This window comes from Trichosurus vulpecula, chromosome 1 (assembly GCF_011100635.1).
Source record: "Trichosurus vulpecula isolate mTriVul1 chromosome 1, mTriVul1.pri, whole genome shotgun sequence".
NCBI lineage: Eukaryota > Metazoa > Chordata > Mammalia > Diprotodontia > Phalangeridae > Trichosurus > Trichosurus vulpecula.
In genome coordinates, this window is record NC_050573.1 from 530151992 (window position 1) to 530440349 (window position 288358).

The 288358-nt window shown below is 43.2% G+C and overlaps 2 protein-coding genes and 2 pseudogenes across 2 annotated transcripts; 3 read left to right on the forward strand and 1 right to left on the reverse strand.

Moving 5' to 3' along the window:
* Positions 1–75474: 75474 nt before the first annotated feature.
* LOC118841316 lies at positions 75475–75679 on the forward strand (annotated as a pseudogene).
* A 193-nt stretch (positions 75680–75872) lies between these two features.
* On the reverse strand, positions 75873–214942 carry LOC118841324 (annotated as a pseudogene).
* A 17287-nt stretch (positions 214943–232229) lies between these two features.
* GRIFIN (galectin-related inter-fiber protein) lies at positions 232230–238563 on the forward strand. The gene is made up of 5 exons (XM_036749790.1): positions 232230–232241; positions 234989–235068; positions 235310–235469; positions 237086–237252; positions 238548–238563. Exons 1-5 carry the CDS (start codon positions 232230–232232, stop codon positions 238561–238563), a joined length of 435 nt encoding a protein of 144 aa, XP_036605685.1.
* Positions 238564–280883: 42320 nt separating this feature from the next.
* LOC118849032 (QRFP-like peptide receptor) lies at positions 280884–282128 on the forward strand. The gene has a single exon (XM_036758110.1). The coding sequence runs from the start codon at positions 280884–280886 to the stop codon at positions 282126–282128; it is 1245 nt and encodes a 414-aa protein (XP_036614005.1).
* The last annotated feature ends 6230 nt before the right edge of the window (positions 282129–288358 follow it).

Genomic DNA, 288358 nt, shown 5'->3' on the forward strand with positions numbered 1-288358 from the left:
AGGGTTCACAGAGAGTTAGACACAGCTGAAAAACAGCTAAATACTAATAATAAAAGCTGTATAATTGTCTGCATTTGTGTCTTATTCCCCTTAGTCTACAATCTTCATGAGGGCATGGATCCTGTTTTGCCTAAACTCTTTTTTCCTCTTTCAGCACTAGACTCTGTGCCATGAACATAGTAGGTACTTAATAAGTGCTCGTTGAGTGAGTTAATCCATTATCTCAGATCCTTACCATTTCACAGGTGAAGAAATAGAGGCCAGAAATTAAGTGGTATATCCAAGGTCTTCAGGAGCTAGGCAGGTGATAATAATAACTCGTGTTTATTAGCTGCCTTGCCTTAAACATTTACAAAGTACTTTTCTCATAACAGCCTTGAGAAACACAAGTATTATTAGCACCTCTGTCTTACAGGAGAGGAAACTGTGGAAAAGAATGAAATGACTTGCTGAAGTTCTCAACAGGAAGTCAGTGGCAGAATTCGATTAGAAGCTGGGTTCCCACTGAGTGTTCTTTCCACTGACCCAGTCTGTGATGTGCTAATAAAAAGGAAGTTGTCTCTCTAGTTAGTCCATCAACAAACTTTTATTAAGCAACTACTGCATGACAATCAGTCAACAAGCATTTATTAAATGCCCACTATGTGCTGGGCATTGTACTAAGCACTAGGATTACCAATACAAGCAAGAAGACAGTCCCAGCACTGAGGAGCTTTCTCTCTCTCTCTCTCTCTCTCTCTCTCTCTCTCTCTCTCTCCCTCCCTCTCTGTGTCTCTCTGTCTCTCTCTTCCTGTCTCTCTTTGTCTCTCTCTTCCTCTCTCTCTCTCTTTCTGTCTCTGTCTCTCTGTCTGTGTCTCTCTGTGTCTGTCTCTCTCCCTCTCTGTGTCTCTCTCTTCCTGTCTCTCTCTCTCTCTTTCTCTCTGTCTTTCTGTCTCTATCTCTCTGACTCTCTGTGTCTCTCTGTCTCTGTATCTCTCTCCATATATGTTTTATAGATACAGATATAGATATATAATTATACACACATACATATTCTGTGAAACTCATAAAGGAAGCTGAATATCAAAAAGTGAGATGGGAGAAGGTACCTTTGTGGGCCAGTTGGAGAGAGTGCTGGAGTTAGGTGCAGAGCTGAGAGAGGAATAAAGGAATTAATAGGGATGGTCTGGTCACTTTCCTTACAATGGAGGAAATGACTAATCAGAGGAGGGGTCCATAATGCAAAAAGATGACCCTTAAGATTCCTTCCAGCTCAATGGTACTATGAACTGATGTTACTGAACATGTTCAGTTTCTTTATTTGTAAAATGGGGAAAATAAATGTACTAACTTGGTATTGTTTTAAGGCTCTTTGTAGAGCTTTAATGTCTCTGTAAATGTGAGCTATCATAACATTTTGTCAAGACTCTCCTGCAGAAACAACTCTTTGTGACTGTTTGGAGGGTGTGTGACTACCTCCATTTTATAGATGGAACAGCTGAGGCTCAGAGAAGTCAAGAGACCAAGGTTCCACAGAGATATCATCAGGAAAACCTGGGTCTCTTCTCTCCCACGGTCTTTTCAGACTCAGCTGCCTCTGGAGAAGTAGTGGAGGGGTGCGTGTTAGGGAAAGCCAAGGCCAAGGAGGCTTAGAAGCAAAGACAGGGGAGTGGGAGAGATTGAGTGGCAGGGACAGAGTCTGGGAGGATGGTGGGTGGTGGGAAGGGTAGGGTCCTGACAATAAATGAGTTAAACCCATTAACGGATCAGCCCAGCTCCTTCTGAAATGACAAAGGCCAACCAAACATTCTTGTGGGGAAACTGGGTTCTGGTGAGAACGATATGATTTCTTTGCTGTCAGGAGAATGGAATTCCGTGGTGACTCCTTGAGGTCTAAGAATTTAAAAGGGGGGGTGGGGTGAGTAGGAGGTGGAGAATAAGGGTTGGTCATATCCCTTAGCCCCTCCACTTAGATGCCACATTGCCCCCCCCCTCAATGAGCTCAGTTCCAGCCAGAGACAGATACTTGATACCATTGAAGGTATAGTGGAATCAGTCCTGGGTCTGGAGTTAGATATCCCCACTCTGCTGCTTGCTGTTTGTTTGACCTTGGGCAAGTCATTTCTCCTTTTGGGCCTCAGTTTTATCTTCTCTAAAATGGGATGCTACCAGTCCTGAAATTCCATTGTAGAGAGCTGAGGATTAGCCTGGTGCGAAGAGAAAGAGGAGAATGAGGAACGAGGAGATGTAGAGATCTAGTGCCGATGCCTGGTCCCAGACAGAGGACTAGAGCAGGAAATCACTGTGTAAGGATTTGGGGAAACAAAGGGATCAGTGGAAGAATAGGAAGAGAAGCCAAGAGGTTTATCAATTGTGAACAGTTCTATTTTCTTGTGGCTTCCAGAGCACCCTGCCTCTGAGGCTGTTTTGCTTGGGTAGTTCAGCATTCATCAGAGATGGAGGGGACCTTATGGAGCTCATAGACTAGGGCAGGGGTGGGGAACCTGTGTGGCCTTCTAGGTCCTCGGGTGCGGCCTTTTGACTGAATCTGAGTCTTACAGAACAAATCCCTTTATTAAGGGAATTTGTTCTGTGAAATTTGGTTTCAGTCAAAGGGCTGCACTTGAGGACCTGGAGGGCCACATGTGACCTCAAGGTGCAGGTACCCCACCGCTGGATTAGGGGTTCTTAACTTGGGGCCTGTGCACGTATATGGGGAAAAATACATCTTGATTTTTACCAACTTTTGGTTTCCTTTATAACCATCTGTATTTTATTTTGTGTGTTTAAAAACATTCTTTTAATAAAGTGTCCCTGACACTGAAAAGGTTAGGAACCTTGGACCTAATCTAACTCCCTCTTTTTATGGACAAGGAAAAGAGAGGCCCAGAGAGGAGCAGTGAATTGCAAGAGGATCAGGGCTATGAGAAGGAGGAACATGGTACAGTGAGAAAAATTCTTTGTCCTTAAGTTGGAGTAACTGGCTTCCAGGGTCAGTGTAACAATTATTAGTTATTTAATATTAAAAACTGTAAAATTGTACTTTGCAGTACCTACTTCACAGGTTTGCTGAGAAGTGACTGCTTCGCAAACCTTAAGTCACTGTAGAAATATGCTAAAGCTAGAAGCCACCTAGCTCAACTCCTTGTTTTACAGAAGAGGAAACTGACTCCCAGAGAAGAAAATTGACTTACCCAAGGTCACATAGATAGCAAGTGGCAGAAGGGGGAATATTTGGGACTGATTCCACTGTACCCCGATGGTGTCTCTGTATCCGTGTCTGTGACTATAACAGATAACACCAGTGCAGCTTAATAAGTTTGGAGAGTTAGGGGACAGTCTGATGATGCAACAAAACCATGCCCTGCCCTAATTCCTCTCCCAGATTGTCTTCACCTTGAACATAGTTCGTTGGTTGTCTTTCTTTCTCAAAGAGAAGCAAAATGACATCACTATGCTAGAGTCAAGGTACGGTGTGTGAGACTGTGGCCGATCAAACCAATACAAGCTCGGATGCCCTACCATAGGTTGGGCACAAATAGTCCCTGTGAACATTTGGGATGGATACACCAAATTTGCATATCCTGCATTTCCTCTGAGCTGTCTCAATTCTGCTTTGCTCATAGAGCACAGCACCTCATGGGCATGCCATGCTGAGTGGTCCTGTGCCAGGGTCTCCCATGTCACACAATCAAGCCTTGAATGTAAGTAGCCTTGGAATACCCAGTTGAATGCCCAGTCTTATCAGAAGGGAAATAATCCTGGATTCAAGGTCAGGGAATCAGGAACAAGCCCCACTTGGGGAGGCTGAGATCGGAAGGTAGAGAACAAGATGTAGAGGACAAGATATATCCTCCTTTTAGGGGGATAGGCTTCAGCAGGTCTGGGATGAGAGGTCATCTCTATGTCTCTGGCTCCTACCTTGTGTGCTGGTGAGCTGCTTCTCCACAAGAGACAGCAGGAAAAGCAGAGCTGATGGGGAGGTAGCAGCTTCTCCTCTTCTCTTCCCTGCCTGCCCCCCTTCCCCATTCCCAAGGGCTGTGGTGTAGGATCAAGATTGGGATTAGGCCACTGGTTCAGCCCAGAAGAGAGGTTTACATGGTGGTTTTACAACCACCATCTGTGTGGGTGGATGTAAAAGTCAGGGGACAACATTTCTATTATTCAGAATGGTGAAAAGAGTACCAGGCTGAGAGCTGAGCCACCTGGCCTACATCCCTCACTTTGCTGATTATTTGTTTTTGACCCTAGGCAAATAATTTAACTTTTCTGGTTCACTTATCCATTGTCTAGAATCCCACCCTTTCATCCCTAGAATCTCTCCTTCTCCCCAACCTTCTTGCTAATGCCCTCTTCCATTTCCTCAGATGCCATCTGCTTCCCCATTCCTGTTCCCTGAAGGAAGAAGCCTTAAGTACCAGCTCTACTCTGGCCATGGGCCCACTCCCCTCTTCCCATGGATAATGACTCTAAGCCCTACCTGTCCCAGGCTGCAGGGCAGCCATGGCTGCTCACCCTGTTTCAATGAACAGAGGAGGTCACTGTCCACAATCTCCTTGTAAAGATGGAAGACCACCAGGCCTTACCATCTGCCGTACCACTGAACCTTGAGGACCCTTGGGCCTTGCTACATGCCTTACTATTACACCCTCTCCTCCCACCCCCAAGCCAAGTCAGCCAGCGTTTGTGAACCCCCTAAAATGTGCTAGGCACTGTGCTAAGCATTAGCCATACAGAGAAAGGCAAAAATGGTTCCTGCCCTCCAGGAGCTTCCATTCTAAGGGGGAAAGAAACTTGCAAATAACTGTATACAAAGCAGATATATACAGAGGAAATGCACTAGCACCAAGAGAGATTGGGCAGGATTTTTGGCAGATCGTGAGATTTTAGCTGAGGCTCTGCCAGGAGGCAGAGACGATGAGGGCAAGCATTCCAAGGAGGAGTGACCCTCTGCTTACCCTCTGCTCTTCTGCTGTGTCCTGCAGATTCCTAGGTCTTTCCTCCTGCCCTCATCTGTCCCTTCTTATATGTGTTGTCTCCCTCAGTTAGAACCCTTGAGTACATGCCTGCCTGGATTTTCTAATTGTAGCCTCAGGGCTTAGCACACTGCTTGACACATACTAAAGGCTTAATAAATGCTTTTTCATTCATTCACCCTCTGGGCTTAGTTTTCTCATCTGTCAAATGGGAATAACCATTCCTATCCTTTAAAGCATTGTACATGTTTCAGGGATTACTTAAGCAGTGGTGTGATCAGCTCCTGTTAACATGGTCCCCTTTAAAGGTTGCATGGGGGATGGCTACTGTGGCCAAAAAGAATCCACAAGGGGAGGAGAATCTTAGGGTTGGCCAAGGGATGAGGCTGGGAAGTTTGCTGGAAAACTTCCTTGAAAAGGGGATCTATGCAGAAGAGAGAAGTTATTTGGGAAGAACTGAATCCACATGGGTCTTACCTGGTATCCCTAATCTCAGAAATTAGCCGCGGTGTAGTACGATGAGCCCTGTATTTGTTCAGAGGCCTGGGTTCAAATGCCAGCACTGAAAGCTGCATGACCCTTGGTGAGTTCCTTACTTCTCTGAGCCCTAATTTCCTCATCTGAAAAATGGGTTGCTAATAATACTTGTACCTTACAGAGTTATGAGGAAAGTACTTTGTAAACCCTTAAGGCAATATCTAAACACTAGTTATTATTATGATCTGCTCCCAAGGATGCTGCTTTAATTCTTACTCTTCTCCTTGTATGGCATATGTATGTCTGTGGGGGGGTGGGTGGGTGGGGAGGGTGTCCCTCTATGTATATGTATGTATTCCTGTATTTTTGTTTGTAAATGTAAATTCCCATAATGATGTCTCTGTGTCTGCATATGTATGTATGTGTATATGTGTGTATATGTATATTGTTTGTATCTTTTAGTGTATGTGTACATATAGATCTTTATGTGTATCTCCGTGTTTTTATTTTTGTTCTCTGTTTGTATTTTTGCTGGTGGGAAGAGTGTTTAAGATAGGGCTAGGAAAGTTTCCTGCATGGAGAGACAGACAGAGACAGAGAGACAGAGACAGAGAGAGACAGAGAAGGAGGGAGAGAGAGAAAAGACAAGAGAGAGAGAGAGAGAGAGAGAGAGAGAGAGAGAGACAGAGAGACAGAGAGACAGAGAGACAGAGAGAGAGAGAGAAAGAGAGGGAGGGAAGGAGGGAGGGAGGGAGGGAGTTTCAGAACCAAAACTTTTGGCAGGACTGGTTTTGGGGCTGCTCCAGTTCATTGTTCTGAGGCTTGGATTCAATGTGCCCAGAGGAAGGGAAAGGAGGAGAGGGAAGTGGTGGGGAGGGTTCTGGGGATGGCTCCTGCTAAATAAAGAATCGCCCAACTGGGTGGGCAAGCTTCCAGAGGGAACCTCAGGACCAACTTCTTCATTTCACAGATGAGAAAACCTAGGCCCAGAGACCAGAAGCAACTCACCCAAATCATACACAGAGTTAGTGGCAGGGTCATGATGACAAACCTTGTGTTTTGGTCTCTGGGCCAGCATCTTTTCCTCTGAAATAACTGACCAGTTAGTCCTCTTCATGTGCCTGCAAAAACAGGTATTGAGTCTACCGTTAAGTGGGACAGAAGTTGGCAACATGATAAAGTAAGTAGTACTTTAGCCTTTTCCATCTTCAAATACCCCTTGTAACCATAGTAACTTCCTCCCTCCCCCTTTCTCCCCCCATAACAACCTCCTCAGTAGTGCTCTATAATCTGGACCTTTCCCTACCTGTGATATTTTTAGAGATTGCAGAGTTATTTGTAATAATACTTAGAACATTTTTTGAGAGTTGCATTCATTATACTCTGCTAGATCTGTGATTTCACTAAGGTGTATATTCCTTCTAATGATGCTGCTTATAACCCAACCATGCCTACCCATCCTGTAGGATTCTTGTCCAAGTCCTCCCATAAATTTGCCTCAAGGGGTCCATTCAGCATGCTGGGGGCCTTCTACTACTTCTCTTAGTATTTAGAGGTAGCAGGGGTTATATTGGAGAGCTTCCCATGGAGCATGTTTGGAGCTGAAACTTCAACAGTCATCCAATGGAGATCTGCGAAGCTCCCATGGCAATTTATGTGGATACCTATGGTTCAATGTTGAAGTAATTGTTGGTTTGGAACAATATAGCACTCTCTGGGTGGTCCTTTGGGAGCACTGCATCAAATTAAAAAGAGAGGCAGATTCCCCTCCTCCTTATTCACCCCTCCCATCTGTCCAGCAAGTTAGGATACTTTGAACCTCTTCTTGGAGGAGTGGGGTAGCAGAAATGGCCACTACTCCTAAGAGCAAGGCCTTGGCAAGGCAAATGTCTGGTTGCCTCTCCTGTTTTGTGTTTCTTTCCCTAATCACAGGTGATAGAACAGACATCCTGAGATGTCTATTTCAAGAGTAACTCCCATTGAAAAAAAAGTAGCTACCTTGGGAGTTATTGGGTTTTTCAGTGATTCTGGTTATACTTCATTTAGAGCCCCCAGCAATTCCTACATTGTTTTATGCAGATTACCACTGCAAAGAATTGGAAATTTAGGGATACCCATCAACTGGGGAATGACTGAACAAATTGTGGATGTAATGGAATACTATTGGGCTATAAGAACAGACAAGCAGATGGATTTCAGAAAAACCTGGAAAGACTTACATGAACTGATGCAAAGTGAAATGAGCAGAACCAGGAGAACACTGTACACAGTGACAACAACATTGTGCGATGATCAACTATAAAATGACTTAGCTCTTCTCAGCAATACAATGATACAAGACAATTCCAAAAGACGATGATGGAAAATGCTATCCACATCCAGAAAAAGAACTGATGGAGTCTGAATGCAGATTGAAGCATACTATTTTCACTTTTTTGGGTAGTCTTTTCCTTTTGTTCTGTTTCTTCTTATGCTACGTGACTAATATGGAAATGTGTTTTACATGATTACACATATATAGCCTATATAAAATTGCTTACCCTCTTAGGGAAGAAAGAGAGGAGAGGAGAAAGAAAATATGAAATTCAAAATTTTGTTTAAAAAATAATGTTAAAAATTGTCAATAGTTGTAATTGGAAAAAATAAAATACTATTTAAAAGAAAAAAAGAAGATGACCACTATCAGGAAGATGAGCTCAAATCCTGGTATAGCTTGATAGAAGACTTAAACCAAAAGGAAGACAGTGCAGAGTCATAGGTGAAATACCTATTCAAGAGTCCTGCAAACTGTTCTGTGTTTTGATGTTTAAGTCTTGCACTCCCAGGAGAAAATATCAGTAGTTATAATTCCTGCTCCTTATTTAAGTCTTTGTTAATGTGTATTTGTGAGTCTCAGGAAAACATTTCTTTTGTTTGGAGGAAATAAATAGCTGACCTACATCTGATTTATATTTTATATGGGGTTTCTTTCTGTTTCCTCATTTTGGAGAGATTCTATGCATGAGCCAAATCTAAGCTTTAAATGATTCTTCTTGGGGACCTGGGATAGCAATGTAAATAGTCAAAAAGAATTTAAGAAAAAGTGTGATCCTTTTCTTTGGAGCCAGCTTCCCCTAGGACTGAACCCAGTCTACCATGTGTGGATTCAGAGCTGAGAGGGGTCTGATAGTGAAAAGGAAGAAGGTGATTGCTCCAGCACCCTGGGCCCAGTAGCAGTTGTTATTATTACAAAGAGAATAGCAGTGGAGCATGCAGATGTCCATTGGTTATCCTTGCCTCTCACAACCCATCTTCTTTTCTTTTCTTTTCTTCTTACTATGGTAATTATGGAGGACTTTAATGTTCCTATTTCAGAGCTCAATAAATACAATGGAGAAATAAACAAAAGGAAAAGATATAGATGAATACATGAGAAAACTTAATCTTCTTTTTGATCTGGATTGATTATCACTGCTTTTTTTCTAAATAATTCCTTGTCTTTAATATGTTGCTACCAGCTAGCAGCCACCATATGCCTCTCCATTGCTCTCAAGCAATCCTCAACTTCAGAGACAGCATGTGCCTTATGTTGCTGTGTATGATGTCAGAAACTGGGGACAGAATGTTGGAATCAGAAGACCTGGGCTGCATTGCTTCTTAATTATGTGACCTGGAGCAAGTGACTTCCCCTAGTCCTTAGTTTCCTTATCTATATAATGACAGAGTTGGAATAGACAACTTTTATATTTTTTCAGACTCTAAATGACAGACTTTACATCTAAATGTTTATGATAGACTTTACGTCAACCTGATTTGCATAAGTTTATACATTTTTATCATTTTATTTAACTTAGAGTTTTCTTATTTGGGAGTTCTTGTATCAGTGAAAGTACAGGTTGATTCTCTCTCCTAGCCTTATTTAATTTATGCAAGTTAAAGGCACCAAAACCAAAAAAAAATGAAACTCACCACTAACTTAATAGTACCTTTTCTCTATTGATTATCACCAGTTCATCCTGTCTATATATTTGTCCATAGTTGTTTGCATGTTGTCTTTCCCATTTGACTGTGAGCAGGAAACATCTTTTGCCCTTTTTGTTTTGCCAACACTTAGCACAGTGTCTGGCACATAATAGGTGCTTAATAAATGTTTATTAACTGACTGACTGAGTGCTTCACTGGCATGTAATATGGAATGAAATAGGAGAAGATTTCCAGGATATTGGCTAAATCCTCCCTGGAGGATTTTCAGGAAAGACACGATCAGGAATCTCATAGGATGAGGAGAAGATTGGTTGGCCTTTGTACTAGTTATTGACTTGTTTCAGTCATGTCTGACTCTTCATGACCCCATTTGGGGTTTTCTTGGCAAAGATATTGGAGTGTTTGCTGTTTCTCGAGCTTATTTCACAGAGGGGGAAAGTGGGGCAAATAGAGTTAAGTGACTTGCCCAGGGTCACACGGCTGGTAAATGTCTGAGGCTAAATTTGAATTCATGAAGATGAGTCTTCCTGATTCCAAGCCCAGAGCTCTGTCTACTGCACCATCTAGCTGCCATCTACCCACCCTCTGCCCTAGTAGAGGAAGGCAGATCATAGAGGTCTCAGATGACCTAAATATCAAATGAAAATGAATAAAAATACAATAGAATAATTAAACAATACTGGCGCTTGCAAGTCCTTGTGATAATGCTCAAAGGAAACCTAGGACCTAAAAGGAAGATGCTGAGAAATGTTTGTTGCTTTCACCCATTAAACTATGAGTAAAATAAATTGATCAAATTATCCAATTGTCCCCTTGGGAAATGGTGCCTGGATCTAAGGGAGTGAGATCTAAAACAGGAAAGAGGAGAGGTAGAATACAGAGTAAAGCAAGGCCTGTAATGATGGTTTCCCTGCCTTTATCTACCTTTAGGATAGGGGAGAAACTCATATATTCCTTAGAAGTATTGCTCATTGTAGAATGTAAGCTTCTTGAAGACAGAGATTATGTTTTAGCTGTCTTTGTATTCCCTAGTAAAATACCTTATACATAGTAAGTACTGAATAAATTATATGTGGAAATAAATTGCTACCTTCCTGCCCCCAGAGTTCAGCTGCCCAGACTTCCCCACTCACCCTCCATTCCCCCACCCCCGACCCCCCCACAGGCTAATGATTCATTATTTCTAGTATGAAAGGTATTAATGAGATGAGTCAACCCACAGGTACAAACTCTTTCAAGTGTTTTGGTTAAAAGAATAGTATACATGCACTCTTAAAGCATCTCTCTCTATATATGTATGTATACATACACACACACATACACACACACACACACACACACACACACACACACTCTTAAAGAGCCTTCTGTCCAGGATCTTAAACTACCACTTCCTGCCCTACCCACACCCCCCACCCTGCCCCAATATTTAAAAGAAAAAAATCCCCAACCTGTGTACCATCCCCTGTAAGACCTTGAACTGGTCTTGAACACCAGTGTGTTCAAAGTAGGGTTACTGACTAATGGATCTGGCTAATCTCCTTCTGTAGTGTTCATTGGAGACCCCTTTTCAGGTATCGTATTTTAACAGGTACCTTGGAGGACACTGCAAGTGCCATGGAAGGATACATCAAACAGGCTGGTGGAAGAGTTTGGGGACAGGTGCCCTCAGGACATATGATTGTATTAAGTGACTTTCTTGGTCTCCGCCCTGCAAGGCCCTATGGGAGAATTTTCTTACCAATCTATTTGGAATAAAGGATACAGGTTAGATGGGTCTGGTGTAACCTGGGAGGCAGGGCTACCAGGGTCCAAACTACACCTGAGAATCAACCAGGAAACACCTTTAAACCAAAAGAAAGTTGCTTAGAGCCCTTGAAGGGATTGTAAAGTCCATCCATAAAAACAACTTCAAGGCTAACAACCCAGTGTCTGTTTACCAAGACACTCAGGGACCTACAATAGGGAGGATGCATGTTTTTGAGTTGTTTTTCCAGTAGTGAGGGAAAGTTACAATGAGTCACTCACACTGGTTCCCCTAACCAGGAAACAGAGTTCCGGAGAAGTGACTTGCCCAAAGGCACACAGTAAATTAGTGGCAGAATCAAGGCTAGACAATATTTACAAAATGGTTGTTTAGGATGAGGGTTATGTTCTGTGACCATGGGTCAAAGTCAATTAGACCACACACACAAACAGAACCCATGACTTTGACCTCTTTAGCACCAGTTGGCTTAAAAGGAAGGTAGTGGCATTCAGAGGAAGAGCACTGGATTTGGAATTGGAGGACCTGGGTTCAAATACTGGCTCTGCTATAGCCTTATGTCCTTGGACAAGTCACTTCTTCCTGGACCTTAGGCTCCTTATCTGTTAAAAAAAAAAAAGGAGGGGGTGGGGTTAGACTAGATGACCTCTTAGGTCCCTTTTAGCTCTAATAACATTATATAGCTGCATGACCCCGAGCAAGTCACTTAACCCGGTTTGCCTCAGTTTCCTCATCTGTCAAATGAGCTGGGGATGTTCCATATGACAGCCCTTTAAATACTTGAAGATAACTGCCCCTCCACCAAGACTTTCCTCACCCAGACTAAACATACCCTGTTTCCTCAAATGGTCCTCTAATAAAATGCTCTCAAAGCCCTTTTCCATCCCAGATGTCTTCTTGCCTATCAATGTCCTTTCTCCAAGCAAGCCGAGTGTGATCCACATTTAACAACTGGCTCTCTCCAAAAGAAAATAAGTACATTTGACACACTTTAAAGTCTAATCTTCATGAACATTTTCTCCATCACTTGATTAAGTCTAGAAAACCTGCAAAACAATAAGTCAAGCCCAGATTTAGATCGTTTGCTGATTTAGAAGATGTAAATGTGACACTAAAAATGTAACAACTGGATCATTGCGGCTGCTTCAATCTGGCTCTAGCACACCCCTGCGTCCAGTTCTGGTCAGAATAATCCTCTTCCTTTCCTCATTCTGAACACCGTGTTCCTGTCCAAGGTCACATTTTTGGCCTGTCATGTTACGTACACTGTGAACTTGATGAATTGCTGTCTAACTATATCTCATCCAATTTGGAAAAACCCAAAGGTAAGGCTACACCTGTCTTACTAAATGGCAGCTTGGATTTGGCCTGGCTTTCTAGTCTAAATCTTTTTGGGTTCTGACTCTCATCATCCAACGTGGTAGCTGTCCCTTTCAGCTCGATGTCATTTATAAATTGGAAAAGTATGTCATCAATGCCTTCATTACAACCATTGACAGCAGTGTTAAACACAGGCCAAGCACAGATTCCTGTGGCATCCCGCTAGAGAGCTCCTTCCAGCGTGACATTGAACCATGAATGACTGCTCTTTGGGTCCGGTCATTCATTCAAAGAGCTCTGAACACCTTTAATGGCATAATTGTCCAGGCTTTCTCTCTCTCTTTCCCTCACTGTCTCTGTTTCTCTCTCTGTGTTTCTGTCTCTGTCTGTCTGTCTCTCTTTCTCCCTCTCTGTCTCTCTCTTTCTCTGTCTGTCTCTTTCTCCCTCTCTGTCTCTCTCTCTGTCTTTCTCTGTGTGTCTCTGTCTGTCTGTCTGTCTCTCTCTCTTTCTCCCTCTCTGTCTCTCTCTCTCTCTGTCTCTCTGTCCCTCTCTGTCTCTGTCTCTCTGTCTGTCTGTCTGTCTCTCTCTCTGTCTCTCTCTCTTTCTCTCATTATCTTTTCCACAAGAACACTCTCAAGGTTTCTCTGAAGAACTTTGGAATCCATTGCATGACATGGAAGACACTGGCACAGCTGGTGTGACTGCGTCAAAGAAGGCGTTGTGCTCTATGAGCAAAGTAGAATTGTGGTAGCTCGAAAGAAATGTGGGATGCACAAATGTGGAGACATCTCCACTTCAAATGTTCAAACGCACTATTTGTGCCCGATCTGTGGTAGAGCCTTCTGAGCTTGTATTGTTCTAATTAGCCACAGTCAGACATGCTGTACACTAGCCCTGATTTAGTGATGTCATTTCAGTCCTCTTTGAGAATGAAGGACAGCCAACCAATCAACCTTTTCTAAACAAATAACATGAAAGATAAAGCATCCTCTTTCTTCAGCTATTAATGCCCTCACCTAATTCCTTGAAGGTGGACAATGGTTGTGGGGGGTGGGTGGGGAAAGTTGGATCAATGGAAAGAGATTTCTTTCTTTTTTGGTTGGGGGGGGTGGGGAGGCAATCAGAGTTAAGTGACCTGACCAAGGTCACACAGCTAGTAAGTGTCTGAGGCTAGATTTGAACTCAAGTCCTCCTGACTCCAGGACTAGTGCTGTATCTACTGTGCCACCTAGCTGCCTCTAGAGATAGATCTCTAAAAATCCTTGAGGGTGTTAGAAAGGAAGGGCAGACATATTGGTATAGAGGAGGTGATTCCAGAACCTGGAAGGAGGACAAATGAAGACAATTGGGCTTCTCTTCCCTTTATACCTTTGGGCATCCTTATTCCTAGGATTATATTGGGGGAGGGTAGAGCTTCTTGTCAGGGGGAATCCTGGGTTTAGGACAGGGCAGGACCTATGCATGTCCAGGCAGTCACAAGACTTGGGAGAAAAGTGAGAGAACATGTTAATGGAGTAAATGACCAGTATTTGGGAGGTGTTCATTGAAGGCAGCTTCCTGGGGAAAATGACTGGAGGGGAAGGTGGAAGGCATTCTAGAATGCTGGCTTCAGGATGGAACGTAAACTTCTTGAGGGAAGTGCCTGTCCATTTTGTCTTTGTATCTCCAGTGCCTGACATATAGTAGGCAATTAATAGATGTTCGTTGCTTGCTTGCTTGGTGGTAGGATCATAGGATTTTAGAATTGGAAGGGGCTTCTGTAATGGTAAGAAGGGAGGGACTTTTTACTGTTTTCTCTTTTGGAATGCTAAGGCAATCAAGCGCCTTTAATGAGTTTTGCCTTTGTTTGAATGGGGCAAGTAAAGTGGGACCTTTTGTCTTTTGTTTAGGAGTACTTCTCAGCACTGAGGTAAATCGAGTACTTTTGATGAGTCTTGCCTTTCAAATGTAATGGCAAACAAAGTCGGGTCTTTTGTTTTGGAGTGCGTCTCAGCATTGAGGCAATCAGGCATCTTTGAGTCTTGCCTTTGTTGGAATCAAGAGTCATTGATTGGCAACAATGTATATGATGGAGTGTCGGTGATTAAAGATCTTTCCCACACCCCTTTAGCTAAGTAGGCACTGAGCCCCCAGGGCCCTGAACAGGGTATGTGAGCTCTGAGGTTGGCGTTTTGTTTTGGGGGCTCTCACTCACTGGAAGAGTGTCCTGTGATTTAACTAGACCAGACTCTGGGTAGCTGCTGTTAAGGAGCCCCTCAGCTTTGAAAACCCAGATGTTGTTGCTTCTCTCTCTGGTAACAGTTTATGTATTGCTTTGACAGACAGCTAGCAGCCTGTCTGCTGATTTGTGTTATTTTGCTCCGGTTATATAATTTCTGCTTGTAATTTCTGTTTGTATTCTCTCTGAAGTTCAGGGTACTAACTTTTCCCCTTAACTAAGTGAACGGTATATGTATGTTTAATTAAAGTAAGATTGTTAACCCCTTAAAGTTGCTTTCCTTAGAAACGCAGATCAAAGAACCTGTGCTGTCAGCCTTCCTGCGTGCTCTTGTTGCTAGCAACATTGTTACAGCTTCTGAGGTCACCTAATCTAATCCCTTCCTTTTTCGGAGGAGGAAACAGAAGCCCACAGAGTAAATCAGAAGATCTGGGATTCAGATCCAGGTTCTCTGACTTCAGACATGGTTCTATTTCTACTACACCACAATGCCCCAAAGGACTCTTGTGCAGTATCTTACACATGGGTACGGACGTGTGGGATGCTGGGTAGTGAGATGGACTTTCAACAGTGAACTGTTTTCTTGAATTGGAGTTGAGCCGGGGTAAAGAAGGAGAAAGAAGGAAACGAGTATTTATTAAGTACCTAGTGTTTGCCAGGCACAGTGCTAAATGCTTTACAATTGTTATTTCATTTGGTCCTTACAACAACCCTAGGGGGTAGGCACTTTTATTATCCCCATTTTACAGACAAGGAAACAGGCAAATAGAAGTTAAGTGACTTGCCCGGGGTCATATATAGTAAAGGTCTGAAGATGATTTTGAACACAGGTCTTTCTGATTCCAGGCCCAGAGCTCTATACGCCGTATCACCTTGCTGCCTCTAGACTATAAGAATCTTTGGTCTGTTCTTTGTCCTTTGATTCAAAGAGGACCAGTGATATCATGGCATGAAGTCTTGACTTGTAGCTGAATTGGATTTAAGTGAGGCAGGGTTGCCCAAATGTACTCAGGGATTTTTAGAAATCTGTTTCCAGGGGCAACTAGGTGGCACAGTGAATAGAGCACTGGCCCTGGAGTCAGGAGGACCTGAATTCAAATCCGACCTCAGACGCTTACTAGCTGGGTGACCTTGGGCAAGTCACTTAACTCCATTGCCTTCAAAGGGGAAAAAAAAAGAAATCTATTTCTATTGATCCACCTCCCCTCCCCCTCCTCCCCAATTGCTCCCCTTTGAGACATTAGAGCTCTAATAGCTGAGGAAAGAAGATGATTTATCTCTCATGTTATTTGTGTGGAAAAGGTTGGTTATAGTCAGGTGTTTTCCTTCATTCTCAAAGAGGACCAAACTGACACTATTTACTCTCTTATGAATCCTCTAAGTCCTGTGGCAGGACAAAAGTCAAGACAACTGGTGACGGCCCAGGATGGAGCGGATGACCTTGGCATTTTCAGTGTCTGACCAAGCTCTAGGTGCCTGCTTCAGCTGCCTTCATGGCCATTGGAACATATTGTTCTCATCCTCCCGTTCCACTGCGCAAATATTTACATGCTTGGGGTTGACACTCCCCCAACTCACCAACAGGTTTGAGGCCTATCCATTACCCTCAACCTGGTTTAGCCTATCTGCCTAGATGGTTTTACCAGGGGTGTGGTCACTGCCCATACTACAGCTTCTTAGAGCCACAGGTGAGAGCTGGGTGAAGGTGGACACCACAGGTGGATGGGCAGCCCTGAAAAGGGTTCAGCGAGCCCCCACACCAGAGTGCCAGTACTCTCTGAACACCCCATAGTGCCAAGGGCCAAATGAAAGAACGAATGAAAAAGCTTCTCTCATACGCTGTGTGCCAAGCACTGTGTTAGGCACTGGGGATACAAATATAAAAGTAAAGACCATTCCTGCCATCAGGGAGCTTACATTCAAATGGGAGAAATAACAGATGATGGTAATTTGTTTTGTAGAGATGGTACTTTGGTTTGGAAAGTTACGGGGATAGTGAGTGGGGCCATAGTTAAACAGTTGAATAGATTGACACACCTCTTCTAGGATGTCCCCCTCACCCCCCAGCTCCCACCCCTATCCCCGCTGCCACCCCAGAATTGATTTGATCATGGAAGGGTCAATTATCCTTATTCTTCAAGGCTGATAAACTCCATCTCCCATCTATTGATCTAACTACTGAACTCTGTGCCTCTTTTCTGTTTTCCCTCATGGCAGGCATTCTCTCCCTTCTTACCTCTGCCTCCTGGTCTCCCTAGCTTCTTTCAAGACTTAGCTCAAATTTTACCTTTTGCAAGAGGTCTTGCCTGATCCCCATCCTAACCCCCAACTTCACAGTATCTTCCTTTTCATTTTCATTGTATATGATCCTGTACACTATAAGGGCAAGCAAAGTGGAACTTTTTTACTGTTTTTTTTTTCTTTTGGCGTGCTTCTCAGCACTAAGGCAATCAAGTGCCTTTGAGTGACTCTTGCCTTTGTTTATAGGAAGGACCACAACCGAGAGATGTGAAGCCCTGGAGAGGTACGAGGCCCCAGGGCCCTAAACAGGGTATATATGTTCTGAGGTTAGCATTTTGTTTGGGGTTCACTCATTGCAAGAGCATTCCTGTAATTTCACCAGATGAGACTTTGGAGAGCCACTAAGGAGCCCCTCAGCTTTGAAAACCCAGATGTTGGTGCTTCTCTCTCTGGTAACTGTTTATGTATTGCTTAGACAGATAGTTAGAAGCCTGCCTGCTGATTTGTGTTATTTTGCTGTTTATATAATTTCTGTTTGTGCTTTCTCTGAAGTTCAGGATACTGACTTTTCCCCCTGAACTAAGTGAATGATATAGTATGTTTAATTAAAGTAAGATTGTTAACCTTTAAGGGGTCACTAAACTTTAAGGGTTGCTTTTCTTAGAAAAGCAGATCAAAGGATCTGTGCTAGCAGCCCTCCTGTGTGCTGGTGGTATTGGTCTTACATCTCCACAGCAGCTGCTAGCAGCATTGTTGCTACACATATACATAGCTATTTGTACTTTGTTTTCTCCATTGCGATGTTAGGTCCTTGAGGACAGAGATTGTGATTTTGCCTTTCTTTGTATCCCTGGTTTGTGTCTTCTAGGCCATCTGATCTAACCCCCATATTTTACAGATGAGGAAAGTGGGGCATAGGCTCGCCCAGCTTTTGAGGTGGGATGTGCACTCTTTCTGATATTTCATGCCCAGCACTCCAGGGGCCATCTCCAGTCATCCTGATCTATATCTTGCCATTAGACCCAGATGGCTCCAGAGGAGAGAGTGAGACTGGTGACTTTGCCCAGCCCTCCCTCACTTAAATCCAATTCACTTGCAAGTCATGGCATCACCTTCCTGATGTCACGGTCCTCTTTGAGAACAAAGGACAAACAACAATCCCTAGAATTTAGCTCAGTGCCTGGCACATAGTAGGTGCTTAATAAATGCTTGTTTACTGAATGATTGAGTCAAGTGATGAATGAATGAATGTATTTTCCCCACATAATTGGGTATGGGTTTGTGGGAGCTTGAGTGTTTGGGAGTGATGGTGATGGTGAAGGGCACTGGGGGTTAAATCCAGGAACTTAAATTTTCCAGGATACTCTGATGGGAAAGACAGCAATAGCGTGTGTTGTTGGAGGTTCTCATGGAGGAAGGGATGGGGTGGGGATGTTGCAGAAGGTAAGGTGCCCAGGATTTGGCATAAGAGGACCTAAGTTCAAATCCTCCTTCATCCACTTACAGTCTTTTTGACCAAGGGGAACTTAGCCTTTATCAGCCTCAATTTCGTTATATGTAAAATGAAGATATTGAAATAATACAGAAATTCTTAACTGGAGTTATATGAGCTGCCCAAGAGGTGCATGGATAGATTTTAGAGTGTCTGTGAACTTGGATGGGATAATAATCTTTATTTTCACTAACTGGAAAGGAAATTTAATATTTCCTTTAACAATGAATTAAAAAAACCCACTTTATTTTGAGAAGGGATCCCTAGGCTTCACCAGGCTACCAAAGGGGTCTATGACACAAAAAAGGTTAAGAACCTCTGGATTAGAGGACTTCTAAGGTCTCTGTCAGCTTCAAACCTATTGAAAGGAGCTCATGTGAGGTGAATAAAAGGACCCTACTGCAAATAGAGAAATGTGATTCTGTGGAAAGAACACTGCCCTAGGGGATGGGGGGAAAGGAGGGGGTCACCATAGCTTCGTCCTAGTCCTGGCTTTGACATTTATGAGCTCTGTGCCCTTGGGCAACTCTCTTCCCTTCTCTGGGCCTCAGTTTCCTCCCCTGGAAGATGATTAGGTCGTTCCCTTTAAAACTTTAGCACTCTAGGATTCCCAATCTTGATGGGAGGCACAAGAGAATGGGGGAGGGTGATTTTAGCCTAGAGTGGAGGGGCTGTGCTGGACAATCGTTATCTCTAAACATCCTTTCAGACTCAGAGCACAAAAATTCATGCCTGACCCCCGCAAAAGTCTATCCCCCTCTGAGACTGGGCCCCTAGACTCTTTTGCCCCAAGTCTCCCCTCCATGCTCTCTCCTCCCCATCCCTTGAGGCCAAGAAGAAATATACAATCAGAGGAACAATGCCCACATTCCAGAGAGAAGTCCGCATTGTTTCGCATTCAGCCAGGCTAATTGCTCCGTTGAAGTTCTGAGCTTGGGACCGGAGCCCACCCCAGTTTCTAATTTAATTGGGAATTAGAAACAGAGCTGAGCATGAGGGGGAGGCTGGGGACTCTGGGAATGAGGCAAGAGACTGCCACATCTTCTGAGAAGTTCACCCAGAACTTGGCTCTAGCCAGTGGAGACAACCATCAGTCAGGGTGACAGGGAATCTGCCCCAATGGCTTAGGAACTTTGAGGTTCTCTTCTTGGGGATGGGAGACACAGGCTTCACCCCAAAAGAGGGGCGCTGCCTAATTTTTATCCCTTTCCCAGACTGACCCCTCCCACGCTCTTCCCAGCTGTAGCCATAACCTCTGGCTGAATCTCAGGGTCTCAAAAGCCCCAGTCCCTGGACAGCAACTAAATCAAGACAACTTCACTGGACTGAAGTCAGACCCATCTCCTGAGCAGAGCTGCTTCTCTGGGACAGACCCCCTCCCTTCCCCATAAAGATTTGTGATGAATAGATGGGGCTGACTGGGGACTACAGGATGATGAGTATGGAGACATAAGAAGGGGTGTGGTGCTCAGGGGTTGCAAGTTCTCCCTCCCATCTCTTTTTTTGTCTCCTTCCCTCCCTCAATGTGCCCTTTGAATGGTGTGATGGTAAAACTCGGTCAGGAGGTAGAGAAAAGAGAGGGGACCTAGATTCAAATCCCGGTGCTGCACCTTACTACCTGCTTAACCTTGGGCTAATCGCTTAACCACCTGAGCCTCAGTTCTTCATCGGTGGAATGAGCAGGTTGGCCTATAGTAACTCTAAATTCCCTTTTAGCAGTAGATCTGTGACCTGTGATTTGACTATTCTAGTCTGAGCTCTGTGTTAACTCAGACGTCGTTTCTTTCCCCTTCAGCCTCAGGTTCCTCAGCTGTGGAACGGGAGTGTGTAACAACAATGCTACTTGCAGCTGCCGTGGAGGTGTAAGGCCAATAATACCAGCACACAGGAGGGCTGCTAGCGCAGGTTCTTTGATCTGCTTTTCTAAGGAAAGCAACTTTAAGGGGTTAGCAATCTTACTCTAATTAAACATACATATATCATTCACTTAGTTCAGGGGGGAAAGCTAGCATCCTGAACTTCAGAGAAAACACAAACAGAAATTATATAAACAGAGCAAAATAATACAAATCAGCAGACAGGCTTCTAGCTGTCTGTCAAAGGCACTACATACATAGTTACCAGAGAGAGAAGCACTGAAGTCTGGGTTTTTCAAACCCAGTTATGGGTTCAAACCCAATTTCAAAACAGTTATGGGGGGCTCCATAATGGCTACCCAGAGTCTCGTCTGGTCAAATTACACAACACTCTTCCAGTGAGTAAGCCCCAAGCAAAATGCTAACCTCAGAGTATATATACACTTCCTCAGGGTCGGAGGGCATCACAACCATGCGACTCAAAACCATGTGACCTAGGCCTTCTCTTGACTTAGGCAGGTCATCAAAGACTCCTGATTCAATTAAAGATTCTTGACCCGAAACAAAGGCAAGACTCAAAGACACTTGATTGCCTTAGTGCTGAGAAGCGCTATAAAACAAAAGACAACAAAAAGTCCTACTTTACTTACTATTACAGAATCATAATTCCTGTCTCCATCAAAGGAAGGATTTGAGGGTCAAATGAAACTAATCATGGGTAGGAAAGTGATGATAAAGGGTAAAATGCAAGGGATTGAGAGTATTATAATCTACCACCTCCTAGGACTTGGGAGTAAGAAGAAGCAAACCAGAAGGCTAATAGCCATCTATAAAACTCTGAATAAACTTCTTGGTTTCTCTGAGTCCCAGTTTCATCATCTTGTTTGCAAATAGATATTTGCATGTTGTCTCCTCCGTTAGACTGTGAGCTCCCCCAAACCTGTAATCGCAGTTGTTTTGCCTTTCTTTCCATTTTTCCACTGCTTTGCATGGAGCCTAGCAAATGGTGGTTGTTGTCACTTTTCCAGTCATATTTGACTCTCTGTGACCGTACTTGGTTGTTTTCCTTGTCAGAGGTGCTGCAATGGTTTGCCATTTCCTCCTCCAGCTCAGTTCATAGGAGAGGAAACTGAGGCAAAGAGGGTTAGTTGACTTGCCCAGGCTCACACACCTAGTTAGTAAGACCTAGTTAGTGTCTAAGACTGTATTCGAATTCATGAAGATGAGTTTTTCTGGTTCCAAGCCCAGTGCTCTATCCATATACCACTGGTGCTTAATAAATAACACTTGTTGATTTACTTGTAGGATTAGATTGTAAGTTCCTTGAGGGCAGGGACTGTCTTTTATATCTCTAGCACATATCTCACAGTGCTTGGCACTTAATAAATGTTTATTGATTGGTTGATATATCATTGAATCAGAATCAGATGTAGCCTCAGGGGCAATGTAGTACCAGGGGAAGAGCAATCCTGGCATTATTATTTTCCTTTTTTGGTATTTGTTTATTCAACCATTTATTTATTTAAATTTTAACATTTATTTAAAAAATTTTCAATTCCATATTCTCTCCCCTCCTCCAACCTTGCTTGCCAATATGATATCCATTATCTGTATTATTTTAATTGCTTGTGTTCTTTTTACTGCTATATCTTGTTTTTAAATTGCCCTCATTCCCAAATAGCTCTCTTTTCCTCTTTCCTACCCACATAACCATCCTTTATAACAAAGGATCAAAAAAGAAAGAGGAAAAAATGAACTTCAGCCACATTAACCAACATATCGGTGGAATCCAACAGTACATTCAGTGTTCCAAAACCATTGTCCCCCACCTCTGCAAGAAATAGAAACAAGGTCCATTTTCTCACCTCTTCTTTGGGGGCCAAGTTTGGTTATTATGCAGCCTTCTATTTCAATTTTGGTGCTGTCGTTATCCTTTCAATTTATATTCTTCTAGTCATCATGAATATAGTTTTCCTAAACACTTTCATTTTATCAATGAAGAAACTGTGGTCCAGAAAGATTAGGCTACCTACTCAGGGTTACATGGGTACTAAGGGATTTGAACCCAAGGTCTCTTCTTCAAAGGGATTGCTTCTTCCCATAGAGTTTCTGGTCCTTTCCAGCATAAACATTCTCTATTCTAAAGTTCCTTCAAGCATTGAGTTTCTATAGTTCTATGATTACGCCAAAGAGTGCAGATCTGAGAAGCAGGGGTGTAACTAGAGTGGTGCAGGTATAGAAGTGCCCTAGGCAACTGATAGTTGGGGGTGGGAGTCTTCTGAATTACTTTCATTGGAAACTCTGGAGCTCTGATTTGATGTACCAGTATTTGCCTATGAGAAGTCGTCAATCCCCTTTCCCTTTTCCCCAATAGCACACTCCAACTCTGCTGGGGATGTTTAAGGCTCCCCAGGATATATCCACAGCAGAGGAGAAACTTTGACTCTAAGTTCTACGAGGGTGTTGGAGGGGAGGATGAGGCTCTGCCTCATTTAAATCCAATTCAAATACATCACCCTCATGATGTCATTGGTCCTCTTTGAGGAAGAAGAAGAAGAAGAAGAAGAAGAAAGAGGAGGAGGAGGCAGAGGAGGAGGAGGAGAAGGAAAAGGAGGAGGAGGAAGAGGAAGAAGAAGAGAAGGAGGAGGAGAAGAAAAAGAGGGAGAGGAGGAAGAAGAGAGGAAGATAAAGGAGGAGGAGGAGGAGGAGAAGAGGAAGAAGGAGGAGGAGAAAGAAGAGAGGAAGATAAAGGAGGAGGAGGAGAGGAAGAAGAAGGAGGAGGAAGAGAAAAAGAAGAAGAAGAAAAGGAGGAGGAGGAGGAGGAAGAAGAAGAAGAGAAGAAGATAAAGGAGGAGGAGAAGAAGAAGAACCATATAACTCATCTAGGTCCTATCATAAAGCTCTGCATATGTAGCAAATATTTAATAAATTAATAAATAAATGTTTGTTGAATAAGTGTTTATTGAAAAATTCAAGAGTTCTTTATAGACTAAGGGGTAGAGATGGAGACTGGACCTGTGATTTCACTGATATAGGAAACTCCCAGGTGAGGAAATTCTCTCTACCAATGTAGGTTGCAACGTCTCTATAATTTACACTCTCAGAGAGCTGCCTACAGCACCAAGAAGTTAAATCACTTGCCCAGGGTCACATAACCAGTATGTGTCAGAAGTGGGACCTGAATCCAGACCTTCCTAGAGTTTAGTCTACATCCTCTATCCCCTATACTGAGCTCCCTCCTGAGCAACATTCCCATTCACAATGAAGATGAGCAGTTTGTCATGGTTGTCATCAGAATGCTAGAACATCAGTGGTGAGCAGAACATTAGAGGTCAGTGAATCCAATCCCTTGATTTCACAGAGGAGGTAACTGAAGCTAAGAGAAGGGCCAAGGTAAATGACTTACCTAAAAACACAGTGAGCCAATTGCACAGTTGGGATGAGACCCACATTTTCTTCTCAATATAGTGTCCTTTGCGCTCCAATCCCCATATGAAACTGCCTTTGTTCTTGAACTAATTCCTCCTAATTAATTAATAAATGGAGGCAGCTAGGTGGCTCAGTGGACAGGGTGCTGGGCCTGGAGTCAGGAAGATCTGAGTTCTAATTCGACCTCAGATACTTACTAGCTATGTGACCCTGGGCAAGTCACTTAACCCTGTTTTTCTTAATCCATTAGAGAAGGAAATGGCAAACCACTACTATATCCTTGCCAAGAAAACCCCATGGATGAGAATAACTGATATACCATATGATATCCTTTGTTCCCTAAATGTATGCCTGCAGAAGCTACATTTTATACATTGGACTTTGAGACTGTATTAAAAAGAAAAAGCTGTTTCTAATTACAGGAAAAAAATATTTTTATATTGTACGCAGTAACAGTGACATTGTGCTATGATCAACTATGAATGACTTTGCTCTTCTCAACAATATAATGTTCCAAGACAATCCAAAAAGCTCATGATGAAAAATGCTATCCACCACCAGATAAAGAACTGATGGAGTCTGAATGCAGATTGAAATATATTATTTTCACTTTCTTTATTTTTTATGGTTTTCTTTTTCATTTTTGTCTGTTTCTTCTTTCACAACATGACTAATATGGAAATATGTTTTACATGATTACACATATATAACCTATATCAAATTGCCTGCCTTCTCAATGGGGGGTGAGGGAAGAGAGAGAGGAGAATTGGAAGAGGAGGGAAGAGAGGGAAGAAGGGAGAAAAATTTGGAACTCAAGTTTTTAAAAAATGCATGTTAAAAATTGTCTTTCCCTGTAATTGGAAAATAAACTATTTAAAAATAAAAGAAAAAGAAAACCCCATGGACAGTATTGGCTTGCTATGGTGCACAGGGTCACAAAGAGTTGGCCCTAACTGAACAATGACAAAAATCAACAAATCAATAAATGCTTATTAAGCACATGCAAAATGCTAATAGTGCAAAGAAAAAGCAAAAACAGTCTACCCTCTGAGAGTCAACTAGAATTTATTAAACAGCTCTCATGCGGCAGGCATTGTACTAAGCTCTAGGGACACAAAGAAAAGCAAAAGACATTCTCTGCCCTCAAGCAGCCTGACAGAGACAACTATGCACAGACAAGCTAAATAGGATAAACAGGATAAATTGGAGATAATCAAGGGAGATAGAAGTAAGAGGTTTCTTGTAGGAAGTGGGACTTTAGTTGAGACTTGAAGGAAGTCAGGGAAGCCAAGAGGCAGAGATGAGGAGTGAGAGCATTCCAGGCTGGAGAGGCAGCCAGTGAAATTGCCTTAAGTCAGGAGCTGGAGTGTCCTGTGTGAGGAATAGGAAGGAGGCCAGTATCAGTGGATCAAAGAGTACTTGGAGCGGTTTAAGGCATGAGAAGATGAGAGGCAGGAAGGTCCCAGGTTATGGAGGGCTTTATCAGCTAAATAGGAACTTTTTTATTAGATCCTGGAGGTGATAGGATTCCAATGTAATTAACTGAATGGGGGGAGGCGAGAGCTTAACATGGTCAGATCTGAGCTCAAGAAAGATCAGTTTGACCGCCGAGTAGAAGGATAGATTAGAATGGCTAGAGACTTGAGTCAGAGAGGCCAATTGCAGTGCCATCAAAGGGCCATTGCAGTGATGCAGAGGTGAAAGAATGAGGTCAGAATAAATAAATCAATAAGCAAACAAATGAATAAATGATTGAATAATTAAATAAATGAAAGAATGAGGTTCTGCACCAGGTTGATGGTCGGGTCAGAGGAGAAAGAGAGGAGCTCCTTGGGGAGCTTCCATTGTAATGTGGCAGACAACAAAAAGAGGTATATATACAAGATACATGCAGAATATAAGAATAATTATTATCATTACGATCATTATTAGCATTGATACGGGGCTTTAAGATCTACAAAGTGCTTTGCAAATATTATATCATCGCATCAACCCTGGGAAGGAGGAACTATGGGGATATTCTTACTCCCATTTTACAGAGGAGGAAACTGAGGTAGATGCCCAGGATGATACAGCTGATAAGTGTCTAAAGCTGGACTTGAACCCAGGTCTTCCTGAATCCAAAACCAGTGTTCTATCCACTGTCCCACCTAGGACATGGAAGATGATCTTAGAGAGGAAGGGACCAGCAGCTGGGGTGGCAGTAGGGGATTGGGAAAGACCTTCTGAAGAAGATAGCATTTGAGCTGAGGGAGGGATATATCTAGAAGGAGGCACTGAAGTGGGAGAGTGTTCCAACACCCTATTACTCTTCTTTCTTTGACTTCTACAAGGAACGGAGCCCCGGACATCCCAGCAGCTTTGGCTGCTTCTTCCTACCCTCTGCTCCATGCCCTCAGAACGATTCCATCTCAGAAACTATTTGCACTTTTTTTTAGAACCCATGGGGTCAAACAGAGAGCCGACAAGAAAGGGGAGGAGCCATTTCTTCTCACAATCAATCAATGAACATGTATTAAGCACCTACTGTGTGCTAGATACTCTGCTAATCACTAGGGATACAAAAGGAGGCAAAAGACAGTCCTTGCTTTCAAGGAGTTTACAATCTAATCTAATCTAACAAAGACCAATGAGCAGATGGGGAAGAAATCTTGGGGTTTGTGAATTTGCTTTTAAAAATATTTTGATAACTCTCTCAATACAATTGGCTTCCTTTATAATTTAACTTATGCATTTAAAAACATTCTAAGAACGGGTCCCTAGGCTTCACTAGACTTCCAAAGGGTACATGACACATACAAAAATTAAGAATCTCTCAGCCAAAAGGATAATTAGACTTATACCTGATTTGGGGGAAAACTGCCCTGAGGTGGGGGTGGCTCAGATCTGAGCTTTAGGGCACTCTCAGGAACACTGGGAATTTACCTGACCAGCCTTGGCACATTACTTAGAACCAGACAAAAAACTCCTGGGTCCATGACTCTGTTCTGTGCCTATGTTTGTGTGTGTAGGGGGCAGGGATGTGGAGGATTCTGAAGGAGAGGGAACAATATACAATATGACCCCCCTCAGCTCATTTCCTGATCAACAGCAGGAAGGTCCCAAGTTTTCTCAGTCCAGGCCGGTTCCTCAAGGCTCTCCCTAGTGGTGGGCACCATTGTTCAGAGGAGCCAGTGACAATGAGGACGCAGGAAATGTGTTGTCTCCCTCCCCCCTGCCCCCAAACCCATACAAATCCACTGAGCCCGGAATAGCTTTCTATTGTCTTTTTCTACCTTTGGGGACCAAAAATGGGAGCCCTGATCCCACCAGACTCTCCTTTTTCCAGATTGGCATTGAGAAACAGGGCATTGGCTGAGGAGATGCCTGTTGGGACTAATTTCACAGTGATCTCTCTCTGGGCCAGGTCCTGGAGAGTGTGGGTGGGTTTTATGTCCTTCTGTGCCTCTAAAAGAGCCCATCACTGTAATTGTTAACACATTAACCTGAAATAAGAAACCACTTTGGTTCTGATCATTCTACTGGACTTGGTGCATTCTTCCTAGCCTCATGGTCCTGTGGGCCCCCATCAGTGGGGATACTGAGAGGACATGTGCAGAGATAGGGGTGAGGATGGAATATTTACAGGAGCAGCCACCCAACCCAAGGCCTGTGAGATGGAGCACAGGGCTGGGCCACTCCAATGGTTTCCATTTCCACAGCTGGGGTGGGCTCTGCTACCCCCCAGAAGAACAGGAGGTCTCCAGCTGTATTCAGATGCCCCTTGCCCACCCGTGTGTTGCAGAACAAGAAGAACAGCTGTTTGGGAAGGCACAAAGGCACAGCACTGCAGGAGGTGGAGCACACAGGGACTGTTCTACTATCCTTCAACTCCCTTCAGGGCAGGTCCCAGGGCTAGTTTCTTCCCTCTGCAGAATTATATTTATCCTTCACATTTGTAGAGTGTGTTTAGTCTTGACAAAACTTTTTACTTCCATCATTTCATTTAATCCCTGCTAGGGTAAGGTAGATGTTTTCATTGTCCCCGAGCGACAAAAGGAAAAACAAAAACCCCGAGAGGAGATAAGGTCCCACATCAAGTTGGTAGAGACTTGACTAGAACTGTGGTCTCTTGGCCTATTTGAATGTTTATAGTTTATAGATAGTAGTTTATAGATGGCCATTCCTAGTCTGTTTGGAATTCAACCTCCTCCCCCCCTTTCCAATGTTATTACACCTTACCAGGCACCTCCATCCCCCACGTACTCTTGGATCCAGTGACACTGGCCTCCTTGCTGTTCCTTTAACAAGATCCTCCCTTCATCTTCTGACCCCAAGCCTTTTTTTCTCTGGCTGTCCTCCATGCCTGGAAAGCTCTTCCTCCTCACCTCCACCTTCTAGTCTCCCTGGCTTCCTTCAAGTCTTTCCACAAGAAGCCTTTCCCAGTTCCCCTTGATTCTAGTCCCTCCCCTGTTGATTATTTTCAATTTACCTTTGTTCCTGTGTAGCTGTTTGCATGTTGTATCTCCTATTGGACCATGAGCTCCTTGAAAACAGGGACCATCTTTCTTTGTGATCCCAGCATTTAGCATTATGCTCAGTATATAGTAGGCATTTAATAAATGCTTATTAACTGACTGACTAGTTAAACTGCATTTAGATGGAGGTGTATCCTCTGTGGTAAATGAATGAAAACCTTGACTACCTCTGGCTAGTTCATTTGCTCTTTCAAGGGGTGTGAGAAAATTGAGCCCAGAATGGAAGGGGACTGGCCAAACCAAGCCTCACCTAGAGCTTGCTTCCTTGTCAACTGTCCACTTTGTTTCACATTGACTCGGCTGCCACTCAAAGCTTCTAAGGTCATGACCCCCTCTGTAGAGTTCTGCCATGGGATTTAGAGGAGTAGCTAGATCTTAGAAGTCATTAAAGTCCAACCTACCCATTTTCCTGAAGATTGCATCTCAGAGAGGGGAAGTGTTTTACTTGAGGTCACACAGCTGGTTGATAGCAAAAGTCATATGTGAACATGGTTTCTCTGACTTCATATCCAGTTGAATCTAATTCATATTGCCATCAGCCCTTGCCGGGGCTCCTGGGTATACCAGTTCCTGGAGATTCTCCTGCCGTAATAGTGGATACCAGGGGTGTGCTAATAAATATTTAAAAATCGGCTTTATCCCCATTCCCCCCAGATAAATTTCTAAATTTATTTTTCATCATTAACATTTTCTCTACCACTTCCTTGAGTCTAGACCATGGGTGGGGAATCTTTAGCCTCAAGGCCACATGTGGCCCTCTAGGTCCTCAAGTGTGGCCCTTTGACTGAATCCAAACTTCACAGAACAAATCCCCTTAATAAAAGGATTTATTCTGTTAAACTTGGATTCAGTCAAAAGGCCAAACCCAATGACCTAGAAGGCTACATGTGGCCTTGAGGCCACAGGTTCCCCACCCCTGGTCTAGACAATCAACAAAACCAAAAATGGAGCCCTGATTTATGGAGTTTAATGATTTCCCAGATATAATCCTGGAGTGGGTACCATCTCTTTTCTTCTCCTTCTATACCAGAGACAAAGATTTTTTTTTTTCCCAAGTGAGGCCTTTGTTTAATGTATTCAATTAATGGGACATTGAAAAAATACGTTTTAGAGGATAGAAGTGTGACATCAAATGAGGGAGGAACTAGAGAAGGTTTCATAGAGGATAGCACATTTAAACGGATTTTGAAGGATGATTAACATGTCAACAAGTTGATATGGGAACTGGGGGACATTCCAAGAGTAGGACACAACATAAGCAAATTATAACCATTGACCCTGAGCTAAGCTTTCTATGATTCACAGAGAATAGCTGATACACTATCCCCCAGCTCTACCTGTGTGTGGGTGGTTGGGCTGTGAGACAAAGATTTTACCAGGACTTTGGGGGAAATAAAAATCAAATCACTTGATGGTTCCCATTTCTGTAGCATATTAAGCTTTCCAGAGCACTTTCCTCAATAGCCAAGCATTTATGAAATGCCTTCACTGTGTCAGGTATGTGTTGAGCCTTCAGGATGAAAGTTTTAAAAAAAGGAAGCCGTTCTTTCCTTCAAGGAGAGATATATCAAGGGGAGTTTGGGGGCCAACTTGTCCCCGGACAGAGAGGATTGTTCAATTTTCAGTGTTAGCATTTTCGCTTCAGAAATTGGCAGACATTAAAAATCAGGGCTTCATTTGTTGTTTTGTCAATTGTCTGGACTTAAGAAAGCGATGGTGAAAATTAATAATGCGATTAGACTTAAAAGTGCTTGCTGTCCATTTTTTCTTCAGGAAAAGTCAGTTGTTAGACATTTCCCAACACACCTGGGAACCCTTCTAATTATATACAAAATATGTACAAAGTAATAATTAGAAACCTTTTAATTATATACAAAATATAGACAAAGTAAAGTAACGAAATACGGACTAAGTAATGGGGCTGGCAAATGGGAGGCATTAGCAGCTGGAGGGATCAGGAAAGACCTCCTTTAAGCTGAGCTCTAGAGAAAGGGGGGGATTCCAAGAAACCAAGGCGAGCGTATCCCAGGCATGGAGGATGGAGAGAGGAGATGGAACAACAACCCTGGGAAAGAATTAGAATGTGGACTATTTTCTCCACTTGACAGATCGGGAAACTGATGTTTAGAGAGTTGAGATGAATTACCCAAGGTCATACAACTAATTAATGCCAGACCCAAGTATTCTGATTCAGAGTCCTGGGATCTTTCTTCACCTCAGAGAACTGTTAAATTACAAACTATAATTATAAATTAATAAGATACAAAATATCTTTAGATGCTCCTAATTTAGTCACGAAAGCAGGCACAAGCTTCCTAGGTTAATTAGTCCTACTCCTACAAACCTTAAATCTGGCCCTGGACCAATCAGGTGGCAGGTGCATCCACTTCTCTCCCCACCCCCAATGCAAATTTAGCTTGTCCTTTCTCTGGCCCCAATTAGGCCTAGCTTCTCAGCCCTCTGAGCTTCAGAACTGTTGCCCCTTGTTCTTTCCACTAACTTCTGGGGTCGCCTCTGACAGGGGGAACATTAGTGAGGCTCCACCCACCATTAGTCCGGGAAGGGTCATCTCTTTAAAAGGGGAGTCTCAGATCTTTGGACCTCCCCTAGGGGCTGGGAACCATAAGTTGGGTGCTCTGGGCTGGTGTTAACACTGTCTATTGGTACTAGGCTCAAAAGCCTCATCTTAGTAAAAGATCTTAACTTTTGTGAGTCTTCATTCCACCTTTCAAGTAAATGCCCCTGTCACCCAATATTGGATGGATCCTTTCTAAGAGAAAAGTATCATTTTAAGATAGGTAGGAGAGGAGAGAGTATGGTAGGGGTGGGGATGGGTAGACCGAAGGCATGACATCCAATGGTTTATATCTAAAGTACAGGTGAAATTGGTTGGTTAGTTGGTTGGTTGGTTGTTGTCCTTTGTTCTTGAAGAGGACCAAAATGACATCACCATATTAGAGTCAAGTTACAGTGTGTCTGACTGTGACTGATCAGACCAGTGCAAGCTCAGAATGCTCTGCCCAAGTTCAGGCACAGATAGTCCATGTGAACATTTGGGGTGGATTCTCTAAATTTGCACATCTCACATTTCTTTTTTGCTACTTCAATTCTGCTTTGCTCATAGAGCACAGCACCTTCTCTAATGAAGGCATGCCATGCTGAGCAGTCCTGTGCCAGTGTCTCCCATGTCACACAATCAATTCCAAAGTTCTTAAGACAGACCTTGAGGGTGTCCTTGTATTGCTTTTTCTGACCAGTAGAAAGAAGAATGGCTCTGAAATCAGAGGACCTGGGTTCAAATCCTCCCTCTCACCCTTACTGCTTGTGTACCCTTGGATAAGTCACTGAACCTTGGTATCTTGATCTGTAAAATGAGGGTGTTAGACTAGATGGCCTCTGAGGACCTTTCTAGTTCCAGATTTACGATCCTACCTGAATGGAACAAGCATTCATAAAGGATCTGCTGTGTGTGGGGTACTGGGGGAGATACAAAGTTTAGAGACATGGCCTCTGTTTTCATTGAATTTATGATCTAGGAGGGTCTGGGGAAATGGTCAGACTGAAGGTTAGGGAAGGCTGGATGCCAATCGAAGGTCCGAGCTCCTTTTGGACAAATGAACAGGGATGCAGTGCAAATGTTAGTCTTTGTATGCTTTTTGTTGTTGAGTTGATCTTTCACGTTCACCTCTTAGAGACCCAATATGGGGTTTTCTTGGCAAACATACCAGAGTCATTTGCCATTTCCTTCTTCAGTGGATTAGGCAAACAGAAGTTAAGTGACTTATCCAGGGTCGTACATCTAGTAAGTGTCTGAGGCCAGATTTGACCTCTGGTCTTCCTGACTCCAAGTCCAGCAGCCTATCCACTGTGCCACCTAGCTGCCTCATGTATGCTTTTAGACAGAAATTATATATCTTTACAGATCCTCCATGCCCACTTTGAGTTAGCCATTGCTTCTAGCATATGTAGGTAGAGGCTCCTGGGGCCAGCCTGTGCATAGCATCCCTTTCCATAAGGAGGCTGAGACTCATTTTGGTTTTTTCTTTAACAATTTTTTATGGACAAAAATCTATTTTTTCTTCTCTTCTTCCTGCTCCTTCCTAACTGGAAAAAAGTAAAGGAAAAACCTTGTAACTAATTTGCATTAATTTAAGTAAACCAGTTTCATACACTGTCCATGTCCAAAAATGTATATCATTCAGCATCTTGATTCTATCGTCTCTGTCAGGAGGCGGGAGCATGTTCCCTCATCAGTCCTTCTGAGTAATGATTGGTCAATGGATCAGAGTTCTTAAATCTTTCAAAGTAGTTTGTCTTCACAATGTTGTTATTTTCATAGAAATCATTCTCCTGGTTCTGATGACTGGCCTTTGCTTTGCTTCACACAAGCCTTCCCAGGTTTCTCTGAAGGCATCTCTGTTATAATTTCTTAATGGAATAATAGTTCATATATCATACTTTGTTCAGCCATTCCCTAATGGGGGGAGCACCCCCTTAGTTTCCAGTTCTTTGGTACTACACAAAAGAGGGCGTGTTGTACATATAAGGCTTAAGAGGTTCAATTTGAATATTTGGGGACTTGGAGAAGAAATATTCCCACTAGCAGAAGGGGAAGAGCCACTCTTGTTCCTTCTCTCAGTAAAGCAGCCTGGCAAAGATATTTTTTTTCCTGCCAAGAAGATGGATTTTTGGTGGTTATGTCTGCCAGGGCTTATGAACACCTGGAGTGGTGAATCAAACTTAGAATTGCACTGGAGGCCAGGAACAACTGTGTAGGTGATGGGTGACAAATAGCATCTGAGGCAAGCCAAGCCAGGTCCCTGATGGAAACGGGAGCAAAGCAGAGAGAGAGGCTTTGGAAATTTAGGCAAATTCAGGGAGATGAGCAAGGGAAGCAGGTGATTCTTTTTTTTTTTAAATTTCAATTAAATATTATATTCAAAACTTGTAACAAGTACACATTGACAGGTCAAATAAATCGGTGATGGCCCAAAACACACGTTTCATTCTGCACCTTGAGCTCATCACCCCCTATCAAGAGATAGGTAGCACGTTTCATCTTTGGTTCTCTGGAAAGTGGTCAGTCATTGCAGTTGTTCAGAGTTCTTTAGTCTTTCACATTTGACACAGGTAATCCTAGCCACAGACTTGGCCTTCCACTGAAGGCATTAGCCCCATAACCAAGCCCAGATTACTCTGAGGGTACAGTGAGAGACTGAGGACATGGTAGGTACTCAGTTTACACAGGCCACTGAGCAGATCCTGGACTGATTCCAGGGATTATCCAACTGGCCAGGGATTTAGGGTTTAGAGTGGCATTTTGAAACAGATTGATCTGTCTCCTGAAAGCAATTCAGTCTCCATGACTCCTAACATCCCTCCCAACTCTAAATCTCTTACCCTTCTGTTGGCCTTCCATCCACCCTCTAGCTATCTCATATATAGCTAGTTATTTATGTGTTGTCTCCGTACACTCACTCCCTTCAGGGCAGAGAGTGTGTTTTTGCCTTTCTTTGAAAATCCCTAGCGCTTAGCACAGTTCCCAGTAAATGCTTGCTAAATGCTTGTTGACTCTGAGCTAATTTTTTTTCCGACCAAAAAGGTAGAGATGATTTATTCTAGATCTGCTAAACTCAGTCACAAAGAAAGCAATGAGTTCAGAATGTCAAGAGGGTCTGCGGCACACAACAAAGCAAAATGATTTTAAGCAAGTTGACCATGCCTTGATGGTATGTCCTTTGTCAGGAAATCGTAAACTCCTTGAGGGCAGGGAATGTTTTTTGCCTCTTTTTGTATCCCCAGCACTTGGCACAGTGCCTGGCATATAGTAGGCACTTAATAAATATTGATTGATTGTTTAAAAAATAGTCAAATGAGTCATATCTAATGGTAGAGCTAAGAGTTTCAGATGAGGTGGGAAAGTTGGTACAGATCTCCATAGGGTAATCAGTCTCACAGCCATATCTGGTCCTGTGGCTACTGTGGTTAGCACAGTCTGGACTTTTGCCTCATCTTTCTCCTTTTGTATTTCAGCCTTTTAATTGCTTTCTTAAGAATACTTTTCTCTACTATGGTTGGGCAAACTCAAAAGGTGGTTGAGTATTGCTTAATGAATTATGGGACATGTTCTTTTGTTGCTGTTCTGGACTGGGGAGGGAAAGATGAGAATGGAAGGAGGTAGATATCAGTGGCCTGAGCCTTCAAACCCTCTGCCCAGGGGCTTGGCCTCCTGGAAATTTGCACATCCTACTCAATGTAGGTACTCCCATCCTTTTTGAATGCTTCTGTAGCGGTGTCCTCAGACTCCTAGAGGAACTGACTATGGGGAGTTTGTCCCTCTTTGGGGAGGCCTCACAAGGAGCTGGTCCCCAGGAAACTATGTGTGGCTGATTCTGCTGGGGAGCCATGTGGGCTGGAGGCTCTGGAGCCACCAACTTGTCTGCTTTTGGAGGCCCAACCCCAAATTCCTTTCTGTGTGACTCAGGCCTTCCAACAAGGTTTTCAGGCAAATCCCAGAGACTGACAATCAACTGCCAGGGCCTCTGGTGTGTGGCAGACATAGCCTGCTCTGGGGGTCCTGTTCTGCTCTGAGGGAGGACAGAGGGCAAAAAATAAGTTTAATCTGATTTACAATCCTTATTAAAAGGGAGGGGGGAACCCACCCTCCCCCTAAAGGGAGGTCAGAGTTGCCAATGAGTCTGCAGCCTGTCTGAGCGAGGCCCATTTAATAAAGCAGCCGCAATCAGATAATATGGGGGAAGGATCCAGGGAACACACTGTACGAGGCTTTGTTTTGGAAAGAAAGGATGCTTTTGTGAGGCCCCCTCCCTGAGGGGCAGGGGAGAGAAGCCGCGTTTGTCCACTCTCTGCCTTTGAGGACCACAGAGGGTGACCCCCGCCCTTGTCCTGGTCCTGACCTCCTCCCCACCAACCCCGCCTTCACCCTCGCTAGTGCAACAGCACTGGGAAATGTGCCCTGAACCCTAACGCCTCAGTTTCTGAGCCAGAAAGGGGGAGCAGAGTCAGACCCTCGGGGGTTGAGCTTTGTTTCCAGTTAGTTGTGGGAATACTGGAACTTTTCGATCAGTTTTGCTGGATTAGGAAACAGCTAGGTGGTACGGCGGATGGACTCTGGATGGTCAGGAAGTATGTGTGTTCAATCGTTTCAGTCGAGTCTGATTCTTCAAGGTCCCATTCAAGATTTTCTTGGCATAGATACTGGAGTGGTTTGCCATTTCCTTCTTCAACCCATTTTACAGATGTGGAAACTGGATAAAACAGCAAACAGGGTTAAGTGACTTGCCCAGGGTCACTCAGCTAAGTAAGTGTCTGAGGCCACGTTTGAACTCAGGAAGATGAATTTTCCTTACTCCAGGCCCAGCCCTCTATCCACTGTGTCACCTAGCTGCCCCAGAGTTGGGGAGACCTATGTTCAGATCTTGCCTCAGACATGACTATCTGTGTGACCTTAGGCAAGTCACTTAACTTCTGTCTACCTTAGTTTCCTCATCAGTAAAACTGAGATAACCACAGCACCTAATTCATAGGGTTTATGTGAATATCAAATGATATAATGTATGTAAAGTGCTTTGCAAACCTTGTCTGGGTCCCTGTGTCCTGAGGAGTGTCCTATGTTGACGGTGAAGAATCAGGAAAAGTGCCATCTATTTCCAGGTCTTCTCTCTTCTGTCCCATATCCTTCTCCCCCTGTCACCTATTCCAATTAGGTTCCTAGTTCCCTGATATGCTCCTCACTCTCCCTTTTATCTACCTCTTCTCTTCCCAGGCATCATAATCAGAAGGACCCTAACAACGAATTAGCAAAGGTTGTGGGATCATAGATTTAGAGATGGAAGGAGAGCGTGTGTATGGGTGGGGAGGGACCTCGGCAGCCACTGAGTCCAACTCCTTACTTTACAGGAGAGGAAACCAAGGCCAGGGGAGGTTACCCAAGGTCACACGAGTGGTTAGCATCAGAGGGAGGATTTGAACCCACGATTCCTGACTCCAGGGCCAGAGCTCTTTCCACTGCCCTAAGCTGCCTCTATGTTCACATTAGAGACATTTTATATTGAGGGATCTTAGAGGTCACCTTCTCAGACCAGGAAACCCAACCAAGCTTGGCTCAGAAAAAGAAGAAAACATTCCACTCCTTTCTATCTTTGTACCATGAGGATGATGACTAGGAAATCTGGTATATGAATTGGTTAGTTTTCCTAAAATATTTCTTTTTCTTTCTTTCTTTTTTTAATTCTTTCTTACAAGGGATGGTTTTCTGGGTAGGGAAGGGGGAGGGATACGTTCGGAAATGAAGGTGATGTAAAAACAAAAGATAGCAATAAATCTTTTTTTCAAAAGGAAACTGAAGCTATTTGTGTCAAGGCAACAATGGAGTAGTGGAAACAGCCTTAGTCTGCCAAAAGTCTGTCTTCGGGTCCTGGCTCTGACACTTATTATGGGACCTTGGGTAGATTGATTTACTGGGCCTCAGTTTCCTTTCCTGTAAAATTAAGGGGTTGGACTCCATAGCCTCTGAGGTTCCTTCCTCTTCTAGATCTATGTTCCTATGAGCTTCCTCTCTGTCTGAGAGTAATTACCTTAATAAAGACTTCCAGATGATTCTGGGGAAAGTACTTGAAACAGGTAGCAAATTTATGTGTGTGTCTATATCTATATCTATATCTATATTTATATATCTCAGCAGGACAGTTCAGTGAGCACAGGGTCTAGGACTAGTAAATATTTAACAATAAGCGGGGGGAGAGGAAGTGATGCACTTTTATTTTTGAGGGGAAGGCAAGGCAAGTGGGGTTAAGTGACTTGCCCAAGGTCACACAGCTGGTAAGTGTCAAGTGTCTGAGGCCACATTTGGACTCAGGTCCTCCTGACTCCAGGGCTGGTGCTCTATTCACTGTGCCACCTAGTTGGCCCAAAGTGACACACTTTTAAGTTTAATTTGCATTATTAACTTTTTCTGTATCATTTTCTTAAGTCTTGGGAAATCTAATTTAAAGCTTCAGGCCTGGAATCAGGAAGACCTGAGTTCAAACTGGGCCTCAGACTCTTATTAGCTGTGTCACCCTGGGCAAGTCACTTCACCCTGTTTGCCTCAGTTTCCTCATATGTCAAATGAACCGGAGAAGGAAATGGTGAACCGCTCCAGTATCTTTGCCAAGAAAACCCCAGATGGGGTCATGAAGGGTTGGGCACAACTGAAGAATGACTGAGCAGCAACAACAACATAAATGCTCACATTTGACAGTTTAAAAATAGATTCTCCTGAGAGCCGGCTCCAGCACACCGCTGGGCCGGGGCCTCAGACCACTAATGATTTACCATACTCAGAAATGCAACTCTGGCCCCCACTCCCCATCCCTAGGTTCATGGGGCCCCACTGACCTCAACTCTCCACCTTTTGCTCCCCAGCGAATTTCTATCCCATTCAGTCTCTAGAAGTGACAGGCCCTTCTGCCATCTCTGTACTGTTTCCCACCCTGCCCCCTTTTTGTCCTCCATTTTCTTTTTTTAATCTTTTTTTTCTTTTTTTTTTGGAGGGGGGAAGGCAGGGCAGTTGGGGTTAAGCAACTTGCGCAAGGTCACACAGCTATTAAGTGTGTCGAATATCTGAGGTCACATTTGAACTCAGGTCCTCCCGACTCCAGGGCCAGTGCTCTACCCCTGAGCCACCTAGCTGCCCCCTTTGTCTTCCATTTTCCTTTGGATTCTTTTTGGTTGCAGTTTAGCGATGACTGTTGGAGGCTGACAGCTAGGATGTGGGAGTTGGTTCCCTTTTTTGTTATTCTTCTTGTTTTCAGCTTTGCTGTATTAAAATATAATCCAGGAAGCATTTGCCTTGCTCAGGAAGGCAAAGGAGACAGGTGGACCAAGAGGTCAGTCCAAGGTAGAAGGGTTCAAGGGATCTGTTGAATAGGGGGTAAGTGGGAGGGGGAGATTCTGTCTCTGTAGGAACCCTTTGGGGGAAGGACCATTTGGAAAGCAACAGCTAGAGATGGGTCACCTTATCCTGAACCCCAGGGCTCAGCTCCACTGGTTGGGGAGGGAGAAAACTGAGAAATCTGTTCTGGGGTGGAGAAACCCTGGGACAATTCTGGGAAGCATCACTCCCCCACCCGCCTCTTTTACCCCTTACATGTATTTCTCTGTGGATTTCTCTGTGGGATCTGGATCCAAACCATAGTCAATACCTGACGTTCTAGGGAAACTTAGTCTTCAAGTGAAGGCAGCTAGGTGGTAGAGTAGACAGAGTGCTGAGCCTGGAGTCAGGAAGACTGACCTCAGACACTTCCTACCTGTGTGACCCTGGACAAGTCACTTCACCCTGTTTGCCTCGGTTTCTTCATCTGTAAAATGAGCTGGAGAAGGAAATGGCAAAACACTCCAGCATCTATGACAAGAAAACCCCAAATATGATCATGGAGAGTCAGACATGGCTGAACCACAACAAAAAAGTCTTCGGCTGAATCTGGTTCAGTGATGCCTCTCTGAATTCTACATGCCTTGCTTTATGCTGGGCCCAGTCATGGGAATACAGAAGTAGGAGGTTTTATCAAAGTCCTCGAGGAGTCGTTGCCTTCTGTTTAGTTGGGGAGGTTGATTAACTCCCACAAAACAGTCAGAGGGTAACATAAGACAACAGATGATGAAGTATGAGATTGCTTGGTACAGATTTGAGAAGGGGGAAGGGAAAGGAAGGAAGCTAGGATATGTTAAGTTTCTGCTATGTGCCAGGAGTTTGCTGGGTATTGGGGCTACAAATACAAAGAATGAAATGATCCCTACTGCCAAGAAGCTTAGATTCTAAGGGAGGAGACACATTGTACCACAGAAAGAGTCTGAAGACCAAGGTTCAAATCCTACTTTTAATGGTTACTCTCTGTGTGACCTTAAGTCACTTTATATCTCCTGGCTTCAGTTTCCTCAACTGTAAAATGAGGGGCTGTAAGCAGGGGACCACCAAAGTCTCTTCTATCTCTTATGAACTGATAAATTTAGGGGAGGAAGATAGGTTCAATGTGGAAAGAGTCCTGGATTTGGAACCAGAGGACTTGGGTTCAAATCCTGAGTCTGCCACCTGTGTGCCCATGGTCAAATCATATAACTTTTCTGTCCCTCAGTTTTATCACCTGTAAAATGGGTGGATTGGACTAGATGGTTTCTAAGGTTCCTTCCAGCTCTGACATCTGCTATGCTATGACATTATCCTGTGGGGATGTTACTCAAGGGAAGGCTTCCTGAAGGAAGCGGGACTTGATCCGACTCTTGAAGAAGGTATCAATTTTTGCATAGGCACAGAAAGTAAGGGAGGGCATTTCAGACTGGCAGGATCAGAATGAGCAAAAGTGTGGAGGGGGGAAATGAAACTGGCATGTTTTGAGTACCCTAAGAAGATGAGACTCCCAATCTTTTTGTCTTTATTTTGGACCAAAAACCAGAGTGGGCTACCCTCTGCAGATGGGTCCAGACAATTCCCCTGGCCCCTGGCTCCTAGCCTTTTCACTCATGAAAGATGTAGACTTTCAAGACTCATCTTTATGAATCTCTAATGGTAAAGTTAGGCAGCTAGAAGGCACAGTGGATAGAGAATGGGACTGAGAATCAGAAAGATCTGAGTTCCAGGTCAGCCTCAGACATTTACTAAGTGTGTGACCCTGAGCAAGTCACTTCATGTCTCCGGGTCTCAATTTCCCCATCTGCAAAAAGGGAGTAACAACAGACCTACCTCCTAGGGCTCTTATGAGGATTAAATGAGAGATTTCTAAAGGACCTGGCACATAATAGTATAAATCCTTATTCCCTTCCCCTTGAGTCAAATTTCCTCCCCTATAAAAATGTGGTTTTGATGACTGGTCCCTTCTAGATCTAGCTTTTTATGTAGCTGAAATGGATTCTGTTCTGTTTCTCACTAACTGGACCCTCAGCTCCTTGAGCCCAGTGGCTTGTCTCCTGAAATCTTCTGTGCTTAGTTTAGTACCTTGCACATAATTGTCGCTGGTGGTGGTGGCCCTTCATTTTCAGAGAGGACCAATGACATCTTGATGTTGGGGTCAAGGCATAATGTGTTCGGCCGTGACTGATCAGTCCGATATGAGTTCCGAAGGCTGTACCACAGGTTGGGCACAAGTATTCTGTTAGGACATTTGGGATGGAGATGTCTCTAGAGTTGTGCTCGATTCTGCTTTGCTCATGGAGTCCAGCACCTTCTTGGAGGCCAGGTGACCCTGTGCCAGCGTCATCCATGTCTCACAATGGATACTAAAGATCTCTCGCTCTCACCTTGCACATAGTAGGTGCCTGGTGAATATTTGATGCTGCTGCTGCTGCTGCTGCTGCTAGTGATGAAAAAGTCAAATGAGGGCTGCTTGCTTAGTTAGAGAATGATGCTCCCCCTAATGTCAGCTCAGAATGTTTAAGATCTCCTGCCCGTGGGGAGGTTAGACTAGGGCAAAGGATGCTGCAGGAAATGGAGCCAGCCCAACGGAAAGATTGCACTAAGACTTCCTGAAGTGGGGTGGGAGGGGTGGCAGGAGACAAAGAGAAGCCAGGATGAGATCTGCTGTGTCCTTGCCCCTCCCTGCATTCCAGTTCAGATGGAGGAGTGCGAGGAGGGGTAGGCCCCCTGAAATCCTTCGGCATCTTGGGGGCCGAAAGAGCGTCCAGGTGGTTTCCGATGGGAGCCCCTGAGCTCTTTGGGAAGAGGCAGGGGAGGAAGGGCAGCCTCTGTCCAGTGAGCTCTGGGTTTTTGTTTTTGTTTTTTGTTTTTTTTTCACTCGGAGGCCTTTTATCTCCAAAACAGGAAGTCACATGTTTTCCAGAGGCAAACAGAAGGGAACTACCAGCAGTTTCAGGTTGGAGTCACCCTTTCTGACCCCAGGGGGATCAACAGGATGACAGTCCTGCTCCCGTCTATACCTGCCTGGATGTGGGCTGGTGCTCATCATAGGGGGAGCAGATTGTGCTGGGGGGGTACGCTCTTCACCTGTGGGGCACACAGGGCTGGGCCTGGGTATTCCTGAATCTGTGGTCTGTTCTTTGCAGGACTGAGCCTTTGTCAAAAAAATATGATGATAGCTAACATTTATAGAGTGCTTACTCTGTACCAGACACTGTGCAAAGTGCTTTACAATTATCATCTCATTTGACCCTCATAACAGCCCTGGGAGAGGCGTACTATCATTATTTCTATTCTTATTGTCATTTTCAGTTGAGTCTGACTCTTTGTGACCCCACTTGGGGTTTTCCTGGTAAAGACACCGGAGTGGTTAGCCATTTCCTTCTCTGGCTCATTTTACAAACAAGGAAACTGAGGCAAACAGGGTGAAGTGACTTGCCCAGCGTCACACAGCTAGTGTCTGAGGCCGAATCTGAACCCAGGTCTTTCTGATTCCAGGCCCAGCGCTCTATTCACTGAATCACCTAAGCTATCCCGTTACCCTTGAATTTAGAGACCTCCCTCAGAGATCATAGTCTGATGCCCTCATTTGCCAGGAAGGAAACTGAAGCCCACAGGCTTGCCTGAGGTCCCTCGGGTAGTAAGAGGCAAAGCTGAGGTTTAAACCTAGGTGTTCTGGCTCCGAATCGACTGTTCTTTTCGTTTATACAGAACTGCTTGCCGTACTAGTGACTTCACTCTCTGTAAGAACACAAATCACAGAGGTGGTCTGGGAAATCCTGGGCATTCTCTTTAAACTGAGACACTTCAGGATCCTCTCAAATCTTTCTGCCCCGTCACCTAAAAGCTGGCTGCCCCTACTGCAGCAGCCTCCAGTGGGCCGTCTGTAATCATTCTTCAGCCAGAACTCGTAGAGTTACCTCCAAGGAAGAAAGGTCTCTTTCAATCAGCCATATAAATATTTACCCTTGCTCTGCAAATAACTCCCCAGAGTTAATCAGTCCACTTTATATCAGCCCATCTTTGCCAAATAGGGTACTCAGTAAAATAAATGAAATCCTCCTTTGCCAGAAAAAAAAAATCATTCTTTACTCTGGGATGAGCAAATGACACTGTGCAGGCTGAACAGCTCCCCCAAATCATACAGAATTCTAGTCAGAGCTTAGCCATGGTTCGAGGCAGGAAGTGAGGCAGGGGATACAGTGCAGGGAGTTCAGCCCGTGAGGTTTTTATATTGCTGAAGAGATGGCTGATACTGGGGAATTGCTATGGGAGCCCTCTAGGTTTACGCGCCCTGGGTAAAACCCCAGGTGCCTTGTTCTAGTCATGGCCCATTCATCAGAATCAACAGGGAGTCAACAGAAATAAGCCTCAATTTCTTCTTGCGAGGCAGATATAAAGAACAGCACCTAGTGACCTGTCAGCTCAAGGCAACTATGCTGTTGAATATTTATTTATTTCCTGACCATCTCATGCTTTAAAAAAATAATTTTAGGTAACTTAAAACTTAATAATGCCAAAATGGGAACTGTGGCAGTAAGACCGTTTGTCCAACTGACAGTTCCAACATCAATGTCTTAGATTTGATGGTCATGCGGTAGACAGAGCTCGGATTGGGAGTCAGAAAGAGCTGGGTTCAAATCCTGCTTTCGACACTCACTATGTAACCCTAGACAAGCTCTCAGGACAGCTAGGCAGCACAGTGGATAGGGTACTGGGCCTGCAGTCAGGAAGATGTGAGTTCAAATGTGACCTCAGACACTGACTAGCTCTGTGACCCTGGGCAAGTCACTTCACCCTGTCTGCCTCAATTTACTTATCTGTAAAATGAGCTAGAGAAGGAAATGGCAAACCATTCCAGTATTTCTTTCTTTCTTTTTTTTTTTGGAGGGGGAGGGCAGGGCAGTTGGGGTTAAGTGACTTATCTAAGGTCACACAGCTAGTAAGTGTGTCAAGTGTCTGAGGCTAGATTTGAACTCAGGTCCTCCTGACTCCAGGGCCGGTGCTCTACTCACTGTGCCACCTAACTGCCCTCAGGATGTTGTTTTTAAATGCACAAAATAAAATACATAAGATTTCAAAGGAAGCCAATTTTATTGAAATACTTAAATAATTTAAAAAGACAAGCTCACAGACTCCCTTAAGAACCCTTGGACTAAATGATCTTAAAACTCCTTGGAGACAGAAAATTGGAAAATTCTTCCAGTTGCCTTCCTGACTGAGGAAGACTGAGCCAAAGGGGCTGTATGAAGTAGAGAATCCTTTGTGTATCAATAGTTTAAGGACACACCAAGCCCTCTTTGTGAGAGGTAGTGGGAGCAAAAAAATAAAAAAGATTTAGCTCCTGGCTGGCAGCCCACGGGTGATGACCCTCTCTGAACTTAGTTGAGCTGGTCCCTGGTCAATAAACATGAGTCTATTGCCAAGCCAGTTCTCGAAGCCCTTCCAGCTTGGTAGGAGCTGTCAACAGTTGTGCTGGCTAGGTACAGTCTCCAAGAAACCGGGGCCACCTGGGTGCCATCGTGAGGTGTTGGAGTAGAATTTGAATGGAGAACAGACGTTTGTATGTTGTGTTCCATGTTTCTCTGTATTCCAAACCGAGTTAAGTTTCTCTTCTGGCTCTCAACCACTCAGGTTATGGGACATCGTAGTATTTTATCTGGTAGATTTCCAGGTTTGCTTCTGGCAGCACTCACCCCCCTCCTCTTGGATTTGCCAGGATTCCCCATAGAGTGAGGAGCTCTGTTGGCAAAACTTTCCTGACAGTAGCCCCTTGTACCTCAGCACCCCCACCCCCTCCCACTCCACCCCCTGCCATGCTGATTTTTCAAAGCTCCTCATAAAAGAGGCAGGAAAGTCCTTCTTCTCCATTTTATTCAATTTGATTCTGCCCTAGAAAAGCAATGCCCTGGATTTGAAAAATATATAATCTGATAGCAGTACCTAGCATAGCATTTTGTACAAGGTGGGCACTTAAAAAATGTCTGTTGAATTAAGTTGAATATGTATATATGTACTAGGCCCTCTGAGTCTAATAGACTGACTTGGGCTCTCAGATCTTTAACCCTCCCTTCCACTGTGTCTAGGGGTGATCTGAAAAGATCTGAGTTCGAATTCTGATTCAAGTATTTACTAGCTGTGTGACCCTAGGCAAGTCACTTAACCTTTTAAAGCCTCTGTTTCCTTATTTTGTTGAGGAGGACACTGACTTTGGCTCCTTACCCAGACACTTAGCCCCCACCGAGCCCCCACTGTGAGTACTTCATCATCCTAGGCTTGTCCTCATTCTACCCCCACAATACCCATAATGCCATTTCCTCCCCATGTTTTTCTCCATTTGTCCAGGACTGAAGGTATCAACTTGCTAATTTCCAAGCTTTTTTGCTCCTCAGGCTCCTCAGCTTTCAGGAAATTTTCCCACAGTCTTCATTCAATATGAAAAGAAACAAATTATAGGATTTGTCAGGTATATGTGAGAGGCAGTAGATGGAGAACTGACCTGGAAGCCAGGAGGACCTGGGTTCAGGACCTGCCTCTGATATCAGCTAGCTGTGTGACTCTGGGTAAGTCACTTAAACAAGCACTCTAGGCAACTCTCTAAGACCAGAAATTGAGAAGAAGGTACCAACCCACACTGGTAGAAGGAGTTTCCTCACCTGGGAGTTCCTTTATACCAATGAAATAATAGATCTGGTTCCTATCCATATCCCTAGCATGCACATGCACATAAGAGATTGTTTTCAAAAGGATACAATAGAGTTGTATACCACATATTCTCCATACCTACTTTGTACTCTTCTCTTACCCCTGGCTGGGATTCCATGAACTAAATAATCTGGCTAACGGGAGAGAGCTAGAGGAAACAGGTGTCAGGTGACCTCTGTATTTTAACTGGGGCCTTTGAAAGAGAGTGAAGGAATGCATGGGGTGTTCAGGGAGGACTAGCCCTCCTGTGCGAGGGCTTGATGAGCCCTTTTCAAGGCTACTCAGCCACCTTTGACGAATACCTGGCACCCAGCTCTGACACCCAAGAAGCTGTAGCATGTGCAGCGGCCACACCTCAGTAAACTGTCTCGGCAGACGGGCTAAATCAGGTTGAGGGTAGCAGATGGGTGACTACCCCAAGCATGTAAAGACTTCCCCTGCTGGAATGGGTGGATGAGAATAGTTTGTTCCAATGGCCATGGAGGGCTGAAGCAGTCTCTGTGGAAGGCTTAGAGCTTGGTCAGACACGGGAGAAGCCGAGATCATCCGCTGCATCCTGGACCATCATTGTCAGTTGTCTCGACTTCTGTCTTGCTGCACTGGACTTTAATGTCTCTGGAAGAGAGAGTGAGTCTGATGACTTTGTGCAGCTCTGCCTCCCTTAAATGTAATTCACATGAGAATCAAGACATCACTCTCTGGTGTCATTGGCCCTCTTCAAAAATAAGGGACAAACAACGAGAACGTGCCAAGATGACACAGTCCCTGCCCTCAATGACTTTACAATCTAACTGGAGGAGGAACCTTGTACACAAAAGAGCCCCAGACAAGGTAGGCTGTGATAAGGGCTAGACAAAGTATTATAAGACATGCGAAGAAGGAGAGATGACTTTCATCTGGGAAGGGTTCAAGGAATATTTCATGGAAGAGGTGCCGCTTTAGCTGTAGCTTGATTTCAACAGGCAGAGATGAGGAAGGAGCATTTGGTGCTTCCCCAGCATGGGACAGATGGATGAGATGAGGGAACAGTTAGGTGGCACTCTGTGAGTGTGGAGCACTAGACTCGGAGTCGGGAAGACCTGAGTTCAGATCCTGCTTTCAGACATAACTAGTTGTGTGATACTGGGTAATTCACTTGTTTTAGTCTCTGTTTGCTTACATTCAAAATGGGAATAATGATAGAACCAACCTCATAGGATCGTTGTGAGGATCCAATAAGAAAACATATGTTAAGCACTTTGTGAACCTTAAGGATATAGATATAGATATAGATATAGATATAGATATAGATATACATCTATATATACATGTATATATATATATACACATACACACACATACATACATACACGTATACACACACACATACATACACACATATATGTACTGCTGTTATTATTAGTTCAGTTTAGAATCGTAGAAGCATCTTCTGTTAGAACTGCAAAGGGTCTTAGAGATTTTCTAATTGTAAGAAGAAAACAAGGCCAAGATATCAAGTGACTCACCCACAGCCACATAGTGGAAGAGTAATGAACATTTCAGGGAAATTAAGAAGAGGTAGGAAAGCCCTCTGTGGCTTGTTCACACCTGGCTTGCCACCTTCAATGCCCTTCCCCAGCTTTTCTGCCTGGGTAAAACCCTACCTATTTCATATTGCATTATTTTGTGGAATTGTGGTGTTAATGGGTAGTTCCCCGTTCAGATTATCTCTCAGGAAGCTTTAGAAGGTGCTCATCAACTGGAGAATGACTGAAAAAATCATGACATATAAATGTGCTGGAACACTACTGAGCCATGAGAAATGATGAAAGGGACAGTTTCAGAGAAACCTGGGAAGATGTATATGAATTGATAGAAAGTGAAGTAAGCAGAACCAGGAGAAACTTATACAATAATTAAAAATATTGTAAACATAAAGAACTTTGAAAGACTTAGGAACTCTGATCAGCTTAATGGCCAACCCTGATTTCAGAGGATCTGGGATGAAACACGCTACCCACCTCCTGACCGAAAAAGCGGTGGGCTGAATCATACAGGATATGGGATGAGACATATGCTCTTTGGACATGACAAGTGCTAGAATGTGTTTGGCTTGACTAGGCTTATTAGTGACAAGGGTTTTTGTTTTTCTTTTCAATGTGGGGAGATGGGAGGGACAGAAAAATAGATTTTTATTAAGAAAGTTAAATTTAAAAATCCAAATTGTTCCTCAGACTCTAGGTGTGTGACCCTCAGCAAGTTGATAATTACTCTGTGCCTCAGTTTCCTCATTTGTAAAATGAGGGGGTTGGACTTATTGGTCACTGAAGTCCCTTTTAGTTCTAACTTTATGATCCCTGATCTCAAAATACCTCAGCCTGACTTGGGCCCACCTTATCTCTCTGATCAGTTCCTATTCCTCTCTAGGGCATACTCTCACAATGGGATTGCCATTCTACGTGTATCCTAAGATTTAGCAGAGTCCCTGGCACATAGTAGGTGCTTAATAAATGCCTGCTGATTGATTGATTCTCCTAACATCCAATCTCATTTTTAATAACTTGGCAAGATTTTTCCTTTCTCCCATCCCTTCCAGGAGACCTTTGCTGAATACTTTGGTCCATACTGGTCTTCTCCTCTAACTCACCTTGGCATCTCAGAGAGCACGCTAGTTTTTGAGTATAGAAGACCTTGGTTTGAATTCACTTGGATAAGCAAATCAAATACTGTAATTTCTCTGATGCTCAGAAAGCTTCAGAAGCTTTCTCTTCTGCAAAATGAGAGTAATATTCCCCTGGGTGCCTACTTCACAGGTGGCTTTTGTGAGGTTCAAATGAGAAAATATACTGAAATACATTGCAAACCTCAAATTAGCATATGCATATCAACTGTTAATAATTTAATACATTTTCCACATATTGCCTGTTTCCTTATCTCATGCATATGTCAGTTAGCCAACAAGCTTATATTAAGTGCTTACTATGTGGCAGGCACTATGTCTTTTCTGGCCAACTAGATTGTCAAACCATTAAAAGAACAAACTATGTCATCCATTAAGCATTTATGAAGTCCAGTTACCACCATCTGCAAGTCGATGTTCTAGGCTCTGGGGAAATAAACCCCCTCATATTTATATAACCCATAAAAATTCCATCATCTCATTATCTATTGCCTAGCAATCTGCCTGGCCCATAGTAGGTGCTTAACATATGTTTCTTGATTGACTGATCTCATTTGATTCTAGTAACAGTCCCAGGAGGTTTAGGATTATACAGATGAGATGGAGCAGTAGACTGAAATGAGACTTGGCCTCAGAGTCAGGAACTCTTGAGTTCAAGTCCCACCTCTGATTTGGGATTGTACAAATGAGACGGAGCAGTGGATTGACATGAGACCTGGCCTCAGGGTCAGGAACTCCTGGATTCAAGTCCTACCTCTGATGCCTATTGGCTGGGTGACCCTGGACTTAACACTTCATTACTCTCCAGGCAGATTTCAGATCCTATAAAGTTGCTGAGGAATCGCTTCTCTGTAGTACTAAGAGTTTCCTCACCTGAGAGTTCTCTACGTTGATGAGGGCACAAGCCCAGAACCAATCCAAGAGAAGGAAATCAGTCCTAGCCTAGAAAGGGTGGTTGATATATCCCAAATGGGAGAGGTACTTAATGACATGTCTGGAACTCAAAACCAGGTCTCCTAGGTCCACCTGGTGCATTGTTCCTCACATCACCCAGCACAGCGTTGAGCGCATAGCAATGATAATGTGGTATTTCTATAGCGCTTAAGAGTTCACAAAGTACTTTCCTTATGACAACCCTGTGAGATTGGTAGTATGACTATTTTGTCCCCATTTAATAAATAAAGACACTGAACTGCCTTCCCATGGCACCTCTTAGGCCACCACTCCCCTAAATATATTGTCTCCCCTTTTTAGAATGTAAGGTCCTTGAGGGCAGGAACTGTTTTCAATGCTACACTTATATCCCCATGACCTAACACTAACTGGCATGTAATAAGCTTAATAGGTTCATTTTTTTTCATTCACTGGTCACATAAGTAGTAAGTGCCAGGGCCAGGATTTAGACCCAGGTCTTCCAACTTCAAGTGGAGTGTTCCTACCACTACACCACACTGTCGAGTCAAGTCAGGTCAGCAAGTATTCATTAAGCACTTATTATACCTAGGACACAGCTACAGTTTATACAAATACAAACAAAAAGAAAGCTCTCAAGAAGCTTATATTCTAATGGAGAAAGACAACATACAAAAGGGAATAGGAAAAGTGGATATCCAGGATAAGAAGACAGCTGAGGAAGAGTGGAACAGATAAATAAATGAATAAAAAAGCATTTTTAAGCACTTACTGTGTGCTAAGCCTTGGGACACAAATGGAAAAGTAAGACAACTCCTGCTCTCAAGGACCTCACATTTTAATGGGGAGACAATACATGTGACAGGTTTCAGCTGCAGTTGGGGCCCCATGTCCTTAGGGTACAACAGGAAAGTTGATGGGAATGACTTTTCTTTAATGGCATTTCCAGCGATGAAAATCATGTCAATTTCTGATATTGAACCATAGAAAAGGGTCAAGGATTTTGATGTTAAGAACTTTTTTTTCCTATGTCTTTAGTAGCTATGAGTGAAACATCTATAGAAGCAGTTTCCTGGCTGCATCTCCATGGAGTTGATGAATATATCCTTCCTGGGATGATGACTATGCAGTCTGGGTTGGATATAGGACCAACAAGGGAGGCAGTGCTGTTTCTCCCCCCATCCGAGGCTCTTGGGTTTATTTACCTGTTGGTGGCAGTTGGTCAGCAGTTGGTATAAGTGGTGGCAAGAAAAGGATGGACTTCTCTATAATGACTGTTCACTTTGATGATGGCTGTGGGTCTCCAGGCTAGAAACAGGGCCAGTATTCAGGGGACTGGGGAGGGAACACTGCTATTCCTAAGGCTCTTGGGCTCAGGATCTTGTGCTGTCTCTATTAGGGTATGAATAGAGATGGTAGTCAAGGTGATTGTGATAGTCTGATATGCCTGGCACATGCCACCTCCTGTCTCTGCCTCATGGTGCCTTGCTGCTTCAGGTAGAAAACTAGAATGCTAGCCTTTGATGGAACTCAAAAGATCATCTCATCCAATTCCCTCATTTGACAGATGAGGAAACTCCAGACCGGAATAGGAAACAGGCCAAAGTCACGGGATAAGTCAGTCTTGCTGACTAACGGGACTATGATCAGTCACCTCCTGAGGGAACTTGGTTGGAACTGGGAATTTCCACTGTGTCAGGAAGGCCCTAGAACAGGCTACTTCAGCTCAAGATGAGGGGATTTAGATCATTTCAGCAAGGTCTTGGAGTCATGGGCAAGCATCAAAAGCCCTTTTGAGGTTCCATGAGATTCTGGAAGTTGCCGGTGGAGCAGGTCAGAATTCCCTGAGAAAACAGCCTCAGACCGAAAGAATTCTGAAAGAGGAATCCTGGGTACAGGAAAAGATGATACATTGGTGGGCAGTAAGCAGTTCTTCCCTTTTCCTGGGAAGGCTAAGAGGAGAAGATGAGGGATTACCTTGCTAAAAGAGTGACTTAAGATGGACATGACTATCACAGAATCCCTCATTTCGCAGAGGTGGGAACTAAGGCCCAGGGAAGGAAAGGGGCTGGGCTAACATCATACAGCTAGCTGGTGGCAAAATTAGGATTAGAACCCTGGCTCACCATCCATCCAGGTGATGTGGCACTGGAAAAGCATTACCATTACCTGTAAATTTTTATGAAGTAGACAGGCTATCTCTCTTCATAGGGCAAGGGTGGGAGTGGAGATATGTAACTTCTAGAAGCCTGTGCTCGTTACAGCCAGTTCGGTATGCTGTAGACTATCCATTTTTCCCTTTGCCCTTGTGGGCAGGGACTGCCACTTATCAGAGGGAGAACAGATTGGGAGAGATGAATAGAAGAGTTCACTGTACACATTTTCCAGTTGAAGAGACTAAGACCCAGGCCCCTGAGGTGACTTATTATGAATGTTCTCCCCATTGTGCCCCAATATTTGGCCCATTATCTATCATCTCATATTCCTCCTTGCTGGCCCCTGGCAAAGGTTCATTTAGATTTTTTGGGCCATTCTGGCATACCAAGATAGAGATCTTTTATTTTGGGTTCAATTGAGGTCCGTTGTTGAATCAATACCCAAGAGGCAGCTCAGGCAATAGCCATGGGGGTGGGAGTAGGTAGGGGAAGACTTGTCTTGTGGCTCTCATCCTCCTGAACAGAGCTGTTCTATGTTTCTCTGTCCAGAACCTCCATGGCCTTGTACTGAGACAGGAATAGCCAAGTCAATGCCTGGAGCAGAGGGGCCAAGAGTGGGTATGGGTCTATTGTCCTGTCAATCTCACCAAGGGACAACCAGGGGCCAGGCCCTTTCAGAGAAACTGTCTCCAGTCCCAGACCTAGAAAAGTGGGACAGAGGCCTGGCTGAAGGCCAGGGATGGATTGGAGCAGGGTTAGATTCACTCTTTTTCAAACTTCTTATTATTCGTTTCTCAGCAGGACACTCTGTCCCCGACTGCTCTGCTCTCTCAACAGCCAGGCTTCCCTGATGATGTCAACCTCTGGCTCTGCACTATCCCTGATGGGATGGCCCCGGTCCTGCTCTAGGGAGGGCTCATTCCCTCTATCTCTTATCTCTGGGAACCAAGATGAATGGATAGCCCAGGGGCTCCACAGGCTGCTTGCCAAAGGTAAGCCTGAAGTAAGTCTAGGGCCAAAGCCTCCCCAACTCTGCTGCATAGATAGATTCATAGACTATTAGAGCTGGAAGAGACCAGAGTGATCATTTGAATCAGCTTTCTTATTTTACGGAGGAGAAAACAGGCCCAGAGAGGTCCTGCTTGCTCAGGGTTACCCTGGTAATTAGTGGAAAAGTCAGGGTTAGGACCCAGATATCCTGATCCCCACTGCCATGTGCTTTCTACTGCTGCATAGAGTCACTTAATTCTCTAAGGATAAGTTTCTTATCTGTAAACCAAGAGAGGTGGACAAGAAGGTCTCTCAAATCTTGTCTAGATCTGGAATTCTAAGCTGCCATCATAACACCAGAACTGTTGTGAAGAAGATGGAGTGAATGAAATTCACAGGCTTTGAAAGTTTATCTATATTGACTTTCACCTGAGTCCTTGGTGGTACAGTGATTTGTGATATGTTTGTGTGTGTATGCATATATATATATGCATGTATATACGTGTATATATATAATATATATGTATACACACTCACATATATACATATAGAATATATATTCTATATATGCACACACATACATATATAGTATGTATACTGTATATCTGTATTTGTATACATATCACACAAAATAAATACAGAATATTTAGGGGATGTGGAGGGTACTAGAAAGTGAGGGGGGTCAGATTGGCCTCTTGTAGGACTTGAGTTGAACCTTGAAGGAAGCTTGAGATTGTAAGAAGTAGCATTAAGGAGGGAATGAATTCTAGGCATAGGGCCCAGACTGTGCAAAGGCTCTACAGAGGGTGATAAAATGTTTCCCACTATGGGGAACAGTAAGAAGACCAGTTTGATTGGAATGTAGGTTATGTGAAAAAGAGTAATGTGCAAAAAGCCCAAAAAGGTGCATTAGAAATAGATTGTTTTAAAAAGAAAGAGCCTTGCATATTATATGTAATTAATAAATGTTTAGTGAATAATAAAAAAAGAAATACATTGCTAAAGAATTTAAATGTCAAGTGGAAAAGCAGGTTGAACCAAATGGCCTCTAAGATCTGTTCTTGGTTTCAATCCTATGATCCTGTCCTAGAAAGATAGTCTTCTTCCACCCATCTGGCCTGGTATAGAGACAAGGGGATGGTGAGAGTCCTTGCCTGCAGATGACATGGATGTCTTAGACTGAGCCTTCTGAGGAACTTGGACTAATGGGACTAGTTCCTGGAAGTCATTCTCCCCCTCTTTGCCTTTACTGGTATGTAGAGTACTATTTCCCAAAAGGGGTTCCATGGAAGCCTAATGATCTCACCCGATATAAACAACATCCTGTGAGAAAAATTTAATGTTAGTGAATTCTCCCCAACAAAATATGAAATATTAAATGCAATGTGCACGAAGAATGTTTGCTGCATTAGTATCAATATAGGCATACCCCTAAAATAAAATACCCTCAAAAGGAAATGCACATAGTGGGAGACCAAAACAATAGCTTGTAGAACACACTTGGGTTTTTAAAATTATTAATTAATTTATTTTTAGTTTTCGACATTCATTTCCACAAGATTGTGAGCTCCAAATTTTTTCCTCATCTCTGCGGGGCAGTGGACAGACAGACACCAATGGCAGCCTCTGAGTGTTACAGGAACCAGAGGAAAGCCTCCAGCATATCAGATAAATCTGCTCTGGGGGAATTAAGACAAGAATCTGCATTCATCCTTGGAGGGAATATTCCACTCTGATGAGATAAGATTACAGATCTGTCTCCCCAATTAAGCATAGAAGGTTCAGACCTCTCCACTGAATCAGTCAATGAATCAAAAGTAAATTATGTGTGAATAAGTCCTTAACCAATGTGAAGGGATCACTGAGGCTTTGGGTCATTGGGTGAAAGCAAAACTGGATAAAACAGTAAGGTAGTCTGAGAGTTTGACCATTTCATCAGCCGGTTCACCAAATAGTTGTTGACTCTATCACTGAAGGGCCCCTGACCTGGAATTGCCCTTGGGGTAGAGGGGGTTGAGGAGAGTTTCGATGTCTCTCTCCTTTCACAATCCTCCCCTTACCCCCATTGATGAGGTGATGACATTATGAACTTCAGAAGGTCAGAAGATCTGGAATACCCATATGGGTCCCCAGCAGTAACCACCTCAGCCCATAACAATGGTCCTTGAACAGTTACAGTTGATGATACTCTCCCCATGAATTTTATGCAGACATACCTCAGAGATATTTTGGGTTCAGCTCCAGACTACCACAATAAAGCTAACATCACAATAAAGTGAGTCATATGAATTGTTTGGTTTCTCAGTGCATGTAAAAGTTATGTTTATACTATACTATAGTCTATTAAGTGTAATTAAGTATTATTTTTTTAAAAAAAGCAACCCAATGTACATATCTTAATTTAGAAATTCTTTATTGCTAAAAAAAATGCTAACCATCATCTGAACCTCAATGAGTCATTATCTTTTTGCTGGTGAAGGGTCTTGTCTTGATGTTGATGGCTGTTGACTGATCAGGGTGGTGGTTGCTGAAGGTGGCTGTAGCAATTTCTTAAAATAAGACAACATTGAAGTGTGCCTCATCAAAGGACTCTTCCTTGTACTTAAGGACTTAGAAACCATTGTAGGGTTATTAACTGGTCTAATTTCAATATTGCTGCACTTTAAGGAATAGGCAAGGGAGAGAGGCAGGGAAATGGCTGATCAGTGGAGTGGTCTTATATGTGCGTGATTCATGGGGTCCCAAAACAAATACAATACTAACATCAAAGATCATTGATCACAGATCAGTGTAACTGATGTAATAATAATGAAAAAGTTTGAAATATTGAGAGAATTACCAAAATGTGACATAGAGACATGACACGAGTACGTGCTCTTAGAAAAATGGCGCCAACAGACTTGGTCCACTCAGGGTTGCCACAGACCTTCAATTTGTAATATCTGTGATTATCTGTGTCAGTATCTGTGAAGGGCAATAAAACAATGCATGCCTGTATGTGTAAGGAGACAGTACTACTAGCTTGGAGGGCTTGTTTTTGCAACAACTCTCTACTCCTCTTAGGAAATACATTTTCTGAAAGCTAATTAAGCTTGACTAATAATCAGTGGGAAGCATGCCTGGGGTGGGGGTGGGGAGACTCATGGAGGACAGTACTGGAAACCCTAGCCCCTCAGGGTTACCCCTAGAATGCTGAGACAGTAACAGTATTGGCCCTCTGGGGACTCAGCCTGTCAGTCCAAATGGGAATTGGGGAAGTATCCCCAGCTGCAGCTTCAACGCAGTTCACTTCAGCAAAATCACTCCTCTTCATTCTCCATGCCTGCTATCTCTTGTGCGAAGAGTTCATTGCACTCCTTCCTCATTTTTGCCCCTTACAATCCCTAATATCCTTCAAGACTCAGCTGAAGAACCATCTACTACATGGTCTTTCTGGATTCCACCTATTAGTGATAATATTATTAATAATAATAGCTAGCATTCATGTAGCATTTTAAGGTTTACAAAACACTTTACAAATATCATCTTATTTTATCCTCACAACTACCCTGGGAACTATTACTAACCTTCATTTTACAGAGAAAGAAACTGAGGCAGAGAGGATCACACAGCAAGTAAGTATCTGAGCTGGATTAGAATTCAGGTTTTTCTGACTCCAAGTCCAGCTCTTTATCCACTGTACTATCTAGTTGCTAGGGCCCTTTCCCTCTTTTCCTCCCCCTCCCCAATTACCTTGTATATATTTTTATATGCATCCATGTTGTCTCCATTGATAGACTGTAAGCTCCTTGAGGGCAGGGACTATTTTACTTTTGTCTTTGTATCCCTAGTGCCAAGCACAATATCTGGTTCATAGGAATCAATAACCTATAAAAGTTAAAATTGGGACTTGCTGATTTCACTATATATCACAGAGGCTGACCTGAGAGTACCTTCACTTTTTCCTGGTGCATTTGGGTCCTTTCTTTTATCATTAACCTCTACTCCAAGCATGTGAAGACTTCCCCAATAAGAACATTTTGTTCTAACAGCCACGAAGGGGAGGAAGTAGGGGCTGTGAAGTGCTTAGAGCTCAGTCAGACATTGAAGATGTGGTCATCCACTGCATCCTGGGCCATTCGCAGTCATCTTGACTTCTGTCTCGCTGCTAGACTTCTATGCCTCTGGAAGAGAGAGCGAGGCCGCTGACTTTGTGCAACTCTGCCTCACTCAGAAAAGTCAAGACATTACCTGTGATGTCACTGGGCTCTTCGAAAATGAAGAACAAACAAGAAGGTTGACAGAAGGACAATAATCTCCTTAGGCTATATACCTGACAAAGGAAACAAGGGGCATTGACACTTTAGTCACTTTCTCAGTCACATCTCAAAAAATGATTAAATTCTCTTCGAGGTATCTTTGGTGTGGAACAACTATCGGTCCATTCGAGTTCTTTGAAAATCCGGAATTCATATAAGACTTAGATTACAGACAGAGTGAGAAAAGACTTTAGAGATTATCTAATCCAACTCTTCATTTTAGAGATGAGCGAACTGAGGCCCAAAGAGGGACACATATGACATTCTATACGTAAACAGGTAGGACTCAAACCCAGGCCCAGGAACTCTCCATTAGCCAGAATAGCTCCTTCCTTGATCATGCCAGATAGTCCAGGGTTTCCTAGGAAGGTTTCTTTTTAAAATTTTTGATTTTTTTTTGTTTTTACATCATCTTCATATCCCAATATATCCCTCTTCCCTCTTGCTCCCTTACAGCAAAGCCATAGCTCTGGTAAAGGATTTACCAAAGACAAGTAAAAAGAGAAAAAAAACCCAACAAATCTAAACAATACATCGACCAAATACAACAGTAAGTGGTAATTCTGTATAGTCCCCCATAATCCCCCATCTCTGTAAAGAAGGGAGGGATGGGTAATCTCATTTCTCTTTTGTGAGGCTAATTGGTCCTTATAACTTCACAGCACTCACTTTTGATTTTTCTCGTGGTTGTTGTTTTCATGTAGATTGGCATAGTCATTGTGTATATTTTTCTCCCTGGTTCTGCTTAGTCCTCTTTGCATCATTTTATGTAGGTTTTCCCATGATTCTCTGTATTCTTCATAGTCTTTTTTTTTTTTTTACTACTGGGTAATATTTCATGACAATCATATAGAATCATTTGCTTAGCTATCTATCCTCCCAACCCCTCCCCCCCATCAATGGATATATAATTGTGTTTCCAGTACTTTGCTAGGATACAAAAAGGCTGTCATGAATATTTTAGTGTATAGAGACCCTTTCTTTTTTATCATAACCTCTTTGGAGTATCTGCCTAACAACGGAAACAAGGGGCATTGACATTTTAGTCACCTTCTTAGCATAATTTCAAATTATTTTCCTGGGAAGTTTCCTTTTTCTTTCTCTTTTTAAAAATAGATTTTTATTGTTAACCACCACCCTCCATCCTTCCCCTTTTGCCCTCCAAGATAGCCATGCTTCATAATAAAACATTTTTTTAAAAAGAGGAATAAGAGAAAGCAAATTCAGCAAAACCAAACAGCATATGAAAAAGCCTGACATTATATGAAATTTTCCACCCTTGAGGCCCCTACCCTTACCCCCACATCTGCAAAGGAATGGGGACACTATCTTGGGAATGTTTGTTAATGGGCATTTTCACTGGTAGCAACTTCAGGCTTTTTGGCTGTACATAAAATGAATTTTCCTTCTCTCCCCTCCCTCTTTTTCCAGTAGCCCTACCATCTCCCTGTCTCTGGTGGAGTGGGGATCTGTGACAAGGCATTTGTATATCTCTTGTAAAGTTTGAAAACTGAATGGCTAATGCACCTATCTAATAGAAACTTTGAGCCTTTTCAGGATACATGACTTTACTTACCAAGAAATAAATATCTTTTTTTGTGGGGTGGGCATAAAATACTTAATTTTTTGGTGATAGAGGGGAATCAGTTACAAAACTGTATTTCAAATGTTTCATATTTACAATCTGTCCCCCACCTCCCTCCAAGGCTATGTCTGTATGTACATTATATACGTACCAGAGACAATTCCAGCCCACTCCCTGCAATCCCACTTTGTCGTCTCCTCCATGGCAATGTAAAAATCTGGGCCACCAGACACTTCAGGTTTCAAAAAGGCTGTTTCCCTGATTCTTAACCCATACTTTTTGTCCCTGTCTTTGCTATGTTAGCCGTCTTCATACAGAAAGGGATCATCAAGATTGTATGGGAATGTTGGTTAAAAGAGTTTGGGGTGATGTAACATATCCTTTACTTCTCCTATCATTCCAACCACTGGCCCATTTCCATTACTAGAACAAGACCCCTGTTCAAGGGAGGAAAAAGTCAGTCGTTGCCCCATACCAGGCAGTAAGAAGCCCTAATTTTCTCAAGAAATAAATATCTACAGGCCATGAAGTGGTTGGATTTCACATTATTATAAGTCTATGTATTTATTGTCCATTTAAATTTGCTAAGTTATCCATTTACAAGGAATATTAAAGCATACTTCTTCGTCTCCAACTATTGCACCCAAGGTGTCTGTCCCCGTGGCCTAAAGACCTAGGCCTGGCTCTGTTGGGGAAGGGAGCAGTCATTATGGCTAAAACTTCCCAATCTCCATGCTTTACTTTCATCCCCCTGCAGAATGCCATCCCTCTAATCTGTGGTGCCCTCTCTCCCATCTTCGGTTTTGTTTCTGCCAGTCCGCGGCTCAGTCTTTTTTGGATCCCGTATTTATCTCACCATTACTGGGAACCCTTCCCTGACTGGCCTTACTTGTCTCTTTGGAGTGTCCCATTTGGATATCTTTCTCCCTCAGCTCCTTCTGAAGTACCTCTGTTCCTTCCCAAAACAATACTCCATGTCTTCCATGTCTTGGGTCTGGTTTACCATTTAGTGTCACCGAGGTCCCTCGGTGACTTCATGAAAGGGGAGGAGTTTGCCATTAGCACCCTCTTCTTTCTGTGCCTTTCTCACAGGATCCCTCAGGATCCCTCCCTTCCCATGCAAATACCCAGAAATTCATCTCTCATTTTGCCCATTTACTAGTATATATCAATCAACAAACATTTATTAAATGCCTACTGTGTGCCAGATATTACACTAACCACTGACGATTCATGTATGAAGAATGAAACATTGTCTGCTCAAAAGAAGCTTACATTGTACTTTTTAGCTGTTTTTCAAATTTGCCCTTTGTAAGAAAAAAATTCTGAACTTGCCCAAGGCCAAAAAAAAAAAAAGAAAGATGAACATTTCCATATGCAAAATGGAACAGGAAAGTATGAAACTGCAAATCTCTATTATGTACAGCTTGCTTTTCCTTTTAAGTACATAATAAACTCAACATGTGACTTTCAAAGCTATACTGCTTGTCTCTGCTTTCCTTCTGTTCCTTCTGTTTCAAGGATCCTCTTTTCTTTTTTAACAATCCTATCCCTCTCCCTCCTCCTGCTCCATCATCCATCTTTGTCCTCCCTATTTGAAGACACATGCTAATGGGTGATAAACATGTTGGCCTCCAAGGTGACCCAAGGAGTTGGCCCGTCCTTCATCAGTTGGCACCTTTCAAGCGCCCTTACCTGCCACCGCTCTTCACTCTGCCCAGTGTCCCTTTGGCCCTGGTGCCCTGAGCACTGTTCCTGTTTAGTTCCTCAGCTTCCCAATTCCTGTCTCATTCTTTGCCCAGCCATTAGCCATTAGCCCTTCATTCAGGAAATGGTACTTGGGGGAGAGCCCAGGCAACGCCTATCCAGAGAGACCGTCAGCTCAGGCCAGGCGATTTAGGGGATCCTGGAGTGTTTCCTGAGGAGACACACCCCGTGGCTTGATTCTTCTTTGTCTGTATAGTGCAATTAATTGCTTGATTATACCAAGTGGGTAATACTGTTCTGTATAGTCATTGTATAATGGAAAGATCATTGGCCTGGGAGTCAAGAGAACTGGGTTAACAGGATTATGGGATTTAGAGCTGGAAGGTCCAGAGAGACCGTCTAGTTCAGAGTCCTTAACCTGGTGTTTAAAGACCCCCCAAGCTATCTGTGGATAGATTTCAGGAGTCTGTGAACTTGGATGGGAAGAAAAATTATGTCTTTATTTTCGCTAATCTCTAATAGAAAATTAGCATTTCCTTTGATTATTTAAAAGCATTATTCTGAAGAGCTTTGACCCATGGTCCACACCTGGAACCCTCTCCTTCCTTATCTCTGCAGCCTCCTAGCTTCCTTGACTTACTTTAAGTTCTACCTTTTGCAATAAGCCTTTCCCAGTCTTTACTCTTTATACCTTCCCTCTGTTGATTATCTCCAATTATCCTGTCTATATCCTGTTTGTATGTAGTTGTTTGCATGTTGTCTTCCTCATTAGACTGTGAACAGGGCCTGTCTTTTACCTTTCTTTGTGCTTTGCACATAGCAGGCACTTAATATTTATGAGTTGACTGACTCACTGCCAAAGAGGTCCAAGACACAAAAAAGGAAGAGAACCTCTGTTAATCTGCCTCCCTCACTTTATAGATAAAGAAACTGAGGCCCAGAGGGAAGCATGAAATGTTGCAAGGAAAACTGGGTTTGGAGTCTGAGGACATGGTTTCAAATCCCAGCTCCGTCACTCCCTGCGTGACCTTGGACAAGTCATTTCAAATCCCTGCCTTTCATCATAAAATGAGGTCAGATGAATCATTCCCTACATCTGCCGCTAAATCCTATGTACCCTATGATTTGCTCAAGTAAGAAATAGAACTAAAATTTGAATTCAGATCCTCCAAATCCAATATGCCTTCCACCGCTTCCCCCTAGCTCTAGTCTCAGGGCTTTCACTAACTAGCTGTGGGACATGAGCCAGGTCACCTCCCAAGGAACCTCAGAGGCCTTCTAGTTCAACCTGCTCAGGTCACATAGGAAGTGAGTGAGGCAGGATTTGAACCCACATCTTCTGATGATCCCGAGGGTTCTTTCCACTATGCCATTCTGCTTCCTCCTCAGCTCATGAAGGGGTCTAACTAGATCCAGGGTATCTTTTTGGAGGTCATGGACCTTTGGGGGTCTGTCTGGTAAAACCTAGGGACCTCTTCTCAGAATAATATTTTTAAATAATTGAAGGAAATGTTAAATTTCAGTTACAGGTTAGCAAAAATAGAGACGTCATTTTTTCCCCATCCAAGTTCATGGACCCCCTGAAATCTAGATCCCCAAGGGGCCTGTGGACCCTGGGTTAAGACCCCCTGGACTAGAGGATCTTTAGAATCCCTCCACTGACTTACTCCATAAACATCTATCAAACTCCTACTATTTCAAGTAATTCTCTCATTCCCTTTTCTTCTGCCTGACAGGGGGCATAGCCCCAGTGCCTTCCCTCCCAGGCCAACACCTGCCTCGGGGGCTGACTCAGCCACCACCTCCGCCCCTGCCCCTGTGACTGTTACTCTATGCCGTGACCCAGTTTCAACAAGGTGGCTTTCAGAGCAACACCTCCTTCCCAGGGGCATCTCTTATGCCCTCCTAGTCTCCCCATGGCTCTCCTCCTTTGAAGCCAGAGCAGCAGGCCCAAAGAGAGAGGGCTCACCATTACCTAAAGAAAATCTGACAGAGCCCCCTGGCCCCGGACATTGGCCTACAATGGGATTTAGGAACAAGCGGGATATTCAAGGATGGGGGACAGGAGCCAGGGCAGACAATGCCCCCCCAGGGAGGGCAGAGTCAAAGAAACCATCTCAGGTATCCGTGCCTGGGGAAGGGTGGGCTGGAAGGCTTTTCACTGCATTTTCTAAGGAAGAACCTTTCATGGGCTCAGTCACTGCCCGATTAGGTTTGGTCCCCAGAGGGACCTGTTGTGTGGCCATTGTGCAAAGGCTGTGGGAATGGGGCAGCCTGGTTTTTGTCTGGGACCTCGAAACAATAGGGCCTCCTCATCAGCAGGTTCATCCTGCCAATTGGAACTCTCTTCTTCGTGGCCTGCTCGCTCTCTCTCTCTCTCTCTTTCTCTGTCTCCTCTCTATGTGTGTCTCTGACTCTGTCCTCTTTCTCTCCATGGCCTAGATTTTGAGCATATGCTTTCTATTAGAGATTGCCTTTAAGAATATGGGTAAGTACACACACATGTATGTGCAGACAAAAGCACATGGAAATTACATGCAAACATACGGTAGACAGCTTCTATTCATAACTATTTCTGTGTTTCAAGCGGCTCTTTATGCAGAAACAACCCTAACTCAGTGAGAAAAGCACTGGGCTTAGATTCAGAAGATCTGAACTCAGATCCTACATAGGATACTAACTAGCTGTGTCACCCCTAGACAAGTCACTTAACTTCTCTGGGCCTTATTTTCCTCATCTATAAAGTAGAGAGTTGGACTCAATGATTTTCGGGGTCTCTTCCAGCTTTAAATCTTTGGTCCTTTGAATTCTAACCCTTCACTTTACCAGCTGTGTGACATAAGTCAAGCCACCTCTGAGTTTGGGTTTCCCCATCTATAACTAAGAATGTTAGTCTAGATGAGTTCTAAGGTCTCTTTCTGTTCTAACCCCTCTGATAGCTCTGGTGTTCAGTCATTCTTGGGGTTCTGATTTTCCAATGGGGCATTTGAAACTTCAGAGAGGAATGTTTATTAGGTGGGGAGCCAACAAGTCAGGCATTACCTGCTTTCCAAGCCCTTTGGGATGTAGTTCCTTCAAGTTTCCCCTTAGGTCATTCTTCCTTTGACCATCTCCTCCTTCCAAATTCATGTTCATAATGAGGGGGCTCAAACTCTCCAGGTCAGTGAAGAAAAATCTTGCTTGCTCTCCCTCACATACAGATTCTCTGTTCCCACCTCCATGCCTCTGAAACATGCCATAACCCCCACCCTCAGTGCCTTCTCTAGCCCTAGTTTCCTTTCTGTCAATCTATGTCAGGTCTTCTTTGGATCCAATTTTAATCTCCTCCCCCTCTCAACCTCCCCAAGTCTTCCCTGATTAACCTCATGTGACTTTTTGAATGCTCCTTTTGGATATGTGTTCTGAGCACTGACTGAGAGGCTGTTTTGTCAGTGCTACTAACCTGTTTTATGTGGGTGCATTTGCTGTCTCTCTTATTGAACTGATGCTTGAGGGTAGGGATGTTTTGTTGGTATCTCCCCAACATGCCTAGAACAGTGTTCAACCACCCATGACTTCAGCAAGCCTATATATCAGCCTATCCTTTTATTGAGTATTAATAATGAATATTAATAAGAAATAATATAATTGAATAATCAGTAATAAATTTATTTTATCCGCCTTCCACTGGTCTTATCTCTGCCCTCCTGCACAACACAGAGTCAATCTGCCCCTGCTTCTACGGGACATTTCTTTATATATTTAAAGATAGCCACTCAAGTCTCCTTTCCCCACTCAAGCCTCCTCCAGACTTTACCATGGTTTATGTAAGAAAGACTTGGGGATTTTGATGGATTTCATTGTGAGTCTGCAGGAGAGATATGGTGGCTGAGAAAATGAATTTGTTTTTATTATTTATTTATAATTTAGTATTTATAAATTTATTAGTATTTATATATTAACTATAATTAATAATTCTATTACTAATAGCTCACATGTTGAAAGCATTTTAAGCTTTGCAAAACACTCTCTTTGTAATAAGCCTGCCACATGGTTGGTGTATTTTTATCTCCATTTTATCGATGAGAAAACTGAGGCTCAGAGAGGTGAAATTCCTTGCCCAAGATCACACAACTAACAATCCAATAACCATTTATTAAGTATCCATTATGTACAAGGTACTAAGTTAGCTGCTAGGGATGCAAAGACGGAAAAAAAATTGTCCCTGACTTCAAGAAGCTTATATTTTATTGGCAGGTCAAGAGGAATATAATATGCAAACAGGTAAGTGTCTGTATGATTGTTTGAAGCATAGAAAGGGAGAACTAATGATGAAAAGAACTAGGAAAGGCCTCCCATAGGTGATGGCATATGAGCTGATCATGGTGCCCATCACCACTGAGTGATATGAGCATGTTGAGAACTCCAATGACCAAACTGTGTGTCAGATGTCAGTAGATGGTTGTCAAGGCTCTGAACCTCTAGGAGTTTCCTTAATGAAAGTCAATGGACTCAGAGCCAGGATGTGTTTAATCAGTGATAATAGAGGCACTTATGTGAGTGGGTCTGTGTCAATGTCCATGATTATTTCTCCATCTCCTCTCTAGTTTCCCTTGAATGTCTTCCATCAGGGCTAAAAACAGAGTTGTTTCTCCCCTCCAAAATAGAAAGGATGTGGCCCTCGTAGAGCTGTTTGGGTGGAGGAGAAAGAGGTGAGTCTGTTGGAAACTGGGGAGATAGAAATCCATTCTAAACAGATTCTCCCTCCCACCCCCACCTCCTCAGCATTTGGCTCTTAAAAATGTCCCCACAGCTCCAGCCTGCGGTCTTGTCTTGGCAGCTGAGCAGGCTTGAGGCTTCACCACAGGCCAGAAGCTGTATACCGCCAGAGGTGTTTGGGACTAAACATTCCAAACTTCCCACAGCTGGCTAGCTGAGTTGATCTATCCTTTGTGTAACAGAAAAGGTTTCTTTCTGGGGAGGGTGTGTGTGTGTGTGCGTGTGTGGTGTGTGTGTGTGTGTGTGGTGTGTGTGTGTGTGTGTAAAGAGAAGGAATCATAGGTAAAAAGATACCTTAGAGCATGAGTGTGCTGCTGATAAAATGTTTAACAGCAGGCTCTCAAAAAAAGGATGCCTGACATTTTCAAGTGTAATCTACACGATTAATATCTTCCCTATTACTTTCTCAAGCCTAGACAATAATGAAAAAAATGAATCAGGTCCTGATTTATAGAATTTTCTGATTTTGGCACTGAAAATTCACCAATCAGCTGGTTCCAGTGCATCCTTGCCTTAGAGGTCGCTGATTCTAACCCCCTCATTTTATTGTTGAGGTAACTAAGGGCTGGATAGGGTCGGTGATTTGCCCTATGTCACGCGGATGCTAAGTGGCATACCTGGGATTTGTGTGTTTGTGTGTATGGCTGTATTGAGGTAGCAACGTGATGTATTGAGAAGAGTGTTTGATTTGGACCAGGGGACCTGGGTTTGGATTCTGGTTCTGCTATTTTCTGTCTGCATGATCTTGAGCAAGTCCCTTTAGTTCTCTGGGCCTGTTTTATCTATATAAAATGAAGAGGTTGGAGTAATCTCTAGTCCAGGTTAGAGTGATCTTGAAGGTTCCTTCTGGCTTGAAATCTATGATCCCAAGATCCTAGACATTTATATATGAGAGAATGTATGTATGTTTGTATTTGAATCATAGAATAATAGGATTTCAGAGCCAAAAGGAAGTTTAAGAACATCTAATTATAGGATTGTAAATATAAAGCTGGAAAGGACTTTGTGGAGATAAATCCAACCCCTTTCTTTTGCAGAGAAGAAAACTGAGGCACATAAAAATGAATGACTTGTCCAAAGTTATTCAGTAAATAAGTAACAGAGCTGAGGCTATAGCACGGTTCTCCTGGCAGCCTAGAGTCCTTTTCTATTTGTGTTTATGTGCACAGTGGATAGAGCTTAGGGCCTGGAGTCAGGAAGACTCATCATTGTGAATTTAAAACTGGCCTCAGAAACCTGCTAGCTATGTGACCTTGGGCAAGTCACTTATTCCTGCTTGCCTCAGTTTCCTCATCTGTAAAATAAGCTAGAGAAGGACATGACAAACCATTCCCGTATTTCAGTCAAGAAAACCCCAAATGGGGTCATAAAGAGTTGGACATGACTGAAAAATGACCGAAGTGTACATATGTGAATATGCATACATGTATGTGTGTGTGTATATATATATACACACAGACACACAGACACACAGACACAGACACAGACACACACACACACACATATATATATATATATATATATATATATATATATATATATATATATATATGCATAGATGTGTGGGTTAGGACCCTGTCTCTGCCACTTTGGGGCAAGCTGCTTTACTACAATACCTTTAAAATGAAAAGGCTGAGGGGCAGCTAGATGCCGCAGTGAGTACAGCACCGGCCCTAGAGTCAGGAGGACCTGAGTTCAAATTCGGCTTTAGATACTTGACACACTTACTAGCAGTGTGACCTTGGGCAAGTCACTTAACCCCAATTGCCCTGCCTTCCCCCCTCCAAAAAAAATTTTAAAATTAAAATGAAAAGGCTGAACTAGATGACTTCTCCAGGTCTCTTCAGCTCTAAATCTACAATCCCATGTATTTATGTACATACATATGGGTTTATGTGAATTCACATGCTTGTGTACGCATGCATGCTCTGGTACGTATACTATTTATATGAGCACATGCACGTATATGTGTTTGTGTGAGCTCATCTATGTGGATGCATCTATCTGTATACGTGTAAATGTGTGCACACGTGTATTTTGGCAGCCCCCAAGACAACTACTTCCCTCCAGCACATCTGGAAAATGAGCTCCTCTCCTCCGGTAAACAGACTTCCAGAGGAAGAATCAGGATGGCCCTTGCCCTCCCCTTGGAATAGAACAGAGCCAAGGTAGGAAAAAACACACTGAGCCTGAAGGATGTAACCTCTCTGATCCCAATTCTGGCCAAGAGCAAGGAGACCTGGCAGGGCTGGTGCGCAGGGCGTGGGCCCCAGAGCCCATCCTGACACACTCTCTTCCTGTGGGGGTGGGAGGAGAGAACCAGAGGAAAGGAGCTGTCGCTCCTCTAAGGAACTCCAGGCCCACGAGGGTGTACAGAGCTGGATATGAGGGCCACGGGGGCCAAGCCAAGGAGGTCAGAAAGCCAGGAGCGGGGTGGAATCCTCCCAGAGGGAATCCAGAGGATGGGTGGAGGTGGGGAGGAGGACGGGCCAGGGAGAGGAGGCCTCTTCAGTCTGGAAAAACAGAAGCAGAGAGGAACTAAGGGTAATTATGATTATGAATGATAATCATAGCTAACACTTCTGTAATGATTTAGGGTTTACGGAATGCTTTACACATGTCATCTTCTACGATCCTCACAGCCTTGTCATGTGGGCACTATTATTTTATACTATTATGTAGTATTTTTCCATATTATGTTACATTACATTACATTAAATTAAGTATGCTATGTTATATTTATTATATTGTGGATATATGATGTTATGTCATATTATATTTTGTCATGTTATGTTACGATATAATATATTTATAGCATATTTATGGTATTATATAGACATATGTTATTTTATAGATGAAGAAATGGAGTCCAAGAAAGGTTAAGTGATTTGCCCAGGGTCACACAGTAAGTGTCTGAGATAGGATTTTAACTCAGGGCTTGCTGACTCCATGATAAATGTTCTTTTCATCTAGCTGCCTAAGAACTATTATGTAATATTAATAGCTCACACTGATAGCTAGATTTTACAGCTTACCAAGTTCTTTCTTTAAAATGCCTCTGGGAAATGGCTATTATCACCCCCATTTTACAGATGGGAAAACCAAGCCTCTGGGAGGTCGGTGACTTCTCCATAGCTAGCAAGTGGCAGAGATGAAGTTTTCATCTTCATTGAAAGCTTTCCATTAACTATACTTATCTATGTCAGTGCTGAAAATTGTGAGAGATTGTGACAGGAAGCACAAATTCAGGAATTCCCTCATTCCTGAATGCTAGAAAAAAAGGAGGGTCCCTGCTTAAAGCTGGAAGAGGCTAAATTTAGGACAAATAAAAGACTTTGTTCACATCGCAGGCAGTGACCATATGGAATTCATTTCCCCTAAGATGTAGCATAGGATGAAAATAGAAATAGATTTTTAAAGGATTTAGCCAGCTGCTCCCCATCCTTTGACGTCCAGCTGAAATCTCACCTTCTTCCCCCCACCTTAATCTAGTCTAACTTCCTACTGACAGTTTAGCATTTTCTTGGTGTCTGATTCAAATGAATTTTTGTGTACCCAAATAGACTGTAGACTCTTTGAGGCCAGGGCTCACATCTTATACTAATCACAACTCATTTTTAGATAGTGTTTTGAAGTTTAGAAAACCTCTTCCTCTTTTCTCCCTTCCCAGTATCATTATTCCCATTTTATACATGGAGAAACTGAGCCTCAGAGAGGTGGGGACACAAAAACAAAATCAGAAGTATTCCCACTATGAAGGAACTTACATTAAACTGGTGGGGGGGCCAAGAAATGAAGGGAAGAGGTGGAGTAGAAGCAACACATGAGCAAATAAGTATATGGGGTCCTTATAAACTCTGGACTTATACTAGCAGCTAGGGTCCCCCAGATCTGGTTACATCTTCTTCTCAGGATTTTAGAAGCAATCCTAAGGGGTTATGAGGTTTTCTCTAATGCTATAAGATTGAGCCCCAATTTAAGTGCATTCCCCACATTATCACTCACCAGTTAATATTTCTTCAACATCATCTAAACCAGTGATATCAAGCTCACATAGAAATGGGCCCCTGTGGCCAGATGTTAGAAATAAATTAACATTATCTGTGTTGTATTGTATTTTTATTTATTTCATTAAACGTTTCCCAATTACATTTTAATCTGATTCCAATGGCACTTGGGAGTTTTGCAGGCTGCTTGCAGCTGTGAGTTCCCTTGGGAGAGCAAGCTCAGACTTAAAGAGGTTGCTACAAAGCATTCACCTGACCAAGTTAACTTATGAATGTGGCATTGCTGATAAACAGAGTCACTCCCTTGCTTGTGGGACATGGCATCTTGGTTGTTGGATCTAGTCATTTCTGGGCTGGACCAAACAGGTCTCTTCTGAGTTGGGTTCCTTCGTAGGTTCAGTTATTGGATGTTTGTTGGCTCTTCCAAGCTTTCTGGATCTCACAATGACCTATATTAGAGGAGAAATGCCATAAATAGAAGATGACCCCATCCCAAACTGCTTATCTAGAAGGTCATGTGTTCATGGGAAGGGTACCCCAGCTTCCCCCAACACTGGCCCTCCAGAGGGCAGAGGCTTGTCCTTATATCTTGTGGCTAGCGGGAAAGAAAGGGAGCAAGTTCTCCACTGGATCCTTTTGTATGCACTCTCATTTCTGATGAATCAGCCAACCGAAAGGTCCTTCTTCACTATGGAGAGGTAACAGTTTCAGAATACCCGAGCATGTCCTTTTTTTTTTTTTAAAAGGTATTTTGTTTCTTCTAATTACATGTAAAGATAGTTTTCAACATTCATTTTTTATAAGATTTTTAGTTCCAAATTCTTCCCTTTTCCCCTCCCCATGATGCAAGTAATTTGATATACGTTATGCATGTGCAATCATGTTAAACATATTTCCACGTTAGTCATGTTGTGAAAGAAGAAATAGGACAAAAGGGAAAAACCATGAAAAACAAAAAACAACAAAAGTGAAAATAGTATGCTTTAGTCTGCATGAGTCCATAGTTCTTTCTCTGGATGTGGATAGCATTTTTCATCATGAGTCTTTTGGAACTGTCTTGGATCATTGTATTTCTGAAAAGAGCTAAGTCATTCATAGTTGATCTTCACACAGCATTGCTGTTACTGTGTACAATGTTCTAATTCTGCTCACTTTACTAAGCATCAGTTCATATAAGTCTTCCTAGGTTTTTCTGAAATCTGCCTGCCCTGAGCATGTTCTGAAGAAGAGAATTGTCATTTCAAATCAACATGCACTTTCTGGAGCAGATTCACTAAATGCCTGTGCTTTCAGGACTGGGCTCTCTATTGCTAGTCTCCCTTCCTCCCACCCCCATTTCTTTATTTATCAGAAGAGGAAATTGAGGAGGGAGAAAACAGTAACAACATGGGCTTGGGGTAGGCTTCACAGAGAAAATTGCACCTGAGCTAAACCTTGAAGGAATGTTAGATTCTGAAAGGCAGGAATGAAGAGGGCACTCTAGGAATGAGAAAGACAGAGTTTGTGGGAATATACAGAGGCTGGAAATGGAATATAAAGTTCTTGAAATTAGTGAAAAGAAAGGTAGAAAAGCAGATGGGGCCTGGATACAGGAGAGAGGGAACTGACAGAGAGGTGATGGGCTGCAGATACAAAGGGAGACATATATTTTTGGTCATCACCAATGTGGAATATGTTTTACTTGATTATCTATTTTGTTAGAGAGTTTCTTCTACTTTCTTTTCAATATTAAATATCAAAACAAAGTCAAAAGATTGAAAAAACAATACAAGAAATTATAAGATATTTCGTATTTAAAAAATAAACCTAACCTGGAGCAAGGAAGATAATTTGGGAATCATTGGACTACTTGAAAACAATGACACAAAAGAGCCAAGAAATCATAAAAGAAAACTCCTCAGATCTCCTAGAACCAGAGGGCTAAGTGAAAATAGAAAGAATTCAGCAGTCGCCTCCTAAAAAATAAATAAATAAAAACCCATCAGGAACATTATAGACAAAATCCAGAATTTCCAGGTCAAAGAAAAAAAAATACTGCAAGCAACCAGAAGGAAAGAATCAAATAATGAGGAGCCACTGCCAGGATCACACAAAATTTAGCAGCCACCACATGGAGGGGAGGAGAAATTGGAATGTGATATTCCAGAAGTTAAAAAATATAGACTTATTACCAAGAATAATTTACCCAACAAAACTGAGTATAATCATACAAGGAAAAAAACTGACCTTTAATTAAAAAGGATTTCCACGTATTCTTGAGAAAAAGACCAAAGCTAAGTAGAAACTTTGAAATGCAAACATAGGATTCAAAACATAAAAAGGTAACTATGAGTAAGCAAACATAAGGGACTAAACAAAGATGAACTATTCGTATTCTAATGTTGGCACATGATACATGTCCCCTCAGTACTCTATCGTCTTCAAAGGGAATCTAATAAGACAGAGGACTTGGAAGTTGTTGTTGTTTTTAATGCTCTGTTGATCTCAAAAGAAGGAAAGGAAGGGGGAAAAGGAACACATTTTGGGGGAAAAGGAACACATGGGGAGTGGGGTGGCACTTGATCTTCATTTTCATCTAAACTGGTTAAAGGAGGGAAGAATGCACACACCAAGTTAGGCATAGAAACACATTTTACTCAACAGGGAAAGAAAAAAATGGAAGAGGGAAAATAAAAAGAAGGATATATTAAGGGAAAAATTATTTCTAATCAAAACAAACTCTAAGGACTAGAAGGTGAGTCTCTAATCATTCCTCCCTTATATATCTTTAAAGATTAAAGTCACCAGGTCTACACAAACTGTAATTTAAAGTATTAATAGAACTTGCTGAGGTTATTGTTGAATTACTGGTCGTGATTTTCGGAAAAAAAAACATGATGAACAGGAAAAGCATTGTAGAAGGGAAAATGGGTAACTATGGTTCTGATTTTTTTAAAGAGCCCCTGTTGCTGCTTCACCCTCCAATCTGGACTTCTGGAGACCATATTAAACCACTCACTTTGAAGTCCAGCTCTGGACTGTGCTTCTTCATACCAACCACCGGATGCTGACTTCTCCTCCTCACTCTTTCTCTGAGAATTGTAATTAACTCAACCCAATCATGGCTTCTAGACAGAATAAGTTGCCCAACTTCCCTATTATTCCATCCAACATCCCTACAACTTTCTAGACCAAGCCACAGCCTTCCTACTGCTCTCTTCAAGGTGGGATTTGCAGTCTCCCCTTGGAGAGGGGTGGGCCAGCTTTCTAATATCTAACCCTAACATCCATGAACTCTGTCTATATATTTGTCAACCCATTTAGACATACCTGTTTTACATAGGCACACATATCTTACATTCTAGCAAAAGAGAGAAATATAAAGAGAAAGAGAGACATAATGAAAGTGTTTTGAATAAAGATTAAGTCATATTAGGGAGCTAGTAGAGGTGGAACCTCAATTGGTTTCCATTAGTCATCTAATGGAAGAGACAGTCATCTAATATTTGAGGTTAAGATAGGGTACTCTCCCTAGATGAATAACTGAGCTGATTGTTTTTTCCTCATGGCTCCCATCTGCCTGATTTTGTTCTGATCTGATTCGTTCTCCTTAATACAAGCCTCTTAGAATTTGTCTTCCCAGAATCCATGGTCTTCCTGCCCCTGCTCCTGAAAGTTCACATGTGATTTGGAACTGGAAATTCCAGAGCTTGAGTCTCCAGACCCAGATTAAGCCACATACAAGACATTTTCTCACGATGCTTGGGTTAAAAAAAATCAACTTCATAAATACAGAATAAGAGAGAAATTACTTTTGTGGAAAAGGCCCAAAGGTTCTAGTGAAAAGTGATTCCAAAGGATCTGTAATGAAGAATGCTATCTATCTCCTAACAGAGAGGTGATAGACTTGAAGTGCAGAATAAGACATAGGTTTTCGGACACAGCTAATGCAGGAATTTGTTTTGTTTGACTACTCATATTTGTTACCAGTGTTTTCTTTTTCTTTTCTCAATGGTGAGGGGAGAGAGAGAAAATGTCCACTGAAATTAAATTAAATTAGAAAAAGAAAAATTGGAGTGAATGGGAGGGGTGACATAGAACTAGAAATGAGGAAATGTGTGAGAGCTCACTTAGAATCAATAATATGACACAGTAGCCAAAAAAGCTAAGAGGATGCTTCAATGGAGGCATGGTGTCCAGAAGCAAAGAAGGAAGAGTCCTGATTGAACCACTCTGGTCAGGCCACATGGGAGTATTGTGTTTAGTTCTCAATGCCACATGCTGACAAACTAAAGTACCAAAAGGCAATGACTAGCAAAGTGAAGGGACTAGAAACTACATCACAAGAGCATCAACTGGAGACCCCGAAGCCATTTTATCTGGAGTAGAAGACTTGCTTGTGGAGAGTACATGGAAATTAGCTGTCTTCACATATGTGAAGGGCTGTCATGTGGAAGAAGTGATACAATGGTTTTGCTTAGGCCTGAAGGGCAGAGCTAGGAGAAATGGGAAGAAGCTGCAGAGTGCCAGATTTTGACTTGATGCAAGAGAAACCCTCCTAAAATGGAGCTGTCCATGGGTGGAACAAATTGCTTCAGTAGGTCATCAATTTCCAATCATTGGAGTTCTCTAAAATGAGATAATATTTGTAAAGCACTTAACATAGTACCTGATAAATAGTAGATGTTTAATAAATACTTGTTCCTTTCCCCTTTCCTTCTAAGGAAAGCTGGATAAGGTAGAGGCCATCTACTCCAACCCTTTGATTTTATATTTGAGAGAACTGAGGTACAGGGAAGTTGTATCTTGCCCAAGGTCACACATGGAATAAATATCAGGTAGGATTTGAACCCAAGATCTCTGATTCCAGAGCCAATGTTCTCTCCACTGAACCACACTGACCACTAGTCAGGAAGTCACAGAGAAGGCTCTTCCTTAGATAAAGGACTGAATTAGATGGCCTCTGAAATGTCTTAAAATCCAGAAACCCCACGAATTTATAGCTGACAAAGCCACTATGGGTTATTAATGGAAACTAGAGGGAAATTTCCTAACCTCTAAATTCAGGGAAGGAATCTCCCACAGCACATCCTTTGGTTCCTGTCTGTCTCCAATAAAGACAGAAATTTGAATTGTAGGAACCATAGAGCTAATATGGAGAAGTATTTACAATAGTCTTTTTAATTAAAGAAAAATTTATTATTCTGAGTCTTTCAAGTGTAAGCCCTGCATTAGGGGCTGAGGATACAAAGACAAAAATAAAGCAATCTTTCAGGAAGTTAGGTTGTACTTGGAAAAATAAGGGAATTGGAACATACCTGTACCTACAAGCATATTACCAGGTAGGGAGTGAAGAGGTAAAAGGAGAGATCAGACAAAGGCTTTAGACATATTTGAGGAGGGGGAGAGGGCATGCACAACTGGAGAGATCAGGAAAGGAGTTGGCATCTGAGTTGAGCCCTAAAGTAAGGTAAAGAATCTAAAAAACAGGGATAGAGAGTGAATTCCAGGGGTTGAGTATGATTTATGCAAATGTACAGAGCAGCTTGATGACATTTGGAGTTTAATAATTATGTCCTTTTTAATCCTTTAAGAGCAAAGTTATTTTTCTTACTACATTATGTAGCCCATGAGTGTTTCTTTGTGTCCTAATCCTGAACCTCAGTCACTAGACCAGCCTAAATTAGGCCTGTCCCAGAACAACCTTTGATTATTTACATTTTAAAAAGCATCTTAGCCAATTTGAAGAGCATGAAGTGAAATCTCAGAGTTTTTTTTAAAGTAATTTTTATTGATATCTTTTGTTTTCATATTACTTAAATTCCTTCTTGAATCCTTTTCTCTCTCCTCTTCCAGAGAGCCATCCAATATAATAAAGAATATTTTAAGAAAAAGAAAAAGAGAAAAGCAGTAAAACCTATCAAAACATTTTAAAAATCTGAAAATATATGTAATGTTCTACACCTGTGGACCTCCCATCTCTTCAAAAGGAGGAGAAAAGAGGGAAGGGATTTTCTCATACTTCTTCTTTATCAGAGTTGCTTTAATTTTCTTTTCTCTTATTCATGATCTGGAGCATTTTTATATGGTTGTTATGTATGTTACAATCCTTCTTTGGAAAATTGTCTTTGTCCTTTGACGTCTTGGAGAATGACTTCTGGTCTTATGTATTTGTGTGTCAAAGCAAGAGGACTAAGGAAAGATCATCAGATTTAGCAATTAAAAGATCCCTCATGTCCTCAGTGAAACAATTTCATTTATTTTGGGCAGTTTTTGAGCAGAGGAGAGACATAGCCAGACCTGTGTCTTAAATTATTTTGGCATCTGTGTGTGGGATGGAATGGAATGGGGAGTGATTAAAGGTGGCAGAGAGTTGGAAGGCTATTAAAAATAAAATAAATTAAAATTTTAAAAAATCCAGACAAGTGGCAACGAGACCTTCAACTAGAGAGGAGGCAATCGAAGTAGTGAAAGGGAATTGAATATCAGAGAGGTTGTAGAGGTACATGGACAGGAATTGATATCTGATCGGTTAATGAGGGATGTAAAAGAAGGAAGTCAAGGACACCTCTAAGGTTGCAAACCCAGGTTCTTCCAGGAGATTGTAATGACCACCGTTGGACCCTGGGGACAGATGATCAAATACATTTCCCGCTTCTTAGTAGGGGGGAGGATTGAAAGGAAAGATGGTGGAGTCCTCAACAGAAAGAGGGAAGTCTGGAGTTGGGAGGGGTAATTTATGGACAGGGAGAGGAGGGGAGATAAGGAATTCCATCAGTATAGGGGAGAGATTACAGCTAGATATGTAGATTTGGGAGTCATCTAGGGAGATGTGATGACTGAACCTATGGAAACAGATGAGCTCACCGAGGGAGAATGTTATAAACATTAGTATATACAGGAGTTCTTAACATGGCTTATATGAACTTGGTTTTTTTTTTAATGATAATTGTATTAAAAGTCTTATTGCAGTGTTATGCCTTACTGGCTTAAAATGTAGAACATCCTATATTTTAACATAAGTGGTTTTCTTTGTAATCTTACATGTTTGATTTTATGCATTTAAAAACATTATTCTGAAACCTGCAAAGACTTACATGAACTGATGCAAAGTGAGGCAAGCAGAACCAGGAGAACATTGTACCTGTTAACAGCAATATCGCATGATGATCAACTATGAATGGCTTAGCTATTCTCAGGAATACAATGATCCAAGACAATTCCAAAGGGCTCATGAGGAAAAATACTATCCACCTCCACAGAAAGAATGCAGTGCATTTTTCACTTGTGTGTGTCTGTGTTTTCCTTTGGACTGTGTTTTCTTTTACAACATGACTAATATGGAAATATGTTTTTACATACTATAACCTATATCAATTTACTTATCTCAGGGAGAGGGGAGGAAATGAAGGCGGGGAGAAAATATGGAACTCAAAAATTTTTTTTTATTCAGAGAAAGCCTTGTTTTATGAAATGAGATTCATTTGTTTTTCTGTCTTCCTCGGTCCCTTGGCAGTTGCTCGACCTCTCGGGCCACACGCTGCCCCTCATCTCGCCACCGCTGCCACGCCCTGAAAAATCGAGGAAATAAAAGACTTCCTGCTCACAGCCAGGAGAAAACATGCCAAGTCCGTCAAGATCAAGAAAAACAAGGACAATGTGAAGTTTAAGGTTCGATGCAGCAGGTACCTGTACACATCGGTCATCACAGACAAGGAGAAGGCAGAGAAACTTTAAACAGTCCCTGCTTCCTGGTTTGGCTGTGAAGGAGCTGAAGTGAAGGAATCATTATTTGGTGTTCCACCTGTATTAAAGTGTAGGGGGAAAAAAGGAAAAAAAAAGAAATGAGATTCATTTAAATTATCAGAAGCATGTCCCATTGCACAGCCTCACTTTTCAGATGAAGAAACAAAGGTCAAGGCCTAAAGATCCTTTACAAAAGGAAAAGAGAGATACACAAATCCTGTTCTAACTCAAGTCCTGTTTTTGCTTCTCATTTTTTTCTTCTTCTGTCTCTTTTCATCAGCCTCCCTCTTCACCTTTACTTCCTCAATAGTAAGGGCTCCAGGTTTCTTTTTCGTTGCCTTCTTCACTTTTTCTTGGAGAGTGGCTATATCAATTTTTGTTCCAGCAGAAGTTTTCTTAGGTTTCATAACCGGTTTTTCTTTTGGTGAGATAAAAGCCTTGTTTCTTTCCGCTTGTCTCTTATTGACTGCTTCAGCCTGTTTAGCCTTTACTTACTCCATTCTTTGTTGCTTCTTTTGAATTTCTTTCAAAAAGTATTCACCACTAGCCAATTCTTTATCAATCCAACTTTCTGGCTGTGGAGGTATAATGGTATAAACTCTTTCTTAACAATTTTTTTCTTTGGCTCCTTGCATTTATTCAAATTTTTGTGTTTGAACTGTGGCAAAAATCTTTCCCAGTTTTGAATTCAGAGTCCTCTGAGAGGTCTTGTTTAATCATCAGTGTTTTGATATTATAGATTGGATGAATATTTTCATAGAATCCAGGACTACTTTTCAAGCTTCTTTTAAACCATTAAATGGTCCAAGAGCTGAAACAGTGGTACCCTGAACCATGATGTAAGTCTGTTAACAGTTCCAATGCCTTCACAGTAGATCCTTTCGGCTCAATAAACTGTTGTCTTCTTTTTACAAATCTCTCCTTGTTTCTTACTAAAGAACCGATCTTGATGATGTCACGTGCAGTGTCATCCTTAGTAATTCTTATTGCCTGTTCATTTAAAAAATGAATGTTAAAAATTGTTTTTACATGTAATTGGAAAAAAATAAAATAGTATTTTAAAAAAAAAAAAAACATTCTGAGAGGAGGTCCACAGACTTCCCCAGACTGCCAATAGGGTCTTTGACACAAAAGTAATTAAGAACAGCTCCAATATAAAGAGCAGAGGGTCCAAGATAGAGCTTTGAGCCATACCCATGTCTACACAGTGGGTGGTAGATGTATAATCAACAAAGGAAACTGAGGAAGAGTCAGAGAGATAGGAGAAAAATCTGATAATAATAGTATCATAGAAGCCAAGAGAGGAGGGAGTATCTAGTATCCAGGATCATTGAGTTAGAGCTAGAAGGGACCTTTAAAGTCATCAAATCCAATTCTCTCATTTTATAAATGAGCAAACAGCCTCTGAGAGGTTATTTGCCCAAAGTCACATAGCTAGTACATATCTAGGGTAGGATTTGAACTCGGGTCTTCTTGACTCAAAGCCCAGGGTTCTATCTCTTATACCACCTAGCTTCTTCAAAAAGAGAGGGTGATGATTAATAGTGTCCAAAGCCATACAGAGGTTAAAAAGGAAGAAAACTGAGAAAAAGCCATTGGATGTAGCAATTAGATCACCAGTAATCTTTGAGAAAGTAGTTTCATCTTCCAAGCAGGAGAAACAGTTACCATCGACAGAGGCAGTGAGACCCTGAAAAGACCTTAGCCTAAAATGGCCAGGGCCTCCCATTGCATCCTGGGCCATCTCCAGTTGTCCTGATCAATATCAGGCCACTGGACCCAGATGGCCCTGGAGGAGAAGGTGAAGCTGGCGACCTTGCACAGTTCTCCCTCACTCGAATCAAAGTCAACTGCAAGTCATGTCATCATTTCCCTGATGTCATGGTCTTCTTCGAGAACAAAGGACAAACACAACAACCTGAGCAGGAGGTAAGGTGGGGAGGAAAGGTGAAGATGTAAAGAGGTTTTGAGTAGGGGAAATGAGGGAGCTCAGGATGGAGGTTGACACTTTTTGAGTAAAATTCCAGGTGAGATTGTCTGCCCAAAGAAAGAGGGCTTGCATTGATGTAAAGGGTTTGAAAAGAGAGAAGATTTGGAACTGCTGTGGTGAGGAGTATGACAAAAGAGTTCATTTTAAATGAATGAAAAGGATTGCTTTGAATCAATGGAGGCCCAGTTGAGGTTGGACAACATGGATTTGTAGTGGGTCCCTAAGACTTCTTCAATAGCTTTCAGCAGCTTAGGAGGAGGAGCAGAGAAGGCAGATGTTGGGGGTAACCTGGGGTTAAGAGTTGGCTGGGAATGGTCAGAGGAGGGATGAGGAGCAGGAGATTCAAGTATGAAGTAAAGTGTGTTGTAGAACTGGTCAACTATTGGGTCAAGACTGAAGGGAGGAAAGGGAGGCCAGAATGAGGCTGACAGACGGAGAAGAGGGAGGAATGAAAGGACTGGAAGTCATAGCAAGAATGAAAAAATAGATTTAGGAGGAGAGATAGAGGGAAGGGCAGGTGATTTTGATCAAAGAGGGGAAGTTTAGAGTTCAAGATTTGCCCCTTTCCAGTTAAGGAACTTGCCCTCTTCCAGAGAGGGTTAGGGTGGCAGTCACCCAGAGTTCCTGGAAATTCTGCCTTGGTTTGTTCTAAAGGTCATTCCCACTCAAGTTAATTCATAGACCAAAGAAGGGCACTTCACTAGGAGTCACAGCACCTGAGTCTGAATCCTGGCTCCATTTCTTACTACCCTCTTACTCCATTTCTTACTGACCTTGGGGGTCTCAGTTTTCTTAACCCTCTGTTATTGTATTAGATATCCCCTGAGGACACTCATAGCTCTAAATCTATGTTCCTATGAAGAGATCTTAGAAATGGTATATTCCAACCCCTTCAAGAGGATACTGCAGCCCAGAGAAAGGCATTTGCCCCAAGCCACCCAGGGAATGAGTGGCAGATTGGGACTAGAGCCTGTATCTCCTGAGGCTCAGCCCAGTGTTACTACCCTCTCTATGTGCATCTGCCCTCAGGGGTCCAATTCTGAGCAGCCAAGACTAGGTTATCAGAGTCCCACTTGGGAGAGTTAAGTAAAGAGGCTGTTCTCTGGCTCTGGCCAAGGCAACCAGTCCTTCCCGATCCTAGGCCTCTGCTCTGGAGACAATGAGGCGAGCAAATGTGCCTCTTTTGTTCCCGACCCAAAGTGTTGGCTTGCTATTGTGAATCGGACAGAAACCCTGTTACAAGTTTACACTGATCCTTTTGTTTCCGCATCCTCTGGGAGAGCTCGCCCTACAAGGCTCTGGAATGCTGGGACAATGGCCAGGCCTTAATTAGGCTGGGTGAGGAATCAGGGCTGCCTGTGGCGGGAACGGATCCTACACCAGCTACTTCTGAGGGCTACTGAGGCGAGAGAAATGAGGGCTGGGAATGTGGACAGAGGTTTGGAGGAAGGAACTGAGGACAGAGTGTGAAGGTGCCTGTTGGTGAGGGATTCCTTGGTGGCAGGCCAGGAAAAATGTCATTTCCCTTGGATACAGGGGATGCTTCAGATGGGCCATGCAAGGTGCTGGAGGAGGGTTGGGAAGGAGATTGAGATAGGAGGTGGCTGCTAAGATCACCTCGACCCAGGGAGAACATGCAAGCTTCAGCTGCATATTCCAGCCAAAGGAATGGCTTGGCTCCTTTGATACTGGGGCCCAATATCTTGTTTATGCCTTTGGTGGAGAGGTGTGTGAACAAAAGGGAAAAGTAGTAACTAAAGAGCCCTGAAGATTCAGCTTGGCGCCCTGGACTTCTGGGGATTTTCCTAGTAGCCTTGGTTAATTATGGTTATGAAAAGTATGCAAGGATGCACGAAGTCCTTGGTTGCGAGCCTCTTGGTTTTGGCTGATTGAGCTTATGGACAGCAAGAAAAGATCCATTCGTCTGTCTTCAGGCCATTGATCAAGGGGTCCCCCATACCCAGGGTTCATTCCCTCCTTGACTCTACCTGGCAGCATCCCTACATTCCTTCAAACCACAGCTTAGGTATCACCTCCTACCTCAGGCCCTTCTCAACACCCTGGAGAATTTTTAGTATTCCCTCCCTCTTGAAATTACTTAGCATTCACTTATATTTACTTAGTTGTGTAATAGGATCACAAATCCAGGGCTGGAAAAGACCTCAAAGGTCACCTTGTCTAACCCCTTTATTTTACAAATGAGGAAACTGAGGCCCAAGAAAGTTAATTGACTCAGTTAAAGTCATAAGCATCAGAGGCAGGATTTGAACCTAGACTCTCTGGAACCAGAGACAATCCTCTTTCCACCACATCATGATGCCTGTCCACTACCTCCTCTCCATTTCCCACCCCCAGCCCAGTAGAATGTAGATTCCATAAAGGCAGAGACCATTTCATTTTTGTTTTTGAATTTTCAGTACCTAGCATAGTTCCTGGTATACAGTGGGTGCTTAATAAATGTTTTGTTTTGGCTAATGTGGAAATGTTTTGCATGACTGAACATGTATAACCTACATCAAAGTGCTTAAGGAGGGAGGAATTTTGGAAATCAAAATTACAAAAAAAAAATGTTAAACATTGTTTTCACATTGAGAAAAATAAAATAAAAACAATCTGTAAAAAAAAAAAAGTTTTGTTGTTGAACTGACCCGGTGAGCTTCCTGGGGTACCATCTTCAATCTCTTAGAGCCTAGCGGGATACAGAAGGGCATTTCCTTTGGACTTTCAGGTCTTTTTTACATTTCATTCCCAGTTAAAATTCTCTGATCTCTTAATCTCATACAGTTCCTGTGTGTGTCTTGGCAGGTAGAGTCCTCAGTAGTTTATACTGCCTGCAATTATTTTAAATGGAACATCTCTCTCTATTTCTTCCTGCTGGGTTTTGTTGCCAATATACAAAAATGCTGATGATTTATGTGGATTTGTTTTATATCCTGCAACTTCGCAGAAGTTGTTAATTATTTGGATTAAAATTTTAAGTTGTCTCTCTAGAGTTTTTAAGTGAACCATCTTATCCTCTGCAAACAGTGAGAGTTTTGTTTCCTTGTTGCCAATACTTATTCCTTCAATTTCTTTTTCTTGTCTTATTGCTATAACTAGCATTTTTAGTACAACATAGAATAGTAATGATAATAATAGTCATCCTTGCTTCATCCTGATGTTATTAGAAAGGCTTTTAGCTCATCCTCATTACAGATAATGCTGACTTCACAGTTTTAGATTGATGCTACTTATCATTTTAAGGAAAGTTCCATTTATTCCTATGCTTTCTAGTGTTTTGTTTTTTAAAATGGGAATAAATGTATTTTATAAGAAAGCTTTTTCTGCATCTATTAAAATAATCATATAATTTTTGTTGTTCTTGTAACATGGCTAATCATGTGTATAGTTTTCCTAATATTGAACCAGCCCTGCATTCTTGATATATGATCTCTTAGTCTCATTCAATTCATGGTACCTCTTAACCTTCTGGACCCTAAGTCAGCTCTGATGCTTAGGTTCAGAGATCTATCTGCTGCATCTGATTCCCAATTTCCCCTTCTCTTTCTCATGCCTCCATCTCTAGATTAGTTGGTTAATGCACCAATTCTTTGATATCCACCCTTCTGTGGGAGCAATAATCTAAATTTCTAGGTTTTCCTTAAAAAATGTTAAATGGTCCTTGACATTTAATTGGCTCAGGGGGCTAAAGTTCAGGCTGTTTAATATAAAATCATAGATTCAAAGCTAGAAGGAACCTTAGAGTTCAGCTAATCCAACCCCTTTATTTTACAAAGGAAGAAACAGATTCATTCATTTAGTAAAATTGATCAAGCACCTACTATGTGCCAAGCACTGTGCTAAGCATTGAGGATGCAAAAAGAAGCAAAAGATAGTCCCTGCCCACAGGGAGCTTATAAATTGTCTTAGGAAGATTCTGAAGATCACCTGGCAGGATAAGATACCAGACAATGAACTAAACTGCCAAGCATTCAAACTCTGCTTCAGAGAGTACAACTCCGATTGGCTTACCATGTACAAAATGTACACTTGCCAAAAAGACTATTTTATAAAGAACTCACACAGGACAAATGTTCACATGGTGATCAGAAGAAGAGACACAAGGACACTCTCAAGGTCTCCCTTAAGAACTTTGGAATTGAATTTGTGACATGGGAAACACTGGCACAGGACCACCCCATCAGAGAAGGTGCTGTGCTCTATGAACAAAGCTGAATTGAGACAGCTCAAAGGAAACGCAAGATGTGCAAATTTAGAGAATCTATCCCAAATGTTCACATGGACTATTTGTGCCCAATCTCTGGTAGAGCATTCCTGAAACTTGACTCTAGCATAGTGATGTCATTTTGGGCCTCTTCGAAAAGGAAGGACAACAACAGAACCAAATCAAATCTAATGGAGGAGACAACACACAAATATATACAAAGCAACTTATAACAGGACAAATAGGAAATGAAAATAAAAAGAAGGAAAGTGCTGGAATTAAGAGGGGTTGGAGAAGACTTCCTGTAGAAGATGAGATTTTAGATGGGACTTAAAAGGACCCATGGAGGTCAGTAGTCAGAGAAGAGGATGGAGAGTGTTCCATGAATGGGGAACCCAGAGAAAATGCTCAGTGTCAAGACATGAAATGTCTTGTTCATGAAACAACTAGGAAAGTCAGTGTCACTGAATCAAAGAGTACATGTCAGGGAATCAGGTATAAGAAGACTGGAAAGGTAGGAGGAGGTTAGGTTATGAAGGGCTCTGAATGCCAAAGAGAAGATTTTATATTGATGCTGAAAGTAATAGGAAACCACTGGAGCTTATTGAGTGGGGGATGGGGGGAGGTATGAAACCACTGGATTTTATTGGGTAGGGGCGGAGGCAGACATGATAGAACCTGCGTTTTAGGAAAATCATTTAGTGACTGGATAGAGAATCAACTAGAGTGGGGAGAGACTTAAGGCAGGCTGATCCACCAGCAGGCTATTGCGAGAATCAAGACATGAGGTGATGAGGGCCTGCTCCAGAGTGGTAGAAGTATCAGAGGAGAGAAGACAGTATATTTGAGAGATGATGCAAAGGTGAAGTGGATAAGCAACAGCTTGGGTATGGGGAGTGAGAGATAGTGAGTCTAGGATGACTCCTTGATTGTGAGCCTGAGGGACTGGGAGTATAGTAATAGGGAAGGTAGGAGAGGAGATGGTTTGGATGGAAAATCTAATAAGTTCTATTTTAGACATACTGAGTTTAAGATGTCTACGGACGTACAGTTTGAAATGTCTGAAAGCAAGTTGGAAATGTAAAATTGGATATCAGCAGAGAGATTGGGGCAGGAAAGGTAGGTTTGAAAATTATCAGCATGAAAAGTAATTTAAACTATCAGAGCTGACAAGATCACCAAGTAAAATAGCACAGAGGGATACGAGAAGAGAGCCCAGGAGAGAACTTTGAGGTACACCTATGGTTAGAGGCCATGATATCTGGAAAAGGATCTAGCAAAGGAGACAGAGAAGGAGCAGTCAGACAGGTAGGACTCCAGGAGAGAATGGTGTCCCAAAAACCTAGCAAAAGGAGTATCAAGGAGGAGAGAATGATAGACAGTGTCAAAGGTTGCTGAGAATGAGTTTGGAGAATGAGTCCAAGGAGAACGAGTTTGGAGAAAAAGATACCAAGACAGACTAAGTGACCTATTCATGATCACACAGCTGATAAGGACTAAGGTAGGATTTGAACTGAGGTCTCTCTGACTGATCCAACACTCAATCCACTACACCTTCTGGCCTCTTCCTGGTTACCTGATTATACAGAGCTCTTGAAGTAGTCCAGCTTCCATGCATGGCCAAGGTTGCTAAGAGAACGAAGAGGCCAGGGAGTCTTTTTTAGCTGAATCAAGGTGGTATTCACACTGAACATCCTTGTTGAGTCTCCCTCCCCTGCTAGGGCTAAGGACATCAACTTTGGGTAACTGTCACATTTTATACGAATGTTTCATTTTGTTCCACTATCTAACCTAAACTGCCAGAAGGCTGGCCTGAATCTAGCCTGGTTTGCAATGCATTATTTGCAACCACACCATCCTAGTGGGTATGGATATGAGGCAAAGGGTCAAAGGAAGCCTTGGTTTGTGAATGGCCTGTCAGCTTTGGGTTTCACTCTTTGATCCACCATGGGGCATATGCTCTTCAGAGCCTCAGGTCAGGATAACATACTCTTCTCCTAGGAAATCTTTAAGGTCTGAGAACCATCTTGAATTTCTGTGGAGGTTCTGTTATTTACTTGAAAGGAAGATTGGGAATTTCCACATTTGAGTCTGGGCGCCTCTGCCTCACATACTTGGGTTTCATTGACCAACATGACCAAGGAGAGCTGCTTGATCAAATGCTGAAGTGAAGGTGGAGGGTTCACGTGAGAAAGCAGTGGGCAAAGGTTAGTGGCTAGAGATCTCCATGGAAAGTAGAAGAAAGTCTATGGGAAGACAAGTCAGCCCATAGTGAAGAGATCAGTGGGAAGAATAGATAGGATGAGATATACATAACCTGAGAGGGGTTAGATATCCAAACCTAGGCCAAAGAGACCACCTAGTCTCACCTTGCAAGCCTGATAGCACAAAGTGATTCTGGAATGGTAGCTTTTTCCCTTTGCCTTTCCTAGCCTGGGAACAGGTTAAAGAGAGACCAGAGACCACTTCCCACTGGGGCTCTGGGAGAAGGATAGTTTCCCAGGCCTCTGGGCACTGGGGCCTGAGGTTGGGGGAGGAGTTGGTTAAACACCAATGAATCCTCCCCAACAGATGCTCCCTATGGGGAGGGGCAGAAAGAGATTGGATATGCGGGTCTCCTGAGAACTCTCCACTCCCCTGTCCATTAACTCCTTGCCTCAGTGGCTTTAACAGGGACCCCAGAACCAATCACTGGAATTGTGGAAACAGGAGGGGGTGGGTAGGAATAATTAAGAAATAAATGGAGGAGGGGAGAGACATCATTTCAGCATCACACATTTAGAGTTGGAAGGGAACTTAAAGGTCAACAAATCCAACTTTCTTATTTTACAGATGAGGATACTGAGGCACAGGCACATTAAGAATTTGCTCAGGATTGAGTCACACAGCTAGTAAGTGTCTGAGGAGGGATTTGGACCGAAGTTTTTCAGTCTTTTAGTCCAGCACCCTCTCCACTATGCCTTGAGGAACCTAATGTTTCCTTTCTACCTATAATTATTCCTTCCTTCCCTCTACCTATTTGGGGATAGGGAGAGTGATCCTGTGGGAAACTGAGGCGCAAGAAGGATAGGATTGGATTAAGTGGATCAGCAGGATCAGTGGCTTGAGCTGCAGAAAATCCTGCACTGTGGACTGGGGCCTCTAAGGGATGTGCCCAGCTGACTTAAGGGTGGGTATCATTTCCAGGGATTTGAGAATTTAGAACTGGAAGAGATCTTGGAGAAAATCTAGTCTAACTCCCTCACTTTATAGGGGAGAAAATTAGGGATCAAGAAGGATAAATGATTTGCCTAGGGCCACACAAATTGCACCCCCCCCTTGGTCAATCACAAGGTCAATGCTAATCCCTAGCCCTTTCCTCATTCCTACTGGGGGGAGGTGCCTGAGCCCCAGCCCATGCAGCTCACATTATCATCCAAGGATGAAGATGCACTTAACTCTACCCCTCCATTCTTCAACGCCCTTCCCCCCAACACCCATCTTGGCCCTGGCTCCCTGCCCAGGGCAGACTCTCTGCAAAGAGACAGGGAAGATGCGAGGCAGTGTACAGACCTGCCAAAGAATGCAGCCTCCTCCCTCTGCGCCCCCCCTTCTCAAGACAACGGCTCTTAGAACAGGTTTTCCAGTTCAGCTTGCAGGGGGAATGCTTGGGCCTAGATTGTGATTGCCTTGACCTGGCTTGGGGCCAGGGCCTTGGAGGTAAGCAATGAAGCCCAATATGGACGCTGAGCATCCAAAGATCCTCAGAGAGACCCATGGAGAAGCTCCACCAGCTCTACTTGGGAGCTATGTAGAAGAAAGGGAAGGCAGAGATGGCAGGAAAAAAACACACAGATTAACCCATTAAACTCCAGACTCGGTTTTAAAATTCACCTCAATGAACCCCTAATTATAGCAAAATGTTTCTCTAGGCTCATCAGGTTCAGGCATGACCAATGAGTGAAGAGGGGTGCCTGGGCCCAGCTATTGCTTACAACAGCCTTGAATAGGCATAGACAGCTCAAAGCATTTCTCTGTGATCTCATAACCTCACCCGGCATCTTTGAAAACTAAGAGAAAAACAGCATGACTTCTTACTATTGCTTTATCTTCTGCTTATTTTTTATATTGTCTGTATATTATACTTGTATGTATCATATGTCCCTCAAAAGAATGTAAGCTCCTTGAGTGCAAGGATAGAAACTGATTCCTTTCCACCTATAATTACTCCTTCCTTAACTTGCTAGGATGTAGAGTGAGTAACCCTAAGTCTATATCCCCAGTACTTAGCAAAGTGCCAGGTACATAATAGGCGTAAAATAAATACTTGTTGATTGATGAGCTCCACTAGATATGCCGGGAAATTGAAGCCCAGGAAAGGATGGTAATTTTAAACTTTTAGAGCACACCAGGATATAGAGCTGGCAAAGACAGCTTGGTCAAAGACTAGAGTAACAGCCCACCTGTAGTGGAATAGGAAGAACTTTATTGACTCTACAATCAGAGAACCTGGGTCATCAGTATCTCCCCTCTAGTGCTCTCTAGGATTGCTCCTCTCCACTGCCCAACTCTCACCTGCCAAGAGCAGTTCTCTTTTTAATCTATAGTCGGCTCTCTTCTATGCTGCCAGAAATCTCAGTCCTTGATGCTGCTTCTTTCTTTAAAGGCTGTTGTTCTCTGTGTCTGTCTCCATAGAGAATATGTGTCTTGACTGCCTGATAGATTCCTTTCAGCTGTGCTTCAAGCTCTCTAGAACTCTCAAAATGTAAAATGTTTACTCTTTTTCAAGGGCTGCAGGGCAGACTCCTATTCTAATCTAGTCAAGGAACTTTTTAACACTTGAAAGATGGGGTACGGGCTTATACACCCATCTTTAAGTTTAATTTAGCATCTTACCTGCCTTTTATTTTCTGTAATCGCATACATCTCTCTGGTAATTTTCTCTTATTTATCCTGCAGATAGTTTACTTTCTATTTTTGTTTGCATATTGTGTGCATCCATTAGATTGTCAGCTCCTTGGGAGATTTTTTGCCTCTTTTTGTATCCCCAGTGCTTAGCACAGTGCCTGGCACAAAATAGGTACCTAATCATGTTTATCAATTGATTGATCAACTACATTCTAGGCTAGGGGCTTGATAAGAGAGCAACTCTTTCCCAAACTTACAGGGAGATTGGATACAGCACTGTTTGAATCCTCCCTTATGCATTTACTAGCTGTGTGACCATTACTCAATTGTTTCTTTTGTGTCTGACTCTTTGTGATCCCATTTGGGGTTTTCTTGGCAGAGATATTGGAGTAGTTTGCTATATCCCTCTTCATCTCATTTTACAGATGAGGAAACTGAGGCAAACAAGGTGAAATGACTTCCCTACAGTCATAGAGCTAGTATCTGAAGTTAGATTTGAACTTAGGAGGAAGAGTCTTCCTGACTTCGGGCCCAGAACTCTACCCCCTGTGCCACCTAGCTGCCCTGATGTGGCCATAAGCAAGTCACTTAATCTCTCTGAGACTCAATATCTTCATCTATAAAATGGGGATAATAGTAGTAGTAATAATAATACCTACCTTGTGGTTGAATATGAGTGTTTTGACAGCAGGAACTTTCTCACCATATATTTTTAACAACAATGCTGCTTGCAGCTGCTGTGGCTGTGTGATAACACCAGCACACGGGAGGGCTGCTAGCACAGGTTCTTTGATCTGCTTTTCTAAGGAAAGCAACTTTAACAGGTTTGCAATCTTACTTTAATTAAACATACATATATCATTCACTTAGTTCGGGGGGAAAAGTCAGAACCCTGAACTTCAGAGACAACACAAACAGAAATTACAAGCAGAAATATATAAACAGAGCAAATAACATAAATCAGCAGACAGGGCTTCTAACTGTCTGTCCATAGCAATACATACATAGTTACCAGACTGACAAGCACCAACATCTGAGTTTTCAAAGCTGGGGGGGACTCCTTAACAGCTACCCAGAGTCTCATCTGGCCAAATCACATGAATGCTCTTCCAATGAGTGAGCACCCCAAGCAAAATGCTAACCTCAGAGTATATATACACTTCTTCAGGGTCAGCCCACAGAGGGTGTCACAACCATGTGACTCAAACTCCTGTGATTTGGGCTTTCTTGTGACTTAAGCAGGTCATCAAAAACTCTGATTCAATCAATGACTCTTGATTCAAACAAAGGCAAGACTCAGTCAAAGGCACTTGATTGCCTTAGTGCTGAGAAGAACTAGGACTCCAAAAGAAAAAAGAGCAAAACAAAAAGTCCCACTTTGCTTGCCGTTACAATTTCTAGCATTGTGCCGAGAATATAGAAGGTGTTTAATAAATGCTGGTTAAAATGGTACTATTAAAAAAAATAAACAAAAAACCAAAAAAAAAATAATAAAATGGGAGTAGTGTGTGGATCTAGTAAGCTAGTATGGGCAAAGTACTTTGCATACCTTAAAGTGCTATATAAACGTTAGCTATTCTTATCCTTTCAGTATTAGAGCTGAGGTAACGAGTCTGATGACGTAGTGGGTCCTAGACTATAGTAAGAATATGGCCAGGATGGTTTTTCTCATAAGTATGGGTAATCCTGAGGTTTCAGGGTGTTCAAATTAGCCCATTTTAAAACTGGGGAGGGGCTCTGGAGTGCAGATCCGACAATTGCTCCAGGAGAAATAAGGTTTTATTAGTTGCTCCAGTTCATGGCTGCTATACTTGGCAAAAACAGAACAAGAGAACGCTTGCATATTAAATTCTATGGCTGGGCTGATTCAAATTAAGCTCGAAGAGACCCTAGAGCTCATCTGGTTGAATCAAGACATTTTACAGATGGGAAAACTGAGACCCAGGCCAATGAGTTGTGCAAGCGAATGGCAGAGCCAGATTTGAAATCTATGCCTGATTGCTATTCCAGACCCTGAGAACTGACTCTTGTAGTGAATCCAGTCTGATTAGCCCCAGAACGGCCTTGCCAGGGTCCCTGGGAGACAACCTTGTCTTCTTGTCTTTTCCCACACTAGCTGATGGGAGGGAAGAGAGGAGGCACAAAAGGCCAGAGGGTGATTAGTGACTCCATGCCACATACTGTTCATAATAGTCAGGTGAAGTACCTTCCCCAGAGCAATCTAGGCAAATTCCAAGGAGGCCAGACTGATGGACAGGACCCAGGAACTCAGGTCATCTCTGTTCCTTCCCCGCTCTCAACATTACAAGTAGAAAGAGCTCTCTTTGCTCCATTCAGGGAGATTCTTGGTTGTCCCCTGGGGCAATCCAATTCAGAATGATTACCCTACACCTCTTTCTTAATTCATAGACTCAAGCAGGTCAAATCAAAAAAGAGGCCTGAGAATCCTCTGGTCTAGGAGTTCTTAACCTCTTTCAGTGTCATGGCCCCCTTTGGTTGTCTGGTGAAGCCTATGGACCCCATTTTCAGAATAATATTTTTAAGTTTTATTTATTTTCACTTTACAACATTCAGTTCCACAAACTTTTGAGTTCCAAATTTTCTCCCCCTCCCAAGACAGCATGCAATCTGATATAGGCTCAGAATAATATTCATAAAATTCAACACATAGGATTGCAAAGGACACTAATTATATTGAAATATACTTAGCAAAAAAATTTTTGAAGTTCACAGACTCCAGGTTAAGAACCCATGATATAGTCCAATATCATTCCTTTGATGGATAAGGAAACCAAAGTCTTCAGAGGGGAAGTAGCCTGTCTGTGGTCACAAAGTGGCAAACTCAGGCCTTGAATGCTAGTCTCTTCTTCTTGCTCCTCATTCCATGTATTCATGCAGCTCCTTTAAGAGCTCAGGACACACTCACCTTGCCAGCAGTGTTGGTAAAGAGTGTAAAGAGCATTAGGCTTGTGGTATTCTTATCTATTGGACCTTGGGCAGATTACTTCAAATTGGTAGAATCTCAGTTTTCTCCTCTATAAAATGGGAGTGGTACTACATCCCCTGAGTACCTCTGTCCTGTGAGAGTGTGATAATGTGTGTGCTATGTGCTTTGGTGGAAAGAGGATCATAGATTCAGAAAGGGACCTTAGTCTAATCCCTTCATTTATAGATGAGGAAACCGAGGCCCAGAGAAATGGAGTAGCTTGCATAAATCCACACAAATAGTAAGTGACAGATAAGATTTATGGTTTAGAAGAAAGAGCACTGACTTTGTAGCCAGAGGATATGGGTTCAAGTCCTGCCTCAGTTACTTACCTAACTATGTCACCTGGGGCAAGACACTGAATCTTCCTGAGCCTATTATGTATAGCTTTCTTTTCTTTTTCTTTTTTTTGGGGGGGAGGTGTGGTGAGGGGAGGGGAGGCAGTCAGGGTTAAATAACTTGTCCAGGTGAACACAGCTAGTAAATGTCTGAGCCTGGATTTGAACTCAGATCCTCCTGACTCTAGGGCCAGTGCTCTATCCAAGCCAAACTCTGTCTAAGCCAGTACTTATTTTTCTTTTAAGTATTTAAAAAGTTTGGCCTGTAATTTTCAAAGCTATCCTTCTTGTCTGTAATTCTTTCTGGTCTTTCTTCTGTGTTTTTTTTTCTCACCATTAAAAAAAAATGCTCCAATGACCCTCTTTTCTTTCATATTTCTACTTTATCTCAATCCCTCCTTTGCTGTTCTACTCCTCCCTGACAAGGAAGGAACAAAGCCCTTGCAATAAATATACTATAAGTCAAATAAAGCAAATTCCCACATTGTTCATGTCCGAAAATGTCTATTTCATTCTGCATCTTGAGTCCATCATTAGTCCAACTTCTAGCATACGAGGTTGGCCTCTGAAGTCATTGCAGTTATGCCAGTGCCTCAGTGCCTTAGAGAGCCAGGGATGGGGGAAAGGTTATTCTTTTTGTTTGACAGGTGAGGAAATTAAGACCCGTGTGTGTGTGTGTGTGTGTGTGTGTGTGTGCGCGCGCGCATGTGCATGCATATATGAGACAGAGGGAAAGAGAGACAGAGACAGAGAGGGACAGGGGAGAGAGAGACACACACAGAAAGACAGAGACAGAGACACAGAGAAACACAGAGAGACCAAGACAGACAGAGACAGAGACACAGAGAGGACAGAGAGAGAAGAGAGAAAATAGCAGGATGTCCCAGAGTATTGCCTCCCTTTCTGTGTCCATCCCCTCCCCCCCCATCTCCTGCCAGTTGACCCCAAGCTGCCCTGCTGTTGGTGGGCTGTCAGGCGCCATTCCCAGGGGGCCTTCTGAAGGTATGGGGTGGGAAAGGGAGATTTCTCTTCCTCTCAGCCCTGAGGCCTTTGCAGACAGCCAAGCCCTTGTCAGCCAGGTTCCCAGGGGCCACTGGGAAGCACCTGGTCACAGAGGTGCTTCTAGACAGCTCCAATGTCCAGCGCAGCAGGTTTCTGGACCTGTTCCCACCCTCAGCCTGTTGTGTAGCCCAGGGGGTCAAGCACCCCAGCCCCTCCCCACGGTGGGGGTGAGGCAAGGCAGGCAGCTCCATCCCAATTAAAGACAGTGGGAATACATGCCGTCTGGCCATCCTGGGTAGGAGGGGGTCATTTTGTGTGACAGGGGCTGATGGTTATCTTGCTTGATTTCCCCAAGGAAACAACAGCCTTGGTGGTGGTTGGGGGTGGTAATCTCTAGGGACCTTTCAACCTGGCTCTTCTCACGGGCTGCACCTGTCCCATTCTGCCAACTCGCTTCCCTCCCCAAACCCCTCCCCACCAGCCACATTCACACAGAGCTGCTCTCTCCGCCTGCCACCTGTCCCTATGAGGTGGGATAACCAGGGGAAAGAATTGCCCCCAGAGTAATTGGGGTGCACTGGTGACTTGAGTCTGGGTGCCTGTGGGGGGTGGAGGGCTAGGAGAAGGGTCCTAGTCATAGGATTCAGTTAGAAAGTACCTTGGTGCCTGTCCAGTTAACCCTCTCATAAGTTCTGCCTATGAAAATCAACCCCAAGCCTCTCAGTCCTCTGGGAGATAGCAGATGGCGAGGAGAAACAGATACAGCCCTGCCCTTTGAGAATTTAATTCTGCATTGGACAGAGCACTGGATTTGGAGTTAGCCATTAGGATCTCAGCCCTAACACTTGTTACCTGGGTGACATTAGGAAAGTCACTTTGGCTGTCTTGATCATCATTTTCTCATCTGTAAAATGCAGTGGTTGGACTAAAGGCTTCTAAAGTCAATTCCAACTCTGTAGCTGTAGCCTTTGAACCCAAGCCCAGGTTGACTCTAAGGTCCCTTTCAAATTAAAATCTCTTCCCCACTGCATCCCTACACTCATTTCGGCTTCTCTTTTTTTTTTTTTTAACTTTTTTATTTGTTCATTCATTCATTTTTAACATTCATTCTTCTAAATTTTGAGTTCCAAATTCCCTTCCTCCAGCCTGTCCCCCACCCATTGAGAAGGCAAGCAGTATAACCATTTTATATATGAAGTCATGCAAAGCATATTTCCATATTAGTTATGTTACCAAAAAAAGTGAAAAACAATATGGTTCAATCTGTACAGAGAGTTCATCAGTTGTCTCTCTGAAGGTGGAGAGTATTTTTCATCGTAGGATCTTTGCAATTGTTGCAGATCATTGCATTGGTCAGGGTCTCTCACCGTTGATCATCCTTACAATATTGCAGTTAGTTTGTTCAACGTTTTCTTAGTTCTGTTCACTTTGTATCAGTTCATACGTTTCCCCTGGTATTTTCCCTTCTGAAACCATCCCTCTCTTCATTTCTTACAGCACAATAGTTCTCTATTACAATCATATACCACAGTTTGTTCAGCCATTCCCCACTGATCAGATCTAACACTTAGAGTCTCAAAAGGACATTTAGAAATGCTGCTATTAACAAAGACAATAGAGGTTCGTTCTTGGCAGAAGCTTCATTACGGGTGGTAGAAATAACTCATGAAGTGGAGGGACGCCACTCTCTCAGACCTTCTGGAAATCAGGCCAGGCTTGGAGTCATGGGTCTAGGACCTGCCTCTTACCCTTACTAGCTTTATGATACAAGTTGCTTCACCTCTTTGAGACTCAGTTTCCTCAAATGTAAGAGGAGTGGCAATCATGACAGCACTGTATACTTTATAGAATTATTGTGAGGAAAGCAGTTATTGAGAGTAAACACATTGGAGAAGGCACTGAACTTGGAGTCAGGAAGACCTGAGTTCAAATCCTACCCCAGGCACTTACTAGCTGTTTGACCTTGGGCAACTTAGTACCTCATCTGTAAAATGAGGTTTGAGCTGACAACATCCAAGGACCCTTTCCCCCACAACACTTACGATAATAGGAAAGCATTTTGTAAATCGTGACACTTTCTGGGAAGGTGAATTGTTGCTTAAATGATTCTGCTATTCTTGGGAAGGGCCAGTCTTCCTGTTTAGTCACATGAAGGCTAAATGTGGTAGTCATCTTGACCACTTCCAGGAACCTGGGGAGCCCTTTTCTTCCTTAGCTATAGTCTCCACTGCCCGTTTATTCATAATGCCTACCCTGAGACAGTCCCTGCTCCCTTTGTGGATGTGGTTGTCAGTGCTGGAACCCACTATATACAGCTAGGTGGCAAAGTGGATAGATTGCTGGGCCTTGATTCAGGAAGACCTGAGTTCAAATTCATCGTCAGACACTTGCTAGCTGTGTGACCCTAGGCAAGTCACTTAACTGGCTTTGCCTCAATTTCTTCTTCTGTAAAATGAGCTGGAGAAGGAAATGGCAAATCCCTCCAGTATCCTTGCCAAGAAAACCCCCAAATGGGGGTCACAAAAAATCAGACATGATTCAACAACAACAACAAACACTGCCAGCACTTAAAAACGTTCCTGGCACAGTAGGTGCCTAATAAATGTTTATTAATTGATTTCCATGGAGAAAACAGTAGTAGTCAGTTCTCATGATCATAGATCTAGACCTGGAAGGGGCCTCCAAGGCCATCTTCAACCCCCTCATTTTACGGTTGAGGAAACTAAAACCCAAGGAATTTAAGGAACTAGCTCAAGGTCATAGAGGCAGTAAACATCAGAGGCTGGATTTGAACAGTTTGTCTGACTCTAAATGCAGTATTCTTTCCACCAACCTCAGCTTGCCTCCTGATTATTAACCCATTTTTAGGTATGGAGAAACCAAGGTCCAGAGAGTTAAGCAACATACCCATGGTCACAGAGCTAAGCAATTAAAGAGCTGGGATGAGAATTTAGGTCTTCTGACTCCAGGTTTGGCCCTTTTACCCCTTCAGTATTCTCCCATCATCCCCACCCCCACCCCCACCCCCAATATACACACATTCTTACTGTTTCTGTCTTTATACACCAATTTGATTTCCTCTTGGCCTCAGTTCCTGTTTGCCCCAGTTACTTTACTCGGCTTGGTATTTAGTTTCCAGTTGCATTGATTTCACAAAGATGCAGGGCTTACATTCAAGCATATTAAGAAGACCCCTGTCCCTCCCTCTTTTCCTGATGCCTCAATGGCTAGCTTAAGCCTTTGAGCCTGATTACCATGGCAACGTGATTGGCAACTACAAACTGAAGCCATAGAGTCATCCCAAGAAGCCTTAATAGCTTCCCATTCAGCATGGCCTGGTTTTGAACCTGCCACTCAGAGGAGCTGTTCTCTCTCCTGGGAGCATCCCCATCCCACTTTGTCTCTCTTGCCCCATATAAAGGCTCTAGCTCTGGGCCTTAGGCCTCGCTGACCCAAAGATGGCTTCCCAGAGAACCAGTTTCCCAGCTTGGAATCTCTCCAGGGGACCTTGCCTTCAACCCCAAGGCTTTCATCTTTTACTGTTAGCTCTCTTCTCTTCCTGATCCCAGAAGCTTAACTCAGGACACCTTCAAGATCTGTCAGTCAATTTGGCTCCCTAAATTCAGTCCAGTAGATTTAGTCAAGGGACCTGGATTCAGATTCCACTTCAGCCACTTATGTGATGTGGGTTAACCCCCTTAATCTTCCTGGTATAGAGTGGACTTTGGCCTGGTGGTCCTCTAAGCTCTGTATTAATGAGCCTATGATTTCTGGTGCAAAAAAAAAAAAAAAAACCTTCCACTCTCATTTCCTCTCATCTTCCCATTCCCCCATTGTCCTCTTCTCCCAGTACCTCTTTCTATCACTCACTTCCTTCTTTCGCCTCTACCAGGGCACTGTGGTGCCCAGTAAAGCCTGCTGGATTTGGAGGGACAGTGAGCTTAGTGTGGTGAGAAAGCTGGGCCTGGAGGCTAGAAAAGTTGAATTTAAATCCTGTCTCATATGTGCGACCTGGGCCAAGTCCCATTTCTTCTCTCAGGCTTGATCCCCTCATCTTTAAAAGGGGATATGATAATGCCACCTACCTCACAACGTTGTTGCAGAGCTCAAAGGAGATAATATGTATAACGTTGCCTTTGCAAACCTTAAAACTGTAGAAAGCTTTGGACATGTTAGCTATTGGGAGACATCAGCTCTGAGTTCAAATCCCAGGTCTTCTATTGACTACCTGTGTGTACCTGAACAAGTTATTTTGCCTCTCCAGTCAGTTTCCCCATGTGCAAAATGGAGCTAGAAAACTTTTGAAAATCTTTCCTGTTCTAAATCTGTGATTTTCACATTCTAAGCTACAAGAGTATGTTTTCTAGGGGTTATTTACAAGGTAAAAAGAACATGTGCCATTTTAGAAATTATAAAGCAGGGTAAAGTCATTAGAAGTGGTGGCCCTATATATATTTTTTGGTGGACGTGGGCAGGGGTGGGGGGGATCAGGATTAAGTGACTTGCCCAGGGTCACATAGCTAGTAAGGGTCTGAGGCTGGATTTGAACTGAGGTCCTCCTGAATACAGGGCTGGGTGCTCTTTCCACCTAGCTGCCCCTGGCCCTATGGTTCCCAAGATGCTCTATATGGAGACAATTTCCCATTCCTATCTGGGCTCCTCATGATTCTTTCCAGGACAGCTGCCATACTTTGCTCAGGAGAATCAATCAACCAATTAAAAGCATTTATTAAGCACTTGCTATGTGCCAGACACTGTGCTAAGCACCTGTAAACATTATTCCATTTAATTCTCACAGTAAGCCTGGGAGGTAGGGGCTATCATAATCCCCGTTTTTACAGTTGAAAAAACTAAGACAGATAGAGGTTAAGTGACTTGTCCTGGGTCAGAGACCTAGTAAGTATGTGAAGATGGATCTTTTTGACTCCAGGCCCTGAGCTCTATCCACTTTACCACCTGGCTGCTGGCGTACCTGAAGGCAACAGAGTTATGGGTGATGATAAGCTAAAGCCAAACACTTCATGGGAGCTGAAAAAGTTGGTGAACCTGGAGGCCAGAGCTCTCAAGGAAATGTCCTCACACATGGTGAAATCCACAAGGGTGAGGGCAGAGGTTAGGCCTGGAGCCAAGTACTTAATTCCTTGAAAAAGGAGAATGACCAGAGGCCAGTAAATGATTAGGATTGGGACAGGTTATGTGGACAGAATGAGCGTCAGAAGGAGAGAGGTATGGCAGAGGGAGGGTCTGGCACCAGGGTCAGGAGAGAAGGATTGGAGTTGGAAGCTATTTCAAAGGGCATTTAAGCTAATTCCTTTTATTAAAATTCAATTTTATTTTCTCCTCCGAATTCTCTCCCTTCCTATTGCCCTTAATCCTTCACTTTGAGAAAGCAAGAAAAACAAAAGCCATTATAAATATGTGTAATCAAGTAAAACAAATTACTATATTAACCAAGTTTTTAAAAATGTCTCAATTTGCAATCAAAGTCCATCATTTCTCCGTATCTGGAGGTGGGTAGCATGTTTCAATCATGAGTCCTTCCCAGCCCTTTCTTTTTACAAATGAGGAAACTAAGGAGGTTAAATAACTCATTCAAGGTCACAATATCAGAGATGGAATTTGAACCCAGGTCCTTTGACTCCAGAACCCAGTGATATACTGAAGAGGGTGGCCAGGGATACAGTATCTTCCTGTCAGAGCCAAGTTTCCATTAGCCTTTTCCCTCCTAGAAGAGTGTCTGATGGCAGAAGTGCCCCTTCCCTACACACACACACACACACACACACACACACACACACACACACACACACAACTGCCCATTTCTCTTCCAGGCTCACATTCCCACGGAGATCCCCACACATCTTAAAGCTGATGAGGTATGTATCTCATGTATGTGTGTGGTGGGGATCGTTGTGGGAACCACATGATGCCCCATTTGGGATGGTGGGAATCCGATTAGCTAAATTACTTAGGGAAGGGACAGGTCCCAGCTACAGAAGGAGCTTCTCTTGGGGAGAGGTACACCACACTCTGTCTTTCCTTCTGTCTCCTCCAGAGACCATCGCTTTCCAGCTCACCACCTGCAGGGAGGAGCTCAAAGTCTTACAGTCCTGTCTGTCTCTACTCTTCCCAGATCTTCCTCCCCAGTTCCCCCAAAGCAGTTTGAGATCTCATCCAGATGCATTCCCAGGGAAAAGCTTTCAGCCCCTGTGGTCCCTCCCCCACTCTCCAGGCCTGGAGAGGAAGTCGTCCGTATCTAAATGTGTCCCGATGGCTGCACTAATCTTCCGCTGAATATACGGCTTGTGGTGGGCTTGTTGGCAGTGAACAGGGCATTAGTGGAACACATGGCCAGCATTCAGGACCAAACAATGGAATGTATTCTCTTGGCCTCAGTCCCCCTCCCCAGCTCCTGCCTGGCCAATTCAGCCATTACCCTCTCAAGTGGAAACACTGAGGGAACTTTCCAGGCATGGGAGGATGAAGAAAGTGAAGGGAAAGCAGGGAAATGGGCTCTGGTTTCCAAATGGAGAGGGTGTGGGGAGCAGAGTCCCTGAAAAGCAGTGACCCTCAAGGATAACTCCTTAACACATCTGGAATTTCGAGCTCCGCTTGGTGAATTCCTCTTTCTCTACGATCCTAACACATGACATCATAATCTTCCAAGCTTATCAGGAAAAGACCTGAGGGGTTGTGCAATACAGCCTCTGGCCTCCCACCCTGAGCAGGAATCCTTTCTATAGCATCCCTGACAGATGGCCGTCTAGCTAGCATCTGCTCAAATACTTCCAGGAACAGGGAGCTCACTACTCAATGAGGTGGTGGTGGTTGTTTTTTAGTCATTTCTGATGCCTTGTGACTCCTTTTGAGTTTTCTTGGCAAAGATGCTGGAGTGATTGGCTATTTCCTTCTCCAGCTCATTTAACAGATGAGGAAACTGAGGCAAACAGGATGAAGTGACTTGCTTAGGGTCACACAGTTAGCAAGTCTCTGAGGCCAGATTTGAACTCAGGAACATTCCTGAGTCTAACCCCAGTACTCTAACCACTGTGCTACCTAGCTCTTTTTGGTACTCCACATGGTCTTTAGGTTATGAGATTTATTCAAGGTTACACAGTGAGTCTATGATTGAGTGAGATTTCAGGACTCCTAATCTAGGGGTCTCTCTTGAGCCAGGTGTCTATGGCCACCGACATTAATATTCTACAATTTACATCTCTCTTCATTTCAAATCCTCATCAAGCCTTTTTCAGGAAGACTTCCCTGACAAGCTCTTCTGTATGCCTGCCATCACTACACTGCTCCTCCCTTCTTAGCCCTCTAGGGCATATTTTAGATTATTAAAATCCATACAGGATTTCATCATCTTCGTCAATGACGTTCTTGGTTGCATTCTTAGACTGTAAACTCATTGAGGGCAGAGGGCAAAGGGCAGTCGTAAGTCAATCAACAAGCATTTATTAAATGTCTACTCTGGGTCAGGCTCTGGCTTAGGTGCTGAGGATACAGAAGGAAAAGAGAAAGTTCCTGACTTCAAGAAACTTACTTTCTAATTGGGGAGCCCTATATGTATATTTAGAGTGACCATAAAAAAAATGAATACCAAAAGGGTTAGGGGAGGGTAAGCAGCATCAGTTGGAGAGACTAGGAACAGCTTCATATTGAAGACAGTGCTTGAGCTGTCTTCTCTTTTCCCCAATTACTAATTATATTTTTTTCTCCTTCCTCCCCCATTGGAAAACAAACAAAAAAACTCCCAAAAACAAAATCCTTGTAACAAATATGTTTAACCAAGCAAAACAAATTCCCATATCAGTCAAAGGAAACCATGGTAACAGGGGCCATTAAACCATACACCAGGATTCCTGCCAACGACATGTTGACTTAGTTTTAAAATGCAATGTTATCTATGTTTTATTGTATTTTTATTTATTTTGTTAAATATTTCCCAATTACGTTTTAATCTGGTTTTGGCTGAACTGGGAATATTTGACACCTCTGCCCTAGAGTTGGTAATATTTGTTCACATCCATCTACATAGCATCATGGATTTAGAGCTGGAAGGCAGCTCAGAGGTCATCTAGCTCAACCCCTTCATTTTACAGCTCAGGAAACTGAGGCCCAGAGAGATTAAGTGACTTGCCTTGGGTTACACAGCTAGACCCTGGATTTGAATCCACATCATTTGACTTCCAATCCAGAGCTCTTTCTAACCATGCTGCCTCTGGAATTTCTTCACAAAAAGTGTGTGCGGTAGATCATACAAGGGCAGCTATTGCTATCTTTTTGTTTTAAGCAGATAAAACTCAGAAAGGTAGAGTTACTTGCCCAGGGTCACTCAACTAGTCAGGGCCAGAAATTGGAGTCAAACTCAGGTCTTCTGGGTGGTCTTTCTGCCATAGCACACTTCCAACATTGGCTTTTATCCTCCGGTGTCCCAAATACCAGAGCAGCTACTGACTGGTGTCCAGGCCAGAATCAGAACCTGAAGACTTTGCTCTCAAGGAGCTTCCAGTCTAGTCAGGGAGGCAGGAAACACAAAGGAAACCGACACTTTCACAGTGTGACAGCACAAGTGCCAAGTAACAGGTTCCTTCTTACCTAAGTGTTGAGAGGTTTGATGAGTCAGAAAGGAAAGGGTCAAGTAGGGCTAATAAGCATTTTCCTCACAACAACCCTGAGAGGCAAGGCAATTATTGTTACCTATAAAATGTCCCCATTTTACAGATGGGGAAACTGAGGCTCGCTGAGGTAAATTTCCTTGCCCAGAGTCACAGAGTTATTAAAATAGCAGAATGGTCACTCTAGTGACCATTAGGATCATTAGGAAGGCTTCCTGGAGGAGGAGGTAAACTTTGAGGTAAATTTCAAAGTAGAGGTTCTTATCACTTTTATGTGTCATGGACCCCTTTGGAGTTCGGTAAAGCCGATGGACTCTATCTTAGAATCATGTTTTTAAATTAATAAAATACATGGAATTACAAAGGAAACTAACTATATTGAAAATTACCAAAACGTTTTGTAAAAAAAAAAAGCAAGTTCATGGGCCATGTGAAATCTATCTAAAATCTATTCTGAAATCATAGACCCCAGGTTAAGAAGCCCTATTTAAAGAAAGGAAGAGCTAAGGATTTGTTGGGGTGAACCTCTGGCCTCATATTCAGATTGTAGCATAATGTTCATAGGATATTAGGGGTCTAAGGAACCTTAGAAATCAATCAGTTTGGGGCAGCTAGGTGGAACAGTGAATAGAGTACTGGCCCTCCCTGAGTTCAAATCCAGCCTCAGATACTTGACACTTATTAGCTGTGTGACCTTGGGCAGATGGCTTAACCCAATTCCCTTTAAAAAAAAAAAAAGACAGAGAAATAAATCGGTTCAATTCCCTTATTTTACAGTTGACAAAATCGAGGCCCAGAGAGGGTCCCACATACGTTATGTAGAGCTGGGACAACAGAGGCCTTCTGATCCTAGACCTCCTCTCCATCTTCCACCCCCACCCCCTTCATAAATTCTTGGCTACTGGCCCTCCACCCACCCTCACTTCTCTTATCCGAGGAAGTCTGCCTGCTGTACTTCCTTCGTACCTGAAGGATTTGCAGCTTCCGTTGCTCTCCCCCTACCCCCACCCCCATGCCCGTGTAAGGGACCACCAAGGCAGCCAGGGCTCCCTGCCAAGTAAGGCAGGTCCGTACCACTTGGTAGCATCCTCAGTCAGCCCAAGGGGCATGAAAAGTGCTGTAACGGGGGAGGGTTGGATCTTCGTGGTGGGGTGGGTGCTGGGGGAGGCCAGCGGGAGAAGAGAGGAAAGGAAGGCAGGCGATAATCCCCCAAGCCTGGAGAACCTCTCTAGACATAAAGCCTGGCACTGTTGAAAAAGTGGCCTGTTTTAACTTGTCCGGGTGCTTCACTCAAGAGACGAGCAGCAGACACAAGGCCGATTCCAGCAGCTTTGGGCGGCAAGGAGGTTCTCTTCACATGATAAATTGTCTAAGGGAGGCCTGTTCAGTAGCTCAGTGTGAGATGCAGCCTGGGCATAACAACCACTGGGGACATCTGCAAGGACAAATGCCTCTTTCTTCCTCCTTGAGAAAGGACCTAGAAATCAGGCAGGGTAAGACTCTCATTCTCCCACCCTCACCCCACCCCACCCCACCCCACCCCAGAGCCCAGCTTTGGAAAGGAAAGGAACTGGGTTGCATCAAAGGCAGGAGAATGCTTCAATCTAATTAAACACAGCCCAATGCCCCATATTCCAGCAGAGTATCCAGGAAAATGTGACAGTACAGAGGAGTCGATCTCATCGTTTTCTCCCTCTTCCCTCCCTGCCCCCATTCCATTTGCTTTCCATAACCCAGCAGTTTCCTAGACAGGAGAATAAGATCCAACCAGCTATTCTATTCACTGCTGTCGGATATTATTATGTGATATTCGATATTATGTTATTATGTGGGCTCTGGCTATGTTTTACTAGAGTAAGCTGCAGCCCTAGAGGAGTCTCCAAATGCCAGAGCTGACAAGGCTAGTTCCCATGTCCCGAGTCCAAATCTCCCACGTCCTCCTATGCCATAGGGCTGGGGTTTCATTGGAGACAGCTCAAGCCTCAGAGGCAACCGCAGCTCAGTGGTTGTGTATCACACATGCTTTTAAAAGAAATTCTTAGGGTAGGAAGTGAGTTTTATTGTTCATAGGACCCTAGATCTGGAGTACATTTTAACTGCTAGACTCACTGTCTCATTTTTATACATGAGGAAACTCTCTAGAGGTTAATGTGATATAGCTGAAATCCAATCCAACCCAAACATATATATATATATATATATATATATATATATATATATATATATATATATATATATATATATATATATATATATATTTATAGATAGACAGACAGACAGGTAGATAGATACGTAGGTAGGTAGATAGATAGTTGGATGGATGGATGGACAGACGGATGGATGGATGGACAGACAGACAGATAGATAGATAGATAGATAGATAGATAGATAGATAGATAGATAGAATGGATGCTTCCAGAAGGCAGGGATTATTTTATCATTGTCTATGTATTCCCAGCTTTTAGCACAGAACCTGGCACAGAGGAGTTGTTAAATGATTGGAGACGGGTTGAATTAAATTCAACAAATGCTGATTAAATGCCTAAGATGTGCCAGACATTATGCTTGAAGTCAAGAAACTTGGACACAAACCCTGTGTCTGATCCTTGCTGGCCATGTGACCTTAGTCAAGTCACTCTACAAGTTTCTGAGCTTTTGTTTTGTTTTTTTTTTTTTAATCTATAAAATGGCACTTATAAACTTAGACTGGAGTGGCTCAGTGGATAGAGCACTGGGCCTGGAGTTGAGAAGACCTGAGTTCAAATCTGGCCTCAGACGCTTACTAGTTGTGTGACCCTGGACAAGTCACTTAAGCCTGTTTGCCTCAGTTTCCTTATCTGTAAAATGAGCTGGAGAGGGAAATGGCAAACCACTCCAGTATCTTTGCCAAGAAAACCCCAAATGGGGTCACAAAGAGTTGGACATGACTGAACAGCAACAACAAAGGAGCTTACATTCTAATGGGAAAGACAAGTACATAAATAAATGCATACAGATTAAAGATAAAGTGAATAAATACCAATAAACACAAAGTCTTTTAGTATGAGGAAGTTTGGGAAGGAGGGCACTAGCAGGTGGGAGGAGATCAGGAAATGCTTCAGGCAGAAAGCGGAGCTTAAGCTTCCGTCTTGAAGAAGAGGGGCCCTAGGAGATGGAAGTGAGCTGGGAGTGCATTTTAGCATCAGGGGGGACACTTGCACTAAAAGGGGAGATTGGAGCATCTTGTGTGGGGAACAGAATGAAAAGGAGAGCTTGGCTGGATCACACAGAATACAGGATGGGGAGAAAAAATAGATTGGGGGTCTAGTTGTGAAGGGCATTAAAAGCTAGGCAGAAGAGTTCAGATTTTATCCTAGAAGCAACAGGCAAAACACAGTAATACTTAAGTGCATTCCTCCAGGAGGTCTGAGGGGGGTCATTACTAAGGAAGGGGATCAGGAAAGGCTTGGAGGAGGAGATTGGCATTTAAGATGGGCTTTAAAGGATGAATAGAAACCCAGCAGGCAAAGGGAGGGGCTGGAGGATATTCTAGGCAGAGAATCCCATGCAAGGGAAGGCATGGAAATGGGAGAGGACCCGAGATATCTGGAGAACAGAGACTAGTCCGATTTTGATTGGAACATCCAACACTGACATGCAGTAATATGAAGTAAGGCTAGAAAGGCAGTTGTGGAGTGGAGTGTTCGATTCCAATTGGTGCCCTTATAGCACAGAACACTCACAAGACCTAGATTGCTGGTCAATCATTCGGTCAGCAAGCGTTTTTATTAAGTGCTTAGCACAAGCTCTATGCTAGACATTGGGAAAAAGCAAAGAAAGGCAGAAACAGTACATACCCTCAAAGTGCACACATTCTAATACTAAATGTGGTTCTGGGAGGCAGTGGCAGAAGCAGGAAGGTCAGCAGCATGGGTTGACAGCACCTACCAAAAGATAACAGTTGAGAGGAGCAGAACCAGGAGAACATTGTACACATTCACAGACATATTGATTCTGTGATGCCTGACTTTGATGGACTTGGCTCTCCTCAGCAATACAAGGCTCAAAGACAGCTCCAAAGGACTCATGATGGAAAAAGCTGGCTACATCCAGAGAAAGAACTGTGGAGTCTGAATGCAGATAGAGGCAAACTATTCCCCCTCTTGTTTTTCTCTTCTTTTTTGGTTTTGTTTCTTCTCTCTCATGATTCATTCCATTCATTCCATTGCTCATAATTCTTCTTTACAACTTGACTATTGTGTAAATAAGTTTAATGCGAAGGTTTATATAGAATCTATATCAGACTACATGCTGTCTTGGGGGGAGGGAGAGGGGAGGGAAGGGAAGAAAATTTGAAACCCAAGAACATGTAGAACTGAGTGCTGTAAACTAAAAATAAAAAATCTAATTAAAAAAAATAACAGCTAACATTTCTATAGCCCTTTAAGGTTTGCAAAGTACTTTAAACATCCCATCTCATTTGGTTCTCCCAACAAGCCTATGACAGCTGTTTTTATCTCCATTTTATAGAGGTCAAAGTCAAGGTCAAGAGTGATTAAGTGACTTGCCCAGAGAAAAGGAATTCAATTCAGTAAAAATTTATTAAGCACCTAGTGAGTGCCAGGCATCGTGCTAATCCACTGGGATATAAAAAGAGGAAGAAAAAAGAAGTAAAAAAAAAGTCCCTTCCTGCAAGGAGCTTACAATCTTATATACCAGGGAGAGTGCATTGTGTCATCTAGTAGGATTTGGAGTCAGAAGACCTGAGCTAAAACCTTTGCTCCACTCCCTCTGGGACCAAGTCACTTAATGTCTTTGGGCCAGATGCTGAGGGGGTTGGCCTAGATCAGGGCTTTTTAACCTTTCTTTACTCTCAGCCCCTTTTCAAGTTTCAACAGCATTCGTTGGCATTACATGACATGAGGGCATGCGCAGTGCAAAGTGCACATGCTTCGTGTTCAGTGTAGTTGCACGATGCAACATGGGTAAGCACTGCCAGAAACACCTCAGATTCATTATGTGTCTGATTTTTAATTAAGTTTTGGTTATTGCCCCTTCAGAAATCTTTTACTGTTGCCAAAATTTTCGAGACCCCATATGGGGTCATCCAGCAGGGGCACATTCTAAGGGAAGGCTGGAAGGGAAGGGGCAGAGAGGGTATTATGGGGAGATTCTCTCAGGACAGTGAATAGGGAGGACCAGAGCACACCAGACCAGTAGGACTCTGGACTCCAGGGATGGGCAGTGGGAGAGGGGAATTTGGGGGAGAAACACCCCAGCCTCACTGGGGTGGGGGGAAGTGGGCAATTGGAGGAATGGGGAGAAGGGAAAGGGCAAAGAGTTGCCCAAGGCATTATTCCAATAGCTTCCATACTTGAGGCAAGATGCCTGAAGCTGGGGGTAGGGAAAGCAGCATTAATTCGGAGGGTCCCCAGGAACCAGTTTGACTTGGGGCTGGTTCCATTCACATGCGGTTACACAGCTAGTGAGCGACACTATTCAGTGGACCCCTAACTATCGACAGGGGATCCCATGAGGAGTGAGAGCTGGGGGTGGGATGGTGGTTAGAGAAGAAAGAGGGACCATGCAGAGTTCAATGAACATGGTGCCATGGAACGAAAGTACACTAGACTTGGAGCTGGAGAGCCTAAATTTCAAATCTTGACCTTGCTACTCTATGAAGTTGGCCAAGCCATTTAGCCTCCGAGATTGTTTCCTCATCAATGAGGGGACTGGATTAAATGACCTTTGAGGTCTGTTTCTGCTGTAAACCTGGTGACTGCTTTAAGCCTGGTGACTTTAATCTAGCAACAGGGAGGTATTGGGAATAACTACAGGGAACAGGACAGGTCTAAAGGCTGAGTAGGTGAGCCAAGGTCAAAATCCAGAGGAAGGGCACAGGATTTTAGAATTGGAGGGAGGACCCAGGCAGAAGTCCAAGGATACAGGTAAGGGCCAGCATCCAAGGTTAAACTGGACCCATGGGAACAGGCAGAGGATGGAGTCTAGACAGCGAGGCCGGAAACATTGTTTCAGGTGCTGCCTCATGGGCTACACCCATCAACATCCATATACTGCTTTAAGGTTTGCAAAACACCTTTCATATATTATCTCATTATATCCTCACAACAACTTTGTGAGAGAGGTGGTAGTATTTTTTCTGAGGCTGAGAGATTTTAGGTGGCTTGCCCAGGGTCCCAGGGAGTATTAAATTCAGGTTTTCCTGAAACCAAGCCCATCAACCAGTGAGGCAAGTTTGACACACTCTCCCGTGTCTCTCAGGCAGGAAAGTAGGTGCTGTTCCCCAGAGTGAGGCAGGAGTTCATGGACATTCCCATTTAGTGAATGTAGAACAGGCAAAAGCAAAGGCCTCTGGGGGTGTCCTCCCATAAAAACAGAGCTCCTGATCCCTTCCTCTCACTCACCAGGCCTTTGCATCCCCCTCTCATCCCTGCCTATCCTTATCCCTTTCCTGCTTCAAAACAACATTTAATTCAACAAAACATTTCCTTCCCTAATGAACCCCACCTGGTTGTGCTCACGCCCCTCCTGACCCTCACCCTCAGCACTTACAAGTCTTTGTCTTGTGTTTTCATTGTGGGGGGTGAGGTGGGAAAGGGAAGTCCTGTTTTTTCATCTTTCTTTGTTATTTCTTTGTATTGTTTTCGGTGACCAGGTTCTCCAGCCTGAATTCCAAGAAAAGAATCAGGGAGAGAGAATAGGAATGAACCCCTGAGAAAAGAAGATGGTAGGAAATAGATTGCAGCTAGGTGGGGGCTGTGGATAGCCTTGCATTTGGAATCAGGAAGACCTGAATGCAAATCCTGCCTCAGACATTTATTAGCTGGCCAAGTCTCTCATCCTCTCTAAGCCTCAGTTTCCTTATCTGTAAAACAGGGATGATAATAGCAACAACCTGGGGAATTGTTGTGGGTGTCAAATGAAATAACAAATATAAAGTGTTTTGAAAATCTTAAAGTGCTATATAAATGCTAGCCACTATAAGTTTACCACTTTTTCAACAACAATGTAACATTTATTAAGCATCTACTATGTGCTAGGGTTGGAAAGACAAAGACAAAAATGAAATGATGCTTGGCCCTCAAGGAGCTTACACTGTTAAGTCAATTGTTTCAGTCACATCCAACTCTCTATGACCTCATTTGGGGTTTTCTTGGCAGAGATACTGGAGTGGTTTGCCATTTCCTTCTACAGCTCATTTACAGATGAGGAAACTGAGGCAAACAGGGTCAAGTGACTTGCCCACGGTCACACAGCTAGGAAGTGTCTGAGACTAGATTTGAACTCAGGTCTTCCTGACTCCAGGCCTGGCGTTCCATTCACTGTGTCACCTCGCTGGGAGGCTACAATGCAATATGTACATAGATACATACAAGGGAGAAGGGAAGGGAAGAGAATGAACATTTATATATTTATAAATATTTATATATGCCAGGCATTGTACTAAGTGCTTTTATTTTTTTAAACAAATATTTCATTTAATTCTCAGTATAGTCCCTTGAGGGAGGTGCTGCTATTATCCCCATTTTATAGTGGATAAACTGAGGCAAATAGAGGTTAGCTTGCCCGGGATCACACAACTAATGTCAGGACGGGTTTGATTTCAGCTCTTCTTGAGTTCAGGCCCAGAGTTCTATTCATTGTTTCATCTGCTTCAATTAGTGGAAGGAGAGAGAATTTTGTCACCTGGAGTGGAGGGTGTTTGTCTTTCGTTTTGGAAGAGAACTAATGACATCATGGGGCAATGTCTTGACTCGAATGTGAATTAGATTTAAGTGAGGCAGAGTTGCACGAAGTTGTCATTTTCACTCTCTCTTCCAGAGTCATCCAAGTTCGGTGGCAGGACAAAAGTCAAGAGGACTGGCAATGGCCCAGGATACAGTGGATGACCTTGGTGACTTCAATGCCTGACCAAAGTTCTAAGCATTCTGTAGCACCTGTATATTGGTAATTAAGTTGGGACTATGCTGGAGCCCCCCCGGCTTTGAAGAAAACCCAGATATTGGTGCTTCTCTTTTTGGTAACTATGTATGTGATGTCTTGATTAGACAAAGTCTGTCTGTTGAATTGTGTTATTTGATCTGTTGCTATTTTCTGTTTGTAATTTCTATTTGTATTTGCTGTGAAGTTCAGGGTGCTGGTTTTTTCCCCTGAACTAAGTGAATGATATATGCATGTTTGATTAAAGTAAGATTGTTAACCCCTTAAAGTTGCTTTCCTTAGAAAAGTAGATCAAAGGACCTGTGCTAGTAGCCCTTCTGTGTCCTCTTGTTGCTAGTGTTGGCCTTATGCAGCCACCTTAGCGGCAAGCCACATTGTTGTTACAACCTGCTTCAGTCACCTTCATGGCTGTTGGAACAAATTATTCTCATCCATCTGATTCTGCCAGGGGAAGCCTTCACACGCTTGGAGTAGACGTCCCCCTAACTCACTGACATATTTGAGGGCCTGTCCTTTACCCTCAAGCTGGTTTAGCCCATTCTGTGAGATGGTTTTATGGGAGGTGGCCATTGTGCATGCTACAGCTTCTTAGAGCCTCAGGTGAGAATCGAATACCAAAGGTGGATGAGCAGCCCTGAAAAGGGCTTGGCAAACCTTCACACCAAAGGTGCTAGCCCTCCCTGAAGATTTGTGGAGAACATGATGCCTCAGCAAAGCTTTGAAGGAAATGGAAGAGGAGATTTGAGAAGGAAGTAAAATCCAAGGATTGGGGGATGATTTGCACAAATGTTCTGAGGAGGGAGATGGCATTTGGTGTTTGGGGAACGGGCAGTTTGACTGCAACTCAGAATGAATGGAGAGCGAAATGAAATAATTAGGAAAGGCAGGTGGGAGCCAGATTTGGGAGAGCTTTAACTACCCAACTAAGGAATTTGTATTTTCATCCTTTGAGGCACGAGGGAATTCACTGAGGTTTTTGAACAAGGGAAGTGACTTGATCAGACCTGTACCTTAGGAAAATTATTCTTGGCATTTGTGTGCAGAGCAGACTGAAGAGGGGGAACATTGGAAACAGAGAGAATAATTAGAAGGCTATTATAACAGCCCAGGAAAGAGGTGATGAGGATCTTAACTAGAGTGGAAGCTGTGAGAGTGGAAGGAAGAGGATTGATGTGTGTAGTAGCCGGAATCAACAAGACTTTATTGGATGGGGGTTTGGAGGGATGGAAACATCTAGAATATGCAGTTGACTTGGAAGATAATAATGCCTTCAAAGGAAATTGGAAAGACTGGAGGAAGGACAGTCTAGGGAGAAAGACAATGAGTTCCATTTTGGACATGTACATTTTGAGATACACATTACTATGACCCTGTTCTGGGGATACAAAGAAATCATCCCTGCCCCCAAGGAGTTTACATTCTCAAGGAGGAGACGACATATGTCAATCATCAAGCACAAGATTAATAGGGGAATGGGAAGGGAATAAGCATTTATTAAGTGCCTACTATGTGCTAGGCACTGTATCTCATTTAATTCTCACAATCACCCTAGGGAGGTAGAGGCTATTATGATCTCCATTTTACAGTTGAGGAAACTGAGGCAGGCTTCCCCAGTGTCTGAAGCTGGATTTGAACTTGTGTCTTCCTGACTCCAGGCCCATTGCTCTATCTACTGGGTCGTTGGAAGATCATTTTAAAAGGGGGAAGTACTAGCAGCTGCAGGAACAGGGAAAGACCTCCTGGACAAGGTGGCACTAGATCTAAATTTTAAAGAAAGGAAATGAGGTGTCCTAAGAGTTGAAGGTCCATTTATTGTCCTTCCTGGCTTCTTCAGGATTCTAAAACCATGCTCCCAAGATAGTTAGATACCTTGATTTCTCGTCCCTCCTTGTATGCCCCACCTTTTCTGCTCGGTTTTGTGTTTTCCTCCAGTAGAATGCAAACTCCTTGAGGGCAGGTATTGTCCTCCTTTCTTTTCCCCCACCCCTTGTATTTACATCCCCTGGGTTTAGCCAGCCCAAAGTGCCTAATAAATGTTTGTTTGCTTTGTTTTAGGAGGGAGAACATTCCAGGGAAAGGGGATAATTGTTGAAAGGGCATGGGGAGACATTATGTATAGATGGGAAAATTGGCATCTGTTGAGGTAGTTATTGAAAGTCTCTCCGTCAGCTTTTTTTGGTAATAAAGAAAAGACATGTTCCAGTCTAAATTATTGTTTCACTGATCCAATGATTCAGAAAATTGCTATATACGGTATTGGACTTCATGTGCACAGCCCAAATGCCAGAGAAGATCATTGGGTCCTAGGTGGCATTAACTTTTTTAGTAGATGGGGTCCTTCCTAGGTCAAGGGGGCTGGGCCAAGCTAGCTCTGCATGATGGTGAAGATTCCTCTCACTTGCCCACCATTTACACGTCCTTACTTGGCCCCTCTATACATTTTTATCCCTTCTGGGGCCCCCACCTCCACTCTGCTGGCAAGAAGGAGAAGCAGGAGACAGACTGGGGCAGGCTTCTGAACCTATGGAATGCTTTGTCAAGCCACTGCAAGGAAGAAGCCAGCTGGTGCAGAGGCCTCCAGAGACGTTGCCTGGCCCTCCCTGGCCTGAAGCACCTTATTTCTGGAGCAGTTGGGTAGCTAGTGTGTGCTCGTGTGCCAGCTCCAGGGATGGCTCTAATCTCATTGTCAGGCTGGAACCTGCCAGGCACAGGAAGGTTGCCTTAGGGCACAAACAGCCCGCCACAGGAGGAGAAGGAAGATGGGGAGGGAAGAAGGTGGGTCAGGCAGGCAGGCAGGTAGGTGAATGGCGGCAGAGACGGCAGGGCCCTCCTCCCTCAATACCTCAACGTAGACCTTCCCTGCCACCCCCACTTTTCATCCTTGGAATTTTTATTTCCCTGAGGAATCTGGCAGAGCCTCAGACATTTGTTACACATTCCTATCATCAGAGAATCACAGAACGTTAGAGCTGGAAGGGACCTCAAAGATCAACTTATCCAACCCCCTCATTTGAGGCTTAAAGAGGGCAGGTAACTTGGGCAAGGTAATGCAGAGAATTAATGGAAAGGCTAAGAGTAGAACCTGGGTCTCATTATTTCAATCCAGAGTTCTTTTTCTTTTAAACCAACTTAGAAGGTGTGGTGTAGCCAATGGAAGACTATAAACAAAATCTCCTCTCTTACCTCACTCCTAAGAGTGTCTGGACAAGATAACAACAGCTAACTTTTATAATAGTGTTTTAAGGTTTGCAAAGTGCTTTATGTGTATAATCTCATCTGATCCTCACAATAATTCATCGACATGGGTGCTGTTACTGTGTCTGGTGACCTGTGGAGGAACCCACATTTCTCTATACTTTTCCAATGGAATGAGGACATCACAACTCAACAGAAGCCTTGTTACCTTTGGAAACTGTCTCATAGCCTGTTTGGGGTGGGGGGAAATTTGCACTCCTTACTTTGGCAAGATAGTCTAATGGCCTGTTCCATGAGGGTAAAACATTTCTCTTGGGTCATTCACAGGGTTTTAGGTTCATTTTATTCTTCTCCCTCTCTCCTAGTCAAGCTAGGAAAGACACTTACAATGTCTTTGACAAAGACATTGACAAAATGTCTTTCGCAAAGCAAACACCCAGGAGACAATCGGGTAAGAGAACCCAACAACTGTGGAATCGATGGTGCGACATGGGAGACACTGGCATAGGACTACCCAACATAAAGTGTCTGCATTAACGAAGGTGCTATGTTTTTGGAGTGAAGCGTAATTGCAGTAGCTCAAAAGAAATATGAGATCCACAAATTTAGAGACATCTCCACTCCAAATGTTCATGTGTTAGAAATTGAGGGAATGCCTATCAATTAGGGAATGGCTGAACAAGTTGTGGTAAATGTAATGGAATACTTTTGTGCTATAAGAAATGAAGAGCAGGTGGATTTCAGAAAAACCTGGAAAGAATTATATGAACTGATGCTGAGTGAAGTGAGCAGAAACAGAACATTTTATACAGTTACAGCCACATTACGTGACGATCAACTATGATAGACTTAGCTCTTCTCAGCAGTACAGTAATCCAAGACAATTCCAAAAGACTCATGATGGAAAATGCTATCCACCTCCAGAGAAAGAGTTGATGGAGTCTAAATGCAGATTAAAGCATACTACTTTCACTTTCTTTGTTTTTTTTTTTTTCGTGTTCTTACCCCTTTTGTTCTGTTTCTTCTTTCACAACATGACTAATGTGGAAATATGTTTAACATGGTTGTACATGTACAACCTCTATCAGATTGCTTGTCATCTTGGGGAGGGGGAGGGGAAAATTTGGAACTCAAAATCTTATAAAAATAAATGTTGAAAGCTATCTTTACATGTAATTGTAAAATATAAAATACTATTTACAAAATAAAACAAACAAAAACCAAATGTTGTTGTGGACTATTTGTGCCTGACCTGTGGTAGAGCTTTCCAAGCTCCTGTTGGTCTAATCAGCCACAGTAAGAAACACTGTACGTACCTTGACCCCGACATAGTGATGTCTTTTTGGTCCTCTTCCAGCAGGAAGGACAACCACCAGGGATTCAGAGCAAGTCTGTATGCTACAGAGAGTAAGCATTAATGGAATTGGAAGGGAGAAGGATCTCTGCGCTAAAGTGGCTCGTGAAGTTGGCCTTGACATTTGGGCTTTGTATATAAAAGGCACCCCAGGACATTTGCTCCATATGGCTCTTTAGATAGGTTCTGGATGGCCTAGGACAAGGGGAAAGGGACCCCATGCTGGTGGCAGTTTCTTGCCTAAATCATTAGGTTGGTGACAGGAGTTCCCATCCTCCATAGTGATGAAATCACAGATCCTTGTCTCGAACCCAGGGTAGTCACTGGCCTGGGATGAATGCTGCATTCTTGCCTCTAATCAACCTACCGGCCAGCACGTCTCCCACAATCTTCTTGCCAATGCCAACTTCTCCTTTCCTCCTCCTGACTGGACACTGACTTCCACCTCCCTTCTCAACCTTGTGTAAGAGAATTCCACTGCAGCAAAAGCCTCAGGCCCACCCTTCCCTTTCCATTGGTGTTAAGTGGGGTCTAAATAAGCCATCCAACCTGCACACCACTTGGATAATGATTAGCATTTATATAAGGTTAAGAGATTTACATGTTATCTCAATGACCCTCACAACAATCTGGTGCTGTCCTGGAGAACTGGACTTTTTTTTTTTTTGGCTTTTGGTTAAGGAGTCACCAACTTTAATCTTTTCTTCTTGTGAGATGGAGGACCCCAAATGGACTTTGCTCTTCCCAGGCCCTACCATCTGCCCTACTGCTGCATTCTCTAGACACCCTGGGCACTACCATCTGACCTGCCAAGGCACCCTGCCAAGACCCTGAGGCCCTTATTACCCACTCAGCTGCTACTCCCTTAGGACTTCCAGGCTTATTCATCCACCCTGCACTTGAACCCACCTATATATGTTATCTTCCCTAATTAGACCATGAATTCTTTGAAAACTGAGTCTCACCTTTCTCGTTTATGAATTGAAGATAAGTATCGTTGGATTACTGGAAATCATAACTAAGTCTATAACTTAATGGGAACATCCTAGGAAGCTCTCTGAGGCTCAGAGATAAAGAACATATCCAGGGGTCATACAGTTGGTTGGTGTCAGAGACAGGATTCAAACTCAGGTTTTGCTGACTCCAAGCTCAGCATTCCATTCACTATGCCATGATGTTAGATCAGAAAAGGCAATGAGCCAGGCGTGATGAGAATGGAGTATACAGACAGACACAGCGTCATCCAGCGAGATGCTGGGGAAAACAAATAAGACCTAGAGGAAGGTCTCCAAGCACATTGGGTGAACCCTGTAAAAGGATCTATGGGAGAACAAGGACAGGAATGGCACAGAATGAGGGGAGGAGGAGAGGCAGAAAGATCTGCTTCAATGAAGGTCATACCATCCACGAGATCACAGATCCATGGAAATATTAAGCTTTGTTGTTGTTCAGTCACTTTCAGTTGTATCTGACTCTCCATGACCCCATTTGGGGTTTTCTTGGCAAAGATACAGGAGTGGTTTGCTATTTTCTTCTCTAGCTCATTTTTACAGATGAGGAAACTGAGGTAAACTGGGTGAAGTGACTTGCCTAGGGGAACACAGCTAGTAAAGATCTGAGGCCTGATCCGAACTCAGGAAGATGAGTTCATGATCCCAGGCCTGGCATTCTATTCACTGGGCCACCTAGCTTCCCCATTAATTAATATTAAGTATTAATAACTCACATTTCTATAGCCTTTGAAAGTTTATGAAGCTCTTCTCTCACTGTGATGTAGAGAGCACTTGTTACAGATGAGGCAACTGAGATCCCAAGAGGTTACCCACTGCCATCACATAGCTAGTAAATGGAGGAACCAGGACTTGATCAGAGCTTTTTATTTTTGAAAAAACAATTAAATTAAAAAATTTAACTATCTTTTGTTTTTATACCACCTAATTTTCTAGATATATTCTTCCCAACTCCTCTCCGGCAAGAATCCCTTGGTAACCAAGAATAAAAAAAGAAAAGGTGGCAGGGAAGCAGTTCAGCAAAATTCACCAACACATTGTAGTGTATTGGAAAGAAACTACTGACCCTGTGTGACCTAAGGACCCACCTGTGTGACTTTCAGCAACTGGCTTAATTCTTATGGGTCTCAGTTTCCTCATCTGGAAAAACTCTATGATAAACCAGAGTAGATACAACGTTCCCCTCCCTTCAACCTCCAAAGATAGAAGGGAAATAGATTTTCTCAAGTCTTCTCCAGAAGCCCTGATCTTTGGACTCTAAGACCAGCACCCTCTCCTCTAACACTATGCTCTAGGACTAGCTTCCTCCTGGAGCCCTCCACCCCTCACCAAAAACAAATGCAGCAAGCACGTGCTTTGGCATACATTGACCCACTCCAGCCCAGCTTGAAAGGCTAGATTTTACTGTTGGGGCGATCAAATTCCCCATATCAAGTCTTCACCACAAGAAATGCTACACCAAGGGAGAAGTAATTTAGGGGCAAGGGTGAGGGTAAGGAAACTAGTACCTCCTCGGACTGGGGACAGATTGGGGAAAATCCGGAGGTGTCTGGGTGGAGGAAGCTGAAGGGGTGGGGGGAATGTGAAGCAGGGGACAAGGGGAAGGAAATCACGGGACTTCACCAAAGAGGAAGGGCCAGATGGCAGTCTGGTTTTGTAAACTTCCAATAGGACTGGCCAAGCCAAATTTGTTCTAAAAGTTTATCTTTCCATTTTTCTCTCCCCCTGGGAAATTTGGAATCTTACCCCAGAACTGTGTCTCTCTGGGGGGGACAAAACCTTTATTATTTGTATTGCTTCCCTGGGCCTCCCTCTTTTCCCTCTCCTCAAATGAGCTGTATCCAGGCATCCAAGTCTGGGAAGGGAGGTTGTCCTGAGAGTCAATTCTCCTTCAAATACCATCCGGCTGCTGTCAGGGGGACCAGCTCCTGCAGCTGTCCTGTTCAGCAGAGAAGGCTATGGGGTTGTTAAGCATCCATGACAATGTTTTTCATATGTTGGAGCTTGGGTTGCTGAGGTGCTCAACATCTATGGATAGTCAAGTCAAATATTTATCTAACTCTTACTATGTGCCAGGCACTGAGCTAAGTAAGCATTGGGGATACCCAGAAATGCAGAAGGACCTCACATTCTCATGTAGAGAAACAATGCGGAAACATCTAGATCCATATAAGACATATACAGTATAGGGTAAAGGGAAGTTTATCTCAGAGGGAAGGGACTTGGAAGGAAGAAGAGGGACAGGAAAGACTGCCTCCAGAAAGTAGGATTTGAGCTCAGTCTTTTTATTTTTTGAGGGGGGAAGGCAGGGCAATTGGGGTTAAGTGACTTGCCTAAGGTCACACAGCTAGTAGGTGTGTCAAATGTCTGAGGTCAGATTTGAACTCAGATCCTCCTGATTCCAGGGCCAGTGCTCTACTCAAGCTGCCCCTTGAGCTCAGTCTTGAAGAAGACCAAGAAGCAGAGGCAAAGTGGGAGAGCATTCTAGGCCTGAGGAACAGCCGGTGAAAAGGGTGCAGGAGGGCCTTTTTCAAGAGTGCCCTCAAAGAGTCACGATGGAGGGCTGTGTGTGAGGAACAGCAAAGAGGTGGAGTGGAGCTGGAGTTTGTGGAGGGAAGTAAAGCTCTGGAATGAGATTCCAAACTTCCTGGCTGGGGAGGAAGGGGACAGGAGAAAAGTGGAAAGATAAAGCTTTTACAGCAAATTTGGCTTGGTTAGTCCTATTGGAAACAAACACCAGAAGACTGGAAAGCTAGAAAGGATAATGAACAAATAAATAAAATTAAAAAAATAAAAATTAGGCAGCTAGGTGGCACAGTGAATAGAGCACCAGCCTTGGAGTCAGGAGGACCTGGGTTCATATACAACCTCAGACACTTGACACTTAACTAGCTGTGTGACCTTGGGCAAGTCACTTACCCCCATTGCTTCACCTCCCCCTTCCAAAAAAAAAAAAGGAAGAAATGAGCCAGGTTGTTAGGGGTTTAAAAAGTCAAACAGAGGATATTATATTTGATCATGGAGGTAATGAGAAGCTATTAGAGATTAGTGAATAGGGGATGACAGTAAGTCAATAAGCATTCATTAATTGACTACTCTGTGCCAGGCAGGGCAGCTAGGTGACAAAGTGGATAGAATGCCTGGACTGAAGACAGGAAGACTCACCTTCCTGTGTTCAAATCTGTCCTCAGACAGTTATTAGCTGTGTGACCCTGGGCAAATCACTTAACCTTATTTGCCTCAGTTTCTTCATCCATAAAATGAGCTGGAGAAGGAAATAGCAAACTACTCCAGTAATTTTGCCAAGAAAACCCCAAATGGGGTCATGAAGAGTCGGGCATGACTGAAATAAATGAACACACACACACACACACACACACACACACACACACACACACACTCTTCAGGTACTATGCTAAGCACTGAGAATTCAAATATAAACATAAAGACAGCCACTGCCCTTACATTCCAATGTGGAAGACAACGCATAAAGGGGGACTTGAGAGTATGGGGGGGAGAAAGAGAGCTATTGGTGGCTAAGTCTGGAGAATGAGGATGAGCTGCTCTGGGACCCTTCCTCAAAATGGAGGAAGAGTCCATTAATGGGAGAAAGGGCCTGCAGGAGCAGAGTTAAGAGGCAGCTATGCCATGGTGCTTTAGGAAAATCACTTAGCCACTGAGTGGAGGATGAAGTGGATTGGGGAAAGGCTTGAGGCAGGGAGACCAAGCAGCAGGCTATTGAAGCAGTCCAGGCGTGCGTTGATGGATGTCTGCAGCTGTGTGAATGGAGAGAAGGGAAGGGGACATATGCATATACAAGAGATGATGTAAAAGTAGAAACATGAAGACTTGATAACAGATTGTGTGTGTGGAGGGCGGGGGAGAGGTTGTGGGCCTGTGTGACTGGGACTATAATGAGAGAATTCCAGATGGAACTGGAAAGGATCTTGAACATCAACTGCTCCTTCTCTTTGTCTTTACAGATAAAGCTGACGAAGTCCGGGCAGGTGAAGAGATTTGCCTTCAGTTAGTGCAGTCCTTTTTCCACTGTTGCTGTCTTTGGTTATCCTCCCAACACCCCTGAGATAGCCAAGGTGGGTATTGTTATTTCCATCCATCTTGGGAACCTGGAACCATTGAATGTTAGAGCTAACAGGGACCTGAGAGATCATAGAACTCAGCTCCCTCATTTCACAGATGAGGAAATTGAGATCCAGAGAGGGCAGATGATCTGCTGGCAGCCTCACAGTGAGTGGAAGTCATAGACAAGATTCAAACCCATGTCTTCTCACTATCATCCCAATGTGAGCTTGAGAGCAGGGACTGTCTTTTACCCGCTTTGTTTCCGCAGAGCATAGCAAAATGCCTGGCACATAGAAGGCAAGTAATAAGAGACTAGTGGGGAAAATCAGATCTCCTATCCATAGTCTAGGGCAGCTAGGTAGTACAGTGGTTAGAGCATCGTACCTGGAGTCAGGAAGACTCATCTTCTTGAGTTTAAATCTGGCCTCAGATATTTGTTAACTCTGTGATCCTGGACAATCCTGTTTGCCTCAGTTTCCTCATCTGTAAAATGAGCTGGAGAAGGAATTGGCCACTGCAGTATCTTTGCCAAGAAAACCCCAAATGGAGTCGCAAAGAATCAGACATGATTGAAACAACTGAACCACAACAGTTCGTCAGGGTGTAACTCCTAAGTTCATAGTAAGTTAGAGGGACATCAGAGACTTAATCCTGTGTCTTCTGGCTCCTAGCTAGCCCAGAATGTAGGCCAAGAGACACCCTACTAGATTCATACTAGCATAAAAAAGGCCCTTGAGAGACCATCTAGTTTAACCCTTTCCTTTTACAGATAACAAAACTGAGATTTAAGGAAGGGAAATAATATATTGGAGAGGGCATCATAGGATCATAACTTTAGATCTAGAAGGGGCCTTAGAAAACATCCCATTCAATCTCCTCAATTTATAGATGGGGAAACTGAGGCCCATAGAAGTAAAGTAAGTTGTTTAAAGCTACACAGCTGGTGACAGAGACAAGATTTATTGTATAGTAGTGAGAGCATTGGCTCTGAAGAAAACCTAGATTCAAACCTGTTCTTTGATCTTTACTACTTTTGACCTTGGAAAAGTCATTTAACTTCTATCTGTATAATGACAGAGGTGGCTTTCAGAGATGCCTTCCAGCTCTAATCAGTGAGCTATGAGCCTTTCACGTGACTTGCCCAAGTGGCTGCAGCAAATTAGTGGCAGAACTAGACCCCAAAGGAGTCAGGCATCTGGACTGCCAAACCAGAACCTGGGGCAAACTTGGGGAAGGGAGTAAAGCCAGGGTTAGACCTCCTGCTTCTCCTTATTACAGCAACAGAAAATGCATGTTCTCTTCCTCTTGGGTTTGTCCAACCCCACTGGCCAGCCACTCAGGGGTTAACCCACCAGCTGCTGGCTCCTGTTACTTGTCTATTCTTCTAATCTCTTCTGTTTAGCAGATGAAAGTTGTTGCTTTTGCAACTTAGAAGACCTGACTCTTGTAACATATTTTGATCCCTAGCTGGGCTTCCAGCCTAGAGCAGAGCAGTGAGTGGGTGACTCTAGGGACCACTCTGGTTTTCTCCAGTTGCTGGAAATGACTGAAGATCCCTTGATAGCTCCAGACCATATATCCAATCATTTCCTCCTTCCCCTCCCCCTCGCATCTTTCTTGTTTTTTGTCTGCCTTGACGACCCCCCCCCCCACATCTACCACCAATCACCAACCGCTGTGGCAACATATCTCTAACCTTCTCTGTTCCCTCCCCATTCCATAGATCACAGCATGGGAAGTGACCCCATACAACTAAAATCTTAGGTCCACGGGGCAGCCACATCAGGGAGGATTGCAGAATGGACCCTAGGGAGTGCTTGGCCCCAAAGAGCACAGACCCAGTCAGAGTGAGGAGAGGAAAAAAAAGTGGCTGCCACATTCCTGTCTGTAGCTACCCCAGAAACAAGAGCCTGGAATTTTAGCGGTTTTAGAAAGCCTCTGTCTGGAGCATTGGGTGGTTTTTCACAGAGATTTAGGATTGGCCGTTGTCTGGTATACAGCAGGAATGTCCTGAAATCCACCCTCTCCTTCCACTTCAGCATAAAGACCAAGGCAAGTGTACAAGGTAACATATGAGAATTCTCTAAGAAGAGCTGGGCACATTCCGGTGATGTCAGGCCAGTGGACAAGAGTCTTCAGGGACAAAGACCTCTCCCCCTCCCCACTATCTCTATTAAAAAGGGTTAAAAACGCAGGGTGACCAAGAGGTCACTGAGTAAACACCTCTGAGGTGGTCCAACCCTTGGTTGGGTCATTGAGCAAAGACTAGTAGGTAACTATCTGACATCCACTTGCTCCAGTCTTGTCCCCATCTGGAACCCAGACCAGCATCATGGTCTGGACAGCTGCTGTACTCTGATGCTACAAGCCTATGTGTTTTCATCTCCATGGCAACCAGACCATACATCATCTGCCCTATAAAGGCCAAGTAGGGCACCAATCCAAGGCCAGGTTGGAAAAGACCAGTGGAAAGGGCAGATTGTGGGGCCAGAGGACCTAAGTTCAAATCTGCCTTCTGATGCTTACCACCTGAGTCACCTTGGGTAAATTACTTAATTGTCCTAGTCCTCAGTTTCCTTATCTGTGAAGTAAGAGGGTTGAACTAGACCTCTTCTAAGGTCCCTTCTGGCTCAAAATCTATGGTCCTATTATCTTACATGATTCTTGCAGGGGGAGGGGAAGAATAGAAAGATCCACAGTCTTAGAGTCAGGAGACATAGGCTTAGATCCTGGTTCCAACAGTTACTGGCTATGTTGACTGTGGATAAGTCACAACCTCTGTGAGTCTGTTTCCTTTATTTATTTATTTATTTATTTATTTATTTATCCATTTATTTATTTATTTGTTTGTTTATTTATTTATTTATTTTTAAGTATAAATTTATTTGCCAAATTTTAAAAATTTTATTTATTTATTTTTAGTTTTCAACATTCACTTTTATAAGATTTTGAGTTCTAAATTTTCCCCCATCCTTCCCTTTCCCCTTCCCAAGATGGCATGCAATCTGATATAGGCTCTACACGTACAATCATATTAAACATATTTCCACATTAGTCATGTTGTAAAAGAAGAATCAAAACAAAAGGGAAAAACCATGAGAAAGAACAAAAAAAGAGTAAAACAGCCTGCTTCAATCTGCATTCAGACTCCATAGTTCTTTCTCTGGATGTGGATGGCATTTTCCATCATGAGTCTTTTGGAATTGTCCCAGATCATTGCATTGCTGAGAAAAGAGCTGAGTCTATCAAAGTTGAACATTGCACAATATTGCTGTTACCAGTGTTCTCCTGGTTCTGCTCGCTTCGCTCCGTATCGGTTCATACAAATCTGAGCTTTAGTTTTCTGAACTGTGAATTGGAGATAGTATGTGTAAAGCACTTTTTGAAAATCTTAAAGTACCATATAAATGCTATCTACTATTATTTAAAAGGCCTGGGTTCAAGTTCTGGGTCTGTCTTGAACTATGTGTATGACCTTGGGCAAGTCACTTCTCTCTGGACCCGAGTTTCCTTATCTGTGAAAAGAGTAGGTCAGGATATATGATCTCTAAGGTTCTTGGCACATCTGTGATCCCACATGATTCTCTTGTCCTTGGCTCTTTTTGGAAAACACTGAAGATACCTTGAAAACAGCTCAGGGCAAGTAGGAATCAGTGCCAGATGAAAAGAGGCAGCTGTTCATTGTATTACCTGTTTCATTTCCATGGGGCAAGAAACCAGGCACTGAGGGGCTTATCTGCAAAGTTACATGAAAGTGTGTTTATTTATTGTTCCCCAGAGATTTCTGTCCTTGGAGGAAAGAGTCGGGGAAACCCACCAAAACAGGTTAGCCCTGTCTGCTCTCCAAAAGTCCCTCCAAGTTAAGGTCCCCAAGCCTATCTTCCCCCCAAGCCTTTCAAAGTATGGTCTAAGAGGGAAAGGGGGCGGATACCTGCCCCATAGGGAGCTGTCCTAAAGACTGGACAATGGGCCTCCTGGGACAAAGGCAGGATCTGGGGCCAGAGGGCCCAAAGGAATGGGATGGGGCAGATCAGAGGGGCTGAATTTATGGCCTTCTGCTGACCCCTTCACAGAAACAAGCCTTGTTTGCCAGAGAACTAAGAGGGACCAGTTTGGGAGGTGGGGTTGTTGGGGTAGGGGAGTGGGGGTTGAGGGAGAGAAGGATGAAAGGCTGAGGGAAAAGAAAGGATTATCTTTAAGAAACCTGAAAAAAAAAAGAACCAGAGAAAAGGATGAAACCATGGCAACCAGGAGGTCCTCCAAGACTTAACACCCTCTAGAAAGGGGGCTCTGTGTTAACATTCTCCCCTCAGCTAGGCCTCAATAAATCAGTATTAAGGGGCCTAAACTTGCTCCCCCATCCTTCCTATTCTCCTTGCCCTCTCTGTGCTAGGCTGCTCATTGGTCTCTTCAGTGCTCCCCCTTCATCCAGCCTGCCCCTTCTGTTCTCCAACCTGTTGCAAGAAAGGGACCATTTCCAAGACTGGGGGGGGAAGGGGAAGGGCCCAGGCCTATCGTACTCAAATATGGAAGGGAAAGGAGGGGGCTGGATTCTTGTTAACCAACTTAACAGGCTGCCCAGCCCCCACTAGGCTGGGGAGGAGCGGGTGCCTCTCCCCTTCATTGCCCACTCTTCCCTCAGTCCCTATTGATATTGAAATAAGAGGCCATCCATCAAGACCCCAAAAGGACCCTGTCAGAAGAGACTGAAAAGAACCACTATGGGAGGGAGGAGGGAAACCTGTCCGAGGGAAGGCTGGACCAAAGCGTGGCAGGTGTGTTATGGACTGCGACACTGCTCGGGGGAGGAGGCAATTCATTCCCTTGTCAGGGCCTTGGTGGTGGCTATAATGCTAAGGGCGGGAAGGGCCTCCAATACGCAGTGCCTTGTCTGCCAGACCTGTTAGGAGGGGCTGGGAAAGAGGAGGAGGAAAGCCATAGGGGAAGAAGGGGGCGTCTAGCATAGAACTTTCTGTTTCCAGATTTAGGGTAAGAAAAGACTTAACAGGGTATTTAGTCAAACTTACCACAGTGCCTGGCACTCAATAAATGCTTGTTAACTTAACTATGCTGTGTTTTATGAACTGAGGTGAGTTACCCAGAAACCTGTGAAAACATCAAGGGCCTAGGTATCTGGAATCTGCCAGATCCATCTTGGATCCAGCATATGCCTTAGCCTTTGGGAGAAGAGGCAAGACTGACATGTGAAGGCTATATCTAGATTCTGAGGAAACTCATCGGCCCTTATAAGGATAAGAGCAGCCAGGAAAGGAGTAGTTCTTTAGGCACTGAACCTTAGAAAGACCAGTGCCCTTTTAAAAGATCCAGAATAGCATGAGCAATTTAGCAGCTAGGTAAGCTCAAACTCTGGGGTAAAAAAAAGGAGATGATTAAAAAACTGATTTCCAAAAGTTCTCCCAATTAATGGACAGCCCCAGCTAACGCATCCATTTTGAAACCTTTTTTATTTTGTTAATTTACTCCATTTACTTAATATCTAGTTCTGAGGTTTCATACATGTAGTAGCCTATAGGCAGCATCGCAGCCCATTAAAATACAATAGAACACAGATAATGTTAACATGTGGTTTTCTATAGCAATATTCAGCCAACAGGGATCCTTGACTGAGACTTAGTTTTGAGTTTGGAACTACTGATCTAGAAAGTAGAGGTACTTATTTCAGCTTCTTTCTCTTCATTCTTATTCTTGTGTTTCTTCTAAACTGTAAGGTCCCAGAGAGCAGTAATCATGCCCCAAGGGTAGGAGATCTGATTTCACCTACTAGTTAGCTAGTCAATAAACATTCATTGTTGCTGTTCAGTCATTTCAGTGGTGTCTGACTCTTCCTCATCCCATTTGGGATTTTCTTGGCAGAGATACTAGGGTGGTTTGCCATTTCCTTCTCCAGCTCATTTTACAGATGAGGAAACTGAGGCAAACAGGATCAAGTGACTTGCTCAGGGTCGCATAGCTAGTAAGTGTCTGAGGCTAGATTTGAACTCAGGTCTTCCTGACTCCAGGCCCTTTGATTTACCACTATACCATCCAGCTGCCCTACTCACCTACCAAGTGCCAGGTACTGTGCTAAACTCTGGGGATTCAAAGAAAGGCAATCCTTGCCCTCAAGTTCGCATTAGGATAGAGTCAGAAGACATGGGTTCTAGTCTTGGCTATGCCATCCACTCACTGTGTGGCTACCAATAATCCATCTTTCCTTTTTAGAGCTCATTTTCCTCATCTGTGAAATGACAGGGTTGAATTCTGTGATCTCTAGGGTCCCTTTCTGCCCTGACATTGGATAGTTCTGTGATTCTCAGATGGAAACAATGGTACCCATCTTTGCTAGCTCTGGGGTGTTGTGAAAATAACAAGGGAGATGGCTGGTTATAGTCGAAAGAGGGTTTGGATTCAAATGACCTAAGCTAGAATCCTGGTCCTGCTATTCAGCATATTTGTGCGATCTTGGACAAGTCATCTAGGATCGTAGGCTCACAGACCTAGAGCTATAAGGGATCTTAGAGACCACTGATCAAGCAGTCAGTCCCCAATCATTATTAATATATGCCAAGCATTAATGTGTGTTAGAGCTTGGAGATACAAAGATGACTAGTCCAACCCCTTCCTTTTACAGAAAGACAAACTGAAGCACAAAGAGGATCCTAGGATCATGAGTCCAGAGGTAGAAGGAACCTCAGATGATTCCTCATCCAAACGTTATTTCCCTCTAGGGCTAAAACTCCCAAGGACCAGGAAAATGCTTTTTTGTTTTGCAAGTTTATCACTACGGAGGTAGGGTGTAGTTGTCTGTTATTTTTCTTGGTGGTATTGTCCTAAATTGTAGGATGAATGGATTGATGGATGGATGGATGGATGGATGGATGGATGGATGGATGGATGGATGGATGGATAGGTGGTTGGAGAGATGGATAAATAAATGAAAAAGCATTTATTAAACATTTACTCTGTGCCAAGCTGTGGATACAAAAAGAAAAATCAAAATCGTCCCTGCTCTCAAGAAGTTCACCTTCTAATTGAGGGAAGACAATACATGAAGGAAAGTTCAGCTGTGGGACATATGGAAAAGTTATGTAGACAGAGGGAGAGGAGGGAGGAAGGAAGGAAGGAAAGAAGGAAGAAGGAAGGAAGGAAGGTTACATAGGTAGTTGAGATGACAATGTTGGGGAATTCAGGATGTAAAGACCTGGAAGATCTCAAGAGACACTTGCAGGGCAGATGGTTAGTCCTAGTGGACCTCCATCTCATCAGAAGGAGTGTTAGCAGCCAAGTGACATTGGTGAAGGAGGAAGATAAGATGGGAGGGAGCCTCCAGGAATGGTTTTTCCTTTGCCTAACCTTTTCCAAATTGGTTCTAGGATCTTCAGGAGTGAGGGGAGGGAGTTAGGGTGCCCCTGCTGGTGGTGGCTCTTCTGACCGGTTTTGCCAGTATGTGGGTGATGAATTCTTTTGCCATGGCAACCCATGGAACAAAGAAAAATACAAAATGTCCCTCCATTCTGTTTGGTCCCTTATACTTCTAGAGTGAAGGAGTCAGAGTGTTTAAAATGGATGCAGAGGTTGCTAAGAATTACATAGTTCTTAGATCATTTATAAGCATTAATCTAAATGAGAGATCTTTGTCCAATGACAAATGAGTTGACATAGGAGAAGGAGGAACTGAATTGTATCAATACTGACATTCTCAATGTAAATGAACCCTGGGGAAAGGAGGAAGTTGTAGTTAAATGGAAGGATGACTCACAGGCCCTCTTTAGAGAGGCAAAGAAGGAATTTGCAAAGTTGATTTTATCACATGTCCAAAGACAACAAGACTGGTAATTTAATGGGACCTTTGGTCAGCTTGCCTTGTAGTACCCAGGATGTGCATCAGTGAAAAGACCACCATGAAGATTATTAGCAACTTATGTGTCAACATCTGCTGCAGAGGATGAGGTAGAAAAATTCTGTGTCAAACTTAATAAGACTTATAAAATTTAATCTGAAAATATTCAATTACTTCGATGTAATATTGTAATATTGATAGATAGGCATAATGAAGACAGAAAAAAGTATGGCGAAAACTATATCTCAGAATCAAGAAATAAAAGTGGCCAAATGTGGACTACATGAAGCCTTGCACTTAAATATCATTAATATTTTATTTTAAAAAATAGTTGGAAGGTACTAGACATGGTGATGGTGGGATAACATCACAAAAAATGAAATTGACTATTTTAATAGATAGGAAACAATTGATCACCATTTTGGGAATCAACTTGTTAGAGCAAAGAGCAAAATCAACATGAATAACAAGAAAGATGAAAAGAAGAAATCTTTAAAATAGCTTCATTTTAACTTGATAAGTTTTTTACTTTAAAAAAATATGGAGATTGGATAAAGGAACAGACATTCCATCTCTCAGCTCCAAGTATTTTCTCTGACTGTCCCCTCATGCCTGGAATGCTTTCCCTCTTCATCTCCTCCTACAGGTTTCCCTGGCTTCCTATAAGTCCCAATTTAAAGACTTTCCCCGGGCAGCTAGGTGGCACAGTGAGTAGAGCACAGGCCCTGGAGTCAGGGGAACCTGAGTTCAAATTCAGCCTCGGACACTTGCCACACTTACTAGCTGTGTGACCTTGGGCAAGTCACTTAACCCCAATTGCTTTCCCTTCTCCCCTCAAAAAAAAAAAGAAGAAAGGGAAGGGGAAGGGAGGGGAAGGCCATTCTTTGCCTCATTCCTTACCTAGCCTTAATCACTGAATGAGCATTACCTCAGTCAAACTAAGACCTGGGAAAGACTCTGACTTAAAAAAACCAAGGTCTCCCACTGCATCTGGGGCCATCTGTGGTTGTCCTTCTCTATATCTTGCCCCTGGATGCAAACGGCTCCAGAGGAGAGAATGAAACTGGTGACTTTCCATAGTCCTGCCTCACTTCAATTCAATTGCATGTCATGGCATCACCTTCCTGATGTCACGGTCCTCCTTGAAAATGAAGGACAAACAACAATTTCCTAGTTATCCTGAATATAGCTTATTTATACATATTTGTTTACTTGTTGTCTTCCCCATTAGATTGTGAACTCCTTGAGAGCGGAGACTTCGCTTCCTTTTGTATACCCAGAGCACAGTGTAGTACCTCGCACATATTTGTTTTTCTTTTTTTGGCAATAGGGGTTAAGTGACTTGCCCAGGGTCACACAACTAGTAAGTGTTTGAGCCTGGATTTGAACTCAAGTGCACCTGACTCCAGGGCCAGTGCTCTATTCACTGCATCACCTCACTGCCCCTCATAATAATCTTAATAAATGTTTATTGACTAGCCCTATAAAGTATGGCTTATGAACAAGAGGCACCAAACTCTTCTAATCATTTTTGCCTTTGTGTGTCCAGGTCTTGGCACCACATCTGACATGTAGTGAGTACCTAATAAATGTGGTGGTGGTGGCAGTGATGACAGCAATGCTTTCAATAAATATTTATATACTTATTCAAGGTTGGGGCTAAAGATAGATATGACACTGATCTTAAACATTTTTTAAAATCTTTTGAAGTTATATAACTTTCATTCCTGGATATAACTCTCCTCCCCTCTGCTACCTATCAAACCATCATTTGTAACAAAGAATTTAAAAGAAAGTAGGAAAAACCAGCCTATGTATTAGCCATGTGACACAGATCTAGATCTCGCTATGAGCTCACAACTTTGGGGAAGAGAAAGACACACAAATAACTGTGATACAAAGGAGGACGAAATAAGAGCAGGAAAGTAGAATGCAGCGGGAAATCTGAGGAGGGAAAAGAAGCAAGATGTGTGGGGTTGTATTGTTTTGTTGGCAGTCTGGGAATTTTATCAAATGAGTTTTGTAGTTAGGTACTATGTAGAGGGAAGGTGAGGGAGAGTCATGTCTTGGTCTCTTCTTCCTTGGACAGCCTTTAAAAAACTTAATTTTATTTCCTTTCAATGAATGAAATCTATATTGTTTCCCTTCCCATTCATTCCCTGCTACTGAGAAAAAAAAAAGAAAAATGAAACTTTTGAAACAAATATTCATAGATAGGGGTATGCTAGAGGCAGGTCATACTGGCGCCTGATAGTTGATTGTTGAATTCTCAGTGTAAGCACTTATATCTCAGAAATCAGCAAATATTATACATCAGGACTTGATTTCTTGTTTTGTTGATTTTCTAGACCTGAGAAAGTGATGGGACAATATTAAAGCAGATTCAACTTAAAAGTATATTGAGTGTACATTTTTTCCCTTGGAGACTTGGTTATCAGTATTCCTCTGTCCATTTGTTGAACCAAACAAATTCGTGAATTGCCCATGCTCCATGGACAAAGTCTTTTTTTTGTTTTGTTTTTATAATTGAGATTTTTTATTTTTAGTTTACAATACTCAGTTCCACATAACTTTGAGTTCCATATTTTCTTCTCTCCCACCTCCCTCCCCAGGATGGCATGGAATCTGATATATCGTCTACATATAACTTCACGTTGAACTTATTTACACAATAGTCAAGTTTTAAAGAGGAATTATGACCAATGGAATGAATCATGAGAAAGAAGAAACAAAACCAAAAAAAAAAACCCAAAACCAAAAAACAAAGACCAAATCAAAAGAGAAAAAAAAAAGGGAGGGGGGAAGGTGAGCATAAAGTCTGCCTCAATCTGCATTCAGACTCCATAGTTCTTTCTCTGGATGTAGATAGCTCTCTCCATCATGAGTCCTTTGGAGTTGTCTTTGCACCTTGTATTGCTGAGAAGAGCGAAATCTGTCAGGGTTAGTCATCATAGAATCCATATATTGTGTATAATGTTGTGTATAATGTTCTCCTGGTTTGGCTCCATTTGCTCAGCATTATATCGTGTAGGTTTTTCCAGGTTATTATGAAGTCCGTATCATCCCTATTTCTTATAGCACAATAGTATTCCATTACCTTCATATGCCACAACTTGTTCAGTCATTCCCCAATGACAAAGTCTCGATGATCTTGTTCTTGCCTTATAGAGGTTTCCTTTGACCCCTTTGTATTTCCTTAGGTTTGTGATCTTCGTCTTGGTCAGCCAGGAACTTCTTGTAGGCCTTGTCTGCTTTTAGTTTATGAAAATGATCTGTGGTGGTCCATTTATTTTTGAACATATTTCCCTTCATCTTGCTATCAATATTTCTGGGTTTCCCAGTGTCTACAAAGTAGATGGCACAGAATTCTCATTCTCCTTGTCCAGGTTATCTTCTCATGCAGTAGAGTGTCGGCCATAGCCTTGCTCTAACCCATGCCCACATATCTGCTCTCCCCGTAAGCCAAGGTGTTTTTTCCTAGCATCAAGCAGGAGAGGATAGTCAACAGCCTCGTGGATGGTTGGTGAATCTTTAATCAGCTTCCAGATCTCTTGACAAGAGTTAGAGTCGTCAATTTCATTTGCCTCATTTAAAGTCAAGCCATCTCTTCTTTCCACATCGATGGACAATGGAGGTAAGTCTCTTCTGACATCTGAGCATGCTCATGGCTGGAAAAGGATCATAGTTTTCTAACAGGGAGATGGGATGGGCACAGTCCATAGTAGGATGAATAATGGCATAGAGATTGGAGAGGAAAGGACAACGGAAAGCTCAGTTTGACTGGGGTCTAAGTGGTTGAAGTAGGTAGGAGAAGAGCAAGTCAGGGACAGATAATGGATAGTCTTGAATATCACTATCACTAATTTATACTTTATCTGGTAGGCAATGCAGAGCCTATGTGAACTATTTTATTTTATTTGTAGAGGGCAGCTAGGTGGCAAAGTGGATAGAGCGCTGGGCCTGGAGTTAGAAAGACTCAGCTTCCTGAGTTCAAATCTGGCCTCAGACACTCACTAGCTGTATGACCCTGGGCAAGTCACTTCACTCTGTTTGCCTCAGTTTCCTCATCTGTAAAATGAGGTGGAGAAGGAAGTAGCCAGCAATCCTAGTACACCTGCCAAGAAAATGGGGTCACAAAGGATTGGACACAGCTGAAAAGTGACCAAAATTATTTGTGGAGGATAGAGGAGTAAGATGAGCAGAGTGAGCAGTGTGTTTAGAAGTTTATTTAGCCAGTAATTCAAAAGTTAGATCTGAGACTTTCAGCAGGAAGTCCATTTAAGAAACTACCACAGTAGTCTAGCAAGAAGAGATTAATGTCTGAACTAGAATGGAAATGAGATATATTGTATAGATAGCAACTGATGAGGAGTTAAAGGTTATTCTTAAGTTATGCATCTACTGAAGACAACAGAAATAGGAGGGTTAAAGGAAGGGGCAGGTTGAACAGGGAAAGAGGTGAGTTTAGTTTTTAGATGTTTTGTGTTTCAGGCAGAAACCCAATGTCTATTGGAAATGCACTCGGTGGAGTGTCAGAGGAGATGGAGATCAGATTTAGAAGTCACAATCACAGCAGGGATCACTGAAGCACAGTAAGTAGATAAGGTCACCAAGGTTTATCATCAAAATGGTGGCAATCATCGTAGTGATGACAGTGGTAATGATGATGGTGGGGGTTGGAATGGTGATGGTGATAACTGTGGTGGTAGATGCCATCAGGGTGATGATTGTGGAAATGAGGATGGTGGTGGTGGCAACAATGGTACCTAATCATGGTAATGATGGTGGTAGTGATGATGGTGGTAGTGAAGCAGCTAGGTGCTGTCTATGACTAGATAACCATTGCTTGGCTATAAGAGTTTGGACAGGATAGTGAACTGAAGGCCACCACAGGTCTTAACTGTAAGTATAGTTGCCCCACTCACAACCTATTTGTAAGAACCATTGAAGGTCCCCAAACCTAACTGATTATATCACATCAGTCGCTCTTCCAAGCCGATGAGTTTATTACTGCTCTGAGTGTCATCACGGTGATGAAGAGTTCAACATAACTGAACCTTGGTGAAAGCCTAACCTCTAATGGTGTGTTTCACCTGTATGCTTTATGCTCTTTTTGGGAGAATGGATTTCCTTTGATGGAATTACTACTACCACCACTGTCATCATCAACACAATTACTACGATACCATTAGGGTACTTGGGTGATGCAGTGAATAGAGTACTGGGCCTGGAGTCAGGAATATTCATCTTTCTAAGCTCAAATCTGGCCTCAGATACTCTCTAGCTATGTGACCTTGGGCAAGTCACTTAATCCCATTTGACTCAGTTTCCTTATTTGTAAAATGAACTGGAGAAGGAAATGGCAAACCACTCCAGTATCTTTGCCAAGAAAACCCCAAATGGGGCCACAAAGAGTTGGACAAGGCTGAAAGCAAATAAATAACAACACTAAATCATTGCCACTACCACAGCCACCACCACAATCAACATTTCCAGTGCCATCATCACCAATACCATCATTGTCACTATCATTTTCACAGCTGTCACCACACCTATCATGACCATCATCACCCTAGCCATTAAGCACCCCAATAGACCATCATGACCATCCTTGTCATTGCCATCAACTTTATCACTGTCACCCTCTCTACCATCACCAGCAACATCGTCACACCATGACCATTGCCAAGATCACCACCACCTTCACTACTATCACTACCATCAGTATCAACATTACCCCTTATCATGACCATCTCCAGCTCCAATTATCACCATTTCTTTGTACATCTCTGTGCAAAGTTGGGGGTACTTAGAATTAGCTCCTAAGCAATCAATGAAGAATATTTTAGCTTTGCATGACAAAAAGCTCCCCAACAATTAGAACAATAAAAGAGTAAAATGGGCTGCCCCTGAAGGTTGTGGGGTCCCTGTAGCTGGAGGTCTTCAAATGGAGACTAGTTGACCACTCACCGGGCATGTTGTAGAAGGAAAGTTTGCTTAGGCACTAGTTGGACTAGATTACCTCTTGGGTTTTTTTTCCAGCTCTGAGATTCTGTGGGTCAAGTTCCCAGCAGGCAGAGCCTACTAGTCCAGTTCTTGGTCAACATTTAAAGTCTGCTAAGGACCCATTAATATCCACTACTAGGGAGGACTCATGTAGTGGAGAGTTCCACTCAAAGGAAAAGCAGAAAAAGTCATAGACACAGATGGTGAAAATGATAGTGGAGAATTTGTACACGTGAAGCTAAGGTTCTTTACCTTTGGCCATTAGGAAGCTTCTCATGTGTGTATCCGTGGCCTGAATTTAATTCTCTATGGGAGATATGGGATGGTATGGGGGAGGAGAGAAGGAAAAGAGTAGATGGAGAAAGGAAATGGCGGCAGAAGAAGAAATGAATGTGGGGGGAGGGAGAGGGGAGAAGGGGGTGGGGGGGGAGAGAGAGAGTCCCAATTGTTAGGAATGAGAGTAGGATGTGTCTGGAATAATTTGAGCACTATCTTGCTTGGATGTAGGAGGAAGGAGCAGATGACTTTTGTTCATCACTGTTCCAGCCTTAGAAATAGGAAATGGAGTCCTAGTCTAGTTGTCCAGAACCCAACATGCTAATTCCTTCCTTTCTTCCCTATTTTCCTGCACTTGTTTATGGCTGAGTAGCCTTGGGATCCAATTTCTCCATCTGGAAAATGTGGAGTGGTGTCCCTCAGGAGGAGAGTAGGGGTGGGGGGGACACTTGGAGAATTTTTTTAAAGGAGGTCATTCCAATTCTAAGTATTGTTCTGGGAAGCTGGGATTGACTGGACTGGGTCAGATCCTTAGAGCCTACAGAGGATGGAATTTTGCATCTTTCTAGGGCAAGGACCTCATCTAACAAAAATCTTGCTACACAATGCTTATTGCCTCAACACGTGTACAGCTTTGCTTAGTGCTGGCATAGGGGAGGAAATGGGGAAGGAGGAGGGGGCACTGTGGGCGCTAGCAAAGAGTTGTTGACACTACAGAGGAATGAACAAGCCCTCTGACCTACACATGGCTAGTTGTGCAATTTGGGACAAAAGGTCAAAATATTCCTGGTTGACCTCCATAGCTACCAACTCACACCCTTTGGCTGCAGACTGGCTTCTCCCTAATGTCAGTGGCTGGCTTGGAATTAGCTTTGACTGCCAACCTACCCAGCCTCTTTGAAGTGAAGCTACTGCTATGACCCCTGCCTTAGAGCAGGCCAGCACTGGGGCTTGTGTTCCTGAGACCTCAGTATGTCTCCACTGAGGGTTTGACACCAAGAGCTTCTCACTGGAAACTGTGGCGAATGCTATTGGCTCGCTGCCTGTACATACTGAATCAGCCTCTAGGGCCTTGATAGTGTGAGAGAGGGCTGAAGGGAGAGGGATAGGAAAAGAGACAACAGCAGAGAGGGCTGGAGAAAGGACAGAAAGACAAAGAGGGGGATGGACTGGGAAAGGAAAGGGCAGAGATGGAGAAAGAGAAAGAAAGAATGAGGAGAATGACAGGGAGAAATGTCAGGAGAGAAGCCGGGACAGAAAAAAAAACCAGGATGGAGAGGGGTCAGGGAGACAGAGATAAGAGAAAGCAGAAATGAAGAGAAGACAGAAAAAGAGATATAAGGAGATAATGACAGTGGCAGAGAGAGATGGAAGGAAACAGGAAGAGAGATGGAGATAAGAGAAACCAAAGAGAGAGAAAAAGAATAAAAATGGAGAGAGAAAGAGGGGGCTGAGAACAGCGACATAAGAGTGGAGTAAGAAAAACAGACAAAAATGGAGGGATAGAGAAGGGACACAGAGAGAAAAGAAAGCAAACGTGGAGAGAGAGGGAGGAAGAGGGGAGAGAGGGAGGGAAAGAAAGAGGGAGAGGGAGAGGAGAGGCAACAGAGACAAAGACAGAAGTGTAAGGACAGTGACAGAGAGATAGAGGCGTAGACAGAAACAGGGACAGGCAAAAGCAAGGATGGAAAGAGAACAAGGAAGACAGAGATAAGGGAGAGCAGAGATGGAGAGAGGGAGAAAGGGATAGGAGCAAAGAGATGTAGTAGAGAGAAGGACAAAGTCAGAAATACTGAAGAATGATAGTTACAGAGATGGAGGAAAAGCAGCAAGGACAGAGGAAGGATGGGGAGACAGAGACAAGAAAGTGACAGAGACAAGAGAGTGACAGAGACAGAGACAAGAGAGTGACAGAGACAAAGACAAGGACAGGGACAGAGACAGAGAGAGATGGAGGGAGAAAAACAGGTAGAAAGAAGAAAATAGGAACAAAAGGACCATGGGAGATATTAAATAGACATATTAAAGTCTTGACAGGAGCTGAGATAGTTAAATGAGCAGAGAAATAGAAGGGGAGAGGAGACAAGAGAAGAAGGGACAGGGATGAGAGAGGGGCTGACGGAGAGAGACCAAAGAAGAATAGGCAAGACAGGAAACCAAGAGACCATTACAGCAAGCCAGAGACATTCAGGCAGAAGACCAAAAGAGAGAGATACACAACAAAAAATAAAAGTGAGTCGAGAAAGAGGAGATGAGGAGAAGGAAAGGGAAAAGGAATGCAAGAAAATTATGGGGACTAGCAGAAACAAAGAGTTGGATTAAATACCAGTAGGAACACAGAAATTTAATCAGTTAGAGAGAGAGAGAGAGAGAGAGAGAGAATCTGGGGCTCTGAGTAGTCTTGGGATGGGCAGGGCAATGGCTGGGGAGGTCAGCTGGTCAATTAATCTCTAATAAGTACCTACTATGTGCTAGGCACTGTGCTAATTGTTGGGAATACAAAGAAAAGTAAAAGTCTCAAGGAGATCATCGTCTAATGGGGGAAACGACATGCAAACAACCAGATGCGAGCAAGATGTAGACAGGCTAAATTGGAGATAATCTCAGAAGGAAGGCACTCGCCCAGGTCAGTGCAGCTATGGATGAGGTCCCTTTGCTTTCTTACTTCCTGGAGGCCATTGGAACGCGACCAAGCTCGGCGGCTTCCTTCGCCCCCATGTCCCTCCCCTGGGCTTATTCCCATAGCTCAGACGGGGTCAGAGAAGGGTGGGTGTGCAGGGCCTGAATCCTCCCTGACACCCTCCTCTCTGGCCCTGCTCCTTCCTGAGAGTGTTTCTCAGGCCGGCCAGCTCTTCCATTAGTACCCTACCCCTGCCCCAAGACCATCCCGCCCCTCCCAGTGTCCCCCAGGGACTTGGAAGGAGTGATATCAATGCTGAAGTTTGAGTGTCTCACACTGCATCCTGCCAAGAGGCAGGCGACAGGGGATGAGGGAGTGAGTTGGTCCCTCTGCCTAAAACAAACAGAGGCAGCAGTCAGCCCTTCCTTATTGCTTGTCTGCTGAAGGCAATGACTGATAGCAGCCTCACAACCCTTGGGTCCCAGCTCAGGGCTGCCACTGAAGCCTGTCCCTCATCCCCATCCTGGACCAGCTAGCTAGGCAGGGCTGTCCAACTCTAGGTTTTTACTGAAACAATAGACAATATATTTTGATTTGCCATTTTAGTGAGAACTCTGAGGTAGCTCGGCTTCCTTTACTGAAGCACCTATGTAAATTTCTATGCTTCTAGGCAGGCCGCATAAATCACATTTTGGACAGCCCTGAGCTAGAGTATCCCTGAGCTGAGTGGTTTGCTAGACAGGGAAAAACCGAGGAGGGACGGCAGGAAACTCCGTCTGTGCAGGGGTTCCTCCAACCTACCCCCACCCCCAACTCTGAACACATTAGAAGCAGTCTTTGTTCATAGTGGTCTTGGACTAAGGATGGCAGGAGGGAAGAGAAAGAGGATGATCTATACCCTTCCAGGGGTGGGGTGGAAAGCAAGGTGGTGGGGACTGGGGCAGGAGTCATACTGCATTTTTCTATGGCAGACAGATAACCTCTAATCCTATTCATTTCTTAAGGAGCTGAACCTACCCCATCCTCAAATGCCCTCTCCTTTGGGGCAGCAGTAGTGCGATTGGGCTACAAGAACAGGAAGAGCTTAAAACAGCTGAATTCTCAGGTGGCTTTTGGAGGCGGCAAGGTGGTACAGTGACTAGAGTGCTGGGCTTGGAGAAAGGAAGACCTGAGTTCCAATCTAGCCTCAGCTACTTACTAGCTGTGTGATCCTGGGTAAGTCACTTGATGGTCTCAGCTTCTGCATCTGTGAGATGGGGATAATAATAGCACCCATCCCCCAGGATTATTTTGAGAATCACAGCAAATATTTGTAAAGTACTTAGCACTGTGCCTGCCACGTAGTAGGCATTCTATAAATGTTAGCTATTCTTATTCCTCATTCTTACTGTGTGACTCTGAGCAAGTCAGTTAACAGCTTTTGAGCCTTGTTTTTCTTTTCTGTAAAATGAGAGCAAAATTGCCCTACTCATCTTACCTGGCACTGTGTGGACAAAATAAACTTACAGATGTGAAGACACTGAAAATTATAAATCCCAAGCCCTCTCTAAAAAGGAGAGGATCATCATCTCAGCCCATCTTCCCCCTCTTGAGTTTCTTATGACGAATTGTATCTGTCCTATGTCCTATGTTTGGGATGTTCTGGTTTGCATTATAAGGAAGCTACGTGACACGGTGGAAAGTGTGAGGTTTGTAGACAGAGGACCTGAGTTCTAATCCCGAATCTTCTACTCACAACCTGTGTGACTTTGGGAAAGTCATTTAATCTCTTTGAATCTCAGTTTCCTTTTCTGTAAAAATGAGAATTTGCACTATATAACTTTTTAAGCCCCCTCTAGTTCTTAATTTTTTTTTTAAAGGCTGGGTCTCCCTCTCTCACCCTGGCTGGAAATTCAGGGGCCTGGTACTAATCTGATAAACACAGGAGTATTTGTCTCTCTAGCCAACCCATTGCCCCAGATCCCACTGATAGGACCCGAGTGCCCACCGTATTAATGGAAAACTTAGTTCAGATACTTAATAACAAAGAATTCCTGGGCATGAGAGATCCAACAGTCTCAGCCTCCCCAGTAGCAGGGATTACAGGTGTGTGATACCAAGTCTTCACCACCTTATGAGACTTTAACTTCCTTGAGGACTGCATCTGACTATGTCGTCACATGTCTATAATGCCTTACTGCAATTCAACAGTATTTAACTTTATAAGCCCTTGTAAGGGATTGTCCAAGGATTATTTATCCTTACTTTACAAAGAAACTGAGGCTTAGAAAGGTGAAGTAATTCTCCAGTAATTGGGAAAACTGGGACCCAAACCTAGGTCTTTAGAATTCAGGTCCAGTGTTCTGTCCACTGTATGAAGCTATCTCCTAAGACAAACTCCCATTTATATAGCACTTGATGTTATGAGTCAACTAGTTTTTATTAAGTGCCTACTCTGCGCTAGACACTGTGCTAAACGCAAGAGATACAAAGAAAGGCAAAACATAGTTCCTGCTCTGAAGGCACTCACTATCTTTTTAAAAATAGTATTTTTTTCCAATTACATGTAAAGACAATTTTTAACATTCATTTAAAAAAATTTGACTTCCAAATATTCTTCTTTCTTCTTGCCTCCCTCCCCCTTTCCCTAAGATGGTAAGCAATTTGATATAGGTTATAGATGTGCAATCATGTAAGATATATTTCCATATTAGTCATGTTGTAAAAGAAAAAACAGACCAAAAGAAAAAAAAACATGAAAAAATAAAGTGAAAATAATATGCTTTGGTCTGCATTCAGACTCCATCAGTTCTTTCTCTGGAGGTGGATAGCATTTCCCATTGTGGGTCCTGTGGAATTGTCTTGGTTCATTGTGTTGCTGAGAAGAGCTAAGTCTATCATAGCTGATCATCTCACAATGTCATTGTTACTGTATACAGTGTTTTCCTGGTTCTGCTTACTTCACTCAGTTTATGTAAGTCTTTCCAGGTTTTTCTGAAATTCACTTGCTCTTCATTTCTTATACCACCATAGTATTCCATTATCTAAGACAATTCCAAAAGATTCATGAGGGAAATTCTATCCACATCCAGAGAAAGAAGTATCAGGTCTAACTGTAGATTGAAACATACTGTTTTCTCTTTTTTTGTTTGTTTGTTCTTTCTCGTGGTTTTTCCCTTTGGTTCTAATTCTTCTTTACAACATGACTAATGTGGAAATGTGTTTAATATGATTGTACATATATAGCCTATATCAGATTGCACACTGTCTTGGGGAAAGGGTAGTAGGGGGAGGCAGGAAATTTAGAAATTGAAATCTTATAGAAATGAATGTTGAAAACTAAAAACAAACAAATAAATACAATTTTTAAAAGAATTATAAAAAAATAGTATTCCATTACATTCATGTACCACAACTTGTTCAGCCATTTCCCAGCTGATGAACCCTCCCCTCAATTTCCAATTTTTTGCCACTCCAAAAAGAGAGGTGCTCACAATCTAATGGGGGATTATAACACACAAACAACTGTATCTAAACAAAATGTAGACAAGATAAATTAGAGATGATCACAGAGGGAAAGCACTAGCATTAAGAAGAAGGCCAGAAAAGTCAGAAGTCAGAGGAAGAGGAAGAGCGTTACAGGCATGGGAAACAGCCAGGGGCAAAAATGTTGGCAGTCTGGAGCTGACGTGTGGTTTTTGAAGAGGCCAATGTCACTTGATCAAAGAGGGTGTGGAGAGGAGTTATTGTTGGCGTTTGTCTTTTGTTTTCAAAGAGAACCAATGACACCACAGTGTGATGTCTTGACTGGGGGGTGAACTGGATTTAAGTGAGGCGGAGCTGCATGAAGTTGTCAGCCTCACTCTCTCTTCCAGAGTCATCCAGGTCTGTTGGCAAGACAAAAGTCAAGACAACTGGCAATGGCCCAGGATGCAGTGGATGACCTTGACGTCTTTGATGTCTGACTAAGTTCTGAGTGCTCCGCGGTGGAGGTATAAGAAGGTGTAAGAAGTCATCTGCTTTGATTCTGACCTCAATCTGGTGAAGCAGACATATTGCAAGCACTATCATCCCCGTTCTGCAGATGAGTAGAATGAGGCTTAGTTCCCCACCCCTGAGAGGAATTGGGTTCCAGGACCAGTGTTGATACTTACCAGTTTTAATACCTTAGAGACCGTCTAGTCTAAGGGTGGAGAACCCGCAGCCTCGAGGTCACATGTAGCCTTCCAGGTCCTTGAATGTGGCCTTTTGACTGAGTCCAAGTTTTACAGAACAGACCCTTTTATTAGTCAAAGGGCCTCACTCAAGGACCTAGAGGGCCACATGTGGCCTCAAGGCTGTGGGTTCCCCACCCCCGCATCTAGCTACTAAACCAAGATCATTTGTCTTATTTCACATTCACATCCTGGAGCCTTGTGGATAGGTGTACTGGATAAGTGTTTTGTTGACTCTAATTAAATATGTGTAGGATATGTGTGAGTGTAGATGCTGCCCTATTTGTTAGGTCTGGCACTCACAATGTGCCACTCTGGATCATAAAATATGGAGCTGGGAGGGACCTCGGGGATCACCTTCTCTAATCACCTCATCGGATAGAAGGTAAAGAGGCTGTGATATCATAGGTTCCAGACGAGGAAAATCCCTCTACCAAAGCAGGTCAGCATCTTGTCTACTGGTGTGGCAGATAGAGTGTCGCGTCTGGAGTCAAGAAGACTGAGGTTTGAATCCTTCCTTCCATACTTACTAGCTGTGTGACCCTGGGCAAGTCACTTACACTCTGTCTCAAATGAGATGATATGTATAAAGTGCTTTGCAAATCTTAAAATGCAATATAAGTGCTAGGCACTGCTATTATTACTACTAATATAGTCTTAAAAGTTGCCTGAGGCATTGCGAGGTTAAGTGACGTGCCCAGGGTGACACAACCAGCATTTGTCATAGCTGAGAACCGAGTCTAGGTCTTTCTGATTTGAAGGCTAGCATTTTCTCTGCCAGTGCCTCTCTGTACTTGTTGTATATGACATGGAATACCAGTGACACACCACTTAAAAAAGGCTCATCAGAATAAAGACTGTGACCCGAGAACTAAGCTCACGTGAGGATTAGCATTCTAGTCTTGGCCTAATGAACGCATCCTTCCCCTGGATTGTCGTATGTGAGTATTACATGTCTTAGGTGTGTATCCGGTGTGTGGCACAGTGGGCAGAGCACTGGGCCTAGATAATTTACTGTCTATTTGACCCTGGGCAAGTCATTGAACCCCTGTCTACCTCAGTTTACTCAGCTGTAAAATGGGGGTGGTAATAGCACTCACCTCACAGGGTTGCCGTGAGGCTCCAATGAGATAATATTTGTAAAATGCTTAGTGCAGTGCCTGGCATAGACAAGGCATTTATTAAACAATTTCTCCCTTCCCCCTTTCTTACTCTATTACAGCAGCAGAGAGGCAGATACATTCCTCTTTCTGCAGGATAAGATTCCCCTCCTCACTCCCAAGACTCAACAGGCTTCCAAGGGACCTGGATGAGGCAAGGCAAGATACAGCTGTATGCTGAAGGATGAGTGCTTCACCTGGAATCCTGCCACCAGGCAGAGGACAGGGGGTGGCAAAAAGAGTTTGGCTCCCTAAAATTGGTCACCTTGTATCTCACTGCCTATCTGGCAGTTAAGGAACCAGATTTCTCCCAGGGGTCCCAGGTCATTGTGGGGCAGATATTTCCATCCCACACAGTTCTCATAAATCTCTAACTCTCAGAGTGTAAAATAAATGATTGTTGTTGTCGTTTGTCGTCCTTCATTCTTGAAATGGATTTCTGCTGCCTGCTGTATGGGGGATGGGGGTAGGAAGTAAGTCTCATTTTCAGAGAACAGAATGCTACAAGGCAGAGGGTTGTGCCCCATTCTCAGCCCCCCAGAATGGAGAAAGATCTAGGCATCCCCCAAAGCAGGCCCAAACAGGGACTGTCCCTGAAAGTCAGGAATGTCTGCAGACCTAGCTCAGCCAGAAGGGCCTTCCTCGCTACTGAGAATCCTAGAGCAGGTGTTTAAGCCTGTCTCCCAGCCCCCTGGCCCCCAGCCTCCACCTCTACTCCATAGAGCAATGGGATTACAACCATCTGGCTCTTTTCTTGCACGCACAGCCCCAAATCCATGGCCTCCCTTTCTCCTCCACCTGGCATTCTGTGGCTGACAAATGTCATTGGCAATGAGGCCAGGGAAAGATAGATGAGAGAGCTATCTGGGAGGGAGCAAGCCTTGCATGGTCTTTAGGAGAGGAAGTATGTGACTGACTCTGGGAGGAGAGGAGCCTGCCAGAAGGGACAGCAAAAACCAGGTAACCAGCAGCTCCAAGAGCAGGATGGGCAGTGTGTGTTCCCTGGCATCGTAGCACAGCTGGGACCAGTTGGGAAAAGTTCATCTTTCTTTTTTCTTTTTCCTCTTTGGCACAGATCATAGGAACTTGAGCTGGATAAGACCCCAAGGATCATCCCACATTCCTGAGACCTTGAGGGGTGAGTGACTTGTCCAAGGTCACATAGGCAGTTATTAGGATAGCCAGGAGTTAAAGGAAGTGTGGAATAGTGGATAGAATACCGGACTGGGAGTCAGGAAGACCTCCTGCCTCAGCCACTTACTGGCTATGTGAGTCTCAGTTTTTTCATCAATGACCTCAAAGTCTCCTTCAGCTATAACTCTATGATACCATGAACACAGGGTTTCTGACACTGAATCTGGTACTCTTTCCCTTACAGCATTACAGCTAAGATAGCAGACAAAGGTTTGGTTGGGTATCTCAACCAGGAAAGCTTGGAAGACCTCTAAGGGGACCAGAGTGACCCCATCATGCATGCCAAGTCTTTGGGCCTGTGTCATTTAAATACAAGGTACCGGATATACTTGCCCTGACACAGAGACATAGACTTGGAATGCATGATGGCATCACTCTGGCCCCCTTACTGATCTGGGTTCAAATCCTGCCTGTGTGACCTTGGGCAAGTCATTTAACCTTAAATGAACCTCAGTTTCCCTACGTGTAAAATGATGCAGTTGGACTAAATGGTTTTTGAATTCCCTTCCAACTCTAGATCTGTGATCCCATAATCCTATGTATGTGTCAGGATAGATCTCTAAGAGAGGAGAACTAGGCCCCCTTTGTCACTTTGAGAGGGAAGATGGTGTGGGGAGCAGTCGCCCAAGTAAAAATTATCTCCCACTCAATAGCCTCCTGTAAGGGCAAGCAAAGTGGGATTTTTGCTGTTTGTTTTCTTTTGGAGTTCTAGTTCTTCTCAGCACTAAGGCAATCAAGTACCTTTGATTGAATTGAATTGAAGAGTCTTTGATGACCTGCTTAAGTCACAAGAAAGCCTGAGTCACAAGAGTTTGAGTCACATGAGCCTAGGTCACCAGGGTTGTGATGCCCTCTGACCCTGAAGAAGTGTCTATATACTCTGAGGTTAGTATTTTGCTTTGGGGGCTCACTCATGGGAAGAGTGTTAGCCAGATGAGACTCTGGGTAGCCATTAAGGAGCACCCCAGCTTTGAAAACCCAGATGTTGGTGCTTCTCTCTCTAGCAACTGTATATGTATGTAATGGTCAGACAGCTAGAAGGCCTACCCCCATCCCCCATCCCCCTGACTTTTACCCCTGAACTAAGTAAATGATGTATATGTTTAATTACAGTAAGATTGTTAACCCTTTTAAAGTTGCTTTCCTTTAGAAAAGCAGATCAAAGAACCTGTGCTAGCAGCCCTCCTGTGTGCTGGTGCTGTTGGTGTTACACTCCCACAGCAGCTGCAAGTAACATTGTTGTTACACCTCCTAAAAATTTGCCCTCCCCATTTCTGATGGTTGTTTTGCCATATGCACGTGCAAAGCAGTTTGCAAACTTTAAAGGATTATAGAAATATTAGTGACAACAATAACGATGACATGTATGCCTTGGCCTGGATCTAAACCTCTTTGGACATCAGTTTCCTCTTCTGTAAAATGAGGGGATTAGACTAGCTGGCATTTAAAGTCCTTCCTACCTCTAGACCAGAGGCTAATAACCTTTTTCTGTGTCATAGACCCTTTTGAGCAGTCTGGTGAAGCCTATGGACCCCTTCTCAGAATAATGTTTTTATTTTTTCCACTTAATAGTGTTTTATCTTTCCCAATTACATGTAAAGATAGTTTTCAACATTCACTTTTATAAGATTTCGAGTTCCAAATTTTTCTCCCTCCCTTCCCCTCTCCTCACGATAGTAAGCAATCTGATATAGGTTATACACGTATAATCATATTAATCGTATTTCCACATTATTCGTGTTGTAAAAGAAGAATCAGAACAAAAGCAGAAAAGCACAAGAAAGAAAAAAAAACAAAAATAAATGAGTAAATAGTATGTTTCAATCTGTATTCAGACTCCATAGTTCTTTCTCTGGATGTGGATGGCATTTTCCGTCATGAGTCTTTTGGCGTTGTCTTGGATTATTGCATTCCTGAGAAGAGCTAAGTCGTTCATAGTTGGTCATTGCACAATGTTGCTGTTACTGTGTACATTGTCCTCCTGGCTCTGCTCACTTCACTCAGCATCATTTCATGTAAGTCTTTCCAGGTTTTTCTGAAGTCTGCCTATTCATCATTTCTTATAGCATTACATTCATATACCACAATTTATTCATCCATTCCCCAACTGATGGGCATCCCCTTAATTTCCAATTCTTTGCCACCACAAAAAGAGCTGCTATAAATATTTTTGTACATGTGGGTCTTTCCCCCCAGAATAATGGTTTTAAATGGATGAAGGTATTCCAAAAGTCTGAATGCAGTTTAATGCTATTAAAACTTTAATATGCACTAAGACTTTTAGAATACCCTATATAAAAAGGATTACAAAGGAAACAAAAAGTTAGTGAAAATTTAAATATAATCCTTTTCCCATCCGTGTTCATGGACCCCTTAGACCTAGCCACAGATCCCTTAGGGGTCCATAGATCAGAAGTTAAGAACCCCTGTTCTAGACCCCATGACCTCTAAGATCCCTTCCAGCTCCAATATTCCAAGACTACCAGGCTTGGAGTTAGAAGACTTGGATTTGAGTCCCACATTCCAGTACTTACTTGTTATGTAACTGTGAATACATCACTTCACTACCATCCCCTGAGCCTCAATTTTCTCATCTGTAAAATGTGGAGAATAACATTTATATTAACTACCTCAGAAGGCTAGTGTAAGGAGAATGCTAATAAATTGTACTCTACAAATGTGACAGAAGAAGATAAAGAAGAAAAAGAAGAAGAGGAGGAGGAAGAAGAGAAGGAGGAAGAAGTAGAGGAAGTAGAGGAGGAGGAGGTGGAGGAGGAGAAGGAGGAAAAGAAAAGGTAGATAAAGAAGAGGAGGAAGAAGAGAAGAGGAATAAGAAGGTAAGGAAAACGAAGAAGAAGAAAAGAAGAAGAGGAAGAGGAGGAGGAGGAAGACAGAGGAGGAGGAGGCTGTCTATGGCTTTTTAATATTTTCAGGGAGAGATAAACCCTATGAGTGAGGGTGAAGGCTCAAAGCTTCCGGTAGGCAAGGACACAGGAGGTCGAACCTTGCCTCAGTTGCAAGGGTACCTTGTCTTGGCTCCGTTGAAGATACCCGGGACCAGGCCTTGAAAGCCCCTCTGTGTGCCTGCTTATTTACCAAAGATGCCTGATCACAGGTTACCAAAGAGCCAAAGATTACATATTGGTCTTGGCCCCATCTGTTTGACATACAAGCAGGATTGCTTATGGCATCTTCTTCAAATTACAAGCCCAGCATGGGAAGCCTGCATGGCCACTCGAATTAGGGACAGGGCTGTGGTATGGAAAGACACCAGCTATGGAGCCAGAAAACCTGAGCTCAAATTCTGCCTTTGAGGCTAGGTAGGTGACCTTGGGCAAATCACTTCCTATGTTTGGGTCTCCCATTCCTCATTTATAAAACGATAGGAAGTTGGAGTAACAGTGCTAAAATTCTTTCCTGCTCTAAGTTCTATGATGTCCAAGCACATGTGTCCACACAGTTGCATACAGGGGCTGAGCTGGGGTGGGGTAGGTGACGTCTGTGTGTATTTATTCCTAACACTCCATGGGATCTGTATTCTTCATTCCCCTGCCAGGTTATTTCTCCCCTCCGGGGATCCTGCCGTTTCATGCCCCAAGTTGGATAAGGCCAGGAAGTTTGCCCCCGTTCCCAGAAAGCAGCAGGCTCTTTCGGAGAAAGGGTTGTTCTACATTCCAGGGTGGCCACCAAGCCCCACTGATAATCAGAAATCCATGTGTGGGCAGATGTTGGAATGTGGACAAGGGAGACTTCTGTTTGATGTGCCCTGATGGAGAAGGCAGAGGCAGTGGGGAAAGAGGAAGGGGAGAAAACTGGAAAATCCAAATTCTGGAAGGAAGAGGCCTCCAGCCTTAGTCGGCTTGTGCTCCCCTCCCTACATCCTACAAAGGATGGAGCCTCTGTAGCCACTCTGTTGGAGCCCTTCTGCGGTGAAGGTGTTCGAGGACAGAAACAGAAGATTCTCTGGAAACTGATCTCTCCTCTTCACAAGGAATCACAGGAGGGCAGAGGGACTTAGCAAGTACCCTTTAGTGATGAGGGTTCTTAATTTGAAGTCGTTTGTTTTTTTAAATTATTTTAATAGAATCCTATACATTTTATTCTATGCATTTAAAAACATTCTTCTGAGAAGGGGTCCATAGGCTGTCCTAGGGGCCCAGGACACAAAAAAAGTTTACAAACCCCTTGCTTGCTTTTGTCAGGTCCCTACAGTTATCAGAGGTAGAAGTTAAGTTTGATTCATGTGGAAATATGTTTAACATGATTATACACGTATGAACTGTATCAGATAGCTTGCTGGGAGGGAAAGGAGGGAGGGAGAGAGAAATTTGAAACAAAATCTTATAAAAGTCAATGTTGAAAACTGTCTTTACATGTACTTGGAAAAAATAAAATACTATTAAGAAGAAAAAATAAAATAACTGCAGAAAAGAGAAAAAAAGAAAAGGGGCAGCTAGGTGGCACAGTGAGTAGAGCACCAGCCCTGGAGTCAGGAGGACCTGAGTTCAAATCCGGCCTCAGACACTGTGTGACCTTGGGCAAAGTCACTTAACCCAAATTGCTCTGCCAAAAAGCAAAAAAAAAAAAAAAAAAAAAAAAAAAAAAAAAAGAGAGAGAGAAAAGAAAAGAAACTACATCTGAGAGAAAAAAAGGAAATGCTTAAAGTTATCTAGCCCTAAGAGGGCAGTAATGTAGGTATTATTAATTATTACTATCATTTTATATAGGAGGAAACAGTAGTTCAGAGACATTGAGTTACTTGCTCATGGTCACACAACTAGGTCTCTTCACACTCCACAACAGCTAGAAATGGAAGAACCCTTATCTGTTAAGCAGTCTCTCTTTCTATGCATGGACATGTTACTAAGCTACCCCATCCCTTTCTCTTCTCCAGCCTCATTGCCCAGTTCCACGGACCAGGGCCAGCTTCATGGATAGGCATAGTAGGGGGTGTTGCTTATGATTAGAGGGTCATGATAAGATGTTGGGAAGAAAGGATAATAAAGGGAGGGTGAGAAAAACGTCCTCGTCCCTAAGCTCATTTAGTTTCCCACCCCTCCTCCTGACCCCGGATGTTGCTGGCTCAAGGAGGGGGGCCCCCCTCTGTGAACCCTTCCAACAGGTGCTGGTATATGGAAGGATAGGGTAGCAGAGCGAGTAGGGGGGGGAAGCATCTTTCTTAGCTCAGCCCAGCTGCAGGGGAAAAACAATCCAGATGTGGGGTGAGGCCCAATTGCAGAGGAATGCGGGGGTAGGGCCACGACCCCCGCCTTTCCCACTCCTTCCCTCTCCCTGAGATGCTGGCAGCTGGTGGTGTTGGGAGCTCCCTCAGTCACTGATTAACAGAGGGAAAAAGCATGGGCTGAAACCCAGACAACTTGTGGGAGAGTTCCGTCAGCACCAGATGGGTCCCCCATCCCTGACTCCAGACCAGAGGCACCCTGGGCTTGCGCTCCACCTCCAAGCTTCCTGGGAGAGGGCTTTTTCCTCCCTCGTTACCCATCCTTTCCCCCTTCCCACTCCAATCCTGTCTTTCTCTTTTCTTCTCTCCTCTGGCATCACAGCTTTCACGGTCTTCCTTCTCAGCCTCTCTTCTAGGGCTTAGAGACTTGGCTGGGTTGTCTACAACGCCCCAGCTGTGAAGACAGGAAGGGGACCAGAGCTGCTCTAACTCAGACTACGAAGCAGGCAAAAGGCACCTTCAGGGATCCTTCCTCCCCAACACTGGATTCATTTAAAAGTAATAATAGCTAACATTTGTATAGAACTTACCGTGTGTACCAGGTACTGTGCTAAGGGCTTTACGACGATCTCGTTTGATCTTCACAACAACATTAGGAGGCAGGGGCTATTATTATACGCATTTTACAGATGAGGTAACTGAGGCAGACAGAGGTTAAGCTATTTGTCCAAAGTCTCACATCGCTAGTGTATCTGAGGTAGGATTTGAACTCAGGTCCTCCTGACTCCAGGGCCAGCGCTCTACTCACTGCCCCACCTAGCTGGCCCCAATGCCTGCATTTTAATATAAGTGACTTCCTTTGTAACTTTATGCATTCAAAACATCATTCTGAGAAAGGGGGTCCATAGGATTTCAAAGACTAAAAGGGAGGATCCATGACACAAAAAAGGGAAGAACCCCTAATCTAGTCCAATCCCTGCATTTTCTAGATGAGAAAACCAAAGCAAACACTAACCATCCCTTTAATAATATACTTTAGAATTTTGCCCAGGAATGATTTTACCAAGTTTCCTTGCTTATGGATGGCAGACTCTATCGTCTTTCTTTTTTTGAAAATCTAGATGACATTTGTTCTTTTCTACCCCTGTGGCACTTTCCCTGCTCTCCACGATCTCTCAGATATCACTGATAGTCGCTTGTCGATCACATCTGTTGGCTATTTCATTAGATGGGGACATAGTTCATCTGGATCATGGGTCTTCATTTTATCAATGGCAGCGAGATGCTCACTTATTATTTCCTCAATTATTTTGGGTATCGACTACCTATTAGCTGATTTTGTTCTGTCCTTCCCAGTTCTTGGCAGAGAAAACAGAAGCAAAATCAGGACTGAGTATCTTTGCCTCCCCTCTGTTACTAGTTATCATCATCCCATCTACTAAAAATAATGGTCCTATCACTTCTTTGATTTTCTACTTTTCTTCCACATAGCTTAAATAAAAGACTTTTTATTGCCATTAGTTTTTTTTTTTTTAACAATCTCACAGCATCATGAGCTGTAGCACTCTTGACACTACTCTGTGGCATTTTATCATTACTTTATGTTTATTCTCTATAACCAGTCTCTGCTTGAATCTTCTTTCTAAAATCTAATTTGGAACAATGTAAAAAAAATGCTCCAAATAACTGCTATGTAGAGAAATGCAAATTAAAGTAACTCACACCCATCAGATTGGCAAAAAATGATAAAATAAAAGGTAAAAAGGGGGCAGCTAGGCGACCCTGGAGTCAGGAGGACCTGAGTTCAAATCCAGCCTCAGACACTTGACACACCTACTAGCTGTGTGACCTTGAGCAAGTCACTTAACCCCAATTGCCCTGCCTTTCCCCTCCAAAAAAAGGGGACAATTGTTGGGGCCACCGCAGGAAAACAGGCATATCAATATACCATTGGTGGAGCTGTGAATTGGTCCATCCTTTCTGGAGAGAAATTTGGAACCATGTCCCCCAAAGGAAACTAAACTATACATACCCTTTGATGTAGCAATATTACTTCTAAGTCAATACTTCAAAGAGATCAAAGAAAGAGTAAAAGAACCTATAGGTATAGAACTATTTTTAGAAATTCTTTTTGTAGTAGCAAAAAAATAAAAACCCTGGAGACTAAGAAATGGTTAAACAAATTTTGGTATATGAATATAATGGCTATTGTTATGCAGTGAGAAATGATGAAATGGATGGTTTCAGAGAAAACTAGGAAGATCTTTATGAACTGATGCAGAATGAAGTGAGAAGCAAGAGAACAATTTATCTCATAACTACAAATACAACTTTGAAATATCTGAGAATTCTGAACCACAATTCCAGAAGGCCAAAGATGAAGCATGCTACCCACCTCCCACCAGAGAAGTAATGGATGCAAGATATAGAAGAAAACATACATTTTGGGGCATGGTTACATATGGGAATTTGCTTTGCTTAGCTTTGTATATGTGCATAGTCAGGCTTTCTTTTTTTCTTCTTCTCTGTCATTACTCAACTGAGAGAGGGATTAAGAAGGAAAGAAAACAAATGCTTGTTAGCTTAAAAAAATAAAATAAAATTGAATTTTTAAGAAAATGGTGAGTTCTCTGGTGCAACCACTTTGGTTTCCTGAGATAATTCCTGATTTTCTTCCTCCTTGAAATTATTTCTTTTTGTAGCTTCGGAATTTGAGAATTTCCCAGTCCTTCTAGGCTAACTTACCCTGTGAAATTTTGGTCCAGGGGACCATGCTTATCCTTCCTCTGAACCTTTTGAAATCTTTGTGCCCCAAATCTAAGATGCGTAGCAGACTATACCCAGCTCTCCTTTCCCCTTTTGTAACCTCTGGGCAGCAGCAGTCATTTTCCCATAATTTTCCCATCATTTCTATCCCAGCAATCAGCTCCTCCTCATTAGAGAGAAAAAGACCCAGAACAGAATGTCCTTTTCTTAATTCTTCCCTCTTTAGAAGGATGAAATTATCATTAAGGCAAGTTAAGAAGTTATTAGCTGCTCCGTTTTTGGCAGAGAGTGTGATTTTCAGCAGATGTCTGGATCATCAAAGCCTTCCATCACTATTATATCATGCCTCTTTGCTGGGCTTGTAATCTGGTTTCTGAATTCTTCACCCATTTCTTCTTTATGTCCACATAATCCACAGTAAATTCAAATGGCAACATTGCTTCAGTTCATCCTCTTCATTGACTTTCTTTTTCAAAATAATATTTTATTGTTTCCCCAATTACATGTTAAAACAATTTTTAATATCTGGGTTTTTTTTAAGTTTTCAGTTCCAAAATCTATCCCTCCCTCCCTGCCATCCCTGAGAAGGTAAGCTTTCTGTTATAGGTTATATATGTGCAATCATGTAAAACATTTCCATATTAGTCATTTTGTACAAGAAGCTCAAACAAAAGCACTGGAAAACACTATGGCAGAAACTAGGTATAGACCAACATCTTATACCATATCTCGAGATAAGGTCAAAATGGGTACATGATTTACACATAAAGGGTGAAACCAGAAGTAAATTAGGAGAGCATGGAATGGTCAGATCTACAGATAAGAGAAGAATTTAGGACCAAACAAGAAATAGAGAGCATTATGAAATGTAAAATAGATCATTTTATATAAAATTTAAAAGATTTTGCACAAACAAAACCTAATGCAACCAAACTAGAAGGAGAGCAGAAAACTGAGGGAAAAAATTTTCAGCAAGTATCCTTCCATTAATTTTTACCCAGATGTTCTCCACCATTCTTTCTCTCCCTGGTTCCTGAGCTTTCTCATGAGTATACCTTCTTAATATGCACTACTACCTTTACTCCATTTTTTTTTTTGTCTATCTCATTTCTTTTGAATGAATGAAAGAAAAAGCATTTACTAAGCACTTTTTTTTGCAGCACTGTGGATACAAATAGAAAAGCCAGATAGTCCTTACTCTCAAAGAGCTAACGTTCTAATTTGGGTAGGCAAGATAGATAGATAGATGATAGATAGACAGATTCAACAGTAGAGCAAATGTAAAGTTCCAGTGGTCCTTAGGATTTATCAGCAGGGCAGATGGCAAGGCCCAGGAATTCTTAAGGCATAGGGACAGTTCAGAAGGCAATGCCCAGGGGGTCTGGGAAGTAAAATATAGAATAAGGTTGGATGACTCTCTATCCTACCATCCAGAAGGGTTGTAATTGGTGACTTCTAGCTTATAGTGATGTCAATGGCCATGTCCTCCCCACAGCCAGTGGGCTAGAGGAGCCCTGGAGCTAGGCAGCTTTAAGGTGAGTTCTCTAGAAAGAGCTCCACAGTGTCTGGTTGGCTTTGACTTTCAGGGTGCAGTGAGATCTAGGCAAGAGGGCATGTGAGGGAGGGGAAGGAAGGAAGGAGAGAAGGAGGGAAGGAAGGAAGAAAGGAAGCAAGGAAGGAAGGAGGGAGGGAGGAAGGGAAGGAAAAAGGAAGGAAGGGAGGGAGGGAGGAGGGAGGAAGGAAGGAAACAACTACTTATTAATTTACTATGTACCAGGCAATGTACTAAGTGCTGGAGAGACAAAGAAAGGCAAAAGACAGTCACTGCTCTCAAGGAACTCACCATCTAATGAGGAAGACAACATGGTAACAGCTATAATTAGCATTGATATAGGCTTTTGAAAGAGCTTCACCACACCCCTATAAGATGCTATTATTATCCCCACTTTACAGATGAGAAAAGTGAGGCTAAGTGACTTGCCCAGGGTGACACAATCAGTAAGTATCTGAGGCAGGATTTGAACTCAGATCTTCCTGAGTCCAGGTCTGATAGTTTATACTCTGTGCCACTTGTCTGACTTGGTTATAATCCAAACAAGAACATACAAAAACAGAATCCCTAAGGCCCAGACCAGGCCTCTGCTGGGGAAGTTCCACTTAGCAACTGATTATCAGGAAGTCTGGATTTTACAGCAGGGGCCTGGTGTAAGCCAATTCCTAACACTGTTCCTTTTCCACTAATGTGGAAGAGACAAGGAAGATCAGATGGGACTAGAGGATGAGAGGAAAGAATAGAATAGATAAAAAAGATTCTAAACTACATACGCTCCCCAGAGTACATATATTGTATTGTTGTTCAATCATTTTAATGCGTCCAATTCTCCGTGACCCCATTTGGGGTTTCCTTGGCAGAGATACTGGAGTGGTTTGCCATTTCCTTCTCCAGCTCACTTTTACAGATGAGGAAACTGAGGCAAACCAGGTTTAGAGAGTTGTCCAGTGTCACCTAGCTAGGAAGTGTCTGAGGCCAGATTTGAACTCACGAAGATGAGTCTTCCTGACTCCAGGCCCAGAACTTTATCTGCTGTACCACCTAGCTATCCAGAAGAGACTTTAGAGGTCATCAAATTCAACCTCTTCATTTTACAGGTGAAGAAACTGAGGCTGAGAGAGGTTAAATAGTAACAGTAACATTCACTCACATTACAGCTTTCTTCTGGGGCTAGATTAGGAACAATTCCAGGGCGATCTGGGATATTCTCTAAGTGATCAGGACTGTAAATGGGTCATTCTTTCCAGGTGCTGAATCTGGGCTTTTTCTGGATAGGTAAGGGAAAGAAGGGGAGCCTACTGGTGTTGTAAACATTGGAAACTCATGTAGCCTCCCTCAGACCCAGACTCAGTTTCCTCTTCCTTTGTTAAATAGGGGTGGCACTAAGAGGTGGCTCAAAGATCCCCTCAGCTCTGGCTCATTCTGACATTACGGTTCTAAATTGTCCTTTGAATGGGAAGAAAGAGTCTCAGTTGTCACTGTTCCTCACCCTCTCCACAGGTTCAGGTTTGAACCTTAGAAGGCACTAGCTCTGAGTAATAGTTTGTCATTCAGGATGATTTTCTTCGTGTTAAACAAGCAAAGTCTTGGAAGGATGGAGAAGAGACAAGTGCCTAGGGCAGAGACTCGGGAGACATCCACAGTTAGAGCGGATGACCTGGGTGAAGACCCAGCAAAGGAGACAGAGGAGGAGCAGTCAGATGCGTTAAAGGAGAAACAGTGGTGTCGCTAATTAGTGTTAGGAGAACGTAGAGAGAAGATATTATCCAAGAGAAGGAGGTGATTGGCAGTGTCAAAGCCTGCAGAGAAGTCAAAAGGATGAGGACTGAGAAAAGGCTGTTGGGTTTGCCAATTAAGAACTCACTGAATACAACACTGGCCCTGGAGTCAGGAGGACCTGACTTCAAATCTGGATTCAGACACTTGACACATATACTAGCTGTGTGACCTTGGGCAAGTCACTTAACCCCAATTGCCCTGCCCCACCCCCCAAAAATAATTCGCTGGTAACTTTGGGAGAAAGAGAGAACAATTTCAGTTTATCAGGTGAATGATGAGGAAAGAAGTCAATCTGCAGAGTTAGGATGAGACTGAGGGGAAAGCAAGCAGAGATAACTATTGTAGATGACCTCCTCAAGAGGTTAGGCGGCACAGTGAATAGTGTTGGGCCTGGAGTCAGGAAGACCTAAGTTCGAATCTGACCTCAGACTAGCTGTGTGACCTTGGGCAAGTCACTTAACCCTATTTACTTCAGTTTCCTCAGCTGTAAAATGAGCTAGAGAAGAAAATGGTGAACCATTCCAACATCTTTGCCCAATGGGGTAACCCAAATGGGGTCACGAAGAGTTGGACCAACCAAACAACAACAGCAACCTCAAGAAGTTTAGCCACAAAAGGGAGGAGAGATACAGGACAACAGCTATTGAAGATGGACAAACCAAGTGCGGATTTTTTGAGGACGAGGAAGACACCATCATGTTTGTAGACAGTAGACAGGAAGCAGTTGAAGATTACTGAGAGAGTAGGGATGCCAGAGAGAGGCAATCTGTTGGAGAAGATGGGATGGAATGGAGAGGGGTTTGTGTTGGTGACAAGAGGTTCTCATGAAACGGTGAAGGAGGAGATAGGGGCAGAAGGCATCTGAGTGATAGGAGATGAGGAACAAGGAGAAGAGAGAGCTCTCTGTGAATGGCCTCAATTTTTTTGGTGAAATTTGAGGCATGGTTTTCAGAGAGAGGTCAAGGGGAGAGGGAACTATGGGAGGTCTGGGGAGGGATGTAAAGGTTTGGAAGAGTCACTGTGGTAAGTGGGACAGTGAATCAATTAGTGAGGTGTAAAATGATTGCTTTGCCAAAGTGAGGGTCCAATCGAAATTACATAATATAAACTTGTAGTGGACCTGGTCAGCACAGCTTCATGATATCTCCAGCTCTGTTCAGCAGCACATGAGTAGGAACAAATGAAATAGATAGTGAGTTTTTTGACAGTCATACCTTCCCCCTGTAAACTTCAGTGGCTCCCTATTATCTCTAGGATCAAATAGAAAATTTGTTGTTTGACTTTTAAAGCCCTTCACCACCTAGCCCTTTTCTACCTTTCCAATCTTCCCATACTTTCTTTGTGTTCTACAATCCTGTGACACTCCCTTCCTTGCTTTTCCTTGCAGAGGACATTTCATTTTACAAACTCTAGACCTTTTCCCTGGCTGTCTCCCATCCCTGAAATACTCTCCCTCCTCACCTTGACCTACTACTGACCTCCTCCAAGATCCACCTTCTGCAGAAGGACCCTTCCCGGTCCCGCCCTCCCCCAACTCAGTGCCTTCTCTCTGAGATTACCACCCATGCACACTATGTGGATATAATTGTTTGCTAGTGAGTTCCTTGGCAAGGGCAGAGAATGTATTTTGCTTTGTTTGGTATCTCCAGTGCTTGGCACCCTACCTGGAGCATACATAGTGCTTATGAAATGCTGCTGTTTCTTGTTGCTAAGCCTCGTCTATAAAATCGGAATAATAAAACTTACCCCCTCCACCTCATAGGCAAAGTGTTCTGTAGACCTTAAAGCACTATAGAAATGGTCTATAAAAGCACTGTAATTATGGTCTGTCAAAGGTTATTCCTTCCACAAAGCTTCATTATAAGTACTCTTCCCTCCCCCACCCGCTTTGAAACCTCAGGCTGTTCTGGAAAATCCAGGACATATGGTCACAGTCCCTGTGGGACTTTTAATCAGGACCACACAGCCTAGCTCTTAATTGTTCTTTAATCATTTCCTGTGTGTTCGTCTTGTCTTTGCTTCTATACTGTAAGTTGCTTGAATCTAAGAAGCAGGTCATCAGTTCGTTACAATTCAATCCAATAAGCATTTATTACATTGCCACTCACTATGTGTAATGCCTCATATGATGCATTGGGGACAGGGAGAGTCCGGACCTATCATTTTTACAGAATAGGGAACTCCCGAGTGAGGAAACTTCCTTTATCAGGGCAAGTCATCACCTTCTCAGCAACTTACAAAGAAATTCCTACGTTTGGTCAGGCAGCTTGTTCGGGGTCACACAGACAGTACGTGCACTAGAGAGGCAGCATTTGAACCTGGGTCTTCCTGGTTCCGAGATCAACTCTACTACACTGCACCACCTCCCTCCTGTGCTGGGGTTACAGAGACAACAAAAATACATATCCCACAAGTGTCTTAAGTCTACCAAGTAGATATAACTCCCATGTTGTTGTTTGCTCGATCAGTCGTATGCAACTCTTTATCATCCCATTTGGGATTTTCTCGGCAAAGCTACTAGAGTGGTTCAAGATTTCCTTCTCCAGCTCATTTTACAGATGAGGAAACTGAGGCAAGCAGTGACTTGCCCAAGGTCACACAGCTGGTAAGTGTCTGAAGCCAGATTTAACTCAGGAAGAAGAATCTTCCTGACTCTAGGCCTAGCACTCTACCTACTGAACCACCTAGCTGACCACTGAGTATACTGGGTATACAGTAGGCACTCAATACATGCTTATCAGTCTTGGTAGGTCAGGGGAGAAGAGCTGATGGTATGGCCTGTACCCTCCAATCTGACCCATCAACTACCAGCCTTTGAGCATGGATTCATAAGATCTCGGAGTTTTAAGGAACTAATCTAATCAAATGTATACCTAAAGAGAAAAATTCTAAAATCTCCCTGATAATTATCCATCCTCCAAATGAAGACCTGCAAATGAGAACATCAAAACTGCCCTTATAGAGTCAAGTCTATTTTTGGATGGTTATAATCATTTTTTTAAATCCTCCTTTTTTTGAGCCTAAATTGACTTTTGCAGCTTCTTCTCAGAGCCCTTAGGAACAGGAAGAACAAGTTTAATCCCTCTTCCACATGACAACCTGTGCACAGTGAGGTGGATTTGAAATCAGGAGATCCGGGTTCAAGTCCAGGTTCTGACACTTACCAACCTTGTGACTTCAAGTAAGTCATTTAACTTTGCTGAACCACAGTTTCCTCATTTGTCAAACGGATGTGGCAACAGATAGAGAATGGGTGTCTCTTGGTGACTCCTGAAGTACAGCCCATGTTTGCCTCATATCCTGATTTCAGCAAGCCAATGGAAAAGCAGGCTGTCATTTGATTAATTAATAAACAATTAGTAATTAATAATGTTAATTAATTAACAATTAATAATAGTAATTAATTAATAAGGAGAGAACTTCCTTATTCTCCTGTGAAGAAGATACTTTAGAATGAGCCTTTAGCATCCATCTGCCCCTACCCAATGGTGCGTATACTCAGAGAAGGTTTTTGACATTCCTTGCAATCATCTTCACTCACTGTAGCATTCCTACTCAGGAGAGGTCAAAGGATCAAAAATTCTCCATCAACCCCTGCATTTTACAGATGAGGTAACTGAGGCCCAGAAAGCTGAAGTCACTTTCCCCAGCATGGTGTAGTATATAGAGTACAGGGATTGGTGTAAGGAGACCTGTGTGTGTCTCCTGACCTCAATACTTCCTAACTCTGTGTGGCCTTGGGCAAGTCAATTAACTTCTCTTGGCCCAAGTTTCCTCACATGCCAAATGGAAAAGACCATAATGGCCCTACCAAACTCCTAGCATTGTTGAGAGGAAAGTGCTTTGCAAACTTAAAATTAATAGCCAGATAGACATTGTTACCAGCTCTGGAGAAAGAAAATCTGGATTCCAATCTTACCTCTAATGATAACTACCTGTGTGAACTTGCACAAAACACTTAACATCCATGGGTAATAATTTCCTTATTTATAAAGTGTGGGGATTGGGCTAGATGACTTCTGAGGCCACTTCCAACTCTAAGTCTATGTCCTTGTAATTTACTGATTTGTTCTGATCATAGCAAAACCCATCGAAAATGTATGAATTTGAGCTGAGCTCCCTTGGATTCTCTTAGAGACACATGCTCTCAGTACTGAAGGACTTTGGGATGAGACAGCAATCCTTTGGTCCCTTTGGTGACAGCAAGGATTCCACCCTTACTCCCCAGTTATGGCAGTTGGTTGAACATGGCAGCAGGTGAATGTGCTACCTAGATAAACGTGAGCCTGGCTGTCTCTTCTGCCTATGTTTCTTTCCCTGAGCATAGGTGACCAAACGGTGATCCTGAGATTGTCATTCCAATGTTGAGATTGGGAGGTTCAGAGTCAACAGTAAGCAGTTTTCTGCAACTATGCTCTTCTCTGAGAAGATGACCATGACAGGAAGACAAGACTGAGTCATAATCCCAGCTGGCTAGCAGATAGAAACTTTGAAGGAGTTGTTCAGACAGACAGTGGAGAGTTGAGGTAAAGATAAGACAGCTATTCACCAGTCCCACAAAAATGCTTCATGTTTTTATATTTTAATTTTTAACCTCCTTAGGAGAGTCTAATAGGCTTTAGAGGTTACTGTTTCATGTTTTAAGTCTTTGCCAATATGTGCTTTATGAGTCTTTTGTGTTTTTAGCATTTCTTTTGTATAGAGGAAGTAAATGGCTATCTTATTCCTGGTCTTCATTGTAAGTTGAGTATCTTACTATTCCCTCCTTTTGGGAAGATCCTAGACATAAGCCGAACCTAAGATTTAAATGATTTTCCCAGGATGGGGCCAGAAACAATGGGAAAATAACATGACCCCTTTCTTTATAGTACAGACTCCCCCAGCACACTGAACCTAGTCCACATATGAAATCAGAGAGGATACTCTCAGTTCCTTTAAGTCAATGGGATCTATTTTTATAGTCCTAAAATCCAATCACAACCACAGGTCAGAGATGGAATTTGAACCTGGCATCTCTATCTCCAGAGCCTGTAACAAGGTCCATCAATCACCCATCAATTTGAGGTTTACAAAACACTTTCAACAACCCTGGGAGCTTGGTAATGAAAATATGGTTATCTCCATTTTATTTATGAGGAAACTGAGGCACAGAGAAGTTAAATGACTTTCCCAAGGTCACAGAGTTAAGAATTGTGGAAATTCAAACACAGGTTTTGTGACTTCCAAGTACCCAGAGCTGAGATTTGAATGTAGGCTTTCCAATTCCAAATACAGGGCCCTTTTAACTATACCATCTTGCAGGGTACCCAATTCCCTCCTGAGAAAGAGCCTGCTCCCTCTTCTCTGCCTCAGTGATAATAACCTATTGAGTCTTTACCCTTTGTGTTTAAATAATATTGATATCTCTCACAGTCTCTAATCTTCGGTGTCTGGATTTCTGCAGGAAGATAAGCCGTTATCTCTGTTGGGGCAGAGCTGGGCTCCACTCAGTACCACCACCCGTCCAATCACCCTTCCCAGTCCCCTTCTGTTTGTCAGAGTTGGACCAGCTGAGCCAATGAAAGAGAGGAAGTGGTCACCCAGAGGGCACCAAAGGTGAAGAAAGAGGAAACACAATCAGAATAAAAACCTTGGGTACTTTTCCATTTGCTCTTAGGGCAGATACTACACGCAAAGAAGATGCAGCCCGAATAAGAAAGCAGAATTGACTGAGCCCAGCTACCCCATGACATCCCCATGGGTAATAATAGCAAAGAATGCTGGCTGTAGTGGCACCAGCCACTGACCCTGTATCCATGTTGCAGTGATTGCCAGACAAGTGAGGAATCTTTATTTCATACTTCAAGAAGGAAAAAAAAAACCAAACAAACTTTAGGTCTCAATGAAAAAAAAAAGCAACCTATTTTTTTTTAAGATGATGGTTGTTATCCAATGCAGTTACTTTCCACTTACTCCACAATCAATGTCTAAGTGAGTCCCAATATTAACCCAAAAGGAAATGAAAATGAGATTCGCTAAATTCTAAGTTTCTGTCATAGGCTGCTTATTTCTGGAAATTCTTGCCAAAGGGCTATATGAGCTGAGCTTCAGAGGCAGGCAAGATCTAGCCTGCTAACTTATCCCAGCAATAAGCACTCCATGAACACTTGTTAATAATCAGCTAACACAGACAGGGTAGTGAAGATTCCAACATAGGCTCTTAAGGCTAAAAAGGGTCTTGGTGAGGGCATTTCGTCCATCCCTCTGCCTTGACACTTACAGAGACTAACCTAAGCATAGAATTTAATTCTGCCTCAAAAGATCCCATTGAAAAGGTTAGAATGTGAAAACTTGCTTTCCAGAAAGTTACTGATGGGTCCAGTATCTGCTTGCCAGGATTAGAGCAGAGATTTCCAAGGGATCCAGCTCCATATTTAAAGGAACTCAGACAGCTGAGGGGAAAGTTCCCGCCAGGTTTTTCTACTGTAACAATGGCTAAGGGAGGGGGGAGAGGAATGTGTAAGGACAAGAGGAGGGAAAGTCCAGCCCCATTTATACCCACCTCCAAGGCACACAGCAGTACCATATGGAATGTTAGCCACCTAGGAAATTTGGAACAGAAGGCTGAAAGAAAAAAGGACGCGGGAGGCTGGGAGAATGTGGGAAAAAAAGAAAAAAAGAAAAGAAATCAAAGCGATGCACATTGAGGCATCCCTTTGACACTATCCTTGGGGTCTGTGCTGAGACCTGACCCCCGCTGAAGGTGAGGAGAGCCTTGTGGACCCAAGAGGCGGCTCAGCTGTTTTGGATTCAATTCCATTTTGTAGTCAACAACTACAGGGTAGGAAGACCCCTGTTCTTTCCTGTCCCAGAATTCATGGTGCAGTGGGAATTACTCAGCCCAGAGGGTCGGGAGCTAGAGGCAGAACCACTCTTGGTTCTAACTGCACGAGGCCTTGGGCAAATCATATGGGTTTCGAATTAGAGGACCTGGGTCCCTCCCTTCCTTTAAGACATATTTCAAGCACCATCTTAATCTACATGAAGCCTTTCATGATTCTCGAGTTGTTTTGGTCGTGTCTGATTTTTCATGGCCCCATTTGGGTTTTTTTAAATAATATTTTATTTTTCCAATTACATGAAAGATAATTTTTAGCATTCATTTAGCATTCATTTTTGAGTTCCACAGTTTCCCCCTCCCTCTTTCCCCTGCCCCCTCCCTAAAATGGTAAGCCATTTGATATAAGTTGTATATGCACAATCATGTAAAACATTAGTCATGTTGTGAATGAAGAAACAGATCAAAAGGGGAAAAAACCACAAAAATAATAAAGTGCAAGTAGTATGCTTTGATCTATAGTCAGACCCCATCAGTTCTTTCTCTGCATGTAGATAGTCCATTTGGGATTTTCTTGACAATGATCCTGGTGTGGTTTGCCATTTCCTTCTCCAGTTCATTTTACAGATGAGGAAACTGAGGCAAATATGGTTAAATCACTTGCCCAGGGTCACACAGCCGGTGAATGTCTGAAAATGGGTTTGAACTCAGGAAGATGAGTGTTCTTGATTCCAAGTCCAGTGCTCTATCCTTTTTACTACCTAGCTGTCTCCTGGTTGGTTCCACACAATCTAGAACTACAGGATGTTCAGACTAGGGAATCATCTATTCCAAGCCCTCATTTTACAGAAGAGTTCTGTAAAGTCTGAAGAAATGATCGATTCAAGCCAGGACTAGAACCCAGGTCACTTGCCTCCCAGGCTATTCGGCTAAAAGACAGTACCCCATGGCATTTGCAAATGCATGAAGGAACTGTGATTTTTGTGAGTGTGGGGAAACTATTCATGTGGGAACCTCTTCCACCAATGCAGATTAAGTCCTGTGTATATCAGGAAGTCCAAGAGCATGTAGAAGGCACAGGTAGGTGGCGCAGTGGATAGAGCACGGGGGCCTGGAATCAGAAGACCTCAGTTCAAATACTGCTTCAGGCATTTAATGACTGTGTGACCCTGGGTGAGTCCCTTTACCTCAGTTTTCTCATCTGTAAAATGAGCTGGAGAAGGAAAAGGCAAAGCACTGCAGTATTTTTGCCAAGAAAACCCCAAATGGGGTCACGAAGAGTCAGATATGACTGAAAATGAGAGACAACAAAAGGCCACATAGATTTATATACCTGAAGGGCAGAGAGGACTTGCCCAGGGTCACACATCTAATAAGAGTAAGAAACAGCATTTGAACTCAGAACTCTATACATTATGCTCTAATCTATCAAGAACATGGTGTCTTGTGTTATTCTGTTTCATATACTGGCATCTTTTCCCTGCAGCTAAGCAGCAAACTTTTCAAAGACAAACTTTTCAAATATCTTGTTTTTTTTTTTTGCCTGTGCCCCCAGAATGCCCAGTTCAGGACCAGAGACATCACAGGTGGGCAGTAAATGCTTATTGACTTGCTGTGGAATTCAAAATACAGGGCCTTTGCCTATGTCTCCATCTAAAAGGGACTTTGATGGACCAAACAACCTGTGAGGGTCTGTGCACACTCGCACGCACACACACTCACACACATACACATATAAGCCAGGCCATTTATCTTCCTAATCTGTTGCCCCTTCAAAAGTTCTCCCCAACTCTCCCGCCCCTCAACTCTCCCCCCAACAGCCTGTTCCATAAAGAATGAAAGTGGACTCTTCCCCGCCCCCCCCCCTTTTTCTATCTCTTTCTCTCCATGCCTTTTGCAAGGCAGTTGCTTGAGACTAATTGAATTTTCTGCCCCTGGATAGAAAGACAAGCTGTGGAGTGAGTTAAAGTCCACCGTGGGGATGGGGGTGGGAAGAGGCTGTGTTAACTGGCTGTTGGGGGCCTGCTCCACCCTTAACAACAGGGGGCCGCTTCTGTGCCCTCTTGTTCCACGGGGGAGGAAGGAGGGAATATTTATTCTGTTCCTTTCTCGGGACTTCCCTTTCAGGTCACAGAGTGGCCCCAGCCCTCCCTTCTCCCTCTTTTGTGCCAACAGCAGCTGGTAGGTTGATGGGGAGAGCTTTGTCTCTCCCCGACTCGAACATTTCTTTACAGGGCCAAGAGAGCGCTTGACGCATTCCTTCATCCCCATCCCCCTTCTCAGTTCCCGCCACCTCCTGGTCCAAATCATCAGCTCAGCCACCTTCTGCTTCCCATCCAGAGGGTGGGAAGCAGCAACTGGAGATAGGGACCCCGAGGGGAAGGGTCAGCAAAGGATTGCTGTGCATATAGGATTTGGAGGGGAAGTGAAAGAATTTGGGCCCTGGAATAGGGAACTGAAGGGAGGGGTGATGAAGGGGAAGTGAGTGGGCCAGGGTTATGGAGGGGTTACCGGGGGGTTGAAAAGAGCAACGAGGCAAAGACCTTGAATTATGGTCTGTCAAGAGCCACTGTGCACAAATGCCAGCCTCTGAGGCCCCTTTTGCAGTTTTCCTTTCTACGAAGAGTGTTCCAAAGGTAGCCACTGAGGCCAGGGCTTTGAGCAACTGAAGAATCATAGCATTCCTTTTGATGCTTGATGAAGAACAAGCCAAGAGAACCATAGGCCCACCTGAGAGTCTCTGAGGGGTTTCTGGGAGATGGAAGTGAAGCCCACACTGGAACACAACCTTCACGAAACTGTTGAGGGCTCCACCTGACCTCAGTGTGGAAGCTGATCCCTGGAGAGGAAGCCAAGAAGAAGGGACTCCCTTGGGGAGGTCAGAGCTGGACAGATCTAGAGCCAGAAGGGACCTTAGAGGCCATTTTAGTCTAAGCTCCACATTTTACAGATGGGGAAATTGAGGCCCAGGGAACTTAAATGACATGCCCAAGGTCATTCAAGGATCAAACATCAGAGGCAGGATTTAAACCAAGGGTCTCTGATTCCAGAACCAGTACTCTTTTTAATGTACCGCATGATACAGTAGAAAGATCTATAGGCCAGGAATAGAGACTGGGGGTGGGGGGACAGGTAGCTGGAGCCATAGTGCACAGAGTGCCATCTTCCCAAGTTCAAACGTGGCTTCAGACACTTACTAGCTGTATGACCCTGGACAAGTCATTTCACTATGTTTGCCTCAGTTTCCTCAACTGTAAATGAGCTAGAGAAGGAAATAGCAAATCACGCCAGTATTTTTTTTGCCAAGAAAACCCCAAATGGGGTCATGAAAATTTGGATATGACTGAAATGACTGAACAGACAAGGGTTTTAGTCCTCTCTCCATGACTTACTATCCCTGTGAACTTGGGAAAAATCATTTCAATGCTCTGAGTCTTGGTTTCCTCCACTGTAAAATGGGGTTAATAATCTTAACCTTAGCTGCCTGAAATCAAATCAAATGAGATTACATTTGTCAAGCACTTAGCACAGTGCCTGGCATACAGTAGGGGCTTAATAAAGGCTCGTTCCCTTCCCTCTTCACAGGACTGGTATGACGATCAAATGTGATCATCTGTGTGGAATAGCTTTATCAACTATAAGGCTGCAGCACTCTAAAGGAAAGGTTAATATTAGGGGACAATGGAGGCACATCATTGGTGGGGGTGGGGGAAGGGAGAGCTTTTCCATCCTACTGAGGCTGACCCTTTAGCAGAAGGCCAGGCTCAGACCCCAAGAGAAAGATTTCTTTCCCAGGTCCTTCTCAACTTAAAGCCACCATAACCAGGTGCTTATTTCCCTGTGTTTCCCCATGGGAACCCCAGGCTGTGCTTCCTAGAATCACAGAATCTCAGAGTTGGAAGGGACAGCCAAAAGGTATCTAATCCAACCTGTACTTGAAAGGAATCACCACCACCACAAGGTGAATAAACCACCTAGCCTTCACTTAAAGGCCTTCTGAGGAGGGGGACCCTGCTAACTATCAAGGAGGACCATTTCACTTATGGACAAGTCTAATTGTTAAAAAAATTTTTTTGACATCAAGCCAAAATTCTCAATTCCTGCTCATTACTCTGGGGATCACTAGAATAACTCTACCACTTCAAAACAACCATGATGTCCCTCCACTACCCCCCACCTCAGTCTTCTCTTTTTCAGACTAACAATCCCAATGTCTTTTTTTATTAAGTTTTTTTTTTTTTTGGCGGGGGTGGGGAAGGCAAAGCAACAGGGGTTATGTGGCTTGCACAAGGTCACACAGCTAGTAAGTGTCAAATGTCTGAGGTCACATTTGAACTCAGGTCCTTTTGATTCCAGGGGCAGTGCTCTATTCACTGCACCACCTGACTGCCCCAATCCCAATGTCTTTGAATGGCATGGACTCAAGGCCTTTTTCCATCCTCGGTGATTTCTTTCTGGACACTTTCTGGTTGATCAATGTCCTTCCTTAAATATAGCACCCAGAGCCTCACACAGTACTCCAGATGGAATATGAGTGGGGCCAGGTTTGGCAGGGTGCTTGCCTCCTTATTGCTAAAAGTTGTGCCTCTCTTAATGCTTAATGTAGTCCAAGATCTAATTAGCATTTGTAGCTGCCACATCCCCTTAAACCAAATTATAGTCCACTAACCCCCTTCTCAGACCTTTTTCGGGTCTTGCTTTATATCTATATCTATAATATTTTAACTATTATTTAACCTCCCGTCTCTCGTCTTTATACTTGGGGGATTGATTTGTTTTACTTCTTTCTCCCATGGCCTCCCCCCCCTCCCCCGCCCCGTCCCCATCCCACTCCCACACCCTACTCATTCATTCCTGCCACTAGACTTTCAGTAGGCTTTCCCCCACCTAGAAAACTCTTCTTCCTCTTCTCCCCATAACCAAATCCAGAGACGTTTTGCCCAAATACATGTAATATCCCCAGCATAGCCAGTATTAGAACTCAGGTCTTCCGCCTCTCAGTCCAGTACCTTCTCTATTGCCACACCTACTATGCCAGAAAGCAAAGCAATGGTACCCAAAGAGAAATAACAGGGAAATTAGCCCAGGTACAAATCATCTAGGCAGCTGGGTAGTGCAGCGGATAGAGTGCCGAATTCAAACATGGCTTCAGACACTTCCTGGATATATGGCCCTGGGCAAGTCACTTAGCCCTGTTTGCCTCAGTTTTCTCATCTGTAAAATGGACTGGAGAAGGAAATGACAAACCACTCTCTGCCAAGAAAACTACAAAAGGAGTCACAAAGAGTTGGACGTAACTGAAACACCTTATAGCAACAACAACGAGTCACCACCATTCATCCTACCCACAGCCCATTTCCATCTTCTCTTCTACCTCCCTCTCTGGAGGTGTAAGACATGCTGATTCCTGGAGGCGGGGGGGTTGGAAGTATTCACCTTTTGAGCAGAGAAGTAGGTGAGACATCAAAGCTGGACTGGAACCCGCCAGCGTCTCTGAGCTGGGAAAGGGAGTGGGCTAAATGGAATTGGGGGTTTAAAGCTTTCCAGCCAAGTAGAACATGGCCCTGTCTGGGAGTCACTCATTGTAGAGCTGTTGACATCTCATGGGGGGTGAGGGCAGCATGCAGCCTGCAGCAGGTTAACTGCGAGCCGCTTGGGTTTAGGAGATGTTTACCATCAGGGGTCTTTTCTTTCCACCCTGACCCAGTCAGAGAAGTTAAATATTTACTGTGGTCTTTAAATATTTACAGTGTGGCCATCCTTCGGTATAATAGAGTGTGTGGGGGGTGATGAGATGCCCAGGGAGGGGAGGGGATCAGGGAAGGAAGGAGAAGGGGGATGGTGAATTGAAATTCATTTGACGAGGACAGGCTAATGTCAGAAAAATACTCAATAAGACAGGGTGTAGGAGAGTCAGGTCCCACAGGTTGCTGAGTCTGTAAGAACTATATTCTTGACTTCTGCTAGAGGTTCCAAGCCGTAGAACTGGACTGCCCTTCCCTACGCTGAACCACCATTTCCTTACTGAGTCTCTATTCCCTCACTTAACCCTCACCCCAGTACTGAACCCTAATACCTCACTGATCCCCCACTCTTGATGCTGACCTTCCCTTTTCTGACTGGGCTCCATCATTGACAATGATTCCCATCCCCCATTGAATCCCCATCTTCATCAAAGAGCCCCGTCCACAGGCATGCAAAGGGCCATGATGATAAATCTCAAACTCTAATTCTTTGAAAGCCTATAATACCACTCTGGCATTGCACCCCCATACCCAGCATGAGCACTGAGCTAAGGACATTTTAAAATGTATCTAATTGAACAATAGAACCAAACCTTACACACATTTTATATGTTCCCAAACAATCCTCTAGTTGAAACTTTGGCCACGAGCTCTGAGCTAAGGACATTTAAAATTGTGTCTAATTGAACAATAGAACCAAACCTTACACACATTTTATATGTTCCCAAAGAATCCCCTAGCTAAGATTTTGGCCAAGACCACCAAGGGGTGTTTAAGGTCTCTTAGAAAAAGCAGAGGATAGGGGGTTGTTGGTTGACTCGGATTGGATTTTGGGAGCAAGGGATGTGGGACCCTATAAATTTGAGTTCTTGCTGCCTCCAAGGTGTAAGCCAGCGAGGAAAAGAGGAGGGTCCATAAGAAGACTTTCCAGCCCTAGATGGACAGGATCCTACCCTAGTCCATACCCACATCTCCTTAGTCTCACAAAGGTTCTTACCCTGTAGTCTTAGAGTCTCTGAACTTGAGTTTTTCAATATTTTGATCACTATATTTCAATATAATTAGTTTCCTCTGTAATTCTATGTATTTGATTTTATGCATTTTAAGACATCCTGAGAAAGAGTTCAAAAGATTTACCAGATCTCCAAATAGGTCCAAAACAAAAAGCTTTAAGGATCTCTGTCCAGTTCTGTGGTGAAAACCCAGCATATACTAGGAAAGAGAAGGGCTAGTTCCAACTTCCTTGGCAGGGTTTCCTCATCTCCCCCTTAATCACATGTTTACCCTGCTCCATCAAAGAAAGAACCTCTGCACCCTGGCAGTCCCTCCTCCCCCACACTGGGCTACCTTCACCAGGGAGTGCCCCATGCTTTTAAACTTTTCCTGCCTCTCCTATCAAAATCATCTTGCCCTATGCTAGTTCCTCTAGGATATGGATGTCTGATAAAACAATTCTCCTAAAGTGCTAATGGTGGCTAATGGATAAAATAATTCCTCCTAAAGAGTTAATGTTGGCTAAAGGTGGCACAGTGGCTAGACTGCCAGGCCTGGAGTCACGAAGACTCATCTTCCTGAATTCAAATCCAGACTCAGACACTTACTAGCTGTGTGACCCTGGGCAAGTCACTTAATCTCTGTTTGCCTTAATCCAGTGGAGAAGAAAATGACAAAACACTCCAATATCTCTTCCAAGAAAACACCAAAGAGTGGGTCATAACTAAAAAAAAACTGAATAATAACCAATTTTATCCTCCCAGGTGTTAGATTCCCATTTTAACCTGGATCCTCCAGAGAAATGGCCGTATCTGTGGAGTGAAAATTATGATGGATATTTCAGGTGACCAGCAGCCTGGAGGGGAGGGGGAGATATTTGGGAGACAAGGAGACTGTTTATCAAATCAATCACTCTCCAAACAAATATTTATTTGACCTCTTGCTAGAACACATATTGGCTTTGGAATTAGGAGATCTAAATTCAAATATCTCTTCTGTGTGACCCTGAGCAGATCCCTCAATCTCCATGACCCTGAGTCTCCTCATCCCTTAGACAAAGACACATAAAGCACCCACCGCCACCACCCTCACAGGATTGTTGGGAAGAATGCTCTATAAGATCATGAGTGGCCATGGTTATGGCTGTTGCTGTTATTATTTGAATCTTTGAAGGTCCTGATATTTCATAGATGATACCAGTCTCTCCCTACGTGGATCAAAGCCTTTCCTTGTCTTAACAGAGAGTCTTTGAGAATCAAGACCGGCTAAAGTCTCCTGCTTCCACAGGAAACCCCTTCCAGGATCAGGGCTGATAACAACAACCATAAACGTTTATTAGTCACCTGCTACAGTGGCATGTGAATTAAAAGAGATAGAGTAAAATAATCAAATGTTTTGACTTACACAATAAACATTTAACTTTTTACATCTTAAAATGACGTGCAATGTGTCCTCCTTTTGCTTCACTTACTTGTTTTACATGATTTGGCATGAAGTTAATAAGATTTTGATGCATATTCTTTAATTCTTCATTGCGAAGCCACACATCACATTGGACATTGAGCTTACCTTTAATGGACAGTTCATTTCTCCAGGTCTAACCTTGATTGTAGCCCATAGATATTTTATTGGGGTTTAAATCAGGCCAGTTCCTAGGCCTTTGAAATATGTTACCTCCGCCTCTTGGATAAATTTATTATCTTTCAGTGATGGGTGATATGGTTCAAGGTTATGTTGTAGTATTCAAACTCCATTTGGGAATTTTTATAATTCCACAAATTCCAATTCTGCTTCTCAATACATCAATATATTGACCAGAGTTCATCATTTCCTTAATGAGGACAAGGCTTCTAGACCCACTGGAAAAAAATCTCTAAGACATTTGGAAGAAGGGGTGGAGTAGATGTTTCATCAAGCTTGACGGAGATTACCCTAATGTTACAAGTTCATCTAGACTTCTTCTGACAATGGTTTTTGTATAGACTTGAATGGAAAAGTAAGTTTCATTAGTAAAAATGACCTTTTCCCAATATTCAAGATATCAATCTTGGTATTGTCTTGTCCATGACAAACCTTTCTTTTTTCTTTATAGTGTTTTTAAACTGGTCTTCTCTCTGTTCTTCCAAATTCAAGAAACTTGTGCCTCACTGAAAAGGAATCATTAACAACCTTATCAGCTGCCTATTCCATCGGAAGGTTTTTGCTTCTTTTCTGAGGATTAATGAGGTTGTTTTGCAGCAATAGTTTATTGGTTCATAGAGTTATTTTACATTTTGAACAGTACTTTCCTTTGTACTTTGTGTGCTGTTTCACTGTGGGTTTAAAAGATCCTTGAAACATTTGACTTCTACTCACCAAAAGCCACTGCAATAGCTATAATAGTCATTGAAGTGTACTCTTTAAGAGCTATAACATTTTTATTCTTCATGTAAGAGCCCACAGAAGAGTCTCTTGACTCCAAATCAACATGTGTTCTGCTATGCCATGTAGCAAGAGCTCAGTGGAATGATATCCATTCTTTAGAACCACAGAATTAAAAGTACAGCAGAAGAAAACCATGACACCCATGCATATGGCACAAAAATCTGACTCCCAACTGAAAGAGAATTAACTAAAGGTAGGGAAACAACCTCAATCTAGTTTCATCTGGTCAAGGTCAGACTTCTGAGCCAGCCTAGTATGCATACAAGGGCAGCTAGATGGCACAATGGTTAGAATGCTAAGCCTGGAGTCATCTTCCTGAGTTCAAATCTGGCCTCAGATACTCACTGGCTGTGTGACCCTGAGTGAGTCACCTCACTCTGTTTGCCTCGGTTTTCTCATCTATAAAATGAGCTAGAGAAGGAAATGGTAAACCACTCTTGAATCTTTGCCAAGAAAACCCCAAACAGGGTCATGTCTAAAGAGTTGCACATATCTGAAAAATGACTAAACAGTAAGTATCCATAGAAGTATGCACACATGATCATTGCTGTGACAAAAAGAAACCATATCAGAATTATTGCTTGTCTCAAGTAATTCACACACCACTGCATGTACCATGCATTGGAGTACAAAGAGCAAAGCAAAATATCCCCCTGCCCTTAAGGGGGCTTCCATTGTCTATGGGAGATATTACATATGAGTAAGTTATACAAAGGAATGCAATAAAGAGAGAGTGCAAATAGGTCCAGGAGTGGGGTTGGAGGGGAAGGAAAGGCCTTAGTAAGGAGGTGATTCCTGAGCTGCGTTTTGAAGAAAGCTGGAGATTTTATAGGGATGAGATGAGAAGTCAGTGCAATTCAGACTTGGGGACCCCCTTGTGTAAAGGCCCAGGGAGAAGGGCCTCCTTCTGAGCTTATCTACCTCCTCAGGGAAGGTGCTTACAGTTTGCTCCAGTTGGCAGAATGGTAACATGTATCTGGGCCTGATTTGGAGAGATTTCTCTGCCTTTTCCTCTCTCCTACCCACTTCTGCCCTGGTATAATTAGGTATCTGCCCATTCCTGCTCCTAGGCTGACCTCTCCAAGCTGCCTGCTTGGCCCAGGCTTCCCCTCCCTACCCTGCTGCAAGCTCCCCTTCCTGCCCCCTCCTTCCTCTGGGCTTCCCTGGGCCCACGAGGCTCGGCACACCCTTTCCTGCTTGGCGCACAGGGAGGGCATCGGGGGGCACGTGCTGCTCTGTTCCCTCCAGTCTGACCTCAGACGACCAGGGTCCCTTTTGGTCACTCGGACTGCTCCTTAGGACTGTGGCACTATAGACAAACACAGTAGTCAATCAGCGGGTCAGAAAACAACATGTACTGAACACCTCCTAGGGGGCATCTGTGAGGACATGGGGAGGACATGGACCTTAAGAAGCTCCAGATCCAGTTGGAGAGACAGGACATGGGAATGGCCTGTATGTGCTTGTACTCCAGCACTGGAACACCTGGGTTCAAGTCTCAGGTAGGGCCCTAACTAGCTGTGTGACCTTGGGCACCTTGCTTAACCTCTCCAAGCCTCAATTTCTTCAATAGTAAAGTATGTATGATAATAGATCTTACCTCTTAAAGTTTCTGTAAAAGATCAAATAAGATAATGTGTATTCCTTGCTTTGGAATTGTCTGTGTAAGCAAGAGCTATGAATAAGGGGTAGAATTTAGTCAGTCAATAAAGTTTATTAAGAGCCTACTGTGTGCTTGGCACTGTGCAAAGCCCTGGGGATACAAATACAAGTAAAAATGGTTGTGGGGTTGTTGCTGCTATTGTTTGTTGTTCAGTCATGTCTGACTCTCTGTGACCCGGTTTGGGGTTTTCTTAGCAAAGATACTGGAGGGGTTTGCCATTTCCTTCTCCAGCTCATTTTACAGATGAGGAAACTGAGGCAAACAGGGTGAAGTGACTTGCCCAGGGTCACACAGCTAGGAAGTGTCTGAGATCAGGTTTGAACTCAGGAAGATGAGTCTCCCTTACTCCAGGCCCAGTACTCTATCCACTGAGCCACCTAGCTATCCCACATATAAAAACAAATAAATAAATAATGATAGAAGACAGCTCCTCCAGGAGCATCTAATGGAATCAGAGTTGAAAGGAGCTTTAGTTGTTGGTGTTCAGTAGGTTCAGTCCTGCCCAACTCTTCATGACTCCATTTGAGGTTCTTTTGGCAAAGATAGAGAAGGGACCTTAGAGGTCATCTAATCCAACCACCTTTCTGGACTCCACATCCAACACTATCCACCAGGCCATCTTTATAATGAGTGACAGATGAAGGATGTGAACTCGGATGCTCATGCTCCAAATGCTGTCTCAAAGGCTTCTTGAGAAAGGGCTAGTAAAGGCTACTTTTTCCCTATTGAGTAAGAGCCATTATCTATAGGGCTGCACCCACAGAGAACACTGACTCTAAACTATTTGGTGCACGAAGAAGGAGGGCATTACACCCGACGTTACATGGCCAAGAAGTGGCAGAATCAGGTCAGGAGCCCCCCATACCACACTGATTCCTCACAGATGTCATAGCTGGAGAAAATGTGGTGCAAGAAATTGCTGCAAGAAAACAACTTTAGGGTCCCAACCACAAATTATGTCTGGAGCAAGGCCCAGCTTAGCTATGTATGAAAGGCCCATCACCAGTAGGCTTGCCACTGGCTAAGAAATTCTCTGGCCATGTCTTTGACTGTGCAACTAATAAGACAAAGAAATATCTTATCAAATTTAATCCAGAATATTTTTTTGGAGACAGATGGGGTTAAGTGACTTTCCCACAGTCACATAGCTAGTAAGTGTTTGAGGCCAGATTTGAACTCAGGTCCTCCTGACTCCAGGGCTAATGCTCTCTCTACTGTACCACCTACCTGCACCTTAACCCAACATTCTTGACATCTTTTTGACTTTTGACTTTGTCATCTAGCATGTTAACTATTCCTCTTAGCATTATGTAACCTATAAATTTCTTTTTGTTTTATATTTTAAATTTTTTCAATTAACATAAATCTTTCTTCTGTCTTTCCCACCTCCACACCTCCTCCTTTATAATTGTAAAAGAAAGAAAAATAAAACCTTTGTAACGAATATGCATAGTCCAGGCAAACCAAATCTCTATATTGGCCACATCCAATAAATCACGTTTCAATATGCACCCTGAGTCCGTCCATCACCTTTCTGTAAAGGAAGTGGGGACCATGTTTCCAATTGTGGCCAGCCATTGAGTTGCTCAGAGTTCTTAAGTCTTTCAAAATTGTTTGTCTTTACAATATTACTGTAAAATTATAAAAATTGTTCTCCTGGTTGTGCTTGCTTTACTCTGTATCAGTTCATGCAAGCCTTCCCAGCATTCTCTAAAATCATCCCCTTTATTGTTTCTTACAGGCCAAGAGTATCCCAACACATTCATATATCATGATTTATTCCACCATTCTCCAATTGATAGATACTCTCTTAGTGTCCGGTTATTTGATGCCATAAAAAAGAGTTGTTATAAATGTAATCTTTTTTTAAAAATATGTCTACTTACAAATTTGACAAGCATTCCAGCCAACCAAGTCACTGATGAGAACGTCAAATAGCCTAAGGCCAAGGAGAAATCTCTGAGGCCCTCCAATAGAGCCCCGACCCCACGTTGACTTTGGCCCCTAACATCTTTTGAAATCTAAAGTGATTGCTTTCATGTTGGGTGTGTGCCGGCATCACTGTGGCATGGTACACATGTGTTCACTTGTGTTAGGAGCTGTGTGAATACCTTTGGGAGCACAGACAGGACAACCTTTGGCTCTGAACAATCTAGGTTGACAGGACAAAGGCTGGACAGACTATATAACTCTCAGGCTTGGTAGATGCCTGTGGTGACTTCACTCATACATACATAGTTCATGCTCCTTTCTATTCTCCTACTTGAAGTAGAATAGTGATTATCGCCATAAAGAAGGCTGGCCTGAAATCCTGCTGCTGTCCTGACAGCTTCCTAAAGAAGTCCAGGAGATAAAGCAGTGAGTTTTCTGGAGACTACAGCAATAAAGACTGTAATCCACCCTTGGCTGTGATAGAAAAACAGCTTCAGTTATTGCTGGGATTTCCATGCATGTGTAACGTGATTAAACATGCCAGCACACATATGTATTGCATATATACATATCAGTGCACTGTTATGGGCATATGCCAAAGACTTTGGGGAGAGAAATTGCTAACATAGATATCCCTTCAAAGTCAGGATATTATCCTAAGCCTCATCAGACATTGGCCTTCTTTGGCTTGGCTCAAAAGGAGATAGAGGGTGAGAGAAAAAAAAAAACAAAAATGCTAGAGGGAGAGCGGAGGAAAGGGACAGGACTTTTTATCCTCCGTCAGGTCATCTGAGAGGGAGAGAGAGCAAGCAGAATTGGCCGGGCTTCCAGCCGTCTCTTTTCCCAGTGGAGAGATAAGAAAGAGAAAGAATATTATAAATAGAGATCATTTGGGTAAGTTTCAGGCCAACAAAGGGTCGGGGGAACTAGAAAGGCAGAGGAGCTGTCCCTGGGGGCATTTTTGTACCATCAAGTCATGCTGGGATCTTTCCAGAAATCCCATCATTCAAACCTTAGATTACAACCATTCTCGCCATTTCCAGCTGCCTCCATAAAAGTTGGAAGAGGATTCTTAACCTAGACCTCTAGGTCTCAGCCCCTTCAAACAGTCTCTTGTGTTCTAATCCTTCCAAAAACATCCCTGTAGAAGCAGAACCCAGTCTTCCTTCACCTAGTACGGGAATGTATGCTTTATTTGGAAAGCCTGCCAAAAGCTTACTGATCATTATTACAATAATGAAAAGTCTTACCATTATCAGAGCTCACTAAATGCTTGTTACTTTGACTTGACATCTGCTCCACTTCATTCCTAGAGTTTCCTTAAACTGTGGTACCTGGTCCCCTCTCAATACTACCTTTTTCCCTAGCTCTTCACTACAGTGTGTTGTTCTGGGCTACTGAGCTTCATGTGGGGATGAGCAAAGAGGAGGCTTAAAGACTTATTTTCAAAGGGTCTTTGGAAGTTAAGATCAAAGTCTCATTATTCCTGAAGGGAGGGATGTTCTGTCAAGGTTCGTTTCTGCTTTGGGATTCTTGAACTCTCACCTCTCAACCTGTATGAGCCCCAAGCCAGAATACCTTTATTTCTGTGTCTATCCCAGGGCCATTGGACCTGAGATTACAGAGGATCCTTTGCTGGCACTGGATGAAGCTGGTGCTGATTGGCAGATTCTATTGGCCATAAGCAGTTCTGGATCACAGTTTAGGGTTGGAGGGGGAGTTACAAGGGAGCAAGGGCCCCGGTCTCAGTTCCACAGCAAAGAGGGGTGCTAGTGCTTGTGGCAGCGGGAGGGCAGGGGACCTGGTTATGGTTATAAGGCATAGAAGAGCACTAGCACTTGTGGCCGTAGGGGAGCGGGGACCTAGCCACAGTCTCCAGGCTGAGAGGAGCTTGAGAACTTGTGGATCCTTCCTGGATACTTGGATTCGCTTTCTGGGAATGGTTGTATTCTCTTAGGTCTAATGGACCTGAGATAGACACAGAGAATGAGGCATTCCGGCTTGGGGTTCATATAGGTTGAGAGGTGCAGTCTGTGTTATAGATTGAGTCAGGAAGACCTGTGTTCAAATCCTGTCTCCAACATTTGCTAGTCACGTGACTCTGGTCAAGTCACTCCCCCTCACTGGGTCTCAGTTTTCTCATCTGTAAAATGCGGGGGCTTGGACTGAAGGACCCCTCAGGTCTAGTCTAACTCTCAATCTATGATTCTACGACCTCCCGAGTAAGGCTTCAGAGTCCTAAGAGAAAGGTACTACATGGCTTAACCCAGCGCCCTATCCCTAACATCGTTCTTGCTGAGTCGTTTGTGACCCCATTTGAGCTTTTCTTGTCAAAGATACTGGAGTGATTTGCTATTTCCTTCTCCAGCTCATTTTACAGATGAGGAAACTGAGGCAAACAGGGTGAAGTGACTCACATAACATCACCCAGCTAGTGTCTGAGGCTGGATTTGAACTCAGGTCTTCCTGACTCCAGGCTCAGAACTCTAACAGCCATACCACCTAGCAGCCCTCTTCTACCTAGTAAGCACTCAAAAAACATTTGTTGCATTTGTTAATAAACACATACAGATACAGAGATGGAAACACATATATGGACACGCACGGATAAACACGCAGAAATGCACGAGTAGAAGTGTTCATGAGCACGGTGCCAGAGTCAGGCGGTGGTCTCCTTGGCTAGGTCCCAGCACGCCTCAGGCCCTTCCTGTAGGGCACAGTTTCCTGAGAAACGGGGGTGAAGCTGGGTTAGGACTAGGGGGCGGTTAAGAGGAGAGGAGTTTAACAGCTTGGAGGTTCCTCAGGCACCTTTTTATCAACATAGAACCAGCTGGGCCTTCTCTTCCTTCTCCCTAGAGGGGAGAGAGAAGCAGTAGCCAGGGAGGAAACCAGGCCCAGAGGCTAACATTTACCAGAGAGGACCAGTCCGGGAAGCCTGACTCAGGCTTAGGCACCTGGAGCATTGAAGTATTCTTCTGCCTTCCCCTTCCCCCGCCCCTCGCCAGGTCCTGAAGTGGACCATGTCGGACATCACTGATGAAGTGTGCTTTGGGTAGGTTTCCACCTTCCTGTCAACACTCTTCCTCCCCAATGTGCTGTGCACACACCTACACACACTCATGCACGCATGTACCACACACGTGTACCCATGCACAAACACACAGAATAGCCTCAAAGAATAGAAAGAAGACGCTGTAATATACTGGGAAAGACCTGAGCTAGGACAACTGGCCAGCCTGTTGACAAACATCAAGAGATTACTGTATGTCATGCTCTGCCCCAAGTGCTGAGAATACAAAGAAAGGTAAAAATACTACCTGCCCTCGAGAAGCTCACATTCTAAGGGGAGAGACAAGATGAGAATACATTGCTGGTCGTCTTGACTCATGTCCTGCCACTGGACTTTGATGACTCCGGAGGAAAGAGTGAGGCTGATGACTCTTAGAAGCCCTGGCTCACTTAAATCCTAGTCACAAGCGAGTCGAGACATAAGCTCGTGATGTCGCTGGTCTTCTTTGAAAACGAAGCATCAGCAGCAGCTAGGTACAGATAAGACCCGTATAGTGTAAAAGGAAGGTAATCTCAAATGGAAGGCACTAGCAGCAGTAGAGATGGGGAAAGGCCTCTTGCAAAGGCAGGATTTGACCTGAGTTCAGGGAAGTCAGAATGCAGAGATAAATCCAGGCATGAGGGACAGCCAGTGAAAATGCACAGAACTGAAAGGATACCTACTACTTGCCAGGCCCTGCACTGAGTGGCCCAGTGGATAGAGCACTGGACCTGGAATCAGGAAGACTCATCTTCGTGAGTTCAAATCCAGCCTCAGACACTTACTAGCTGAGTGACCGTGAGCAAGTCACTTAATCCTGTTTGCCTCAGTCTCCTCATCTGTAAAATGAGTTAGAGAAGGAAACAGCAAACCACTCCAGTATCTCTGCCAAGAAAAGCTCAAACGGGGTCACGAAGAGTCAGACACGACTGAAAATGACAGAACAACAGCACCATCTTCAAGGAGCTTGCAGTCTAATGGGGGAAGCTGAAAATCTAGGAGAGGAGGTATCTGGCGTGGGGGCACAGTCGAAATTTGAATTTAAGGAGGTAGAGATTATTCTCACATGGGGCAGGGACAATGAGAGGTGGCACTCAAAGCAGCATTGTAAAAAGGGAGAAATTTCAATATATAGAGGTGACAGGGGAATGTTTCCCAAGTGCAAGGGAATAGCATGAGCAAAGGCGTGAAGAACAAAGAGGCAATCAATCCATCAATGAGAGTTTATGAAGTGTCTCTCATGTACCAGTCATGAGGCCAGATGAGAGTAAGGGCAGAAGAAAGAAAGTACTCTTTTGCTGGACCATAGAATCCATGAAGCATCATGAGATAAGACTGAGTAGAGGTTAGAGTACGATTACGAAGGTCCTCGAATAGTCAGGAAGTTAAACTTTGTTCGGGAGGCAATGGGGAGCCATTGAAGTTTCCGGAGTAGAGGAGGGACCTAATTCAAGCAGTGAATTAGGAAGACATTCTCTCTGTGACCTTGGGCAAATCACTTTCCTTCCCTAGACCTGCCACATCCTCTGTAAAATGAGAGAGTTGAACTCAATGTTCTCTAAGGTGCCTTCCATCCCTTTGGATCTCTGTGATCCTATGATTTCTCCAGCAGTGTTATGGAGTCGTCACTTAGAGAAGAAGTAGATTGGACCAGAAAGACTATTTAAAAGACTCCTATAGCAGCGGTGTCAAACCAACAAGCTCATCGACTTAGAAAACCACAAATTATATATTATATTTATGTTGTATTTTTATTTATTTTGTTAAACATTTCCCAATTATATCCACATCCAGAGAAAGAACTGATGGAATCTGAATGCAGATCAGAGCATACCATTTTCACTTGATTTCTTTCTTTTGGTCCATTCTTTCTTTCGCAACATGACTAATATGGAAATGTGTTTTACATGAAAACATGCCTATCAAACCTCTATCAAACTGCTTACCATCTTAGAGCAGGGAAGGGGAGGGAGGGAAGGAGAAAATTTGGAACCTCAAAAAAATTTTCAATAAATATTAAAAATTGTCTTTGCATATAATTAGAAAAAAAAACTATTAAAAAATAAAGTTTAGAGGCAAAAAAATCCCAATTATATTTTAATCCAAGGAGTTTTGCCTTCCTGAAATTTGATAGCTCTGTATCTTAGGTGCAAAAAGAAAAAAAAAAGAGATTAATGCATTATCTAAGAAGATTTACATGGCGCTGAGAGAAGATGGATTTTACAAATATTGCCAGCAAAAAAATGAAGGGCAGCATGGCCCCAGTGGATGGGCCACTGGACTTGAAGTCAGGAAGACCCGGGTTCATGTCCCACCTCAGACACTGATTAGCTGTGTGGCCCCAGACAAGCCACTTGAGTTTTCTGGGCTTCAGCTTCCTCATCTGTTAAAATTAGAGTGCTGGTTTCACTGACCTCTTAAGGCTCCTGCCAGCTCTAAATCTTTGGTCCATGACAGAACTTTGATACCTAATTTGAGGTGGTCAGTGAGAGAGAAGGAAGCCTGGATGACTGAGAAGAGAATGGTGTCATTAAAAGAAATAGTGAAACGAGGAGGAAAGGAGAGTCTGGGGGTAAAGATGATAAGTTCAATTTGAGACATTTTGAGCGGAAGGCACTAGAAGACCATTCTTGTGGAGAGGGACAATGAAAAAGAATCAGTGCAGAAAAAAAAAAAATCAGAGGCACCAGGATAGAGAAGAGGCCAAAATTTGGAAAGCCTAGTGGTTTGCCGCAGTTCCCATTTCCTGGGCTGTTTTTTCCCTAAGAATCTGACTCACATCAGGGTTATTCCCTTCCTTAAATGCCAATAGGCTATTAGAAATATGAGGACTGGATCTCCGGAGAGAGATTAGGAATGGAGTCATCTTCAGAAGTAGCCCAGAAGTAGATGAAATTGGTTGTAAGAAGGGGCAAACATGAGGAAGCCAGAGAGTCTTGAGAAGAATTTTATGAACTGATATAGCATGAAAAAAGCAGAACCCAGAGATTAATCTACACAATGACCCCAATAATGTAAGGGAAAGATTGTGATTCAGATGAATGTACTAGCAAGCCTTCATTCCATTGGAATGATGATGGAATAATTTTCTTTCCTCTGGATATTGAGGTGTCAGACTATAGATATGGAATGCTATATATGCTGTCGGACACGTTCAAAGAAGGTTTATTTTATTTAACTCTTTTTCTTTGCCACAAGTCATAGTTCTGCGTGTGGAGGTGAGGGAGAGTAGTATTTAGAGGTGAAAGTGATAAAAACAAAAACCAACTAACAAACGATGATAAAAAAAAATAATAATCCTGCACCATTCGGAGGCAGCTAGGTGGCCCAGTAGATAGAACACTGGGTTTGGAATCAGGAAGATTCATCTTCCTGAGTCTAAATCTGGCCTCAGATACTCCCTGGCTGTGTGACCCTGAGCAAATCACTTCACCCTGTTTGCCTCAGTTTCTTCATCTGTAAAATGAGCTGGAGAAAGAAATGGAAAACCACTCAAATGGGGTCACAGAGAGTCTGACATGATCAAACCACATGTACCATTCAGTAACTATATTTCATATATTTTTCATTAGTATTTTTTTTAAAATAACTTGTGATTTCATCAGGGTAGTTGCTTCCTCTCCTAACCCAGATGCCAATCACTCCAAACATTAGTAGATGAGCTTCATGAGTTTCTGGCAGCCACCCCAGCTGGTGATGAGTCTTTTGGCATTCAGCTGAGACCATCCGTGAACAATGGATACCCAGCTTCAGGGTCCATTATGTTTTTCAGTGCCATATAATGAAGTGGATAGTCCGGTTTATCCATCAGTCTAATTTAATGATCTAGTCCCTGACCACCCCTGAGTTTCCAAAGCTGCAAACCTGAGGCACAGACCCTGTTAGTCTCAGCCTCAGCAGCTAGCCAACTTCTTGTTTTTATATTCATATCGCCACCCCACCCCCTAGCATAGTGCTTGGCATAAGAAAGCGCTTAGAATGGGCTTCTTGAGTGGAATAAATTTGTACTGTGTTCAATCTAGTTTCCTGAGTTCAGACCACATTATCCTGGGCCTCAGTTTCCATGACTGTAAAATGAGAGTGTGGAGCTAGATGACCTTGGAAATCCCTTGCAGCTCTCGATCTATGATCTCATTGGTCTGGGTCCGCCTTGTGGAAGAAGCAGGAGGTCATCTCTAGGGCCTGTTTAGACAGGTACCAGAAAACCCCCCATGACTAAAAATGTCTCTGTGCAGGCCTGACAGCTATACTCTGACGATCTACTACTGAGTTGTTGTTATCGTTGTGGGGGTGGTGTCTTCTTTCAGTCCTGTCGGACATTCTTTGACCCCCATTAGGGGTTTTCTTGGCAAAGATACTAGAGTGGTTTGCCATTTCCTTCTCCAACTCATTTTAACAGATGAGGAAACTGAGGCAAACAGGGTGAAGTGACTTGCCTAAGGTCACACAGCTAGGAAGTGTTTGAGGCCAGATGTGGACTCAGGCTCCATGCTCTATCCTCTGAGCCATCTAGCTACTCTACCACTGAATTGAGCATTATCATATACCCATGGTTCTGTAGCTGGAAGGACATCTACTCCAACTGCCTCATTTATAGGTGAGAAAACTGAGGCCCAGGGAAGTTGTGATTTAACCAAGGTCACAGATTTAGTGCCAGCATCAGGATTTGAATCCAGGTCCTCTGACTCCAGAGATAGTGATCCTATGTACCAGGTTGGGCCCTCCTTTAAAAGGCTCCTACCTCCTGGAGAGCTGACAGTGAAGACCCCTCTCCTCCCTACCAGGACTGAGCACTTCACTGTGAGGAAACAAGGTCCCAGGAGACCCAGAACCACTGAAGACAAACCGGTGATTTCAGTGCCTGGATCCTTCCCCTCCTGAGCTAGGGCACTGTACTGAGTGAGGTTCCCTCCTGAGGTGCAAAGTCCAGGAAGCCAGGGCCCTCTGAGCTTCAGCCCCAGCCTACCTAATAGAAACCCTCTGTGTAAGCCAAGGGGACCCTATGGAGATCAGAGCCAGTCTATTTGACGAGGATTATATGTTCAAAAGCGGTTTTGACTGGGGCACCCCCCCCCCATTCCCACTGGGCTCCCCTCCCAGCATGGTAATTAACTTCTTCCTGTTCAGATCAGGGACTGGTTTCCAAAAACACATTCTAAAGGATTATTTTTCAAAGGAAATGTTGTTGAAAGAATCTCTGTCCCATCCCAAACCAGGGAAATGGGGGCAGTGTTGGTGGTAGGGAGTGAAGTGGGGGGGGGGTGGATGGGATAGAATGGGCAGGATCCCAACTGGGCGTCCCCCTCATTCTCATCCACACTGCGGTGGGGGGGAGGGGGAGGCTCTCTGAATGCCCAAGCTGAGGATCAAGGGAAGAGGGCCTTCTACCAGGAAGACCTTTCTAGGGGATGACTGAAGAACTAGGGTGTGTGTCCTTTCGGCATAGGAGGTGAAGTTGGTATGGGAAGGAGGGAATAGAGTGCCCAGTGTTTGCCCTCTTGGAAAATATGAGCCAGGGCAAAGAGAAAGACAGCCTGAGATGCCAGAGAGTCAGAGAGACAGAGAGGGAAGGACAAGGAGACAGAGACAGTGACAGAGAGAGACAGTGACAGAGAGAGACAGAGAGAGTGCAAGAGATATTGAGAGAAAGAGGGAGAGAGATGTATGTGTGTAGCTCCAGGGTAACCTAGTCCAGGTGGGAGCACATATATGTATACACACACATACACATATGTATAGACAGAGACAGAGTGAAACAGAGACTCGGAGAGTCCGTGAGAGCTGGCAAGAGGCAGAGCCCAGCAAGGACAGAGGCTAGAAGTACCAGTGGGAGGAGGGACAGAGAAATCCTAGACAATGAGAGAAGGGGAGGGGGAGAAAAGGAGACACAATGGCGGAGAAAGCTGGAAAGTTGGTGGGACAATGAAAGAGAATCAAAGGAAGAAAACGCCGGAGGCCCCGGGATGGAGAGGCGACCGAAAGGGGGGAAGCCCAGTGATCCGCCACTATTCCCATTTCCTAGGCTGCTTTTTTTTTCTTTTCCAAGGAATCTGACTCACATTAGGGTTAATACACCCCCCACCATTGCCATCTGGAACCAAATTCCACCCCAGTCTTGGGTGGGATAGTGACTCATGGTGCCCTCCTACCCCCCTCCCCCACCTTCCCACCCACTCATTGCTTCCATCTATAGGGAAAGGAGGGAGGGAAAAGCTGAAAGCGTGTATATGGACGGGGGTGTTTCTGGGGCAAAGAGCTCTGTTAGAAATGGGAAAGGAGAGATAGTTGAAAGGGTGCGCAAGATGGAAAGAGGATTGAAGAATGAGAGACAGAAAAGGGATAGATTAAGAGATAAAGGGAAAGGCAGGAGCTGAGAGGTGGAGGATGGAGGGGGGAAGGAGGAAAGGGGATGAGAGAGGGAGAGAGACAGAGACAGAGAGAAACTCGAGTAAAGTGGAATTGAGAGAGGCCTTGGGGAAGGAAGCCTGCGGGTAAGGGCCATGGATTAGAGATTCTAGGGAAGCTTGATGGGTGACGCCCTTGGGCACTGAGGTCGCAACTCCGAGGCTACCACCTCGTTCTGTTTGCTCTCCTCTTCCTCCCAGCATATTGTGTTGCAGCCCCCTTGGGCTGCTCCCAGCACTGCCCCACCCCTCCACCATCTGCTACCTCAGCCTCCACCACACCCCCTCCCCACTGCCCCCTCCCTCTTTGCCTATCTCTCCTCGAATTAAATTTCATTCTAATAAGAAGGAAGTTAGGAGAGGGGGAAGTGCTTGAGATTATGAGGCTGTGATCATGAGAATAAGTGTATACGACTGAGTCTGTGATCCCTCTTAACGCCAGTGTCTCCAATATATCTTCTATATTGTTTGTATATAGTTGTCTGCGTGTTGTCTCCATCATTAGACTATAAGCGCCTTAAGAGCAGGGACTGGTTTTGGGGGGATGGGATGGTTTGGGTTTTTTTTTTTTGCCTTTCAATACAATGCTTGGCACATAGCAGGTACTTAACAAATGCTTATTGACTGACCAACTTAAATTGAGTCTCTGTTGTTGCTGTTTGTCCTTTATTTTAGAAGAGGGCCCATGACCTCAAGGGTGACATTTTGACGTGATTTGGATTTCAGTGAGGCATAGTTGTGAAAAGTCTTCAAACTCACTCTTTCTTCTTGAGTCATCGAAGTCCAGAATTGTGTAAAAGAAAGAAAACGAGTATGACTGACAGCTGCACGCGTGTGCGCGCGCGCGCGCAACAGACAGACAGACAGACACACAGAGTATATGCAAGTATTTGTGAGTATGAGTAGTGATAGGATCATAGATTGACAGCTGAAAAAGAACTCTGAGCTTACCTGATCAAACCCCTTCTTTTTCCAGATGGGGAAATGGGGGTCAGAAAAGTAGTTTTTCTTTTCTACAGCTGTTGGTCAAGATCTCCTCCTCCAGGACTCCCTCCATTTGCGGACCCTTGAAACAGGACCTGGGACTGCCGTATTATCTCTGGTGACTGATATGCCCTGAAACATGCTGGCATGGAGCTCCAGGGTGACCTTGCCAGTAGGAGCACAGCAAGCCTCTGTCCAGCTTGTATAAAATGCCCTGACAGTCAGTTTAAGAAGAAACCTCCATTTCATCCTTGGCTCCAGGGGCGTCATGACCCAACCATGGCATGTGTCTTCCCTGAGCCTGGCAACCTTGTGTCTTCACTGTCCTCCTCCCCTGACTGCCCTCAGGCATGACAAGAGTGTCTTCTCATTCCCTGGCAGTGCTTACTACTACTTCAGTCTGTCCCTGGTTAATCCCTTCTAGATTGATTCCTTAAACTACGAAAATCACCCTGAGTTCCAAAATCCTTGGCATTGCTTCCCAATTCCTGGCGGGAGCATCTCCTTCAGTAATTAGGAATTAATTCCAGGACCATGGAAAGATGTCTTGGCTTCAATTTTTCACTTGATTCTGCTACTATAATTGTGACTATGATACATCATTTCACTCCTCTGTCCCTTAGTTCCTCCAGCTGTAAAATCAATGAATAACATTTAGGCAGCTAAAAGCCTGAGAGCTTTATAACCAGCTATATGTATGTATGTATATATGTATATATATACATATGCACCAACATATATATTCTACCTTTACCCTGTATGTATGTGTGTGTGTGTGTGTGTGTGTGTATAGTAAAGGCAGAAATTCAAACCAAGATCAGGGAATAAAATGATGAACCTTTTTTCTTGCTCAAATTTATTTGCATGATAAGACTCAAAGATTCTTAGGATCCAAGAAAAATCATTGTCCTTTGGACCCAAACAGTCCTTTGTGGGTTGTTGGAATGTAGCTTCTGAAATGAAGATTGGCAATTGAAAATTGAAGTTAAAGCATACTTTTTTTTTGAAAAGCAGACTTTCTAACTCTAAGTCAGGTAGAGGCTAGAGACAAAGATGTTGATCTTGTGAGCAGGAAGAAGGAAGATCAAAGACAGACTAAATATCTTCAGGCTCCATTTAGTTAGGTTGATTATTCTGTGTTCCAGAATATCTTGACATCTGGAGGCTAAGACTATGTGGAATCTGAAAGACCCTTCCACCCTCCTGTTTATTGAGAGAAAGCAGCAACACAGCTGAGTGAGTGGGCCTTGCCCTTCTCACTGAAAAAGCTGAAACTTAGACTCTGGCCTGTCTAAGCAGAGTTTAGAATCAAAGAGAGATGGCCAAGACTTAAAGTGCCAGGTAAGCTATTACTTCTCCTATGTAAAAGGGATAAGACCTCAACAGAGGATTCCAGCAGAGAACTGGGAAGCAGCAGAGAGCACAGGACCTACCAGCATTGTGAAAGCAGTGGTCAGAATGAGAAGCAATCAATGCCCAGCAGGGACTAAATAATAGGTCATGCAGGGAGCCATGCAAGGTGGGAAATAGACCAGCAGGAACAGCATGATGGCATCACCCGGAGACAGCAAGAGCCCTTTAGCGTCAGTTACCACTCCATGGTGTAGACTGGGCTCATGTGTTCCCTATGCATGTTCCTTAGGTGTGCCTGTTTCGTCCACTACTGGAGCATCAGTATGTAGGAGAACATGCCCCAGGTTTATGATCCAAGGGAAACCTGTTCTATCATTACTTTTCTTACTTTGTGGTTTCAATAAATGCTTTTGCTTTCAACTTTTTGTGTCCTCTGGCTGACTATTAAAAGTAGATATATCAATGGGGGCTTGTGAGCTAAGACTTTTGAATAAACACTGACCCACAGAAAACTTTGAACCTAAGTTAGCCTCTCTGGAAGGCCCATGCACAAGAGAGGGTGCTACTCTAGGGTCTATGAAATCACCATTCTTCAGTACTGGGATGGGACAACCTCTGCGAGCACACTGAACAAATCCCTAAGCTTCAAAAGCCACTGGACAGGGTTTTAAGAGGCTAGAGGCATCACTACTCCCTGAGAAAGTGATATAAATTACAGGTTCCCTCTGCAAGCTCATTGCCCCCTAGAGGAGACCCACCGTGGGGGTTGAGGCTATGCATAAACAGGACTAAATTTAGCCCAGTGAAATGGGTAATTCAGGCTTAAAAAAACCACAACCTCATGGCTGGGGGTGTGCGGGTGGGGATCTGGCATATCCAGTTTGGCTGTTTATGTGGATCATATCTGTATTGTACCAGCACTGTGGAGACTTTGCCAAGCTATGGCAGGAAGCATTGAAATTCCCATTTTCCCCCTTTCCCCTGACTCTAGCCCCCAGCCCTCAGAACGAGGATTAGACCAAGAGCCAGAAATGGAGACCAGAAGACACACTGCCTTTTAGAGGGTTGGGGGAATGGAATTTTGTGATAAAACCAAGATTAGAGCTAATACTTCAATTCTCTCCTGCGCAAACCTGAGCTGGAGGGTAGGCCTGTCCCACTCTTATATCCTGTCTCCCTCTCTGTCTCTTTCTGTCTCTGTCTTTCTGTTTTTGTCTCTCTCTGTGTCTTTGTCTCTGTATCTCTCTGTCTCTCTGTTTCTGTTTCTCTCTGTGTCTTTGTCTGTACATCTCTCAGTCTCTCTGAGTCTGTCTCTGTTTTTGTCTCTCTTTTTGTCTTTGAATCTCTCAGTCTCTCTGAGTCTCTCTCTGTCTCTGTCTTTCTGTTTTTGTCTCTCTCTTTGTCTTTGTCTCTGTATCTCTCAGCCTCTCTGAGTCTCTGTTTCTGTGTGTCTGTTTTTGTTCTCTCTGTGTCTTTGTCTCTGTATCTCTCAGTCTCTCTTAAGTCTCTGTCTCTGTCTGTGTCTTTCTGTTTCTGTCTCTCTTTTTGTCTTTGTCTCTGTATCTCTCAGTCTCTCTGAGTCTCTGTCTGTCTCTGTCTCTCTCTCCCTCTGTCTCTGGAGTGCTCTTCTTTTCCATAGTCTCATCTTCCCGAATCCCAGCAGCAGTTCTCCTGAACAAAGCGTGGGGGTCTTATTTTTCCACTCCTCCCCAGATGTTCTTGCTCTTGTATGCAGAGGTTATTTTAGGAGCTGGCTGCTCTTCCGGCTATTTCCCAACAGCCTCCAACTTGTCCTGAAGGCAAGGGGCTAGGGGGTGAGATGGCGGGTGGGGGTGGAGAAAGAAGACAGAGAGAGATATGCCAAAATTAAGGGTGTGGCATGTGGCTATGATCATTTCCAAAATGCCGGGGTCAACCTAGTGCAAGGCTAGAAGCTTCAGAGCATGCAAATAATTTTTTTGAGTCAATAATGAATAACTATTGACAATAGTTATAGTGAAAAACATTTTAAGGATCCTCCATCCTTGGAGAAGGAGTAGATGGGGCTTTGAAGCAAAAGTGGCTCAGAAATCCATTCCTCCTAAGGTTCAGGAACCTCTAGACCCAGGCCTACAAGAATCCACAACTCCCTCATTCATCTGTCTTGTTTTGATATCACCCCTGGGCAGCATTGAAGCAGTCAAAATCACCAGTGGCAGGAGGTAGGTCCCCAAAGGGAGTGGTTGGGGGGAAGGGGAAGGCCCAAGGATGTGAGACCTGCACCCTCCTAGCTCAAGCGATTTTCCATGCTTCATAGCTCTGAGTTTGAAGGCTCAAGAGACGGGAGCCGGAGACTGTCCGCAGACTGGACTCCGTCACGCTTGGCAACATTCCTGCCTTCAAACAGCCCCAGTGGGCTAGGGGCCCCTGCAGAAGATCGTTGGAGAGAATCAAGTTACCTTGAGGCCTTTGTACTCCCAACAGGCATGACCGGGCAGTAAAAACTATTAAAAGAGTGTGTGTGATGGGGCAAGGGGGTCACAGAGACTAAGCTATCCACACTTGCTCTGGTGATGATGCTAAGCCCCTTGGCCTGGCCCAGGAGAATGTGACACAGCTAACTTAGCCTGGGAGAAGGGGGGAGATCAGAGTCTAATTGGAAAATCATCAGAGACTCCTGAACCAGGAATATCCAGCATCCCAGGGACCCTCGAACTCAGCATCCCAGTTCTCTTCTCCTTGTAAGGTTCACATTCTCTCCTGTCTTCATGGTGCCTTTGGTGAATAAATGACATTACCACTGTGACTCAGGATCAAATATTTGTCCTGTGAACCAATCATAGGATTGAGAACTGGAAAGGATCTTCAAGGTCAGTCATCTGGTTCAGGGGTTTTCAATCTGGGATCCATGAACTTACTTCAAAATGTTTTGATAATTGCATTTTAATATAGTTGTTTTCCTTGATAGTCCTATGTAATTTCATTTTATGCATTTAAAAAACATCATTCTGAGAAGGGCTCTATAGGTGTTGCCTGACTGCCAAAGAGGTCCATGACCCAAGAAAGGTTAAGAACCCCTGATCTAGTTCAACTCCCACCCCACTCCTTCCATTTCCCACCCCCTGGTATTTTATAGGTGGAGAAACAGAGAGTCAGAGAAGGAGACTAATGTTCCTTGTATGTGTGTTCAACAATTCTTCTCTTAGAGGTTAATAATTAATTTAGAAAACAAAAGTGGCTTTTAAAGGAAGTATCTAGTAAATTTGGCTAGGAGACAGAGAGGAGGATCAGAGACAAGGGTAGTTAGACACAAGAATGTCCCTGGTGCTCTTGGCTCACACAAGGAGAAAGAAGTTTGGACCAAGGGCAAGAACTGAGGACAGGAAGACATGCTGCCTCTCCTGGAGTTAGGGAGAGGAAGACTCTGGTAGAGGCTGATAAGAATGAGAATGAGAGCAAGAATACCAATTCCTTGGGAAGGCAAAGAGAGTAAGCCATCTCTGGATTAAGGCAGGTTTTATTTTATTTTTGAATTCCATTATTTATTTATTTATTTTTAACATTAAAAGAGGGTTTTATTGAGTTCCAAATTCTCTCCCTCCCTACCCATTGAGAAGGCAAGCAACGTCAATTATACATGTGCAGTCATGTAAAACATATTTCCACATTAGCCAAGTTAAAAAAAAAGCAAGAAAAAATGAAAAAAAATACACTCAGAGTTCATCAGTTCTCCCTCTGGAGGTGGATAGCATTTTTCATCATGGGTCCTTTGAAATTGTCTTGGATTATTGTATTGCTCAGAAAAACTAAGTTTTTCAAAGCTGTAGGGCAGGGATTCATAAACCTTTTTATAGTCATGGACCCCTTTGGAAGTCTGGTGAAGCCTATTAACCCTTTCTTAGACTAAAGTTTAAAGGTATAAAATACATAGGAGTATGAAGAAAATAAATTATCTTGAAATATAGTTATCAATATTTTTTTAAGTTAATGAAGTTCAGGTTAAGAGCCAAGCCTAGACTAGGGAGATACATGTATGTAGATAAGCAAGGTAATTTGATGAGGAAGAAGTATCTTCACAACTGAGGAGGGGGATGATGCTTCACAGCACAAGCACCTGAGCCCAGCCTTCAAGAAAGATAAGGTTTCTGGGAGGCAGAGTTCAATTTTTTTTTGCCTCCTGCCTCCACCCCACCCCCGACACAGAAATCCATCCTTTATACCCTTACTGGAGTTATCCCCGTTATGTACAGATCTAGTAATGTCAATGCTGCTGCTTTTCAGTTGTTCAGTTGTGTCTAACTCTTCATGACCCATTTGGGGTTTTATTGGCAAAGATACTGGAGTGGTTTGCCATTTCCTTCTCCAGCTCATGTTGCAGATGAGGAAACTGAGGCAAACAAGATTAAGTGATTCGCCCAGGGTCACACAGCTAGTAAGGATCTGGGGCTAGATTTGAACTCAGGTCTTCCTAATTCCAGGCCTGGCACTCTATCCATTGCACCACTTAGCTGCCAATAATGTTAGTACTCTAATAAAAAAAAACCCTCGATGCCTCCCTAATGCCTACAGAGTAAAATTCAAACTCTTTTTTTGGCATTCAAAGACCTGGTACCACCTGATATAAGTTCTATCCTATTCAATTTAACAAACACTTATTAAATGCCCACTATATCTTAGGCACTAAGAATATGGTACCACTTGATACAGGTTCTAGTCTATTAAATTTAACATTTATTAAATACCCACTCCATGTTAGGCACTGAGAATCCAAAGACAAAATTAGTCCCTGCCCTCCAGAAGCTTACATTATGAAAGGAAAGTGAAAGTACACAGAGAAGTAAATACAAGATAATTTAAGAAGAGAGAAACTGCCAACAGCTGGGTCCAATAGGGGAGGCTAGCTAGAGGAGGTGCTAACCCTTGAAGGTAGACAAGGATTCTGAAAGGTAGTGATGAAGGAAAAGCATGTTCCAGGCTGGAAGGGCCAAAGTATTGTAGTGAGATATGGAAAGTGGAGGTCAGGGAAGAGCTCATAGGTCAGTTTGGCTGGAATGTCAAGTTCATGAAAGAGAATATGATGAAAAAAGAATGGAAAAGTAGATCAGAGCCATATTTGGGGGAGGGGGGAAGGGGAGGGTCTTAAATGTCAGGCTGAGTATGTTTTTATCCAATAGATTTATATCAAGTTGATAAGGTTCTTGAGAAGGGGAGTGACACTGTTGAATTTATGCCTTAGGCAGATTATTCTGGTAATTGTGTGTAGGATGGTTTAGAGAAGGAAAGAAGGGAACAGGCATTTATTAAGTTCCTACTATGGGCCAGGCACTGTGCAAAGCACTGTACAAATATTATTTGATCCTCACAACAACTCTGTGAGGTAGGTCCTTCTATTATCTCCATTTTACAGTTTAGGAAACTGAGGCAGGGTGATTCCCCAAACTTCTCAGCGCAGGATGGGAGTCTGTTGGAGCTAGGTGAGACAGAAGCATGGGGCCTGCAGCCATGGAAGCAGCTATTCCTGGGGCTATGGGGCCCCAGACTAAATGTTTAAAACTCACCTTCTGAACTTCCAGGAGCCATAATGACAGAGTAAACTGTAAGTGCTCTCATCCCTCCCTTATTGTCTTTGAAAAACCCAGAGACTACTGCCTTAGGAAAAACCCTGGAATAGAGGAGCCAGAAGTTGGGGCACTGCAATCTTTTAGCTTGGGAAGCTAGGGAGACAGGGCCCATCTTGCGGTGTCTGAAGGGGACCAGTGCAGGTTAGGAGGCATCCCAGCAAGCCTCACCTTAGCAGACCAGTAGGAGTTCTTGAGCCCCAGTGGGGTGGAGCCAGGAAGCACCAACACCGGGACCCCAGGAGTGCCTTCGCACAGCCAGGGGAATTGACAGATACGAGCACAGATGGCCGCTGGGGCCACCTATGCTATAGTGCAGCCCTAGGGGAAGAGGAGACCTCCAGCAGCCAGACCACTCCTCCCCCACACCTCATGCTGTGACTCTGGGGAAACTCAGAAAGACTTTACTGGGCCTCCATCCTTGGCACACACCAGCCAGCTCCAGCTCAGCACCAGGTTAGCTACAGCATTATATAGCTTCTAGCTGACAAAACCGGAGGCCACAGCACACAAAACCAGGAACTAGGCCCCTAGTTCCCAGCACAAGATGCTTGAGACAGAGCCCCTTGTGCCCCAGAAGCAGAAATCCATTTTAAAAGCCAGGAAAAAGGGAACCACCATGAAGACACAAACTAGAAAAACAAAGACCATAGAATCTTACTATGGAGACAGGGAAGATCAAAATATGAATTGAGAAGAGGACAGCATTGACACTACACCCACATCTGAAACCTCAAAAGGGAATATAAACTGGTCTCAAGCCCAAAAAGCATTACTGGAAGAGCTCAAGGAATATTTTAAAAGTCAAATTAGAGAGGTAGAAGAAAAATTGACCAATTATTTAAAAATACAGTGGACCAAATAGGAAAAAAAAATCACTGATGAGTACAAATCTTTAAAAAGTAAAATGAATTAGGAGGTACAGAACCTAACAAGAGAAAATAACTCCTTAAAAAGTAAAATTGGCCAAATGGAAAGAGAGGTACAGTAGCTAACTGAAGAAAACAATTTGTTAAAAATTAGAATTGGTGAAGTAGAAGCTAATGAGTCTATGAGGCATCAAGAATCAGTCAAACAAAATCTAAAGAATGAAAAAATAGAAGAAAATGGAAACTAAGGCAAACCAAGGTTAAGTGACTTGCCCAGGGTCACACAACTGTCTGAGGCTGGACTGGAACTCAAGTCTTCATGACTCCAGGACCCGTGCTCTATCTTTTGTGTCATCTAGCAGACTAGAAGTAAGTCAAGGCAAGGAGTGAGGAGGGCCTGAGTTAGAGTGGTGACAGTGAGTGTAGAGAGGAAATATAGATGGGAGAATTGTCAGGGAAGTAGAATTAATAAGATTTGATGACTAATTGGTGGGGGGGGGGGTGTGTGGAAGAAAGGGAAGAGTCAAGGATAACTCCAAAGAAATTGGGAATACATCACACTTGTGGACTCGTGAGAGGGAATTTCTCATTTCTCTTGAGCCATGCTTGCCTTTTATAATTGTGCAACATTCACTTTTTTTTTTGAAACGTGTATGCTTGTTCTCTCAGTTTACAATGTAATCATTGTATACACTGTATTCTTGGCTCTCCTTACTTCACTCTGCATCACTTCATATAGACATTTCTATGTTTCTTTGTATTCGTCATATTCATCATTTCTTATAAGCCAGCAATATTGTACATCAAAATCACGTACCACAGTTTGTTTAGCCATTCCTTAATCAATGAGCAGCATAGATGTTTAATAATTATTTATTGAATAAATGATTCAGATTTTAGTCATTCCAAAGCTTGCCTCTTTAGCTAGAGAAAGCTTAACTTCATATTCATCCTGTATGCCTGTTATTGTCTCCTAGATATAATCTATTTTTGTACGTCTTTGATACATACAAAGGTAGTTGTTTTTCTTTTTTTATTCTCTGTGTTTAAGAAGGAAATTTGCACAAGATCATAGAATATCAGGTCTAAGAGGTATCTTAGCAGATCCTTTAGTCCAGGAAATTGAAGTTCACATAAAGGAAGTCACCTAAAGTCACACAGATATTTAGCTATGAAGTCAAGACAAGCCAGAGACATAATGGTCCTCCAGCTCCCCAGTGGTGGTCAAGAGAACAGTTGAAGATTTAAGAAGAGAAGATTTAAGAAGCTACATCTGAAAGGTCCCTCAGTTCTGAATACCCCTCGTCCAATCCCTCAAAATCAGCTTTTTTTCCTTCTTCCTTGGGTCTCAAAATAAGTCTGTATCATCTTTCTAGTTCTCTACTACTTGTTCCCCAATTCAGAATGAGATAACCTTGCATTTCCCTTCTCAATACTTCCACTTTTGTCCAATCTAATCTTATCTTCTATCCAAAAATAACCCGTGGCTACATGGATCTTCTCATCTACCCATTCCACTGGGGAAAGTCTACACCTACACACACACACACACACGTGTATATATATATATGTATATATATATATATATATGTATGTATGTGTGTATGTATGTGTGTATGTATGTATATGTATGTATATGTATATGTATATATGTGTATATATACATATACATGTGTGTGTTTGTATATATTCCTATATGTATATATAGAGAAAGAAGAAAAAGAGACAGACAGACAGAGACAGAGACAGAGTTTCCTGGCATGGTACTGGTCCAGGCTTCATGAGCATACAATGGGGTCAGCACAACAGCTCTGTAGGCAATCTAATACCTCTTATCTCCCACACTTTTTCTTCAGAGCCCCCTGTAATGGCAAGCAAAGTGGGACTTCTTACTGATTTTTCTTTTGGAGTGCTTCTCTGCACCAAGGCAATCAAGTGTCTTTGAGTGAGTCTTGCCTTTGTTTGTAGGAAGGGCCACACTGCTTTGCTAATTAGGTCACAAGAGGCATGAAACCCTCAGGCCTTTAAAAAGGGTATATATACTCTGAGGGTAGCCATTAAGCTAGAACTCTCAGAACTGTGGGAGGAGAGGTTTTGCTTTGGGGGCTCACTCACTGGAAGAGTGAGTGTGATTTGACCAGACTAGACCCTGGGTAGCATTGGAGAGCTTCCCTCCCCACCCCCACCCCTCTTTGAAAAACCAAGATGTTGGTGCTTCTCTCTCCAGTAACTGTGTATGTGATGTCTTGGTCAGACGGCTAGAAGCCAGTCTGTTGATTTGGGTTATTTTGCTCTGTTTATATGGTTTCTGCTTGTAATTTCTATTTGTGTTTTCTATGAAGTTCAGGGTGCTGACTTTTTCCCCTGAACTGAGTGAATGATATATGTATGTTTAATTAAAGTAAGATTGCAAACCTGTTAAAGTTGCTTTCCTTGGAAGAGCAGATCAAAGAACCTGTGCTAGTAGCCCTCCTGTGTGCTGGTGTTACTGGCCTTGCACAGCCACGGTAGTGGCAAGTAGCACTGTTGTTACACCCCCAACACTAAGCTACCTCTAGCAATGCATGTGTCAATCTCATCATCTATGTGTACATCCCTGGAAAGTATACTGCCAAGGTAAGTAAGTGAACTTATCCACAGCATTCAAAGTTTTTACATTTGCTGTAACCTATAGTTCCATATATGGATGGTATGGTGTTGGCTGGTGGAGAACCTTTGTTTTCTTGGTGTTAATTGTTCAGCCAAAATTAGCACATGCAGCAGGGAATCAACCTATAATTTGCTGCATCTCAATCTCCTAGGATTCATTGAGTGCATAATCAGGAGACTTCCATTTGAATTGTCTCAGGAAGATTCTAAAGATTACCTGTCAAGATAAGGTACTGGACACCAACGTCCTTGCTCAAACTGAGCTGCCCAGCATTCAAACCCTACTGTAGAGAATGCAAATCTGATGGGCTAGCCACATTGTTCAAAAGTCAAACATACATTTGCCTAAAGGTTGTTGTTTGTCCCAGAAGAGGATCAATGCCATCAGGAGGGTGATGTCTTGATTTGCGAGTGAATTAGATTTAAGGGAGGCATTGCTGTGCAGAATCATCAGTTTCACTCTCTCCTCCAGGGTCATCTGAGTCCAGCAGCAAGATATAGATCAGGACAACTGGAATGACCCCAGATGCAGTGGGAGACCTTGGCCTTTTGAAGCTAAGGTCTTTCCCAGGTCTCGGTTTGTCTGAAGCAATACCCATTCAATGATCTTATTTAAGACTATTTTAAGGAGAACTCACACAAGGCAAATGCTCACATGGAGGTCAGAAGTGAGACAAGGATACTCTCAAAGGTCTCTCTGAAGAAACTTGTAATCAGTTGTGAGACACTGGCACAAGACAGTCCAGCACGGTCTGCCTGCATTAAAGAAGGCTCTGTAAGCAAAGCAGAACTGCAGTAGATGAAGAGAAATGTGAGACACACAAATTAAGAGACATCTCCACTCTATATGTTCACGTGCACCATTTGTGCCCAACCTGTGGTAGAGTCTTCTGAGCTCATATTGGTCTGATCAGCCACAGTCAGACACACTGTACCTTGGCCGCAACATAGTGATGTCATTTTGGTCCTCTTTGAGAACAAAAGCCAACAATCGACCACATATACTGTACGTACCTCCACTATAATGTATCTGACAACGCTGATACTCCCATCTTACACCTGAGCTCACCAGTGGCCACAGGCACGATGTGATTAACTGTTCAGTTTAACCTGACAAGTCAATTGAGTCAAAGTTGCTGAAGATTATTGATGCTCTTTGTTGCTAGCCTACCACAATAGGCAGTAAATAAATGCTTTCTGGTGATTGGTTGATCTCTCTAATTATCTGACATCCTGGGACTGCGGCTGTTGACTACCTAGAACCTCTACATCCAATAATTTCTGAGTGTTTCAGGGATTGGATGCAAAGCAGGTATTTCTCAGAAGGGCAACATGCACCTGCAGCATTCGATTCAGAAGACTCACATTCGAATCCTAGTCCTGTTCCTTCCTGTCTGTGTGACCTTGGGCAAGTCACTTACCATTATATTCAGACATAAAACAAGGAGAGTGCCTCATAACAAGTGGCATTTCCCAAGTGTTTTAACGTTTAAGAGAGATTTTGTCTCATTTGTCTATCACCAACCAATAGATCAACTAAGGAAAGAATACTAACTCCAGTCAGAGGATCTGGGTTCAGATCCCACCTCGGACACTTGCCCAAGTGACTTTGGGGAAATTACCTATCTTCATTAAACAGCATTTTCTTGACATATAAAAAATGAGGTCCCTTCCCGCTCTGTTATCCCATCATTCTATGATGCAAACAAGTAATTTTTGTTTTTCAGTCATGTCTGATTCTTCATTACCCATTTGGCGTTTTCTTGGCAGAGATATTGGGTTGGCTTCCCATTTCCTTCCCACTTTACAAATGAGGAAACTGAGGCAAATAGGGTCAAATGACTTGCCCAGGGTCACACAGCTAGTAAGTGTTTGAGGCTAGATTTGAACTCAGGTCTTCCTGACTCTAGGCCTGATGTTCTATCCACTGTGCCATTTAGTTGCCCTAAGCAATTTTTAAGTGCCTGCTATATGTGAGAAACTGCCCCACTTCCTAGAGTTGCAAATACAGAAAAGTGAAGCAATCTTTACTCTCAAAGATCTTATTTTCTATCAAGGGAAACAGGCTGTGCATAATTAAGTACATATAGAGTAAATATATTATATATATATATATGTGTGTATATATATATACATACATACATACATACATACATATATGTGTGTGTGTGTGTGTGTACAGAACAAATGCAAAATAAAGACAAGTTACTAAAAAAAACCAGGCAGTTAGGGAGAGAAGTCCTAAAGGTATCATTACGCCGATTTTACAAATAAAGAAACTGAGGCTGAAAGATGTTTAAGTGAATTCCTTTAATTCATATAGTCAGGGGCAGGGATGGGGTGGCTAGAAGAACCTCAGAAACAGGAAGTTCTAGGTTCAAGTTTTGCCTCTGTGATCCTGGATAAGTCACTTAACTACTCTGTGCTTGAGGGAAATCTAGAAGACTATGGATGCAGTAGTAGAGAAAGTCTCCTCATATAGGATTCCCTATACCAATGCAATTACAGGTCTAGTTCCCATCCTTATTTCTATGTATCCTTTCCCATTTTTCCAAAGCCTACTGGAGGTGGGATCAGGGGGCTGTGGAGAAATGACAGTAGCTCGACCCTTTGAAAACACAACCTAGCCACCTGGAATCCTTGGTAAACTGTTTTACCCTCATTGGCTGATTATTTAGGGGACTTTCATGGCCTCAGTATCTGGGTTATGGTTTTCTCTTCTCTTCCCCACATCACTCGCCACCCACAATGGGATGGATGAAGCAAAGGGTCAGCTGATGCCTTAGGTATCCCCTATTTCTAAGGATTTCCCTCAATAGCAGCCCACTGCTCTTTCTCTTTTGCTTAGTGGAATCCCAGGGCCTCCAGAATCCTCAAATAACTTCCAGATCTTTCATCTAATTTAATTACCGGTCCCCTTTCTTTCCTTAATCACCCAGCCTCTGTTTATAAACACCAGGGAAGACTCCCTGCCCCAAGGCCGCAACCTGAGAGCTTCACCTCCCATCTGGAGAAGCCATTATGTCTCAGCTTGCCAGATGTCAGGGAAAAAAAATCCCACCCCTCTGGAAGGCTGGGAGCCACTGTCCCGCTATTCTCCACCAGGCTACCAGACTAATCTTCTAATGCATAGGTGCGTTTCTATCACTCACTCTCCTATTCTGATGCCTTCCATTGGTCTCCATTTGCCAAGAGTCAAAACCTCTTAGCTTGGCATTCAAGGCCAGTTCCAATATGGTTTTCCTCATTTTATGGGCACGTCCTACACAACAGGCTGAGTTCCAGCCAAACAGAATTAGTTGCCCTTTTCCAAATTCCCATCCACTTTCTCCTTTTGGGTTTGGTAGCACTGATAGAGCCTCATACAAGGTTCATCAAGAGGGGTGTAGCTTCCAGGAGTAGGGATGAGGTAGTCCCACTCTTCTCTGCCCTGGTCAGCCACCATCTGGAGGACTGTGTTGAAGTCTGAGTGCCTCGCTTTAAGAAGGATGTTGATAAGCTGTAGGGGGTTCAGGGGAGGGCAACAAGGAAGGTGAGGGGTCTTGAGGCCAAGTCATATGGTAATCAACTAAAGGAAATGGGCATGTTTAGCCTGGACAAGACCCAAGGGAGACATCAGGGATGCCTTCAAGTATTGAAAGGGCTGTCATGTGAGGAAGAGATTATAGTCATTGTGTTGGGCCCTAGAGGGCAGAACCAAGAACAATGAGTAGAAGTTGCAAAGAGACTGATTTAGGTTTGATATCAGGATGAATTTCCTAACCCTTAGAGTTGTGCAAAAGTGAACGGGCTGTCTGGAGACGTAGTGGGTTCCTCCCTTCCTTAGAGATCCATGAGCAGATGCCCAGTGTCCGCTGTTCAGAATGTTATAGAGGAGATCCTTTTCATGTATGAATTGGACTAGATGGTCCCTTTCACCTCTCACATTTTGAATTTTGGTGTGTGCATTTCTAATCTTCCTGGCATTATCTTCTGGGCATTTTTATTGCCTCCCCCCACTTGCTTAGCCAGTGCTGGCAACAGCCTATTCATATGGACAATTTGTGCCTTCTGAGCTCAGAGCTCACATTGGTCTGATCAGCCACCATCATTTACGTTGTACCTTGACCCCAACACAGTGATGTCATTTCCGTCCTCTTTGAGAATGAAGGACAACAACCATTCCATCACAAATCCAAGAAACTCACTTTTGGGTGTAAGTCAGTCCCAGAGGTTGCCTCCAAGCCTACATCTGATGGCAAGCTGTTTTACATATGACTTCCATCATCCACAGGAATGTCCTGTTAGGCCATTTTAAGTGCTCTCTTCCCCCTTCCCAAGATTTCATCCTCAAGGCAGATGATGATACCCATTGGCTGCCAGATCATTTTACCTGCTCTCTTGACTTCCCATTGGCTAATGAGGTGGAACCTTGTCTCTTGGTGCCACCCTGAACAATCCCCTTCTGACTGTCTCATTTATACTCCTATCTACTGCCACCCTGAACATTCCCCTTCAGGCTGGCTCATTTATATTCCTATCTACTAATGTCTTAGTGGGGATCCCACTGCCTGCCACCTACACTATTGTGGCCCCTAACAGATCTTCCATTCTCTCCCTTTATACACTTCACCCCTCACATGTCCTGTAGACTAACTTCTTTATGCAAAGATCTGATCAGTCACTTCTCCACTAAAAATCCTTCAATGGCTCCCATTGCCCAGACTTCAAGATCCTTAGCCTGGGATTCAAAGTCCTGTACTGACTAGCACTATCCTACCTTCCCAGTTTTGTATCGTGCTACTTACTTCCATGTGTAGTTGAATGTTCTATGAAAATCGTACTATTCTGTACACGCACTATGTTTTCCCACCCCCATGCCTTTGCTTGTACTCTCCCTTATGCCTGGAATGCCTCCTCTGTTCCCCTATTGAATTGCTCCTCATCTTCGAAAGTCCAATTCAAATGTCACCACCTCTGGGAAGCTTTCCCTGATTCCCCAGTTGGAAACATTTCCCCCGTAGAAACTCATAGGAGAAAGATCTATGATTTCATTGGTCTGGAGGAGGCTCAGATAAGGAAACTATCTCTCTCAAAGTAAGTTGTCACTTTATCGGCAACTTATGATTTTAGAGAGTGGCTTGGAGCAAAAAGAGGTTGTGACTTGTCCTGGGTCATATAGCCAGCACTTGTCAGAGGCAGGCCTGGAATCCAGGTCTTCCCAGTTCTGAGGCTGGCGCTCTATCCCACTGAGACATTTCCCCTCCCAAATCTCACTTAGCACTTTTTAATATATTTAAAACATCATTATGTATTAGATTGGTCTGTAGCCTGTGTCATAGCATCTTCTCGGCTGAAGGCTCCATTAGTACAGCTTACATCATAAAGCAGGATAAAAATCTAAACTTTGTGTCTCCTCCACTGCCTGGCATGGTGCTCTGAATACAGTTGCTGTTGTTGTTGGTCCATCATTTTCTCAGAGGACCAATGATATCACGGGAGGCTGTCTTGACTTGCGCTAGAATTGCCTCTAAGTGAGGCAGAACTCCACAAAGTCCTCAGCCTCACTCTCTCTTCCAGTCATAGAGGTCCTGCGGCAGGACAAAAGTCAGGATGACTGGCGTGGGCCCGGGATGCAATGGATGACCCTGGTGTCTTCTATATCTACCCAAGCTCTAAGTCAGGACCGCACAACCTGTGACCCCCGGGCCGCTTACGGCTTGCCAGCCTCTTGCAGCACAGCACATCAAAGGATTTTGGTTGGCCACAAAAAATGTAGAGGAAAACATCTGCCCGAAATCCTTTGGCATGCCCATGGGCCATAGGCAGCCCAGCAGTTGTGCAGGCCTGCCCTAAGTATTCTACATCTCCTCCTTCAGCTGCCTTCATGGCTGACTGTCGGAACAAAGTGTTCTTTTTCATCCACCCATTTTTCCAGGAGGAGTCTTCACATGTGTAGGGTGGACATTCCCCTACCTCGCCAATAGGTTTGAGGCCTGTCAGTTACCCCCAGCCTAGTTTAGTCCATCTGCCAGGGTGTGACTGCTCCGCAAGCTACAGCTTCTTGGAGCCACAGGTGAGAGTTGAGTGACAGGTGACACCAAAGGTGGCTGAGCAGCCCTGAAAAGAGCTTATCAAGCCCTCACACCAGAGGTGCGAGTACTCCCTGAACACCCTACTTACCCCCTCTGAATACAGTAGGGGGTCAGTAACTGCTCCATTGGGGAGAAAACTGTCCCCTCTGCTTGTTGCTTCAAAAAGGCCAAAGTCTAGGTCATCACAAGGAAATCCAGAGATATCTCTTAATTGTTACTTACTTGACCAATGACCAAGAAGGGTTTAGTTAGCATTCTACCATTTTTCTCACATCAGCCTGATGACCATTCCTTTGGCAGGATTTGCTAAGAGTTATTCAAGGCCCAACCTACTACCTGAATACTACTAGATCATAGCTCTGGCCATCTAGTCCAATTCGCTAATTTTCCAATGAGGAAACTGAGACCCAGGAATATTAAGGGACTCACCCAAAGGCCCACAGTAGTAAGTGCCAGAAACAAGATTTGAACTCAGGTCCTCTGCTTCCTAGAGCCAAAGCTCAATCACATTTTGTGGGAGGGAGGAAGGGAGGAGAGAGGAAGGGAGGAAGGGAGGGAAGAAAGGAAGAACAAAGAGGAGGGAAGAAGGGAGGAATCAGGAGAAGAAGGAAGATTTCTAGCATGTGTCCTCTGAGCACGGGCACACAAACACACACAAAGGTGCGTGCGCAGACACACACACACACACACACACACACACACACACACACACACACTACTTAAGTCCGTTTGCTCAGAGACCAAGAAAGGGCAGCAAGTTGACCTGCCTGAAAAGCTAATATTTGAATCTCTTTGAGAGACCTGTCATTGCCTACACAGAGCCACACGCAGATTTATACATATGCTGTGGCCACCAATCCTCCTTATCCCTCCAGTCTGACAAAGATGATTAAGCTCTCTCTGAATTCCCCTTGCCTCTCAGTTGGCCTCCATTAATACCTCTGCTTGTTGTTGTAGCCCCTTCTGGCTCCCTAGGTCATGGTTAATAAGAGGCTATGTCAAATCGTGGAAAGAACATTGGCCTCAAAGTCCGAAGGCCAAGATCATGGGACCCTAGAGGCTGTCTAGTCTCAAGCTTCAGCTCTGATTTTCACTAGCTATGTGAGCCTTCACCAAGGTAATTCCTTCTGCCTCAGTTTCTCCATATTTATAATGGGGATGATAATACTAGCAATACCTATTTCACAAGATTGTTGTGAAGAAAGCTTTTATAAACTTTAGAGTCCCATAGGAACATACCACTTTGGATCTTTACTTTCTTTTTCCTTTTTGGGGGGCGGGGGGAGGAGGGTGGGAAATGAGGAAGGAAAGAAAAATAAATTTGTGTTAATTGGAAAAAATCAAATTAAAAAATAAACGTAACCCTTTGGGATCTGGATCAAAGGGATAACCCCTCCCTTATCCCCCACCTCACCTTCAGGGGCCCTCTTACTGCCTGGCTTTTCTGTTTGGCTTAACCCCCACCTCGAACACACACACAGATAAACATGTGAGAACAGACCTGGTCCTCGGGGTCACATGGTCTGAGTTTTCATGACAGACATTTCTCAGCAGGTATGGCTTCCCTCCAAGGATGCCTTTCCCCCTCCCTCATTTCCTCCTGCTCCCCATCCCCTTCCCTATACACTATAGATGCTTTTAAAATGTTTGTTGAATGAATAAATGAATGAAGAATAGGGAAATAGAAACCAAAGGGCCTCCACATTTGATATCCAATTCCTCACTGGTACAAAACTCTCATCTAAAGAAATTTGAGGAGCCCAAGTCTCATCTTCACAGGGAGATCGTAGATGTTAGCTAGTCTAAACTTCGTATTCAATAGATAAGGAAACTGAATCCCCGAGATGATAAATGAATTATCAGAAGTCACGCAGGTGGTAAAAAGCAGAGTTAGATTTCTAACCCTGCTCTTCTAAATCTATGGCCAGTGATTTTTCAGGTTACCATTATGATTTTTTAACTCTTATTTAATATTTTTCCCAGTTACATGTAAAAACAATTTTAAAATTCTTTTTTTCCCAATTTTTAATTTCAAATTCTCTCTCTCCTTCCCCCCCCCCCACATTGAGAAGGCAAGCAATTTGACATAGGTTATACATGTGTAGTTATGCAAAACATATTTCCATACCATGATGATTCTAAGAGACCGTCGGAGAGTCCAAGGCTAGGTGGGTGTCCAGGCAGGTGATGTTCAGGCTCTGAGTGGACAAAGTTAGGGGAGGACACAAAAGCAGGGCTGTGCTGGAGTCAGCTTGTACCAGCTCTGGAGAACTGAATGGCAAATTTTCAGTGGGAGCATTTACAACTCACAAATTAGCAAACACTAAGAATCAAGGCTCAATTTATTGTTTTGTTGATTGTCTAGATTTAAGAAAGTAATAGGAAAAGTGTTGGTAATGAAGATAAGGCTTAAAAGCAATTTTGCATCTGTTGATTTTGGGGAAGTCACTTGTTAAATATTTAACAACACCTCGACTGCAAAGAAGCATAGGACTTTAGCACTCAAAGGGAATTTTAGCTAAGAATCATCAAATCCAAATCTCTCACTTTATAAGGGAAGGAAATAGAGGCCTAGAAAAAAACTAAATGATTTGCCCCCATACTTTCATGGTTAGAACTAGAACCCAGGTCTCATAGGTTTCAGGGCTGAAGAGACTTTAGGTGCCACCCAGTCCAATCCTCTCATTTACAACTAAGACAGGGAAAGAGAAAAAGGCCTTGGTCAACCAGAACCAGTAACAGACATCTGTGCATACTTCACAGTCTCTCAAAGGCTTTTCTCCTTACACATGATCCAGATTTTCCCTAAAGCTAACTCTCTAGTGTCTTCCACATGGAGAGAGTTCACCAGCCAAGCAAGTTTCTGGTTCTGTCCATGGATCAGAGTCCTCATTACATGTGCTTAACTGGCTAGAAGATCTGTACTGTTTGGGTTGCCTGGAAAATTCAGATTTGAGGTACATAGGAGGCTCTGTTCAGCAATCCTGGAAAGTTATCTTTACCTCCAGGGAAAGTGTAATAGGTATGATTTATAATTTAAGTATTTATTGTGAGTTTATAAGCCCTTTAGGGGAAGCTAGGAAGTGCAGTGGATGGGTTCGGAGTCAGAAAGACTCATCTTCCTGAGTTCAAGTCTGACCTCAAACACTTACTAGCTGTGTGACCCTGGACAAGTCACTTAACCTTGTTTGCCTCAATTTCTTCATGTATAAAATGAGATGGAGAAGGAAATGACAAAACCCTCTAGTATCTTTGCCAAGAAAACCCCAAAAGGGGTCACCAAGAACAAAAAGTTGTACCTGATATCAGATTTATATCTATGTTTTATCTCCCAACTAGATTATAAGCTACTTGAGGGCAAGGAGTCTGTAGTTTTTCATCTTTGTATTCCCCATGCTTAGCTCAGTGCTTTGTACTCGGCACATGCTTTAATACATTTTTCCTGATTTGAGCTGAAAGCAGAAAACCAACTTCCTGGTTTTGCCGCAGCCCCTCCTCCGAGACTGAGACTCAGTTGCCCTCCCAGTCATCCACTGAGTCCAGGTTCCCAAAAAAAGAAAGGGGTCAAACCCAGTCAGGGCCTGGATTCAGATCCCTAATCAGGGCTGACTCCAATAAAACCTTATCAGCTCCTAAAACACCCCCCTGAGCACATATCCTGGGGCTACTCAGCGATAAGAGATTCAAATAGAGGAAACTCCAGTGGAAACACAATGGTCGAGGCACTCTAACCAGCTCCTTCCATAAACAATGACTGATTCGAGGGTTAATAAAGGGAAAAGAGTGGCCAGTGCCCAGGCCTAGGTCTGGCCGAGGGCCAAGCTGTCGGGAGATGGAGGAAGGAGGAGGACTGGTGGGGTCCCCTTTAGGACAAGAGTCAGCCGCAGCCTTTTACCAGTGGCCTGCCAAATCTTCACTGAGTCACCTTAATTTAAGGCTTCCTCTTCGAGTAATGATGCCTCCCCTTCCTCCTCCCAAATCCCCATGGAGGGGAACCTCCCAGTTCAACTAGGGCTAGGGGACTTGAAGTATAACTCTATTGTTGATGTGTTGCGCTACTGGAATCCAGATGAGAGAAATAAAAAGACCTTTTCCTAGGCCACCCAGATGGCTCCGTGATAGAGGGACCGGAGATTTTTTTTTTAATGGGAACATTTACAAAAGGTAGGATCAGGCACGAGCTTCACATCGATGCAATTCAACTGGTTGAGCATTTTTTTAAAGTGTTGATACCTTTTGTATTTGCATCACCTCAATCTATCTCTCCCCCATCTCCCACCCATCAAGTCATCTCTGGTAACAGAGAATTAAAAGGGGAAAAAGTAATTCAGCAAAACCATCAAATGCATTAACTGAGTATGATAGCATGTGCAAGACCCTACCTTTGCAAAGAAGGGCGTGGGGTGCATTTTCTCATGTCTTCTTCAGTGAAAAGTTTTAGTCAAGCATTTATTAAGTATTTGTAAGGCACTCTACTTGGCAATGGGGATACAAAGATGGTCTTATTATCACACATGTTCTATCCAGTGACACCAGTCTTCTTGAGGTTCCTCTCATGAGATACTCTATTTCCTGACTCCAGACATTTTTCTTTCCTTTTTTTTTTTTTTGGAGATAATCAAGGTTAAGTGATTTGCCCAAGGTCATACGGCTATATACATTTGTTTGTACATAGTTGTTTGTGTGTTGTCTCCCCCATTAGACGGTAAGCTCCCAAAGGGCAGAGACTTTTTCTTTATGTTGCTACACTTAGCACAGTGCCTAGGAAACAGTGAGCACTTAATAAACGCTTATTGACTGACTGACTGAAACTGAAACTGTCCCTGCTGTCAAGGAGCTTACCTGCGATTGAGGGATACAACTCTATTTCCTCCAGAATGAAATATAAAGTCCTCTAACGCTTAATCGTCTTTTGTCAGGGCAAAGGGGGAAGGTTGCATTTAGATGGCGCCATAGCGCACAGAGTGCCAGGTCTGGAGTCAGGAGGACATCTTCTTGAGTTCAACTTCAGCCTCAGACACTTACTAGCTGTGTGACCCTGGACAAGTCACTTAACCGTCTCTGCCTCAGTTTCCACATCTGTAAAATGATGTGGAGAAAGCAATGACAGACCTCTATGGTATCATTGCCAAGAAAATCCCCAAAAGGGGCACAGAGAGTCAGACACAATGGAACAACAATAAATGCTCTTCATAAACTGGCGCCTTCCTATCTTCCTGGTCTTCTTGCACTCTACTCCCCTGCATATACTCCATACTGTCCTATTCCTCAAATGGCACTACCTGTCTCTGGCATTGCTGTCCCCATGGACTACTCTATTCCCTCATTTCTGCTTCTCAGCTTCCCTGGCTTCCTTCAAGACTCAGTTCAAATTCCATCCCCTGCAGGAGGTCTCTGATCCCTCAGCTCAGGAGTGTCCTGGAGCCAGGTTGTACCAGCTCTGGAGGTCTGGTTGTTAAATTTTCTGTGTGAGTGTCTATACCTTGGGAATTGGCAAACATTACAAATAAAGGTTTGATATATTTTTCTGTTGATGGTTGAGACTAAACAAAATGATGGAGAAAGTGTTAATAATGCAGATTAAACTTAAAAGTATCACTTGCACATTTTGTTTGGAAAGCTGGTTATTAAACATTTACCAATACACCTCAGTTTGGGCAGGAAAGGGCATTAACAACTGGGGATGGGGTGAAAAAGGACCTGAACTAAATCTTGAAAGAAGATAAGATCATAGGATCTTAGGTCTAAAACCTGGGTTATATGATCCAACCCTTTCCTTTTACAAATAAAGAAACTGAGACCAAGGGAAGTCAAATGACTTGTCCAAGGTCTCACAGATAGTGAACATGAGATGCAGGAGCTGAACCCTCTGACTCCAGAGCCCCTGTAGAAGTGAGGAGCAATGGCATTGGGGCACAGACAACCAGGGGAAAGTCACAGAGACCAGCTGGGCCTGAAAGTAACATAACTAGTGCATGGTATAGAGGACAGGCATGGGAAACAAGTTTGGGAAAGCAGGCTGGAGACAGATTTTCATGGGTTTTTAAATGCTACACTGAGGACTTTGTGAGGCTCAAATAAGAATAGATAATAATTTATATTGCACTTTCAAATGTCCAAAGTGGTATATGTGTGTTCATACATATATATGATATGCACATGCATAAGTATGTATATCTATACATATACACATATTTATTCATATATATTTTATGCATGTATATATACAGACATAGCTATACTACTTCGGAAATTTGCATACATATGCATGTATATATTTTATGTGCATATATAATAATAAATAATAATTTATATTGCACTTGCAAATGCCCAAAGTGGTCTGTATATATACATATATATATACACACACATATACAAAAATATACATTCATATATAACCATACACACACACACTCCTATATACACGCAATAGACATAGAAATATACATATATGTGCATGTATATGTTTTATATATCTATCTATGTGTATATCTATACATACATAATATATTAAATTGTTATTGCCTAGTCATCTGGTCATATCCAACTCTACATGACTCTGCGGACCTGAGCTCTCCGGCATTGTCCATGAGGTTTTCCTGGCAAAGGTATTGGAGTGGTTTACAATTCTTTCTCCAGCGGATTAGGGCAAACAGAGCTTAAGTGATTTGCCCAGGGGTCATATAGCTAGTACATTTCTGGGGTCACATTTGAACTCAGGTCTTCTTGACTCCAGATCCAGGGCTCTATCCAGTGAGCCACTTAGATGTATGTATGCATGTATGTATGTATGTATGTATACAATAACAATTTATATTGTACTTTCGCATTTCCAAAGTGGTATCTCTGTGGGTATATGTACACATGCATATTAAAAATGTATGTATATAGAATATACACATGTTTTATATATGTGTGCATATCTCTACATACACATAAAGTATATATACACATGTGCATTGTGTATCTACATGGATAATATATAATATGTATGTATATATTTTGTGTGTGTGTATATGGGTACCTCTATACTACTTTGGGAATTTGCATATATGCATATGCATGTATGTAGCAGTTAAAGTTTGCAAAGCATTTAGCAAATATTATCTCATTTTATCCTTACAATAGCTCTACGAGGTAGGTGCTATTCATTATCTCCATTTTACAGATGAAGAAACGAAGAGGCCCAGGTCTAGTGTTCAATCTACTCTGCCTCCTAGCTGCCTGTAGCATAAGAAAATTAAGGCCCAGGTTCATTAAGGATCTTGCCTGAGGCAGCACATCAAGTTTGCATTAGAATTAGAACCCAGCCCAGTATGTTTTCTACAATATTGCCCCTCTTTGCTCACCTTCAGGATGTCTCTTACAGAGAATGAGGTTGTGTTTTCCAATTTACTTAAGTCTTTGCTCCTACATCTTGTAATTACATCAGTCCCTTAAGATTCCCTTGAATACATGCAACCTATGAGATGAATGTTACAACTTGCCAGATCCTGCTTCTCTGCTGCATTAGCCCTGTATTATATCGGTAGGGGCATATTCTGGAGGGTCTGGAGGGCACAGTTGGACTAGACCAGAGGGTACTCAGTCATTTGTCCATTAACACACATTATCTTCATTCCTTTGCCCCATGTCTTGTAACATCCACTAGAAATGTCATGAAAGGAAAGATGGAAGCTCTGCTGAGTGCTCTAGCATCACGGGAAACTCCTGGCCTGCTCAACAAAAGTTGGCCAGTCTTATTCTTCTCCACATCCTTGAAGACTCCAAAACCCACCTGTAACAATCTGCTTCATAATCTAGCTCTTCCTCCTTTTTCATCCTGCATCCTTTTTCCCTAGGACACTCTCCGGTAAGCAACACTCGGATAATCTAGTTATTAGTCCCTGCTAAAGTGATATATCCCCAAAGTCTTAGTGCAGTTTTAAACCTTTGATAACTTCATAAGTTGTAAATTCTACAAGCTTATAGAAAACAAAATTTGAAAGGTTAATTACTTAACTTTTAAAATGTTCATATATTTCTTATTAAAATTCAACAGAAGCTCCATCTTGTGCTATACGTTACTATAGTCAATTTTTGAACTTTGCAAAAAACTTTCATCAGCTGTTGCTTAGTGACTGAAGGCATTGCATATATACTCCTAGTCTTAAAATCATCCAAAGCACAAGATTTTGATGTACGCATACACAAAAATTTGAATGTGACCCTGGAAAGAAAAAGTCTAGTGGAGATAGATAGGTGTAATTGGTAATTAAGGTGGGACTTTTTTTTTTTTTTTTTTACTATTTTCTCTTTTAGAAATGCTAAAGTAATCAAATGCCTTTGATTAAGCCTTACTAGGTGCAAAGCCCCAGGCCTGCACCCTTTTTCTAACTAGGTGCTAAACCCCAGGCCCACACCCTTTTGCTGATTAGGTATGAGTCCTTCCAGCCCTGACACAGGTATATAAGATCCAAGGTTGGCCTTGGACTTTGGGGGCTCTCAGTCACTGGAAGAGTGGCATGGGACTCTGGGCAGCCATTTGAAGAGCCCCCATCTTGTCAACCCAGATGTTGATGCTTTCCTGGTAACTATGAATTGTGATTTGGTCTGTTTATATTGTGTATGTTCATAATTTGTTTGTATTTGCTCTGAAGTTCGGGTTGCTGGCTTTACCTCCTGAACTAAGTGAATGATATTTATATGTTGGATTAAAGTAAGATTGTTAACCCCTTAACGTTGCTTTCCTTAGTAAAGCGGATCAAAAGAACCTGTGTTAGCAGCCTTCTATGAGCTGGTTGTTGTTGGTTTTACACAGTAGCTGCTAGCCAGATTGTTGCCACAATCAGGTGACCAAAGTGACCAAGGAAGAGGACTTCCTCTACCAATCCACCTGTCTGTCATCAAGAAACCACCACATACAAAATGCAACATGACAAGATATGTAATTTTTTAAACATTAAAGTTTAAAATGTTTTTCTCAAAATTAACAAACCTAAATAAGTATAAAAGAAATTTGTGTAATTAAACTTTCAAGTTATCTTTTCTGTAAGTTTGTAGCTTTTATACTTCTGAAGTCAGAGATGTGGGATTGGGTTTGAATACTAGCTTTGGCATTTACTAACTGTGAATCACACTTAGTGCCTGAGTGACCTTGGGCAAATCACTTAAATTCTCTCATCCATACAATGAAAAGATTGAAATAATTTATTTTGATTCTGAGGTCCCTTCCAACTCTAAATATAAAATACTTATTCTACGAAATAATAAAACAATGATAAATTTATTCTATGAAATAGACTTCTATAAAATAAGTCATGGGTAGCGGAGATAAGAATCAAAGCCCTTATTTTGTAGATGAGTCAAATGAAGCCTAGAGTGAAGACGTGGCATCCCAAAGTCACACAATTTGTAGGTGGCAAAGACAGGACAAGACTCTTTACCTCTCACTCCTCAGGATCACAGATTTAGAGCTGAAAAGGATCTTCGAGGTCATCTAGTCCAACCCCCTCATTTTACAGATGAGGGGACTGAGATCTGAGGGTTAGGGATGGTGTTTGAACCATTTTCAGCTGCCCTTCGAGTCCAAATCTGCCCCTCTTTCCACTGCAGTTATAAGCTCCAAAAACCCCTCCAATTAAAATAACGTACTAGCCCATTAGTACCCATCATCAGGAGGTGGCGAGGTGGCAGAGTAGATAGAGCATTGGGCTTGGAATAAGGAAAACTCATCTTCACGAGTTCAAATCGACCCTCAGACACTGACTAGCTGTGTGACCCTGGGCAAGTCATTTATCCCTGTTTGTTTCCGCTTCCTCACCTATAAAATGAAATGGAGAAGAAAATGGCAAACCACTCCAGTATCTTTGCCAAGAAAACCCTGGAAAGGGGTCATGATGAGTTGTCTACAAAACAACTAAACAACTATAGCAACAAAACCCACTGTCATATTAAGGGCAGCATCCTAGGGAAATAGGGATGTGTAAACCTTGAGCAGGCGGGCAGGGAAGGATGTATGAGTCATCAAATTGGGATTCAATAAGAAGCTCTTAAAGTATATTAGGGGTCATAGGAAGAGTGAAAGAATCTGAGAGGTAAAGGGAGGGCTAGCTTAGCACAGTGCCTTGCACATAGTAGGCACAGTGCCTTGCACATGGTAGGCACTATTTATTGACTGGTTAATTGTTGGCAGGAAAGCTCAAAAACTAACATGGGGCAAGGGCTATCTAAACTTTGCATCCAAGCAGCACTTAATAAATGTGGGATGAATGAACGAGCATTTGAATGAATGAATGAATGAATATATGCCTCCCTTCATCATGTTTCCAAAGGTTAGGCCTAGATAGTTCTTTACTTCAAACCTCTGTATTTCTGAAATCTAGAGCAGAAGGAACCAGGATGATTAATCTCATGGTTCCTGGGTCTGCACTAGGGAAGCTTGTCAGATTAACTATAGCCTTACTTTCCCAGAGCTGGTACTAATGGAGTTTTACAAAATATAGCCATTTTTCTACCTGAGTCCTTTCCCAGCCCCCCATTTCCAGATGGATGAGTGTACTCCTAGCATCTCCTGTTTTGCGCAGACTCTCTTCACCACATCACAATCCAGTGAAGTGGTCAAACCGAGTTTACAGCTGGATCAAGTATTTCTTTGGAAATTGGAGAGAGGAGATAGGTAAAAGGAAGGAGACCCAGAAAACTTAAGCTGCTTATCTAAGGTCACAAAGCACAGAAGTAGAAGAGAGAGAGAATTAAGCAACCCATCCTATCCCACCTCACCAACCTTTATCCTATTCATTTTTTGGCTATCATTTTGCTGGCTGAGTCTGTCCTGTGTCCAGAGGGACTCCTTAGCCATGGAATTTGCCCTACACACCTCCCCCATGGAGCTTTGGACCCTGAAGATTTCCTTGGGTCAAGAATTGACCTCACTCCCGGGCCAGGAGCTATTCCAGATGTGGGGGAAGCACCTCTTGTTTCCAGCACAGACTCCTGAAAAATGTTCCAATGGAGCCAGCCAGGGCTGAGGTATGTTCTCAGCTGCCAGAATCCTGGGAAACATGGCTTAGGGCGGAAGGAATCCAGGCCAGGACTGGGGGAAAGGAGAAGCTCTGGCCAAGAGTGGGACCCCAGGACTCCTTCAAGGCCATGAGGAGAGTTCACGTTCAACTTCCCACTTTAATCAGTCAATTAACCAACCAATCAATCCACCAGTCAACAAGCAATCCATACTATGTGCCAGGAGTATCAAAAGGAAAATGAAAGAAAACCAAAAAGTGCCAAAACTAAAACCCAACCACGATACAACATATCAGAGTGTCCCAGGTTCCTCACTTTCTGTGACATTACAACAACTAGTATTTCTATTGCCATTAAGATTTTCCAAGAGCTTTACACACTTTATCTCATTCGTTCTTCACAATGACCCCACAAGGCAGATGCTGTTACTACTTTCATTGTAAAAATAAGGAAACTGAGTCTCAGAGCAGTGCCTTGCCCAGGCTAACCCAATTAGCAGCTGTCTGAGACAGGATTTAAAGCCAGATTTTCTTGATTCCAAGTCCAGCACTCATCCACTACCCCAAGGCAGCCTCTTTGAACTTGCCAAATACTGGACAATTGTTGATTCTGGTGGAAAGCCCTCTAAATAAGACGTTGAGTTGTTCAGTTGTCTCAGTCGTATCTGACCCTTCATGACCCCATTTGAGGTTTTCTTGGCAAAGATCCTGAAGTGGTTTGCCATTTCCTTCTCCAGCTCATTTTACAGATGAGGAAACAGAGGCAAACGGGGGGAAATGACTTGCCCTGGGTCACACAGCTAGTAAGTGTCTGAGGCCAGACTTGAACTCAGGAAAAAGAGTCTTCCTGACTCCAGGCAAAGGATATTCCTATGGTGTGTGTGTAGGGGTGGGGCACTGTTGGGAAGTGACAGTGACACAGAAGAGCACCAATAAAACATTTTTTAAAAGGAAAAGGCCATTGGCACTTCTCACAAAGCCATCACTGTTGTAGAAATAAGACTAACATGGGTAAAAGCCAATTAGAGAATAGCCCAAAATGGTGCATAATTAGGTGCCAAGCCACATGGTTCATGTTCAAGCCTTAAAGCACATTGTAAACCTTAAAATCAATATAAAGGTTAGCTATTGTTATTATCTATTAGTTAAATATTAGTTATTATTAATATTAGTTATTAATTATAATAGCTAACCTTTATATAGCACTTTAAGATTTGCGAGGGCAGCTAGGTGGCACAGTGGATTGAGCGCCAGGCTTGGAGTCAGGAGGACTCATCTTCCTGAATTCAAATATGGCCTCAGACACTTTCTAGCTATGTGACCCTGAGCAAGTCACTTCACCCTGTTTGCCTCGGTTTCCTCATCTGTAAAATCAGTTGGATAAGTAATTCCTTCCCTCTGCACAGCAACAGTCCCACCATACCCCTGTGATCCTCCTCCTCTGTCTCCTTTGCTGGTTCTTCCTCCAGAACACACCCTCTAATTATAGGTGTCCCTCAGGACTCTGTCCTGGGCGCTCTTATCCCTCTATACTGCTTCTTTTGGTGATATCATTTAATTACCACCTCTATGCTGATGATTCTCAAAATCTACCCCTCCTGCCCCAGTGTCTTACCTTCAATTTCACATCTCCCTATTGCCTCCAGGATCAGTACAAAATGCTCTGTTTGGCATTCAAAGCCCTTAATAACCTAGCCCCCTCCTACCTTTCCAATCTTCCTACACCTTATTCCTCAACACATAGTCTTTGATCCAGTAAAACTGGCCTCCTGGCTGTTTGACAGACAAGATACTCTATCCCTCAGCTCCCAGTATTTTCTCTGGCTGTCCCTTCTTGCCTGGAATGCTCTCTCTCCTCCACTCTGGCTATTGACCTCTCTAACTTTCCTTAAGTACCAACTAAAATCCCACCTCATACAGGAAGCCTTCACCAACCCCTCTTTTAAAAATTCTTTTATTTTAATTTTTAAAAAATTATTTATTGTTTTATTTTCCCCCAGTTTCATGTAAAAACAATTTTAACATTCTTTTTAAAACTTTGAGTTCCAAATTCTCTCCTTCCCTCCCCGCCCCCATTCATTGAGAAGGCAAGCAATTTGATATAGGTTATACATGTGTAGTCATGCAAAACATTTCCATAACAGTAATGTTGTAAAAGAAAACATAGACCCAAAAAAACTTCAAGAAAAATAAAGTTAAAAAAAAGTGTGCTTCATCTGAATTCTGACACCATCAGTTTTTTCTCTGGGGATGGATAGCATTTTTCATCATAAGTCCTTCAGAGTTGTCTTGGATCATTGTACTGTTAAGAATAGCCAATCGTCTTACAATATTGCTGTTACTTTGTACACATCACATTTCACTTTGCATCAGCTCATGTAAGGCTTTTGAGGGTTTTCTGAGAGTAGCCTCTTCATCATTTCTTATAGCACAATAGCATTCCATCTTAATTACATGACCACAGTTTGTTCAGCCGTTCCCCAATTGATGGGCATCCCCTCAATTTTCAATTCTTTGCCACCAGAAAAGAGCTGCTATAAATATTTTTGTACATATAGATCTTTTTCCTTTCTCTGTTTTATTTCTTTTGGGATACAGACCTAGTAGTGGTATTGCTAAGTAAAAGGTTTTTATATGGTTTTGTAGCTCTTTGGGTATAGTTCTAAATTGCTCTGCAGAATGGCTGAATCAGTTCACAACTCCACCAACAATGCATTAGTGTCCCATTTTCCCTACATCCCCTCCAACATTTGTCATTTTCCTTTTCTACCCTATTAGCCAATCTAATAGGTATGAGGCAGTACCTCAAAAATGTTTTAATTTGCATTTCTCCAATCAATAGTGAGTTAGAGCATTTTTTCATATGCCCATAGACAGCTTGCTTAATATGAAAACTATTCATATCTTTGATCATTTATTAGTTGGGGAATGGCTCTCATTTTTATAAATTTGACTCAGTTCTCTATATGTTTGAGAAATGAGGCCTTTATCACAGAAAACTTGCTTCAAAATTTTTTCACAGTTACTATTGCTGAATGTACTTCCCTCCATCCTATTTTCACCTTGTTTATTGTATTCTTTCTCTCCTTTCACCCCGTATCTCCTCCAAAGTGTTTTGCTTCTCACTACCCCCTTTACCAATCTGCCCTCCCTTCTATCACCCCCCCCTTTCTCTTATTACCTTCCCCTCCTACTTTCCTGCAGGGTAAGAGAGATTTCTATACCCAATTGAGTGTGTATGTTATTCCCTGTTTGAGTCAATTCCGATGAGAGTAAGGTTTACTCATTCCCCCTCATCTCCCTCCTCTTCCCATCCACTGTAAAACCCTTTTCTTACTCTTTTATGTGATATAATTTGTCCCATTCTACCTCTCCCTTTCCCTTTGTCCCAGTACAATCCTCTCTAACCCCTGAAATTTGTTTTTTAGATATCATCCCTTCATATTCAACTCACACCTGTGCCTTCTGTCTATATATACTCCTTCTAACTACCCTAACAATGAGAAAGTTCTTATGAGTTACAAGTATCATCTTCCCATGTAAGAATGTAAACAGTTTAACTTTAAGTCCCTTATGATTTCCTTTTTCTGTTTACCTGTTCATACTTTTCTTGAGTCTTGTATTTGAAAGTCAAATTTTCTATTCAGTTCTGGTATTTTCATCAACAATGCTTGAAAGGGCAGCTAAGTGGTGCAGTGAGTAGAGCACTGGCCATGGAGTTAGGAGGACCTAAGTTCAAATCCAGCCTCAGACACTTGGTGCACGTAGTAGCTGTGTGACCTTGAGCAAGTCACTTAACCCCAATTGCCCTGCCTTCACCCCTCCAAAAAAAAAGTAAAAAAAAAACAATGCTTGAAAGCACCCCATTGAATGTCCATTTCTTCCCCTGAAGGATTATACTCAATTTTGCTGGGTACATGATTCTTAGTTGTAATCGTAGCTCCTTTGCCCTCTGGAATATCATATTCCAAGCCCTCTGATCCTTTAATGTAGAAGCTGCTAAATCTTATTATTATATTATATTACATTACATCATATTGCATTACATTATATTGCATTACATTATATTACATTACATTATTACATATTATATTATATTATATTGTTATATTATGTTATATTATATTGTTACATTACATCACATATCATATCATATCATATCATATCATATCATATATTATATTATATTATAGTATAGTATATTATATTATAATCTGTATTATCCTGACTGTGGCTCCATGATAATTGAATTGTTTCTTTATGACTGCTTACAATATTTTCTTCTTGATCTGAGAGCTTTGGAATTTGGCTATAACATTCCTAAGAGTTTTCATTTTGGGATTTCTTTCAGAAGGTGATTGGTCGATTTTTTCCATTTCTATTTTACCCTCTGGTTCTAGAATATCAGGGCAGTTTTCCTTGATAATTTCTTGAAAGATGATGTGTAAGCTGGTAGTCCGATGATTTTTAAATGATTTCTCCGGGATCTGTTTTCCAGGTCAATTGTTTTTCCAATGAGGTTTTTCATGTTGTCTTCTATTTTTTCATTCTTTTGATTTTGTTTTATTGTTTTTTGATTTCCCATAAAGTCATTAGCTGCTACTTGCTCAATTCTAATTTTTAAGGAATTATTTTCCTTAGTGAATTTTTGTGCCTCTTCTCCCATTTGGCCAGTTCTGCTATTTAAGGCATTCTCCTCATTGGCTTTTTGGATTTCTTTTACCATTTGGCCTAGTCTATTTTTTAAGGTTATTTTCTTCAATATTTTTTTGTGTCTCCTTTACCAAGGTGTTGACTCATTTTTCATGATTTTCTTGCATCACTCTCATTTCTCTTCCCAATTTTTGCTTTCTCTCTCTTACTTGATTTTCAAAATTCTTTTTGAGCTCTTCCATGGCCTGAGACTAATTCATATTTTTCTTGGAGGCTTTGAATGTAGGAGCCTTGATTTTGTTATCTTCTTCTGACTGTGTGTTTTGCTCTTCCTTGTCACTATAATAACTTTCTATGGTCAGAATTTTTTTCTGTTGTTTGCTCATTTTCCCAGTGTATTATTTGACTTTTAACTCTTTGTTAAAGTAGGGCTCTGCTTCCAGAATGGAGGGCCCACTGTCCCAAGTTTCAGCAGTTTTATGCAGCTCTTTTCAGAGATACTTCTAGGGACCTGTAAGTTTTCAGGTCTTCCAAGGTGGTATGATCTAAGGAGAGGTGTTTACTATTCTCCTAGCCTGTGTTCTGGTCTATGAGTCACCACAAGCACTCTTTTTTGCCCTAGAACTGTGAGGAGGGTCCCCCCTGCACTGTGACCACAAGCTCTGATATGCTAGTGCTCCTCTCCACCCTGGACTGCCACCCAGGACTGCAACCCAGATCCAAATGTGGGCAAAGCAACAGTCCTGCCTCAGTGAGACCCCTGTAATCACCTTCTGACCAATTGTTCATCCCGTTTACCATCTGTGGGTTCCTGAAGCAGCTGCTCCTGCTCATGCTGCTGAGTCAGTGGCTCCCAAGGCCTGCTCCTGGTTTGGTGGAACCAGGGCTGCACTGCACTCTGCTCCACTCTCATCCGGATGCAACCGACCTTTCCTGCTGAATTTCTAAGTTGTCTTTGGTGTCTGTGGGCTGAGAGGTCTGGAAACTGCCACTTCTGCCACTAATTGAGCTGCCCTGAGGCCTGCTCCAGGTTTGTTGGGGCCCAGTCTGCATGGCCTGTGCTGGACTGCACTCCTTTCTCAACCTGGTACAAGAGACCTTTCCTGCTGATCTTCTATGTTGTCTTGAGCCAGAAAATTGTTTCATTCCATCTTTTTGTAGGTTCTGCTACTCTAGAATTTATTTAGAGTCATTATTTAAAGGTATTTGGAGGGGTTTGGGGGAGAGCTCAGGTGAGTTCCTGCCTTTACTCTGCCATCTTGGCTCCACCTCTCCAACCCTTCTTAATTTCAATGCCTTCCCCATTAATTATCCTGTAACAAAGCTTGCTTTGTTTATATTTATTTGCATGTAGTCTCCCCCATTATATTCTAAGCTCCTTAAAGGCAGGGACTATCTTTTGCCTCTTTTTTGTATCCCTAGCACTTAGCATGGGGGCCTGGAACATAATAGGTATTTAATAAATATTTATTAACTGGTTCATTGAATTGTAAAGTGGTTATCACAATAGCACCTACTTTCCAGGGTTATTGTAAGGATCAAATGAGATAATATTTATACATTTATATATTTACACTTAGCAGAGTGCCGGGCATTTAACAAGCACCGTATAAATGGGGCAGTTAGATGGCACAGTGGATAGACCACAGGGCCTAGAATCAGAAAAACTCATTTTTGTGAGTTCAAATCCAACGTCAGACACTTACTAGCTGCGCAGCCCTGGGCCAGTCACTTTGCCCTCGTTGCCTCTGTTCCTTATTTGTAAAAGGATCTGGAGAAGGAAATAGTAAACCACTTCAATATCTTTGCCAAGAAAACCATGAATGGGGTCTGAAAAATGACTGAAACAACAAAATATAAATGGTAGCCATTTTATTATCACAAGCAAATTGTCCATCAATACTGGTGGAGAAAGTTTCCACAGTGGGAGTTCCCTACACCAATAAATAATAGGTCTGGCAAAAAAATAAAAAATAAAAAACTTATGTCCATGCAACAGAATACTATTAGATGGTAAAAGAAGAATATGAAGAACACGGAGAATTATCAGAATATATGAAGTAATGCAGAGCAAAGTCGGCAGAATGAAAATAACCATAACTAATATACACTAGGTCCTTATTTTTAAAACAATAGCAACAAAATTTTCTAAGTCCACATGCAGAAAAGAGGTGGGGAGGAGGGCATATAAATAAGTAGCTGCTGCTGTTATTTTATGAACTCTCATGTTATTGATATTTTAAAGATCAGAATGTAAATAGTTCAAAGTTACAGTTTTATTCAAGGTTCATCTCCATGTTCTGTTTATTTATTTGTACTTGTAGAGATTGCCAAGATGCTTAGAATAAAACATTTAAAACAATAAATAAACTTTGTGGCCTAGACTCTTAAGTGCTGGCAAAATTCATTGTGAGGAGATAGTAATGGCTGGGATGCTCTGAGTAGGCTCCCCATTCACTCTGGGGCAATGGATGATGAGAAGGATCAGACAGTGCCAAGGGCACCAGGGTATTCAAGGGGCTCCTAGAAGAAAAGCTGGTGTATATTGGAAACATCTGGAACTCAAGGTCTTAGGGATCCTCTATTACTGTTCTTTTATTCGATAGAAGAGTAAATTAAGGTCTAGGAAATTGACTTGCCCAAGCTCATTCATCTGCTATTAAAGAAAGACCACTGGATAAAGAGCCTGGAGCCTTGAGAAGGAATCTTACTTACTGTTTGTAGGTGACTTCAAATGAGAACCTAATTTCTCTAGGCTTCAGTTTACTAGTCTAAAGCAAGGGGGTGAATGATCCTTCCCAATTCTTAGGATAAGGTCTGTACTTGAAATTTATCCTTCCATCCAGGTCTGGCCACCCTTGAACTTTACCCAAATCAACCTCCATGAGTGCCTCAACAGACAAACTGAGACTTGGGAAAGACCTTAATTTAGAAAGGTCAGGGTCATCCAATGCATCCCAGCCATCGCCAATCACCTTAACTTATGTCTTGCCACTGGACTTCAGTGACTATGGAGGAGATAGTGAGGCTGACGACTTTGTGCAGCTCTGCCTCACTTAAATTCAATTCACAAGCAAGTCAAGACATCACCTTGTGATGACATTGGTCCTCTTCAAGAATGAAGGATGAACAACAACAGATTTGTACTTACAGGGACAGGATTCAAACCTAGGTTTCTTGACTTCCTGGCATAGTAGAAAGAGTGCTGGATTTGAGTCAGAGGATCTGGATTCGAGCCAGTTTCCTCATCTATAAAATGAAAGGCTTGGAGCAGATGACCTTTGAGGTCCTTTTCAGCTCTAGGTCTGTGATCCCATCATCCATCAGACTATTTCTAGCCTTCTAACAGGGGAAAGGAGGTCTATGGCCTGAATCCCTGGAAACTCTCCCCTCCTGGGGATGGACCCATTCTTCTTTGTGAGGATCGTCCTCTCTATAGAATCCCGGCATCCCCATCCCAGAGACTTGGCCCTTTGGATCCCCTTTGCCCTCCTGTGACTCCTATCAGTGAATTTCCAGGCTCAGCTGGGTGGGGAAGTCTATCCACTTTAACAGGTCCTGAGAAAGTCAACAACCTTAGCCCTGGCACCTCCTGTTTGGGGATAATGTGCCCGCTTAAGCTGGCCCCACTGGGCAATGCAGTGCATCCTGGTTCCCTGTGCCCAAACCGCATATCCTGGTATTAGGCTTGGCGCGGGACCTAAGCTGGCTGGCCAGAGTCCTTGCCGCTGACAGCCCAGCTCTGCTGACAGGTCAGCCTGTTTGCCAAGAGACTGTTATATCCACAGTAGGGCCCACCCACTCAAGAGCTAGAGGCCTGAGGATATGTGGGGGAAAAGGGTGGAGAGGCTGGGAAAGGAGCTCAGCTCAAACAACCTGTCAGTCTAAGTCAATATTTGTATTCAACACATTTTGGCAGCTAGAAACCCACCTGCCTCCAGGTAGAAACTGGGCAGAAAGGAGGGCCTGTGACGGATTTACATTGTCCTTGATGTTTGACCCTCATGCCACAGAACTGAGCTCCAAGCTGAAACTGAGACTCATCTTTCTCTGGTGGACTCGATACCTCTGTGGCTCCTAGAGGCAAAAGGCCTTCACAAAGAAACTAATTTTTTTTGGAAGGAGAAAGAGACCACTATGAGATCATGAGTCTTTTGATTTCCTTCACCTTAGAAACAATGAATGAATGAATAAATGAGTGAAGAAAGCATTTATTAAGCACCTACTATGTACCTGGCACTGGGCTAGACATCAGGAATACAAATACAAAAGTGAGACCGTCACTACCTTAAAAGTGCTTAAATTCTTTAGTCCATCTTGCCCTTGGAGTGACCTCTTTCCCACTCCTTCCTTGCCAATAATTCCTTTGCTCTGCCCAGCCACAGTCTGAGCCCCAAGATACTTCTCTGGTCTTTCCTAGATTAGGCATCTACCCACATTGGAGACAATAAGACCTGGGGGTGAATGAAAGAAATGAAGTTTCTGCAGTTTTTATGACATATGAGCTTGAAAAGTATTTCTTGATCACCCATAATATGGGCACCTCCGATATGCCCAGCATTGTGCTCTGAGACTCAAGGCCTAGGCACTGCCTAAACCGATGGGGCTGCATGGTGAGTATGTGCAGAGGGTATGCATGTGTAATAGCTGGAAATGCAAGAAGGAGCTACATAATTTCAAAGATAATAGAGCCAGGGGAAGTCAAGGATTTGGAATCATATCTCTAAGCTTTGAAATTATGCCATGGTGGGTAATTATCAACCCCTCCCCTACATGACAATAGAAAGAATACTGCATTTGGAGCCAGAGGCCCTGGTACTGCTGTTCACAATGTTTGTTACCTTGGATAATAATGACGATTGTTATTATTATAACTAGCATTCATATAACTCTCAGCTTTACTAAATGTCTTACATTCATTAGCTCATTTAATTCTCACAATAACCCTGCGTTGTTGTTCAGTTGTTTCATTGTTCCACTGTTTCTATGTTTCAGACATACAATGTCTGACTGTTTGTGACATGACCCCTTTGGGGGTTTTCTTGGCAAAGATACTGGATGGTTTGCCATTTCCCTCTCCAGATCATTTGACAGATGAGGCAACTGAGGCAAACAGGGTAAAGTGACTTGCCCAGGGTCACGCAGCTTGCAAGTGTCTGAGGCTGGATTTGAACTCAGGAAGATGAGTCTTGCTGACTCCAGGTCTGGTGCTCTATTCACTGAGCCACCTAGCTACCACCCCCAATAACCCTGTGAGTAGTTATAATTATTGTCCCCATTTTTCAGGTGAGGAAGTTGAGGCTAAGAGGTGTTAAATGACTCACCTAGGGTCACACTTCTAGTAATGGATATAGATAGGATTTGAACCCCGATCCTTCTTGACTCCCAGCTGTACACATGACTTGCTATACAACCTCTATCTGCTAATGCCACTTGGACAAGTCCCTTTACCTCTATAGACCTTAATTTCCTCATCTTAAAATGAGATTTTGGACTCAATCTAGGGTCCTTAACCTTTTTTAACTCATGGACCCCATGAACACTCTGGTGAAATCTTTTTCAGGCTAATGTTTTTAAATAACTGAAAGAAATACCAAACTGCAGTTAGAAGTAAATGAAAATAAAGATGTAATTTTCTTCTTGGTGTCTTTGTCAGAAACAGAGATTGAATATTGGAGGAATGCTGAGACTGACCCACTAGGGACAACCCTACCTTCCCAAAGCATTACTGTAGCAACCATTGTAGCACCACTGTTGGGCTGAGAAGAGGAGTCAGTCCTGAATAGGATTCATTGCTGGAGAAGCCTTCCTCTAAGTAAGGGGATTGAGTACTCATTGGCTCCCTAATAAACTCCTACCCTGGCATCTCTGAGACAATGTTAGATTTTGTTTCAAATCTAAGTTCTCCCCCCAGAAAGAAAGAGGTACTCAATCTACAACATGAATTGGGTCTAGAATAGAACATATAGAAACAAAAACGACCATGAAATAATTACAGCCCTCATCAACATAATTCTGAAACTTAACTTATAAATGACTAGTACAAATGGCAAAGGCTAATATTTAAGCCTCATTGGGACAGAAGAGTCTGAAGGCTACTAATTAGCCAGTTTAGCATTTTTCTTCCTTGAGCTGCTCACGGCCTGGACACTGAGGGTGAGAGGCAGCTGCTGAATTGGCCAAACTAGGCTCCCTGCAGGGGCTGCCACACCCACCAGTGGAAACTGCTACCATCACCAGGTAAGAGGATGCTGCTGCTGCTGCCTTTGTAACCATAGATTTCCAGAACTTTTGAAACTCACAAGTTCACCTACTTCATGAAAGGAAACACAAAAGAGAGGAAGCCCAATTTTAGGTACAGGTTCGCACGGGCAGCACACAAGCTCACAGACTCATGGGTCTGTCCTTACCTCCACCTCTTTCTCAAGACCAAGGTAAGAATAATTCTCATGCTTCAAAGCTGGAAAGGAAAAGAGAGAGGCAAGAGGAGAACTTCGCTCCTTTTGTAGATCTACCAAGTTCTACCTCATTTCTTTTTTTGAGAGGGGAAAGCAGGGCAATTGGGGTTAAGTGACTTGCCCAAGGTCACATAGCTAGTAGGTGTGTCAAGTGTCTGAGGCCACATTTGAACTCAGGTCCTTGTGACTCCAGGGCTGGTGCTCTACTCACTGCTCCCAAGTTCTTCTTCAGCAGCCAAAAAGGAGATTGATTGTTCACCGTTACATAATGCAAATCTCTCCGGAATCTGACATAGGTAACCAGAAGAAGTCCTTCTCCTACTCACGTCCCCAGTTTCTACCTAGTAGGTTGGGACCAGGAATGGTGATTGAATATTCTTCATGGGAGGTTCTATTCCACGTAAAAGAAGTAGAATGGACTAAAAGAGCAATAAAACTCTTTCTGATTCTAATGGTACATGATTATGGCTCAAATCAGAGCTAGATGTGAAGCCAGAATTTCTTCTGCCTAATCTAAGGTAGAGATAAATTCATAGTTACACTCCGGAGCATGAAAATGACCCAAACTCTTAGCCTCCTAAGGATAGGAGGAGCCCATCTTGACCTCCTGAGCTTTCCCAAGAAACTAGTGAAGCATTACCAATGAGCTCTCTGGATCACATCGTATCATTTCAATAATTATTGGCACATCACCCATCCACAACCAGAAATGGAAATCAAGGTACAAGTGTGCAAGGTACAAAGGTACAAGAGTGATGAATGAAACAGTTTGGTCACTAGCGTCACATCTGTATACATAGGTATGAGTTGATGCTAACTACTCTGTCCCTTATAATAGTTGACAGTTGACAACTAGCCCTTGTCTTCTGCAAGTTGAACGTGTTGGCAGCTGATTTATACCCAATCCCAGCTTGTAAATTCAAGTGGTAGGGTCGGCACCCATTCCCCTCACCCAAATATATACAAACACATACAAAAAGCAACAGGAAAATGGTTGGAACTTTAGGAATCATAGAATGTGAGTGTTGAGAGGCATTTTAGCATCTATTTCAAATCACCCTCACCATACAAATGGGAAAGTTGAGGAGCAAAGAGAGAAAAGTGACTTGCCTAAGATCACACAGTTGAGATAAGACTTCTGGCCTTAACTCTGTGTTTGACCTAGAGCAAGTCACTTCCTCTTTCTATAAAATAAAGGCATTGAAGGAGATATATGTTGAGATCCTTTCTAGCTCTATTATCCTATCCCATCCTGTCTATTCTTGTCCTGTCCCATCCCATCCTGTCCCATCCCGTTCTGTCCTGTCCTGTCCTGTCCCGTCCCGATCTTTTCCCATCCTATCCCATCCCATTCTGTTCTGTCCTGTCCTGTCCTGTCCCGTCCTATCCTATCCTATCCTATCCAATCCTATCCTATCCTGTCCTGTCCTGTCCTGTCCTGTCCCGTCCCGTCCTGTCCTGTCCTATCCTATCCTATCCAATCCTATCCTATCTTGTCCTGTCCTGTCCTATCCTATCCTGGCCTGTCCTGTCCTATCCTATCCTATCCTGTCCTGTCCTATCCTATCCTATCCTGTCCTGTCCTGTCCTGTCCTGTCCTATCCTATCCTGGCCTGGCCTGTCCCATCCTATCCTATCCTATCCTGTCCTATCCTGTCCTGTCCTGTCCCATCCTGTCTTGTCCTGTCCCGTCCCGTCCCATCCCATCCCGTTCTGTCCTGTCCTGTCCTGTTCCGTCCTGTCCCATCCCATTCTGTCCTGTCCCGTCCCGTCCCGTCCCGTCCCATCCTATCCTATCCTATCCTATCCTATCCTATCCTATCCTATCCTATCCTATCCTATCCTATCCTATCCTATCCTGTCCTGTCCTGTCCTATTCTATCCTGTCCTGTCCTGTCCTGTCCTGTCCTATCCTATCCTGGCCTGGCCTGTTCTATCCTATCCTGGCCTGGCCTGTCTTATCCTATCCTGGCCTGGCCTGTCCCTTCCTATCCTGGCCTGGCCTGTCCTATCCTATCCTATCCTGTCCTATCCAATCCTATCCTATCCTGTCCTGTCCTGTCCTATCCTAGCCTGGCCTGGCCTGTCCTATCCTATCCTATCCTATCCTGTCCTGTCCTGTCCTATTCTATCCTATCCTGTCCTATCCTATCCTGGCCTGGCCTGTCCCATCATGTCCTGTCCTGTCCCGTCCTGGCCTGGCCCGTCCCATCCCGTCCCATCCCGTCCCATCCCATCCCATTCTGTCCTGTCCTGTCCCATCCTATCCTATCCTATCCTATCCTATCCTATCCTATCCTATCCTGTCCTGTCCTGTCCTGTCCTATTCTATCCTGTCCTGTCCTGTCCTATCCTATCCTATCCTATCCTATCCTATCCTGTCCTGTCCTGTCCTGTCCTGTCCTGTCCTATTCTATCCTGTCCTGTCCTGTCCTGTCCTATCCTATCCTGGCCTGGCCTGTCCTATCCTATCCTATCCTATCCCATCCCGTCCTGTCCTGTCCTATCCCATCCTGGCCCATCCCGTCCTGGCCTGGCCTGTCCTATTGTATCCTACTATGTATGCCTACTTGTTTTGGTTTTTTAGAAGGGATTCTTATTACGATTAGGGTCAGACTACAAGACCTTCAAAGTTCCTTCCAACTCTGAAATTTTGAGTCAAAAGATTTGGGTTCAAATTCTATCTATGCCACTTATTGCCTTCATGATATCAGCCAAGTGTCCTCTCTCCAGATCTCTGATTCCTCGTCTGTGAAATGAGTGATTGAGACAAGATGACCTTTAGGGTCCCTCTCAGCTCTCAGTCTGTGATCCTATCAGCCTATTCTATTTTCATTTTTCAAATGCCTGGCCTATATTTTGGGCCCAGACCCGTGCTACAGGTTGTGAAGGACACAGAGAGGCAAATGACATTATCCCTATCTTTGAAGAGGTTACAGGCTCCCTGGGGAAAGAAGCTAGGTTCTCACCAAATAATTAGAAACCAGTATAGACCAGTAAGTAAACAGTCACTGGAAAGTGGCAGGGGCAGAGCACAGAGGGGAAATCCCCTCATCCAATGGCCTGAGAGATACCCAGGATTCCCCACAGAGGGGTAAAGCAAAGAATTACTGTCCTTTAACTCCCCCACCCCCACCCCAGAGAGGCAGAACAGCAGGTATTTAAGAGTTCTCTTAGCTTTTTCCTGATTTATCAAACCTCGAAGATAACGCTCCAAGTAATCCTGCTCCCTCCTGCTGCCTGGAACCACTAACAAACAGACCTCCAACACCTGCTAAGGCCTCTAAGTAGAAGGAGGCCCAAATGCGGTTTATCTCTGTCCCGCTCTAGACACCATTTATGGCCCAATGGTTTGGCAACTCTTTAACCGAAGAGGGGAGGAGGGAGTAAATATTTGTCTAAGCTCATGTGATGGGAAAGGAGAAAGCAGGTGGTGATCTTGGGAGACAGACATGTCTTCTCCCCCAGACTCAAGGACATCCACGGTCAGGAAGAAGTGTGCCAAGGAGGCAGGAAGCGCCCAGGGCTGGAAATGGACGTTAATAATGTAATGTTTTCCAGGCATTTTTGCATCCTCTCATACCCAGCCTGTAAGGTAGGCAGGCCAGGTTAACTTTTTTTCGGATAGGAAAACTGAGGCCGATAGTGGAAAGAGAACTGGATTTGGAGTGAGAGGACCTGGATTCAAATTCTGACTCTGTATGACCTTGGGGAAGTCATTTCCCTCCTCCCCTTCTCTGAGACTCATCTCCATGAAATGAGAGGGTAAGAAGCAGTTGGTGTAGTACATAGACGGTCAGCCTCAGAATCCAAAAGCTCTGGCCTTTGGTCCTGCCTCTGACACATTCACTTTTACAACATCTCCTCACTCCAATCCACCTCCATTCAGCCACTAGAGTGATTTTCCTAAAACACAGGTCCAATCATTTCACACCTCCCACCCTACCCCACCTCCATTCGATAAGCTCCAGTGGCTCCCTATTGCCTCCAGGATCAATACAAAATCCCCTGCTTGGCATTCAAGACCCTTCATAACCTATCCCCTCCTACCTTTCCAATCTTCTTACACCTCATTCTCCAACTCATTCTCTTTGATCCAGTGACACTGGCCTCCTGGTTGTTGGACAAATTCTCTCTCTCAGCTCCCAGCATTTTCTCTGGCAATCTCTCTTGACTGGAATGCTGCCTCTTTTCCACTTCAACTTCTGACCTCCTAGGCTCCCTTTAAATCCCAGCTAAAATCTCACCTTCTGTTGGAAGCCTTCCCTAACCCCTCTTAATTCCAATAACTTTCCTTTTTAAATTACTTCCTATTTATCCTGTACACAGCTTGCTTTGTTTATATTTGTTTACATGTTGTCTCCTTCCTAGTGGGTAAGAACAGTCTTTTGCCTCTTTTTGTATCCCTTACACTTAGTAGTGCCTGGTACACAGTAGGTGCTTAATAATGTTTATTGAATTAAATTCAATTGAATAATGACTGTGTGACTCTGAATAAGCTACTTAACCTCTTGGTGCCCCCAGGCAACTGTCTAATAAGTTGCAGAGGAAATGCTGATCTGCATTGATCTTCAGGGGAATTCCCTCCAGGAGAGTTTATTAAACCAATGAAATCATAGGAACAGTCCAAAAAGGGGGTGGGGCAGGGAAGAAGAAGACCAGGAGATGCCCCAGGTCACTTCAAGCTCTAACTTTCTGTGGTTTTGTGAAGGCCGCATCCGGCTCCCTTCAGGTGGTTTGGCTGTTCTCTCTAGAGCCGGGTTCCTTAGCCTTTTTTTTGGATCATGGTTCCCTTTGTCAATCTGGTAAAGTCTACTCAGAATAATGTTTTCAAAGGCATAAAGTACATAGGTTACAAAAAGAAGCCAATTATATTGAAATACAGTTATCAAACTTTTTTTTTTAAGTTCGTGGACTCTTAAGATCCCCTGTCCTATAGAATTAGGAAGTGGCAGTGTGGCCCAGTGAGAAGAACACTGCATTTTCAAATCCAAGGATTTGTGTTTGGGTCTTAGCTCTGCTATATACTAGTATCCCTGTGACCTTAGGCAAGCTTCTCCCCTCCCCAAATCTGAGCCTCAGTTTCCCCTAAGGGGGAGGGGGGAGAGAATTGGACTAGATGATCTCTAAAAACCCTTGCAGCTCTCCATCCTACATGTGAGACACAACCATAGTTTAGCAAGTGGGCAGGGAACTATCTGACCAGTCTTTGTTGCTTGTCTTCCTCTTCTCCTATGGCCATCTTTGGCCTGATGCTGCCATCTCTCGGTCGCTGCTGGCAATGCCTCACCTTTTACAGATTTCCTAGGAGATAGAAAGAGCAGAAGAATGCTAGCCTTGGACTGGCTTTCCAAGGTCATCTAGTCAAGTCCTGTTGTTTTTCGGAGAAGGAGAGAGAGAAGAGAGAGAAACAGTGACTTATTCACGATCACACAGCCAGTAAATCTCACAGCCGGTCTCTAGAACCCAGGCCTCTTGCCGTCTCCTTTCAATACAACTCCTTGCCTATCCCCCCAACCACAGGATCACAGATTAGAGGGCATCCAGTCCGACCTCTTCATTTTATACATGAGGAAGCTTAGGCTCAGAGAGATTGTCACTTGTCCAGTTGTCGTGTGAATAGTAGAGTGCTATATGAATGTGAGTGATAATTATGGTACTCCTACCCCAGACCTATCCTTGTGCTCCCCTCCTGCCCTCCTGTTACCTGTGGAAGGTTTTCTAGAGGCTTGAAAAGTGGGTCTTGAGCTCTCTCTTAGGGCCATAGAGACAATGATGGCTAGAACTGTTTAGGCATGGTGATCTAATCCTTACCTACTCCTCAAGCTAGAAGTCGTTAGGCTCAATACAAGCAAGCATTCTTAACAACTTGAACTGTTGGAAAGTGGGATGGTCTGCCTTGTAATGTAGGGAGTTCCATATCACTAGGTGGCCATTTGTCAGAGACTTGGTTCAATAAATACTTGTTAGAGGTCATAGGATGATTAAATATCATAGGAGCAAAGTTTTAAAGTTACAAAGGGACCCTAAAGGCCATCTAGTCCAACCCTTGCATTTTACAGATAAGGAAACTGAGGCTGAAAGAAGTTAGGGTCACACTGCTAATAAGTATCTGAGGATAGATGTGAGTCTTCCTGGCTTCAGGGCCATTTTTTTATATAAAATAATCACACATTTCTGGGACACTGAAAATAGTAAGTATAAGAAAGTAAGTATAGAAAAGTATAAATTTAGGGAAAAACAGATGATTTTGGTGCTTTAATATGGAAACATAAGTTAAACAATCAAGCTCGACAAATGCTTACGATCAAACATTTTCTGTGGAGGATGTAAAGGTGGGTAGGAGGAGATAGTTGAGGCAGAACAAACAGTTGAAAAGTGAAAGTCAGGTTGACTTGGTGATAAGATCACTAGATATTGGACCTTCCCTTCTCTTCTGCATGTATCCTATAGGTGTCAGTTCCAATGTAAGCACCTCGAGGACAGGAATTGTTTTTGTGGTTTTGCCTTTTTTCGTATCTCTAGTACTTCAGTGCTATATGCCTGGCACAGAGTAAACATTCTGATTACTTGACTGAGCCAAGAGAACCAAAGTTAAGTCCCAGCCCTGACATTTACTAGCTGTGAAACCATGGACAAGCCACTCCAACTTCTCAGAGCCTTAGTTTCCTTATTTGTCAAAAACAAAAAAGGTCAGATCTGTCATTTCATTGGTAATTGTTTTTCTCTCTAAAGAGGGTAATAAGTGGCAGTGTTGTGTACTGGATAGAGAACTGAATTTGGAATCATATCCAAATGAAATCACAGAAGTCAAAGAGTAATGATGACAAATGTACTACATACTGCACAGGGTTGTTATAAGAAAAAAATGCTTTGGAAAGAGAAAGATTCAAGACAATGCAGTCAATGTTTATAAATCAAGTATTGAAAATGAATGGGTCATTCATTCAGCAAAATTTATATGTGTTTCCTCTGTGTTTTGGTTATTCAAGGATACAAAAATAAATTGAATAATGTTCTTGTGCCCTTGAGAGGCTTACACTCTAAGACAGAGGTGAGGAACCTGTGGCCTCGTGGCCACATGTGGCACCTCTAGGTCCTCAAAGGGCTGCATTTGAGGACCTACAGGGCCACATGTGGCCACGAGGCCACAGGTTCCCCACCCCTGACTCTAAGACCAGAGTTCTTCATCTTTTTGTGTGCTATGGATCCCTTCGGCTGTCTGGTGAAGAACTTCTTTTCAGAAGTTGTTTTTAATGTATAAAATATATGATTATAAAGGAATTCAACTATATTGAAATACAGTTATCAATTTTTTTTTCAAGTTCACAAACCCCAGGTTAAGTACCCTTGGTCTAAAGGAAGATAAGTACATAATTAACTAAAATACAAATGGAAGTAGTCATGGGACTGGCTAAGGGGCTAAGAAATTCCAGAGGATGGAAAGACCATCCTCCCTAGTACAGAAATCTAGAAAAGCTTCATGGAAAATTAGGTATTTCACCTCATCCACAAAACAATGCTTAGGATTTCAATAAGAGACAGAGGACAGCATGCCAGATATAGGGAATAACTGAAGCAAAGATCCAGAGGAAAGAAACTGAAAGAGGCATTTAGGAGTATGGGGAATAGTCTATAGTGCTGTAAGATGTTCGAAAGCTCTGTAATCTCATCAATTTGGATGTTCCCACCAAAGATGTGAATTACAGCTCACCCATTCTGACCCCTTCTATGTTACTCTTTATATTGTTCCCAAATGTTAGGGTTCAATAACACGATTTCCTCATTTTCTTCTGATGTGGAAAGGATACCACTTGGAGCACTTGACCTCTCTACCCCTCAGCCCTGGCCCCTCATCCTCTCTGAATGAAAAGCCTATATAATTTTATAATAACATATGTTTCACTGATATCTTTTACTCCTGTTCTTCAAAGTTTCTCACTGGTTATATGGGGCACCCTGCTCACACCCTCCAGGAAACTCTCCATTGCCTTCTGTCTAATATTCATTTTCGACTCTTCAGAGGCTGTTGTTTTCCAGGTCTTGAAGTCATACAACTGATAAAACTGGGAAAGTAGGTTGGAACCAAATTGGAGAAGGGCCTTGAATGTCAAGCTAAGGAGTATGAATTTTTCTGGGTCAGCAGTGGAGTCATTAGAGATTTTTGTGCAGGGCAGTGAATGGTCAGACCTGTGCTTTAAGAAGATGACTTTACCAAGGATGTGGATAGATTGGAGGGGGAAGAGACTAGAGGCAGGGCATCAGTTAAGGCTATTATAATAGTCTAAGAAGAGGTGACGAGAGCTTGAACTAGAGTAGTAGAGATGCCCACCAAATATATTGCAGAGATAGAATCAATTGGATTTGACCACCAATTGCTGGGGAGAGAGGGGGGAGTGGAACAAAGTAAGAGGGACAGGTGGCATTGAAGATTCCAGCCTGGCTGACTGACCATAAAAATGGTGGTCTCATTACCAGAAATGAAGAAATCTTGAAGAGATAGTTGGGGTAAAGAGGGGAAGAGAAAGATAGTCATTTCTACAACTTCGATAGATTTCACTATCGGATCAATGTAATGCCTGGCCATGTCTTCAGAGGGCTAGTACTGCCTCCCACAGAAAGATGGTGAACTATAGAATGAAACATTGTCAGATGCAGTCAATGTGGGAGGGGGGGTTTGTTTGTTTTGTTGGGATTTTTTTTTGTTTGTTTTTCTGCTTGACCATACTTAGTTATAAGAGAAGATTCTATTAGGAGTAGGAAGAATCATTGGAAATGATAGCAATGTTTAAAATGGTCAAAAATAAAATATTTTTAAAAGATACATTCCCCTTTGGCCAGACCTTCAGGGAGGGATGTCCTGAAGGCAGATGGAAATATGGGACTAGGGTTAGGGCTGGAACAACAGCTTTGGGAGTAACTCATATAGAGGCAATAGTTAAAGCTGTGGCAACTGATGAGACTACCAAGGGAAAAGAAAGAGAAAATACTATAGGAGGTCAGGAAAGGGAAAAATAAATCATGGACAGAAGTACTCAGAGAATGCTTCATGGAAGAGGTGAGATCTAAGCAAGGACGTTAAAATGGGTAGTGTTTGGAAAGGCAGGGAAGAAGGAGAAGCCAATCCAAGAACATGAGAGATGCATAGACAGGAATAAGTATTACCCGATTAGGAGGCAATAAAGTCTGGTCTGATTATAGCTGAGGACTCACACTAGGAAAAAGTGGGAGGCGAAGTTGAATAACAAGAGTAGGGACATATTGTGAAGGAATGAGGGTAGGGACATATTGTGAAGGGGTTTGGACTCGATCCCATAAACAAGCCAACCGAAGTGGTTATTATGAGCTCATATCATCTCAGGGAACCAAAGAGCCTTCCCCCAAATTATCCCAGCCCCCTCCTCCCTGTGAACTTGGTCATCAGCCCAAAAGACATGGCTGATGGCCAAGAGCTTCCCTCCAGCCACCCCACTCCACCGCCTACAGAGAACATACTTTTCCCAGGATTTTCCTCAATGCTACCAGCCACTCCCATCCATGTCCACCCACTAGTTACTTACTCATGCTGACCACAAAATCATAGGATGCTAGACCTGGAAGAGACCTTAGAGTATCTTAATTATCCTAGAGAGGAACATAGTGGTGGCATAGTGTAAACAGCACTGGACTTTGAGTCAGGAGAGAACTGGGTTCAAATCTAGTCTCTGACACTCACAAGTGGTGTGACCAGGGAAAAGTCCTTTAACCTCTGATCCTAACTTTTATCATATGTGAAATGGAAATAAGAATACATGAATAACCTGCCCTATATGGTTATTGTGAGGCTGAAATGAGATGATACATACAAAATGCCTGGCAAACCTTAAAGTATCTTGGTACTATAAAACGAGCCCTGGCTCAGCTGGCAGAATTCGAGTTTAAGTCCTGCTTAGAAGTGGATAGTGTTCTGGGCCTGGAGTCAGGAAGACTCATCTTGTTGAGTTCAGATCTGGTCTCAGACACTTACTAGCTGGGTGACCCTGAGCAACTCACTTCACCCTGTTTGCCTCAGTTCCTCATCTGTAAAATGAGCTGGAGAAGGAAATGGCAAACCACTCCAATATCTTTGTCAAGAAAACCCCAAATGGGGTCACAAAGAGTCGGACAAGACTGAAATGACTGAACAGCAAAATCTGATGCTTATTTCCTCTGTGATGTTGGACAATTCACATAACTTCTACCCAGCCTTAATTTTCTTTTCTGTAAAATGAGGGGGTTGGACTACATGGCCTCTGGGGTCTCTTTTGGTTCTAGGTCTGTTCTTCAATTATTATCTGTTCCAACGCCATCATTTTATAAATGAGTTAAGTCAACAAGCATTTATTAAGTGCCTGGCACAGGGCTAAGTGCTGGGAATGCATATATAAGTAGAAAGAAAAATAGTCCCTGCCCTTGAAGAGTTCACATTCTAATGTAGGAAGACAACACATAAAAGGGAGCCGAAAAAGCATGTAGGGAGGTAGAAGGGTGGAGTATCCCCCCACCACAACAGGAGTAGAAGTCCAGAGAGTCCGGGGTGCAGCGTGGAGTGGAATATCATCATTTTAGAAATGAGGAAACCGAGGTTCTGAGAAGTTGTGACACTCACCCTCTGCCCCCCAAGATCTGACAGATGCTAAGTGCCAAAGACAGGATTCACACTCAAAGATCTATTTGCCGAAGTTCTCGCAGCTAACAAGTGATAAAACTCAGGTCTTCTGGTTCATTGTTTGTTTGTTTTTTCCCCATCACATCACACCCATACTTCATCTGGGCCCCAAAGTACTGCAAACTCTAGCTTTCCCCTACCCCAAGCTAAAGCGGGGAAACTGATGTGTGTGGTGTTGGAGGCAAGGAAGAGGCAGAGATTGTGCTCTCGGGGCCTCTGTGCTTCAGGGCTGTGGGAAAAGGCTGACCACCCCCACCGGAGCCCATGGAGGCAGAGCCAGAGAGAGAGCCCAGGCCCAGGAATGTGCTGACAGCAGCAGGGGCGGCTGCGGCACTTTAATCCCTAATCCGCTGTCAACAATCCAGGCTTTGTAACATACAACTGATCAGAATTGGCTGGAGCGGGCAGTTGGAAATGTGGCCAAGCTGGAATCAGCCAGGCCCTGGGAAGGGGCAGGGCGGACAGGAAGAAGGGGGTCGGGATGCTCATATTTAATATTTGCATAAGAATTTGGAGCTCCAGGGTTTCCCTCATTAAATATGTCATTTGGGGAGGCCTGGACTCTTTTCTTTGTTGCTGATACTGGGGCGGACATTCTAATTCTATTCTGAATAAAAGAATTTAAAATTGATGGGAGGGCAGGGAGGAGATTGGAGGTTATTTGTGTGTTTCTCCTATACACTCTTCTAAATTGTAAGGTAGAGACTAGTCTTATCCATCATTGTCTCCCCTGGGCCCCCAGAACGTAATGGCGGGGGCGGGAGCGGGGGAGACAGGTGATTATGAGTTGAAACCTTAAGGAATCTACTCCGTTCCGCAAACACCCTACTTTTTTTCTCTGTGGCACTGATAGATAGCCTTGCTGGGGAAGCATCTGAGGCAGCATTTCCTAAAGTAGAATTGGCCTGGGAATTGGATGGGGGAAGCAAGGCGGGGTCAGGCATTCCCATGGGGGTGGGCCACCCCTGGGTCCTCCTCCCATCGCCGTAGGCAGCCTATATCAATAGCCGGGCACTTCCCAATCTCTCCTACTGGGAACCGGGACCACTAGGAAGATGCCTGTGCAGGTGAGGGCCCGGCCCCCAGGCTCCTGAGAATTAAATAATTTTAACTACCAGGTGATCCCTCCCACTTCCCCACTCCCCACTAGGCTCTGAGCTATGCTGCGTATGTGTGTGTGCGCCAATATTTGTAGAGAGGCAATGTGGTGTCTCTTTAAAAGCGCTGGATTTGAAGACCGATTCAAAAACTCTTTGCCTTACTCTTTGTGTGACCTTGAGCGAGTCACTTCTCTCTGAACCTCAGTTTATAAGTAAAATGGAAATTACTTTTACTATCTATCACATGAAGTTGTGAGTGAGGATCAAATGAGGGAATGCACGTAAAATGACTTATAAATGAGAGCTGTTGTCATGTGAACGTGTTGTTTGCCTTCTGTTAAATCAGAGAGGTGGGAACGAACCCCGAGTCTCACGGACAGCCAGGATGTGTGCGAATGCCTGCGCTAGCGGAGGGACCAAACGCCGCGGCGCGAAAGCTGCCTTTTGGGCTGGTGCTTAGCAGCACGCGTGCCTGGTGGCCCCCGCCGCCTGACGGGAGGGAGGGGCAGCTGTGACAGGCAGGCGGGGCAGCGTTTGGTCCTTGCCCCAGGCTGCGGTCGGAGCCGGAGCGTGGGAAAGGAGGCCCTGGCGAGGGGGTCAGGCCGGAGCAGGGAGCCAAAGAAAGGGGCCTGGCGGGCGGCTCGGGCGTCTGGGCGTCCGCTCGGACCTTAACCCCTCGGGAAGGGGACAGGGAGAAGGGAGGCCTGGGCGCCGCCTCCTTTGACCCCGGGACCGTGGCCAAACTCAGCTATTTGGGTGCCATCGTGGTCTCGGCTCCGGCCTTCTCCCGAGGGCCAGAGCCCTGCGGCTGCTCGGCCTGGGCAGCCCTCACTCCCACCCCCGACCCCCGGCCGCGTGAGAACCCGAGGCCGACGCCTGGGCCCGCAATTCACAGGCCAGCGCTAGAATTAGCGGGCACTTGTCCGGCCGGCCCTCCGCGCGGGACCGGGGGGTGGGCCGTTTGGCCGCGCCGGCCCCTGCCCCCTCCGGTCTGCCGCACCCCCCACCCCCGAGTCATTAAAGCTGGGAAGAGGCGGCGGGGGTGGAGAAAGGGAGAGCCGCGGGGCGGAGGAGGGCGGGGAGGACGTGATCTCCTGGGAAAGGTCGTGTGTGAGTGGGAGCCGGCGGGCGCTGTGCGCGTGGGTTGTGTGTGTCTGTGTGGCCGTTGGCAAGCGTATGGTGGGTAAGAGGGAGCAGATGGAAATGGGTCGTAGCAATAGGAGTGTGATCTCCTAGGCGGTCCACTCATGCAGATCGAAACCAGTGTATCACTTAAGGTTTTCAGCGAACTTTCTCAGGCTCGGATAACTGCTATGGCCCGCATGATTGATTGATGCTTGGAGAGCCATTTTATCCTTTAAGAAGCACACCCATAATAGCCCCTTACTTTGATTTAAAGCTTTCTTAACCGTTTCCATCATCACTGCTGTGTAATGTTGGTGGCAGGTGTATTATTATCCTTGATTCACACAAATGAGACAAATGAGGACGTGAAGGCTCAAACGTTAAGTGAGTTGCTTCTGAGTACCCAGAATTCAGGTCTGCCTCAGGGTCAGTGTTCTTTCCCAGCCTGTTCCAATACCTGGGGCAGTGAAGGCGCCTCAAAAACTTGTAATGCCTTATATTATTATTCAACAAATAATAATAGCTTTAAATAATAGATAATGAATTTAATCTAGAAATTAAAATTTAAATGTGAAATAATACATTGAAATAATAAATTCACTTTTAAAATCGTCTGCAACAAGTCTGTGAGGTAGGTTAAGTATCATTATATTCATTCTGTAGATGAGGAAACTGAGGCCTGAAAAAAGACTAGTAATAGAGAGGAGTAGGGTTGTGAACAGGGTAAGAGACAAAGCTGGGAAACGTCTGGCTTCATTTTCATAGGATCATCAAAACATAGACCTAAGATCCCTTTGGGGGAAAAAGTCAATCTTTTGGTGACGAGTCTTTCCACCCTTTCTTAGGCTAGTCTTTCAATGAGAGTTTATTAACAAGGTCATCGGGGCCATTGCCAAACAGTCCTGATCCGTATCTTGCCACTTGGACTCAGATGGGTCTGGAGGAGAGAGTAAAGCTGTTGACTTTGCACAGCCCTCTGTCACTTAAATCCAATTCATTTGCAAGTCCTGCATCTCCTTCCTGATGTCATGGTCCTCTTCGGAAAAAAAAAAGCAAACAACATTGACAAGGTCCATAAGCTAAGCCTTTCCATCTTAGTAGTACCCGCTAGAATTTGTGCTGCACTGGCAGAGCCTTCAAGAACCTGGGTCACTTCCATGCCATGGAGAGTAATTAATTGGAAGAGGATTTCAGTGGAAGCAGGAACACACACCTATCCACATAAGCATAACACAAGGCAGAATGTGAGGTGTTTTTTATATATCCAATGCCTAGCAAATGGTGTGCCCCTAAAAAATGTTTGTTAAATGCCTGAATGAATGGAGGCCTTTGCCACTTACCCCAGCTGTTTGAGCCTTCCCCAATAAGATGACTTTGCATCTACTCTGTTGATATGTGTGTTGTCTGCCCCATCCGAATGTAAGCTTCTTAAGTGCCAAATTTTGTCTTTCTTTCCTATCTGACTCTTATTTCTAGTATATCATAATCACTTAATAGATACTTACTGATTGTAGATGAATTGATTGGAGGATGAAAGGAAGACCCCTGTCTATACCCCAGCATTTCCCCCACTCTCTTTCCATTCACAGTTTGAAGCCTTTTGCTCAGGGGGCCTGGTCCCAGGCTGGAGTCTGATCGTCCAGGGTCAGTCCAACTCCAAAGATGATGAGTAAGAGAAATTTCTTTCTTCGCACCTTTCCCTTCCACCTCCCAGAGAAATGTCTAACAGGCAACAATCGCAGGGTGCCAAGTGTGGCCATTGCAGATTGGGGGTATCTTTGGGAGGACCTCAGACGTGCCTCAGGACTGAACTGATTGTAGGATCTGAAAGGGTCTAAGGGATTACAGGAATGGAGAAGGGTAATGGAGTCAAATGCCTAGACTCTGTAGTTTTCTTTCCTCTCTTATAGGTTTGAAATAAACTTCCTCACTGAGTCAGGTGACATAGCTTTCCACTTCAAACCTCGATTCTCCAATGGCACCTTAGTCTGCAACTCCTTCCAGGGCAATCGTTGGGGTGAAGAGGAAGTTCACGGTGTCTTCCCTCTGGAGCTAAAGGAGCCCTTCGAGGTAACAACAGGCTGTCTCCCTCCCTACGAGGCAGAATGAGGTTGGGATAGACAAAGATGGTTTTTCAGAGACTTAACAGTCCCCTTCAAAATCCTACGGAATTATGTATGACTGAGCCCTTTCAAGGCCAACTGGTGGGCAGGAGGGGAGCCCAGAGACAGACTTCAGGGTAGCAATGCAGTAATAACCACTCGAATTTATGCAGCACTTGACCATTTACAATGCACTTTTCCCTCAAAACATGTAAAGTGGGTGGTACGACAATTGTCATCCATTCCCAGATAAGGAGACCTCATGAGGCTCAGGGTGTTAAAGTAATTTTCCCACACTCCCACCATTTGCTAAGTGGCAGAACCTGAAGTCCAACATAAGCCCAGCCCATTCCCCTCTATAACATCTTTTCCCTCTAAGTAGTTATCTACAGTATACATGGTGGAAAGACGTTGTTATAGGGACATTCAGTGCGCTTGGAAGTCTTTCACTCATCTTCTTCCTCTTCATATCGTGGACACCATTTTTTCTTCCTACCTCCTGACACTATAAAAGCTCCTATCTCAGTATATACAATTAATGGTATCTCTCCTCTTATCTTGGTAGGTAAAGCTGACATCTGTCTCTAAGTGCCCAAATTGTGGGTAATTAATTAGGTGAAGTTAGCCTGGGAAGATTTCAAGAGTGTTTATGTGCTAATGGATGGGAGATCTGAAGGTCTGGCCACCTTCTGAAGGTTGATTGCTGTCTTGCCCTCCGCCAAGGGTTCAGTACCTTGACCTCCTGGTGCCTTGGTCTCCCCATTTGTGAAATTAAACACTTAATAGCTGTGTGACCTTGGGCACCTGTCCTATAAGGAAAGGACCAACCAAGAGGTTCTAATCTTGTCATTTATTGTCATCAACCAACATTTACAGAGCTCCCACTATAAGTATGTGTGATACTGTGCCAAAGCTCTAGGGATTATTGTTGTCATGGTTCAGTCATGTCAATTCTATGTGACCTCCTGGACTTTTCTCAGAAAAGATAGTGGAATGGTTTGTGCCCCTGAGGCAAATAGGGGTTAAGTGAGTTGCCCAGGGTCACATAGCTAGTACAAGTCTACAGCAGGATTTGAACTCAGATCTTCCTGACTTCAAGCCTGGTACTCTATCCACTGCACCACCTAGCTGCCCCTGAAGCACTAAAGAAGTAAAAGACATCCTTTCTCTCACGGATCTTCTAGCCTCATTTTGTTGTTGTTTTGGTTGAGATCTGTGATTTTATTGGTATAGGGAACTCCTCTCCTTGAAGCCTCCTCTCCAGAAAAATCCCTTTACTAGTGCAGATTGATAGCTGCTCTGCAATTTGAAGTTTGAGACCTCTCTGGGGCAGTATCCATCAGAGGCAGGATTTGAACCCAAGTGTTCTATATTCCAAGGATGGTCATCTATCCACTATATTATGTTGCCCCTCTAAGGTCTAGTTGGGGAAAGGTGGCATTTGTTTATGCATGCATTCATTAAACTAGCAGTTTTAAAGCCCCTACTGAGTGCACAGCATGTCAATAAGAGACAAGATTGTTGAGGTAGGGAAGGGATAAACTTTTACTGCTCAGGGCCTGCACTGATTTGCCTGTCTTTCAGATTGAAATCTTTTCAGATTCAGAGTATTTCCACGTCTTCATCCAAGAGAACAAGGTGGCACAATATGAGCACCGCCAGAAACCGCTGGCCTCCATCACCAAGGTGCAAGTGCTGAACGACCTCAGATTCCCGCTGGTGGAGCTTTCCAAGAAGCGCCTCTGTCTGGGGTAAAGGAGACGCATCATTGCCTCAATCATGGGGCAGAGCAGTTATAGGCTAGAACTGGAGGGGACCGCAGGGGTTAACTAGTCCAAACCCCTTCACCTTACAGACAAGGAAACCAAAGCCGAGAGGGTTTTAAGTGATTTGCTCAAGGACACATTTGAGCCAGAATTCTTTCCACTGTGCTACCCTACCTCCACATATCCTCAGGTCCTCTGACCCTAGTGCCTGGACTCTTTGTACTGTGTCACATATCAGATCTGATAGGAGCCTCTTGAGGTCATCTGGTCTGTCCCATCCATACCTAGGAGGGCATTTGAAAGATCCTGGATCACCTGGGCCATTAAGTTGAGGTCCCAGCCACACTAGCATCAATACCAGCTCAGTAGCACAGTCTTCATAATCTCTGACCATTACAGGGGTGAGAAGACTAAGCATCCGTTATGGCACTGTGCTGGCCTTTACAAATCCAATAATACTTTTGTCATTCAGTTGTTTTCAGTAGTGTCCTACTCTCCGTGACCCCATTTGGGGTTTTCTTGGCAAAGATACTGGAGTGATTTGCCACTTCCTTCTCCCGCTCATTTTACAGATGAGGAAACTGAGGCAAAACAGGGTGAAGTGACTTGCTGAGGATCACACAGCTAGTAAGTGTCTGAGGACAGATTTGAATTCAGGAAAATAAGTCTTCCTGACTCCAGGCCTGACAATCTATCCACTTTGCCACCTAGTTGCCCTATAATAATAATAGCTAACATTCAAATAATGCTTACTATGTGCCAGCCACTGCTGAGCGCTTTACAATTATTATCTCATTTGATCCTCACAATTCTGAGAAATAGGTGGGGAAACTGAGGCAGAGGTTAAGTGACTTGCCATGTGTCACACAGCTAGTAAGATGTTTGAGGTTGGATTTGAACTCAGGTCACTGCCTCTAGGTTTTATATAACACTTTCCACTTTACAAAGTGTCACAACCATCTCATTGGCTCCTCACAACAACCTTTTGGGAAAGACTGTGTGTGTGTGTGGGGGGGTATTATTCCCATTTTACAGGTAAGGATACTGAGGCCCAGAGAGGCTAAGCTGTGTGTGCCATTTGCCCAAGAACCAACACCTAGTAAATGATGATAGAACTGAGACCAGGATCGGGCTTCCTGAGCTAGCCTGCTGCCCTTTGGACTGTATGGACTGCCATCTTGGGACTCCCTTGGCCCTGACCATGTCTAGTTTTCTGTACTGCCCCTTTCCTTGGGAAAAGTGGGGCTCTCTGTAAAGATTATACCTTTTGGCATCCACAGAGATGGGAGGTTCTAACCTGCTGCTGAAAATCCTCAATTCTGGAAAGAGATTCAAGCGCTAACCCCGCCAAGAGATCTCCAGAGATGCTAGGGAGCAGTGGTGCCCACCGGAGACAGATGTGTGTGTGTGTATGTGAGAGTTTGTGTGAGTGTGTGTACACTTTTCTTGCCAGAAGAGGCACTTTTGCCATTGGCTTCACCAATAAAAACTGAAAACTCCTGGGAAAGTGGCTGGTGAGCTGTTATGGGGGAGGGGAGGGTGGAGGAAGGGCGGGGATGGTCAACTGGGTGAGGAATTCAGCTCCTTGGGGCCTTTGATCCTCACCCCCTTAGAACCCAGCTCCTGCCTTTTTTTTTTAAACTCTGCCTTGGGGGATGGAAGAGAAGCAGCGGTGGCCTGAGCCCTGGGAAACACTGCCTAGCCACCTGATCTCCTGGGAAAAGGTCTGTCTAGCTCATCATTCAAACATTTGTGGACCCCTCACCCTGAAGAAGGGCTGCACTGCTGAACTTCTAAAAAATTGGAAGAGATGAGCCTCACAGAGTGCTTTAGTGTTCACAAATACTCCACATGTCTGGTTTTATTCTTTGAGCCTAATGCCAACCCCAGTGAGGTACATAGAATGAGTATTATTATGCCCATTCCACAGAAGAGGAAATCATGGAGGTGAAGTGACTGGGGGAGGGTCCCAAAGAGCCAAAGCTGACTCCAAATCCTGTGTAACTGTTCACTACCTGAACTAAATACATAGCACAAGACCTACTTTATCCCTAGTGACCCAGGCCACTAGTACATAGGAAAACAGATTTAGAGCTGGAAGAAACCAACACCCTCATTTTACAGATGAGGAAACTGAGGCACAGAAGGATGTCCAGGGTCACACAATTAGTAAGTGACTGAGGCAGGATTCAAACCCAGGTTTTCCTGACCCCCAAGTTGAGCATTCTATCTACTACTCCACATAAGATTTAGAAAAAAAAAGTGGGTCCCTCAAGTAGCTCCGTGGTATAGTGGACAGAGCCCTGGGCCTGAAGTCAGATGAGTTCAAATCTAGTCTCAGACACACACTAGCTGTGTGACCCAGGGCAAGTCACTTAACTTGGGTCTGCCTCAGTTTCCTTAATTGTGAAGTGGGGATAATAATAGATCTTACCTCCTAGGGTTGTTATGAGGGTCAAAATGAGAAAATATTTGTAAAGTGCTTAGCACAATGCCTGGTACATAGTAGGCACTTAATAAATGCTGATTGTCTTCCCCCTCTGGAATTTTGTGATGATAATTACAACTTATCTTCATATAGCACTCATAGGTCCTCCCAACAACCCGATGAAGATAGTAGTGCATAAGGAATGTTATCCCCATTTTACAGATGACAGAGCAAACATGAGTATTTATTGTGACAAGCTATATATAGAGGAGCCAGGACATGTATGCCAGTCTCCCAACTTTAAAGCCAATATTCTCCCCAGTAAACCACCCTGCCTAAAGAGACATGGACCAGAAAAACTTTTTCTATAATAATATGTTCTCCAGGAGGTCATTACAACAGGGCTCCAGATCCCAGTCCATGTGGTACCCAGTGAAAAGGCTCTATTTGGGGGAAGGGAAGGAAAGGGAAGGGAATCAGCATTTATTAAGCACCTACTAGGTACAAGCAAGATATATTTAGGATAAATTGGAGGTAGTCCTAAGGAAAGGCACTAAGATTAAGGAGGAATAGAAAAGACTTTCTTGCAGAAGGTGGGACTTTTTCTGAGACTTGAAGGAAACCATGGGAGCTAGGAGGCAGACATGAGAGGACAGAGCATTACAGACAGGAAGGACATCCTGTTCCTTGATGAGGTTGTCATAGCCCAGAGAAATTCAATGACTTTCTGAAGAATATACAGGTTAGTAAATGTCAGGGATGGGATTCAAACTCAGGGCTCCTGACTCCAAAATCATTTCAAATTCCCACACTGGTCTCCTCAATAGGAGATAGCCTGGTCTTTTATGAAACACATTTATACCCCACTGGAGGGGCGGGGCTTAATTCCTACAAAGGTTGCCATGGGTGGTTTATCTCATTCGTTTTTAAATAGTATTTTATTTTTTCCAATTACATGTAAAAACAAATTTTAACATTTTAAAAAACTTTTCAGTTCCAAATTTTCTCCCTCCCTATCTCACCTTCCCCCTCCCTGAGACAGTAAGCAATTTGACATAGATTATACATGTGCAATCACATAAAACATATTTCTGTATTAGTCATGTTGTGAAAGAAGTAACAGATCAAAGGAAAAAACATGAAAGAATAAAGTGAAAAAAGTATGCTTTGATCTGCAGTCAGTCTCCTCCATCAGTTCTTTCTCTAGACATGGAGAGCATTTTTCATCATATCTCATTCTTTTTATGTTGATCCTTAATAGCTTCAGTTTCAGCAGGTGACGTGTTTTGACCTTGTCTTCATATCTTTCCCCTCCCCAAAAAAATTTGGGGGTTGACTCCGAAGCCCCAGATGCCCCACTGAATGTAGCAAAATTTTAGAAAAGAGAAAATGGTGTGGCACAGTGGACATCATTAAAAATAATACTAAACGTTACAAGAGAAATCAGAGACAATATATGTTAAATGCCAGATAAATGGAAGAGAGAGTAAACGCTTCCAGTATTCAAATGAGGAGGTTAGGGAAAACTTCCCAGGAAAGATGGGACTTGAGCCGGACCTCAGGGATGAGTAAAAGTTGGCTAGGTAGGAAGTAGGTGGGAATGGGAAAAGCTAGGTAGACATCCCCTATCTTCTTTATCTTTACAATAAAATAGAAACTCCTCAGCTTGGTGTTTAAAGCCCCTCACTGTGTGGCTTCTAATCTACCTTCTTAGACTTTCTGGACATTATTTTCCTTTAAGTACTCTATGTTCCAGCAGAAAGTGTCCTACTTTCAGTTCCTGGAACACCTTACGTAGTTGTTGTTCAGCCTTCATTTTTGAAGAGGACCAATGACATCACAGGCTATGACTTGACTTGTTCAAGAATTAGATTTAAGTGACTGCAGAGCTGCACAAAGTCATCAGCTTCACTTTCTCTTTTGAGTCATCGAAGCCCCATCGAAGCAGGACAAAAGTCAGGACAATTGGCCATCCCAGTGTGAGAAATGTGGTTTTGGGGATCACTGGACTTCCTAGGCAGGGCCAAAGTCCTGAAGAAGAACCCTGTGATAATCCCTAGGGAAGGCTGTACAGACCACAGGACTCCCAGAGTGGTACCAAGTGGTAGCCATCCCTTAATCTGTGGGGATCCCAGGGCCTCCTAGGGGTCAGACCCTAAGGAAGACCCAAGTGATGGCCCCTTAGGATGGCAGTAAGATCACAAGGCTCCCGAGACAGGGCTGGAAGTCCCATGTGATGTCCCCTTAAGAAGGCCATGCAGACCACAGGGTTCCCCAAGGGAATCCAGAGTGGTAGCCCTCTTAACACCGCAGTGGGGATCACAGGACACCCCAAGACAAGATCCAGGAGTAAGCCTGGCGAGCTTCCGCTGCCTGTTGCTTCCCTTCACTTGACCTTAGGAAAACCCATGTGATTTGCTCATTCACACCCAAAGAACTCAGGACCAGAGTGGACAAAGGAAGGCATTTTATTACGCTCCCCCGGGAGAGTGAGTGTAGTGCTCACGGGAACACTCACACACTGATACAGCTGCAGGAGCAGGGGTAACCATTCCCTCCACTCCTGCTAGAGTCAAGGTTAGTTTACAATCTTTGTTTTTTTACATAGTTTTCCTAGGTTATACAGTTTATATAAATAGGATAATAAGGATACAGAAGCAAAAGTGAAGTTAATTAGATTTTTCCTTGTATTAAACTATATTCTTTTACTTCCCCTACTTTCCCTCTTTAACATATGCAAATGATGCAAATCAGTAGGCCTGGATTCTTGACCAAGACCAGACCCTAGATAAGCTTGAACAGGTTCAAGTGGATTTGGCCTCTAATTCCCTAGACTGACTTCTCAAAAAGTATGCACATGTGTACAAGCCTCTGACCTCTCACCTGACCAACCTTGAGGCCTGGTCTCTGCTAAAGCTGGGGTGGGGGAGGGTGGGGAAGCATACCTTTGGTTCTATGGAAACAAAACTCCTCCTCTCATTTCTTACACCAGGATACTCCTGGAACACAGCACTCCATCTCTCATCTGTGTGCCTTTACGCAGGCTGTCCTCCCTGTTTGGAATACACTCCCTCTCACTTCCAATCATTAAAATTATTAGCTTCCTTCGAAGCTCAGTTCATGTAAATCGAGGGCTGGATTTGAGTCAAACAGACCTGAGTTCAAATCCCACCTTGAAAATTTACCTTACTGTGGAACCCTGGGCAAGTCATTTGACCTCTCTCGGCCTCAGTTTCCTCATCTGTCAGATAGGAATAATCATAGCATCTACCTCACAGGGATCAAATGAAACAAAATGTCAGTTGCTTTGGAAACCTTAAAGTCCTATATAAATATTAATTACTGTTATTTTCTACATGAAACTTTTCCTGATCCTTTCCTTGTCAGTGTTTTCTCCTTCCTCAAATTATCATGTATGTACTTCTTTTTTTCCCACAAGTTTTATACCCTTAGGAGAACATAAAGCCCTGAGAGCAAGGATTGTTTTTTTGTTGTCTTTGTATGCCTAGAGGCAGCTAGGTCCTGCCGTGTATAGAGAGTGCTGGACTTGGAATCAGAAAGACTCATCTTCCTGAGTTCAAATCTGGTCTCAGGTACTTACTAGCTGTGTGACCTTGGGTGAGTCACTTAACCCTGTTTGCCTCAGTTTCTTCGTCTATAAAACGAGCCAGAGAAGGAAATGGCTAACCACTCCAGTATCTCTGCCAAGAAAACCCCAAATGGGGTCACAAAGGGTTGGATAAAACTGAAACAACAGAACAAATTCCTAGAACTTAGTGAGGTGCCTTGTATATAGCAAGCACTTAATGAATTCTTACTAGATTAGATTGGAACCTGCAACCAACATTTCTCTTGGACCCAGATATCAAGAACCTTCACCTAGAACAGGATGATCTGGACCTTGCCCCAGGGCTCTGATATTTAAAGTATGTTGACAGTATTTACATTTCTTTTTTTTTTTTTTTGCAGGGGGGAAGGCAAGGCTATTGGGGTTAAGTGACTTGCCCAAGGTCACACAGCTAGTAAGTGTGTCAAGGCTGGATTGGAACTTGGGTCCTCTTGACTCCAGGGCCAGTGCTCTACTTACTGCGCCACCTAGCTGCCCCCATACTTACATTTCTACAGCAAGTAGAGACAACTAAGCTTGACATACAAGTTAGCAAAAATAATTACTTAAAAGAGGAAGTGGCCAAATGGTCCTCTTCCTCAGTCTGCCTACTTCATCCTAAATGAGTTCATCTCTTCCCCATTCCATGGAATAGTTTTGCTAAGTCCTGGGTTTTTCATCCCCTTCCTCCAACTTAATTTCTCCTAAAAAAAAAGTTAATTTGAAGGCAGAGCCTTTTGTGAAGCTTTCCTTCCTTGGACATGAAAAAAAAAATGATATTGTAGCCTGCCTGTTGGGCCCTGGAAGGAATGATAGATGTCCAAGTGGTCATTCCCTTCTGCCAGGTACTTCAGGCATGACAGAAGAGATGAGTGGGCCTCCTTTTCAAAGGCATGAAAACAGAAGAATCTGTTCCATGGGAAGGAAAAGAATAATTATTGCCTTTTGGTTTTCTTTTGAGCTTCCACTTTCCAAACCTCTCCTACCAGTTCCCCACTCCTGCTGTCCTTACCTGTCAGACTGGCCATCTCCTCACCTCCATGAGCCAATCCTGAATAAAGCTGCCCTATCGATGGCTTCTTTTTTCTTTTTGTAAATAAATATTTATCACAAACTTAAAAACCACAACGAATACTGAAATTGACAAAGCCCCACTGACATGAACAGTGTTTATATATTATGTGTATATACATACACATATACACACATACATATACATATATATATTAATGTATTTTTTCAGAAAAATACATACAATTTAAAAATATTCACAGTAACAATTTCCTTGCACCATGGCCTCTTATCACCTCTATAAGATTTGGTGGCTGTTTCTCTATGTAGTCATTTTATGTGTGTGTGTTTGTGTGAGCGTCTGTATATATCTATGTGTGTGTTTGAAGGACAATCATGAGTAAGAGAGATGAGTCTTGTTCTGTTTGGCACAGAGGACAACCCAAAAGCAATGAATTGAAGTTGAAAAGGGGCAAAGTTAGATTCGATGCCAAGAAATGACTTGTTATCTAGCCCCATATTGGACTGAGCTGCCTCCAGAGGGGGAGGGTTTCCCCTCATTCAGAGTCCTTGAGTGGAAGCTGGATGTCCATTTGATGGGTATGTTATAGTGAGGATTCCCTTCAGGTATGGATGGGTTGGACTGGATGGCCCCTGAAGTTACTTCTAACTATAAAATCCAGTGATTCTCTAAGACTCCTCAAAATCTGCTTTTTCTACGTTGCCTTTGTTGTTATTATGGTTATTCTTGCTTTGCATTTTTTTTATTCTGTCTTTCGTTGTTGTTAATCGCAAGTAGTTGATGAGGCCCATGCCAGTTATTTTTGCCTTTAATACCTTTATAATCAAATCCTCACCTTGAAAAATCCCAAATAAAGTCATTTTGGTTCCTCCAGTCAGTGTGGGTTAGGGATTTCCCCCATTCATCCCGCCAATTTTTCTCTGCTTGGGTCACCCATACTGCTCCCCTTCAGTGCCCAGCTGTTTGGCTGAAAACTAGCATAGTTCTAGTTCCTTGCCACCCAATACACTCAACCCTGTGCCTTTCCTCAGCCCACCCCCTAGGCAGGGCCTCTCCAGCTATTCCATCTACACTTACATACCCCATTTCTCCATCTACCTAGTATTTCTGTTCATGATCCATGTCAAAGCTCTATCTACTGAGAGCTCTGTGCCTCTGGTTCAGCCATCAATCTCTCCTAGAACCTCCCCTATCTAGGCATATCCTAGTTACTCTATCCAATCAACTTCCAACTTCCTCTTTGTATTATTTGTATTGTATTTTTTATTGCATTGTTAATAAATTATATAGTAATAACTTTGATGTTTTAAGTCTTGGAGATTAGGGGTTTTGAGATATATCTATCTATCTATATCTATCTATCTATATATACATATGTGTATATACATGTGTGTATGTATAGGTATATATAAATTTTCTTCATCTGTAAAATGAGAATAATCACATGGTCTCACCATGTTATTATGAGGTTATAATGATATAATGTATGTAGAGTTCATGTCAAGATCTAAAGGGCTCTACGAATGTCAGTTATGGTTATTTTTAACAATTGCAAAGAGAGATAGAGCGAGGGGGAGAGAGAGACAGAGAAAGAGAGAGATGAGCAATTGTTTATAGGGAACAGAGTAAATAATATTTGATAAACTGGGGTGGGGGCTCTGAGTTATCTTAACAATTAAAGAGAAAAATGTTGCAATCTTAGTAATTAATGAGTAAATATCCAAACACAACTTTGGTTTATTTTAGAACTTGAGAAGATGGAAATTAATATGGTAGCAAGTCAAGTAGTAGGTTGAAAGGTAACCACCACCTGTAGGGTATGTTGAAGGTGATTGATGCCAGAACCCTGCTACATATGTATCTGTATTTATGTACACAAAAGTATAAATTTCTACATAGTTAGCATATGGAGAAAGGGTACATTAGTTCAGTTGGGCTTTGCCTTGTCAGGGAAGGCTTCCTGGAAGGATTGTCCTTTCTGTTTATTGTTTTACTCCCTACATAGGGATCAACAGGAACTGTGAATGAATAGAGGATAAATATTTTCGGGATAAAAGTCTGAGTCAACAGCCCAGAAAATAGCTAGTGGAAGCACATTTCACCATTGTGCTATCTCTTCTCTGACACATTAATCCTAGGACTGAAAGTCTGGGCTTGTTGTGTTCTAGCAAATGTGCTCAGGCTCCCATGGTGGCACCCATCCCCGATGTAAATTAGCCACTTCTTATTGGAGTGGAGATATCCTATTTCTCGGATGTTGCACCTAGAAATGAAATGTGCTTGATTCCCCCCTTATCCCCAGCTCCAGAGTCAGAGTGGATTCTTTGTGCCTAATAAGTGATCCCTCTTTCCCATCTCCCCCAAGACTTGGAGCCCCTTGGAGCTAATTGGCTTGGACAAGTGTCCCAGCTGCTCCCAGTGGGCTGAAGTATGGCCTGGGTAGTCACAGCCTGTCATAGTCAATCTAAAATAGTCAGAATCCATACAGAAAAGAATAGAGAAAACAAAGGCCAGCAAGGGCCATGTGACTGAAGAAAATTTCCCCTCTGAAAAGGAACACTAGCCATCCAGTAGCTGGGTCTCTGAGAAACCAATCTCTGTTAAGATAGATGGTAGGCATTTCTAAATTTGAGGTCTACACTAGGATAACAACACTAATAGCTATTATTTGAGCAGCCTGGCTGTGTGACCATAGGTAAATCACTTAACCTCTAAAAACCTCAGTTTCTTCATCTATAAAATGGGAATAATCACATAGTCTTACAGGGTTGTTACGAGGTTAAAATGAGATAATGTTTGTAGAGTTCATGGCAAGCCTTAAAGGGCTCTATAAATATCAATTGCTGTATTTTTTTTAATTCAAGCAGCTTGGAAGAAAACTATTATTTTCCTTCCTCCTACCCTAACCCTGACCACCCAATCCAGTAACTATGAGCAGAGCTGAAGTCTTAGAGTCAGAAGAACTAGATTCTAATCCCAGTTGTGACATTTAGTCACTGTGTGAAGCACTTTCTCTAGTCTGCTTCCTCGATATCTGAAGGTCACTTTAGCTAGTGAGAGTCTGGTGTGAGCTGGAGTAGTCGGGCAAGACATCATAGAGGCAACATAGGTCGAGAGCTGGAAAGGACATCAGAGGCAATTTTGTCCACTTCTCTCATTTTATAGATGTGAAAATAGGTCCAAAGAACCTAAGCAAGTTGCCTCAAATCACAGAAGCAGTACACATTGGAGGTGAAATTTAAACCCAGGTTCTCTGACTCCAGTTATTTTTACTATACCATTTTTTCTTCCTTTTTTTTTTGTTTCTTCTTTTCTTCCTTCTTTTCTTTTTTTGGCAATGGAAAAAAGTTAGTTTTTCATTTTCCTAGCTCCCTCCCCAAAATTGAAAAAGAAAAAGAAAACTCTTGTAACAAATATGCGCAGCCAAACAAAACAAAGTCCCACGTTGTCCATGTGCAAAAATGTATCTCATTCTATATCATGTGTATCAATCGCCCCAGCAGGATCAGCCTATTTCATCATAAGTAGTGTATTTCACCATTGAGCCTATAAAAGTGTGGTTGGTTATTGCATTGACAAGGGTTCTTAAGGTTTTTTAAGTTTTTTTTATCTTTACAATGTTATTATGTAAATTGTTGTAGTTCTGCTCACTCTATTCTGTGTCAGTTCATACAAGTCTTCCCAGGTTTCTCTGTTCATTTTATCATTTCTTATGTCACAATAGCATTCCATTACATTCATATAAGATAATTGGTTGAGCCATTCTTCGATTGATGAGTAACTCCACAGATTCCAGTTTTTTGCCCCAACAAAAAGTGCTTCTATAAGCACGTTTATACATGTGGGTCCTTTTCGTCTTTCTTTGATCTCTTTGGAGAATAGGCCTAATAACAATATCCATGGGCTACCACATATTTTCACTTGAAATGGGGCTTGAAGGATAGGTAGAGATTTCGTACAGTGAGAGAATAATAGTCATTATTGTAGTTCACACTTTCATCAGGTGTCAAGGCTTACAAAGTATTACAAGAACCCTGTGAGGCAATTAGCATAAATATTGACTTATCCATTTTACAGATGAGGAAACTGAGGCCCAAAGAGGTTAAATTTGCCTCGTTCAAGGTCACACAAGTACTAAGTGGCAAAGTTGGGAAGGGAGCATACTCCAGGTGGATAGAACCACATAACCAGAGGTGCTCCTCAGCTTTTCCATCAGCAAATGAGCTGGAAAGATTTCAGATTCCCTGAAAAAATGTCCCTTCACAATGGGCATAAATTGCAATAATAACTCTTTAATCATCTGACTGCATCAATTTCTCGAAACTCCTTCACATACACTACACCCTTTGAAGTAATTGGGCTAAGGGCACAAAGCAAGTTAATGGTAGAATCCAGGTCTTTGGGAAATGACTGTTTTGCCAATAATCTAGTCCAGGGGTGGGCTACATATGGTCTCAAGGCTACAGGTTCCCCACCCCGACCTGGTCCCATCCAGGTTCAGAATTACTCTTTTGCTACTTTCATTCTGGATTTGCAATGTGTCTTGGAAGATTAAAAGTCTAAGGGAATGGTGATGAATTTTTATGTCTTTGTTGAGGAAGTGGTTAATTCTTATTGCTACTCACCCTATAGAAGTTACCTGAATTTGGGGGATATTTAATGAACATTCATGGGTTCTTTCCCTTTGGTGAAAAGGGATGGAGGAACTATATGTAATCAATTAGTTTTTAACTAAACCATGAGACCCATATGTATTGTGTTACTTTTTCTTAATGATAATAACAGCTGACACCTTCCTCCCCTCTTTGGAGAAGTGGAGGTCTCTGGGTATGAAATACGAAATATACTGTCAGACATAATTTGTATATTGACTGGTTTTGCTGAATCTCTTTTTCTTCCTTTAAAAATTTTGTTATGAAGGAATGACTGATTGGGTAGGGGAAGGAAGAAATATTTATTTAGAAATAAAGGTGGTGTAAAAAAAGATTAAAAAATTTAAAGGCAACGTGCCAATTTACTGCTTGAAAAGTACTTTATGTAATAAAAATAATTAGCATTTGTATAGCACTTTGGGGTCTGCCAAACACTTTACAAATATTATCTCATTTGATCCTTATAACAACCCTGGGAAGTGGGTGCGATCATTATCCCCCTTCAGTTGTTGTTGCTGCTGTTCAGGTATTCTAGTCCTGTCCAAATCTTTGTGACCCCGTTTAGGTCTTCTTGGCAAAGATACTGGAGTGGTTTGCCATTTTCTTCTCCAGTGGGGGTAGGGGTGGAAGACTATGGGTACTGAATGTTGCATATCCTGTCTGCTGAAGTATTGGGGGTGATTGCTTTGCCTAACTGTTTTTCTTTGTTACAAGGAAAGGCTTATTTTCTCATTAGGTGGTAGTGGGATGGAGGCATATCCTGAAGTGACTGGGACACACAACCAGAGCATGTGTGTGTGTCAGAGGCTAGATTTGAACCCTCATCTTCCTGTCTTGGAGGCCAGCCTTTTCCTCACATCTTGCTCATATTAAGTGTTTAATAAACACTTGTTGAATTAAATCTAAATATCCCTTTCAGTTCTAAATACTATAAATCCATTTATGTATTCTTTGCTATCTTAATTAAGAAGGTCTGTGAAGGAAGTGATCACATCAAACTTGAGAGAGAGACAGAGACTGAGAAACAGAGGGAGAGAGAGAGATAGAGAGAGTGATGAAGAGATAGTGGGAGACAGAGACAGAAAGAGAGAGAGGGAGAGAAACAGAGGGAGGGGGAAACAGACAGAGAGGGGAGAGAGATGGGGAGAGAGAGAGAGACACAGACACAGAGACAGACAGAGAGAGAGAGACACAGAGACATAGAGAGAGAAGGAAAGACACACACACACACACACACAGAAAAAGGGAGAGAGAGAGAAAGGGAGAGAGAGAGAGAGAGAGAGAGAGAGAGAGAGAGAGAGAGAGAGAGAGAGAGAGAGAGAGAGAGAGAGAGAGAGATGCTTACTATTTGTGGAATCAAATTGAGTTGATGCACTGTGCCAGCCCTAGCTACAAGCTTTAGCCTGCTCCTCTCTGGCCAATAGATTGGCCTTTGGTCTCTGTGATGGGTGTTAACAGAATCGCTGACTCCAGCTGCCCAGAGTCTGGTTCCATTTTGCTGATAGTTTAGACATAGACACAGAGGTTAACCAGCTCAGCAAAAACCAGGGAATACCCAGAACCTTCTAGAGTCCAGTTAGCCTTTCCCAGCTCTGAGCTAGAGGATTTTGTACTCCTCATTCTGCCCTTTCCAGCGACCAAATTCTCCCCTCACCCTTGTAGTTCCAAGTACGGAGAAATAACCACTCATACATTATCTCTTTGTATTCTTCAAAATCTGCTCTTTTATTTGAGCCCCAACCCCCACAGCTTTGGAGTTAGAAGCAAAATCAAATATTAACAGAAAGGTCTACGTATTTTACACATAAGAAAACTGAGGGCCAGAGCAGTCATGTGGGGCAATGATTAGTGGTCTGGCAGATAGTCCCGCTTATTATCTCCCTCCTCTGACACAAACAAGATGTAAGACTGTGGGCAAGTCACTGAATCTCTCTGATTTGAGGCAGGCAGACCCACTAGCAGGTTACTGCAATAATCCATGTGTGAGGTAATGAGGGCCTATACCAGAGGGGTGGCAGTATCAAAGGAGAGAAGGTGGCATATTTGAGAGATGTTATAAAGGTGAAATGGACAGACCTTGGCAACAGCTTGGATACTGGGGGATTGGGGTAGGTGAGAGATAGTGAGGAATAGAGTATGACTCCTAGGTTTTGATCCTGAGGGACTGGGGGGATGGTGGTGTTCTCTACAGTAATAAGGAAGGTAGAATGAAGGGGGAAGGAGGGAAGGGGTTCAAGGAGAAAGATAATGAGCTCCCTTTCGGGCTTACTGGGTTTAACCCTAGAAAGGCAGCTTGCCGATGAAGATTTCATTCTCTTGGAATACTGATGCTGTGTTGACTGTAAAATTCAGAACTCTGAACAACAGGATACCAAGGACCCTGTTGGACCTTTCCAGTTCACAAGGCCATGGGTTCCCCCTCCTAAAAGGACATGGGCAAAAGAACTTAATGCATGGAACTTTCAGAATGCTGCTGCAGCCAACCGAAGAGCTTCCTCTTTAACACATGGTTGGCTGGCCCAAACCAGTTACTGAATGTCTAGGCATGCTCCACACTACGTGTCTCTCTCTCTCTCTGTCTCTTTCTATCTCTGTCTCCGTCTGTCTTTGTCTGTCTGTCTGTCTCTCTCTTCCCTCTCTTACATCATCACCATATCTCTCTCAAAGGCATCCTCCATGTGTAAATGCCATCTTAGCAAGCTCATGGGGTCTGCAGACAGCCATTACACTGGGTTGCTCTTTTCTGAGAAAGAGCAGCCTTGGTGGTTTGGCAAGCCTGCTTCTGCTTCTGAATGATTTTGCTTGTAATTTGGAGGATCAAGTCATAATCACTTTGATACTGCCAAGAGATCAGTAAGGGCTTGGGGTTCTTATACCCTGATTTGTTGATTTTACCCAGAGGACTTAAAACCTTTATAAGAATATAAATTTTTAGAGCAGAAAGGGACTTCAGAGGTAAATACTTATGGGCATCTTTTATTTCTATATCATTTTTATTTCTGAACAGCTATATGGATATGGATAATGATTTAAGGTTTGCAAAGCATTTTACATATGACATCTCATTTGATTCTCCCAATAATCCTGTAGGGTAATTACTCTAATCATTCCCATTTTACAGAGGAGGAAACAGACTGAAAAAAGTTAAATGACTGACTCAGGAAAGTATGTGAGACATCTGTGTGTGGCCTTCTTGATTCTGAGCCCAGCCAATCTCCTCTCTGTTGTACCACCCAGCTGCCTCATATATCGTTCCCTACTCTGAACATCTTTCCCTCCTCCCTTGGCCAGCAAGGTGTCACATGTAAAAAATAATTTAAAAAGAGAGAAAGAAAGCAGCCGAGCTAAACCCACCCATCTGCCACATGCATCTGACAATATTTTCAACATTATCTTCCACAGCCATGGTCCCCTATCTCCACACGAAGGAGGGAGGTACATTTTCTCAACGCTCTCTACAGCCAAGCTTGCCAACCCTCTCATGTCACAGAAGAGAAAACTGAGGCCCAGAAATGTTAGTTGAGTTGCTTAAATTCACATGGGTAATGGCAAATCTGGCATTCAAACCCAGTTGCTTTGACTCCAGAGCCAGTGGTCTCTTCAAGACATCCTGCTCCCCCTTGCTTATGCCCATCCTCTCCTGTGGGCATCATGCTCTTGTGATCTCTGTCTGGCCTTGTCTCAGAGAGCTAGCTTATGGCTACTGGGTCTCTAGGGAGATGTTTCTTCTTCTGGCCAAACAGATGCTGTTTCTTCTCCGTCTCTTAATTTCCCGTAGCCTGCGGAGAGTAGCAAGACCAGCAGAGGGCGCACCAAACACGGCTTTCTGAATTTTCTTCCAGCAACCCGGTTTAGTTTTTTGGGGTTTGTTTTTAAGTCAAATGTCAGCGGCAGAAGCAGCATCACCGTTATCATCGTCACCACCACCACCACCAACAATAATCATAATGGCAAGCACTTATATAGTGCTTTAAGGTTTGCAAAGTGCTTTATAAATAAATACTAACTCAATTTATCCTCACAGCAACCCTGGGAGATAGGTACTATTATTATCTCCATTTTTCCGATGGGGAAACTGAGGCAGACATTGGTTGAATGAGTTGCCCAGGAACATATGGTTAACTAGTGTCTCCAGGTCTCGCTTTAGGGACTGGGAGGACAAAATCAAAATTAAATAGTCCTTGTCCTTTTGGGGAAAACTGTGCATATGTGTTCATGTTCTTGTATGTTTACAAACAAAATTAATAGAAGGTAATTTTGAAGAGCAAAAAAGCTGGGGAGATCAGGAATATCTTCATGTAGAGCTGGTACCTTTTTCCTAAGAGAACATCTCAGAGACCAGAATTACTTCCGACTTTCAAGAAATGAAAGCTCCAGAGATTATTTTAGAGGCTCACTTTGGGAAGGGAAAGGGATTTGTGTTAGGAGCCAGCAATTTGTTTTCCCATTCACAGGGCTGTCTTTATACTTATAAAAGAGTTTATGCATAGCTAGCCCTTTTCAGCTTATCACAGCAACTATGTGAGATAGATACTACAGTCAGTCAGTCAACTAGAAGTTATGTGATAACCTAAAAAAAAATATATATATATATATATTTTTTGGAGGGCGGAAGGCAGGGCAATTGGGGTTAAGTGACTTGCCCAAGGTCACACAACTAGTAAGTGTGTCAAGTATCTGAGTGTGTCAAGTATCTGAGGCCAGATTTGAACTCAGGTCTTCCTGACTCCAAGGTTGGTGCTGTACTCACGGTGCCACCTAGCTGCCCCCCTGCCAAATATTATTATCCCCATTTTAAGATTGGGGAACCTGAGGCAGAGAAGTGAAGTGATCTTATCACAGTCATACAGCTAATAAGTAACACGAATTCAGGTCTCTCTACTCCACATCCAGTGTCCTCTCCAGAACACTGTGCTGTCTTTCAACCAGGCAGCCATCAACAATCTCAGCAACATATAGAAATCTTCCTTGCCTGTTTTCCTTATTCACTGTTGCCGGAAGTCCTTTTTAAAAGATGTAAATCCTTTCCTTCTACTCCCAGGGATAAGCTTTGAAAGAAAAATCACCTAGGAGAGCAAAATAGTATCGATTAAAATTCATATTCAGGCATGGGGGACTGATATCTTTTGTTTCGCCAAGAACAGATTGTGTTGGGAGAAATAGGAGAGAATAAAAAAAGAACCAAAAAGGGTGAGGGTAAGGATTGAGGAAAGGAAGCCTGTACTCTTTACTCTCCTCCAGGGTAAGGAAAGAAGAGCCATAGCCTTTAGCCCCTGGAAACTCTTCCCCAGAACCTGCTTAGAGATCTGTGTGCTCACCTTTGTAGAGATTGTCCCTCCTGGGATCAGGCATTTCTGTCTACTAAACTAAAGGGGGACATGACAGCTATCATCAAATACCTGAAGAGCAGTCAATTCAAGCAGATAAGTGGCATGGTATATAGAGCACTGGACCTGGAGACAGGAAGACCTAAGTTCAAATCCAGTCGCAGACACTTACCAGCTATGTCAACCTGGATAAGTCATTTAACTGATATCTGCCTCCGTTTCCCAATCTGTAAAGGGGAGATAATAATAGCACCTACCTTGTAGGGTTGAGATAATAATTGTGAAACGCCTAGCACAGAGTAGGTGCTATATGAGTGTTAGTTATTATTATCTATATTATTATTATTAGCTATTATGACTTGCAGTGGTTTGTCTAATAGGCCCCAGATGGCAGAAGCGGCTGGAAGTTGCAGATGGGCAGAATTTGGCTCGGTGGAAAAACTTCCCAACAATAGGAACTCCCCAAAAGTAGAATGCCTTGCCACTGCTCCAGTGAGCCTCTCCAGTGAAGCCCTGCAGCCTTGTCTTTGGGGGCTCCAAACCAAAGGGCCTATTGCTTTTAGCATCAGCTGGCTTTTCTTGCTCTTAGGTGAAGCCCCTTTTAAGTCTCTGTTTTGATCTCTGACAGAATCCTAGGACTACTTAGACCAAAACTGTCCAAATAATATAAGCCAAAGTATCAGCGAACAGCGTTGAAGGGAGTCCTATTCCTAGCTATGCTGATATATTAACAACTTCTCACAGGTCAATTGCTTAATCTTGATGAGTCTCAGCTGGGTAATCTACGAAACAGGGATCATGACTCCCTGCCTTATTCATGTATCTCATATGAAGCTCAAATGAGACAACGAATGGATAAGCCTTTTGGAAAGCACTGTAAGTGGTGTGTGATAATTCCCTGCCCCCCACCCCCACCCCCGCTCCTTCCCCGCAGTTGTAAAGCCAGGGTCTTGACTTTCTATGGCACTGCTTTCACTGGAGGGCAGATTCACTCTGTAACCGTTGTCGAGACCTAGTACTCCAGATCCCTCCTCTAGGCCCCAGGGCTTGTCAATTCACCCCTTGACCAGCATAGTGCTAATACCCAAGATGTGTAAATAACCAAGCCCATGGAGTCCAGAGCCTTTCTGTTCCAGAGCTCTCAGACATTGGTGCAACTCCCCTTCCTCTTTGTACTGGCTCCCTTACACACCCACAGAGAAGGTCTTCTGAAGGTGCGAACAAGCTGGCTAATTATCATGCCCTATAAGGACATCACTCAGGCTCCCCTACCCCAGTGCACTCTGTTAAACAATGGCCAGCAAAGGAAGCTAAGGCTCCAAAGGCCCAGGTTGGTCAGTTGAACCTGATGCCCACAGAACCTCCCAAGGCACATCTTGGGCCCCCTGTGTCTGTCTCCATCACTCAGTAACTCCAGTAGCCACTGGGGGAGGGAGACAGACACAGAAGGGCCAAAATGTGTCCAGGAGGCTCCGTGGGCATCAGGCTCAGCAGCTTCCCTCGGGTCCCCTACAAGCGCAGATTCTTACATGGGCACAGTAGAATGGTAGAACTTGTCTTTAAAAAACCAGGTTCACTCTTGCGATTGGTCCTTCCTCAGGATGCTAGATTAAGGAGGGTGTTTCTTCAGGGAAGATTGGTAGAAGAGGGCCTGGCTCTTGTTAGTTCAGGTTCAATGTTGGGACAAAATGAGGCACTGGTAGGTCATTGAACAGTTAACAAAAGAAGGTTTGCTTAGCTCTAACATAGAAAGGATATTGGACAAGGATACAGTTACTATTTGGCTGGTATACGGACATCGCCCCCTTGCGTCTCTTTGGAAATGCAAACAGTCAGCAGCACAGGGCAAAGGGACATTCGACAAGTCTGATGGGTGCCATTTTGTGCCCTTTGATGACTAGGAAGCCACTTCAGTACAACCAGAGGCTCAACTTAAACCTTGCCCCAACTCCCAGGCCAATCGAAGATATTGTCTTTTAGGGAAAAATCTAGCCTGATCCATGTTGGGGGGGATGGGGGAGAGGAAATCTTAGTATATATTGGTTCTATTGTAAAGATACAGACACAGTAAGCTGGATAGTATTGATGGAATCCTAATAAAGCTACCCCCAGCCCCAATATTCCAAGTTCCTTATAGGCCCCACTGAACATCAGGCCCACATAGCCACTCACCCCCTGTTTCAGCAGTTTGGCTAGCACCTGCTGTGGGGGATTGTCAAATCCACAACAACCAGCTCACAGAATGCTTCAAGCCCAGTTTCTTTTGATCTGCTTTACTAAGGAAAGCAACGTTAAGGGGTTAACAATTTTACTTTAATCCAGCATACAAATACCATTCACTTAGTTCAGGGGAAAAAGCCAGCACCCTGAACTTCAGAGCAAATACAAACAAATTACAAACATCAACAGACAGACCAAATACAATTCACAGTTACCAACATCTGAGTTCAGCCAGGGAGCTCATAACAACGGCTGGCCCAGAGTCACGCAGCACTCCTGCTGTGGGTCAGAGCTCCAAAAAAGAGAAAGCCAACCTCTGGTTTTATATCTTTTACAGGGTCAAGGGTGAGTCACACATGCGACTCACCCACATGATCTAAAATGATCACAAAAATGCAACTTAAACCCACGTGGTCTAAAAGCCTCTGATGTCACAAACATGTCAATCAAACCCATGTAGACTAGGCTTTCCCTTGAGGCAAGGAGGTCGTCAAGGACTCCTAATTTAATCAAGGAAATAAAGGCTAAACTCTTCAAGGGCACTTGGTTGAATTAAGAGCTAAGAGCCCATTTTGATTGCCAACATGCCCCCCCACCCCAACTCAATATCCTAACTTCTTCATATATGCCTCACTGATCACTAGAACAACAGGTGTGTCCATGAACTCATATTTCTCACAGAACAGCAGGCATGTCCATGTGATGGGATCCCAGTCACTGCCTCAGGCTAGCCACTGCCCCCAAACCCATTCCTCATATTTCCTATAGAAACAGCAGGTGTGTCCATGCACTCAACCACAACCACATCCATCTAGTCTCAGACAGGACCACAATACTCAACCAACCAGAAAGCAGCACCACCAGGATGCCTGAGAAGAATGTGGACCCCAAAACAATAGAAGGGACTTTCCCTAAGTAGGCACCTACACAGTCATAGCAGAAGCTATCCTTTAGGTGAACCTATATTGTAGAGAGGCTTATTATAATATCACTATCATACCTACCTCCCCAAATGGGTACTTCTGTATGTATTGTGGGTAATTGCATGAGCAGTTCCACTGTGGCTGGGGTCCCTCCCCTATTACCTAATCCCTTAACAAACCCCTCTTGCCCTTTTAATATTCATAATTTCTGTTATGTATTTTAATCTTTACCCTATAAAAATCTATCTTGCTTTCTGAAGTTGCTGGTTCCTCTTGGAACTTAGCCTCATGAGAGGTGACAATCTCAATAAACGCCTATACTTGGATTAGAGCTGGTCTGACTGAGTTCTTTGAGATGGTTCCACCGCAACACATCATGAAACTACTCCAGTGTGATGTATTTGGGTTAATGTATTTGGAGCCAGGACTCTTGGGTTCATAATCCCAGATTTGCTAGTTATTACCTCTATGACTTTGAACAAATCACTACCCTTCTTTGGGCCCCAGCATCACTGAGCCTGACTGAGTTCCATAACTGAGAAAGATACAGAAGAAGAATGAATGAACCAAATTGTTTTAGGTGTATTTTATTCATCATAACAGCATCTGCATTTGTTCGCAAAACATCAACATATATGTTTGTAAGACGTTCAATCTACCCAAGGTTCATTTGCTTATTTATTAGGATAAGGACTGTAACTGTGATTTCCTTGGGATAGGGAACCACCCAGTGAAAATATTCCCACTACTACTGTAGGTCAGCACATTCTCTGCAATTTTTAGTCTTAGAGAATGACTCATAGCAGTGGTGTGAAACTCATTTAGAAATGGGGGTACTAATCTATATATAAGGATTCCTGTAGCTACATTTGTTCATTGTTTTTGTCCTTCATCTTTGAAGAGGACCAATGACATCATGGGGTGAGGTCTTGACTTGCCAGTGAATTAGATTGAAGTGAGGCAGAGTTTCACAGTCATCAGCCTCATTCTCTTCCTGAGTGATCAAAGTTCATTGGAAAGACAAAAGTCAAGATGACTATCGATGGCCCAGGATGCAGTGGATGACCTTTGTGTCTTTGATGTCTGACCAAACTCCAAGCTCTCCATAGTGCCTGCTTCAGTCTCCTTCATAGCCATTGGAACAAATTGTTCTCATCCACCCATTTGTATCAGTAAGGCAAGATTCATGACCTCGAGGATGACCATGAACATGCCTGTATGGTTCAGAATTGCAAAGTATGAAAAACTCTCTAGGTGGAAGGCAGAGGAAGTATAAGATTTATTTAGACACCAGAGTATCAAATCCCAAGACCAACGACTCCAATTCAATATAGCAGTAATTATATTCTAAAACCAGGAAGCCCACCTCAATGTAGCAACAAGGAAATCATAACATGGTATTATAGTTAGGTACCAAGTCATCCTGTAACCTTCCCCCCTGCTAGGGCCTCCCCATAAACAATCACTCATGAATCCTAACTATCTGCTTGCCTGCGTTCTCTCCGTAGTTCTGAAAGCCCTTGCAGTTCTGACTCTTTTCAGTCTCCTGGATTCTCTGGATTCTCAGTTCTCCAATCTTATGGTGCTGTAGATTCTCAGCTCTTTGATCTCCACAACTCTCTGGTCTGCACTTTCTCCTCTGCAGTCTCTCTCAGTGCTGGCTCTCTCTCAATGTCTGCTACCTCAATGTCTTCTTGATGTCTGCTTCTTAATTCTCCTTCTCAATTCTGTGCTCTCAGTTCTGCTGCTCTCACACTCTGGGTTCTCTTTATATACGGTCCTAGCCAGCAGTGCACATATAATTGGCTCTGGTCTTAGTACCTCTCCTTAGGGCCCTGAGGGTTTCGCCCCCTGTCAAGACCTAAATAGCAAAAGGGTGTGGGCCTGGGGCCTGGAATCTAGTAAGTAAAAGGTGTAAGTAAAGGCCTTATTGAATGGGTGGGGAAGATCTTTAATCACATTAATACTGCACCATTCAGATGGGGAAGTTTTCACATGGTTGGTAGATATCACTTTAATTCACTGATGGATTTGAGGCCTTCAACTTGGTTTAGCCCATCTCTTGGAGACGTTTACTGGGGTGGGGCTGCTGTGAATGCTACAGCTTCTTGGAGCTATAGGTGAGAGTTGGGTGAAAGTGGACACCAAAGATGGATGAGCAGCCCTGAAAAGGACTTGGAAAGCCCTCAAATCAGAGGTCTAGTCCTCCCTGAATACCTCATATACCCCTGCTGCTACATATTGACTTAGAAAACTACATATTAACACTATTTATGTTATATTGTATTTTCATTTATTTTGTTAAATATTTCCAAATTATATATAATTTTAATCTGCACTTGAATGTTGAGGTCCATATGCTGCTAGCAGTTTGACACTTCTGGTGAGATATTAAATTATTGTTAAGATATTAAATGAGATATTAAGCCCAGGGTCACATAGCCAGTATTTAAACCCAGGTCTTGACTTCAAAGCCAGATCACTATTCATGACAGACATGATGCTGCTTCTGCTTATCTATTGTGTGGAGTTATTTGATAAGATAGCTGGTAAGCATGTGACGTTGATCACCCCTTGTACTAAATCTATGGTCCACCATGGGTTCATGGTTCCTAAGCTGAGAACCATTTATCATGGATGCCAAGGCTAGATCATAGATTGTTTTTTACTTTCTTTGTATCCCCAGTGCTTAGTGGGCACTCAATAAATGCTTGTTGTTGACTTGACTTTGAGGTTCATGCTATCCAAATTTGTCACCCCATCCAGATCCTGGTGGCCATTATCTATTCACTCCCCTTCTCTCCCCCCCCAGGATATTATATCCTTTCTTCTACAATGAGTTCCATGCCTGGCTCACAATCCTGGCTCCCTACATTCTACTCTTTTCCATGCGCTTTATGAATCTCCCAAAGCCTGGAATATTCTCTCTCCATCCTCATCTCTGCTTCCTAGTTTTCCTGGCTTCCTTAGACTTAGCTCAAATTCCACCCATTTCAAGACACCTTTCTCAGACCCCTTCACCCCAACTTGCTTAAAACTATTTATCCCATTTAGTCTATATGTATACTTCTATTCCTAATTATTTATATGTTGTTTTCTCCATTAGAATGTGAGCTCCTTGAAGGCAGGGTCTGTTTTTGCCTTTCTTTGTATGTACCTGGCAAAGTGCTTTTAAGTTATGTGCTTCATAAATGCTAGTTGACTGATCAATCAATCTAGAAGAAACCTCAGAGGTCAACTAGTCTAATCCTCCTGTTTTATAAATGAAGAAACTGAAGTCTAGGGAAGTTAAGTGATTGCCCCAAATCACAAAATGGAGGATTTGAACCCATGTCCTCTTATATTCAGGGAAACCCCTAGGACACCCTGAAGAATCTTCTTGTAATCACTGTCCTATCTCAGTTTCTATAGATGACTTACCACCTTTCAGGCTTATCCCTGAAAAATTTGCTATCCCAAAGTAGAATTCTTCTGTCTCATACACATATGTCTCTGGGTCCCCTTATCACCCACATACTGAGGTGCTGAAGACAAATGAGTGAATGAAAAAGCTCATGGTGTCAAATACTATACTAAGGATAGAGGACACCCTCAGAAAAACTGAGACAGTCCCTGCTTTGAAGGAGCTCACATTCTAATTAGGGGAGAGAACTCAGAAAGAAAGTTGAGTTTTCCATCAGGATGGATAGAATCTAGAAGTCCTAAGGTAAGTGTGGGGAACCTGCAGCCTCAAGGTCACAAATGGCCCTCTAGGTCCTCAAGTGCAGCCCTTTGACTGAAGTTTAGATTTACAAATGTGAAAGACATGGCCAGACATCTTGCTGTATTGGCCAATTTTGCATCACTGTTTTTCTTTCTTCAAAAAAAAAAAGCTGTGAAGTCAAGGTGCAGGATATCAAAGAAATTACCATCTTTTAAAAATATTATTTTAAAATGTTTAAAAATGCCGAGATCTAGTCCTGATCCTAGGGGTTACAGACTCAGGGTACCACTTCCCCAACTTAAAGTCCATTCTTTGGTTTTAGGATTTGAACCTTTCACTCCAGATTAAACTTATCTGATTGTTGAACCCTGACCCAGGGCACTTAGCCTCCTGATTTTCTTGGGTGTCTTTGATACCCTGGCTACTTGGGTTCATGGATCTGCTACACCTTGTGATCCTACATAGAATTTAAAGCTGGAAGACACTCTACACCTAAGCTTACCTGTCTCCCATTGCTACCTCCATCTCCAGATGTCTCAGTCTTAGCACCCCACTTCTTTTTTTTCCTTCTAATCCATCTATTCACACTTGAGGCAATTGGAATGAGTTTCTTGTGGCTAATTTACAGGAGGAAAAATAATATACCAATTCAGAAACAAAACACTAGACTAAGGTGATCAGGAATGTGTTTGAAACAGAATAGAAATGCCATAGACCTCCGATTAGAATCATTTTAACCAGAAGCTTAATTAATGTAAATTAATTGCCACAACAAGGAAAGGAGACCAAAAGGTGCCTTGGTTAGCAAATATGAAAAGAGATGGCTGCCAAAGGAACCCTAAATTAGACTGTTTGTAAAATCTTATGAAGAAGAATGACGGATGATTATGAGAAAATCAGTAAAAGATAAATAAAACTAGTTTAAAGAAAGCTTGGCTGAAGTAAGCAGAACTAGGGGAAAATATACAGAATGACTCCAACAATGTAAATGGAAATAACAATAAGGCAATCAAAACTGAACACTGTAAAATTATAGTGATCGAGTCTGTCTCCACTGCTGCTGAGTTGCGCCCAACTCTTCATGACCCCATTTGGGATTTTCTTAGCAAAGCTACTGGAGTGGTTTGGCATTTCCTTTTCCAGTTCATTTTACAGATGAGGAGATTGAGGCAAACAGGATTAAGTGACTTGCCCAAGGTCACACAGCTAGGAAGTATCTGAGGGTGGATTTAAACTCATGAAGATAAGTCTTCTCAACTCCAAGCCCAGCACTGCATCCACTGTGCCACCTAACCGGCCTACTGTTTCCACTCTGTGATGAATGAAAAACCAGAGAGACAGAGTTTCTGGGTAATTAATAATCTATTTGTTAATTAGACTACTTAATAATCAATAAACTGGTGATCAGTGTTTCCATTGGTAACCAAAAACCAAATGGAGACATTTAATTATTTTTTGAAAGGGAATGCCCCTGACAGGATAAATCAACCCTGACTGGTTGACATTTAATGAGGACGTAGGCTAAAAAGTCTTTAGCTCCGCCTACTAAGAACATGGCTTGATCATGAGACTCAGGCTCCTCCAGCAGTCTGTACAAAAGAATCCATCTCCACTCAAGTCACCCTGGTTGGTTTTCTCCTCCATGAGATGGGTCACCCTAAACTCTAATGGAGGAGTACAAGGACAAGGGCTTATTGCTTTGTTGCAAGAATTCACCTAGATTAGATTCTGTCTACACTCTAAACAGAATTAAGGTCTCCTAGTTAGGTAGGGTCCAGCCCAATATTGAAGAGCCTTTTCCCCAAGAATTAGGGCAATCTCATCTATTAGCCATGTCCTTCAGAGACTGGCTGACTGACCTACATGGGCTGGTCCTTGAATGAGGAGATAAAAAGCCTGGATCCTAATTAATAATGGTTATGAATAGAAAATAATTTCTCTCAACCCCTTCCCAACAAAGAAGAGATATAAGAAGACATCTCTTCCCCTTTTTTGCAGAGGAGAGGAGACTGCATTTTTTGGGCATGGAATATTACATAAAACATTAGACTTTTTTGATATGTTGGTTAACTGGATTGCTCTTCCTCTTTTTTTCCTTCTTCATTACAATGGATTCTCTGTAGGAGAGAAGGAGAGGGATACTTTGGGAACTGTAGGTGATATAAGACAACAGCTATCAATAAATTTGTATTTAAAAAACAATGCAAACCTGATATCCAATTAAAGCAAAATCATCCCAAGTGCACTTGAGGGTGAGGATGATAAACAGAAGGAGGTGGAAAAGATTTGTAAAAATTATTGTAAAAGTTTCTTTCTCCATCAAGAACAAAAGAACACCCATACGTGGGACCCAGCATCATAGACTCATTTGTGCCTCTGGGGTAGAAATGGTATTAAAGAAAATAAAGAAGAGAAAATCAGCCAGATTGGACTAAGTATAACTAAAAGGGTTCAATCTAGTTCAAATCCAGCCTTACTGATTAGCTTCATGACCCTGGGCATGTCACTTAACCCTTTTTGTCTCAGTTTCCTCATCTGTTAAAAAAAATGAACTGAAGACGGGAAGGGCAAACAACTTCCAAGTGGTTTCCATCTTTGCCAAGAAAACCCCAAATGGGGTCACAAACTCAAGAAGACGAGTCTTCCTGACTCCAGACCGCATAATCCGTCCAGCCGCGCTTAGAACATTGTCCAGAACACAAAGAAGCTGTGAGTTGTCTAAGTTCACACAGCCAGGATGTATCAGAGACAAGACTTTTACCCACATTTTCCCAGCTTTGAGGCACACTGCCTTTACATAGAAAAAAAGTAAAATTGTAACAATGACGACAATGACAATAACAATAATACAAAGGGCAGAGGCGGAGCCAAGATGGCAGCTGGAAAACAGGGAGTCACTTCAGCTCTCCCCTAAACCCCTCCAAACACCTGTAAAATGTCTCTAACAAAATTCTAGAGCTACAGAACCCATAAAATAACAGAGGGAAACCAGTCTCCACCCCAAGATGCCCTGGATGGTTGCTGGGAAGGGTTTATCACACTGTACTGGGAGTAGAGCATAACCCAGTGCGGGCCATGCCAGAACAGACCAGGCTGGGAGTAACTCGGGCAGAGCAGACCTCAGGGCCCTGAATCACTGAGCTGTGGTAGTTATCAGACTTCTCAACCCACAAATGCCAAAGACAACGGAGCAAGTCAGTGGGAAAACTGCTGGATCTGGGTGAGAGAAGTGTATGGTCTGGCCCCAGGCCCAGGGACAGCAAGTGGCAGCAGCAGGAAATTCTGGCAGCTGCTTCCAGAGCTCAAGCAGCAGCTGCTTCCAGAACCCCTGGCCCACAAAGTGGGAGGAATCAAGCAGCTGATCAGAGCAGGAGTGCAGGGATTGCTTTGCTGGTGCAGAGACAGGGTTCTCTTGCTTTGCCCTGCTTGGATCTGGGTCATGGTCCTGGTTGGTGGTGTTTGGGGGAGGAGGAGAGCTGTTGTGGCAGAGCTTGAAGTGACTGTGGAATAAAAGTAGCTCTGAAAACAGCAGCGTAAAACCCCTGAATCTTGGGACAAAGCGCTCTCCACTCTGAAAGCAGTCATAGCCTGATAAAGAGCTCAAAAGTCAAGTAATTAGCTGGGAAGATGAACAAGCAGTGTAAAAGGACTCCGACTATAGAATCCTTTTTGGTGACAAAGAAGATCAAAACATACAGCCAGAAGAAGTCAACAAAGTCAAAGACCCTACATCAAAAGCCTCCAAGAAAAATATGAATTGGTCTCAGGCCAAGGAAGAGCTTAAAAAGGACTTGGAAAATCAAGTAAGAGAAGTAGAGGAAAACTTGGGAAAAGGAATGAGAGTGATGCAAGATAATCATGAAAAACAAGTCAATGACTTGCCAAAGGAGACCCCAAAAATACTGAAGAAAATAACACCTTAAAGAAGAGACTAACCCAAATGGCAAAAGAGCTCCAAAAAGCCAATGATGAGATGAATGCCTTAAAAGGCAAAAATCAGTCAAATGGAAAAGGAGGTCCAAAAGACCACTGAAGAAAAAACTACCTGAAAAATTAGATTGGAGCAAATGGAAGATGGTGACTTTATGAGAAATCAAGGAATTATAAAAGAACCAAAAGAATGAAAAAATGGAAAACAATGTGAAATATCTCATTGGAAAAACCACTGACCTGGAGAATAGATCCAGGAGAGATAATTCAAAAATTATTGGACTACCTGAAAGCCATGATCAATAAAAGAGCCTAGGCATCATCTTTCAAGAAATTATCAAGGAAAATGGCCCTGACATTCTAGAACCATAGGGTAAAATAGAAATTGAAAGAATCCACCGATTGCCTCTTGAAAAAGATCCCAAAATGTAAACTCCTAGGAATATTATAGCCAAATTCCAGAGTTCCCAGGTCAAGGAGAAAATATTGCAAGCAGCCAGAAAGAAACAATTTGAGTATTCTGGAAACACAGTCAGGACAACACAAGATCTAGCAGCTTCTAAATTAAGGGATTGAAGGGCTTGGAATGTAATATTCTGGAGGTCAAAGGAGCTAGGATTAAAAAACCAAGAATCACCTACCCAGCAAAACTGAGTATAATATTCCAGGGCAAAATATGGATTTTCAATAAAATAGAGGACTTTCAAGTTTTCTCAATGGAAAGACCAGAGTTGAATAGAAAATGTGACTTTCAAATACAAGAATCAAGAAATCATAAGGGACTTACTAAAGTTAAACTATTTTGTTAACATTCCCACATGGAAAGATGATATTTGTAACTCATGAGACGTTTCTCATTATTAGGGTAGTTGAAGGGAATATACATACATATAGACAGAGGGCACAGGGTGAGTTGAATATGAAGGGATGATATCTAAAAAAATAAAATTAAGGAATATATTTGGAAAAAGAGAAAGGGAGAGATCGAATGGGGTAAATTATCTCACATAAAAGTGGCAAAAAAAAGCAGTTATAGTGGAAGCTGGAGAAAGATAATGAATGAATCTTGCTCTTATTGGATTTGACTTAAGGAAAGAATAACATACACACTCAATTGGTTATCTTACCCCACAGTAAAGTACGGGGGAAGGGGATGAGAGGAGGGGGTGATAGAAGGGAGGACATAATCGGGGAGAAGGTAATCAAAAGCAAACACTTTTGAAAAAGGACAGGGTCAAGGGAGAAAATTGAATAAAGGGGGGCAGGATAGGATGGAGGGAAATATAGTTAGTCTTTCACAACATGACTATTTATGGGAGTGTTTTGCATAATGATACATGTGTGGCCTATGTTGAATTGCTTGCCTTCTCAAGGAGGGTGGGTGGGGAGGGAAGAAGGGAGAGAATTTGCAACTGAAAGTTCTAAAAACAAATGCTCAAAAAAAGTTGTTTTTACATGCAACTGGGAAATAAGATATATAGGCAATGGGGTATAGAAATCCATCTTGCCCTACAAGAAAGTAAGGGGAAAGGAGATGGGGACAGGGAGTAGGGTGAGAGAAGGGAGAGCAGACTGGGGAAAGGGACACTCGGAATATATGCCATCTTGCGGTGGGGGGAGGGTAGAAATGGGGAGAAAATTTGTAACTCAAAATCATGTGGAAACCATTTTTGAAAACTAAAAATATGAAATAATAAAAAAATTTAAAAATAATAATACAAAGGGGAGCTTAGGATTCTAAGTGTCCAAAAAATGATTTGACCAGAAGTGGGATGACAAGCATTAAGACTGCTGATCTATTTATTTCATCCTAGCTGCCTGACAATCCTTGTGAAATTAAGTGCCTTCTTGAGTATAAATAGTCACTGCCAAGACTCACTGTTTCCCAGACTTTTACCAGAAATATGCTAATTAAGAAATAATACAACAGGAAAGGCAAGTACAATTGTAAATAAAAAATCTGCTTCACCTCAAATTGGGTCGTACCTAAGCTTCTTAAGTAGATTGAACGTATTCTTCCCTATCTGAAGTGTGGAAAATCCCTTTTTTTAATTAGTTTTTTTTATTTTTAGTTTACAGCACTCAGTCACACATGTTTTTGAGTTCCAGATTTTCTTCCCCTCTCTTGCCTCCCTCCTCCCCTCCCCCAAGACAGCATGGAATCCGATATATCTTCTACATATAGCTTCACATTAAACTTATCTACACAATAGTCAAGTTGTAAAGAAGAATCATGACCAATGGAATGAATCATGAGAAAGAAGAACAAAACCAAAACAGAGAGAGAATAAAAGGAGAGCAAATAGTTTGCCTCAATCTGCACTCAGACTCCATAGTTCTTTCTCTGGATGTAGATAGCTCTTTCCATCATGAGTCCTTTGGGGTTGTCTTTGAACCTTGTATTGCTGAGAAGAACCAAGTCTATCAAAGTTAGTCATCAATATATCTGTGGTTGTGTAAAATGTTCTCCTGCTTCTGCTCCACTTACTCAGCACTATATCATTCAGGTCTTTCCAGGTTATTATGAAGTCTGTATCTTCCCCATTTCTTATAGCACAATAATATTCCATTGCATTCATATACCACAACCTGTTTAGCCATTCCCCAGTTGATGGGCATCCCCTTGATTTCCAATTCTTTGCTACCACAAAAAGAGCTGCTATAAATATTTTTGTACATGCAGGTCCCTTTTCCACTTATGTGATCTCTTTGGGATACAGCCCTAGAAGTAGTATTGCTGGGTCAAAGGGTATGCACATTTTTATAGCCTTTTGGGCATAGCTCCAAATTGCTCTTCAGAATGGCTGGATCAGTTCACCAACAACGTAAGAGTGTTCCAATTTCCCTGCATCCTCTCCAGCATTTATCATTTTCCTGTTTTGTCATGTTAACCAATCTGACAGAAGAGATGTGTTACCTAAGAGTTGTTTTGATTTGCATTTCTCTACTCAATAATGATTTAGAGCATTTTTTTCATATGCCTATAGATATCTTTTATTTCTTCCTCTGAAAACTGCCTGTTCATACCCTTTGACCATTTTGCAAATGGGGAATGACTTGTATTCCTATAAATTTGGCTCAGTTCTCTGTATATTTTACATATGAGGCCTTTATCAGAGACACTGGTTTTAAAGATTTTTTCCCAATTTTCTGCTTCCCTCCTAACCTTGATTGCATTGGCTTTGTTTATACAAAAACTTTTCAATTTAACATAATCAAAATTATCCATTTTGCATTTTGTAATGCTATCTGTTGTTGTGTCATGAATTCTTTCTTTTCCCATAAATCTGATAGGTAAACTATTCCTTGCTCTCCCAAATTGCTTATAGTATCAGCCTTCATTCCTAAATCATGAACCCATGTTGACTTTATTTTGGTATATGGTGTAAGATATTGGTCTATGCCCAGTTTCTGCCATACCATTTTCCAATTTTCCAAGCAGTTTTTGTGAAATAGTGAATTCTTAACCCAGAAGTTGGATCCTTTGGGTTTATCAAAGAGTAGATTGCTATAGTCATTGACTACTGCGTCTTGTGTACCTAACCTATTCCACTGATCTGCCACTGTGTTTCTTAGCCAGGACCAAGTAGTTTTGATGACTGCTTCTTTATAGTATAGTTTAATATCTGGTATGGCTAGGCCACCTTCCATGGCATTTCTTTTCATTACTTCCCTTGATATTCTGGACCTCTTGTTATTCCAGATGAATTTTGTTATTATTTTATCCAGCTCTGTAAAATAATTTTTTGGTAGTTCGATTGATATGGTGCTGAATAAGTAAATTAATTTAGGTGAAATTGTCATTTTTATTATATTAGCTTGGCCTAACCGTGAGTGACTGATGTTTTTTCATTTATTTAGATCTGACTTTATTTGTGTGAAAAGTGTTTTGTAATTATGTTCATATAGGCCCTGGGTTTGTCTTGGCAGGTAGACTCCCAAATATTTTATAGTGTCTACAATAACTTTAAATGAAATTTCTTTTTCTCTCTCTTGCTGTTGAGCTTTGTTAGTAATATATAGGAATGCTGAGGATTTATGTGGGTTTATTTTATATCCTGCAACTTTGCTAAAGTTGTTTATTTCAAGTAGCTTTTTACTTGATTCTCTAGCATTCTCTAAGTAAATCACCATATTGTCTGCAAAAAGTAATAATTCGGTTTCTTCTTTGCCTATTCTAATTCTTCAATTTCTTTTTCTTCTCTTATTGCTATAGATAATATTTCTAGTACCAATTGAGTAATAGGGGTGATAATGGACATCTTTGTTTCACCTTTCATCCTATTGGGAATGCATCTAGCTTATCCCCATCACATATAATGCTTGCTGATGGTTTTAGGTAGATGCTATTTATAATTTTAAGGAAGTCTCCGTTTATTCCTATGCTTTCTAGTGTTTTTAATAGGAATGAGTGTTGTATTTTGTCAAAGGCTTTTTCTGCATCTATTGAGATGATCATATGGTTTCTGCTAGTTTTGTTGTTGATATGATCAATTATTCTGATAGTTTTCCTAATATTGAACCAGCCTTGCATTCCTGGAATAAATCCTATTCTTGTGATAGATTGCTGCAATCTTTTTGCTTATATTTTCTTTAAATTTTTTTGCATCAATATTCACTGGGGAAATTAGTCTATAATTTTCTTTCTTTCTTTTGACTCTTCTTGGTTTGGGTATTAGTACCATATTTGTGTCATAAAAAGAATTTGGTAGGACTCCTTCTTCACCTCTTTTCCCAAATAGTCTATAAAGTATAGGAATTAATTGTTCTTTAAGTGTTTGATAGAATTCACATGTAAAACCATCTGGCCCTGGAGATTTTTTTCCTAGGGAGTTCATTGATGACTTGCTCAATTTCTTTTTTCTGAGATGGGGTTATTTAGGTATTTTACTTCCTCTTCTGTTAACCTGGGCAATTTATATTTTTGTAGATATTCATCCATTTCCCTAAGGTTGTCAAACTTATGGGCATACAACTGGGCAAAATAATTCCTAATTATTGTTTTAATTTGCTCTTCATTGGAGGTAAATTTATCCTTTTCATTTTTGATACTGGTAATTTGGTTTCCTTTTTTCTTTTTTTTTAATCAAATTGACCAAAGGTTTATCAATTTTATTGTTTTTTCATAAAACCAACTCTTAGTTTTATTTATTAATTTAATAGTTTTCTTGATTTCAATTTTATTAATCTCTCCTTTGATCTTCAGTATTTCTAATTTGGTATTTAATTGGGGATTTTCAATTTGTTCTTTTTCTAGCTTTTTTGGTTGCATGCCCAATTCATTGGTCTCCTTTTTATCTATTTTATTCATGTAAGCATTTACAGATATAAAACTTCCCCTAAGAACTGCTTTTGCTCCATCCCATAAGTTTTGGTACATTGTCTCACTGTTGTTATTCTCTTGAATGAAGTTATTAATTGTTTCTATGATTTGTTCTTTGGCCCACTCATTCTTTAGGATTAGATTATTTAGTTTCTAATGCATTTTTAGTTTATTTTTTCATGGTCCTTTATTACAAATAATTTTTATTGCCTCATGATCTGAAAAGGATGCATTGACTACTTCTGTCTTTCTGTACTGGATTGTGAGGTTTTTATGCCCTAGTACATGGTCAGTTTTTGAGTATGTGCCATGTACCACTGGGAAAAAGAATATTCCTTTTTATCCCCATTCAGTTTTCTCCAGAGGTTTATCATATCTGCCTTCTCTAAAATTTTATTCACCTCCTTAACTTCTTTGTTATTTATTTTGAGGTTAGATTTATCAAGTTCAGAGAGGGGGAGGTTGAGGTCCCCCACTAGTATAGTTTTGCTGTCTTTTTCTTCCTGTAACTCCCTTTACTTCTCCTCTAAGAATTTGCATGCTATACCACTTGATGCATATATGTTAAATGATGATATTGCTTCATTGTTTATGGTGCCTTTTAGCAGGATATACTGTCCTTCCTTATCTCTTTTAATTAGATATATATTTGTTTTTGCTTTGTCTGAGATCAGGATTGCTACCCCTGCTTTTTTTACTTTAGCTGAAGCACAATATATTCTCCTCCAGCCTTTTACCTTTACCCTGTGTGTATCCCCCTATTTCAAATGTGTTTCTTGTAAACAACATATTGTAAGATTATGGTTTTTAATCCATTCTGCTATCCATTTCTATTTTATGGGAGAGTTCATCCCATTCACATTCACAGTTATGATTACTATCTGTGTCTTTTTCTCCATCCCATTTCCCCCCTGTTTATGCTTTTATTTCTCCCTTCTTTTTTCCATTCCTCAAAAGAGTTTTGCTTTTGACCACTGCCTTCCTCAGTTTACTCTCCCCCTTGATTCCCCTCCCTTATCTTACCTTTTTCCCCTTGCTGCTTCTTCCCTCCTTTCTGACCACACCCCTCCATTTTCTTTCCCCTTTCTCCTCCTACTGCCTGTAGGACAAGTTTGATTTCTATACTCATCAGAGTATGTTAGTCCCTTCTTGAACCAAATCCTATGAGAGTAAAGCTCAAACACTGCTCTTCTCCCTCCCTTCTTTCCCTCTACTATAATGTTTTTGTGCCTCTTCATGTGATGTAATTTACCCTTTTCTACTACCTCCTTACCTCTTCTCCCAGAACCATCCTTTTATATCTCTTAATTATGTTTTTTATCATATCAGTTATTTTATACTGACCCCCACAGTCTATGTATATCCCTTTCAATTGTCATAATAACTGTAATATTCTCAGAATTGATATATATATACACATATATATCTCACAACATAATTCTATATAAAGATGCAAATAATTTGCCTTATTGATTAACAAGGGTTTTTCCCCCCTGTTTACTTTTTTATGTCATTAGCTTCTACTTGCCCAATTCTAATTTTTAATGTATTGTTTTCTTCCTTTAGCTTCTCTATCACCTTTTCCATTTGGTTGATTTTACTTTTCAATGAGACATGTTCTCTATTTATTTTCTGAATCTCCTTAACCATTTCATCAATTTTACTTTTTACAGATTTGTTTCAATCAGTGGATTTTTCCCATTTTTTCCATTTTTTCTTTTACCTCTCTAATTTGGTTTTTAAAGTCCTCCTTGAGTTCTTCCAGGAATGCTTTTTGGGCTGGAGACCAGTTCATATTCCCTTTTGAGGTTTCAGATGTGGGCATAGTGTCCATGCTGTCCTTTTCTGGATTGGTATTTTGATCTTCCCTGTCTCTATAATAGGAATAAATGGCCTTTGGCTTTTTAGTATGCTTTTTATAGTTGTTTTTTCCTCCTGGCTTCTAAAGTGGATCTCTGCTTCTGGGGCTCAGGGGGGCTTTGTCTCAAGCTTCTTGTGTTGGGAACTGTGGGCCTGCTCACTGGCTTTATGTGCTATGGCCTCTGGTTTTGTGAGGTATGGGGGAGGAGTGGTCTGGCTGTTGGAAGTCTCCTCTTCCCTGGGACTGCTGTACAGCACGGGTGGTCTCAGCTGTTGTCTGTGCTGGTGTCTGCCACTTACCCTGGCTGTGCAAAGGCACGTCTGGGGTCCTGGTGTTGATGTTTGCTAGCTCCACCCCCCTGGAGCTCAGTAACTCTCATTCTGCTGAGGTGGGGCCTGCTGGGACACCTCTCTTACGGTACTAGTCTTCATCCACATCACAAGAAGGGCCCCCTCCCCAACTTCTCTCACTACTGAAGCCCCACTTCTGGCTCTTCTGTTTCTCCCAAGGAAGTATTCTCTGAGTGAGAAAGGTGGGGGATGTGAGCTGACTTACCTGGCCATCATGGCTCCCAGAAGTTCAAGAAAGTGAGTTTCAAACCTTTAGGCTGTGGGCTAGAGGCCTCTGGGGTAGCTGCTCCCATGGCCACAAGCTCTGCTCTGGTGTCTCCCATAGCTCCAACAGACTCTCATCTTGGGCTGAGAGGCCTGGGACTTGATTGCTGCTGTAGCTGGTACTTCTGCCCTGGGCCTGCTCCTGTTCACACTTTGCTCACCCAGCACTCTCCTCAGAAATTCCATTTTTTAAAGGTCCAGCTCAGCATAAACAGGGGGAAAATGGGATGGAGAAAAAGACACAGATAGTAATCATAACTGTGAATGTGAAAGGGATGAACTCTCCCATAAAACAGAAATGGATAGCAGAATGGATTAAAAACCATAATCTTACAATATGTTGCTTACAAGAAACACATTTTTTAAAGGTGCCATTTCTTCCATGAAGTCTTCCATGATTCCACCACACATATTCTGTGCATAGTAATTTTTTCCTCCTCAACTTTTTCTTAAAGCATTTTGTCAGGCTCTCTCCTTTACCACTATCATACTTTGTATCATACTTCTTTGTGGACATCTTTTCCTCCCTATTAGATTATAAACTCTTTGGGGAGAGGAATGCATTCTTTTTCACAGCTGAATCCCCAGCACCTATCACGTTGTCTGGCACATTTTGTGAAGGGAGGGAACAGGGAGGGAGGGGAAGGGAACAAGCATTTTTGTAGTGCCCACAAAGTTACAGGCACTGTGGTAAGTGCTTTTACAAATATTATCTCATTTGATCCTTGCAACCACCCTGCAAAGTAAGGCTGTATAGGATAGCTTAATAGATACTAAAGAGATGTATGTTGAGTTAAATTAATTAAATTCTGATTACCTTTAAGCTAGAACTGCTAGATCCCCTTTGGGTTCCAGATCCAAATGGTTTTTCTCCATCCATCATGTTCAGCAAACCATGTTTAGTGCTCATCCTCCTGGGCACAGAGCCAATCAGAAAGCCTCCTGGGATTGCAAATTTAATAGCCTTGTTTATAAAGCACTTTAAATTTACAAAGTATTTTACCTACTTTATTTCATGCCTAGTTGTCCCACGCACATTAATAAACAATCACTTAGTACATAAACTAGATTACCTCTCCCAGAGGAAAAACCAAGTAAATCCAAAATAGGTACAATGTTCCTGTCACTTCAAAAATTAGAGTAATTTAACTCAAGCAATTCCTTTCCCAAAAGCAAATAAAATGCATGACATTTTAAAATAAATTAAATTAACTAGCTTTGAAACTCCATGCCAAATCTCAACCAGTCAGTAGAAATTAATGAATGCACCTGCCTAATCTAAGAGAACCCAGACTCACCATGCAGCACTTCATTCATATCCCTGATATGCTGTTGCTCTCTGTCCTCCTCCTCCTCCTCCTCCTCTGACATAGATTCCAGCTTATTTTCTGTGATCCTGTGCTCCTGATTGGTGCAATGCATCTAGGCACTCCCAGATATACCAGGTTGTACTCTGGCCATCTCTCAGTTATAATAACCCTGTACACATACCTCTTGGTCTGGAAACAATAACCAAGCAATGGTACCATTTCTGGAAAGGATGCATCAATTATCCAGTGTGTGACTCCACTCACCATCTCTCTGATTTCCCTGACAAAAACATCCCTTGTCAGCCACCACTCTCCTGTATGTATAATCTTCTCCTTAAAGTGTAAGCTCTATGAGGGCAGGGACTGTCTTGCTTTTTAGTATTTCTACTCCTAGAGCTTACCATAGTGCCTGGCACATAATAAGTTCTGGATAAATGCTTTTTCATTCTGCTCTTTTTTCTTCCCTCCCTCCTTCCCTCCTTCCCTTCCTTCCTTCCCTTTTTCCTTCTTTTCTTTCCCCACATAAATCTCTTCTGAACACTGATTGTCTTTTCAAATCACCATCAATCTCTCCTCTCTCACCCAAGAAGGGTGGTGGTGAAGGAATATTATGTCAAAATGTATACAAACATTTGTTCCATAACCCCCAATTAATCACCAAGACACCACAATTCTTTAAAAAGAGAAACAGTAATTAGTAACTGACAAGAGATAGAAGACCATGGATTCTTTTACCTACTGTTTTCCCCATCAGATCACAAAGACACAATGGGGGAGGTGATTGGGATGAGCCAACCTGAGCTTCCTCTTTAGATTAAGCTGTGAGTGGCATCACATGGAGGCACCCATGTGGTTCAGTGGATATATTGAGGGCTAAGCCTGGAGTCAAGGAGACCTGAGTTCAATTTTGACCTCATATACTTCTAGGTGTGTGACTCTGGGCAAGTCACTAAACCTTTGTTTCCTCACCTGTTAAAAGGGGATAATAATAACACCTACCTACCAAGGCAGTGAGAATTAAACAAGATGATATTTGTACATCACTTAGCACAGATATTAAGTGTTAAGTGGCACATATTATGTGGTTAACAAATGCTTGTTTCCTTCCACTCATCAAAGCTGTCACCCACCCCTACTTATTTATGTCTTTAGATGTAGCTGCTCAGCATCTAAGTTGAGGCCCTAGAAGTGACAGATAAGTCTTTGTGCCTCCACCACCCCCAACTCCAGCTCACACCAAACTTCTGGAAAGTCATCTACACATGCCGCTTCCATTTTCTCACTACTCACTCTTCTCAGTCCTTCAACACATCTTTGATGTTCTGCATCTCTATCTATTTCTGTCTCCTTATGGTGGAAGATTTCTGGTTCTACATTCTACAGCTACAGATTCATTCCCCTTAGTGGAGAAAGAAGTGGATTTCCCCCCATTAATACCGAATAAGAACATTCCACCTCCTACCTCCCCCCAAGGTTAGAGAGAAACAAGAAAAAAAACCCATTTTAGTGATGTCTGATATTAAAGAACATCTTTCTTTCACAATCTCTAAGATCCATAACAATGGTCTAAGGAAGCAGTAAAAAGGGTAGAAAGGGCACTAGACAGAAGATTGGGGTTGTAGAACTGACCCTGCCTTTAATTAGCTTCAGTTGCCTTATTGATAAAATGAGGATACTAATACTAATAGTGTATGATGTTTCTAATAGTAATACATAATAAATGTCATGAAGTAGTATGTAGTGGCAACACCAATACTAATAGCATGTAATAGGAAGTTGAGTGCAGCAAAATTCAGAAGATCAAGATTCCAGATCTACTCCTGTCATTAATTAGCTGTATAACCTGGGGAAAATCAATTGATTTTTATCAGTCTTATCCTCCTCTTCCGTACAATGAGGAAGTTACAAAAAATGATCTTTAGGATTCCTCTTAGCTCTAACATTTCTATAATTCTAATGCTTCCTTTAATACTGAGGTTCCTCTGTGACTAGTCCAACTATCTACCTGACCTCTTCATCTAAGATCACAGAATCATCTCTCTAGAGCTGACCAAGTCTAACTCACTCATTTTAAAGATGAGTAAACTGAGGCCAAGGAAGGTTAAGTGATGTGCTAAGGTCATTTAGGTAGTAAATGGCAGTGCTGAGATTCAAACTTAGGACTCCAATTCAATACACCATGATGTCTCTTGGATCCTATTTCCCAAGTCATAGCTGGTGGAACCCAGCCTAGGCAGTAATTCTTTGGTCCTCTTCTACCTAAACAAATCAAAAAAGAGACTTGGGATAAGCCTGACACAAGACTATCAAAGACCCAAGTCAATTCAGCAGGAAATCACTAAGTACTTTCCATGTGCCTGGGATCATGCTAAGCACTGGGGATACAAATGCAAAAAATGAATTAGTCCTTACCTTGAAAGATTTTACTTTCCACTGATCATACAAGACCACAACACTAAGAAACACTCCAGGATACTGAAAGACCTTCTTTAGCCCCATTTTCTTTCTACACAATGGTTGTAGAAGACAAGTGGTAGATTTGTTTGAGTGGGTATAACTCACTCCCCTTTCTTCCACCCTCCCAACAAGACCACTTTGATCCCTCAGTCCTCAATTATTTGAACTCCTCCACTGAAGCATGTTCTCCTGGCTTGTGGGACAGGGGAAAATAACTTCAAAACTAGGAATTCAGAAGGGGCTTGCCTCACACTACTTTTTTCATTGGCCAGGAGTACTAAGGACGTCTCTGATATGGGTGGGGGGGGTCCTGGAGAGAAGGCCATTACTATTGTCCTAGACTTATAGCTTGTGTTAATTCACCTAGCTTCACTAACTTTCCCATCTCCTTTAGGAATGTGTTTCATTGGTCATTTCTTCTCTCTCATCACCAGTTTCTCCCTATCTACTGCTTCTTTCCCTGTTCACTACACACATGTTCAGGTCTCCTCTACCCTTGAAAAAAATTTCCCTACCCTGCTTTCCCCTCAAATTATCACATGATAAGTCTTTGTGCCTCCACCACCCCCAACTCCAGCTCACACCAAACTTCTGGAAAGTCATCTACACATGCTGCTTCCATTTTCTCACTACTCACTCTTCTCATTCCTTTGCAAACTGGCTTCTGACCCTATTACTCTATTGAAATAGCTCTCACTAAGGGCACCAATAAATTTTAAATTGTCAAATCTACTGCTCTTTTCTCAGTTCTCTTCCTCCTTTATCCTTATTGAAACTGGTAACTAGCCCCTCTTCCTGAAGAGTCTCTCCTCCCTTGGACATTTATGCACTCTACAAACTGGCCAGTACAAGAATGTGGTGATTCCATTATACTCTGCCCTGATCAGATAACCGCTAAAGTTTTCTTTTCACTCTAGGGACATTTTAGGAAGGATTTTGATAGGTTGAACAGTGTCTGGTGAAGGGGAAAGAGGATGGTAAAGGACCTGAAGAACAACCCATATAAAAAGTGGTTGGAGGGACTGAAGTTGTTTACACTGGAGATGAGAAGACTTAGAAGGAGATATAATTAATAATAACAACAACAGCTAACTTTTATTTAGAACTTACTATTACCAGGCACTATGCTAGGAGCTACAATAAGTATCTCATTTAATCTTCACAACAATGGCAGGTGATATTATTAACTCCATTTTGCAGTTAAGGAAACTGAGGCAAATTGAGATTCAGTGGACTTGCCCAGGATCAAGATTCAGGTCTTAACTCCAAATCCCAACCATTTTCCACTTGGAGGTCATGTAGAAGAGACATTAAAATTTGTGTTGCTTGGTCCTAGAAGGTAAAAGTAGGAGCAAAAAAATGGATAGGAGCTGCAAAAAGACAAAATTAGACTTGATATAAGGGAAAACCCAGAGCAATCCAAAGTGGGATGGGCTAGTTTGGAAGATATTGGCTTCCCTATATATCCAATTCATTGTCAAATTGCAATGTTTCTACCTCCACATCTCTCACATATGACTCCTTCTCTATTCTCATAGAGCCATCAACTTAGGCCCTCATCACCTCTCACATGGATTATTACGATGGCCTCTTAATTGGTCTCCCAGCCTAGTCTCTCTTCACAGAAATATATCCTTTACAGAGCTGCAAAAGTGATTTGTCTTAAGCACAGATCTAACATTCCCCTACTCAATACATTCCAATGGCTCCCTATTGTTTCTAGGTTAAGATATAATTTCCTTTGTTTGAATGCTAAAGCCTTTCACAACTCACCCTCAACCTCTTTCCAGCTTCATTGTACTTTACCTCCTTGCCCAAACTCTTCAATCTAGCTAGCAAAACTAGCATTCGCTCTGTTCTTCCCTCATAACACTCTATTGCCCACCTCTTTGCCTATGCACTGGCCATTCAAATTCCCCATGCACTATATACATATATATGTATGTATGTGTGTATGTATGCATATGCATATACACATATATGTGTATACACATATGTATATATACATACAAATATGTATGTGTGTACACACATATACATATATAATAGATAGATAGACACTTTTACACATGTGTGCATGTATGTGCAGAATCTCCCAATGGAATGTAAGTTCCTTGAGAGCAGGGATGTTTCCTTTTTATTATTATTATTTTTTGTATTCCCAATATCTAAAATAGTGACTGATAGGCACTTGATAAACACTTGTTGATTGATTCCTCCTGTTTGGAGATGTTTGAGCAAAGACTGAATGAGCACTTTTTGGTTATGTTGTTGAAGAGACCTTTGTTTAAGTAATGGTTGGATTAGATGGCCCCTGAAGTCCCCTCCAAGATTCTGTGACTCCTCTTGACTCCCATTCTTGCCTATATAACCACTTTTTCAGTCTCTGATGGTTCATCCTCCTCTTCTAGTCCCTCTCCATATTCTCCCTTTTGACAACAGCATCCACTTCTATGGCTTCAATTATCACCTCTATGCAAATGCTTCCCAAATCTACGTACTGAGCTTAAACTCTTCCCTGAACTCCAATCCCACAATTGCCTACAAGATATCGCCATTTAGATAATCTCATCCTTCCTTCAACCTCAAATCCATCTTGTCCAAAATTGAATCTCTCCCCCTCCCCCTCTCAAACCTGTCTCTCCTCCTTTTTTGTGGGAAGGAGACGCTGTGGTTGGAGTTGGTGGGCACAGAGGGGGAGTTGCCCAACAGCAGTTGTGAATATCTGCAGAAGCAGCAAGGAGAGGGAGGTCAGGATTGCCTCGGGTGCCATTCTCTCCTGCAACAAGAGGAGAACCTGGAAATCGGCTTAGAACGTTCTTCAGAGCGCCCTCAAGAGAAGGGAACGAAGCTCTCATCCCTTGAGGTAGAGGTCATTGGGACAGTGGCTGGGATGGAGTGGGAGAGCGCTCACCTTAGTAGAAGGAAGAGGGAGCTGTCCCTTCAGTACTAGCTGGTCCCGTTCGACATCAGCCCCAGCCGGTAGATTATGCCGAGGGAGGGGGCCGGGGTGGCAGGGAGAGTGTCGGGGAGTGGAGAAAGGAGAGACAGAAACTTTCCTCAACCCTGGACATTATAGGAGCCCCCGAAGTAGCCCTCTTTCTGGCAGGTGGAGGGGGCAATGAGTAGGTCTTCAGATGCGGCTCCACCCATAAAAGCTGCGGGCCGCTGGAATAAAAGTTGCCCCCACCCTACCACACTCTCCCAGAAGGAGGGTAAAGACAACAGAAGCCCTGCCTTCAGCCAGGAGTCTAGGTTTCACCTTCCGAGGCAAAGCGTTATCCCCACTCAGGCGTTACCGGAATGAATAGGTGAGCAGATAACCCATGGGAGGACCGGGGTGGGGAGGGGGTAGATAAAAAAAAAAAATAACTCCCAGCTCTAGGAGATCCGCGAATGGGTTACAGTCTGGGAGGACTGGGGAAAAGACAACGCCTGCCGAGACGGAGGTGGCGGAGAAGCAGCAGCCAGGAAGAGGGAATATCGTAGTAAGGACGGTACGGATAGAAACATAGTCGTAGGCGATAGAAATGAATGATACTCCGGTCCCGAGTAGGGAAAAAGAAGGATCTGGAGCCACACCCTTTTAGTGTGATGGGGGAGGAAGGAAGACCTGGTGATAATTCCATCTGGGATGATGAATGATAAGGGGGAAGGGGAAACCTTCTAGATGAGAGAAGAGAACACCACGACGGGAATAGAGGAGAGTGAGAGGGGGAGAAGAGTTTTGTTTTTTTTTTAAATCTTAACTCTTCCCCTATGTCCTCCTCAGGAATTGGGGATCACTGGTCCAGAGTGGAAAGGAAAAGCAAGGAGGAGGTCCAGAGGACATACATACCCTGAGGGGGTCAAGGTTTTGAAAGGCCCTTTCCTCCACATGTCACAGCCTCCAGCACACCTCACGAGCCCTCAAAACTTTCCCGTGCACCCCTCTCTCGTAGTCTAAAATGGGATAATCTGTCTTCCCCAACCCATCTGCATATCCATAGGTGATCCCCAGCACAAACAGAGGTAGAGAGAAGAGCTAAGACAGAGGGCATCTGGGGCGAGGGATTAAGGGGACGAGAAAGTCCAGAGAAAATCTATTCAGAACGAGTTTGGAGGGTCTGTTTCCCAGGGAAGTTTCTCGAGGTGCCAGATTCCTGATCCTCATCCTTTCCTAGGCTCGAACCAAACTTCACTGGGTCCTGGAGGACACCCTGGATCTCCTAAATCCACCAAGTTTACTATGGACACCACCTACCTGATCTCCCCCGCCAAAGGGGAGAACACCACCCTGCAGGCGATTGCAGGGAACCACAGTTTAGGAAAGCTAAGCTGGGAGGAGCTGGAAGAGCTGGTCTTCCTTTTCGCCAAGGAGCCTGTGGCCATCAGCCTCACAGCACTCTACCTGCTCTCCTTTTGCGTGGGGTTAGCTGGCAACACCGCGTCCCTATGGGTTCTGCTGTCTGGGGAGAAGCGCAGGGCTGGACGCTCTGGGACAGCTCGGGACGGCCCCAGTCCCACTCGCCGCCTGCTGGCCAACCTAGCAGTGTGTGACCTATTGGTGGTGTGCATTTGCATGCCCCTGACCGTGGGCAACGTGCTCTACAAGGCCTGGGTCTTCGGGGACTTCCTGTGCCGTGCTGCACCCTTCGTGCAAGCGCTAACGGTGGCAGCAAGCTCTCTGAGCCTTACTGCCATCAGTCTACACCGATACTACGGCGTCCGGCGGCCCCTACGTGCTCGGGCCTCCTGTACCCGCGGCCGCGCCCTCGCCACAATCCTCTCGGTCTGGGCAGTGTCGGCGGCTATCTGCCTGCCCTTGGCCTTTGCCAACCGGCGGGATGAGATAGAGCTGGTGGAGGGGCTGCCACTGGCCTTCCCTATTTGCCGTGAGGTGTGGCCTGGGGCGCGGCTGAAGCAAGCCTATAGTTGCCTCCTCTTCTGCTTGCTCTACTGCCTGCCAGTGCTCTTCAACCTGGCCTTGGGCTGGCTGACAGTGAGGAGGCTCCAGGATCCACCAGGACCCTGGGCTCGACGCCCCAGGGAGGGTGCAGGGCCCTGGCCATCGCCGCCGGCCCTGCCCGCTTCGCGGCTGAAGGTGAGGAGGCGTGTGGCTCACATGGTAATTGCTCTGGTCACCCTGTTCGCTGTCACCTGGCTGCCGGTCTACCTGCTGGACATCTGGATCGACTTCCACACACCAGACTGGTCCCCCGGGAAGCCTACTACAGCCTGGGTTCTGCAGCTGAGGCCTTTCGCCCAGTGGCTGGGCCTCACCAACTCCAGCCTCAATCCACTCTGTTACTGCTTCGTGGGGAGCCTGGTCCGAACCGCCCGCCAGGTGAGGCACCGCTATCGCCAGAGGCTCAGCTCCCTATTCCGACCCTCGATCTCCGAGGGAACTCCCTTGAGAGAAGGGGCCACCGAGGCAGAAGGCAAGGATGCGACTTCCTCCTCCCTGGTTTCTCAGCAAGATGCTATTGGCTGAAGGAAGGAGAAAGTTCCCTTTGGTCAGTTCCCCCCTCCCGCCAAACCCTTGGACTAGAAGAATGAGCGGGACTGCTGATCTCAGAGAGTTCTCTTCTCTGCCTGGAGGTGAACTGCAGTGCCTTCAAGGCTGTGCCCTCTCCACAACCTCCTACTGTGCCGACCAGTTCCTCTCCTTCTACCACCCTTCCCATCTGGTAAATTTAGTCTGTGTCAAGGTCCATCCTTCTCTCCTCCTTAACTAGCCAGAGCTTCAAGGGAGTGTGACATTTGGCTGAAGGTGAGGCTTGATGGGCCCTGGGATTGAGTGTGGAAGAGCTGTCTAGAATACTTCCATTTTGGACAGAGTTGGAGCCTCTTCCCACCCCATCCATGTTGCCTCCACCCCTAGTTTGGCTGGGCCTCTGATCCCAGGACACATTCAGGCAGTTCCCAGAGAGGTTAAGACCCTCAGAAAGGGGGAAGTAGGACACTGGAGTCAGGAGGGTAATCCTGGTCTCTTTATGGTCTCCCCCCTTTTGTGGCAGAAATCTCTTATGAAGCCCCAGTCAGCCAGAGGGTTTGGGAAAGGTGGGAGGGGAGGAAAGGTCCACTATAATCAACTACCAAACAGCTTGGAGACCTAATGATCCTAGAACAAAAGATGCAGTCAGTGATAAAAGATCTGTTGTGGTTAGAGACCCTTCTCTGTTCAAGTACTGAACCTAAGAAAGTAAAGACTGACAACCCTGTTGAGCAGCACAGGAGTGGCCACTTCTATCCTCCAGGAATATGTGTTGGGGGGGGGTGGGCAGTGGCAGGGGGACACAATGAAAGAAGCCTTGGTCTCAGAAAAGCTGGTGTGAAGCCCCTACACTTCCATTTACTAGCATGTGACTGTAAACAAATCACTTCTCTGGGCCTCAGTTTCTTCATTTGTAAAAATCAGAATGCCTACCTCACAGGGTTGTTGCAGAGAGAATGCTTTGTAAAATCTTAAAGCTCTATAGAAACACAAATCACTTAAGAGCAAAACCCAAGGGATCAGTTGTCCTTTAGGAATTGTCTGAGATGGACAGACTCTTCTTTGCAAGATGCTTGTTAATATCATCCCTAAATCCTTGGCAAGTTGTAAAAAGTCCCATGGCAGCTCCAAGAGCCTTTCAGGTTGATTTCAAAACCCTGCTGTCATGTTGACATGAATCATAATTAGCAGCCCAGGATGTTAGTGCTAGAAAAGACCTTAGAGATCATCTAATCATGAGGTTCTTAATCTCTTTTGTGTAGTGGACCTCTTTTTTCATTTGGTGAAGCCTATGGACCCCTTCTCAGAATTTTCAAAAAATCATAATTGAAGGAAATGCTGGATTTCATTTTGATAGTAGTAAAAATAAAGACGTAATTTTTTTCCATCTAAGTTCACAGACCCCTGGTTAAGAAACCCTGATCTGTTCAAATTCTTGCATTTTATAGAGGACATGGAGATCTAGGAAGAAGTAACTCACCTAAGGTTTCACAGCTAGTTAGTGGTATATGTCAGACTAGAGTCCCGTTCTCCTTACTTCTAATCCACGGCTCTTTCCATTACACCACCAGCCTTTCAAATTCAATTCCATGAGTATTTTTTGGAATGCTTGGCTACCAGCAGGAGAAGGAGGAGGGAGAGAGCAGAGACACAATAGCTCGATTCATAATTTTCCTGTATAGCCGAATGCATTCAGGGCTCACCTAAGTCCAGACACTTTTAGGACAAAGACTCAAGGCTCTACTATTTCCTTTCTTCCTTTTTCCTCTCAGCTTTTTGTCTGTTGCTTCTACCCTACCTCCTCCTCTATTGCCTCCTCCTCTCCCCTCACCCGCTCCTGCTCCAAGTAAATCCTACCAGACTGCTTCCACACCCCTAACCAGTGGTCTCCAAGAAAGAAAGGAAAAACCCCTAGTTGGACTCCCTTGTAATGTAATATATCATTCTTCACACATGAAGAGGTCACTTCATCCTGATCCGGTATCAGGAGGGGAGACACAGATTTTAAGAGTGGGGCTTTCACTGAGCTATATTCATACTTCCTCATCCATCACCATTTTAACCAAAGAAGTTTATTTGCAAGTCTCCTGTTACATACCTGGGTGTGGGGGGGGGGGGGAACCTGGTATGGATGGATAAGTCTATAAATCTCCTTCAGAGAAGGCGTCCTCTATCCAGAACCAGGACCAGGAGTTGATAAAGTAAGCAGACTCCTAGGGACAATTTGTAAGGGAACACAATGAAGAATGCTTCTGACTGACTTTTTGTAAATGCCCACTCTAGAAAATGCTTTCTGCGGAACAAAGAGGTTTTTTATTTTGCTATTAGTCAAAGAGTAGGTGTTACATTAAAGGCTCGAAGCAAGAACTCATGTGAAAATCTTGTCTAGGACGTACAAATAATTTCCTTCTACAGGTTCTGCCCTTTCTCTTTCAACGCAAAAGTTCTCTGTCTGTCTGTCTGTCTGTCTCTCTCTCTCTCTCTCTCTCTCTCTCTCTCTCTCACACACACACACACACACACACACACACACACACACTTTCCTCATCAGTCTGGGGATTGGGAAAGAGTCCCCACGCTTTCAAATGCACCACCAGTTAACGTCCTAACTCGGGGAGGCTTCTTAGCAAACTCCACGGGCTGCTTGTGTGCAGCTGAGCTGCCAAGTGACCCAGTGGGCCAAAGGAGAGAAGGCTGGGCTGGAAGTGCGAGCGTGAGAGTCCTTGACTACTCAGACACTCGCCCCAGCTCGCCAAAGTGATTCGTTCGCCTACAGCGACTTCAGCTTCTGCGATTCCTGGCAAATTGCGTCTCCCTGTTGTTATTTTCTCGTTGCTTTCTCCTCTCTCTGCCTTTCACCTCCCTGCGCCATCCTTTGTTCTCATTACAGCAGCTCGGCGGTGTGTGTTTGTGCTCGCACGTGTCTGTCTGCATCTAGCTGACACGAGCCTCGCCGTGGAAGGGAGCGGAGGGGTTAGGATTAGAACTGCTTCTCTTCCCCACCGGGAATTAACCTGTCTCCCTCCCCCAACCCATTCCCATCGCCAGCCCCACGTTTCCTACTAACAGGCCAGTGCATTAGCTATGAGGAAGGCAAAAATGACTCTGTGTGTGTGTGTGTGTGTGTGTGTGTGTGTGTGTGTGTGTGGATGGCGAAGGTGGGGAGCATAAAAACCTTCGAGCAATGATCTTGTATCCACTTCATGCACCCATCACCAGCCCCACCTCTCCTGCTAACAGGCCACTTGCACCACCTATGAGGAGAAAAGATGCTAGTAGGGGAAAGGCAAGAGGACTGGGTGTGCGTGTGTGGCGGGGTGGGGCTGGGGGCGGCCATTAAAAACCCTTGGACGTCTCTGACCTTCAGCCTGTTTGGGTGTAGCCGGGTATAAAGGAAAGAGTCTTGGGGTGTAGAGAGAGAACCTGAGTTAAGGTTCCATTACAAGCTGACTCCTGACACTTAAACTCTATGACCTCGGATAAGTCTCTCTCAGCTTCTCTGCATCTTTCTTTCCTCATCTGTAAAAAGCAAAGCTAAGAATACTGGGCGGTTGTGAAGAAGGCGCTTTGTAAATCTTAAAAACGTTGCATAAATGTGAACATTAATTATTGTCATCAGTCCTCAGCTCTCCCATGGGCCCCTCAGGAGAGAAGCCGCGGGCGGGGGAGGGGGGGAGAGCGTGGACAGCGGTTAATGGTTTCCAGGACAACCTCCTCGCAGTCCTGCAGTGCTTCTAGCTTGCCTATCATCGGGCCACAATCATTAGCTGACTGTGAGCTTCAGGGTAGTCCCGGGTGGGGGTGAGGGATGGAGAAGAGAAGTGAAGGAGACAGACTCTACACTCTTGTGTTTCCAGAGCCAAGGGAGGAGGAGTCCATCATATTCCCCAAACCAACCCGCCCCCCCACCACAACTATATCACCACCACCGTCTGAAGTGGGAGATCTGCTCACCAATCATTCCTGTTCCTTCCTAGGCCCTCTCTGGCTTTGGAAAGTCGGTGTCAAAACAGGGGCAAAGAGATACTACTGAATGAAGAAGTGGAGAGAGCACTGGCTTTGTAACCCAGCTCCTTCATTTTACATGTGAAGAAACTGAGTTTCCAAAAGGTCTTGTTTTGAACCTCAAAAAGTTACAGAAGCAATAAGTGGAAGAGTAAGGACTGGAAAATAGATTTAGAGATGGAAGGAACCTTCAAAGTCATCCAAGCTCCTTACTGGGACACCCAAGGCCATGCAGGTGGCAGAGCCCTGACTGCCCAGACTCCAAATCCAACATTCTTTCACTCCCCTGCTTTGCCTCACAGACTCTGTGACTCCAAATCCAACTCCCTGGTCTGCACCTAGCTGAACTCTGGCTTTATTGTTACCTGTGGGTGGGACCTTGGACTTCCCTTCTCAGGGTCTTCTTTCTTAGCTATAAAATGAAGTAGTTGCACTGGATGAGCTCTAAGGTCTCTTCTAGCTCTATGTCCTGTGACCCATTTCCACTCCTCATCTATGGTTACAGAATTCACAAAGTCAAGGGCAGAGTGTAGGGTCTAATGGAAAGAGCATTATACTTCATTCAGTCAGGCAAGCTTTGTGCATATAGGGTGAATCCCTCCTCCCCCTATCAAGAGAAATGTGCTGCTGGGAAAGACTAGGAAGAAAAGGGACTCTCTTCAGTTCTACCCCACCTTTTATTCCTTCCTGCTTCTCTATTCTTACCCTCAGTGAGGAGAGAGAAGACATCCCTGTGGAGTTCCCCCAGGTCTCTTCAGGGACCTCTCCACTCTCCCTACCCCCCAACAGTCTTAGACTTCATGGCTTTCTTTATTGGCCTATCCTCCTTCTTTCTAGTCCCCTGAAACCTCCTCCTTCCCCAGTCACTGAAAGTTACCCTCTTTTTCATTCCCTTCTGTTTCTCAATCCTTTCCTCTTTTTATAAAGTGCTATGTTAATCCTCTTTCTCTTCCTCTGTCTCCCTCCTCTCCATTCTTTTCTCCTAGTAGATATAGATGTCAGTTCAAAGAGTGGGTGTTTCTGGGAACTCCAGGCCTTCTTTCCCAGCACAGACTGGCCATGCACTCCAGTCTCTTCTCCAAGTCATCCTGATTCTCCAAGGCTTTTCACTGATAGCACTGAGCTCCAAGCCAGCAAAACAGAATGTCCTCCAGCACTCAGTTATCTCCAAATCACAGGATCATAGGATCATAGATTTAGAGATGGAAGGGAACATTAGGGAATCATTGAGTCCAACCCTTACCCCCCATTTTACAGATGAGGAAACTGAGGCCCAGAGATGTTAAGTGACTTGCGCAGTGGCACATTTCTAGTAAGTGTCTGAGGATGGATAATGGGTCCTTTGGTCCCATTTGATAATGGTCCTTTTTCTGGCCAGTTACAAGGAACTAACACCAAACAACTCCACCTACATCAGAACAGTCAGGGAAATTGAGGAAGGGAAGCTCAGGACAGGAAAGCTAGAGTACGGGGCTGATTAGTCTCATCTCTACATCAGGGGAAGGAAAATTAAAGTAAATTCTGGAGGTCCAGTGGAGGATACAGAGAGCCCCATCTTGGTATAATTGAAAGAAAAAGTGCTATATAAACCTCAAAACACTAGGAAGATGTGAGCTATGAAAGTCCTAAGACTTGGAGTTGGAGGACCTGGGTTTGCTACTAACTGCGCAACCTTGAACAAATCCCAGCCTCTCTGGAACTCAAGTTCCTCACTTAAGTGAGACTAGGATGAATGTTGAGGTCCCTTCCAGAAATAAAACTGATCCCCTGACTAAATGCCCCCAGTGCCAGGTCATCCCGTGAGACTCACTCTGCTCCACCCAAAACAAAAAGTAGGGGAAGCTTTTACTCACCAGTCACTATTTTAGATTACAGAGTCTGCCCTCTGAGGGGTACCTGCTGTAGCCACCAGGTGATCTGGGGGAGAGGGGATGAGTATTCTGGGAGATGGGGTAGAATTTTCCCAATGCCACCTTTGCAGCTACTGTTGTGGGTGTTGGGGTAGCCCTAAGCCAATTCCTGGAACAAAACAGGGTAGGGTGGGAGCTTGCACAGAAGAAAGAGTGAGCAGAAAAGTGGAATATTGGGAGATAAGGGCAGATGTGAATGAGCCCCAGATTGGCCGTTCAGTCATTCTTCAGTCATGTCAGACTCTTTGTAACCCCATTTGAGGTTTTCTTAGCAAAGATACTGGAGTGGTTTGCCATTTCCTTCTCCAGCTC

What these genes read in the sequence shown, in the direction of transcription:
- GRIFIN (XM_036749790.1), top strand. An exon ending in TCCAACTCCAAAGATGATGA is followed by an intron (nt 235,069 to 235,309) that starts GTAAGAGAAATT and finishes CCTCTCTTATAG; the next exon opens with GTTTGAAATAAACTTCCTCA. An exon ending in AGCTAAAGGAGCCCTTCGAG is followed by an intron (nt 235,470 to 237,085) that starts GTAACAACAGGC and finishes CCTGTCTTTCAG; the next exon opens with ATTGAAATCTTTTCAGATTC.
- LOC118849032 (XM_036758110.1), top strand. Translation starts at nt 280,884, where the DNA reads ATGGACACCACCTACCTGATCTCCCCCGCCAAAGGGGAGAACACCACC.